This window comes from Nipponia nippon, unplaced genomic scaffold (assembly GCF_047370975.1).
Source record: "Nipponia nippon isolate SJK-2023a ecotype South Korea unplaced genomic scaffold, ASM4737097v1 scaffold_7, whole genome shotgun sequence".
Taxonomy (NCBI): domain Eukaryota; kingdom Metazoa; phylum Chordata; class Aves; order Pelecaniformes; family Threskiornithidae; genus Nipponia; species Nipponia nippon.
Window position 1 is genome coordinate 5,230,006 of NW_028262391.1, and position 257,681 is coordinate 5,487,686.

A 257,681-nucleotide genomic window follows, 5' to 3' on the forward strand; every position below is an offset into this window, starting at 1 on the left:
AAAACAAACAGTGAGCATGAAGCACTAACGTGGTGAGACCCTTTCTTGAAAGCCTGGAGAGACTCCTTGAAAACAACTCTTCAGAATCATTTACAAATGCTGGCCCATCTGTAAACACAAGAAACATCCTTAATGTAAACAGCGTCCCTCGCTCTGAAAGCGCGAGGAGAAATGAACAGGAAGCAAGGCAGCAGAAGGAGGAATAAATCAAGGACAGACTTTTATGAAACAAGACATCTTGGTCCTTACGCATATACTCACACACCGAAATCGCTTATTAACTCCACATGGATCAAGCGAACTCCTTGGAAAAAGAGAGCCTAAAGAGATGAGGAACATGAAAGGAGCATCTAGAAACAGATGGGACATAACGTTTTCAATAAACCCGAACATAGATGGGAATCTCACATAGCAGCAGCTAAACTACCTCGTGCTGTGAGCCCATCAAATTTCACAAGCTTAACAACATTGGACTGAATCTATACATGTGGATGAGAATTTGCAGAGGATAAATCTAGCATGTTATTTGAAGCTGATGAGCTGTGTGGTTCAGCAGTAGGGACGCTCCCTCCAGGTTAATACAAGGTACTCATGTAGCGTGTTGCTGGAAGCAACAGCTTCTCAATGTGTTTTGAAAGCAAGGGTATAATAATTCATCAATGTATCTTGCCTAGTCTATCGTTAATTAATTGATCTGACAGTTCCCTTTCCCCTTCTCTAAACTGTGACTGGGCCAGAAATTCTTGCTCTAAGCCTGGATCTGGACCTCACTTTTAAATAAATTTTTTAAAAAATCCCCAGTGTCTGGTAGTATTCCATAGTTATTATTTGTGTTATAGGAAGACCAACAGGTCCAAAAATAAGACCAGAGCCAATATGCTCTAGCTCCGTACAAATATAGTGTAGTTCTTCTTGCCTTGAAAAATTTACAGTCAAAATAGGCAGAAACGATCAGAAGTTCAAACACAGGTAATTAGCAATACAGAGAACAAACCCTAGTTCCTTGATACCCTGTGTACTGCCCTGTCCGTGCTGCCCATTCATCCTAGGCCTTCAAATGCCTGCTAATGACGACTGAAGGTTGGGTTTTGATCAAGAGCTACTGCGGTACAGATGAATACAAGTATTCCCCATGACAGAGAAGAAAAGCAGTCTTGACTGTGGAGAGAAAATGCCCCAAGGTACAATCAGATTTCCCATTAAAAAGCTTTGTATGTCTTCAGATCTGACAAGACACTAATAGCCACCAATTAAACCTGACACAACAGATAATAAAAATCTATAGTTATCTCTAATATGTAACAGTGCCTACAACTTAATTACCTTAATCACATTTACCCTTACTGTGAGGCCGGAGATTCATGACCCATCATTCCACCGACCTCCATCAAGCGTTTGATAAAAAGCACCTTTGAGGAAAACCTGCGCTTTACAAGAACAGTCTGTTAGGCTACAGATTAAGAAAGGAAATTAATACCTAGGGTCGAATCGCTTTGGTTCTATTTACATTGGAAAGGGACTCTCTGATTTATATCTCTATAAATATTATCTCCTCACCAGGTGCCAGCTGCCAATGCTGGGCCAGGCCAGACTGCGTAGGGTGTAAATCAGGACGGGACATGGTGTGTCCTCTGCATTTGAGGCTGATGAGTCCACTTGAAGGGCAGGTCCATATGGGACAGTGTGGTGTGCTGGGGTGACCTCCCCAGGAGCCGTCCCTGGTGATGCGGGTAGAGGTGTAGGCTATGACACAAGATCCTTCATTTTGGTCTCCAGGAAGTTTGAGGCAGGAACATGACCCCAGAAACGTGCATCATGGGCACAGAAGGTGGAACACGTAGGTATACACACGCGTATGTAGTGTCTCTCCCATTCAGCTCAACAGTGCACATGAATTAAGGGATAGCCCGGCAATCTGTAAGCACTCCTTTAAGCGGGAGCAGCAGCCACCTGCCTGACTTGGGGCAGGATTTATTTAGAGGGCACCTTGCCCTTTCCCCCAAGTCTATACAAATTGCACTGTGCTCAGGAAGATGGGTTTTCTCCAGACTTTATCAGACATCATCAGCCCTTACCATGAAATCCTGAAAAAGGGCTCACAGACTAGGTCAGACCTGCCTTTCCATATCTTTCTGTGCCACAAGGTTAGTCCAAAGGGGTGAGCGAGAGATAAGCGTGGTGCTGGGCATCCCCCTCCTGTTCCGAAAGCTCTTCAGGACCCTCCTCACCATCCTGCGTCTTTCTGGGGCACAAGGCAATGTCAGTGACTCCATCCCTGTTTTTTTGATGTGATTTCATGCAGTCCTGACACATCCAACAGGGAAAGGGCGATGCCAAAGCAAAGACCCCCCATGTTCAAAGCAGAGATGAGCTGCAGCCATGGAGGGTTCCCAGCAGAGATGGCGCTTGGGTCACCAAGCCATCTTCAAGGATTCTGTCTGTGAAGTGCCTTGATTAAGTAAGCAGAGGCTCTGCAGTGCACAGCCATTTGCAGGAGACGTTTGGGAGAAAGAACATAAATTGTTTGCTCTACGTTTCTGAAAAAGGCCTGTGCCGGTTAGACTCGAGGATATTTTTGACAAAAGATGGCACAGCAGAATATTTCAAAGAGGAAATCTGGATCATTACATACGGTGTTATTCTCCTAGTCCAAGTGTTAGCAGGATTTATGGTAAGGTTATGCCTTCAAGTATTGCTACCACAACTTCTAGTTACACTCAGTCATTAAATACTGCTTTTTGGAAGAGCTAAGAGCTTTTCATAGTAAATAAATATAAGTATCCTCATTTTACTATTGGAGAAGCTATTGGAGAGCAAAGAATTTAGATCTTCCTGAGATCCCAGTCTGTGAAATGTCCATACTGGAAAACCTCAATGATCAGAAAAAAAATGATACAGGATCTAAGAAAGCTTCAACTGTTTTATAGAAACATTTACGCACATCAAAACATTTCATCACAGGCCACTGCAGGTAGCTGCTAATTAAAATCTGGTGTGCTGTGGCTACCGTCTTTAAAACTCTGGCCAGCATATGTTTTATTTTGCTTCATTATTATTTTTTTTTAGCTTCTGAGCTTGTCTGACTATATTTTCAAAATTCAGTTTTATGTTTAAAGATTGAGTTTAATAAGCTTGTACGGTATATAAAGAGATTATAATTTATTATTAAAAAGTTTCCTGACAAGATGTCTACAAGAAACATGACCTAAACCACACCGCCTTGTAATAATACCTCTTAAAAATTCCTGACCTCCCACTAAACACTCCTGCAGACTTCCCTGCTTCAGTCCTCGCTGAGTATCTCATATATGTCCCCTATAACATTACACAGGAGGAAATGAAACGGGAAAGTCATCAGCTCAGACAGACAAATGACAGCAATTATCTAGCACCTTGTTATTTTCTCTTAGCATTGACAAAAATGCACTTTTTCTGACAGTGAAGGGGCTGGAGGCTCATGCAAACAGTTTTGGGTTCTCTGTGACATTTGGTGCATCTTCCCTCTTCTTAAAATGGGCCACTAAGAAGATGGTGCACTGGACAAGGAGAGACAACACCGGCTGCTCCTGTGCATACAGGGTGCAGTGAGTACGATGAGAAGAAGTACAGCCATGAGGAGTACAGGCATGAGGAGTACAGGCGTGAGAGGTCCAAGTGGGAGAAGTACAGGCATAAACGTGAGGAACAACGCGGTCCCTCTGTGGTCAGCCCCAGGTCACAGGGGTTTGGTGCTCACATACCCACACCCAGGCTCAACCCAGGGGTGATGCTGCCTCCACCTGCACCCCAGCAGGGCTTCTCAGGGGCTCCTCCACCCCCCAAACCCTGCTCCTGCACATTGCGTTCACTGCGACAGAGGTTTTCCCACCAGCGAGCGGTACTCCAGGCTGAGGGCTGTTCTCCTCTCCTGATGGTTTCCATGTGCCCGATGCCCCCCCACCTCCCCGTGTGAAATGGCCGTCTCCCTTCCCCGCACTACACCACCTCGAGGGACTTCATTTGCGGTATGAATCACCGTAACTGCTCAGCCTTGTCTTCAGGCCCAACTGCAAATCCCCGCCGGGTGAGCCATAGCTGTGGGTCCCCACCGCCTTTTTGGCATCACCGCTGCCCCCGTGTCCCTGCAGGTGACGACCAGGTTGGGCACAGGGTGGATATTGTATCGACACAGCAATTCGCCAATTTGTGTCACTATGGATGTCATATTTGCTAAAAAGGACTTGCTTTTCTAGCTGGAGAAGAGCTTTTTTTAATTTTTTATTTGTTTTTTATTCCTTGTGATAGGGGTTTTGTAACTTTAGGAGTCTTAGTGTAAGAGAGCTTTTGTGTGAGTGCAGTCCACAGCATGGCAACAACCATTCACGGTCACTAATAGGTAAAACTACTCCAGGATTTTAAAGCTTTTAACAAGACCTTGTCTAGACTGGTATTTAGTGGCAATACAATTAAATCATACTGCAAAGGAAAAAAATAAAAAAAGAGATGAAATTATTTTAATTACCTTTTGAAGCCACTTCTCCCTTGTAGAGGTCAGACCTTGATTTGATTTAAATCGGCGCACATCAGGTGTTACTCCATGGAAGTAGCAGCAGTGTAAAGGTTAAAGGGATCACGGTGTCGGTCTGTGAGACTAGCTAAAGCCTGGTCTATAATACAGCTATATTTGCAATAAATTAGTTCTTTTTTTTTTTTTTTATTTTTGCTTGCTACGACTTTTGCCAAAGGAATCCCACAGCACAGGGTGGTGACTCGGGACCTCATGTGAAACGCCCAGGATGCAGACACCGGGCGTAAACCTTCCTGCGATGCATGGATGTGTTTTCCCTGCCTTCCCACCCCCGGGCATCTCCTCGCCCTCGCGTGCCGCCCTGCCCCGCAGACCTGCAGCGTGGAGCGAAGGCCAACAACGGCTTTGCTGAAGGCAGACACCAGCGGGTGCCCACCAGGGACTGAGAGGAGGCATGTGTGGCTCTTCAATGTGGCACCGACCCAGGGATGGTTTCACTTCTGAAACGGGCTCATGATCCCCAGCCCCGAGTGGGACAGGGCTGGTCCGTATGTGTTTCTCCCATATCGCACCATTTATCGTGTCCTGGTTATGCTGGGGTGGATGGCTCAATGGCGTTGCTTTGCTCCTTGGGCTTTTGCAGCCCTCCACGTCAGATGCATCTCTGATGCCCGATATTCTTTCCCTAGATAATTAAACCTTCATTTGTTGCTTCCTTGCCACTCCAGATTTTAAAACTATACTTTTTTTTTTTTTTTCTGTTAGGTTAGGATCGCTTCCAACTTCCAATCCCCAATTTAGATTACATGCTCAGAAACTAACTCCAAACATTTACTGCGTTTGAAGGTCACAGTGCTATTGATTGATTTCCAGTTATAATGTATGTTGTCCTAACATGAGTTAAAAACATTCTGGGCTAAATCCAAAAATGCTGGGATCAAAGCATCTGGACTTGTTGCTTTCATGTTTGGCACATAAAGGGGCTGGCAGTCACCAATGTGGTCTTGGCTGGGCTATAGTTGTTTTCATTCTCTGATGTGAAACAGTTGGGAATCACAGACCCTCCAACGGTTATAGTGGACTAAATAAAAATTGGCTTAATAACCTGCCAAGCATTTGAAAGTGCCAGTCTCCACAGTTTTTCACAACTTATTGGCTATGGCATGTTTTTCTTTTCATTTCTCTTGTGTTTTTTTTTGTTTTTTCTTCCTCTCTTTTTTTTTTTTAAAGAAAGAATTTTCTATAAAATTGGACTTTTTCAGTTGAGTATTTGAAATAGGTAAACTCTTCATCTCATCAGACTCAATTTATCATCTTTGATCTGACTTCACTCATTCCTTTGGCTGCTCCATCTGATTTTTTAATTTTTGAAAAAAAAAAATTATAAAAACATTTTCCCTATCTAACTTATCACACAAGAAAATAAACAAGGGCCGACTTCTTGGCTAGCCCGCCTTAAAGATATCCCAGCACTGCATCTGCACATCAGCTTTTCACTTTCAAATTCACTTTAAACAGATTATTCCTAAAGTTTTTTTATTAGTCTCCTTAAAAGTCTTCTATTTATATTTGCTGTTTATAAAATAGCATCCAGAGGCCATTGTGCAATGCGCTGCACGTATAGTCAAAAGCCATCAAGCTCTCGAGACAAACAATGGAAATACTTTACAGAAGGGAGCTGTTCTACAGATGGCGTACGGGGGCAGGGGAGACGCGAAGGTTGGAGAGAGGAAGGAATATGGATGTTGGCCACGGTTGCGAAAGAAGCCAGCGGCAGAGCCAGGCATTTAACCCACGTTCCCATCCAGTCGCTTCCCTATTAATTAATTTTCCTCTCTCCACGTTATAATTTCTTACCCCCTTCTCTCGTGTTTCTAAAAAAATAAAACGCTGGTGATGGTTGAAAATTCTAATTCTTTGTGCACGTCAAATCTTTTCAGTCTCTTTGGCTAATTTCAAGGCACTTTGCATTGGCTTTGGGAGTGATGTTTTGGAGCAGACGCGGGGGCTGCCCATGGCGAGGGCAGCCTGGGGCAGTACCAGGAAGGTCAATGCCTCCCAATAAAAGAGCTGCTCCCGTTATTTCCAGCTGGGCAACAGCATCTCATTGCACATTAGGTTGAGGTTTACGCTCAGATGAGTTTTAGTGTAGCCTATCGGTCAGAGAGAGCAATGCTGCCCCTCTTGCTTCCCACTCTTGACAGCTAATCCACAGGAAAAGTGAATTTATTGTGGCCCCATCAGCGGTCCAGCCTTGCACTAGACCCCAGCATTCAAGATTGATGCGATAAATGTTCTTTGCTCCATCCCTGTGTGGCTTTCAGCAAACATCTCCCGAGGGACCGCGCACTGCAAAACCCTTTTCAGCTGCCCAAGCTGAGCTGAGATTCCTTGACTTCATGTAACTGGTATCACAGGGAAAAAGAGGAGGCGAGAAAGGACTGTATGGTCCTTAACCTCTGAATGAGGAGCAGGGTCTGCTCTGACTGATTTTGAAGCAGCGTGCTTTCAGCATCTCCGTGAAGCTTCCAATCAGTTCTGGGACAGTAAGACTTGGATTGAAGAGAGACTAAACCCAGCTAAAACTAATGTTTCAGAGACAGTCAGGACATGAGGGATGAAGTGTTTAAGTAAAGAGATTATTTCAGCTCTGGCATCTTTGGCAGGGCTAAATATCTCTTTAGGACTCGTAATGACAAAATGAATCTACCACTAAGAAAACCAATGCTCAGCATAAAAAAGTATTTACCGTTAATACATAGTCTAGAGACATCTAAAAGTAAGATTACTTTATAGTAAAATGGATATAAATTTGGCCTGCTAAATGTTTTTAAGGATTTTTTTGTGTTCAGGTGAAACATTATCAATTGGTGCCGTGTGTGGCTGTATTTGTACAGTTTTCTTTTCATATTACCATTAGAAAAAAACCGTGCACATTCTTTCCATGTAAAATAATTTTGTAAAATAACTTAGTCCAACAGTTACACCTAGTCTGAGTATCAAAGTTTTTTCTTTTTTTTTATTTTTAATGTTTTGATTATAAGTGAGTAAATGAGCATATGTGCAATTATATTTTGGGTGCAATAGCTTCAGCCGCCACATTTTGGCATTTTATTTTATTAGCTCAAAGCTCACATATGGTTTCCATGTTTCCAATCTGGCTTTAAGGATGCAATGGCTGAATTAAGCAATGTTTCTCCTCACTCCAATTCCCTTAGATATACTTAAAAAGTCCATTCAGATTATAAAAAAAGTAAATTAAGGTTTATAATATTCAGAAGGTGGCCCATGGTAGTGACTAATACAGTGCTATCTTGTAAGTGCCCTTGCACCCTGCAGAAACTGTTAAAAGCCATGTTTCATAGTTTAAAATATTAAATCACTTCTATGATCCTGTGGGGCAGAGTCACGCCTGAATGCCAAAATATTTCTTTTACGAACAATGATGCCGTTATATCAGCGCGGGGGCCGCCAGACAACGGGTCACCCTGCGTGGCCACCGGGACTTGCAGGTCCTCCAGCACCTCCTGACGTGGGTCCCGGGGGATTTGGGGAGGACTTTGAGAGCCCCCGTTCAACTCGGTCTGACAAAGCCTAGAAAAATGATCTGAGGGCAGGAGCTCAGGGCCATTGGATGCATAGCCATGAGGGCGATCAACAGGAGCCGAGCAGCGGATGGGACAGAGGTCTGGAAGTGGGGCACAGCTCCAGGGAGGGCATCACTGGGGAGAAACGAGTGTGCTGCAGCCTCAGAAAGAGTTGCACTTGGGACAGCAATGGGACTGAAGTATCATCATATATATATATATATATATATATATACACACACACACATGTATGTAAGCTTGAGGAGCATTGCAAAGGTGCTTGTTTTCACATGGGAGACGTGCTAGCCATCTCCCAATGCACAGTGTGGTTACGAAAAGGGCAATGAACAACTCTGTATCCTGCGGGGAAAGAAATTGCCTGTGTTTGCAGCAGAGGTGGTGTACTCGGGCGTTAGGCAAAGCTTCCCAACCACAAAGTTCGTGAAGCGCTTAATGAAAAGAATGAAGTTAGCGAGTCCCTTGAGAAGAGGTTTTCAATAACCGCGCAGGCAAACACATGTCAGGGATGGTCTTGGCATCAGCGCAGCAGCTTGACTATGTGACCTCCCAAGGTCCCAGCCAACCCCGCATTTCTGTGAGCTCATGAAAACGCATCTAGCATGTCTGGAAGCACAGGAGCATGGGACTTCTTTACTGCATTGACACAGATTCAGGATATCCCTCTTTTATACCCTTCTTCTCCAGGCTACCAACCTAACCAACAAGCAAACTCTCATGGTCCCTTTTTTGGGCTTCCTAATTTACTGTGGTCCACACATTTCTGCTGAAGTGGAACAGGATCAAGGTGCGGTGACATGTATGTCCTCCCACTACGGACCCGTGTTTGCTGCTGACAGTAGGTGTGAGATTAGGGGCTTTTTCAGAGTCACCTTCTGAGCATGGCTGCTCTGTTTGGGGTTGACGTGACGTGTTCAGAGACTGAAGTACTGTGATCCAATCTGTATCGCATCTTACAGACATAAGAAAAAATGGGTAGGCAGATACTGAGCCCAAACCTCTACTAGTTATCATTGCTGGGGGGAAACTGGTCTCCACTTCCAGTACTTACCCGAGTTTTTGTTGACCGGTAAGCAACCTGCCTGAATAAAGACCGAAGGATCAGAAATACAGACTTGCTTCTCCAGATCTTCAAGTTTCCATCTAAATCCATCCTAATCCAGTAAAACATCCAAGTTTGAACATAAACCATATCCATAGGTACACTTAAGTATGGGATTAAACAGTCTGCTGAATAGGGTCCTTACGTTACTAAGGCATTGGCTGCTAGTCTTGGCTCTTTTTTCAGCTAAACTGAGATGGGAAAAGGTTTCCACACTGGGATGAAGCCAAGTTTTTTTCTTCTCCCTTTCTCTCTCCTTCCCCCCTGCCCCCCCCCCCCCCCCCCAGAACAAGATAGATGCCTGACAACTGTTTCTATCTTGCTAATATCCTGGAATTTAGGTCTTTGGGTGTGGGAAATTCAAGACCAAATCTCTGCTCAGATGCATTCAGCTGAGGGCTGTAATCCCAGTTCTTGCACATGTGAGCTATCCGGACCGCTGGGCTATTTAAAGCAGCAGCATTCTTGTGATCTGGGTAAATCACGGACTGAGAAGTAGAGACAGCGGAAGGCATGGTCTAAGTTCATCTGATCCTCCACAGAGCTTTGGTGTTGACAAAAGAAGATTTTCTAAAATTTTACTTTAATTGAAGCTTCCTAATCAACTCTAAATATTCAACTGATATTTTAAAGGGCAGCCAGTATTTTTTTCAGTTTTTCAGAGATATCAAACTCCCATTACTTTGCCTGGAGTCATGGAGAAGAAGGTGACTTCAGCTTTTCTGAAAATCAGCTTTATGTATCGTGTTTGCGAACAGAATTACTGTCTGTGATCACTTCTAAAAATGTAGACCTTGGAAGTCTTCCCTTCTTAGTACCAGTGAAATGAAATAATCAAAACATTGAGAGTTTGGAGAACAAGTGAATATTGTGTTGAAAATTCCACATAGTGCCTGGACTGGTCCACATGGACATGCAATCTGCAAGATCAAGAGATGCTTCAGCCCTTCTGCTGACACTTGAAAAAACCATTACAAGGCTTAAGGAGGAAAACAAATTAATGGAAACATCCGCTTAAAAGGAACGTTTCCAATCACTGGTACTCCATTCATTACAGGCCTGAGTGGTTCCAGAGACAACAGAAAACTATGCATTGTTGCAATGCCAAGAACAAGAGAGGCAATGCGGATGTTGTGCTGCTTCTCACTCATGGCAATCTGAACATTTTCATGCTCTTCCCATCTTGCCCGGCTGTGTTCATCTGCCGGGAGGTTAGTGCCATTGTCTCCTTCGTGACCCAATGCGCGGTGCCGAGCAGGGGTGGTGGGGGCATTTGGGGGCCCTTCCAGCCAGACGCAGGTTGGGTTGGGGCGCTGGCACTGGAGCTGCATCTGCTTGTGTAGCCCCAAGAGCAACGTAAGGCATTTGCTCAAGAGCAGGCAGACACCGGGCAGGATTTCTGCCTAATGCATTGTCAAGCTAAAAAGCTTTTATGGGCAGTAGAGTTTTTTATGGGAGGTAAAAACACAGCAGTCATTTAATTAACAATACCTCAAAGTCTTTCCTTTAGAGAGCCACATGGCTGAAGTTTTCCCAGGCCCACTGTGATAACCTTGTTAAAATTTGGACGATATTGTTTAATCTTGCTCTGTAAGCCAGACTTCTGCTATTTCCCCAGTGTCACTGCAGCGTGGCAGTTGCCTACATTAGAGCATGGACTCGCCAGCACGGCGAATATTTGAAAATGTCACCATATGTTACAGGTATCTCAAGAGCACGTCCAAAAACTTCATCTCAAGGCCCAGGACACACACAATAATATAGCGCCATGGTCTTTTTCAGAAAGTGAAGCAGCAGCCTTCATCAGAGCTTGCTACCAAACCATGTCTAACGGAGGGGAGGGTGCATCATTTCTGATTAGTACCCAAGGGACTTCTGCTCAAAACGCTCACTGCTTCGCCAGGTAAGGCAGAAATAACCCTCCATTGTCCAATATTCCCTGCATTGAGCTCAACAGGCCAACGGACCATAACCAGGGGTAGGACATCAGCTGCCACAGCCCAGTGTAAAGTCCACCACGGTCTACTGGAGTCATCGACTTCTGTTGAGTTTTGCTCATGCCGGAATGGGTTAAGAAATGGGTATGTGTGGTGAAATTGTGCAACTTGTATTGTTTTGGCACTACATATATTCTAAACTAATGATCTTGGCTGAGATAGGCTTTTTTTTGATCTTTCCTTTTTGGCCTCTTGTAACGTAAGCTTACTCAAAAATTTATGGAAAGAATACATATCCGCTTTATGCCAATCAGTGAAGATTAGTATTTGCAAAGACTATTTTTTGTCGTGCTATTTTGCATCTTGGTGCAGTTTTCTAGATCTCTTAAATGTAAAAAAACCCAAACATCCATACATCTGGGAGCAGATTTCCAAGTGGAACTCAGCGCCAGCTTTTTTTCCATTTCTGAGTGCTCAGCACCCACGATGGGGCCAGATTTTAAAGCCAGTTCAGCTAAACCAGGGCCAGGTTTCCACAGAAACATAGAGATCCGGAGGCTCCCATTGTGACAAATATGCACAGATCCATCATTTAACTCATCCTCCCACCCAGGAATGATAAAATGACATAGTAATATAGTAGTAATAACATCAGCTATTGATAACAACAGCACTGACCCTATAATGGACGCGTAAACAGCTGGGAGGAATGTTGGCCGCGGAGGGCGATTGCTCAAGTCCCCGGTGAAGACCTGAGTGTTTGCTTATGTTCTTGTTTGGCAAGATACGGCACTATCAGGATACTATTTAGTGTTTGAGTAAGAGTATCATTTCTGACATGCCACTGATTCCTTGAAACATAAGAAAGCCATTGGGAAGAGAGATATGCTGCTGGTAACTGCTCTTCCTTGCCGATTTACTGGGCCTAACCCTGATTTATGAAGTGCAGCGCTGGACAGGATGTTGCCAGTTGAGGCTGTATGTAGCACGTCAGCTGCAGAATTTAGGGGTGACCTACGTCCTGCAGGGAAATGGCTCTGCACTGGACGGAAGATGATCCGAGCAGGTGTTTTCCATCTCCAGCTTCCACGGTGAATCGAGTCATTCAGCTTGATGACTGCCAAGTGCACATTTAATTGGATAGGAGAGATAGCTGGGTGAGCAAAGCAGGCAAGTCCTGCCCTCAGTCATACAAATAGCCTGACGAGTTTCTTTCTGCTACAATCCCTCCTGTTTTGCGTTTCCTTTCCACAAACATTTGAGTGAACCAAATTAATGGAAAAGCAATTCCATGGTCTCATGCAAAAGGGTTACTGGAAATCATTTTTTGCACATACAAATCCTTGTGCTGGTAACCAGGGACCAATAATGTCATGTGCCAGACAAGCCGCATGGTCAGATGTTGGGTATCTGACTGACATCTGAGTATCAAAATGCAGGAGTAGCGAACAGTCACACCAAAAAACGATTTGTTGAGAAATTAGTGAGAAAACCCGTGATGTTATGGAATAGCAATTACATAGATCATCTACCTTGTAAGAAATTATATAGCATGTTGGGAACAACAGTCATTGCGGGTGACTGCTTTGCGTGCCACGTCTTTTTCATCAGACTTTTTTTCCAGCATTATAAAAAACCCCCAAACACAAACCCACACTTATTTGCTCACTGTTTGTAACACTCTGCAACTTTAAAAATTCTTCCTCCCCAGTGCAAACATACTTCCTCAGAGAGGCAGCAGCAGAGCCCCGCTAAGATGCTTAAGAGGAGGTCAAGAGAAAAGCCATTTACCAGGGGAATCTCTCTCGCTCCTTACTACATTTTTATTACTACCTATGCACACAGTGTTCTCTCAGAGGCTAGATGAATAAATATGCCTCTTTTGAGCAAACATTTATAATGCTATTTGAACACGGGGGAAGAACAGTTTCAACTTAAAAATGATACTAGCACCATGTCTACATTTTTTTTCCCAAGCTGCAGTTAAAATGAAAATATCCAGACAGACATTCAGCATGAGGCTCGGGAAAGCATGTTTCTTTTGGCCACTTCCACTACAGAATTTCACCTAAAAATGAAATACAAAAGATTGGGATTGGGGGGGGGAGAAAATACAAAAGAAAGATTTGTTTGTAGACAAATTACTCTGTGCAAATCCATCCAAAAACATCAATGTAATTGTTCATTAATAATAGACTTGGAAGATACTTAGAAACGTTTTCTTCCTTTGAACTTTCTGAAGGCAAACAGGGTCCTCGAGCTGGCAATGCACTTGTGCATAGAGTTCCCTGGGAGCGAAGGGGTGCCCTTTGCCTCCTCCACCACCTGAAGCCCAGCAGACAAGGCTCTGGCCCATTTTGTGGCACTCTGGGCTCAGCCCTCGGTGGCAGATCTGCCCCTGGGCGAGGAGCTTGCTACCTCCTTTTCACCTCCTCACATCCAGATTTTAAATTCCCGAGGTGAGGGAGCAGCTCTCATTTTTTAAGATGATGGAGGCACGAGCTGGACCTCTGGACACTGTCTCGGCAGCATTACTAACACCAGTTTCAAGACGACTCCTCACATACTAAAAGTTAAGCAGCGCTTAAGGGCTTTCCTGGCCGGGGACCGGAGGAGGGTAATTAGCCCCTGTAAGGATCCCCGTCCACCGAGCTGCGAGAAACTTCAAATCCCACTGACTTCACTGGCACTTCAGGGCACTCAGCACCTTCAAAGATTAATTCCTCAAGCAGGGAGAGGTCTAGAAACATATATATTAGAGCACTTTACATCTTCAGTAGGGCTCTTTCTGGTGAGCTTGACAAAGGACAGATTATATATTACGCCGTGCCATAAACTTCAGCAATCTAAGAATTCAGAAAATACCCCATTCTATTACTCTCCTTGCTTTGACGTGAAATATTAAACACCGCTTACCAAAGTAACATTATTGAACACAGATGTCCGCTATCACATTCAAATTGTTCAAGTCAATCTAGGTTTATATATTTTCTTTACTTAAGCGTTTGTATAAACCCAAGTGTGCCCTGACAGTAATGATTTCACAATATACTATATTCAATTAAGGAGACAAATATGCATTTACATTTTTACTGAACTTGTTTCACACACACACAAGCTCCAGCTCCGACTTATTTTTGACATTTGGTGGAAAATAAAGGAATAGAAAGGGTGCCACCTACTGAGTCACCCAGACATTTTTGGAGGGTGAAAAATCGTGCAAATTACCAATATGCTCGTTCCAGTTAAAAATAAACAAACATTAAAGCTATATTTATAAGCCTGTGGGAAGACAGCCATGGATAGTGTTTTCCTTATCAACTCACTCAGTGACTAAAGCACTTACCAGGGTGTAGGAGATCCCAGCTCCAGCTCCCTCTTGTATCTCAGCAGGTTTAAATCCACCTATTTCTCTGGAAAACCCAAGCAAAATCAATCATCGGTCTCTGTCATTGCAGTCTATGAGCATCTTTTGCAAGCAACGGATGCGACACTCAACACATGAGAATCGAGAAGTACTGCACCATCAATGTGAACCGCTCCTCGGGACCCACGTCACTTAGCAGTCTGTCACTAACCGGAAACGTATGCTGTCAAATAGCTCGCACATAAACTGTATCAAGCAGACGAGATTTAAGCAGATATCTAAATTTACAAACCCACTGAAAAGGTATATCAAGGCTCAAGAATGAAGACAGGCTCTCAGTACAGCTTCAAAATCCAATGTCCCTTTTTGCCATCCATCAAGGTGCAGCCCTATCTTTAAGATCCGGCAGTGTGAGGCAGGTATGTTGAAAGTGTTGTGCTAGTGCTGCAGTCCCCTCACTTGGGGAGGGTAAACTATCAAAAGAAACTTCAGTGTTGCCTTGATATCAGGCAGAGAAGAAACCATTCATGGTTTTTCTTTAGTTGCAAAGGTATGCAGCCTGGTCAGCCTTGACTTTCGCAAGGGCAAGTCTACCATGCCTATCAATACACCCTGTAAATACACCTCGAAGCAGAAGGCTCACATCTCTGATATATCCTGAGTTTCTATCTGGTCTGAACTGAAGCCAGTGATGAAGCAACACCTTCGGAGGGATGAGGCAAATACAAGAAATCTCTCCTGACTGGCCACCAGTACAGCTCTTCTCCAGTCCCTTTTGCAGCCTCTGTACTGCAAAGTTAGGATGGGCCACGAATGCTTTGTTGCTTAACTTTCTTCCACAAAAGGTACCTATGCTGATTTTCTTTGAAAAAGTTGTAGTCGTGACTGATAGAGCCACAGCTTTTTATTCTTCCTGATTGCATTCAGAGCGGGGGCGATGCTACGTGGCGTCAGGTGTGCCCCACGCCAGCGGAATGGCATGAAAAGCAAAAGCAAGAGATTTTCTCATCTCTAAAGAAGAGGGTCAGCTTTGGGACCAAAAAAGGATAGATTAAATATGAAGAATCACAAGGCTGGGCAAACAAATAACGACCAGTAAGACTTTTAATACTATGGCAAAGAGGCACTGGAGTAGGTTATTTTTCACTCATGGACCACTTTCTCTTCCCTAACGCTGGTTCCCAAAGGATCCCAAATGTGCGCCTAACACACCCCATTAATCCCTCCCTGCTGAGTGCAGGCTTAGCTCCACTGAGCCCTCACCAGGCCTGCAGATGCAGCTTTATCTCGGTCTCTGCAGATGCAGACAGATCAGAGGTTTTCACAGGTATCGTCTATTTAATGTTTGCCAAAATTTCTTGTGTCCGGGACTGGTGTAGCAATAACATACTTGGGAAAATAATTGTGAAACATTAACAAGTCCTTATTGTTAACAGGTGTTTCTGGCAGAGATTCCTTCAGGGCAACTTGGACAACGCACCACAGTTGAGTTGGTAATGGTGTTTTTTCCCAGAAGGACCTTCAAAGTCTCTTGTGTGGCGCTTTGTATTCCTGGCAGCAGAGTCAGGAAGAAACCCAGTTTTCAACATCCTCCTTCATGCCTACTCGAAATAAAACATTAATTTATCAGCTGTAATGTTTTTCACATCTCCCGTGACTTGCCACACGCTTATCACGTGATAGCTTTAGCGCAGGGCACTGAAGCACCATTTATGTACTCAAGAAAACCCGCACTGGGGTTTCATCCCTTTTTCCGTTCCTGAAGTGTTCAGGGGCTGCTTTCTGCTTGCACAAGCACTCACTGAGATGTGCATTGAAGTGGACTTTTACCGCTGTGATGTTTAGGAGAAATCACTCAAGTCCCAAACCCTTACAGACCTTTTTTGACTTTTCCCAGGGGAGGTGGGCCTGGCTCTCTAGAGGGCCCTCTGTGGTAGTGGGGGGGGCTGCACCCCTGGGAGTAGCACTGCTTTGTTGTCGGTTCTCTTTTAAAAACCCAAAGTTAAGGCTTTTTTTTGGAGCTAGAAGTCAGAAGTAAGAGAAAATTCACTGCAAATTCATCATGACTCTACATTTAGTTTTTTAGGGTAAAAAACCCTGGATTTAAAGGGCTGGATGCACTGCCCCCGAGTCCCGCGTCTCCGTTACCCCTTGTAGACAGCACGTGATCAAACCAGAGACATTGTACTGCCAAATAAATCTGCAAAGCTTTCCAAGGGAAGGAAAGCTCCAGGTTTCACTCCACAGAGGAAGGGTTTGCAACAAGAAACCAAACCAACCCAACCCTCACCAACTCTCTTTTCAAAGACGTAAAGATTTCCCAGGTGTTTGACTTCCACTGTAACTTTTTAAGTAACATATCGTGGAGAGAAGACTCCTGTTGGAGCAGAGGGGAGACTTTGCTACAACAATAGCTGCGCTGGCAAACCATCTCCTTTCAACGCGTTTTTGAGTTTGTATTTTAAGTGGTTTTGCCACACCGGCAGCCAAAAATAACTATTTTCTGATCAAATCCACTAGTTCTTGTGACAATTTTAACATGCTAAATGTGACTGTGAAGACTTCTAACAGTCCTTCAGGCTGTCTGTTCAAACCTCTTGCTTTTGAGAGGCTGGAGAAAGGCTCTGCAAAGGGCTTGAGCAGAGCGCTGCCCTGGCCAGAGCCGCTCGCTGTGAGCCTGCTCCTGCAGCACTCCCATCCCTCATTACCCAGGAATACGGCCGTATTTAATGTGACACTATTATGCTTGCTATTCTGTACTTCATATATACCCTTAAGGTTAAAGTAATAATTAAGAGCAGCCTTCTCGTGTGCCTAGTAGTGCAAGGCCAAGATCCACAACAGCTACCACAACATAAATGTCAAATAGAAAAAGGAAAAAAAGCAAACCGACAGGCAGGAATTACCCCCACAGCCTCTGCTCGCACCAATCTTATTCCTTGCTGATGGCATACAGCAAGGAATCCTACTGCGTATCTTACAGGACATATAAATCATTTAAAACTGGATTTCTGGTTGAAAAAAAACCCCTGCAGCTGTGAAAACCAGAGAATTTTCGTTAAGTCACTTTGTAAGTAATTTATAGCATGCTAAGACTTACAAAATAACAAAGAAATGACAGGCCGCCTTCTTGTTAATGAGAATGGGAACAACAAAGCAGAATCAGTGGGAACACGGAGCATTTCCATCCCAAATACGGCTCCACTTTACCAGGCGACGCGTGCTCGGTTAACTCTGGTGCTCCTGTGCGGGAAAGCCTCCACGCCATCTTCAGAGCAGGGGACAGAGAGGAGACAACCCTTGAATTTCACAATAGGTTTCCTTCATGTTTCTGGATGAACTAAGACAGACTTGTAGGTAGAAAGAAAACACCGACATGAAGTACAGAAACCTCTGCAAACTGGAAATCTCCAAATTTTGTATGACTTTTGGCAAGAGGTCTGCGCACACACTAAGGCCACGTGAGCAGAGATGGAGCTCAGCTGGCTGTGGACAAAGGCCGTGGTCTCGGGGCAGGACCAGCACCCCGCTACGTTGGTGCTGCCCTTGCTCAGATGGGCCATGGGCTACAACTGATGCTACTAGGTCATACTTTACTAAATTAATTAGCCAAGATTTGACCTCTGAGGAGCAGCAAGCCTAACTGGTTGATCTCTTACACCAAGAAATCACAGACTTTAAATAATTAATTAATTTAATTATCATTAGGCCCTTTAATTACCATTAGGCCCTCCTCTCTCACTAGAGGGAGACACGAGCACATGCCTTAAGCCAAGATGTTACATCTGGCCTGGAAAAAACACCCAGTAGATGATGGCATGAAGCATTTTAAACATTAACTATAATATCTACACCACATGCAGCTTCTCAAGATGTTTTGCTGTCATCAGCTTACTAAAAGATAAAGATTTATTGGGCTATTACTGAAAAGGAAGCTAGATACTGCCAAATGGCATGGACAGTTAGATGACTAGTTGCTGACATCTTTATTCATATATAAAAGAACACAACTGAGTTGTATTTTTTTTTTTTAACTACCATGCTTGAAGAAATCAACAAAGCAGTGCCTTATCATGCAGAACTTTTAAGTCAGTTTTAAATCATTTATGGACTTTGGACAAGTTTTTTTACTGTGTGCCTGTATTAACACCCTGTGAACTTTTAGTGCTGACTAAAATAAGAGATAAGCAGTGCTGGCCGCAGGCTGGTTTACCAGTGTCTGAAGATGCTGAGGGGACCATACCACGGAGCAGTGCTTCCTGGATCACGGTCACAAGATCCTGTTATTCCCATGCCAGATATCTACTGCAGGCATACGTGAACTTGTCAAGTGCTGCAAATGGCTTTTCTAAAGGTTTAAGACATAGACCAATGCCAGCTCTGCACAGGTTGAGAATATTAGCCCACCATGTCTACTTTGCGATCAGCTCTGAATGGCAATCATCGGGACTGGAAGGTTAGCGCAATAACGCCAACAATTTGAATAGTTTAAATATTGCTTCTAATAAAGAAATTATTGAGTAAGTTGCAATGATTATAGAGCTATCTTTATAACACATGTTAAAAAGATGACAAACCAAGCGATCTGAATCATTCTACTCCTTGTTGAAAACTGTATGAAAAATGACGTAAATCACATATGACAAAGTCCTGCGGTACGACAGAGCTCAATTTAAAAATGTTTGCTCTAAAATTTAAAAATAACTCCAGGCCTGTAGAGCTGCTCTCCCAGAAGTCAGCTAGCCATATCTGTCCACTTTTTCTCTGACAGCTTGATATACTGTCCCCCCTTTGTTACACACTTTGAATTCAATTTAGCATGCTACTTCCAATTAACCAGCACACACCTATTGCATTATTTGGCATTAAACAGGCACATGTGTTCCTTTAGCTCCTGCCAATGTGAGAAGACAATACCCCTAAGGTGAACCGAGCTATTTGTTCGGTGCGTATTAGGCTCTGGGAAGTGTCCAAGAAGGCTGATGGAAGCCCGCAGGTGTGCGGTTTCAAATGCCTTCAAAGTGCTTCATGCCCCAGTCTTCCAGAAATGTTACACTTCATAACCATCCTCTTCCAGCAAGATTTATGCTGTGCTTTGAATATTTCTAATACTCTGGAGTCTGAGTGCCAGAAAGCTCTATTTATCAGGCTCGGTCACTGGGCAAGTTGCTCTGGTCAGGGATCGTATATAAACCCATGTACGTATAGGCCATTATTTATTCTATACCAACTACTAAAAGCAGGTGTGATTTCAGTGTGTTTGCTCTGAATATGAATGAGTTTAACAGAGTAAAGTTCCATCCACAACATAAACCTATTGCTTCAAGACTATCAATAAGGAGAAAAGAAAACAAGAACAAGTTTTAATGACATGTATATTAAAAAAATCAGCATTCTTTCACTATGATACAACAGAAAGTACAGTACGGTTCTGAGATACACCCCACGTATTCTTTGAAGAGGGGTTACAAATTCACAAAGACATAACATTGCTATGCAAGTGCTTATTAAAAGCAATAAAAAGAACAGAATAAACAATTTATGCTCTACAAGTCTGAGATTTGGTGTTTACCACTGGAAATTGCTTTACACAGTGTTACAATTTAAAGCTTTGACCCCGCAAAAGAATTACTGGGCACAGTTGCAGCTCACGCATGGAGCTGCTGCAGTCAGCCACAGGTCAGCGCGCAGGGAAAGTCCTTCAAGAACTGGGGACTGAGGAGGTTTCTGGCCTAACTATTAAAAAAATGACCAGGGGGATGGGAGGATGGAGGTTTCTTGGTCCACCAGTTCTCTCAAGGACCCTTCCTAAGCTTTTCTTTGCTCTGATAAGAAGCTAAACTCTTAACAGAAACATTATTTGTCACTGTTAGATCAACAGTATGAAGCCACGATGGCTCCAAAATGTGTCTTTGGCTCTTCTGGGAAGGACATAAAGGTACGATTTCCATGTTTGTCCCATTGGCAACTCCTGATACTATGATGGTTATTACTTACACAAACAGAAATCTGCAGCCAATCAAAATAATATGGTTGGCACGAAATCTGGGTAAACTTTAATAGCTACGGTTCTTCAACATAAAAAGGATAAAAGTAGAATAATAATTTTTGGCAGGGGAAGCGGGGAATTTTTAAAATTCTGATTGTTTTCCTATGAGGATAGTGTTATAAATACTGAAGTCTAACTTAAAACATGTTGTTCTGGTTTCATGAATTCACATTGAGTAAGACTCTGCTGGACCCACCGAGTTACACTCAACTCATTCCCACTCTTCTCAAACTGAAGTTATCTGGAATATACAACAAGGTAAGAGAGTGGGATTTGGCACAGAAACTGCATGGTCGAAATAATTCAAATGTCTTTCTGAAAGGAGTTATCTGTGCATGCAAGTGTGTTACAGTGGAATACACAGAGCGCTCTTTTCAAGAAAGCATAATTAACTTCAGCCTTCTGGGAAATGGAGAGCCAAGGCAAGCATTTACCAAGTGGAAGATGGACACGAATTTACATATAAAAACCATTTTCACTGAAGTTTTCACTTTCATTTTCAACAAGCTCCAGTGCTATGTTCAGGACAGTATCAGCCTGACAGTTTTTCACTGGAATCGGATGAAGCAAATAAGCAGTTATATATTTTAGTAGTAATTAAACTCACTTGCCACAAAATGAATCTATGGAAAAGCTAATTTAGTAGCTTTCCCATTAAGAAGTACATGCTGTCTAATAAAGACTATTTTCTAGGCACACAATTAGGTAAATTTGTGAATCTGCAGTAAGGAGCAGCATCAAAACGTATTAAAGACATCACAAGCAAGTAAACTTCTTTTAATTAATAGCTAGTGATGTAAAGTTTTGGCTCTTCTAGAAAACTACATCCTGTAAACACTTTCCCTGCCTTGTGAAAAAAGTAAAAACCTTCACAAATAAGAGAATCAAGAAGAGACATTTAAAACTACCCCATCAAAAGTAATCTTTTAATATTTTTGAAATATTTAGTTTTGATTTATTTACCTTTATATGATGGTACTTTGTTTTGGAACAAAGTCGTATCAAGCCCCAAATCAGAATGATCTGTTTAATGGCACTGAAGTGAACTTCTTTCCCCCAGGCAATAACATAAAGAAGCTAAGAAGTATTTTGAAGGAGGACTGAATTAAAAAAAAAGAAAAAAGACTATTCCATGTGAATGGTTTTGTATGAATTGGCATTTTCCGATTTAAAAAAAAAGTTTGCTGAAATATTTCCCAGGCAGATCTACTTGGGCCTCTAATTCATTGGCACAGGCTCAGTATCAGTCACTTAAAATATGTGTTTCATCACGTACCTAAAATTGTGACATTCTTTAAAAATACTTAATACAAAAATCTTTTAGTTCCTTTATACTACATATTTACAATTCTATTACCAAGGTACTGTGGAAAATGTAAACAAGTATACACAGGTGTAAATAATATGGCTTGAGAAAGGTTTCCCCTTTGATTAGCTGCTCTAATCATGTATCAGTATACACAGATAAGAAAAAAACAGTACGTTTGATAAACTGCTGTCAAACAGCAAAAGGTAACTTCTTGGGTTTTATGCATTAGCTGCTGAGTAACAATACCAGGCACTGGGCACCTTTCCCTAACCTGAAATGTCCGACTTACTGGAACGGAGCTGGCGGATGGGCACCGAGGTAATCGGGGCTGGTACAGTTGGGTCTGAGGGAGCAAGGCTTGCTCAGTCTTCAGAAGAGAAGACCAAGGGGAGGTATTACTGCTGTCTTCAACTACCCCATGGAGGCTGTAGACAAGATGAAGCCAAACACTTCTCAGAGATACACACTGAAAGGATGAGAAGCAGCAGACCAAAGCTAAAACTTAGGAAATTCTGATTAGAAACTGGGAAAAAAAAAATCGTGATCATGAAATTTTCACTGGGACAGGGGCTCAGAGAGGTTGTGGGATCTCCAGCCTTAGAGCTATTCAGAACTCAACTGGATGAATTTCCGAGCAACCCCATTTAACTTTGAAGCGAAGCCTGAACCTCCAGGGGTCTCTTGCACCTTCACTTATTCTATGATTCTACGAAAAATCTTGAATATAATGCGATGCTTGCATTACTATTGTAGTTCGGCTCTGCAGTAAATACATAGTTAAGATCAAAATATGTCAATTGCTTAACTTGGGTCGTTCTTTTCCAGCAGTTGCTAAGATTATATCTAACTGTTTCACATGAGATTTACCTTATCACTTCGAGTTCAGTTCAGTGACATTGCCCCAAATTCACGTAATTGTAGGATCAGACCCAGGCCAGCACAGCTCCAAAAGGACATTTAAAATGTCACAGCTGGCAGTAAAGCCCTGCTGAGACTGACACACTTCTGACTAGTTTTGGGACAACAACGATTTTGTCACATTTACATCGAGTAAACTTTTCAGTGACACTCACAGAGCTCTAAAGAAATGACAAGGGATCAGCATCAGCCCCTGTGATTTTCTGACTGAAAGCACAGTTGGTTAATTAATTCTGACACATTCACAAATATCTTTGCTTGTTTAGGATGACTTTCAATATGTATGAAGCGATGAATAACAGTAAGACTTCCATGAAGCTTGAAAAATACCTACCAAACCTGTATTGCTTCCAACACATCACAGTTTGAATTGAAGTCCCAAGTGAGCAAGCATCACTTGCTTTGTACTGGACAGTTAATGACTGCAGATGTGTTTAAGACCTGAGGTGAACCATGGGGTAAAACTGTTACTTCACCTACTCATTATCCAACCTCAGCAACAAACATCATCTTTAAAAATCACAAGTTAGCATCAATTATTGTCACTTTGTCTCTTCTAAGACAAAAGCCTGCTCATGCAGAGTTGCAATTTGTTACAGTATGTGAATGGCAGTGTGAACACAAGACCTGGAACTGCCTGTACTACTGTGTCTGGTGAGCCCCTGGTCCTCACACTCTTTAATAAGTGCACTTTTGATACAGTCAGACTCAAGAGGTTACTACATAGATTTTCTAACTCCTAACCTAAAGAGAGGTATAGAGAGGCACTCTGAAATCTTTTAGTCTGGTTAACTCAGAATATTAAAATAGAGAACATTATATCTTTATAATGACATAGTCCTATATTAAAGAACAACCTGTCTAAACAGACAAAATAGCACCAAAATGTCTGTTCTCTTAAGTGACCAAGAGCAGCTCTTGAATGGTATCAGGACTTTTTAACGCTAACTTAATCAAACTATTGTGCAGTAAAAGGACATTATAATCCTTTATATAAAGAACACAGACGGTATCTTTAAACATCTAGCCTTGCTTACTATCTGCTTTCTCCATCCAAGATAAAACTCATTTCTGCATTAGAAGGTACTGTTTGATGAGAACTGCTGCACAGTTTGACTTGACAAAGCACCAAGAAACTCAACTGACAAGATAAGAGAACGCAGAAAGCCAGAAGAGCCTGACAGACGACACCACGCTCTTTGGAAGATGGATTCAGGCGTAAGCAAGATATAGATGGAGGCCTTCCAATCAGTCAATCCACACTAGAAATGTGGTACATATTCTTAAATTAATTAACAAATTATCAAGGACTGTGGTGGATTCTTGTTCAGTTACAAGTTTAAAATTAGACTGAATGCTTTTCTAGAACACACAATGTTATTCACAGAGGAATTAATTTGGAGAATCCCACTAGTTTCTGTGCAATGTGATTTTGCAGTGAATCCGTATTGGCTTCATAATCCATGAAACGCTCATTAAACTTCACGCTGGTTGTCAAGCGGGTTTAGAAAGTCACTTACACGTGGTGTGGCTCACTGCACGTTGATATGTTACATACTGCTTATCCTGATACTCTTTGGAGCTGGTCTTATTAAAAACATGTCCAAGCTTTCAAACAATGAATTATATTATATATCAGAAAGAATGTCCAGAGCAGATTAATGAAGGGGTAAGAGGCTAGGAATAAATACATGAGACAGATTCAACTTTTTAAAAGGATCCAGCTACTAAATGGCCTCTGTAGTCTTCCATAAGAAGTGTGAATACTTCAGTACAATTCAAGCTGAATTGAATAGCTGTTTTCATATCCAAATTCAAATACCGTCTGTGCATATAAAACAGTTCATTTATTAGTCCAAATGTTACTGTTGTAGAGCTCTTGGAAAAATATTCCCTCTTTCTTGAGTTTGTTCTTCATAAAAAGGAAGCTTTGGAGGGCCACCTAGAGAATTAAGTAGAAACACGGTTTCAGGTCTATATAACAGAATACTGAAATACTATATAGATTATACAATTTACACTTAAATAATTCAATAAATGGTACTCTTCAAAAGAAGGTAGAGGACTGAGTCATACTGGCCTCCTCACAGAGGCAGAGAGCAGGCAAAACAATAAACCATCTCTCAAAGTGATTCCTAAACTAAACGCAGAATTGTATGGTATCACCATCAAGCCAGTTGTGATTAGACTACAAGTGGGAGGACACTTCCACTCAGTACTATATCTCATTAAGAAATTATCTAAATAAAAAAAACCAAACAAACCCTTTTGTGATAGTGCGATGAGTGCTTTAGGACGCTCACAAATCAATTGAAATCTATTTTCCAATATTTTATCAACTTAATTTGGCTTACCACATCTCACCATGCTCTTCAAAACCTGACACCTCTACAAAACGTAACCAAACGTGATGGCACGCACAGCAAGTAAACCTCCTTATTCATCTCACAGAGGCTGTGGATATCAACTGTTTCAGGGCAAGATTTCATACTGGCACGCATAGAAGGGTGCACTGCTCTCTGACACAGCTGTGCTGGAGGCAGCCTCAGGAATCCTGCTCTGACGGGAAACCACTGCACTGAGTCAGTTCAGCTTGGCCAAAACCTCACAACCACCTGGCACGACTCCTGGCATTTGCGACATCAGGCTCCTGGACCCTTAGGAGAGCAGCACACACCAACACAACCCTTCCAAGCAAAGCTGCTGCTATCATGGGTTGCGAGTTTTTCACCAGAGGTGGAAATGCAGAAAGGCTTCTGCCTCACACAACTTGACACAAACTGTGGTGGCTGCTGCTGAGCACCATGTTTGCATGGTGGGTTGACACTCCTGTCCAAATGGCCCACTGACCACCACCACAGTCAATGAGTGATTTCTTCTACTAAGGAAGTCCACACATCTCCAGCTTGTGTTACCTTCTTTGCAGGTTGGCCCCATCCACGTGGCCGGGCACACGCAGTTCCCGTTGTATGGATTGCACTGGGATTTGCTGGCACACTGGCATTGCAGGGAGCAGTCGGGGCCATACTGGTCTGACCTGCAATCTGGAAGGACAGAAGTGTTTGGAAGAGGCTGAATGTTCCCTAGTAGTCTCCCTGTTCTCTGGGATCAGGAAGCTGCTTAGACACCTACATCTGTTAACATTAAAACATGACATTTTGGAAAGCCTTGAGGTCCTCAAGTTTCGTCTACCACATGGTCCGCCCAAACTGTAGCCCAGCTGTCCTAAAGAAGTTCCCAGAATGGAAATCATTACTGGTGTAAAACCAGGCATTGACAGCCCAACAGAAAAGATCTTGGGATTTGCTCAGGAAAGTTACTGTCAGCATCCTGGATCCACACTATCTCCTGCAGCTCTCCCCTGCACGGCTTGGCTGTCAGCGTGCACCAAAGAGCCTTCACTCAAAGAATGTGAAATTGAAAATTAATCCTTTTTATATATGCTCTTATGTCTTACTCTGATTGCACAATTGCTGCCTCCTGGCAAATTAATCTCACAAAACATCTCACTCCCAAATACAAATACATTTCATACCTAGGCTGATAAATTCTCCTTGCAATTTTTTTATGCAGTCAGAGTAAAGGCATGAAGGAAAAGTTAGCAGCAAGTCACAAGGCAGGGTGCTAAATACACTGTAAACAATAGCCCTCTCTCCCTCACCTCGCTAGAAAATACTGTAAATAATCAAGGCGCTCGCTTTCTCACACAGGCAGCATTAGGTAAATAAAAGTGCTGCTGAGCCCTGCATCAGCTGCAGCCCCAACATGTGGGAGAACTCTCCCCGTGCGCTCAGAGCTTGGCCTTTTCAATTAGGAAATGTTATGAGAAAAGGTCTCCTCGAACACCTCTGGACCTGATTTTAATTTATGTAATACCACATTTTCATGTTAATAACAATGTGTACTTAAGACATCTGTTTGAAAGTCTGCAATGTTAATTTACTACAGAAAAAGAGCGCCCATAAAAGTCTGTTATATTCTCTCTCTTTTTTTTTTTTTAATTAACATTTTGCCTGTTTAATGGGTGCTTTACCAGAGTTCAAATTAAAATCAGGCCTTTTATCTTTATGGCCATTGCACAGTCACAGCTGCTCACAGTTATATCACAGATGAACTGAGCCTAATTGAAAATAAAAATGCAAATAAAACCTACCCCATAACAGCTTTTCACGGGTGGGGGCTACCTAGCTGATTTAAGAAAAATAAAAATGACTCCTAGAGTTTGCAAGAAGCAAAACCTCAGTTCACATTTTTGGTGCTGAGCTTCCCCCTTGCGTTCCACTTCTGCCTAAAACTTTGCTGGAAAGGCCTCTGGATGCCCAGTGCCGTGCTGGCTGCGGGGGCGGCTGCTGTCCCCCGGCGGACCAGTGCCTGCAGACTGGGTGGCTTCGATTTCTGACCACAGGACGGTGAGGAGAGGGAAGCAAATCATTCTCCATTTTCGTTCTGCAGGTTGCACTAGTACTTAAGCTCCCAGCAATTACTTTGCATTAATAACAGGCTGTTTAAAGCCGTTTCCTGCCCTATCCTAGAACAAAAAGAGAAATAATATTCCCCTACTGTGATTCTGGGGCTCAGCAGGATTATGGTTCCTGGTGTGAACCTCCAGTATCAGCACAGGGACGTTCACTCCTTTTATCTTGTTTGCCACAAGGCTGGGATCACAAATCTCTTCTTATACTTGTTTAAACCCATGCAGTTCCTTTTACTTCAGTGATTACCCTAAATTTATTCTGGCATAACTGCGATCAGAGTCTGGCCCAAGAACCTGGCCTGCCATTGCTGCCTCTCAACCTTGAAACCAGCTCATCAGGGTACAGTGGTGGGATTGATTTTCCCTAAAGGAGAATTTTCTCACCTATTTTTATGCCCTTGTTACAAAAATAATTCTGCTCTCGTGGGCCAATCATTTCCCATGCACACAGCCCAAGTGCCCGTGCTGCAAATGAGGGAATTTTATTTGGTTTAAATATTCCTGGACTACTGCTGAACCCCACAGGCAGGCATAGCTGCTGCAGCTCCACTACCCTTATCTGCAGGGATTCCGCCCTGCTTCCTGGGAAAGCTGGACATACTTTTGCATTCGTCTGAAAAGGGTCACAAATGTCCGTGTGCCAAAACACACGGCAATCGGATCCCTTCGTACCCATTTGCACCCTCTGGAGTCTTCCCAACCACATCTGTAAAACTGTGGGCTTCTTGGTATATTCTTCACCAGCGCACGTTCTCCAAAATGCAAGGCAAATGACATTTTACAGCTGACCCATAACAGTGTTCCTATCGGTGTATGAATTTAAATATTGATTAAATCAAGAGGCACAGCCTGTTGATAAAGCTGTTGATAACCCATAAGAGTAATTTGCTACAAACAATGTGTTCTTGAATACCAACAAACGTCCTTTCACAGTTACGCTTAGACCAACAGGTCATATTGGTTTAACTATACATAGTCCAGCCCTTAGAAAAATATTACCCTTACCAACATCACATTTGTCTCCAGTCTTCCCAGGTGGACAAAGGCACTTCCCAGTCTCTGGATCACAAGGAGCTCCTCCGCAGTCGCACCGGCGCTGGCACCTCTCTCCAAACCAGCCCCTGCCGCAGCCTGACAGCAAGAGCACTTTTTTAGACGCACATTTGAATGGCAAGATGTACATTAGGCCAGAGTTTTTCCAGGACGTCTCAGAGGAAAGCTCATAAACTCTCCACTGAAGCGGGCGTAAATGCCAAGTTTAATGAAGAATTGAACGTAGCGGAATAGGCATTGTGTTTATAAAGAACTCTCTTTATGTTGGGCTTGTCTAATCTAACCTATCAAAGGTATCTGTAAAATCTGTCCCAGAAATGTAACTGGCACTTATTTTCATTTTTAATTAGAACTCTCTAGAAGACCATTCCGTAACACTCAACAGGTCTGACATGCACCTATTTAATAATCTTATTTAGAGTTTTAGAAGCAAATTTAAAATCAGTAAAAAGAACTTATATTTAATAAACCACATGTGAAACTCATTGCTGCAAGACGTCACAGAGACCAGGACTTTCACCGTATTAATTGGAACCAGATTAGTTAATTTATAAGGAAATAAGAACACCCAGCTATATAACAGATAATCTCAAATCTAGTGTTTCAGCATATTCATAAAGCTCAAAATATGGAAGAAGTTGGTCTCAACAAACAAACATTTGAGTAATGACATGGGTTGTTTGAGTTTTATTTTGGTTTTTTGTTTGTTTTTTTTTTTTTTCCTTTTACATCAGAGGGGTACAAGTACCTTTCTCACAGTAGACACCTTGATAACCCAAAGGACAAATGCACTGTCCTGTCACTGCATCGCAGCTCGCTCCATTTTTACAGGCACATGCACGAAGACAGCTTAGCCCATAAAACCCAAGGGGACACCCTGAAAAATGAAAATATCAAATGACGCAGGTTTATGAAGAAAAATGTAGATCCTTTTAAAATCCTCTGTATTCTCAGCTACATTCCCTGGGAGCTAACAAAAATGATGTTTACCATTAACTCTAATAATGCTAGAGGATTTTAAACTTGTACCACTCCAGCACCAGAGGTATGCAAGTTACTCAGATCTGGAAGCAGCTGGGTGATCTGGGACACCCCAAAAATTTTAATGGAACTGTCAAGGTGTTTACATGACTACTCTTGAAGACCCACATCCCGTTACTGTTGGAAAACAGAGCACCCGGGCTGCGCGGGGTGCCTCCACTTACTGTGCTCACAGGAGTGGCCGTAGTAACCCTCAGGGCACCGGCAGCAGCCTGTGAACCTGTCGCAGGTGCCGTTGTGCTGGCATGAGCAGTCCAAGCCGCAGCCAGAGCCGTACTTCCCTGGGAGACATTCTGCTGGCAGGACACAGACAGAAAAACAGACAAAGGAAAAAAAATAATCACTGACCTCACCCAGAAAAGCTCTTATGTGATAGTTGGTATAGCTGAGATACGATGCCCATACAATAACTTGCAGACCCGAGGAGACCATTACGAAGACCCAGCATTTCTGCACCACTGCAGAATGCGATGCATTTACATATTTTGATGAGAAATCTTTTATATTATATAGATGTTTGAACAGCAATTTCCTTGTACTTTTTATAGTCTACCTTTTTTAATTTGTCTCTCTATGAAGTGAATGTTGAACCCGCACCATGTGTTGTAAAGGCACATAGTAAATGGTATAAATGGTATCTTCTGTTTTTTTTTTTTCCATACCTACAGCAATATTTTCTTTTAGGCACTTAGAAAGCGTGAAAGCAAACACATAGCTTTTCCTCCTCTGTGTCATCATTGGAGTTCACACTATTCCAATTCCTAATAAAACCGGGAGGATCTCTTTTTCACACATAGCGACAGACTTTCCATGTATAATGAGATATCTGCTTTTACAGAACTAAACACATCTCAAATTACTGAAAGTCAAGACATGCAAAAGTGACTGTGCCAACATCATTAACTTAGGCATCATTTCTGCCTAAGTTAACTTCCCAGAGCTGTGATAATTTGAATCTGGACAGACCAACTTAAATGAATGGGGCCGTCCAAATAATCAGATTCATAACTCTGCAAATGTCAGACAAGATCTTTCGAGAACATCATATCTAATCACTAGAAAAAGGATGCCTGATTAGCTGTCTTTGATTTCCAGTCAAAACATACGCAGAACTACAATGCTGTGGAAATCAAGACTCAAGGTTCCAATAACTTGGCCGTCTCTGTCAAAAGATAAACAGTGAAGCTCTTTCTAGTGCTATAATACAGTTCTTTATGCGCTGTGTGCATGTCTACCCCGTGCTTGATACCAGAGGTGTTTTATCTAAGCACATCTATAAGATACACCCACAATCCACCACTCCACGTGGTGACACCTGCGTGAGCCTACTGAGCCTTTGCAACACAAATGCAGCCTAGGGGTGGTCACGGAGATTTCAAGGAACAGACAAATAGAGATGAACACAGGTGGCCTACGCAACGGGAAGTTAGCCAGTTATTGGTAAACTGCACTCTTTGGGGGGAAGGGTATTTCAGCACCTGCCCATGGTGGTATTCGCATTGTGCGTGGCTCCATGCAGTTAGCATCTTTCCTTTTCTCCCTGCTCCTTCTCTGCACACACATGCATGCACGAAGCAGGTCTCTGAGTCTTCTCACGTGCAAAGTGAAACAATTGCATTGAAGAATTCTGCTAAAAAGTGTCATTTCTATGCCACAGTTTTATATAGGGATGCTTCCTTATAACGACTACTTCTTGGTAAAGATACATATTGAGTTTGGCATGAATATTCTACAGATGTCAGAGACAGAAAAGCTGTAAATGAGGGCCCAGGAGTGCGTTGGGAAGATTGCACCGTGGCAGTTACGATGTAATGATGACATTTGTCTTGAATGTGAACTCAGAACTATTTATTTGACATCATAGCAGTAAACTCATGGTTTCCTGAACACTGAAGTCCATAACTATACAGATATCTTTTATCTGGAGAGAGAAATGGGAACACAGAAATGCAGAATGACTTTTGGGAGATGGACAGAAAGATGTGGAAAAACTCTACTTTGGGCTGGCAGGAGGGTTTCTGGAGTGAAAACTGAGCTTGGTGCGCTTTGTCCTGTGTAAGGGAGAGCTGTCATGGAGAAGAGTAAGGAAGAAATAGCAAGACAATCTCAAGTGCTTTGGATAGATGTTGTCAGAACTGTACTAGCAGGGAAGTCAATACATGGGAAGTTCAACTGCAGTCCAATGTCAGAGAATAACGAGAGAGAACGTAACAAGAGAGGAAGGAGATGTGGGCTTCTGCTGACCTCAGAGGACAACGTGAAAGAAGATACAAAACCATGTTCTCACGAACAAAAGAACGCAGAAGTTGGACAGGAGAAGAACCAGGAGCCCATGCAAAGTTGTTTATGAGAATTATAGAGCAGGACTCACGAGGAAACTGTCTCTGAAAAAAGACCTAAAGCTCTGACTAGGGGCAGTTCAGCGTGAGAGAAGCTAGAGATGAATGCAGCTGGGAGAGTCTGCTTAAGCAAAACCTGTCCCCTTTTGTGGGTCTGTGGACACTGCAAACCCCAGCTTCAATATACATGTTCACTATCATCAAAGCAGAAAATTACCCTTCTCACACGATCTTCCTGTCCAGCCGAGCCCGCAAGTGCAGTTGCCATCCACGTGGTCACAGATACCACCGTTCTGACAGGTACATGTCAGGTGGCAGTTGGGGCCATATTGTCCCTGGGGACACACTACAGAGAATTAACAAAGTTTGGAAAAAAAATAAATTAGCATCCTAAAAAAGGATGAAGGTGACAGGGAATAAATACAAACACATGCTCCCCACAGAGTATCCTAAGTGCCTGGTGTCTCCCGAGGGCTGTGGGACACTACTCCATGCTTATGAAACACTAGAACAGCTTGCCCAGAGAGGTGGTAGATGCTCCATCCTTGGAAACATTCAAGGTCAGGTTGGACGGGGCTCTGAGCAACCTGATCAAGTCAAAGATGTCCTTGCTCATTGCAGGGAGGCTGGACTAGATGACCTTTAAAGGTCCCTTCCAACCCAAACCACTCCATGATTCTTATTAGCAGTTTCATCCAAACACTCTCTGTCTTGGCATATCTCCTCGCTTGGCTTCACTCCACATTTGCTCTTCTTGCTCTCCTCCTTTTGACCCATCTCTCAACTCCTTCTCTTCAGTAAATCCTCTCCCTTCACTTTTTCTGTTCAAGTGATTTACTTCTGGATTTAGTCCCATCCATCCACAGCGCCCTTACACTGCTCATGTGTGGTCCAAACTACCCTTTTCCCCATCTTTATGTTCTGGTTGGACTGCAGTCTCAGAAAAGAGTGACTTTAGCTTTATGGAGAAACCAGTGCAGTGGTACCAAGTGTGGTGGAGCAAAGCAGTGGGCAGGAGATGGGGGTAGGATAAAGGCAGGGTGCTGGAGCGGAGAGGGACAGGGGCTGAGTACAGCAAACAACTGCAGTGCTGTCAAGCAAAGGCATTGGGAAACACAGCCATAAACAATGTTTGTCGCTGAGTTTTATTTGCTGGGGTTTTTAAGTACGTGCCCCAGTGACGAGATGACCGTGGGTCCCGCTTTGTTACCTTGCTGGCAGCTGGGTCCCATTTGGCCGGGAGGACAGGAACACTTGCCAGTCTGTGGGTCACACTGACCTTTACCACATGCACAGAACAGGGTGCAGTCCTTCCCATATCGGTTTTCAGGGCAAGCTGAAGGAAATACAGGCTTTTGTTAAACACCCTGGGTATCCAATGCCAGCTTTCATTTTTAACATAGGCAGGATCCTATAGGTAGAGTTGGCTTCATTTTTATTCCAGCTGATGTGCTTCAAAGTGACAACTATGAAACCAAAACCCATCCAAAGACATGACTGCTTCTTCCTCTGAGACTTTACTTGAGGTTATAAATACAATCCATGGTTTCACATGGAACATTTAGTAGGTTTCCTACCAAAAAGGTGAGTGTACAACTGAAATATCAGCTGCTCATCCTTCCAGCTAATGACGTCTTCCCTTCCTTAATATTGATGCTGTCCCATGCTGAAGAGCAAAGCTATAGGCTGCTAAACATTAAAGCATTGCCTTTCTGTGAATAAGCTGAAGAGAACTCCATAGAGATCATAGCTTTGGAAATAGCACAGGAATTCAGCCACACAATTTAGCTCAGAAATAGAGAAGTAAGAGTAGGGTTGCCATGGAGCCTTTTACCCGTTTTGCCATGACAAAACTTGATCTTTTTCCCATTTATTGAAACTAATGGCACCACAGTGTGAAGTAAAATATTGAGATAATTTCTCAACCTAGAAATTTTGGACAGGAAGAAGGAACTTGAGCAATTCATGCTGAGCTGGCTCTAGAAATAAATTTGGGCAAGCAGGTTGTAATCCTGGGATGAGTGTCCTTGCTTCTATGCATGCAGAAGAGAGGGAAAATATTTTGCAAGAGATTTTTTACAAAGCTGGAATCCTGATTTACAATTCAAGGAGGAGGTAGCTGGGATCTGTCTGTTTTTCTGCTGACAAGCTCTTAATGCAGATTATTCTCTCTGCTGTTTTTTGAAAGAAGCAGAACATGAATGTTGGCTTACTTTTACTGCAGTCGGCTCCAATGAAACCAGGCGCACAATCACAAGTTCCCGACGCAGGGTCGCAATGGCCTCCATTCATGCATTTACAGGGTTTTTGGCAGTTTGAACCATAAGTACCTTTTGGACACCCTGTTTTAAAAGAACAAAACAGCAATTAGGCTATGTTACTAGTGGGCCTATTGCATTTAATGTCGTAAGGACTTTGTTGATTTCAACCAAAATCAGATTTTCATTTTCCAACTATTCACTTCTAGAGGGCCAGAAGTAGGCATTGAGAAGCAGATGGTTGCCTCGGGCAACGCACTCCTTGGGGCAGCAAGGCAGTGCTGACTTGCAGTGTCAAAGCCCTGGAGAGCCGGACCGACTGCTGCTGCCGAGCCTGCTCCTCCCGTTCCTCAAATGTGACAGTAGCAAGAAAAGCAAGCCCATTTCTTCAGAGGTTTTCCTCTTGGATTTCTATTCCAAGTCAACCTGTGCCCCCTTTCCCTCCCATGGCAGAGACAGAGAGATAAGGCCTTGGTCCCTCCTCCTCTGGGCAGCAACACCCTGGTTTGACTGTGATGGTGAGAAGCCAGGAGCTGTCTCTGCCCATTTTAGCAGTCGTTTTAACTGACTGGTTACAGACAGTGGGGCAGGTCTTATCTTTTAAAAATGTTTAAGTTGAAGAAAGTTTGTTTCCTCTATAATCTACTCTTTCACTTCAAACTGGAGTTTGCATTGCTCTGACAAATCTAGTGGGCTGTGGATGGAAGGCATGACGATAACAGGAAATTTCAGGAGACACCTTCTCAGAAGATAGGTACAGGAGAGAGACGCTTTAAATACAAAGCCAGAAAATTCTCTGAGGGAAAAAACCAAAACGCAGCTGTATTTTGTAATAACCAGAAGAAAGATTAGACCTGCATGGATTGCTAAGCCAGTACTAAATGGCAATGAGCTGTCAATGAAGAAGTTTCCCAGGTGGTAGTGAGTATTTCTGGTTTCTTTTTGGACAGCTAATATTGAAGGAGCACCGAATACAAGATCAGGAAGACATGAAAGAATCTGACGTGCTTAGCTCATGTCTTCAGGATACTCTTTAGAGCGATGGAGGCTGGAACTGAGGAGAAGAGCCAGGCAGAGCTGCCAGGCACGTGCCTCCGTCTGTCAGGGCTGCCTCCAACGTGCCACCGCTGAACTCTGGAGATGCCGGTTATTCTCCCAGTTTTCCAGTGTACTGGAAGAGGGAGAAGCTGGTGCTTTTAGATCATCATTCAACAGTTACACCAGTGCTACTGCCTCTACATGTCATTTCTTTGTTCCTTCCTTCCTTCTCTTCCCCTGACAAAAAGAGAGCCTATGGCTACTTTGGAAATCTGGTTGAAGATATATTTGCATACGTCTCCAAGCAACAGATCTCTTGCAATCTGTGTAAAAATAACTTTATATATTTTCTCTCTTTTCTGAAGGCATGAAAGCATGGTCTCAGTGGCTGGAGAAACCTTCTTTTTTTTTTTTTTTTAACTATTCAATAGAGAGGGAGAGCTTACAGTAAAGCTTTAAAGGGAGGCCTTTCAAAATAAAACTGAAAATTGGCTTCTGCTCAAATCAGGATAGCAGATCATCAGGACTAAACAGATAGATACACACTTTTATAACATGCAGATACTCTCCCCAGCCCTTCTCAATGAATACTTCGTCATCAGTGCTTCCATCTGTCAGTACGGAAAATGTGTTTCATGTGCAAACCCTGGCATCAAGGAGTGAGCCCTGCAACATCTATTTCATTTCCACCAAGACATGAAGCTAGGGACACACCCAGATTCAATGATTTAATCGGATTATAAGTGAGTTTTTCTTTTGCTCCTCCCTTTCCTTTTGGTCATCATTTGGCTTTTCTCTTTTTTCATTCTGTTTCCCACACTCCCAAACATGCTGCTTCTCCCTGGCAAAGCTTTCAGAGTTGTTCCTCCGCTCAAGACTAGCAAGAGCTGTTCCGTTATTGAAAGGGAGGCAGTAATTCCCCCCTTACCAGTTTATTTACCCTTGCGGCATTTTATTTACTTCGGTTCAACAGGGAGCAGCACAAGCAGGGCAAAGACATCAGCTGCAACATTCATGTGATTATTAACAAGGCCATCTCATCTGTTACTGCTTTGCAGGAGAACTTCAATGCAGATAGCTAGGGCAATTTACACAGGGTCCTGCCACTTAAGTAGGCTCTGCCTTTATAAATAGGGCTAGCCTCTAACCACCAGTTATCTCATAAAGACATTTTCTAATTTCACAGTTTCCTGTGCATCTGACTTACGTTTTCTTCTGAGAATGGCAGGAGAGGCAGCCAGATTTCTAACTCATTTCCTGATTTTTCCCTTCTGGTTTGGGGGGGGGGGGGTTTGCCATGACCAAGAGCTCCTAAATCTTTTCATACCAACTGCATACACTAGGGCTTTTCTTACCAATGTTACTAATTGGACATGGTATAGTGATGGACTTGGCAGTGATAGGTTAATGGTTGGACTTGATGATCTTAAGGGTCTTTTCCAACCTTAACGATTCTATGATTCTATAATTGCGTTGTCAAAAAAATCACTTCTGAAGCATCCTGTTACCTACAGCTTAAAGGTGAAGCTGGTGATGTCTTTCTGGCTCAGGGTTCACCCAGCGCAGAAATGTCACGGAGATGGAGCATGGGTTTTTTTATCCATTACAACACCACTTACTGCTTTTTATTCATAACTTCACTCAAGTAGATCTGCCCGTCCACTGAGTTATGGACAATTGATGGGAACCTTATTGCTAGTTAGTCTGCTTCCTCTGGATCCTGCCAAGAGACTGTTTCACTTCTTCACTCCAAAATCTGAGAACATGAAAGCCTCGTTGCTCTTGGCTCCTGGAAATTTGACTTCCCAGCCAACTACACCTTTTATAGATACTTTCTTGAACCTTTTTTCACAGTACTATAAATATAGCAATAGTTGCCAGAAACCGTTTCCAGCAGCATCCAACCACATGTTGACTGGACTGAAGCCCATTTCACATCTTTGGGAGCGGCTCTCTGTGCTGTTTTTAATATTATATCGAAAGCTTCTTCATCCTGGAGCAGCCCCAGTTCTCCCTGTAGTAAGGATGGTGGGAACATGGAGTATTCCCACCAAAGTCACACTAGCTACCCTTGGTTATCAGATAGTCACTTCAGAATCAGGTCCACAATCTCTCACTCCACTGACCTAAACCTAAAAATAACTCACACTTAAACTGTTTTCCTTCAATTTTTGTGTCTGTCTATGCAATGGTCAGAGTGGCAGAGGGGAGAATAGGGGAAAAAAACCCACAGATGCAAGACATTTTCTCTCTCTATGACCTCCACCATTCCATTCTCTCTCCAGTAAACGTTTAACAAAACTGTATTTATTAAGTGAGAATTTGCTCTGCAAGATACTGTGTATTTTTGGAATCTAAGAGAACACAGCACCATGAAAGATCACGTCTCATACGTTATAGGTTTAATCCTAGCTACACAGGAGCCCATGGCAAAATCCCCTCTGAATGCAACGAAACACAATTTCATTTTGTAAGTAATTTCTTTTATATCAGAACTTCAGCATCATAACTAATGTTTTAAATTTTAAAATTCTGAAGTAAAATCTTAAGGATCTAAGCAAGCTCAAGGACATCTACTATAATCTATAGAGATTTAGTACAATACAAGACAGGTAATGACTACTGGAAGATTGCTACATAAAAGTAATAGGCTAACCATGATTAAGTCCTTTAAAACGATACTGTTAAATACTTGCTTTCCACTACTGCTCTACTATAATATTTATTATAATCTAATGTATAATGGATCCAGATGGCTCTAGCCTAGATGTTGAAGGCTGGATTTCGATCTCACTTACAGTGAGAACTGATGTACAAAGGAGGACAGAATCAATCCTTACGTTTACATTTGTATTTTAAAGAATAACTTGTGATGACATGACGGTAATACAAATGCCCATCTCTCAAACAAGTCTCTTTCCTATTTCTACTCGAGGAATAAAGCACAGAGCTTACTAGAGCTGCGCATATCGCAGCTGGCTTTTGTATCCAAACTGTCACCCAAAAAAGCAAGCAAACCAAACAGAGCCATGCTGGGTTCCTAAGAAAGGAAAAGCAGTGTTTGCCAAAGAGAAAGCTTTTTTTTTTTAAGATGAGACTATTACAAGCCACGGAGTAAAAACAAAATTAAAGTTATAAATAAAAAGGTAATTAACTGTCTCCTTTTTTGGATACTTTGGTATATGTTTCTTATCAGTTGCCACATTCCACCAGAAACAACTTTACAGATGTTCTAAAACACCAGCATGAGGCATGTGGATCTGGGAATATTTTTTATGATGGACCATTTGGCCAATTAGCATTTTGTCCTCTACACTACTCACCGTTTTTCAATCCAAAGTAACAATTTGTTTAATTTGATTGGTCCTCAGAAGGCCCTACAACTTAAGTGACTTTATGAATCACTTAGATTTATTGCCAATTGCAGGTTGTTGTTTTCTAATAGCCATTTGTCATTAATTGAGCACGCAGAGATTTCGGGAAGTATTTTGGCCTATGTATTTGGAAATGAAAGAGCTACACAATACCTAGGTGTAGCTGAAGATAAGAGGAGTAAATGTAGAGAATGATATTATATTCTTCAGTGTGGCATGAAATTGGAAAGAATTTAGCTAGTAAATTAATCTTTTTTTTTTTTAATTAATTAAAAAAATAAATTAATCCCTTGCAGGGGATAAAAATACCTTAAAAATAACGTACAGGTATTTTTATTATGTAAATTAACCCAACCTATGCTTACTTTATCTCAGTCAATGCTGAAGGTACTGACACAGATGAACTCAAAGTGTCAGCGCGTGCTTCTGCATAACTCGGTCCTCGCTCAGAAAGTGGGCAGCCCACAAAGATACTCACGGAGGTTGCAGTGGGTCCCGTAGTAGCCCGGGCGGCATGCACAGTCGCCAGTCACCGGGTGACATTCCTCATTCTCGGCAGAGCACTGACATACTCGGTTACAGTTCTTACCATACGTGCCTGGTGGACAAGCTTAGGGAAGAGGAAATGTAAACCAATAAATTAAATTTGTCTTGGTAAATATAGCACTCAAACAAAGAGCAAGCTCAAATTTATTAAATAAAATCCCTGCCTACAGAATGACGCTCTCCTCTGGGACTTTGGATTTATTACATTTACTTGGGGGTTACTTCACTGCTTGATTTTGTTTCGTTCAGTCAATTTGTGCCCAACTGTCAAGGGCCAGATACAATTTTCTTGTCACTAGAGAAAATCATAGGGAAATGTCAGGTAAAATTGACTAAAATAACAGTATAATTCACAAGGGACCAGGAGTGTGGATAAAGACATTCTACCTCTTGCAGGGAGTTTAAACTTGCAAAGCTGCTGTAGCACCAACACCTTTACAGGTTTCATTTTGCCTGTTGACAGTCACATTGCCTACAGGTAGGTTTTGGACTTTCCACGTCTAATTCTTGCATCTTACTTCCATTAAGTTGACCTGGTTGTGGGTCAGGATTTAGAGTCCTTTAGTGAAGGATGTGGGACACCAATGCCAATTCTTTTAATTCCTTTTATTGGTGTTTTTCTTTTTGCTAAAGCAGCGTTCAGGCAAAACGTTGTAAGGAAGAACAAAGTCAAAACTATGCAGCCGGGGTCACAGAACGAGCCTGCTTTCAAAGACAGCTGCAGACGGACAAATTCAACATCAAAGAAAAAACAGATAATGACATTTCCACGAGCTCTGGCAGCAGGAATAGATGGTCTCTCACGGGGACAAAGCCAAGAGAAAGCAGAGCTGCTGCTTTACCCATGGCACAGCAATGGCTGCAGGCAGGAGCCGGGCTCCGCTGGCACCTCCTCAGTCTATTTTGATCCAGTTCAGTCCCCAGCTGCTCCCTGCCAGCCTGAGAGCTCCAAACCTAGAGAGGGCAAACCTCGCCAGCCCAAACCATGCCAGGCACGAGGTCAGAACCTTCCAAACTATCTGGGTGAGTGACACACAGCCCTTGTCCATCTTCATTGCCGTGAGGTTCCTGTCTCCTCCCTCTTCAGCCATTGATTATATAATTAGGTTTTTATTTAAGAAATTAATGTATTAATTAATTTACAAGGAAAGTATTTGCATTCTTATAACAAACTTACTTTTCTCACAGCCGTAGCTGGTGAATCCTGGAGGACAGCCGCACTCGCCCGTCAGGTGATGGCAGGGGGTACCCACAGGACACCGGCACCGCTGGGCACAGCCTGCGCCGTAGCGGCCAGGCAAGCAAGCTGCAACCATGCAACCGACTCTTGTTAGGGCATGGGGCAGGGGCCAGGCAGGACGGTGCAAAGCTACCCCCCTCTGATGGATCTGCTGCAACCATCCCCATGAACACTTCCAGACTGACCCCACAGAGCAACACAGGAGTGAAAGGACCCTGCCATCGGCTCTGGATCCAGGAGTAACGTACACACCAACCTGAACTTTCCTCCGTAAATGCCCAGCAGACACTCACGTTTGTCACAGTGCCTCCCTCGCCATCCCTTTTCGCAGTGACACGCTCCAGTTTGATGGTGGCAGGACAAGCCGTGTACGCAGTCACATTGCTCCTCGCACTGCTTGCCAAAAAATCCTGGGGCGCAGACTGCGAGGAGAAGCAGAGAGAGCAATAGTTCTTCCTGCTGCATGGAAAGCATCCGTCATTGGCAAATGAGCCAATATTGTTCTTCTTGCACATGGCAATGTATATTTAGAAGACTGCATGCCCAGAAAATATCATTGAAAGAGATTATATTAAAAATATTAAAAGCATTTAGCATTGGCTATTAACGAGTCTGCACATGAAAGCTTGCAAAGACTTAGTAATAGTCTAGAGTACAAATCCAGACGGTGTCTATAGAGATGGTGATGCCATTCGCTTTGACACAATTCTGCATAGACAGAGGGGCAGCTGTTTGAACAGTGAAAATACACTGCATCCATGTACTGCTTTCCACCTCACAGGTCTCTGCAAAGTAATCAAAGAGAAAGTCAGGCCTGAAGAAAAGGACGGTGGGCACTGTGAAGGCTTTACACATCACACTGGTGGCTGAGGCTTTGAGAGTCCTCAGCGCCTCAGGAGACATCAGAAAATTACTTGTGGCTTGCAAAAGTCACGGCATGTCAGTGGCTGAGCTGAAGGCACATTTCAAGTCATCTGATACCTACTGCTTATGAGATTTCTATTTCAGGCATTTACATGGATCTAAACATGCCAGACGTGTTTTTGACAACTATGTCAAATCTGGGCAATCTGGACTGCATGCAAGGCAGGTACAATCTGAACCATTACAGTCCAATTTGCTGAGCTCCCCTCAGTGCCCCACAGAGATGCAGCAGCATATGGCTGATCTGGCAAACTTTCCTTACAACTCACTCCCTTTCATATGTTATTCCTCGTACCCATAAGGCAGAGAAATACCTTCATTTTCTTAGCAGGCAGGGAACAAAAGTAGGAGGAGATAACATGATTTGGACAAGGGCATGTATTTGCAGCTCACAGAGACCTGCCCCCGGGGCTCCCGAGACACACGGTGAGTGCTCACACTAACATTACTTCTTATTGGCCTATGGAATACTAGAAAATTAGGATACAAAATAGAGACAGACTTCTTATTGTGGAAGAAGAAATGGCTGATTGCAGAAGAAAGCATTAAAATAAGGCATCCACAGAAGGAACTGCCCTTACCAACATCACAGCGGTCCCCAGTCCAGCCGGCATGGCAGACGCATTTCCCTGAGTGCTGGTCACAAACCCCATGGTGGCAGCTACAGTTCTGCTCACAGCCCTCTCCGTACCTCCTGTCCCCACACTCTGCAACGAGATGTGGGAGACTGAGGGGGGGCCAGTCTGGACGGGCTCCAGGGAGAACGCACTTACACCTCTGAAATATGGTAAGACACCTAAGCAGGTCCTAAAAACCTTCAGAGAGAGAGATTTTTGAAGCCTCCCTTGGCAAAATTCTCTAGAAATACATTGTTTTCCTCTTGGAGGATTTCTTCTACTATTTTTTTCTCCTCAAATTGAGTTCATTACCGATCTCCTCTGTCCCCAAGGGACAAAAAATAGCCTATGCCTCTCCTTTGTCCAGCAAGTTTCTAGCACCATGGTACGTTCAAGTGCCAATACCATACCTCTCCTCAGTCTTCCCACCTCTGACTAAACAACCCCAACTTTTTCAGCCTCTCCACACACGGTGCTCTCCAGCCCTCTGCTCCTCCTCTCTCTTTTTTCTGGGCTGTCCCAAACCAGACCTCACCAGAACTGAATTTCTTCACGTAGTGACTGAAACGAGGTGCTGGCACGATGGAGGACATGATGAGACTCACCCAGCTCACACGCTATCCCCGTCCAACCCTCGGGACACTGGCACTCGCCCGTCACACGGTCACACATCGCCTGGCCACGGCAGACACAGCGCTGTAGACAGTTTACACCATACCATCCAGGAGGACAGGCTGCAAAGAGAAGGTAGGACAAAACCCTTCCATTAAGAAGAGCAGGAGGAGGACACAGGTTAAATACAACCTTTCCCAGCTTACACCGCCTCTTCTCACCCTGGTGATCGTGGAGATGCTGTGGAAGGTATAACTGAGTAAAATCGGGGCCATGACTGATACGGAATTGCACAGCCCAGTGTAAAACTCATCTGGGAACAAAACAGGTGATGAAGTGAATTAGCTACGACCCACCAAATGACCTTGTGATTTTCTGTTTGCACCTACAAAAATACCTCTTGGTTCCTACCAGCTTTCTCAGTGCCAAGGAGTGGAGTTATTGATTTCCCTGTTTTCAGAATTTCTTTGTACAGTCCTCTTAAAATCCCAACTCCTTTTCTAATTGAGCTTGCTACCCACAGTTGGCTGATGACATTTCACAGCTTACCTTATTTTAATTAAGCAAGTTTATTAATTCCCATCACAACCAGATCCTATGGATAGAACTGAGGTTTTTTTGGCACAAAAAATACACACCTCTCATGTCAGAGCGGCACCTTTTTAAGACGCTAACAGGAGCAAGTTCTCTCTCTGCAAAAGCACAGTCACCAGAGGATGGCTCACCCATCCTCACACACTTATTCTGCCTCCTTACCTCCAAAGACAAAAGAAACCCCCAAACATGCCATTAAAGAAAAAGGGTACGTTTGACAATGTCTTCATATTTGACAACTGCTTTTTTAACTTTTGCTTTGGTTTTGTATTTGAGGCCTTCATGCAAAACAGAAAATTTTAGGTTGTGTTGTACATGTCATCAAGAATGGTTTTGTGCCTTCCCAACTTTTTATTCCTTCATGGAGAGAGCTCTTCAAATTAGGTTTTAAAGGGGGATCCATTTAATTTATATATTCCTCTACTCCTGCCAGCTTTCATTCCCTTTCCCTACCCATCCTCTCAGTATGCTGAAGGGCAGGCGCTGCTTGCGTGGAGGTGCTGACTCCAAATTCCAGCTCACCCAGGAGCATCCGCAGCAGCATCCCCAGCTCCGTGGCACTACTTACAGGTCAGAAAAAGCAGCCTTCTGCAACAGGGATGGACAGACTTCTTCTAGCTGCTTGGGTGCAGGGGATTAGGAGGTGAAACAGAAGCCTCAGTGCAGCCTTTCTTTGCCAGCCTCTTTTCTTAAGGCTCCTTGGAGTTGGGTTTGTGTTTGAGTCACATGTATTGGTCTAATTGCCAAGGCTGGAAGTCCCAATGCCTTTCACATGTTCTGGATTTAGCCTATGTCTGGAACAGCGTACAGTAATGATGAGGATCAGTCGGGCGCATGGGACAGTAAAGCAGGCCATAGAAAAGAAATAGCTTTGTTTCAGTGTCATAAATGGGAGTTTTATGGACCTTTTCTCCCTTAATCAGACAGCCTTCAAAAATAGCTCTCTTTCCAGTTTATGACTCTGTTTCAGCCCCGTCTGCACCGAGCTCTTACACCCAGCCCCTCTACATGGCATCACAGATTTATTTAATGGACCGAGCCACATTATTGTGCCAATACAAACCCAGTGACAACACAAGGCAATGAGCTGATAATTAAAATACCAATGAACCCCCTGAGCAGAAGTTTTACTCTTCCCTCCTATGATCCTCCGGCAGGGGTTTGAATTTCTGACTGTACCTTCTTGGCAGGTGGCTCCTTTCCACCCCGGGCTACAAAGGCACCTCCCGGTTACGTGGTGACAGAGCGCTCCGTTGTGACAGTGACAAGCGTGGCTGCAGCCTGGCCCGTAGCTGTCCCCCTGGCAGGCTGCAACGAGAAAAGTCCACAAAACCCCGTCAGGAAGCACCAAAGGAGGGACTGCACAGAGCAAACCTGAGGCAAAACCTAATGCTGAAGAAATCAGTTTGAAAGTGGCTTCCACTGACACACTTTTCACATCGTAAGGGTGCCTGAGTCCATATATTAGCCATGCCTGACACTAAATAATGTGGCTTAAAAATATGTATCATAGCACGTTCTGAAGAGGTTTGTTATCGAAGGGCAGGATCACCCGGGTGACGGATCAGCTGTCATCCCCTGCCCTGCAGAATGTCTTTGTGCTAAACTAATGGTCCAGCAGAACCGCCAGCTTGACAGCCCGGGTATTTATTTGCATCCTGGTAAGAGAACTGACAACTTCATTGTTTTCAGCGTTCATTTTTCACAGCTGGATGCCTTTGCTCACCCAGAGTCTCATTCTTTGGTCAGAGAGGGGTGACATTTTCAACGCATTTGGTTAAGCAGCTGGCTCCCAGGTGAAAACTTAATGCAGCCATCTCGCAAATGTACACTTGCTGCAGCTCTGTTTTCAGTGCTGCTGCCTGCGAGAAATGGCAGTGATAAAATTCCTGTAGTCTCCATTGCACTGGAGATTTGGATAGCTTTAAATGGTGGAAAACAGACAGTACTGCTACCCTGTTTTCTTCAGATATCACCCAAAAAATACCAAATGAGCTGATGCAGTTGGATAGCCTCCTTGCACAGTTTCTGTGCCTGCCTTGCAGAGGCTCTCCTTCACTTGTACAAAGCTGCCAGAGCCTCTCATCCCTGCAGCGCTGCTGGCACGAATCGGAGAGGCAAAAAAGGCTCTGATCCCTGATCCAGAAGAGTGTCCTGCACTCACTGAACGTGACGTCTCCCAGGATCGGACCCAAAAAATGACTTTTCACCAAACCTCTATGGCTTTGAGGGTGCCAATGTGCAGAACAAGAAGCAGTGTTGCGGGAGGACATGTCCCTGGGGACTGGAGGGAGGAGTGAAACCGTCTCAGCCGCAGGGGTGAACTTGGTTGACAGTATCTGACCCATTCCCAGCCCTTTTCTTCCCATCTGAGGACTTCCAGCTTCCCGATATGGTTCTCACAGACACCATTTCTCCCAGGACTTTTCAACAGTGTTCATTTTTGTCATCGCTTGGACCTCTTCCACATTGAAAACACAAGAAAGTGCAGGAGCTCAGTCCCATCACAGCTAAAAGTTTGTTCTGCAAATGAGGCTTGGTTGCCAAGTTAAAGGTTCAGTCCGTCCTACAGAGTTCTGGCTCAGTTTTGGGAGCAGAACTAAATATTTCCACAATACAGACCAGAACTATATCATAACCAAGCCAAAGGAAAAACCAGCTCATAACCAGGTCCCCTGACTGGTTACTAGTGGTTTGTGTGAGGTTTTCGGAGTATGTGTGCAAAGCTCTTGTTAAGCTTACCGAGAAGACAAAAGAGTTTTCCAGTGAAAATTCTGGTAGGGAAGCAGAAATTTCTGGAGAAGAAAATTTTTATTATTCTATTAGGTGGATAAAACCTTTTTTTAGCTTCTCTGTAGGACAATCCTGATTATCAAAGTACTTTTCTGAAGAATAAGATAAGTGATATATTGAAGTTAGTTTATGAAGCTCCACAACTGAATGTACAAATAGCTGTGGGACTTTTCTCCTTTCTTCATGATAAGTGCAAAGGAAAGAAGCAATAGAAATGTTTAAATTATTAGACTTCTTCCTGCTTCAAAATTTTCCTCTCGGTGCCTTTCCTCTGTAAGAGGAGGGATTATTCATTTACAGTCTTTAAAAGTACCTTTTTGCATGCAGAGTAAGGAACACATGAAACTGGACAGCAAAACATTCAGACTGGAAGTCAACAGCCATCAAAAGTGTCAGGGAGCACAGGGAAACGATGGGCACTAAGACTCAATAGGGTGCCCAGAAGCTTTGATTTCATGCAGCTCCCGCGGACTGTTCTCCCCAAAATGACGTTTCAGCTTTAAAAGAACAGGGAATTTGCAAAGTCAAGTGCTCACACACTATGAAACGTCAAACCCCTGGTTATCAGCACCCCTGAGCAAAGACTCTGGCACAGCCGATCATTCCAAACTTATTTATTTTGCAAACCAGTGTGGTCTCTTTTTACCACAAGGAACTGCTTCTCTGGAGATCCTGCTGAGCCCCGACAGCTCCAGAAAGAGGCGTTTTTAGTACTAATACAATCAGGGCAAAATGCAGATGCTGAATCGTGTTCAGCTTCTACAGTCCATAACACAAAATGAGATTTTTTTGGTCTTTTTTGTTTGTTTGTTTGTTTTTGGAAACTACAAAATTTGGATGAGTTTGTATACAGAAAGGAAGGTTACATTTCTGGCACAAAGAGATGTCACATGTCAAGTCCTCATTTCTATATTGCCAAGGCATCATGACACTAAACAAAACAGTTTAATTTATTTTAAACATAGGCAATACACATTTCCCAAGCCTCTTTCTTGGAAACCTAAAATATCTTAGGCAGACACTCAAAAAAACCACCCCAAAAAAAAAAAAAAAATCACCAAACACAACCTTAAGCTGAGGCAGAGCTTGCTTGGCAGATTTCATCCCAGATTAATGTAATTCATTTACAAGCAATTGAAAAACAGAGTCTTGTAATGGAAAGCGTTAGGCAGCTTCAACAAAAGGTATTACTGTCCGTATTGCCCATAATTAGATAGCACTGTATAAAATGCACTGCATGGGCAGCTTAAGATCAATTCAAATCCCATGATGTCAAAATTATTCCTCAATATCCTCCAGCACATTGCCTGCAATCTGATTACTTGAACACGAGTGCTGTCCTTCCAGCTGCTAGAGCTGGCGAGTCCCAGGAACCAGCAAGGGGAATATTAAATGCCCAACAAGGATGGGGAGTGGTGAGCCGGTGTCTCCAACCCATGGTTGCCTTATTCCGAGCACCTTTGGAGCGGTGTGGCTGAGGTCCAGTCTTAAAATCAAAATGAAGATTCATCGTTTAGCCAGGAAAAAAGGAGGTTACCCTTTGCACTGTTAACTGACCTTGCTCTTTTACTTACAGACAAAGGAGACCTCGGAGGCTTTGGCATCTTCGCCAGCATGAGGAATAAATCAACCCGGCATAAAACTCTAATGGCTGCAGCTCAAGAGAATAAATAGGTTTTTTTTTCTCATGCGACTAGATGGGGGCACAGAAGGCCATTGACAAAGAGCTGCATTTCTTAATTGAGTTTAATGAAATATGTAGGAATAAAGCTTCCCATCCCTAATGCAGTCTAAGGAGTAGGGAAGGGCCAAGGTGACACATTGCTAACACCATGGCTCGGCTGAAGGGCAGTTAAAGTGAGCTGTGACCAAGAAGCAAACATCGTACCTGTTCAGCAAGACCTTTTCTGCTCTGCGGTATGGCTATATGGCTCTGGCTCTGCATTTATTTCATGGTCAGCTCATTAACCTACACCCACAGGGGAGTATTACCACCACCACCATCTCCAAGCAGTGGGAGACAGAAAGCCAAGCGTTCCTATAGGGACCCACGAGGAGGCAAAAAGGACTGCAATGGTAGGATGTTTGCAGAAATATCTAAAAAGTGGAAAGATTCTCCTGTAAATCAAAAGAGCAGGGGATTTTGCAGAAGCCCTTTCAGAAGACAGGCTGTATTGCATGGTGTGGGGCAAATAAGGGCAAAATATTATGAAGAGCAAGTGCAGCCCTCAAACAGGGCTGATTATAACATGGTGTATGGCTGGAGAACAGAATTGTTTCAATACAAGTACCATTTCTCTCTGTTTTCTAAATGAAACCAATTTTCTATTGCACAAATCTGCAACCTATGGATTAAAGAAATCTTACAGAAGTGTTCACTAACAATGAAAGCTGGCTCCTTGTGGAGCTGCTTTGGGCTCCAGCTCTACAACACAGTCCTACAGATGGCAGTCATATTTTCAAAAGGAAGTATAGACCATGACATCATCCTAAAGTGAACCTAGGAAACTGAGAGGCTAAAACCTGAAAATCTTAACACACCCCCGCCCCCCCCCTCATTTGCTAAAGTTTGCAAATGGGCTCAGTTATCTCCATATGTAATGCCATGTAGCTAAAGCCAATAATTTAATTTCCCATGAAATTTAGTGAACAATTTCTCAGAAGAGCAGATTTTATATATGCATAAACATAAACATACAGAAAAACCTTACTAGCTTAAAGATTGTGGGATAATCCATACTTGTAAAAATCTAGGAAGTTGACTTTAAAAAAAAAAACAACCAAAAAAAACCCAAAAAAACAAAACCAAATAACTTTTCTAAGAATTAGTTAAAAAAATATTTTGTCATGCTCAAATAAAAAAATAGTCCCAGCTCTGATTTTTCCCACTTTGTGCATTTGTAATCTGTCACTTTCTAATTGATAATTAGATGAGATACACCAGAAAGAGATATACTTCATCTCTTAATGTTGCACAAAAACAAAAAGCAGAGATTCGTCATATGGTAGGAGACAGCTCTGCTATTTAAAAACTGATGGCTTATAATGTTTGACAAGTGCCAACAGCAGTTAAAAAAAAAAAGTTGATTATTTACAGACCTACCAAAAATTGCTCCCTTTTTTGGCATCTTTGGAAAGGAATGTGACCTATCTAAAATTGTACCCTGGTAGGTCATCCTACATTCCCAGAAGAAACCCATGTTAACGCTGAAAGAGTCTGCGAAGAGGGATGGGGAGCGTAGCCTGTACGTACGCTGCTCGCAGGTCTCTCCCAGCCAGCCGGGGAGGCAGCGGCACGTTCCCAGGACGTGGTCGCAGCCGTCAGCATTCTTGCACTTGCACACCTGGTGGCAGTCAAGCCCAAAGAATCCATCCGGACAAGCTGAAAATGCAAAACATCCTTTTTTAGCCAAGTTCTCGTTTCTTTTTTGTATAAAGTCTAGCTCAGAGATCTGAAAACGTGGGGCGCTGCTCATCTTTTCATGGATGCTTTGTCACACATCACTCTGTGACTGCGCTTAAGAGCCAAAGTTGCTTCAAGGGTTAAGCCTGCACAATTCTGCTACGCCCATCTCAGACAAACATGACCCATTTTACACAAGCAACAGATTTCCGCATAGAAAACCACAGCTGAGAATATACTGAAAAGCCATACAACAGGCGAGAGAATGGATCTGGATTCACGCAAGCCAGTACTTGTGCTCCTGTAATGGCCAGAGGCAAAAAAGGAAATAATTCAACATGATGCAAGACTATGGGGCCATCCCGGATTATCTCCCTGTCTTTTGAAATGCAAAACTTATGCTCCCATTTACTTTCCCGACACCTCTCTAAAGATTTTTTTTAACGGTGAACATAAGCCATAGTGGTGTAGTTCAGTGCTGAAATGAAAACCCGGCAAAGAGAATGAATATAGAAAACCAAGACAAATTAAATGTAGCAAGACAAGTCCAGGGAGCTTAAGGAGCTCAGCACCTACATCTAGGACCTGTAAGGAAAAGCAGGCCCATGGATTCAATTTACATCTGTACCAGTGCTGACAGCAGTGAAAATAAGCCATCGGTGCCTGTCAGTGGGCCACATCATACCCAAAATACTGCATTATGAGAGCGTTAAGGCTGCTATGCAGAGTTAAAAGCAAGAAAATTAGGAATTATGTTGTCTGTGTAGCCTTAATTTAACCTCTCTGTCTGTATATATATGTGTGTGTTTAGATTATGCAAGTACCTGTATAATTATGTTATACTAAATGATAATAAATCTGTAGTTACACAATTGTATGTCATTCTTTCCACAGAACCCCAGAATTGGTCAGTCCCAGGAGTGATGGTGCTTATTAAATGAGCAGTTATTCAATAAAACTTATCTCTTTGTCCTCCTTGTTCAATATAAACTTATATTTAAAACCCTATCCTCACGCTTCTACCATGAAATTAGAATGACTGGCTTCCCAACAGAGTCTTATGACGATTATCATCATACACACTACCCAACGACCCTCCACACTGATTTCACAGCTCTCTACCAGGTCAGAATAACACCATTATCCATACACATCTTCCACTACTGGACTCTTCTGTCCCTTTTCTTGCCCTGGCTCTTCCTTACACCCAGGCTCTTTGTTCCAGTCTACTCGTACCACCTCTTCCATAAATGTAAATTCAGTCCTCCAACAAAAAGAATGGCTGTCTGTTTTGGCTACAAGGAGGGGGAAATTCAGTATCTGTAGATACAGGCAAACCTGCACCTTCAGACAGTGACAGCGGTAGTGCAACACACTGCCACATCTGCTTTGGGTTCTCTACTCTCAGAGCTCCTGCTCAGCTTGTGACTACCTATGATTGTTTCATCTGCTCAAAATCAAAAGGCTTGCTCTTCCCTTCATCCTATCCAGACTGCAGCTTCTTCTTTGGGATATGAAAGATTTCAGGCTTACACCACTTTCCAAGTATGTGCTGTCTCAGAAAAACAGAAAAGTGCCTCGTACCGATATAAAACGGCAATGCATCCATCAGCCTCTGTTCAGTTCGTACTGGGGAGAGAGAGCTGTTATCAAGTTGTAAGGAAGCGACATCAGCATGTGGTTTCAATCTTTATGTCCTTATTTATTATGCTTCAGTAGAGTGTATGGCACAGCACACAAGAAAGGACTTCTCCTTAACCCTAGGTGACTTCAAAGGCTGACAAAGTTTTTCTTTGCTTAATGCAAGGACTACACAGCGTTGTCAGTCCTTCCCAGACATGCACAGTATTTATTTTTCCCTTTTATCCTATTAAAACAGAACTCTTGCTGGGCTACCCTATGATAACGATTAACTGCCAAAATCCCAAGATAGAAGCCCATTTGGTCTGTCCTGTGGTAGTGCTGATTTAGCCAGCAGTTCAAATGCAAACTTTGAGTGCTGCACTTCACAAGGGCTATATGTTGCTGTTATTAACGCACCCATTAATAAACACACTGTAGTTGTCCAAGACTCCTGCTGCCTCCAATTTGTGGGCTAACTGTGGGGCATTTGGGGATATTCGGTCAGATTAAGCAGCGAACTGGATAATTCTTCTGTTGGCCTGATCCCGTAACTGGACACGTGCCTTGGGTCATACAACACACACCAGAGCAGCGAACGAAATTAAACAAAATTATGTTGCAGTGAAGACAATCGCAACCTTCAAAGCAGGAGCAGCAGATGCTCAGCACTTCACAGCATTAAATCAGTTCTAACAATTGCCTTCCCAAACGGGAGCAGAGCAACCCCAGCGCAGGGCAGGGTGACCCGGCTCGCTTGGCACGTCATGCTTGTAACAGAGCTGTGAGCACGGATGGCGAACGCAGCCACACCTTGATGCCTTTTGGGTTTGCTGGCTGGGCAGCTGACATGCTTCCTGCATGTCAGATGTTAACATTTATTTGAAGAAAGCATTGATATATTTAGCTATTTATTACAATAAAGGTTGGTTTGGGGTTTTGGGGTCAGGGGTGGTTTTTTGGTTTTCTTTACTTGCCTGTTTAGCTCTAAGTGCATTAAAACCAAAGCCCTGCAGCAGTGGGTGATCACAGTAGGCATCTTTTCTGGAGAAAATACTACTTATGTTATCTGTGCTTTAACAGGATAGAGAAAGGACTTACAAAGCCACCTTTTGCTATGATTACTGCCTTTGCACAGTCCAGGAATGCAGAGGCATTAATTGCTGCTTCAGTTCAGGAACAGCCAGAACCTCACCTGTGCCTCAGGTACCTTCTCCCCAGGCATGCAACATTCTCCTCTCAGATAGGAAAGCTATCTAGAGGCATTGCTATAGTAGCATCTCTCAAGGAACCACCGAAAATTATTCATTTTCCTTTGGTAATCCTAGACCTTGTGAAGAACCGTACAGTGTTTCTTCAAGCATTCTAGTTGTATCACCTGTTGCTTTCAAGAAAATGCAAAGGGAGCCTTTCCTAGGTTGCTCAGATGGCCTGCAAACATTTCTTAGTAGATTATTTTGTTTTCAGGCTTATTTGCAAATGTTAGCTACTTTGCAACTGAAACAGTTCTGCTCCTTTTGCAGCTCTTTTAGAAGAGTTACAAGATTCACAAGGTGAATTTTTCCAATGGACTGAGCAGAGCTGAAAGATGGAGCAGGCATGCACCACTTTCAGAAATGCCTAATTTTCTTTCAGAAAGTGGTTTGATAGCTTTATTCTTACCCGTTATTATTACACATGATCATACCACTACCGGAGAGGCAGCAGGATGACTGAATGGTACCAGGCGGAGACGAAGAACAGCAACTGAAGCTGACTCAGAGCAGAGCAGAACTGAGATGCTGATGGACAGACAAAAGTACTTTGACGAGCGCGAGGTCTCTTGGCAGCATCCTGTGGCTGAGAGCACAGAAGTTCAGTCAACTCCTGACTAATTCACAGCAAGGTCTCACAAAATGGCAACCTGGAGCAACAGTATCTCCTGCTACTGGTTAGCCTGGAAACTGTCCTGTGCTGGTGGCTGATGATGTGGCTTCGGTTATCTGTATTACTGACAGGCGATATAAGTAGCAATTTGCGCTGAATGTTGCAAATATCTTCTGAGCCAACATGCTGCCCTCACTCTTTATACTCTTTTCAGAGAATACTGGATCACATACAAGGTCTTGGGTCATACCTCCAACACACTCGATTCCAGCAAATTGAAAGGTTTGCCTTGATTCAGTTAACACTGAAATATGACTGAAGCATTGCCCCTGCCTCAAACACCATGGCACGCTCAAGCACGATGGTGCTTTTCTCTTAGGTTGGCTGCCTTGCCAAGGGATGAACATTGGTTACTGGTCGAGACACTGCAGCATGTTAGCTGGTAACACAAATGCCCGAAATGACAAATACACGGTCGCTTGACCATAGTGCCATAAATCCTCCAGGAGCTTTCTACAGTTGCTAGTGTGCATCCACAAAGGCGGAGTAAGCTGGATAAGCCTGGTTAACTTCACCATAAAGAGACAGAATCATAGAATCGTTTAGGTTGGAAAAGACCTTTAAGATCATCGAGTCCAACTCTTAACCCAGCACTGCCAAGTCCACCACTAAACCATGTCCCTAAGCACCACATCCACACGTCTTTTGAATACCTCCAGTGATGGGGACTCAACCACTTCCCTGGGCAGCCTGTTGCAATGCTTGACAACCCTTTCTGTGAAAAAATTTTTCCTAATATCCAACCTAAACCTCTACTGGAGCAACTTGAGGCCATCTCCTCTTGTCCTATCGCTTGTTACTTGGGAGAAGAGACCGACCCCCACCTCGCTACAACCTCCTTTCAGGTAGTTGTAGAGAGCAATAAGGTCTCCCCTCAGCCTCCTCTTCTCCAGGCTAAACAACCCCAGCTCCCTCAGCCGCTCCAGACCCTTCACCAGCTTCGTTGCCCTTCTTTGGACATGGTCCAGCACCTCAAGATATACTATAAAAGCCCAATGCTGAGAATTAGCCAGGGCTACAATTACATTTACAACGCTAATAAATAATAAGAAGAGGTTATGGAAATTTGTGGCCAATAAAGAACTTGGAAATGGCCACTGAAGTGACATTCTGCAACAGGGACTGGCATGTAAACCTTTGAAGCCTGACTTCAGGCTGAAGGCAGCAAATTAATGAAAAGGAACAGCAGTACTTTCTGCCCACCTGAAAAAGAAAACCAATCCCAAAAAAGCCCAAAGGCAAATTTTGGGACTTCTGCAATTTCAGCTTGAATTTGGATCCCATGCTGCCATAATGGAAAATACCAGAAGCAGCGACTGCACGCTCAAATGCGCTCATCGTGCAGGAGTTATATTAATTATTAATATCAATCAATATTAGATTTTGTAAGGTACTGTCTTCTCCTAGGACTCTGAACTTAGAAGGCTTCAAAAGTTTCAGTCTCAATGTTTCTGTGATGATGGAAAAGTCCTTCCCAGCCCTGGGATGAAGCATCAGCAGTATGTGAGAAGTCCAAGGCAACTCAGCTGCGCTGGGTCTCAATCTCTACGTTCTTGTCTGCAAGGCGCAGAGCTTGGCTGACGTGGGTGGATTGCCAAGAGGACGGCAAAAAGCACATCCTCGCCAGAAGGAAACCCTGCCAGTCTCCGAGTCACTAAAAACAGAAGTGCTACAGCTCCTCAGAGAAAAGGTGCCAAGAAGGTTCTACCAAGGGCAAACCACCCACACATTTTCCTTCGTCTTCATCTTTTGGAACCTGCCAAACTGTTCTGGTTGAAACTTTCTATGGGAAAATGTAACACAGGTCAGCTCAGAGCAAACGCCCTGCCTGCTTGAGAGAAAACATGTAGAAAACAAGGTCTTAAGAATGGTATTCTACTCTCCCCTCCACAGCCTTCTTTCAGGAATCTAAAAAGATAAAAATGTCCAACATGACTCATTTGAAAGCTGAGACTTGTATTTTTTTTTTTTTCTTCCAATAGACATCACCCAGGCTTCTCCATATTCCTCATACCTACTTTGGCAAAGGGTGTTTAGCCTCTCTGTCCCCATTTTGATTCCTGCTGTGAACAGATTTACACCACAACACAGATAACTGTATTGCCTTTCCAATAATAATAATAATAATATAAAAAGAAAGACTTACAAAAACAGAGTTCAACTAAATCATGTGAAAAAGGGACACAGTGGAGGTGCCATAAATTACAAGGCACGCTTTGCAGCAGAACCTTGAAAAGAGTATTTATTTTGTATAATAATTCCTGGTAAGAATGAGAGGGGAACAACAAGCAATGTCTGAACTCCGGTCAGCGGGGTGCTTTGCTCCATTACTGGTAAGGCTGTGGGGCACCTCCCTTCCCATCAGAGGGCAGCAGCTGCCTGCGAGTGCTGCTGCTCCCCTCTGTCGTAGCTGTAACGCTACCTGCAGAAACGTGCTAATAAAGCTGCTTTCTAAGAAAAATAATTGTTACTTTGGTTTAATGATCATCATTTGTAGAATCTTCAATCATTTACACTTAAATAACTTCCATAATGTCATACTAACTACGTGCTGTTTCTGTTGTATTCAAGACTCTATTTTTTACGATCTGCACAATGATACAGCATGACAGCAACCCTCCTTAGACGATCCCCCAGACCGACTCACAATAATCTATCTAAGGAATCCGGTCCAATCGTTCCAACACTTTACCAAATGATCAGGTAATAGAAAATGATCTGTTGGATTTAGTAAAAGTTAAAAGTATATCTGTTCTTAAAGAGTTCCTTTGGGAAGATGCACAGAGCTATGTTTCTCCTCTAAAACATTTCAGAGATGCACTAGGAATGAGCAAGCGTAAGGCACGACAAACATCCTTCTGCTCAGTGTTACAATAGTAACTGGACTCTGCTTACAAAGAGTCGTCATAAAGATGTGATGTAGCAGGGGTCTTCAGCACGCATCTTATTTTAACCACATTAAAACACGTGCCCGATGCCAGGCCCATGGCGAAATGCTTTGTTGAGTTAGGATGGAAATGCACATTTCAGTATTGTCTTCCAATTAAGTTCAATGGCTTATTTAGATCAGGTGCTATAAGTTGTAAAACCAACTCCCTGGTGCTCTAGAAGAAAAAAAAAACAAACAAACCCTATCTGCATAAACCCAAAAGGGACCAGAGGGAGCAGCAGTACCTTTTCCACAAAACGTTCCTGTCCAGCCCGCTGTGCAAGTACAGGCTCCGCTCACGTGGTCGCAGGCAGCTCCGTTCTGGCACTGACAGCTGGACTCGCAGCTCGGGCCAAAGCTTCCCTCGGGGCACCCTGCAGTGGAGGAATCAAAGACAGATGATGGGTTAATTCTGGAGCAGATCGGGGACCAACAGGGAATTTTTAGATACATGGGAATTCTTACTATTTGCAGAAGAAGACTCAAGGTGTAACAGTAATGCCCTAAAACTGATGTGATTAAGCATTCTCCTTGGGGTCCAGGTAAGTTGGGCTGTTTTTATTAAGGTCTATTTTAGAAAAACGCCAGGGTGTTGAAAGACTAATTTCTGCACAGAAAACTAGTATCATCTGATAGTTGCAAAGCCTGTGACTTCACAGGTTCTGTTTCATGACACTTTGCACACTGGTCTGGAATTGCTGACATGCACATCTCCTCTGGGACTTCATCAGCCAGGAGGGGGAAAGCTCCCGGCTTCTGCACCTCCTTTTGAGGCCCAGTCCTCTGTTTTCCTGCAAATCCTCCTTCCCCAGAAAGCTGGAGAAAATATGAAATGTAGTGGCTTACTTCGGAAAGCTCCAAACTGAAAGCTGCATACTTAACTTTCAGGCTCTGCTTTGAAAAATTCAAGTGAAAACATTACATCTGGGGGACAGAATAACAATTACATTTCCACAGCAGTTAATGTAAGGAGTTTTAAAAGATTTGCACGGTACTCACTATCGGAAGAAAGAAAACAACACTTGAGAATGAAAATAATTTCTTCCAGGATTATAGGAAAATCAATTAAGAAGAGGGCCAGCTGCCTAATTCACATTAGATATTTTGGACAGGCTGAAATAGAGATACACTTGGCTAAACAGAATATTACAGGGCCTCCACTCATGTTTGAAGGTCTTGTGAACTCCCCTCTAAAATAAGTGAGGTAGATTATTGCCAGATCTCTTTAAAAAGAGTAGGATTTTAGCATTTACATCAACAAAGTGATTTTCAGGCAATCTGGAAGGAACCACAAAGAACAGAAAACAAGGAGGATCCTCAAAGACAACTCTGCGTCTGGACTAAAGCGGTGGGTTTGGTGCTGCCTGTTCAGTGCCGTAGGTGGGCAGTGAGAGGAGCTGGCGTGAATTCGGTCGTTCCTGCAGCTTAGTGACTCTCTACTAACTGGAGCCAACCCCTGGGTCTCTTATAGAGGCTATAGGTTGGGATGGGAGACAGAAGGATAGCAAGGTACATGAAGTATTTCTTTGCTTTCAATCATCTGGGTCAGAAAATGAGCTGTTGTTTAAAGTGGAGTTGTTTAAATGGATGTATTGCGCTTACAGGTGAAATTCAGTCCCAGGGTTTAATCAGTGCAAAATCCCATTTGCATCACCTCCTGTTCCCAAAGCTGCAGATCATCGTGCATCATGCTTCCTACACTAGTTTTACAAGTAAATACATAGAAGTGTACTTATGCCTTAAAAACTTGATCTTGCTCAGTGTTTACTTTTCTCTTTCAGTCAGAGCCCAGAGAGTCTATGCAAGGAAAATACTATGCAGTAATAGGTGCAGTAATAGGTGCGGGGCTCTCAGCTGAGCTTTCTTCAAACCTATGGCGTTTAGCCTGGAGCTGAGACTTTCAAGGTGATAGCAACGGGTCAGTACACTTTACAAATGATTTCGCAGTCCACATCACAAAGAATCCGCCCTCTGCTCGAGCAGGCGCAGGCTGCTGCAACGCATGCCGAGATACATCCACCCCACCAGAGAACCTGAGCTGCCTGCAAAGCCGCAAAGCGAAAGAGCTGGACCTGCAGTAAGAGGCTAGAGATGCCTCAGGAGCAGAGGAGGTCTCCAGGGATGGTAAAGATCTCACCCCCAAGGCGGCATAAAATGTTTAGGGAAGAATTATGGCTTTCATAATCTTGCACACACACACACACACATATATATGCATTTTTTTATACATATATTTATATATATATATATATATACACATACACAATTAAAGTGGGGTAAAAAGCAGACTGAAGAAAACAGAAAACCCATAGACAGAACATTAGGGGTTGCCAGATGTTTTGTAGGTGGCAATGACTTCACTGATAACCTTGCCAGAGAAGATGACAACCAGCTATTTGGCTACTTTCTGTCTGCAGAGATGTGGTTTTGAGAGAGGTCAATAGCAAAAGAGAAGTGGAGCTGGCAGCTCTTTCTCTGGGAGCTTGTCTTCCCACTAACTGTCCTTCCCTTCCCTCTGTGCCAACAGCAACAACAGCCCTAAGATCAACTTTCCAGGGTTTTTGTCTTAGGTCACTGCTGCAGATTAATTGTTTTGACATTTGTGTGTGACACCAGCAGTTAATTCTGCCTACACTGAGACTCTAGTAGCTACATCTGTGCTACTGTAAGATTGTTAAACTAATAGATAAAATATTTATTTAACAACATCGATATAATCAATAATAATAATAATAATAATAATAATAATAGCAGCTTAACTAGCCAACTTATTGCCACAGATGAAGCGGATACCAAATGTTTGCATGGAATCAAAAAAGGAAATAGGCACATTAATTGGAAAAAAACCCGAGTTGCATTAAATATAGAGATATTGCTTCTGTCTCAAGAATCTCCTGAGTGACGAATTGATGAAACCTGGGGAAACTTATCAGGAATTATCTATATGCCTGTTTTTATCCTCTTAAGGCATCTGCTATTGACCTCTGTTAGAAATAGGTTAGTGGATATCAGGGGCCTCTGGCAAGACCATTGCGCATTTTTGTTGTTAATAAATAGAGGACCCTAAATCTTCCTGATTTTGCTTCCATTATGTACATGTGAAGCATTTCTATATGCCTGGCCTTAAAAAAAGATTTATGAAGAAAAATTGCGGACCTAAAACTGGATAAATAAAATCAATATGGAAACTTCTATGCCACAAGCCAAATACATATCAATCCTATCACTCACATGAGGTCTTAACATTAAAAATAGCTGTTGAGTCCAAAACAAATCTGAAAATAACTTTTCTGGAATCCAAATTAGGGAAACTATCTAACCCCGATGAAACCCGAGAGCCCTGCGATGCACTGGGCAGACCAGAGGCGGTCCAGCCTGGAGGTCTTCCTGAAGGGAATTATCAGGAAAAATAATTTCTGGTTTTGCAAATTCCCTGTGTTGACAGAGTGGCAACTTACTCCATTCGCAGTGTTTTCCAGTGAATCCTGGCTCACAGAAGCAAGAGCCGGTGACTGGATCACAGCTACCGTCGCTGTTATTGCAGACACATGTGTTTTCACAGCGCTGTCCCCAATAGCCACTATTGCAGGCTGCAACGCAAAATGGTATTTTCATTGAGAATCAACTTCGAGCTCGCCTAATGGATTATTTTACATCTAAATGAGAGAACAGAAAAGATGCAAAATGGCCCCTTAAGGTACAGGAGCTCTGGACTAGACTCTCAGCTGCAGCATGGGGCACAAATCAATGGAAATTAATACAATTTTTGCTGATTTATTTCAACTGAAAGTAGGCAGATATTATGCCATCCAGATAATACTAATCATTCATAGTCAATCCATATCAATCAATCCACAGTCAAAAGCATAATTTCATGGAAATAAAATATCAGCTATTGACTCACTTAGCAAAAATCTGCATAACCAGAATAGATAATGGGTAAAACAAGACAGATTTGTGACCATCCGTCAGATTTTCCTCAAAATACTAGGAAATGCAACATGGACAAAGACAGACAAATCTCACAGTTTTTGTTAAAGCAACTTACTGCTTTCATTCTAAAAATCACATAATGCTGGCATGATTACAACAAGGTACCACAGCATCTCCTTCCCTTCTTGTAAGGATAAAGACAAAAGTGCCAATTAGGGCAAGAGAAACCTGCTTTTGGAGTTTCATGCCTGGTCTGCAATAGCTGAAGAACTGTCTTACTGAGACATCTCTGCAAAACAACTTTTCTCATATCTTTTCCTGAGTAGAAAGAAAAGCTTTTCATTGCCACGGTCTCTTTTTTTAGACAGCCTAGGGAGTTACTGAAAGCTATCTAAAGGGCTCTACACGTTACCAACTGGTTTGATTTTTAAAATATGCATATTGGTGGAAACTTCAGATTTTCCCAGAGTTTTCTTCAGTACCAAGCCTGAGAAGCCAGGTCCAAAACCTACTGCTGTCAACACTGTCAATTAATTTATACGATTTTACGTGTCTAAGACCAAGTTTAGAAAAAGGTTTGTATTCTGTTAGCTTTTTGCAAGAGGGATCATAACGCATCAAGCAGAAAAGACATGAAACAGGAAAATCAAGCAGGATGGCTTAACATTTATATGGTGCTATCCAAAAAGGGCAAATTTGTACTCTTACATGGCCATCAATATGGAGAGTGATGCTAAAGTCAACAGAAGGATGGTCTGCTCTTCCAGAGAACAGAATTTTTCCCAGCATTTATATTCACAAGTTAAGGAGTGACTTTAAGACACACGACTGTACATGCCACTCACTTGTTGAATAAATCTCCCCTAAACAAAATGAAAAATTGAGAATTAATCTTAAAACTAATCTGCACTGAAAATGAAAAACAAAACAGTCTGTCAATCAAAATGCTGACAGGACAGATGGTATTGGGCAAAGGGATCCATAGTGTTGAAATAAGAGCTTATATCAATACTTTGCACTTCATCAGCCATCTATTTCAATACTTTGAACCTAGATAATTAAGGATTATAACCACCCAGGCTGTGCAAACCCATAAACACACAATTTCAGAAGCAATAAGATTAGCAAAAGTATATTAAAAAACTGTAATAGACTAAGAACAAACAGAGCTGGTTCTTACACTTGCAGTTAAGTCCCTGGGAGATACCGTGTGCCCTGTGGAGCGAATACGCATTTGACTTACGGTGTTTGCAGTCGTGGCCAGTCCAGCCAGGGGGACACGTGCACTCTCCGGTGATGTGGTGACACTGGGCACTGCTGCTACAGCTGCATAACAGCAGGCAATTTTGTCCATAGTAACCTTTGGGGCAGGCTGAAAACAGATGAACAGACTGCAATTTCACCTAGATAATAACTCAGGTACAGACTGATCTTTTCAAACAAGACAGCAACAACTTGCCCCCTGAAACATGCATTAGCTGAATGCAGAAATGAAAACTGTAAAATGAAAGAAACATCTGTAATTTGTATACTAGGTGTCTGGGTCTGAGTCCTGTAAAAGTGGGAACAGTTTGAGTGACTTTCAGGTACTTCTCCTGCACGTCAGGATCAATCAGTGGAGAAAAAAAAAAGCGCTGAGCAAACCTTCATCAAAAGCGACTTTGTGACTAACAAGGAGAAAAAATATGCCACCAGTGAGGTCTTACACGATGCAGTGCTGTCCCTGAGAGCCTGTCTATGCCAGCACAACAGCCATACCCAAGCAGCCTTCATTACCCATAGGCTGGGTAAGGAGTCATGCCCCAGTAGCACAGACCAGTTGCTTGAGCATATTCTCATGGTCTCTGGTGGATCTGCAGAGACAGCGCTGATACTACTCTTTCATCCTCACTACTATTTAATCCTGAGTTAGCTACATCAAGGAGTACTGCTGCAAACATAACTCAAGAGTGATGCCATAGGGGCCAACTGGCTGGCACCTCTTCCCAAGCCACCAGAATTACAATGCAAGTATTGCAGCTATTACACATTGTACTTCTAAGTAAGTATTGCCATGAATTAGGTCTAATATTAACATTGATTTGGGATGCAGTTTAGCTTGTCATCTGCATTTATCTGTAATCTCCCTTCGGTAAATAATGTCAAATCCAACCTGAGGAATTCCTGAAGCTGAAAGGTACTTTATCTTGGATCAGTGTGTCTAACCTAACAAGCAAGAAGGCAGAAATCAAACCATAACTTGAGTTTTCAAACTGACTTTCTTTTCATGGGGAAGGCCGATGTGAGGACTTACATGCAGAGCAGGATGCCCCAGTGTAGCCAGGGGCACAGTCGCAGGTTCCAGTTTCTCTGTTGCACTGTCCCCCGTTGGCACAGGGCTCACAGGAGGACTGGCAGTCTGGTCCCCACCGGCCAGCCGGGCAATCTAGGGAACAAAGCACATGAGGTGTCCCCAGGGCCATTTTCTGTTTCAAGGCAGTTATAGATTTCTGCCTTTACCCTTAAGAATTTAAAAATAATAGTAAAACTAAGCTGGATAAAGGATTGCTATATTATCTCTACAGACGTACAGCGCTGTCAGAGTAAACCTTCTGGAGGAGTCAACACACCTCTACTGCAGCATGCAAGAGCACATCTAAAGAGACTCAAAGGGTCTCTTCCAACTTCCGTCGGGGTGCGTCTGTTTTTTGGTTTGGTTTCTGACACAGTAATGCCAGGAGTATTTGGATATATCTGAAAAATTAATTATTGCACTCAGCAAAGGAAATCTCCAGAGGACGGTGATCTGCAGACAGAGGCAGGAGCAGAGGGGAGGGCTGCTGTTGTATTTTTGCTGGGCTGAGTGGTGGTCAGGTTGGTCATACAGTCCAGAAGGACTGGATGCGAGGTGGAGCCCAGGTCTCCATTCAGCTCCACCTTTGTCACCAGGTTGCTGCTCTGTGAAGTGCTGAGCCACAACCCAGGTCCACGCAGGGCAGAAGCTCCTCAGGTGTGCAACAGCCAGAGCTCTACAGGTGGTAGAGGGGCATCCCATGGCCCCTTGGTAGTTCAGTGTCCCTGAGACTTTCTTCATCCCTTTACTTAATTACCCACAATTACCCTTTCTAATTCCTTCCTCTGTTCCAGGGCCTTCACTGGCTGGTTCCACAATAGCTGTGTTTGGCCAAGGCCCTTCAACAGCTCCTGAGGCACGTTGTGTGCATATGGCAGCATGGTCCCAAGCTCTGCTCTGGGACTCAGAGCTGCTGCAATGCCCCAATATCTCTGCCCAACTTGTATAAACCCAGCCCAGCACACAAATGACTATTATTAATTGGAGCAGAGAGACAGGTCAGGGTAACTGAATCATGCTCCCTCCTTTACAAGCGATCCCATGTGGTGGATGTCATATGTTCTGCACCAAGACTTATCCTTTCGCCATCCTGCAAATGAAGCCTATTGCATTGCAGCAGTTTTGGTGGGAAACAGAATAATTCCACTTCTTGTCATGTCTGTCAAAGCAAGACACTCGCTACCCTAGCCCAACACCAAACACACCTTGCTCACACATAGCCCCAGTCTTCCCAGCTGGGCAAATACACTGCCCTGTCTTCGTATCGCATGGTGCTTCTCCACAGCTGCACCTCTGCCGGCAGTTCACCCCAAAGCTCCCAGGCTGACAAGCTGGTCAAAAGAAACCCAAAGACACGGTTAGTACAAGAAAGAATTTTGAAGACATTAGGAGGCATCACCACCACCAGCGGTTTTAAACTGAGCTGTGCTGGTACCAAGTGATCCACGTTAGCATCAGTGTCTCAGCAACCAGCGGTCTGTAATTAACTGCAACAGAGCTCTAGAACATCTGTGCCTGAAGCTTTAAAAGGAACTAGTTACCTGGACAAACGTTAGTTTTGGTAACTGGCCTCAGCCTTGTGCCTTGACCTTTGCAAGCAGAGTGACACAGCAGTTGCCAGGCTCCAAATATCAGTTTGGCTTCAGTGAGGAACTGCCAACTCGTATCAACAACAAATATACCTTTTATTTGCAACTTCTATATCTGAACTTAAGTCTCCTGAGTAAGCTTTCCCATCCAAAGTGTACCTCCCAGGGAAACATGCAGTGAGTACCTACATAAATGGCATTTTTCTCCATGAAACCCAGGTGGACATGGATGCTTGCAGACTCCCGTCTCATGATCACACAAAACATCAGTAGGACAGTTGCACCTCAGTTTGCAACCAGCCCCATAAAAGCCAGGCGTGCACTCTGGAAAATGCAAGTAGACACAGAACACGTGTAAGAAAAAGGAAGAGTTAAAGAAAACTGAACAAAAGTCAGAAAATTATTTGGCAGAAATTTGCAGAAAATCTATTATAATGTACATTTTAGAGGTGCTGATCACGAAGCGTAAATAATTATTAAACACTTGCATGGACGTTTCAAAGAGGTTACTGCTTAAATACAACCCAGAAACAGAGTGGCAGAATACTTAAGGATATATTCAATCACAGCCGTTACAGAATTACTCTTCTTATCTGTCTGTACCTTCTGCTGCTCTCTGCCTTGGTGCAAAGCCAGTGCTGGGCGAGGGATGCTCTCCCCCAGAACTGAGCACGTCACCAAGAACGCTAAAGATATTAAATACCGCCACTATTATTCTCCACCAAACCCCGCAGAACTAGTGTCATAAATCCGACATGTTCCTGCCTGCCCAGAGAAGAATTTTAAGGGAGAATCTTTATTGCTTTACTCCATTACTGTCTGGAGAGGGCTACTGAGACATGCAAACATGAATGTGGAATACAATTCTCTTTGAACTACCCCCAAAACCTACAAAGAATAAGTTGAATTCAAAGACCTGCGAATCTGAAGGAAAAATAGCATTACTGAAACCGTTTACAAATAACTCTGCTGCCATCAAACACAGTTTTTGGCACTTATTTACTGCCTGTGAGGAAAAAGGAAAGAACAAAAGTGAAAACTCCCACAATCTTCATTATTTAGGGTTGTATTAGAAATTGGTTTCTAGATTTCTGTTGTCATTTGATCAGGCTAAAACTCCTGCATTCTTAAGCTGTATTCCCCTTGATGTCCCTGTAAGCCCTGTGATAGCAGGCACTCATGGTGTTTGCTGTATGAAAAACCACAGACAAAATAATCAGTAGAATATGAATACATTATTATCAGCAGCAGCCGAACAAAGCAGATGGGAGGAAGAATGAGAAATAATGCTCGGACAAAGGAATAAGCAGACACAGGGAATCTGGCTTTCTGTTATACCTTTCTGACACTTTTTGCCGTGATAACCAGGCTTGCAGGTGCAAGTCCCATTCCTCGCGTTGCATTCCAGCGTGTGCTCTTTCACGCACTGACACTCCTCCGAGCAGCCAGCTCCGAAGGCCCACCTGGGACAGGCTGCAGCCAGATGAAAAGGAATCATTAGCTCTGTAATTATGCATGAGTTATTTGAAATTGCACACTGCTGCAGAATGCAACTGCTGCAAAAAGCAAAACGTTCATTTTACTTTCAGCAAATACATCCACATTCCTATGACAGTGCCTATTAATGTGTGGGCGTGTAAACTATAGTTTACATGATTCCTTTGTTAAGTAATTCATTGCATTTCAAGCAATATGTGGTGAATGCAAGAACCAGAAATGTTTCAAAGCAAAGTTAGTTAAGTTTCTGAATGAAAAAATATTTGGATACACTCCAAGACAAAAGCTTTCATAAAAAAAAGATAAATCACAGCTTTTTTTTCAACCTTGTATAGATTTTTCAAAACTTGACCATCTCTTTCATAACATTTTTGTTTTGATTCTTTTTATTCCCATTTAACATTTTGTCCTCATCCTGCCCCAGCCAGCCCTGCCCCTCAGCTCCCACTCCCACCGTATCAACAGCCGCTAACTAGCTCCAACCCGACTTTAACCTCACCAACAACCCTAACATTAACCTGCCTATCCCAATCCAACCCTACCTACAGTCCTCACCTTTGTGCATCAGTAAATCTCAGTCCTTATGGCAAAGATTAATTGCTAGAGGAAAGGATTAATGAAGTTTCTGGGGCTTCCCAGCTTGTGTCAAAAGTCACGTCCTCCTGCTACTCCCAGCTCATGGCAGAACTCAAAGCCTTCTTCATTTTATGTGTGATGTGGAATCTTTTAAGACCATTATGTTGTGCATGTGTTAAATAACCAGATCCGAAAAATTATGGGGACTTACTAAGATGGCAGAAGCGCCCGTAGAGCCCGGGGTCACACAGGCAGGCTCCATAGTGTCTGTGGCAATAGCCGTTGTTGGCACAGTTGCACTGTTTGTTACAATTCTTCCCGAAGAGGCCTTTTGGGCAACCTTTTGAGTGCACAAACACAGCAAGGCATCAGCTGTTAAGTGTTAAAACACAAACACCAAATCAGCTCTCTTTTAGTTGGCACTACAGAAAAGACCACGCTGACTTGTCGCTGACCTGGGGCTCTGCACAGCCCATCCTTACAAGACACTTGCTTTTTCTTACCCTCTGTCTTGCTTATTATTTAAGCAAAAGTCACTGCAAGGCAAGCTGCAGGGTTATAGTACGTCTCGCACAGTGGAGACTGTTCTCATTCGGGCCCCTTAGGATTTACCACGCACAATTACATCTAGATAGAAACAAGGGGAAAGAAGTGGCGGGGTTTCAGGCACACACTACAGCTGGCAAGACAAGGGGAGCCGTACCATCGTCACAGAGCTTGCCATGCACGCCGGGCGGGCAGCGGCACTGCCCCGTGACAGGGTCGCAGGAGCCTCCGTTCTGGCACTTGCAAACGCTGGCACAGTCTCTGCCGTACGTCCCAGGGGAGCAAGCTGCGGAGAAAGCAGGGAAGATGAATGGGCCAAGCAACTCTTTCCCTCTGCTAGAAACAAAGCAAAATAAGCCTCCAGTCATCAAAACCGAGCAAGGAGAGAGTCCTTTTAGTCAAGCGGGCTCTAAACAAAGTCATATTCTTTCTATATAAGTTAATGCACATCCATCTAATATTTACTTGATAATTATAAAAGGACACTTGAATTAACCGAGCTTACTTATGGGAAGTACTATGGGATGTATCCAAATTCTCCCCCGCATATGCTCCCCTCCACACAATGCGTGAAGCTCAAAAATCACTGCCCGTTAAGTACAAAGCTTAAAAATCAGAGCACAATTTTGAATATTCGGAGATAAATATTTTAAAGATCTTTTTTCTCCCAAATACTATTACAAAAATAACGCTGTGTTTTTCTAACATAGTCTCTGTAATTCCCCAGATGATCATGGCAGAAATGGATCCACATCAGCACGGGATTCCTTCCTGAAGCCCTCATCGCTCCAGCACAAAGCCAATGGCGAAATAAAGCCTTGCCCCACTATTTGCAGCCTGAGCTAGCTGAGTAAATACAGTTGCTGGAGTCATCTGACCTACCGACATTTTATCAATGTACATTAAGAAACTTGACATTTCACATCAATTTCCATTCGGTTTCTTTCGTGCACTATTACAGAAATTTAGTTCCAGTTTTCTCAACTGTTTAGTTTACCCTAAACCCACAAACTATGCTGTATATTAAGAAAGCAAGAGAAGAGTGAAAGCAATCACATACGGCTAATTCATACAGGTTATACATTGTATTTATCATTGTCAATGCCTACTTCATCGGACTGCAGGTTTGGCTCAATAACACAGTCCCACTAAAGTTCTTTAAATTCCAGATGCGAATTCCACCAGATTACATGCATGGATATCTACTGTAAATACAGAGCAAAATTGTTATTATTATTTAGGAAGTGAACTAAAGAATTTGTATCCTGTCTTGAAATTTTTATAATTTATCCTGAACTACCAGAGCACCATGACTGGAAGTAAAAAATGTTCTAACTTGATAGCTTGAACTGTCTTAGGTAGACTAGAAATTATCATTTTAATCCTCTTCATTCCTGTTCTCTCAGCTGTCCCCGGTGTTTACAAACCAAACCCACGATCAGTATCCCAAAATAACTATGAGCAGAATGTTGGTTTCAATCATTTGCTGTTTTTTTCTATATTTTTGTCCATGTGATGATGCCTCCTAAACAATCTCGATGGTGATTAACCTGAAGACTGCTGTCTACTGATGCTAAGTAATAATTCTTTGTCGTCTATTTGTCTCGTCAGTGATAACACAGACTTTCCGAGTATAATGGGCCATCATGCCATACACCATGAAATGGAGGGACCCATCTCAAACACGCAGAGAGGCTGTTGTGTAAAGTCTCAAACAAGCAACACAAAGTTTTGCCGAACCGCAGATGAAGAATGGCGGATGGTACATAAAGAAATTGCCGCTCTATCTTTCCAGTTGGTTTTCACACATACTTATGAACCAGAAAGATATTCTGCCAGGAGGCAGGAGTAAGAAAAGTAGAAAGCTATTACAAAGGGCACTGACTGACTTGGCAAGAGAATTCTGAAAAATACAATTTCCAATACTAAAAAAATCAACCATCCCAAGAAAATTGTTAATAATAAAAAGAACGATTAGAAAAAAAACCCCAGGCCAAAGTTTACCAACACAGGGAGAGAAAAAAAAAAATAAAAGGCAATGTCTTGGGATGCTATAAAGGAAAAAATCACGTTTAGCATCTATGTCCACCCAGACTGTCACACCACCTGCCAGGACAGACTTCTGAAAGTCAGCGAGGCAAGTTGTGCAGCAAAGCATGGCAGGCAAACTTTGGCACTTGTCAGCAGCAGAGTGAATAGGAATGAACACCAACACAAGTACTCAGGAAGGGGTACTGTACCGTACTGCACTGGAGGGCAGAGACCTCGCTGTTTGAGGATTCGTACTGTATACTGTAGCATTCCTTACAATTTCTATTTAATGTGCCACATTACAATAAAATTTTGATCTCCCTATGAAGCAGCTGTGCTCCTTAGAGAGCTTTACAGATTAAAAGTACACCAGGTTGTTCCTATTTCCTACCTCTCTGCAGTGCCACAGCACCAGGACAAAGTCCCCACCTTTCAAACACACTGTACTCACTTTCATTACAGACAATGCCGGTCCACCCAGGTGAGCAAACACAGCCACTGCGTTCGCTGTTACATCTGCCTCCATTCAGACAATCCTCACAGCTCAAGCTACAGTCATTGCCAAAAGTGTTATCAAGGCAAACTGAAATGAAAAAAAAAAAAATACAGAAGGCTTAGTGAGCATCCAGACAAAATACTACCACAAGCCCTTACCTATCGTTCCAGATGCACAAGTGCAAAAAGGAACCTGTACAACACAGTCTGAAAAAAAGTATTTACGTTGTTAGCATTCATGTTGGTAGCACTGCAAGTATCACTGAGTCATCCCAAAAGATGGTCCCAAATGGAGATTCCCAAATTTCTCTCCAAATCGTAGAGTCTAAATAAAAGGAAAGCTGGGACTTTAGCTGCAATTTACTCCCTTAAATGCTATAATTCCCCAAAGAGCACTTAAAACTACTTTTTAAGAGCAAATAGAAAAAGTGAATTTGCACCTAATGCTTGGTAATATTGTATGTAATTAGAAGTATTTCTTGACAGAGAATCTCCTTTTCTCCTTGCTAGGCTCTCCTTGTTCTTCTATTGCAGTAGGTGGACACGTTGCTATTTAAGCATAATGAAGTGATATTTTTAACACCATGGTTCAAGCGTTACTCTAGGAAAACAAAGCATAATACATATTTATCACTTCCTTTCTTCCTCATGGATATGAAAAAAAGGGTTTGTCTATACAGAAGAATGAAGAACTATGAAAACGCATTCCTCCCTCACCTTCCCCACCCTCCTTTTGTCCCTTGCACCCAAATGCAAGCAGACACACACGCACCCTCATGTTCTCTCTTTGTGGGGTCTGTCGAGAAAGGTATAGAACGTAAATGTTACTTTCTGCTAAAATATCTCGGTGACATTAAGATCTTATCTACACAGTCAGTTTATTGCCTTTGAGGCTTTATGGCTGCGGCTGGAGGCTTTTTGGAAGGGGATTTTGAACACCACCTGAAAGTGAGCTGGCAGATTATTTCAGCTAACGGTAAGTCAGCAGGCTGGTTGCTTTTCACCAGCAATTTTCTATGTAAGGCCAGATTTCCTCTAGGTCTCAGCACCCAACTGTTCCTTTTTCTGAAGCTGAACAAATGCCCAAGCTTTCAGAGACATTCAGAATCCCAGTGGTCCCACTTGGAACAGGTTACAAATTCATACTTCAGGAGAAGAATACAAATTACCATTAAAAATATCATGCTTCTACATTAAGAAGTCAGTCAATCTATAGAAAATAGTTAATTACTTACAGCAGCTTATTGTTTAAAGCTGTATTTTTATAATATAGATAGCAGCACAAAAAAATGTCTGGAAGTATAAGGAATAAATCAACATTTGGGAGGTAAAAGAACTTACTAAACCATTAAAAGTTTCATTCCTCCATCACCTTTTCCTACAAACCCTCACGTGCTGAAAGCCTCAGCTTTAGAGAAAGTGCAGATGCTCAGCTATGACTGATAATACCCAAATTTATGTGGCTAAACATAAATAAAACATGCAAAAACTGGTCAATAAATATTTGATTGTGGTTTCTAGGCCTGATAATTTTGCCTGTGGTTATCTCATTTATCAGTTTCCCAATTGGTTATCAGTGTCGTTGAGTCCGGCTGGATGTTGTGTGATTTGGGAGGTCTTAACAGTTTTGTTCATAAAAATAAGTTAATTTTTTATTAAAGCCAAGACCAGTTCCTGATTTTTGCCTGTAGGGCACAGTCCTCGGATGAGTAATTAGAGCTCATATAAAAATCACAGGACATACATAACAAAAATAAGAAATATCTTTCCCCCCTGGTGATCCACCAGCACATACTGCACTCATCAGAAAGCAAGCACAGGGTTTCAACTCATAATGCTCTTTAAGTGGTGAAGTTTCTGCCTTCAGGTGGAAAGACTGAAGTCGTGTAAAGTCCAGGTGGCATGCAAAGCTGCTTTGCGCCCAACTCCTGTGACTGTGTGTGCTCATGTGCTCTGTTTGCCACCAGCTGGGTCTGTGGATGGATCTGTGCTTTTCCCAGAGAACATGCCCAAAGCATCAGAAGGGACCTGAATCTCCAAGGGGTTGTTTTTTCCACAAACAAGAATGCAAATATCTTAAGCAAAACCCCCTCCAATTATTAGAAACGGGTTGTAAACAGGTACACATGCCCCCACATCCCCCTTTCCTAGCTCGAGGAGAAAGGGAGCATTTCCCAAGGGCTTGCTCTCAGTAGACCAGCTTTAGTGGATTTTGTGCATTGCAGTAACCCACGCAATCCTCTCGCCTCCGGGATGAACAGGATCTTTCTGTCTGTTGCCTCTGGGACTTTGTGCAGACACCCTGTTTTTCCAAAAAGCCTCCCATGCCTTGCTGTGCTGCTCACTCTTCCCATGCCTCCCTCCGCATCCCTCCCCACCGCACCCAGGCAGCGGCAGCCACAACCAGGGAGCCTTCCTATCGCCTAAACATGTCCCATTTGGGATGGGACATGTGGCAGTGCCTCCTCCCCACTGGCATGGAGGACAAGCAGAAAGCAGGATTAATGCTCAGCCCTCCTCTGCTCCTCCTCATGGCTTAAGCCTGGCCAGCCCACCATCACTCTTACCCCAAATCCTCTTTCCAAGACTATTCCCCCCATTTGCAGCGATAGCTAAAAGCGACGCTCGTTCACTCACCGACCCTGTGCACCAGGGTGAGCTCTCCTCGCAGGTCTTCATCCTCGTGGAGGGAACCAAGCGTGTAGCGAAGGAGCCGGGGGGGACCTCTGAATTGCAGCCCCGGAGCCCCAGCGAGCCCCGCTGCCTCCTCCGCATCCGCCTCCTCCCCACCTAGGGCTGACACACACACGTGCCATCAGGACCTGGCCCCGCGTCTTCCTCTGCAACACTTTCCTCTCATTTACATCTTTTTTTTCTTTATTATGCTGGTAGATTTTCCAGCTACACCCCTGTGCAGTCTGCACAGCAGTCACAGCCGATTCATTCTCTCATCTGTATTTATAAACAGAGTTTCTGCTATCCAAAATTGAGAAAAGGAGCGGGGGGGAAATCTTTTCATTTCCTTTCTTCTGGAAATAAACTCTAGTCCTGGAGAGTCCAAAAAAAAATTAAAACGGGGAGTTTAATTTTCCTCTCTTGAAGTTTGAGGTTATTTTTAGTTAATGAAGGTCATTACTCTAGCTCATTTTGGAGATGACAAATATAGAGTGAGGCTCGCTGTCCAATTTATTTTCAGAAAAAAATAAAATTTGAGCCTTAAAATGATGGGAAATCAGTTGGCTTTCTTTTTGGAGTTGGTTAAAATAGCAAACTCTTCCCAAGGTTTAGCAGGTGCTAAACTTGGTTGTAAAATTAAGTTGCTAGGCTAAACTCTGTACTGGTTACACTGGCAGAAATCCAGAATCACACCACTGACTTTAGCGGAAAACTTGCCTTGGTTCAAAGCAGAATCTAGCTACCTTTTTTCCACAGGATGTTAAACTTCACCAAATAGTGCAAGAAAACTATCAAAATACTGTTTATTTCTAAAACATGAGGTTTAGGTTTTCAAACATGTCCAGGGGATTTAAGCGTTCATCTCCCATTCATCTTTGGCAAAACCCATTACTTGAGGATGAACTTGCGATTCATGTGTTGCACGTAGCTCTACCCTGGCCACATTCAGAGATGGCTCAAGCTGGGCTCCCAAAACCCCAGGATCTAGGAAAATCTCAGTTGAATTCACATTTTAAATCAGGGGGAAATACTTCAATGGCCTTCAAGATGTAGAAATAACTTACCAATGCAGGACCATCTGTTAACACCAAGCCTGTAACCCTCCTTACACGCACATTCGTACGACCCCAGAGAATTAAGACAGAAATGGTCGCAGTTGCCATTTTCAAGATGACATTCATCCACATCTAGAAAAAACAAATAAAAATGCTGATTAGGTGCAAGTACCTCTGCTTGGAGAGTGCACTCTGTCCCTGGCTGCATCCAAAAAGTTATTCTACACATAAGAAAACTCGATTTTCTTAGTATTTTGGGGCTCTCTCTTTCTCACTAGTATTGGAGATATTAAAGCATTTCAGGGCAACATGGAAGAGATTATTTCACCTATGTTTTTGTCTCGAGTGAAAACAGCTGCTTTAAGCTCTTAAGCTCATTTGATCCTTTGGTTATTTTGAGGGCTCTCCTTTTGTAGAAGTAGTCTTTTAACACACATCAATATACAGTGTCCATGGAGAGAGGAGGAAAAGTTCCTCTCTGCTGGCTCGTCTCCCACAGCCCCACTTCTCCATGCTGGGTTATTACCGGATTCCAGTCTCAAAAAGTGGAAATTACACATTTGTCAAAGCTTATCAGCAAAGCTGGCATATGGTCACTGATTCTCTTATCAGGGAAATGCCCACAAAGTCCTGGGATGAGCCTTAACAGCATTTCTTCTACCCACTGTTGTGCTTAGTTAGACCGAGCACCGGTATCAAAGGACTCACCGTCACAGGCGCAGCCGTCAGCGTTCAGCTGAAACCCGGCTTTGCAGGCACACTCGTAGCCGCCGGCATAGTTGATGCAGAATTGGGAGCAGCAGGACTCTCCAGTCTCGCACTCGTCCAGCTCTGCAAGGAAGGGGCAGCTCGTTCAGCCCTTGGACACGGTCTGAGCTGCTGCCACAGTTTTGCTCAGCAGCTACTGTGCTTTTCAGCCTTTCGACACCTTCCTCTCCCTTCACCCACATAAAACACCGTCTGAATCCTGACAGCAGCTGTCTTCTACCTTCTCCCACAGCAGCCAATACCCTCCATGTCCAGGGAGAGGCATCTTTTCTGCAAGTCTTAGGTGCCACAAAGTGATTTACAAAATAGACAACAACTAGGTCTCACCGGTCCACAAATACCATCTATTTAACAGCAATCTACATTTAACCATTTGCACTTTTGTACGTTCAACCTTTTTCAATGCAAACTAACAGTGAAACAAAGCTCTGATCCAACAACGCATTTGCTGGACATCAGCAGCCTGCTGGGTGCAATTGTAGTTTTTGATAACTAATTGCCCATTGCCTTATCCTGCCCTGTGTCCATCCGGAAATTGGTATCGTCGACACCACTGTTCTGGTGATTAGATACGAGAATCGAGCTGTTATCTTTTCACTGCAGGCTCTCAGCTGATCTCAGCCCTTGCAGCCTGCTGAGCGGGTCGGTGGCCATTCAAGGGCCACCTTGTCAATGCTGAGTCTGCAAAACGCTTCTGAACGTTACCCAGACGAGCAGCCGCAGATGGGAAAGGTCAGTGTCTCAATTAACCTTGGAAGGAGTACCAACATTATTAGGAAGCACCGACAGGAGAAAGAGGAGAAAGAAAATGTAATTAATCAATCAAGGTGAGGAGGTCAGCATGAAAATGATTAATGCAGGTTATTTGAACACAGAGTGTTTTCCAGAAATGTCACAAGCCGAGCTCCTCTGCAGTATGTCAGATGATGCCTTGCTCTGGGGTCTAGCAACAGTCCCTTGCCTGTGTAAGAATGTGAAATGTGCATCCAACAAAAAGGAGATTTTTGCTGTTAAGAGCAGCTTTTCACATCCTCAGCCTTGCCAAACCCTTCCCCTGCGCTCTCACTTCCCTTGCTGTGGCCAGAGTAACTGCTTCCCCCCGACATCTCCATCAGCAGGTCACTGAGCTGGGGCGTGGGCAGGAGGCTGCTCTGCCTCCTCTCATCTGTACACAAACGGGACTGCATAACCCACCCCACCCCTGAGAGGCTCTGGGTCCAAATCTGCTCCCCTCACCTTCTTTTCTTCTGCTTTTTAAGCTCCAGCATCAACCGCCCTTGCAGACCTCAGTGCTTCCCTCCTCCCCCACTCCTTCCTCTCTCCTGCACTTGGCTTTCTTTGTTGCAAGACTCTTCTTGTCTGTAATGCCTCTCACATTCACCAGAGCTCCCGCTCTCTGCCTCTCCTCATGTCTTACTATACTGCTCTGTGATGCCTGCTCTTTTTTTTTTTTTTTTCTTCCCCTCTTCTTGGCTATTCTTTAAGATTTTAATGGCATAGTGACAGCAAGTCTAAACCAGAATGAGATACAGTTTGCATAGCAAAAGCCATAAACAAAAAAATCACATTGTAAAATCGTTTAAAACAGGACGGAATTTTTAAGCTCTTCTCTCGAAATAAAAACAAATCTAACTCTATTGCTTTCACTTCCTAAGTGAGAATTCTCACAGCCAGAAGTGCAATCTCATCACTGAGCAAATCTGATAGAAATTGAGCAACTTCCATACCACAAAGCGGAGTTTGCGCTTGAATCACTTCAGAACAGCAGTGCTACTGCTCCCAGCCAGAGCCGACCCTCTTCCCAGCCGCCGGCTCAGGAAGGGAAGGAAGATAATTCAAGCCAAGCAATGCTTGGGCTGGACACAATGAGATACGGCCACAGCAACTGGTGATGCACCAAAGTATCGTCTTCCATTTGGGAGGCAGAACTCTGTGCCCCTCGTTAATTAATAATCCCAGCAAACACGCAGAGCAAGGCAAGCTGGAGCAGTGGCTGAGGAAGCACCAGAGGATGGTATTAATTAAAACTTGTAGGAGAAGGGCAGGGGGTGGGAAGGTATTTTCTTGAGTGACAGCTCTCCTGCAGGCTCCCCTTGCAGAGAGGCCCACCACACCTCCTCCCTCCTCCCACGGAGATGCAGCGTTCGCTGTGAATTACCTGCGCACGTTTTGCCATCAAAATCGAGGCGATAGCCGTCGTCGCAGGAGCAGCGTGGCCCCGCAGTCGTGTGCTCACAGTGATGAGAGCAGCCACCGTTGTTGTCCTGGCAGCTATCGACAATTTCCATTTCGATGCCTTGCGGAGAAATAAATCAAAAGGATGTTAAAAAGCAAGCACAGGGCGAGAGTCACCAGAGAATAAGCCTTCCGTAAAAAAGCATCCATAAGCTGACGGCTGTAGCAGGAAATATAAACTCAGCTCCCACACACACCCGAGAAGAGCACGTTTTAGAGTCACTGAACTCCAGGTATTTGTCTCCTTGTGTCATAACAGTGGATGCTCTCGACTTCGGTAACGTGAAGCCGGCTCACTGTTTCAGCAGTCTGCCTGCTATGGGAGTGTTCACGGGTTTCCTGAGATTTATGCTTTGTTTGAACCTACCAGTTCTGCCCTTGCCCCAGAGGAGGAAAGGAACCATCTGAGGAACCCAGGTGGTTCATGCCAACCCAGACTGCTTATGCTTTCCACAAAGCAGCTTTTAGTTTTGTATGCAAATGTGAGAGTTGGGTTCTGAAACATCCACCGAACACAAATGCCTTAAAATTTTCATAGCAGAGTCCTGTTGCCAAGCCTGACACGTAACCACAAAGCAAAACAATCTGCAGGTTTTGACCCTTGGATGTCCCTTCAATGGGGCACACGGCAGCTCCTCTGCTGAGACTCTGTCCCCCTACAATTAAGACAGGGTGGTGGTACGATGCCACCGCCAGCCCCCTTCGCCCTGAGAGACGACCACTGACCCCCCCGCATTCGGCTGCACTGGACAGTCCTCACAACATTTTGGCCAGGTCCAGTGGAAACCCTTGTAGAGGAAAGGGAACGTCTGTCCATCTCATCCCCACCAAGGTACTTCATTAAACGATTTCTTTAGGATGAAAAGAAAATATAAGGTCAGTTATAAAGCTTCTCTTGAAAAATTAGCCAGATTTTCTTGTTACAGAGCTATTTAGAGAGGAATTAATTTCCCCAACTGAGAAACACCATCCCTAAAGGAGCTATCATTCTTCCAGAAACACCCCAGCTCAGAGCAGTGGCCATCAGGTCTGGTACAGAAGGACGGCATTTCCCCACTGCCGCGGCTCAGGGACACATCTGTGTTGGTGGCTTTGATCCCTTTTTATGCCCCCAGGGAGCAACCTGCCTGCCAAAAAGAAATGCAAGTCTAGCTGGAAGAGGGTATAAATTAGGGGAACATACATGGAGGGCTACATCTCATGTATGGTATGATTATTTGCGCCAGGGAGAAGAAATCTAGTCTCCTGCCCAGAGTGTTAAGCTAGGATTTAGGAAACCCAGTGATCGAATGCAGAATCTGACTTTATACGTTGTCTTCATCATTTACTTTGTCTCAGTTCTTCATCAGTAAAACTGGAATAACAGCTCTTCCCCATGCCACTGGGGAAATGAAAGAATAAACAAAGATTGTAAATTGCTCAAACACTGGGATAATCCCGATCATAAATATATGCAGAACGTTTTTATTTTTATTGTTTGCTGTGTAATACTGTACATAAGGCACAGAGAATCACCATCCCCTGAGATTTGCTGAACATTGAGAAAAAATATTATCAGAAAATCACAATGAAATCTAAGTGGTCGATACCACTTTTTTATCTCCATAACAGATCATTTCGTATCTATATATTAATTACATTTCCTTCGCCATTGTGCTACTCACAGTTTCTCATCAGCTATGAAATAATTCTCCGGGATGTCTCTCACATGACTGGTTTTTGTTTTTAATGTATGTTAATGCTTTGAAACCGAATTTCATCCTTAGTAAGTATTTCTTACACACACATTCTTAAAGAAAGCATTCATTTTCTGGCATGCAGCGTATTTTCCTAAGGAAATTCTGCTGAAAGTTCTTGCACAGTATTATTAGATTGAACAATCTTTGCCCACCTCTCTGCTAAAACAGGTCATGCTTTTGTCTGCATTCCAGTGAGCTTATGTTAGGTCCATAATAACACCAACTCTTCCACATCACCTCCTTTATTAATCTAAATTTGCCCTCAAGGACAGCCCAGGGATCACCCATCAACTAACAGTGCTGGGAGTCAGTCCCCTTCTCACGAAAGGTAGCGTTGATTAAGAAACCCCGCTGGCAAGAACTAAGTATGTGAGGGAAGACAATAGGGCTCAGCATTGTTTTAGTTTGGGAAATTTTAAGTTGTTCAAATATTTTTTTCATCCCCAATCTTGCTCCCCCCCCCCCCGCTTTTTTTTTTTTTTTTAAAGCATCTACTTAATAGTGTCAATAACCTCGACAGATAAAGAGAAGAGCAGAACACCATCTTGGCTTTCTTTTGCATCAGATTCAGCACATATAAAAATTGAGAGGAGGAGGGCAGGAATGAATACATTTCATAGAACAGCAATATTTTGGTAGCTCTGCAATAGAATTCACCAGACTCTGAAGATAAACCAACAGGGCTACTTGCTCTTTGAAATGCAGTAATTAAGGTCTGAGAACACAGGCTTAGGAATGTATCAACCTGCAAAACCAGCAGTAGCAGAAGATGAAGAAAATAGTATTAAGCTTGAGCTTTTGCATACATTTATTTTGCTGGGAGTACTAATCCAACTGAATTAAAAATTAAGCATAGCAGTTTGCAGATAAGATAGCCTGAAACGCATAGCTGTAAAAGTGTCACTTACGGTAGCACTGCTTTCCATCAGCCCCCAGCTCGAAGCCGGGATTACAGACACAGGTGAAGGATCCCAGAGTGTTCACACAACGATGAGCACACCTGGCTCTCCCTTCTGCACACTCATTGATGTCTACAAAGCGGAAAGAAAGGCAAAGACATTCATTTGGGTATTAAAATAAAAAATAATATTGCCCTACATGTACATGGCTGTATTTCCAAACATTCACTGAAAAGAGCATCCTGATATTAGTCTACAAATGACAGCATCTGATGAATCCAGGAACACTGAACTCACCACATTATTCTCCAAAATAATCTTTTTTTTGAAACACCATTGACCTCTGTGTGAATATTTACAATATCAAACATTATATTTACAGTATTAGCCAAAGCAACTTGTTTATTATTCCTGTAAAAAGAGCAATGGCAAAAGAAGTCACATGAAAAACTCAGAAGAAAGTCCTATCTCCCAGTACCCTAAAATTATCACTACTTCCTCAATGCCATTATATTTAAATTAACAGAGCAGAAAAAAGAGCTGATTATTTTCTGAACGTCAAATGATTTGGATTAAGTGGTGGCTGGGTTTCAGCAGGTGCGATACAGACAGATCTCTGTCACATCCCTGACTCCTGCAGCTGCTTCTACAGAAGTCCAGCAGGGAGGCACCTACTCTAACCAGAGGAGTTTCACCCCACCTGTAAGAAAAGAAAAAAGGTGAAGAGCTGTAGGTGGGGAGCCTGTTCTTCACCCAGTCCTCTGTCAAGCAGTCTGTCCCTCAGCTTTATACTCATTAGTCTGTATTTTGGAGTTAAACATCACCAAGGGCATCCATCTTCCTAAAAGCTTCGTGGAAGAGCATGAAAATGTTTTTAAGGAATAGTAATTGGGAAAAAAACCCAAAAAGCTTACACTAAATACTGCTGCGGTGGAGCACAGCTGCAGAAAACACCAGCCTCCTTGCAAAGACTGGCATTATCTCACACGTGGCAAACCCCTAACCGACCTTCTGCTCCTCTTGTTCTGACATCTCGCTTGCAAAATACAGATTATTCATCGCAACGATCCTGGGTCAGTCTCTCGCACACAGGAGAGAACAGTCCGGTGTGCAGCTCCTCACCTTTTACCACAGCAAACCACTTTCTAACAGGGTTTTTTTCCTCCCTATGTGCTGTAACCAGTGCCGTACTCATGGCCCCTTGTACTTGGAACACAAGCAGCTTTACGAATGCAATCAGCCTACTTGCCAAAGGAGGCCCCAGGCAGTGCAAACACCACACACCGACTCATGAAAACTCCAGGATAAATGACAGCTTCTCTGAAGCAGCAATGTAAGTAGCTGCAGTTTAGAATAAAATGCGTTATTTCTCCTTTTTCTGTAATTAATTGTCACTTTGCAAGTACAGTATGTTGGCAAATGCTGTAAATGTTCTTTTCTCTTTTTCTGCTTTTTCAAATAGAAAAAGTTGGAAAACTGAACCACAGCCACCATCCTGCTCATGTTTCTCCATATCTTGTAAACACAGCTAATAGCTAAAGTATGACACTTCAGTTGTCCTCTGTCTCCTTCTAGCTCGGTTTCCAAGCAGTCAAATACCAGCTTGAATTTTGCAAAAGACATTAAATAATTTCTAGGAGAAAAAAAACAATAATTGTATATCCATAGTAAGACAGGATGCTTAATGATTCAAAAGACTGTTGCCATGAGGTCAGGAAGAAAATTTGTTCCAATATATAACATTGCAAGTTACCCAGTGCTTTAGCATATACATAAATTAACAGAATTGTCAATGTGTATCCAAGATAAAATGAGTAACATGCTGACCCTAGTATTAAACCCACTGCTGTTTCCATGTGTTAATAATCAGTGAAGTGTCTACGCTACTTGAAAATACTTTGCTTTTTCAGTAACCTTACTCATGAGTAATCCCGGTAAGAGAGGGGAATCACTGAGGTGTGCAATGCTACTTGCAGAAGGGGCTTACAGGCAACTGTGTAGAATACTCAGGGTAGGAAGTAAGTATTTTGCAAAGCAGCCAGTACTCTGTATAGATAAGACAACAATTTAAGTATGGGCAAAGTTTTGGCCAAGTTTTCAAAAGGAGGAGTTTAAAATTAGTGTCTGAATACACACCCTGATCCTGACAAGGCTGGTAAAATCTGTGCCCCATGAAGTCCACAGGTGCTTTGCACTTCGTAAAACTGACAAACTATCTAGCTTCCAAGCATCATCTTGAAAGAGAAAAGCAGGTATTTTGGTCTCTAAATTCCCCCACATTTCAGGTCAGAAATGCTTTAGATCCTTTTGTAAATCCCAGACTAAATACAGGACTTTGGAATTCCACTTTTTAAGCTCCTCTCTTTGGAAATCTTAGACTTCATGATTGCTTCCTTCACAGTAGTTTCTCTATTAATATGGAAACAGTTCTCCAGCTAAAAAGCCCTTTGAATTCTAAATAGGTTTTCAGTGACCTGGTTCAGAGTGTTACTTGAACCAATTTTCCAGGAGCTGTATCTGGGTCATTATTTTAAAGGGATCCTACAAGAGTAACACTACAGCATCTATAAATCCAGTTGCTAGAAAGCATGATTTAAGAGATCATACAGTAATTTTGATTACTAAAATGGGTCAAGACTATCATCTGACATAAATATCAAAGAGAACTGCTGTTTCAAAATGCATACATACATTTGTATAACATCTTCCTTTCCATTCAAAGCTCAGTAAGCCAGAGCACTGATTAATACCTTTCTTCCCAATAAACAGTCTATAGTTTCTTACCTAAACAGGACTTCTTGTCTGCAGAAAGATAATGCCCTGGATGACACTCGCATTTTGCAATTCCTCTCTCATTTTGACAGATTTGTGAGCATCCTCCGTTCCCACTTGTGCAGGGGTCTATCACTGAAACCAATTAGAGCACACTGTCAACTTAAAGGTCACGTTTTTGTCTGAAAATGGTCTTACCTGCCATCGTTACAACTAACAATGAAGATTACTGTAGCTGTATGAGATTAGACTGGGGAAAAAAAACCTGACAGAATCTGGTGTACAGTAAAGCCATTGTTTTTCTGTATGCTATTTTCTCTCTTGCTGGACAGCATTTTTCATAAAGCACCAGCAATGCTTTAAACAGCGGGAAACTGGGCTCGTATTACACCTTGGAAGTGGGACAAGAAAAGTACATTTTATCCTTATTTCGCCGTAACTGAGCAGATTTCAAGAGCTGCTCTAAACAATACCAATTAGCACTCCAGTATGTGTGAACCCATAAACCCAGACAACAGTGGAGTTTGCCACAGAACAATGTGTATTTAAAAGGCTCTAGAGGAAATAAATGCTGAAGAGCCCCAAAAGACCTCCTTCAGTCTAAAAACATATGCCATTCATGTTGTACGTCAAAATTTTTTTCTTTGTTTGAACAATAACATACCATTTTTCAAGGATAAGCCGCTCTAAGTGGCAAGTACTTAGAAACACTATTTATAAAGTGTCTGCAGAAGTCTCCACCTCAAAGATTTCACTGTGGTTTATGGGTTTATTTCAGGAACACATACCTGCTGGAAGCATACTGATGTCTTTGCCCAAATAAAAACTTTGCACACAGAAAAACAGACCTACCAGGACTGTTTGGACAGGTCTCATTTGAGTTAAGAGCCAGAGTTTTCATACCAAAATCTGGTATTCTGCCCAAGGTTGAGGTTTCAGTTTGGAGTACTACTCACAGTAAGACGCTGGTGAATAACATTACATAGGCAAATTTGGAGGATGCCTTTGAAACTGCGTCCTCTAGAGTTCTTAGTTTCAAATAAACCTTTTTAAAATGTAAGCCTATTTCCTTACATATCACACTCTAATTCAGTTTTAGCATTTTACTAATTACTGTCTGATTCAAGACAGTTGGCCAGCATTCATCACTCGTCTCCAGCCTGACATCTCCTTCACTGGCCATCTCAAGCTCTGTACAAGCCAGCTTCTACAGGGGCACCAGGAAGAAAGTCAGCATCAGTTCAACAACAACGGCAGTGGAGTCAGGGTTTCAGTAACCCTGGTGAAGAGTTGAAGGTGTTTTCCTCTAGACCTTGCTGCTTTGCTCTTCCAGTGGCTAACCACATACAGGAGAAGGGAACAGGAGAGAAAGATCTCTGTTTTACAGAGATACGTCTAAATATGGGGTGGGGTTTTTTTCATTTCCTCTAATTTTCACTTTTCTGTGTAGCCAGTGGCATTTTCTGCCGCTGTTCGGCAAAGGAGGACGCTGCCCCAGAACACCTTCAAATTCCCTCGTTTCACCTCCTGGCATCTCAAGAACACAACCGTTCAGGGCTGCAGGCTGAGAGTTTGACCTGACAGTATCAAAAAAAAAAAAAAAAAAAAAAATCACTGTTAAGGACGTAGAGCTGAAATTTTCTGTTGGACTTTCAACATGATAGGTTGCAAATAGGTTTCCAAGGGACAGCAGCGCTTCATCCTACGTGACGCTTTCAAGGCTGACAACTTGGCTCTGCAGTTCGACAATTTCCACTCTACAAAGGATTTAGCTTCAAGCAAGAACTCGCTCCTTGCTGATAGGAAATACTGAGTTGTTTGCTGATTCTTTTTTTTATTTGGATAAATTAAACGAAATCACTATCAAACAGCATCTGTTAAACCTGCACCTTATAAAGGTTTTCAGAGAATCTAAAGCTTTAATTTGAGAATGATTACAGTGTAGAGTAAAACTTGCAATACTCTGTGACATGACAACAAGCAAACAACAAATTATAGGGTAAATGTTAGTAAAACATAGTAATTTGAATAAAGATAGCAGCCTTACAAGTCCTTAGACAAGAGAAAAGTTGTAAAGGAAAGATCTTCAGGACATAAGGCAACCACCGATTGACTTGTTTTCCACTGACCTATCTGTTCCTTCCTGGTACAGGCAGGTTTCAGGAGAAGGTAAAAATAATTCTCTAGTGTTCTTTTTCCTACAGATTTGGCTCCTATTGTTTGACTTAATAACTTCAGTGGATAACAGACTCCATCCTACAAAGCTCTATTCCAAGCTGTTAAACACTATGGCAAAAAATTTACTGGAACTGTTTCATTTCCTACATGTCCCAGGACATCCAGGAACCTCATCTGAAAAAGCCATTCTGATGCATTGATCTGGGATGGCATCCATGTTCTTGGTGAAGCATGGGCTCTGCATGTGCTGTGGACCTTCCAGACCTTCACTACAAGGTTGTAAAGAACAGGGTTTCCAGTCCTATCTGCCATGAGCTCTAGAGCACCTAAAGAGAGAACTGGGCCTTATGAAGTTAATTTTCTTGCTCACAGCAACCATGACTTTACACTGGAGAAAATATAAAGTGGTAAGGAGTAAAATTTCCTTCTCATGGCAGGGAAGGTTAGGGGTTGAAATAGCATGGACTTAGAGAAGGGAAACTCGAAGTGGCTTGAAAAAGATATTTGATCTTACCATCTGTGGATAACTCAACAAGGAATTCACTCTAGTAGACATCTTATACAGCCCATTCTCTCACACAAGTACCACAGCCACTGCTGACCTCATCCATACATGCCTCACTCCCAGAGCAGCTATCTCACCACTTCGTCTGATGCCATACCACTCCATCCCGTCGTTTTGCCTCCACGCTGAAGGCTGCACCACCCTGCTAGGCTTCGGTGTTTCTGCACAGCCCTTCAGGGCTATGGGGTACAGCATTAGCTTCCAAGGAGTGAGGATGACTCCACATCTGCAGTACAGCTACGCCTGCTGTAGTAAACACCCTCATGACGCTGTAGTTTCTCCGTCCAAACTAGTGCTACAGCAGCCATCCTTTCTGGCTGGAAATTAAAAGCAGCCAGGCTCACCTTCTCCCACCTTTTCTACTTAAAACATCTCTAATTGCCAACCCAAATGTATTCATGACCACTTTATGCTCATTTGTTCTTGTAAAAATCTTGTCCACCGGCTTAACTAGCACTTTTCTCTCCCAGGTGTTTATTCGCTAAGGTATTTATGGGAGAAAAGCATCCTACTCTGTCTTCATTTTGCCAGCTGAGCTCCCCTTGCAAGACAGATTCTCCTTTCCTCTGACCACAGCTGTCCTCCTGGGGGAGTTGTGCTGTTATATTTTGATTTACGCCACCCTGAACACAGGTAACCAGGCATACACATGAACTCTAGATTAAGGTCTCACCCGCAGCCAAAGCTGACCTTGCCCCTTCTCCACTGTTCAGTAATTACTGGCTAGTGATGAACTCCTGCCTCTGGTGGGTGGCTGACCCTCATCAGCCCCATGATGCAAGGGAGTGAATGGCCACAGCTCCTGGGCAGTGGCAAAACCTCACCAATTAGGGGACTGAACCTGCTCGTTTTGCTGCTGAGTTGAGCCAGAGCATGAAGTGGCACACAAAGGTTTGAACCGCTCCATGACCGCCCGAGGGACAGCTCCCACCCGACTGGGCATCACCACGCTCAGACCCTGCCAATTCAACCTCTGTCCCACCACAACACTATAAAAAACACCAGAAAGTTTTATACAGAGGTCCCAATACCCAGCTGGCTCGGCCAAGGACATCTTGAGTGCCAGAGGCAGCGGAGGAGCTGCAAGAGGTTTGGAAATGGGCTGGAGAACAGCAAAGGAAGGTCTCTGACGCCCTCTCCCCAATAACGCACCCCTTTTCCGACTTTTTCTGACAATCTCAGGGACAAAAGGTGGCCACCCCACGAGAGACGGAGAGGCAAGCTGGCTGCAGATGCTCACTGAAGCGCAGCGTGTGCAGTCTCTGCGGAGGGCAGGGCTCGGGGAGGCCAAAACCGAAGGCCAAGTGCTCGTTGCACACAGCATGAGTTGGAAGCAATCTGAACAGCAGGATTTACTTACACTTTATACACAGAATATAAAATCTCCAAGCAGAAGAGGAGCCATATGGAAACGGTTTTGTGACAGGAATTTTAGCGCAATAAATCCATAAATTTGGCCCTATCTTTCTCTGGCATATTCAAGGGTACCATGTGTGTGCGCTTGTGTTGGGGAAGAGGGGGGTGGATTTGCCTTAAAAACTGATGAATATGTTAAGATATATGAGAAGAAAAAAAAAACAAAAAAACAAAACCCAATAATCAAACCCAAAGGTAGTATTTCTGTTCTGCTTGTGAGTGTGTTTGCTTAGAAACCTGAAGGGAAGGATGAATGAATCAGACTGTGATTAGGAGCAACATAAGCCAAAAGCAGATAAAGAAAAGACTTTATGTAGAATAAAATACGTTCTACAGGCCAACTCTGTATATAACTTGGTGAGTAATAAAACGTTACAATTAAAACACAATTAAGTTCCTAGCCTATGTCATCATCGTCAGTGTGCAACAAACAGCCAGGAGTCTACAAGGCCAAAATCTTGTTCAAAGCTGTGAACCAACGTGAACGTCACACCTCAAACACGTGTCATTTTAATCCTGTTAATAAGCAATTCCTAAAGCTGCTTTTGGCAAACAGGGTGAAATGTGAATGAATGCAGTGACCCGAAGCACCACCCTGGGGTCTTTTAAATTGCCTTTAATGTGTGTCTCCAGGCAGGTAGTGCAGGACCTACCTTCACAGGATTTGGCATCCCTCTTCAGCTGGTAGCCGGGCTGGCACTGGCACTTGTATCGGTCTTCACCAAGCTGAATGCACTCCTGCTCGCAGCCCCCCTTGTTAACACTGCAGGAATTGACAGCTGGAGCCAAGGAAACATTGAAGGAACGCATGTCAACAACCCAAGAAACTTATTTCCTATTTTAAATACATAAATGACAGTAAAAATACACAAACCTCGCTGAACAGCTGTCATAAACGCACCTGTCCCCATCCCCTGCGTGATTACTCTCCCTTGCATTCATGGTACTTGCTTGACACAGCGTCCCATGTCAGCAAAAGCCCATGATTTCAGCGAGAGGTAGGTGAGATCTAAGAGCTGTAATGCTGACTGAAGTACAGCCACCCTTTGATCTGACAGCAGCAAAGCACTTGAGAATCCACTGAGGTACGGAGGGGAAAAAAAAAGGAGTGGCCCCACTGGCACTTTCCTATTGGTTTCTTTCTGTGCCTGCTATCATTGATGAAAAAAAAAAAAAAAAAAAAAAGAAATTGTCCTTCAGGCTGATTTCCTCAGCCTCACGCATACGAAGCTGCAAATGACAGGAGTTACAAGTTCCGCAGGACAGACTCACAAAGTAAACCACAAGGAACAAGAGGCTCTTTAGGTACCTCTCTAAAGATGCCTCTTCTTTTACTGAGACAAATTAATATTCTTTTTTGTTCAACATATATCCCCGGCCTCTGGAGAAACATTTCTCCTCCTGCCAAAATACATTAACACACACCCACACCTATTCGCACACTGCATATAAAAATAAGATAGATCATTTGAACCTGTTATTGTGCTGTATGTATGTAAGTGCGAGCATGTGCATGACTGCATCTATATATATTTCAAAAGCAGGGATGTATTATGTTCTTGACAAGTAGCTGGGAAGACTATTTGGTCCTTCATGGAAGGCATGAAACTCTGGACCCAATGAAGTTGGCAAAGAGCTTTGATATTTACTTTAGGAATATTAATATTAATTCATTCATCTGTAACAGGCATTAAGAAAACATTAGCCACAAAAGCTGCTGTAGGATGCATTTCATCCTATGCTAGCAATTAGCAAATACTTAGTTTGTGCAGTCAAATCTGCGTTAAAAAGACAAAAAGAAAAGCAAATTTTTACATTATCATGGACGCATACATAGCAGGAGCCAGGAGACACCTTGCTGCACACCGGACCTGACCCTGGCTTCTGATCTCCACCTGTGTCTGCAAACCTCCCTCCCGGTTAGCGATGTAACTTGAAAGCAGCTCGATTCCTACACGGGAGACAGCAGACGCAATACACTCAAAGCTTCCTGCACGTTTGTATGCAAAGACCTGTTTTTCAGCAAGAATATTCAAATAAGATGAAAATATTTCAGAAGATGAAAAACGCCTTAAATCGGCTCCAAGCGACAGAATACACATCTCGATTTTTAAAAGTGTCATCTTCTCCCTCCTTTTCTGGGCATAAGCCAATTTGGATGTAAGGGGAGATAAGAAGCAACCTGCCATACCGAGAATTTTGGAGGCTTCGAAGCCAGAAGGGGACGGGCGTGAACTCCTGTGCCAAGAGCTTGCACCGGCGGAGCCGTGCAGCCTGGCCCTGCACGGGCTCTGCTGGCGGCTGGGGAGCGAGGGATTACTCCAGGGCGGCTGCAGCCAGGTTTATCATACCTGCTGCCAAGGCATCGCACGGGCTGCAGGAGAAGGTGCCAGACTGAATGAGAAGAGCGCCGGGGAAGGAACAGGACGAATTGTGCTTGTGCTGCCAGATGCCAGCAACGCATCTTTGACCAGAAAAAGGGAGAGACTTGGCGTGTCATGAGTCTAATTCCACCTCTTGTAAAGGAGCTTGTGGCTGGAGGTCTGGGCATGTGCATGGGGTTCAGGCAGAAATATGACATGCCCTCCACTTTTAAAGATTTACTCTTGAATTTTGGTAGAAAATCAGCCCCGCTGCCGAGTCCTGACAGGCACGGTGGTACGGGCCCGGCCCTGGCTCTTTGCTGGGGTGGCCTGGCAATGCCGAGCGAGGGAGGCAGCATCCCAGGGAGGGAGACAGCGGTGGGTGGCATCACACAGGAAAGACAAAGATCTGCTGATGGTTGAGAAACAGATATTTCTCAACCCATTATTTTTTATAATAATGCTCACATTTTTACAAAAAAACTGAGTATGAAGCCATAGTTGGATATATACATCGCAACCACGGGTTAGAACATCCAGTCTCTTCAAGCCTATGTTTTCCATCACCTTAAATCCAACCTTATTAATGACAAGGAATGTAACTTCAGACACACTGTGCTTTTACTTATGTGGAAAAACAGAGATTATAGATTTTCTGAAGTATTTTCTTTGTTGCTTCCTCTATTAAGAGCCTTAGTGTGCAAAAGTCTCCATAAAAACCCGCATCTCAACAGCTTTTCTACGTAAGGCAGACATCAAAGATAACAGCTGGCACCAGAGATGAATCGGGCTCTAAAGACTGCGCTTTGCTTTCACTTCCAGGAGTTCAAACAAGAATAAATTCCAGTGAAGACAATGAATTTACATCAGTCCAAAAACACAGCCTGATACTACAATAAACATGTTCTCCGAGCTTCTGCTTTCCAGACACCTGTTGGTTAAGCTTTAAAGAAGTCAAATTCATTAACATAATCAAGGCATTAAAAACAAAACAAAAAAAAGTTGGACAGTGTTACCTTTGGTTATTCTAATTACTTAACTTGTAGTGAACATCCAGTCTGGCACGCATAGCTAAAAATGAATTCAATATTGAACAAAATTTGTGGGACCAAAAAGCTAAGAAAGAAAAGGAGCATTGAAAAAGATGGGACTCTGGCATGGCACAAAGTATCAGAGACCACCAAATGATTCAAAAAGAAAGTATTTTACTTTCATTGAACAAGTCAACCCATTTTAGAGGTTGTTTGCTTTAGAGTACGAGCAGAAGTTTCTAACAAGAGTAGGAGGAATGACAAACAACAAATAGATTTCTTCAAACCATGTATTTTGAGGATCCTACTAGCGGTGGAGGGATGGACCACCAGCGGTCAGTCAGGATCCCAAACACACTGTGATGATGTGGTAGGAGGACCGGACTTGCAGGAAAAAGCTTGCGACAAAAGTTCAGTAATCTTCCATGCAATCACACGAGAAAACAGCTTATCCCAGGTTTTTGACTCTTCAGATGCAGGCTGAATATCTTATAAGAAGATAGATCCACTTATGTATGGGAGACTTCCAAGCCATCTAGGCTGCAAAATCTGCTTCCCCTCAAGTGATTTTGGCACTTTTGCTCCCAGAAACATAGGGTTGCCAAAAAGAAAAAGAAGACGCGGAAAGAATGAACATAACAGAAATCTGGGCTGGGTTCATTTGAAAAGCCTGTCTAAAGGGATGCTTGTTTCTCATTTCTGCAGCTGAGATAATCACCTTCCATAAACAGCTCATTTCCAGAACGTAGTCCCTTTTTATTCTTAGTATGTGGGAGAGATCGTTACATCCTCTAAAGTATCCACGGAAGAAATATTATTGCTAATGCAAGCTCTATTTGAAATGCTAGACGTTCTGCTTAGCTGCACTAGGTCAAGAGAGAGGTGCGTTATTGGGTTTACTTTTTGATCGGATGAGTGCTCAAAACTGAATGTATAAACTGGTGCAGCAGAAGAGGCAAACTCCTCATCCCCAACGGCCAGTGCAAGCAGTTAGTGCCCAAATCCCAATGCTAGACACTCCCGGATTACTGGTTTATATGAAATGTTTCTCTCTATCCTCATCAATTAGTAACTGTCTTGTGCTTCAATGCATGAGAGCTTATTATAGCCATTTATTTTGGTGTCTCGTCTAAACCGCTGAAACAGAACTCAATATCCTCCGCTCAGTATTGTGTATATCCATTATCATGATAGCAGTTCTCTATGAAACTTAATCCTGTCTCATCTTAGGATTTATTTCTGTTTCTCCTCAATAATTTCTGAGATACTACAAACAGAACTGAACATTGTATTAAGTATTTTTAATAACTTCTTGCGAACACTTAGATTTGTGAAACGAAAACTTGCTTTTTGATAATGTTCAGAGCTAGGACTACTCCAAACTGAGCTTCTTGATTATTTGTGCCATGAGAAAACTTTACTATTCTATGTCCACAGAACGTTTTACATATTACACAGGTAAATTCGCGTAACTGCCACAATACCTACTTTTTGCGTTTATTATTCAGTTCTCTCGCTCCTTTCCCCCCACAGCCACTTTAGTCCTTTTTTGTATAAAACTCCCTCTCCACCACAGCTGAAAAAGCGGCTATTCAGAGAGAGCAACGTAACTCAGTCATCACATCTTTCACTTCTGGGGCTTCCCTGGGCAGATCAGATCAGGGAGAGAAGAATTTCTCTCTTTTCTTTTAATTCACACAAAACCACTAGTGTTTCTAGTTAAATACGAACCACTCTGCTTTTACATTATTTTTTTTCTCTCATACTAGTGTTTCCTTACCCATTCCTTCTCCAACTAAGATAATCAAGAAAAGATTGGGACTTCACTGTATTTTTAATTGCAGTTAATTACCAAAACACTGAAAGTCTCTGTATGTGGTAAACCCAACAAACCTAAAAGGGTAAATTCTTTAAATAAAAAACATTATTCCTGCAGCTTGAGCACTGGTACATCTTGTGTTCTAGTTGCATCAGTAAATTTACTGCTGTGATAATACCAGAAATGACTGATGACATATTTGGCTGATGTTAAGCACAACCAAGGGACTTTGTGCAAGAACCGAGACAATGACCAAACTGTGAGTAAACTTATTCTGCAGATGTGGTCTGACCATACTTGACTGTTCTTTTCATATTTCCTAAAACCAGGCTTAAAAATGTCAACAAATGACATCCTTTTCTTCTTCCCAAACGACAGACCATTTTAATCCTTTTTGCAGAATTCAAGAACTCGACTTTTGTACTGATTTAAATACAACACAGGGACAGTATATTTTATTTTATTTTTAGCACACGCAGAATTAACTCTGCATGTCTTGTTTCAGGGCTCAGAGTCTAACCTAAGAAATACAGGGTTTATTTTTAATGGCAGAGCTGCTAATCCTCTCCAAAAGCACATAAATGGGCATTGTGTCACGGGCTGAACTGCCAAGCTCCACAGTGCTCTCACTCACGTGAACATGCATAGGGTAACGGCATACTGTAAAGCAGTGGCTTTTCACCCGAATCTGAAAACCAGGGTAGAGCCTTTGGGATCATATTCCCCCTCTTCCTACTGTATTCTAATGCCTGTTTCTTGGAATGGGATTCCTGTGACCAACAGGAGATGTCTGTCAGTACAAATGCGAGCATCGTTCAGATTAGCAGAGCAGTTGCCAAGATGAGACCTGCAGCCAGCCCATGCTCAATATTTAATGTTGGCAGAAAGGGGAACACATCTACAAGGAAGCATTCGTGAACTGAAGATCTTCAATATGGGAGCTTTAAAACTAATTTAAAAAAAGGCAATCGGTTTGATTTGCGGCTTCTTTTGTTACTGGCTTTCATGTGTTGCCTTTTGCTTGGGTGTGCCACGGAGCAGTACAGCACAGGTTTGGCTGGCTGAGCAAGGGAAATTCAGTATCGGTTGTAACGGAGATGTTACTAACAGGACTGCAGCGGATGAAGATGTATCCCTGATGTACAGGAGCACTACAACCTTTTAAAGACAGATGTAGATAAAGGAATGGATCAAAGGGTATAGGACTGCTGTGGGAACAAGGAGCTTTCGCAAACCTATAGCACCCTAATTATCAGCCCACAGCATGAGCAGAATCTCAGGAAAAGTGCTCAACACTCAGCTTCACATGCATGGGCACCTCCTGCATGAGCTAAAAGGATTAGCGCAAACTAAACATTCACATAATATGTCTTGGAATAGAGTTTTCAGCCCATCCCATCCATACTTCTCACTGTGCCTAATAACTAAAATGTAAAACAGACCCAAGCAGACAATTCTGCATTACTGTTTTCCCTAAAAAATGCAACACACAGCAAAGGCTGAAGAGATAAAGGGTAGGGCCGCCTTCTCTTCATGCACTCTCTGAAAACCAGAGAAGACCTGTGAGCACATACTTAAATATTTCATTAACCTTTTAGAGCTCCCTCTCTAGCTACCAGTCCATAGCACCATATTCTCAAACGTATTTTAGTAATTCACAAATTTGGCCTCTGCTCTGTTCTTGATCCTCCCAGGAGGCTTTTCTGCTCTGCTCACTGTAGCACAGTCGCAGAGATTCTACTTCATCACCTCACCCCTCGTGCCAGTTAATAATATCCTCCTGCCTCTGCTCATGCCGCCTCCTGGGGAAGCCTATGGGGTCCCAGTCCGGGCAGTCTGATGGAGATGGTCACCTACTGTAAGGTTAAATCCAACGTCAGGGTGGCAACCACAAGCTTTTATTTTGTCTTCATCACTGAAGACACAAGCTGTACTTTGGGACTGCTTGCCTGGAAAAGCAGTGTTTCTGCCAGACACTCGTGGGCAGGGGATTTCGCTATCCACTGCTTGTACCTCTTCAGAAAAAACAGGCAACGAGACTAAGTAAGAGGAAGAGTAACGGAGGCAGAAAACCCCAGGGCATGGGTGGAACATGGAGCGGGATGTGACACAGAAAAAGTGCTCAGAACTGGAAAAACATTTTCACTGGAAATGAAGACCCTCTATTTCTTTAATGCCTGCTGCAAAACAAAAGACATTTTCACAAGATTGCATCACAGAAACACAGTGACACCATCACTGCTTTGTTCTCAAAAAAAGAACAAATTTGGAAACACCTGAATTCTTGCAAACTACTTAAAGAAGGGATACTGACATCCTTTCTGAATTAGGCAAAACTCAGACTGGGGAAGTCTACAAACCTTTGCACTTATGCAAAGAAAGGTTTAGCAGAGAAAAACATGTCTGGAAGCACGTGAAGAGCTTGTTAATGTTTCCTTACCTATGCAAGTGCGCCCATCAGCATGGAGCCTGTATCCCGCTCGGCACTGGCAGTGGAAGGAGCCGTGCGTGTTGACGCAGCCTTGCTGGCAGCCACCGTTCACCACCGCACACTCGTCCACGTCTAGAGAAGGAAGGCAGGTGATGAGAATTACAAGACAGCCTCAGCAAAGACATACCCTGGTTCTCCTGGACAGCACGTAGCTCATACATAATGCAACCATTACACTCAGACTGGGATTTTGTTTACTTCGTTTCTGCGCTGTAAACAGAGCAAAGAAAATTGAAATTTTATGGTGTTTTTCAAAGTTCCCGCAGGCACTGCCTCTGTAGTCTCTACTTCTGAAGCCCCTGTTAATTAGAGTGATCTGTGACACAGCTGTTTCCTCGGGGCCAAGAGAAAAATACAGGGAGAGAATTAGGGTAAGGTAACACATCTAAGCTTGTAGGTACCACTGGTCAAACATGTGGCATTTGTAAAAATTCGCTGTATGAAGATTCCTTTTTGCACCAGGCCTTTAATCCTATTAGCAGGTGCTCTTGAGGATACAAACATGTACAACCGACATAAATGGAAAAAAGCCATGCAAGAGCAGAGCCCATGCTCTCAATCAACATTACATTTTCAACCACTGAATACACAGAGAGCTTAGACATTACATTTAAAAAGAAAGATGATTTTGCGCCACATTTTTTGTGACTCTTGTCCCTCGGGCTTCCTTGTGTTCACCTGAACTTTCCATAGCATCTTCTCAGATGACCTCCCAGAAAAATGATGAGATTTCCTGATGATACCTTTTCCGAACCTAAGCAGGTTATCTTTCCATATTTCACATTTTAAGGGATTACCTTCAGTAAAACGAAGAGGGAAACTAGCATTAAACCAGCTTGAGAATGCTGCTGTAACATTTCATCTGAAACTGATGGACAATAATGGATAAAAAAGATCAAGAACAGTTTAAGTAAACAGGTGAAGCTTTAAAACAGACTCCCAAAACTGAATTTCCAAAAGCACCACATAAGCAGTTTCTGCATCTTTTCAGCAACACTGGGCTACTGTAAATAGCATTTGATTGGCATGTTGATACCATTACCTTAAAAACTGACACAGAAGTCATTGGAAATAAGGGTCAATTAGCCCATTCCCTGACAAAATTTTCATCTGGTAGATGTTTGCCTGGAATTTGTCCTTTCCTTAACAGCGCCAAGGGATGGCAACTCCACGTCCCTCCATCTCACCCAGGGGCGATGCTGGTATCAAATTATCCTGACTGCTGAAGACATTCTCCTTTTGCCGACGCCAAACCTCCCTCCTGCAATAGGCATCTATAAAGAACCCTCCTTTCAACACTAAAGATTCCCATTGACTTAATTGCTCTTTAGATCATGTTCTCAAACATCTAAGGCATTTACCCACCCAAGCGGGTGTGGATGATGAGACTGGGACTTAAAGAAATGAAAGAGTGGCTGCAAGGAAAGGCAAGTCTGCAATTGCTGCTGCGGGGAAGCGAGCCGGGAGCGGGGCAGAACACAGCAACACAGAGAGGATTCCCCCCCCACCTCCCCATATTGCACTTGAGGAACAAAGGGTCTGGCTTTCATATTTTTGCTGTCGATGTATCTGCTTTGCATTTAGCTTTCATGGTCTACATTTTTTTTATGCTTTTATGTCTATTCCATTTTAGAAAATCTAATCAAAATTAAATGAAAAAGGAAGTTTTAAAGATGACTTGGAAACGCACAACGTCCGGGTCCTAAGGAAGTGTATTTATAAAGTTAAAAATTTTAATACTTCACATGTGAATTTCACTCACCTAAAATGAAGTCCTGGAGTTGACCAGTGTTTAAATTCAGACCATTTGCTAACGTGCGCCACTTTTTAATCCTTCTGCTATATTTGCTGTTTTATTAGACTGTATACTATGTACATTTCCTGTTGCCTGGAGACATCTGGAATACTCTTTTTTAAACAGAAGTTTTGCTTTTTTTAATGTAAACAGTAAACAGAAAACGTTATTCATCTTGTGGAATTCTACACTGTTAAGAAATAGCCTGCTGAAAAATGCCAGGACGAAATCAAAACCAGGAAACTATTTGTCTTCAGTATCACAGAAGTAAAATAAGCAAAAAGGCTCAGAAAAATATAACAAGGAAGCAGCTGAACTATATAGTACACCACATTCTAGTATTTGTACCTCAATACATTCAAATACTGGGAGCTTCAATATATTAATTTTATAGGCTATGATCACCTGCATAATTTCTCTAATATACCAAACACAGTCTTAAGTTACAATATCGGCACTTACAAAGGAGAAAAAATAGTCCAGCTAATAAAAATGAGCACTTGGAGTTAGCTCTATTTGTTAGTCTCTATTTGAATGTTTAAAGAAGTGACTTGGTTTACAGGGAAGCTCTGCACCCAGCAACTCCCGCACCAGCTGCAGCTCTTCTTTCAACAGCATTTCCCTCGTGCTGGCACAGCCCGAAAGGCCATAAGGCAATTATAGTGCTGAAAGGCAATATAATTAAATGAAAAATAAAAAAAACCCTCTAATATACTTCTATCTACATGCTATACCTAACCCCACCCCGAGACTCCCTGCAGCAAACGGGGAAAAACCAGGGGCGAGATCAACGAGCCTGCAATGCAACTCCATGACCATCTTCCCAGGACGCCACGTGAGCGGCAAGTTTGATGACAGATGATCTCTTCTAGTCTCAGGCTTTCTCTGCAAGATCAATATTTGAAGGATTGTATGTTGAAAGATTCCTTCACGTACTACAGATAAAATCAAGAAAAATGCAACGCACAGTCGCCTTTCAATGTCTCCTGTATCTCAAGGCCAGGAAACCACTTTGCCCCCAGTTACAGAAGAAAAATGCTTTAATTATTTTATCGGGAGAGCAGTCTGCAAAGTAGACGCTAATCTAAATGCATGAACTGTACTTGAAAGTTTTAAAAGTCTAACCTATTTGGACTTTTGTATTTAAATTGCTATACTAGTAAAGGACATATATTGCCAGGAAAACAACAGCTTATGCTGTTATAGGTACAGAAGTAGCCATTTCTTTTTCTACATGGAAATAACTACAGAAATATAAAATTATTCTAGAATTCTGAAGTTATAAAAATATAAAAAATATTCTGGAAAAGTCATTACATTGTAATTCTAGAATACTATGGGATTATGGAAGATTGTCTCTGTTTAACAATACACTATAATTAAATTTGGATTAGTTTCCACTGCAGATCAAACTGAAACACCTACGTGCTCAACTTTCTATAGTTACAATTTAGGACACTTATCTGAATAACCCGAATTTCCAGCCATTTACGGCTTGCTTATCACAAGTCATTGCGATAACTGCATTCCCACAAACAGAACGAGAGCAATCCACTGCGATGAGAAGCAAAATGAGAGCGATGTGCTGTCCCAAGGCTGTCTCGCAGAGGGGATTACGGCGCTGGATGAATAGAGCTGAGTCAGTATGTGAATACCGCCCTTCTCACCTGTGAAAGATTTCACCAGAGATGCATTTTAGTGGGATTCCCCACTGAAGACGGTCTCTGCTTTCCATGCTGTCCATACGCAGCACGAGCCTCATCACGTACCCAAGGATGTACAGGGATTGTGTCCCCATTTACCCACTTCTCACTGGGAACAGGCTGTCAGGAATGGCCTTATGGCCAGTCATAGAATAGAATCATAGCATCATTTAGGTTGGAAAAGACCTTTAACATAATTGAGTCCAACCATAAGGAAGGTAGAGGATAAACTAGAACTCATGATAATTCAGGCCCCCAGCCCCCCCAGATCCTGTAAAAATTTGTAAGCTAATCCTTTCCCCAGAAGATTGGGACAGAGATATCTGAGAGAACCCCGATCAAGAACTTAGCGATGAGGGTAAATTACATGAATCAGAATTTAACGTAGCCCCAATTATTAAAACTGAGGTTTGTGCCAGACCTCAGGGGGGCAACCGGAGAATTACCATAAAGACCACTCCATAGGAACCCCTTCAACTGGACAATCTGCATGAAAAATATGGGCAGAAGCCTGGTGAGAGTGAGACTGAATACCTGTGGCATCTCTCCTTAACTGGAAGAGATCATATTTTGTTAGACCAAGGCGAAGTGGATGGCTTTTGGGGACCAGGAGTGTTCTTGAATGAGGGGCCAGCCCGTAACGCTGAGCCACACTATTACGCCCCAGCAGCATATTGGGCAGCGGGGCACAGACCCTCGGGACAGGAGGGACCCGACTGCTATACAGTAAGATCATCAAGTGAACTTTTTACTGCCTTACAAAAGCATAGTCATACAAGCCAGAATTCAATCCTACGTGTTTCCAGGACGTGAACTATCTTAGCCAACATGACGTGAAGATTTTTTTAGCTCTTCATGCTTCTGAGGTCTGCGCATTTGGACCGAGCTCTGTGCGTCACAACTGCACACTGACCTTTCATCCATCCCCAGAGGATGCGCATCTCAAGTCCCGACCATGGGACTTGGGAAGATGCAGCATACAAATGCACAAGCTGCTGCCAGCACCATGCCCTTTCCAAGGGCAGTTCCTACTGATGAAGTGACAGATTTTGAATTTTTGAAGTTACAGCCCTGCATGGGGGCTCTGCTAATCTTCAAGGAAGTTTGTCCCCAATTGATTTGATGGGCCACATTGGCAACAGCACGATTTCCCTGCCCAAAACCTGTTTACATACAGAGCTGTGTGATTGCTTGTTTGGAATTCAGGGTCATCACATCAGTGGCTTTTCTTATACTGTTACTAAAACATTTAGGAAAAGCTGTGATCAATCAGTTCCTTAAAAATAAATTGACAGCAGTGTTAAACACAGATAATTAGTGAACTTGCAATCACATTTTTATAAAGGAAAAAAAAAATGTTGCCAGATCAATTCCTTACTAACAAACAGCTTAGCTTTTTAAACCATTAAGAAAGGTAAACAACATGCAAAACTAAACCCCAAAAGAAGAAAAAAACAGTTCTGATGGAAACAGGACTGACCATTTGCAGTATGCTCTCCATTTTTATGATCTTTCCCCTCTTTTCTGGCTATATTGTGCAAGACAGAGCTGTGAGCGGGTGGGTTATTTTTCAGCTCCCCGTTTTTAAGTTCTCCACTTGCAACACCCCAGCATCACCTGCAGGTCAAGAGCAGGCTGCAGCCACAGCTCCCACGTCTCCGAACGGAGGGGAGCTGGTGCTGCCAAGGGCCCAGGTGCTTACACTGCAAACCAGGTACATCCTTAAACCTGCACGTAACAAACACCTGACGGGTCATGAGCCTCCGAAGGACTCAAATGTTTGTCCCTGTTTTAACCGCTGGACAGGCACTTCAGGCAATCCCAAGTCCTCTTCACTTTTAAATCCTTTTTTTCCCCAAAGAACCTGCCCAGCAATTTCTGCAGTCACTACTCCCACAATTAATGCATTGCCCACTCTCCCATGGGTCTGCAGTGACCCTCTCTAGGCATACGCATATGTTTGGGCTCTGGTGCAGGACAACTGCCACTTCAGATCTCAAAGTGCCTGCAGAAATACTGAAAGGCAGGCCTGCTTTTCTTTCTAATTCAATTTATTTTTTAAAGCACTGCATTCCTTACAAGGTCATTATTTGCAACTTTTATTGCTTTTTCACATGCCTTCCTTCTGTGCATGTGTGTGCAGCTGCTCTGAGAGCAGAAGATAAAACGGTCCTCTACATTTATTGCACACTTTTCCTTCTTGCACGTTTTTAGTAAAATGAAAGGTATAAAGTTATTTAAAATACACCCTCTACTGCAGACCTGAGTTCCCTTCTTTGGGCTGGCCAAGCAAACGATGGTACAAACATTTTGAGAATCCCGAATGGAAGGAGAGATGATGTGCCAAGGGTATCCCAGGGATGGCATTCACATCGAGGACACTTTGTCAAGAGCACAATGTGAGGTCTAAGCAGGCACGGGGGGCAGAGCAAGGTTTACCTCTCACCTAGCTTCACAGAGCGAGTGGCATTTCTCCTGGGTGACAAACCAGCAGCCTTTCCCTCCCTTGACTGTAAAAACATGCACAGACTGATAACTGTTCGAAGCCAGCACTTTCTGATAGTTAAGCAGAGAACAAATGTCCTCTACACAGTGCCCAGGCACTGCTGGAGAAAGAAACCAGAACTGGACTTCATGGACCTCAGCATTTAAGGATTTTTTTTTTTTTTTTTTGGTTTTGGCAAAAAATCTTTACTTCAGCAAATAAACAGCAACATGAAGGGAGGCAGAGACCCAATAACTGTGAGCATCACCCACCCCACAAACACTAGGGACTTGATACGGATGAAAAGATTTCTGTCCAGCTGGGAGCTGATGCAAGAAACACATTCTGGGCACGCGCTGGAACCATCGCCTGCACGCGGGGACCCAAACCACCACAAGACCATCTGCGGATCTGGCCCAAAGGACTTGCACAGAAGTGTAACTACACCCTTTTTACCAGACGCCTGAAAAACACCACATAAAATTGGAATGAATGACACGCACTTTTCCATTTTCCAGTCACCACAATCCCCCCAGCTCACTGCAGAAAGGATGCAACCAGCAGAAGCGGGGAAACACAAAACCCTACTTGCATTTACTTAGAGAATGCTTTCTGCTGATGGTTTTAAAGTCGAATTATAATTAAAAACAATTATAGTAATTATTTATAAAAAAAAAAAATCACGATCAGAAAGAGGAAGCGCGGTCTACCCATTGCAGCTCTTAATTCAGGGCTTTGTCTCTTCTTTACCCAGAGAGCTCTGTGGGTCGTTGGTCCCCACACAATATTGAGAGGATTAAGCAGTCAGTAACGGTGGTGATAGAGAAACAGAGAAGGGAAGATTGGATCTTACATAAAGAACCACAAGGAGAAACCTTAAGTGGCTATATTTAAAATTATCGCAAGTGGATAAACTGCTGAACTCATTTATTCGGAAATAAAATAACAAAAATCTGACTTACCACTCCCTTGCCCTGACTAGCTCGCTTAGTCTCTTCAGCTGCCGATCATTTAGTACATCTGACATGAAAACTCTCTTATTGTTTGCAATTTAACACGATATTTAAAAATCAACAAAGATGTATGGCAGTGCTTTCCCTTCTGTTATTTGTAACGGCGCTGTGATTAGTCTCTTCTATATATTCCAAAGGATGTTTAAACCTCACACAAGTCATGAAGTGAAAATATCATATGGTCTTTCCCCACTAATTTACATGGCGGATTTTACACATTAATTCAGCGTGTTTCTAAATGAAATAATTTATACGCTTAAAGGAAGGAAGGAAAACAGGCTTGGTTCCCAGTCATTCATAAGCCGATCACAAAAGTCAGAAATTATTTCTATAAAAGTGGAACATAAAATAAGAACAGCTATTGCTGTAAGTAGATAAATTTATGACAGATTCAACTCACAGCTTCCTTTAAATCACAGTCTCCCCAAGTCTCCAGTTTGAAAATGTCTGTAATTTGACAACCAGTATGAATCCACTCACAAACGTACTCACTATTAAGCATGACAATTTGCTCTGGAAGCAGAAGTTTTTAAAATGATCTCTCCTGTTTTACTCACACTAAAGCAGTTTTCAAGGTTTGAAAGTTTGATTGGAAGAGTTTTGAAACTGCTGTTGCTAGAAATATATTTGTTCAATTTTTCCACAATAAAGAAAGTTTGACATTAGTATTGACTCTAGGAAGAAAAATACAAGTTTAAAGTCTGGTCAAAACCAAAGCCTAAAATTCAACAAGAAAAAGCAGAATTTCTGTTCATTTTAGTAGGAAACGCATTTCTGTTTCATTGAACCAAACTGAGCAGCAAAGAGGGAAAAGAGCAGTTTTTGATAGCTGTGAGATTTTAAATTGCAAAACCCCTGGTCTAGGGTTTTTTTAATGCTTCACAAAAAAACATAAATATGCTACAAGCTCTTTTGAGTGGTCTACTAGAACCTGATGTTAAAACACCTCCGTGAGATAGCTTTCAGCATAGATAAATGTGCTCCTGCGGAGCCAGCTGGGTCATTTTGAACCGTTAGTGCTCCTAGGCTTTTATTTTTGCTCCTCAGCTATTTGTTTCTGCCTTTTCCTGGCCCCTCCGATGGATTATGTGAGCATCCATTGTCTGCTCCGGTTCAAAGTCAGCCGGGTTAGCTCCAATCGCTGCTGAAGCTTACTTAAATTTCAGTAAGTCACAGGTGTGAGGCAAGCCTGCTACAACAAAATTAATTAGCGGAATAGCTTCAGCAAACCATACTGAAAGGAGCATGTCACATCTGATAAGAGATTGGTTAAAAGGCATGGTTAAGAGATTCCTTATCCAATTTAGTCCCTGCAAACTGACTCCACAATGAAAGGAGGACCCTCGTTAGAGCAGTGAGTTTTCCACGACATTTCTTCTTTGCCTGGGATTAAGGACAAAACAGCTTTAACCGACACCTATTTTGGCAAGGCTATCCAATTAGCCATGCACAGAACAGCGTTTCCAAGTTATCTGATTATTTACCTTCCCCTGAAAATCGATAGCATTAAAAAAACCACAGCTTTTTGTACTGGATTCACTGTCTTTCAGGCTGTCACCTTCCTTTAGACCTCCCTGGTGATTTGGTCACACTGTGGAAAGGAATTTTCTACCCTGTAATTGGTACCTTGCCCTAGATTTCAGATGTTTCCCAGGTAGCTACAATGACTTCTAGCTGTGTCTAGGTCAGCTTTCCTTTCTCTCACCCCTGTTTTTTCTGTCTTTATATCGAGAACACCAAAGGACAGGGACCATGGCACTGTGAAATGCTGAACAGCAGTCATCTATGGGACAATGTCTGTGTTAGGTAATAAATATTTACGTCCAGGTCTGAAGGGAGATGCATTTCCTTATGACTACTTTCAGGGAGGGAAGAGGACAAAGGAATCTCTGAGGTATGGCTTTTTGGGGGAGAAGTGTGGAGGAAAGGCGGAGAGCTGCTCCCAGCCTATGTGCCCGGTGCAAGCAGCCCTACAGCTCCAGGGGACGGGCTCGGCAGCAGCAATCGCTTTTGGGGAGAAGACATCTAGAAGCACTGAAAGGGACAATCCACCTGATCAGGTGTTAAAGACCTGGATTTAATTTCCTGATCTGTCACTGGCCTTACTGGAGAATAAATACATGAATAAATTGCTGTGAGATGTCACGCAACCCTGTTAGTGCGGGCCACAGATGATTTGAAAGAACGACATCGATTCGGCAAAGATCCTGGTAATTTGAATTCATTGCTGGGACGGGGGAGGAATATTTCAGGGAAAAAGAGATGCTCTAACACTTTTTTTTTACTTTTTTTTTTTTAAATATTGCTTTCATGTGAAGACTGGCACAATGCAACCATGGAAAGTGGCGACTTGTTCCTCACCAACGACTGGGCCCTGCAAACACAGTTCATTTCTCAGATGTCCCTCAAGAGCAGATCTCCTGGACAGAGTGATGTGAAAAGACAGAAACGGCCAGTATCTGCACTGCCAATTTCTGCTTACTTGCCTGACGTGCCAATCTCTCCCGAGATATTTAACAGTGGTTTAGCTCAATAAACAGCCAAGAGCCCCTCATCCACAACTCTATATGCAAACCATATGTTGCAGTTGAAAACTCTGAAGATTATAATTAGAACTGTCCATTCAATTTAAACAAGGTCAAGAATGAAAACTATTTCAAATTCAATAAACAGGCCATTTGAAAGCGTAGACACTGTGGAGGACAACCTTAACAACTTAATTGACAGGTAAAGCCTCATTTCTAATCCTCATTTTGATATCGTCTGTAGCCTCAGGAGTCAAAACACATCACTGCTCAGTCCTCAAAATATGCAGAGAAAATGAAAATGTCAGTTGAATGAAAAAAAGGAGAAGCATCTGTTTGATAGCTGTGTAAGCCTGTGATATGTAAACTGCTTTGGAGTCAAGCAGCCCTAATTAGAGTTTCAAGGCATTCTTCATTAAATATACACACAGAGCCATACATATATATGCATGCGTGCGCATGTATATATATATATATATATGTGTGTGTGTATATATATATATATGTATATATATGTTTTAAGCAATTATTGAGGCCAGATAATTTTCAAGAAAATCAGGGTATAGAATTAAAGAACATGACAATTTCATGGACCAACCTCAGACAACACCGTGACATTTTCACGCAGCCATGAAGAAATACTTTTCTCCATCTTTTCACACAGCAGATCTGTACATTTTTCTCCACTCTTAGTCTTTAAAAGAAAAAAGAATGATCCATTTCTGGATCTCGGAGTAGCACACAGCATCTCAGCAAAGCAAAGCCAGAAAGGAAGACTGATAGGGTTACCAGCCTCCACAGTGGGGTTATACTAATAGATATTTTGGCAACCGTACACCCTTGACGATTCCAATTCGCATCAATATGAAACCCACACAGATGGACATAAAAACTCTTGTGGAAAACTGGTGCCAGGATAAGTGAATGACCACATGAAATAACAAGGGAGCACAATCTGAAGAACGACAATCCAGACAAACGCGTAACTTACGATCTTTAAAAATGTTCATGTACTGAAGAAAAAAGCCTCATTAATTTTACTGTTTCCTGTAGAAAAGACACGAATGTACCGGCTGTACACAGTGAAGTTGGAAGAGGACATTTTGCCTGTGCACCGCAGCAGTGTGGGCTGAAACACAATAATTAAAGTTTTATGTAATTTCTGCTTAGGAGAAAGACTTTGAGATCACTAGCATCAGCAGCTTCACCGCAAGGCCCCTGCAAGTTTTTCTGATGTGGGGCAGAATAGCAGAAGGAAAATTTGTTATGGGACCATCAATTTTTAAATACAGTTCCTCAGCACAATTCAGTTAGGCCATGCTGGGAGGCGGGAGGGTGGCAAAGGAGGAAAGGATCTCTACGAGGAGATGCACTTAATAAGTGACAGCATGATACAGCCCAAACTCCTTGTGCAGATTCAAGTCGGAGACGTACTAAGGAGGTTTATACGTTGGGCCATCAGCATCTTCTCTCAGCAGGATGTGACAGTTTGAAAAAACCAGCTCTAGAGTAAAAAAAGAGAGAAATGACTGATCTGATGAGAGCATCTGGGTTTTGTTAGCAGCAATATTAATGCCCACTTGCTGAGCTCAGTAAGCGTCTTTACTACAGTAGGATGCATAGAGAAATGTCTGCCACACGCAGTAGGTAAAATATGCAAAAGAAAATGATAATCATGCAAATACCTTCATAATCTGATGTTTCTAGTTTACAGTACATACACTCTGCTGGTTGGAAACATGAATGCTATTTGTGACAAATGTCCTACTTAGGTTGGTAAAAAGCTTTAAGACATCACATGGATAGACTTGTCACACAAACTAGCTGGAACATAAGCCCACCTTGGTAATAATTGGTTTGGGAGGAGCAATCGCCAGTCAGAACGGTACTGTTCAAGACGTGAAATGCGTGCAACGCTGGCACCGCGCCTGCAGTGACAAGACTGTGCAGGACTAGGAAAACAGGGAGGGAAAACACCCCATTCAGCCACCAAGCTTTGTATCTCCGCCAGTCTCGCCTAGACGAGACCACAGCACACAATCCACTCCACTCCTGTAAAACCTGGCTCACTGACATTGCTCTACAGCCATTAGTTCACACGGTGCCTCCTCAAGAAGCCACCACAAGCGTTGATCCCCCACTGGAGCTATCACAACTCCAGGCTGATCTGCAACATAAATTGCTGGCGAGCAAAAGACAGCATGTTACACAGATTTTCTTGCTCTGCTTCTTTATGACACATATTAGTCGTGACTCTGCAGAGATTCATCCACAAGAAGAGAGAAGTGGCATTAACACATTCCAAACCTGCCCATACCAACTTCCAGAGCTGGATCCTAATGAACAATGTCACCAAGCACAGAAGATTCCTTCCCCCAAATCCCTCCCCCCCCCCCCCTTACTGAGATTAAAAATGACACCAAATTAATCACTCGATTGCTCCATTTTCGTTAGCTGTTTCTGAACTCCTTGGCTGACATCAAATCTCTTTTGGGCTAGTAACTGTTAACAAGGTACTCAGGTGGGTCTTTCAAAGATCTGGTATGCAAGAACAGCAGGTTTATTTCAAGTTGGTCTTCTAATAAATCCCAGTTAAAGCCCTCAGGTACTCATGTAATTGAAGTTTGAGTAATCCAATATGATGTTGATCAAACTACTGATCTTTTAATAACGAACTGTAGCCCTCCCAGCAGTTGCTATCTTGCTGACAGTCTTGTCTGGATCGCTTCCTTTGGGCCAATGCTTTGAACAGAGAAGCTGACAGATTTCTGTTTGGTTTAGATTTTATCACAAATTGTTTTAAAGCTTTTTAAGGATGTATCAGATGGCTCGTAAAATCCACAGGCATTACAATAAAAAATGGGATTTCTATTAGTTGTCTCAGTAAAGACTAGTATTAAATGCTTCTAAAGAGGAATATAAACACCACTCAGGAGTTGTACTTCTTCCTATCTCTGTATCTGCCGTTAGTCCTTGTTTACGTAGCCTGTAGGCAAAGCTATAGAAAAAGCAGTAGTTACCCTGCACAATACTCTCCACCGAAAGGCAAATGTGCACATTTTTCCCTCTCATAATTTCCATTTAAAGTATGAATTGAGGGTTTCTAAGCCTTGCCTCTCTACACAAGAGTAATTCAGTTGCAATTTACATTTTCGATGTGCTCAAAATGAACACCAAGATGACTCATGTGCTGTTTATAAGATGCTTATATTTGCTGGTAAATACCTTGCTACAAACAAGCTATAATTTAAGTATTCAAAAGTCTTGCTTCTGCATAAAATTACTACTAATGGTAATTTTGGAGACCATGACCAGAGCTTCAATTTCAGGCTTGCAAAGCTCTTCCTACACAATGATTCTTAAAAGTACGAGTGTATTTTCTTCTCTGACAACGGCAATCATTGTATCTCTGTAATTGCAGAAAAGATTACCTAGCTTTTAATTCACATTAGCCAGCTGCAACAATACCATGCTTCTTTCCTTTCCTTTAAAATAAACGAATTACCGTCAATCAGCCCAGCGTAATGTTAACATTCTCCATAACCTGCCTTTCAGAGGTAGTCATAAATGCTAGAAGCTAGTTAATATAAACTAATCAGAGCCCTAGAAATATCTCAAAACATATTTGTACTGCAGTCTATCATTTTTGTCATATTATTTCTAAATATTATATTTTGTCTGGACAATAATAGTCCTTTCGTATAGTTGTATAGCGCTTTTCATCTAACTATTCAGAGCTCTTGCATTAATTAAACCACATTAAATCCCTGACTGGTGTAGCAAATACTATAATATTTCCAAACCTTAAATGCTTTCATTCTCAAAAGCTGATCAATAAAGCTTTATGCATCGAGTAGTTTGGACAACGAAAACTTTTCAGTCCAGTATGTTTGCTCATGCCCAACTTTCTGCACAAATTCACAATTACAAGAGCTGGAGACACACGCAGAGAAACCACAAAGGGGATGGCTGTCGTTCTCCCTTCCTTTTATGCAACCGCCCCTTTCCAAAGATAATAGCAAGTTATGGTTCCCACTTAGTATTTCCTTCCAGCTGGTAGAGCCCATGTGAGGCTTTTAAGATCCCGGAGGAAGACACGGGAGCTGGAAGCCTTGGGGAAGCAGCCCATGTGCCGAGTCTATAATCAGCCGTGACGCACGGTGAGCTTTCAAGCGCCATATGGACTAGACCGGCAGATGCCGTAGAGATGGGACTCTTCGTTTGTTGTTACCTGGGAGGCCTGTGACATCTAGAAACAATTTTTCCCTTTCAGTCCGTGTCAGATCAGTGATCAATAATTCATCTGATAGCTGAAATGCAGAATGGGGTGCCAGTTTTCCGTGGTTTATGAATAAACAGCGTGCTTTTTAAGAAACACGCTGCTTTGGAACAGAGCAGAAGATGTGCTGCAGGAAACGTATGACATGCCGATACGCCGTGCTACACCCAACGCTGTGTAATCCCTGCGTAACCTGAAAATTAAACTGCCAGTTGCATGGTTTGTTTATGCAAAAGGCTTCCATTAAAACGCTGCAGTTGAATATATATTCAAAGAGAAAAATCTATACACCGAAAAAAAAGCCTCCATGAGAAAAAAGAGATTTTTCCTCCATGGAAAAAAAAAGATTTACTAAGATTGTCTTGAAATAATCATTGAATTCTTGAAATATAAGTGGTCCTGGTCTGTCCAGAGAGCCAAGGCTGCAAATGTAGGTAGGACTCCTCCAGCTGTTGCTTTGGAGCCTCGGATTAGGATATTGCTCTTGACACCAGCCATTTCTACCCAACTGGTCTGCATAAAACCTCTGCTTAAGAAGTGACTGAAAAGTGACTGTGCTTCTCCTCAGCTCCAGTCAATAAAAACATGCATCCAGGATAGACGAGCTCACTCTTCAATGGCAATATTCAATTTGGAGGAAGCTGTCACAACTGTTAGTTCATCTACCCTGAGGGATCTCAGATGTGAGAAATTATGTGGTTTTGCTCACAGCCATCTTTGTTCAGCGTGTAAGAGAGGAGGGGGGAGACTTTAGCAATAGTCAAGCATGAATCAGGAAAAATATAAACAAGTGCAATTAAAATTAAAAATTAGATCGATTATCTGAGCATCAGATGCTTTTCTCAGCTAAGATTGCCACATAAGCGCTCAAAAAATACATTGGAAGTGTCTGTTCTGGTCCGAGTAACGTGTCTGCCCCTCCCTGACTGAAGAGAAACAGGTCAGACCCAAAATGACTCTGATTTTGCCGAGTTTAGTATAGGATACATTTTAATAAGATTGAAAGGGTTCACGTGTCGCCAGCGTGTAATGGAGTGGATTAGGCTTGGGAGGGCACACGAAGTGAGAGGGGACTGACCAAACCAACCCAGGGCATTCGCTACGTACTGACAGCCGCTGCGAGCCCGAAATGAGCCCGCCGAAATTCAGCTCAGGTTCCTGCCTGCCTTGGGCTTGCCATGAATCAGGATTCAGGTAATTCATTTAAAAAGTCCAATAACCTACAGTTAATGTTACCTTTACTATGAATCTGTTGTAATTTTTACTACTTATTTCGAGCACGTTTTTTGCTGTAGTACTACCACGAAGAGACAAATGCAGAAAGATGACACTATTTGCCGAGGAGAGTGCAACAGCTACCAGCAGCTATTGATCCCAGCTGGCTCCGAATGCAGCACGGGAGTGCATAAGAAAGGTCAGACAAACGACCTCCAGCCTTCGTTTCTTCTCAAGAGCCAGAGACAAATGCTTAAAAATGAGAATCGGGACTTTCCAAAAGAATTACTCAGGACTAGAAATAAAATTAAATTCCCAATAAGGTTTGCAAATACAGCTACGAATGTCTTACGGTAGTTTCTGCCCAGATCTTCTCTGCAGCCATGCACAAACACCAGGCAGTTCTCCTGCCTAGATTCAATAGTCTCCAGAAAACCACGGAAGTCTGACTGCATAATGCTAAATAGCGTTTAAAATACACAATTAATCCTTAATCTTAGTTAATATATTTCTTTTTATCAGAGGAGTAAGGGAACCCTTGATTTTTATCAACTGGGATTCCGAAATCAAAAGCAGTAATTATGCTTTTTATTTGTGACTAAAGATACTGATTTGACAGTTAGGAGCAACCATAAATAAACAATATTTAAATGTAAAAACAGCTATTGTTTCTTGTTAAATTCACTTCAAATGATCAGACATCTACCAGTACTCTGGATCTACAAACTCATGGAGAAGAAAACGCTTATTCTTCAGCCTCTGACAGAGTGCTTCACAGCTTTTTTGTATTTTGAAACTTAAATACTTGGAGTTTTCTGACTTAGCTATAAGAACGCATGCTGGAGTCCCAGGGTACCTGAGAGCACAACGACAGGGTGGGAAATACCAGAAATCAGGTTTTGTCCTCTTTTCTCTCAAAATTCTTTTTCTTTTACCTATTCTTTTTCTCTTCCTTTTTGAATTACTGTATAAAACCAAGACATTAAAATATCTTCGTTATTGAGATTGTTCATTCAGCATCTGCTAAGGTCACAAGATGGAGTTGTCCGTTTCCCTAATTCTCTGAGGTAGACATTAAGTGGGCACAGTAATTCAGTTACAAATAATTAGAGAATTGTGATACAATTCCTGCAACAGGTTTTATTTCTGTATCTCAAGACAGCGTCTTGTAATAGAGAAAGATGAATAAGGCTGGGTGGCTTCACCTCATCTAGGAGTGCCTTCACTCGATTGCTCTAAGATTTGAGTTCATGTGGAGTGGTACTTGTTGCACGTGTAATCAGAACTGCGATAAATTATATTTTATAAAAAGAAAAATATATTTTCCTTATTCGCCTTCTAGTCAAGTGTTCCTGAAAATAACTAACTCTGTGTCATGGCATGCCATAGTGTTATGAGTCAAATGCAACTTGCTAAGACAACGCAAAAGCATCCCAAATTCCTCCAATGGACTAATTTCTCTTCTTCTATTAAAAAAAAAATACTTAAAAAACCAAAAAACAACCCCCAAACTTCCTTGGCATTTCCCTAGAGGCGCATGGTATTAAGGCCTTCAGTGTTTTCACAGGACATAGCAGAAGCCTGGTGCATTGATTTGTTGGGCAAGGAAAACAGTCCAAATGCAGAATTAGCATGCCTCTGGCAAAAACCACAGAATTTGACAAGAGTAAGTTAGGACTGACACCTCAAACCTTGCAGCCTAAATAAATGCTGAGGACATTTTAATAACCACTTTCTTTCTCTTAGATAAACCCTTCAGTATTCCTTTTAGTCCAGCTATTAACCCTTCTGTGGCAACAGCGTTTGGAGAGTTCCCACCCGAGCTGGGACCAGGCTAAATCAGTGCCCCCGGTGACTGTTACATTACCAGGGTAAACAGCGGTGGCCTTGCAAAGTCACACGCTGGCTCTGGAGGCAGCTGCTCCCAAAGTCCCTCTGGCAAAGGTCAGGAGACCTGCCAGGGCTCCGAGGTTTGACTGAAACCCCCGGGGACGGGGTTGCGGCGATTGCAGTATTACTCTCATCAGTAAAACAGAAGCTTCTTTTCATCTACAGCTAATCATAGGGCTTCATTTGTCTCTAACTTCCTTCAGTTGCCTTGACAGATGAGAGCACAATAATATAAATAAGAAATGACAGTTTACCAAAGAAGGTTAACATAGGGTCACGACCTTTTTTTATTTGACTTCTGAAGCTTATTCATGTGTGAAAACGCACTTTTGTAGCTGTAAGCCTCAGCATCCTTACAGATCTGGGCTTGTGCCAATAACTGAGTTTTAAAATGGTATTTATGTTTGGAAAATATCATTTTTGCTTTCTGTGATGTTTGAGCAGAATTGTTTTGCAGTAGTATAAAATATAAAATGAGAATATCTGTACGTCTCGCAGAGTATCACATGAGAAGCCAGCGGTACCTCTGCTTAACAAGTGAGGAGGTATGGCACAAAGGTAAAGCTGATTTGCACGTACACGCAGACACACATGCGTTTCCTCTCCCTTACTCAGACCAAGATACAGCCTCCTGAGCAAATCCACCCACAGACACTAACCAGGAACACTGAATGCTCGTACAGATGCATAGGGCACAGAATCAGGCCGACAGTCATATCCTAATAAATATCAAATATTAATTTGTTGTACTATTTGTGCAGTGATTTAAATCCAAATCCCTGCTCATCGTTCATTTCCATCAGACGCATGAAGAGCGAGAGGTAAGCAGGAGCTTTATGTGAAACCTGTAATCGCCTATGCGACTATCTGCCAGAAAATATTTCTGTCAGATAAGAAAACTGAAGTTCTGTCCATGAACACTGGAGAGTGAAATCTGCAGTACAACGTGTAGATAATTCGTTCTGAAAGGCTGATCAGTTCACCGCTCTGGCTGGCATTTCTATATAGGTGCACATGCCTTCACCTTACTACAACTTGCCTCTTGCTGTAAGTGTCCCTTAATGAAGTAAAGTAAGACTTCACATACCACATAGCTCTGAATGATATATCCTGCCATAAGAGCCCCAATTAGTTAGGAAAGATCCTTACAGGCCTTGGAAGGAGCACAGAGCCCACGGCATGGGGTGTCCCAGGCTGGGCCGCTCCGTCCCCTTCCCCACATGGCTCTAACCAGCTGCAGAACCACCCAAGAAAGTGAAGGTTTAGTCAATGCTGATAGCATTAGCTTATTTTATCTCACCTATTTTATGCTGTTGTCTTGTTCATATTCATGGAGCCTTGTGTCTTGCAGACATCTTTGATGCCCTTGAAGACAGAGATGCTTAGCATCCTCAGCTCATTCTAGCTGTGAAAGTAGGCCTTTGGGTCTCCTAAAATTGCTCACAAAACCCCCAGGTATTATTGATCAAATCAGCAGTACACTTCATTATGTTGTTGGATTAGTGAATTTTTATCCACTTTCCCTTCCTCAGCATTAAACAGCTACAAATGCCTAAAACTTTTTTTTTTTCAATATATAGTTATTTTAGTTATTTCCTGACATCTTTCCTTTTTGTCAGAAGGATGCTCTATTTCGTTTCTGAAAAACAAGATCAATCTTTGCACGAATAATGACTTACTGAATAAAATCTGTATTACTTCCATGGTGCTTTTCTAACAATACACCTTATTTGTACCTTGGCTTATAAAAAAAGCTGTACACCAATTGATCATTTCAGTTGCCAGTGAAATAAAACCAACCACGAGACAGATAATGGGAGGAGAACAATAGTACATGTCTATTTAACACTCAAGTTTAGACTAAGGGGTAACATAAAGCACAATGATGCTATAAAGAAAGAAAGAATGTAACTACCCAGAACAACTGTAAGCCTTATTTCTCCAAAAACGCTGGCTAACCTGAATGAGAAGTTGTTTTACTCTCATCTGCAAAACGACCCCTTTGAGCAACGCAGAGGCATCAATAAAACGCTGATTCAGTGCCACGTCCTGAAAGACCAGCACCTTCCAGCAGCGCACACGGTTTTGTTTGGAAGCTCTCTTTTCCCACGTGTAGTGATCAACCAGTAAGGTACTTATATTGTAACATCTGATCGCTAGAATGTGGCTGAAGAAGCCACCTTGCAAGTCATTATAGCTGTATGCTCATCGTCGTCATCATCTCCACAAAAGTTCCGGTGTAATTAGCGTCACCACTACGTTCACTTTGTTCTAAGACTTGAGTGTTTCCAGTTTATTGTACGTTTCCATTTTTGTCTGAAGATTTCAAAAGAGTGGCTTCAAAACTGCTAATAATATATTCACCTATAATTCCTGGTTAGATAATATATAGTACAAGAATCAAATATCTTAAGCTCTATTTGAGTTTTTAAAGACTGTCAAAATACTAGTATTTAAAGTATATTTTAAGAATAGCAGAATTGTGCAGAAGGAACACAAATTTAACTAAGTTATTAACACAAAACTATTTTAATGGAAACAGGACTCTTGCATGCTAAGCAATTTAGGACTACAATCCGTAGGACCCCTGCTTTCAAAAACTTAAGTTTTTGAAAAACTTTTACGCAGATCTGAAGGCAGTAAGTAGTCATCAACATACCGACCTATACATGGTTCACAGGCATATACCAACTAGTCCCCAAAAGAAGAAAGAGAAGACTGAGGTGAAGTAGCAGGAATCTGTGAATCATGCATAGTGTTTCTGCCTTGAGCTCTCAAAAGGCCGAAATGAAAGCATGGAGGACCATAATGAAAAACTTCAATCAAAACAAAATAACCATCTACAGCTTATTTACACTGTCAAGTTGGATATCAAATGATAGCTTGCTGTGGAAAATAATTCTACAATCTTCTAGTGAAAAAAGGAGTGCAGCCAAATAAATTATAAAGTTAGGATAAAGAATATGACCACAGCTAAGAAATACATTGCTTTGTACAAACCTTAAGAAAGGAGTTGAAGGACAATGGTAAAATGAAATCCTGGAAGAAAGTAATTTGTGAGATACTATGCAACAGGAAAAGCCAGAGAAGATCGTTTCTTGTGAAAACATGATAATACAGTTCATGAAAACCTACCTAGCACCTTTCATCTCGAGATAATCAAAAAACGTCAACGATATACTTACCGCAGCAATGAAATGCAATCGAGGGTGCAATCCAGGCACACAGCCAGTGCGCACAAGATCATATGGCAGCAAACATTCATTATTTGTGCTAGAGGAGAGTTCAAGAAGAAGGAACTGCTCTGGCCTGCAACACCGCACACCTTGGCTACTTTACACCTGATCTCCTCTACCTTTTGCATCTGAGGATGCAAAAAAACCGTAGCGACTGCAGGTCAACAGATCAGATAGGCTTGTTTACACCCACTCTGGGTTTACCAGTGCATCTTTAAGAAGTCTAACCATAATTCATTACGTGTTCTAACATAAGCTTATGTGATGTTTTGCTTCTACACAAAGTCAAGCTTTTGCATAAGAACAAATTTTACCCCATAATGCATTAACTAGACACATATTTTCCTTAGGAAGGAGACAAATAGGTTTACGTAGCATGTGGTTTTAAATCCTTTTTTGTTCAGTTAATCTCTAGCTGTGGAATTGTGATTGAAATGCAAAAATGTACGTGTCTTTTCTGATAAGAACCATTTTGTTTTAGAGACAGACGAAATGTTATCAAACATACACACTTCCTTCAGGTTTTTAAATTGATGACGGAAATTCCATAATCAGAACATGGCACAGCCAATCCAGGTTAAGTGATAACATTTTTTCAGAAAAAGAAAACAAAAACCCAACCCTTTGAAGTGTTCTTACAGTTACATCTTCATAATCCAGACATGAGAGGATCTCCACTCTTGACATTTCTGAGTATATGCTCTTCAGCTGGCTCCAGATAAAAGCTAACATTTCCTTTTCCTTTCCAGTGTCTTCTCTGATTTCTTAATAGCAGAGAGACACAGTACAGAACATTACCTCCACATGATTTTCCATCTTCCTCCAGTTTCTGCCCAGCTGGACATTTGCAGTGGTAGCTGCCGATGGTATTACAGCACTGGTCATGACAGCCACCGTTCTCAGTGGTGCACTCGTTTACATCTGTTGGAAGAAAGTATACGGCAGTCAGTAAAGAGTGGGCATTGACCACATTACCCAGTTATTTCAGGACAATTGTTTATGATTCTGATGGGACAAAGTGAGAAAGTTACTGAGATGTACAGCTAAGGGCCCTGAAGGCAACCACAGGAGCAGTGATTCCCAGCTACGTTGCTGGGCCCTCCAACTCCACCAAGAGTTGCAACGCTGGGATTTTTTCTCCCCGGCTTCTGTGCAAGGTAAGCTGCAGAGTCCGTCCAACTCGCCAGCTTCCCACATCTGTCCAACAAGATCAGGAACAATCTTTATATCGACATTTCCACCAGCTCATTTGTGCATTAGGTTGCTTCTAGAAGCCATGGCAGAGATGAAAAACCCCTGGAAGATGTAAATCAATTAAGGTCCTTCTTTCCTTTGGATATGCGTGCACTATATCTACACACCTTACATATTCACCTGACCAAGTCTGTGCTTGCCCGCGTGATTTTGAATAGGAAAAATTAGATCTTTACACATAAATGAAGAACATTAAAGAACCACATAAATAAGTAAGTAAATAGACTAGCCAACAGCAGAGAAAAATCAATAGTGAAGACATTTTCTTTTTAACCCGTGTACTTATATACCCTGCATAAGAATTTCTGAAGAAATGTGACAGAAATCATCAGGCCAGTAATGCTGCTCTGCTGAACAGGACCAGAGACAACAGATGGTATGGAAGTATTTCCAAGCTAGAAAATTTGTCAAATAGGATAGTAAATATAACAAAACCAGCAGGTATTTGCTACACTGATTTCATGCGTTCTGGAACGCATACTTGTACAATGCTTTCTTGCTTGCTTTGCTCTCTCCGAAGTGTTAATGTCACACAGACAGGTAATTCATCAGTGCAGGGGCAAGCAGGGACAGCAACGAACCTGCGTAATAACAACAGGCTGTGCGTGTCTTTTTCCTCATTTTTTTGACAAATGTCTTGAACCAGCTTGGTGGCAGAGCAGACCTCCTCGGCACGTTGGTGAGGGGAAAGCCAGGCCTAAGGGGACACACCATGTTCTCAAAGCCCGGCATGAGGATGCAGGTGACAGATCTCACATCCGCAAGGCCTTTGGCACGGGTAGAGATCACGCATTACATCCAGGCTAGAGAGCAAGAAAAGCAGGAGGAGAAAGATTAAGCAACAGAAGATAAGCATCATCATGAGTAAAAATTGCAGGCAGTTACTTCACATTAGCGGCACTCTGCAGCTCCAACGGGGAAAGGAGGCTTTTTAAAAGCTTCTAATTAGGACTCTGGTCAAAAGAAATACAAAATGCTGTAAAGACAAATCAAAAAAAGAAAGAATTTCACATTCATGCAAGAGATGAGAGCCTGTCAACTGCAACCCTTAGCTGTTAAAGTCTAACATTCACCAAGGTTTGTTAGTTCTTCGATGAGCTTGAGCTCAACTTTACTGGCTCATTTCTGATCCTGGCTAAAAACCAGAGGTTAAAAGAAATTTTGGGGGAGATTTCAGACTATGAAAAAGCTAAAAGAAAAGTGTATCACGAAACACCAACATTTACTGAAGTGCAGCTGAAGAGGCACAAACTTACTAAAACCATCCCATTTCTCTATGGCTCTAAATTCAGTGCAATGGCCGACGCAACAAAACTTTCTTTGTCCTCAGTGATACTGAAAAACACTGGCAAGCTATATAAAAAAAAAAATTCAGTTATCTAAGAACTACACAACAAACCAAATCCTAACTCGCGTGAAGTCAAGGCTCTTTTCCTGATTTCATGGGAACACAATTTAGACAGAAACTGTTCCGAAGAAAAACACTCCCCCCTGCTCCAAAATGCAAAAACAAATCATACCAAAATAAGACATTCGTCTGTTCGCTTCTCTTCAGCAAGAGACGGAGAGAACATATGACAAGCGACAGATTTTAGACGTATTCCTCAAAGCGCTGGAAGAAGGCACGCTAGCGCTGAGCATCGTGCAGAAGATCGACAAAACAGGCATGTTCCAAATGATTTACTGCCTCTAACTAGCAGACCTCTTGATGTGCCTTGTGGTAATAAACAGTAATGAGCCACATAATAACCCTGCTCCACAGCTTCGACTTCTATTTATACTAACAGTATTGAAAACTAATAAAATCTCTCGCTCTTTTTATTTTTTTAAACAAAATAATGGGAAGAACTACTTTATTCTTCTACATCGTGTTTGGTACCTACAATGCTACATGACCTGCTAGCATAAAATATTGACTGAGTGATGTGGTCTACGATATACAGCCCAATTTATTAACAGCAGTATCTGTATTTTGAACCAAAACATTGGAAGAAAACCTTTTTAGCTGAGGAACTAATCATTACCCTCTTGATTTCACTAGGGTATAATACATTCGGAAGTGTATAGTGCTATTGCATATTAATGTATAGAATGTTTTTCCTTTTGATTGCAGTGTGTTTCTATTAGCAATCAGAAACCCTCCTTTCCTCTTCAGCATAAAACGCTGTGGTCCACCTATGAATTTTGCCCCCCCAAAAGTATTGGTGCTGTATGACTGATAACCTCATCTTCTTCCCACTCTCTGTCATCTTAATGCTCTGTCCAGGATTTCCTTGTCCCTGCCCTAATACTTGTTTCAATCCTTTGATGAAATGCTTTTATCCATGTCTTTGCTGCTTCTTACACCAGAAATCCACTGCTTTTTCTGTTACATGCAGAAAACCGACTTTTTCCTCCACATGTCTCTTTAAAACAAATACCTCACTTAAAGCTAATCAGCATAACTCAGCATGAAATTATAGTTTATTTTAAGACACCAAAACAAGGTTTTTGATACAGCTTTATCCCTATTATGCAGCACTCGCATTTGGAGGCATACCCTCACTAGGTATAAAATGTACTAGTTTTAACCTTAGTATTATGAAAATTTGCTCTCTAAGCATCTGCATCCTTTGCTGTACTGTCTCCTGCGCCAGACCTTCGCCTGCGCCCTGCCAAGTTGTTTCATACAACCCAGTACGAAAGGTCAGAAGTTGCCTCCGTCCAAGAAGCACAAAAATAAATGGTCTGAATGTGAAGTAATAAAGAATGTGGCTTACATTTGTAAAAAGACGGTTCATGTAGCTCTTGTAAGCTGCAATCAGCTGTTCTATATTCCTAAAACACAGAGTAGTCAGAATCTTAAAATCCGATTACAGATTTGGCACTGTAAAAAAGAGGGGGAAAAAAACAGAACAAAAACAATTCTGTCAAATGATAAATTCCTGTCTGCTTTCCATATCCAATGTCATTCAAGGTTGCAAATATATTTGCCTTTTGACTAGCAAGAAAAATGACAGAAAATTTCTGACATGTAACAAAGTCTGCCAGGTTAGGTCTGACAAAAGTTCAATGTTATCAAGACTATCAATCCATCTGTAATGACACGCTGTAGGCGCTTCAAAAAAACAAATGTGATGTTTGCTACTGCAATGCTTCACATTTATTTATAGAGCCAATGTCGCAACAAAAACATTATCCATGGGACATAGCCTATGAGAGCTTTCAATCCTGCCATCTGAAGTCTTAAGGAAAAAAAAAAGAATTGAAGAAACCCTCATCTAGATTAACTTGATATTAGCTTTATATATGATCTGTCTACCATACGTGTGGAAAAAAAAAAATCCACAGCGTATTTTAAATCCACTATTATTCAAAAATGTGGATTGTAGACATGTGCCTATGTCCCGCACCCCCTGCACGTGTTATTATAGAACTGCACTACTACAGAAAAAGGTGTTCTTTTATCTAAAAATCTTGTCAAATATTTGATATGCAGGGAAGCATGCCTTTTTTTTTTTTCGTTAAATGGACCACGTTTGCCCAATTAAATATGCCTAGGAGCTATATGCTAAATGTAGAAGGACTGATTCCAATGCCTTTACTTCTGTATTCTTGTTTACCGCTACTCACTCCCTGTCTGAAAATATCACACCGCAGAGCAAGTCAGACACATCCCCGGCTCCAGGGAAAACAGCCCTTCGCCAAGTTTTTATGCAAGTCTAGGTGATTTCAGATTTCCTACAAATAAATCAAAACTTTATATAAAAGCAGACACTGGACAAAGTGCTTTTCATTGGTAATTCCGATTTTAAATCTAACAGAAGTGACCTGCACTATTACTAGCTCTCAAATGTAGTAAGCAGATGAAGAAAAAAAAAAAAAAAAAATATCAGTCTTCTGCTGAACAGCAGAAATACATGAGGGCAGAAGTGTCCTCTACACACCTCTACACTGAGCTATTGGCGAGGTCCTCCGCACAGAGCTGAATTCAGCATCTTTCAAAACCAGCAAGGGATGAAGGCTGGCCTGACTGCACGACTAGACAGACTGGCTGAAGGAGCAAGCACCTGCACCGAGCAGGAACGGCCCTGCAAGGAGAGGCCGTTGTTCTGCAGCAGGAAAACAACAGACTGAATCACCATGTAATTTCGGCAACAATTTCTTTGTTTAGATCCACGGGACACACCAGCTAACCCATTGCCTACAGGGTAAAGTATTTTTAAGTATATTTTACCTGTGTAACAAGTTTATGCAATAGGTATTAATATAAAAATTCATTTTTAAAATACCAAAGAGAATGTTATAACTGCAGCCCACTATTTAAAACCTATTTTCCAAGGTTTCTATATTTATCAGCTGAATATGAGCAACAACTTTCTTTATTTAATGCAGCCACAGGCAAACTTGCCATTTCAGTGACCAGCCTTTGGGGCTAACCTGTGCTCTGACCCGTGAGCCGCTGACTTCAGTGCATGTCACAGCTCTCGCTGGGCTTGTAATAAATCACTGAAATGGAATAAAATCTGTAAAATCATTCACATTGTTATTGCAATACCACATGAACAAAGCCCACCATCATGGAGAGAAGAGGTTATTTTGATTAGTTTAAAAGCGTTAGGCTAACACACTGTGCTTCAAGTAGGCATCAAAGTAACAAGAACGTATTTATTTAGGAGAAAGACAGCATTTAATTAATAACGCTTCTTCCCAGTTGGGATTTTCTCCTGAAGACTATGATGGAGATGGTCCGATTTCAGGAATCTAAATGTTAAATATCTTTATCTAAGAAAGAGGTTTGATTACTCTAACAGGCGCTAGCAGCTCATATTGACTTTAATAGCAATTTAGAGATGTACATTCCTAACTCAGAAAACATAACTCTAATACTTTCAGGTACAAAACCCTCATAATAGTTAGAATCAAAGCCTAAATATAGCTTATAATGTGCAACTTAAATGCACCTATATGTGTACCCTAATATATCCGAGTGCCTGGTACACGAACGGAAGAGTGTATATGCAACTGTATCACAATTTGCTTTTATAAGGTGTTACAGGTAAGTGCCTGCAAATCACAATGCACACTTGACAACTTCTTGTTTATAGATCTAAATAATTTGACTCAATTTCTAGAAAGCGCAGAAGATCCAGTAAATAGGTAGCTCCTTAACTTACTTGCGGGTTTAGACACTGTTTTTTAAAATTATGGCCCAGATGGTCTGCAACTAAAACCATATGTCTGAAAAAATCCTGAAACCTGAGAAAGTCAATTTGAACTTTAAAGGCCTCTCGCTGCTGTGATGCAACGTAGTTCATACAAATGCATATGCACATACATCACAGCAATGTTATACGTAAATATAATGTAATGAGCAAATATACTGGACAGGCTGGCGAGCATGATGCTCACACCCCCGAGACTGCAGTTGTCTTTTTCTTCGTTTTCTGCAAGAGCTTTGTAACAGCCGTCTTTGAACAGTAATTATCTCTAAAACATAAATTACATCCATCACTTCCAGCGCTAACCATAAATTATCTGCCTGAATAGAAAACAAAGCTGCTCATTCTGATAGTCAAGCGCAGTCCTACACGTGTATTGATTAAGCACTCTTAATGCTTTATTAGGTTTTCTTCCTCCACAAAGTCAATAACAGGATGAATATTTCTTCTTGTGCTGTTATGAAGTATCGTAAATCTGAGCTGTTATTAACAAGCGTCTGATTAGTGGAGCAAACTTATCTGAGAGTTTGGCACAGAGTCTCTGTGCGTGAGCTCCCAGAAACACCCATCACTGCCGCTGTCTCCCCTGGCAGCCGTAGTACTTGTGCTTTCACGAGTTATCACCTCCTCTTTCTAATTTTTTTTTTTTTTTTTTTTTAAGGAATTACTGCTGCCCTCATTCCTCTTTGTCCCCACGTCACGTTCATATACGTAGAGAACATCAATCAGATAACGAACGCGTGCACGGCCCGCGTTCCCCAGGCACGTGGGTCTCTGCCATGGTTTGCTTTCTTTTGTTACTGGGGCACTAAAAAATTCCATTTCATGAAACTTAAATGCAAAAGCAAAATCAAAGCCCCTTGTTAAACATACTTCGCTAGTATTAATTTTTCCTTATTAAAATAATCATCTAAAGAAAAAAGCAAACAGATTCATCAATCATTTGCATGTGCTCACATTAAGAGTAACTCCTTTGAAGTCAGAATAAAACTCTGTAGAGGAAAAAAACAGGCTCAAAGTTTAAATAAGTGAAACAACAAGCTCTTAAAACCCAAATGCTGGCAAGCACCGCTGTGTTAGACTGGACCTGTAGTTCATCTCGTGGAGGAGCAGAGTGTTCAGTGCCCCGCTGCAGGTACAGAGATGGCCTGTTCCACCCCAAGCTCTCCGCTAACTAAAGACTAGACTCAGTTCTGAAAGCTGGCATTTAAAAGTCCTTTTAAAATCTCCATCACTGGTTATGACAGTCCTGCGTAACCACATACACGGCTGCTTGCCTTTCCCCCCTGCTTCTTTTCATTCCTTACATCCTGAGCATCAATGCCATTTTGCAACAATAACTTCCAAACCCAAACTGTTACGTGAAAAAATACCAGCTTTGATTTTTTTTTTTTATCCCTCTAAAATTCTCTATCAAGCAGGAACAACTATTTCCTAAGAGTGAAATGCAGGACCTAAATCATGCACAAAGTTTTCCTTTCTACACCAACTAAAGTAACTAGAACGAGGCGGGGAGGGATCTATCACAGTACAATGAAATCCTGTAATAGTACTCATTTTTAAAATACATTTTCCCAGGCAAGGTATGAATAATGCAACTGAACATCCCAGAACATCTGAATTAAGCAACAACAGACTAACGGATGCTAATTGGCAATGATTGGAGATGATTGTAGAGTACGGCTGGAACTATGATTACAAACAGAGCTTATGCATCCAGCCCAAACCTCAAGTACCGTTGCTGCAATTAAAGATATTTTATCAAATTAGACAAGTGTTTGCCTTTGCCTGCTACGATGGTTACGAGCAAAACATAAAAGCAAGCATCGTTTGCTGTACTGCAACTTTCCTTACATCAGAGCTCTGCCGAGATGGATTTCTTTCTGCTTCAACTTTTTATGCCACGAAATGGAGCCTTTTTAGAAAGAATTCAGGACCCTGCAGTGACATCCTTAAAAGCCCTTGCTTTTGTCTAAAAGTGCTTTTGCCCTGAAAATGCATTCTCTTTGGCGTATATCCAACTTCTAGTACCAACAAGTGCTGGTTATGCACACACAAACAGAAGAAAAGACTTTGAACTTTGGAAGTTTGATCTCACAATGTAAGCCCTTACATATTTTGCAGGCAGGTAAAACATTCTTTTAACATCATTTCCAAAGCAGTGATTATTCGCAAGTTCAGGACTCTTAGCAACTGCATTTCTTTTATGCTTTGAGTGCTAGACCCCAAGCAAGAATTGCAAGCACAAGCCAGGCGGTTGACTCCAGCTGAGCCAAGTCCTGGTGCCGAAAGAGGAGTTCACAAAGTGCACCTTGAACCCAAGACAGGCTTGCAGCTTGCTGCCTTCTGCTTTCCTGGGTAAGAAAACCAGTAGGAGATATCAGCCATTTGGTCACAAACTAAGGCTGGCTCTTTCCCAGTATTTTCTATTATTCCCAACCAGATGTCCAACTTTCCTCTCCTGCTCCTGTATCTCAAGAAGATTTACATGCAGAACTTCTGCCCTTCCTCCAGCTTCCCATGATCTCCTATAAATCAGGTCATCAGAATTGAACTGAAAAAGGTTACAGAAAAAGCAGGTATGCTAGGTCATTTCTAAAAGCTTAGCATTTACAGTCATTAAGTTTTATAAATCTCTGTAAGAACTAGTTGCTTCCATACTTTAAAAAAATAATCAAGGGTATGCAAAATTATGGAGGTTCTCAGGCCAAGATAGCTGGGGAGTGACAGCCCGTAAACACCTGTAAATAACCTGAAGGCACCCATGGGTTAGCTAGTGCCAACATCTTCAGGACCAAACACAAGCTGAGAGACATACAGCACTAGCATCAAAAGAGCACAGCAAGGAAACGAAGGCGGCAGCTCGCGCATTCTGCTCAACCTGTATTTTTAAGAGATTTAAGATGTCGCCTCCTACGAAGAGCACTGTAATGGTCCAACACATAAATAACAAAAGCAGAGATAAAGATAGAGCTGTACGTTGTCGGTGCCTTTCAGACTCACCAGGATAAAAGGTGAATGAACAATTTCAAACAGAAATAAATATACTTGCTCCAGGTAAAACCTGTAATCATGGGTCAGATTCTACCAATTCAGTGGTGGCATAACGTTGGTACCCACGTGCAACGTGGGATGTTTAAAAGCTCTGCTATACTATTACTTGCAAATCTACGTATAGCAGCAATTTGAGTTTGTGACAGCAGGAGCCTGAGCAGGGCGAGCTCCAGCCAGCAGGATGCAGAACAGGGAACTGGGCGCTGCAAGAACGGCTTATTTGGAAATTGGCTTCCAAACATTCATGTAAAAGAAACCCAAATCACAATTTTAGCTTCTAGTTACAGAAGAGATGGCAACAAAGAGTACTATTAGAAGTGTAGAATAAAGTAAGTTTTTATTCTAGCTTTGTCTCTTTCTCTGTCTTTACTCTGTACTCAGAAAAAGAACTGATCAATCTAACCAAGCGTAGCGCTCCTTTTCTCCAAGCCTTTAAAATAAATGTCTCAAACCCAGAAGCGTCCTCGCTTCCATTGCAACGCTATGGAAAAGGGACACTTGAAGCACTCCACAGCAAATTTCGGTACTTCAGTTCCCGTTGGGGCAGGTTCGTACCTGGTACAAAACACAATTTGATGTCGTGCCAGCAGCGTGGCCAGAAGCACAGGAGCAAAGCGATGGGTGCTGCTGCAGGAGGAACCCCCCAGCAGAGAGCACGCCAAACCACACCGCCCGCCTACGGCCCCCGCTACAGGACCGACGCCGCGAGCCCAGAAGTTGCTGCTTAACATACGAACAGGCTGATCATTACAACAGTATGGTGGAGCAAGCTAACAAATTAGAGAGCTTAAATTTCAGGGCGCTCCTATTGTAATAAGCCAGTTCCTTACGAACTATTCTTTTTCATAATATAATTAACCCCAGGACTAAGCATGTGAGCAAATTAGTTCATTTTTCACATGAATAATGGAAACTTTTTTCCTTTTTTTTTCCCTAAAACCATTACAAACTGAAATGAATGTGAAAGATTTCTCAGCAGAGAAAGGACGACGTGTGTCCAGCTTCTGGTTTAGAAGTGGAATTCATTATTGAGATTTCAGTTGAAGCTCCTATTTTCTTTTCTTACTTTTCTTAATAGCTGTCCTTGCCAATGTCAATCACCAGCGGAACAGACTCTACTCATCATCAGATATAGCCTGGGATTAGATCGAACAGCAATGAAGGGCACACCTCCGCTACTGACTTAAATGGGTTAAATACTTCTTTTTTTCCTGTGTACTCCTGAATATTCTCTCCCATCTTTTGTTTTTCATTTCTAAAAGATCTTCCTAACAGTTATGTGGGCAGAATTAGTCACTGCCCTGACAAAAATCCTGTGCTAACTATAGTTGTAAAGTCATCTCACATTCTGCTACAGAGAAGAACTTTCCTGTGATCGTTCCCCGCATGGCTGAAACACAACCATACAACCAGGTCACTCGTTTACAAGAGACATAAATGAGAACTCGTTATTTGGTTTACACAGACATATGCCATTACCACTTAGCTGCACTCAGTCACTGTGTCTTCTAGTAACTGATCTTGTGTGTCAAGGGCAAAGAAACCCATGGAAAAAAAAAAAATGATTAAATCTTCATCAGTTTAATTTGTAAAGAAACCCAGGGGAAGTCATTATTCCCAGAGACTTCATTGCCTAATTTGTCTTCTGCATTCTTCTAACTTATCTGACACCAATGGGTGCTTGTTAACTATTGCTTATTGTGACTGCAGGGCAGGTTTGCTAAGGATGGCAGCACGCGATAGCCTACGCGCACAAAGAGCAGCATTGTTCGGCGCCGAGCATCGCGAGGAAAGGGAGCCGCTGGGTGCTTCGGAAAGGCGGCTATTTCATTTAGTGCTACACAGGAGCTAAATATTTCAGAGAGGTCTGGATCCTTCTCACCAGAAATGGCAGCGAGGTGATCATCCTTTAACTGGAAGGGAATTCCCGCTAAGGAATTCAAGCAGGACACTTACATTTAGATAGGGAGTTATATCAAGCTTGATAAAGAGAGATGTACAAACCATTAACTTCAATACCGTTTTTACCAGTGACAAGCTCGAAGCAAAGGACGGAATAAATAAGATTTTCCTTTTCCAGTTAAATTAACAATGAGTAGCAGAGAACAGCTGTGATTTCTCAGGGCCTTTCCTAGCAGAACAGCACAGAGGTCTCTCTTAAAACAAATAAATCAGGCTCAGCATGATGGTGTAAGTCAGACACTCTGCAGAAAGAACAATTTGGCAGAAAGTTACCTCAGCCTGACACCGGCATTTGAACCTGGGACCTTCACCGCTTCTGCAAGCACATGTGTTCACCACGTGTAGCGGCTGTCGTTAGCAGAGGTAGCAGACCTAGTTTTACAGCCTGGGAGTTCTGGTTGTAAAAATATGTGATCTCAAGGTTTTTAAACCATCAAATGTCAAAGGTGATCACAGGGAGAAATTAGAGGGCTGAAACTGTTAATCCCGCATTGCTAAAACTGATTCATACCAGAGCCAGTTTTATGTAACCCAAACTTTACATTCTGGTTCCCAATACAAACTAAATTTGCCTTTTAAATCTATCTGGATGTCAGGCATCTGGTTTTGATGGAGAGCCATACCCAATTTTTTCAGGGGCTATAACCAAAAAGAAATTTGCATTTGTGTTTTCAGCAAGGCATCAGTGAGATGGCGTAAATAATTGAAAACTTCGAAGTTACTACATCAGTTGGTCTTTTCAAACATGATCATTTTACACTTTAAAACATGCATTCCTCTACCTCCTCTCTCCCTGCAAACAGCAGACATATTTTTTATGTTCCTCACTATTAACAAAGGGTATACCATTGTAAAATCTTAAATAACAACACACTCCTATAAAATTGTTGGGCTTAGGATAATGAACTAGATTTTTCTGAGCAGCAGTAAGGTCAAAGTATTAAATTTAATACTCTTAAACAGAACATGTATTAGAAATAAATTTAAAGTTCTTAAGATCTATTGTAGATGTTCAATAAATTAAAAACAGACATCAAAGGACAAACACTATGAGGAACAGAAAAATCCAAACATGGCCATACAGGCTGTGAGGAAATAAAGACGTAACCAGCCGGTGCTTGCGTGCAGCGCATGTAACTTCAGGCAAAGACAAGTATATTCCACAGACACATCTATTGTTTGGAGTCCGAGTCCTGTTTTCAGAAGAGTGAGGAAATAAATCAATAAATATGTTTACCTTGATCTTTAGCTCACTCTTACAGACCACTCAGAACATCTAATTTAACCAAACCTCTTCAAACCAAATGCTGCCGGCTCTTCAGCATGTGGAAAAACAGTTAGTTGTACAACGTACATCAGAAGAATCCAAGGCTGAACAGCCTGGCCTGATCATACCCCAGACTGGATTGAGCACTATTTAAAACCAAGACCTTTCTTGCTATATGCATACATCCCTCCTAAGCGTGAGCATCTACGCGGGAGATGGCGGTGCCGGGCCGTAGGCCGACACCAGTTCACAGCTCAGGTTTCCACATTTGGAATTTCACCCTTCGGTTCCAATCAAAAAATAAATTCCTCACATTCAACCCAGTCTAATTACTTTTTTGCATGGAAGAGACAGCCAAATTCATTCTGACGCACAAAAGGAAAGTGTGATATATGAGCAAAGTACGTGTAGTATAATGTTATGGATGGTTCTGAAAATCTAGCCAGAAACATACGTCGCTCCTAACATCGTAGCTGTTGCCAACAGTTACCACCTAATGTTGTCTGAGAGACTGCACTGATTCCATGTTCAAAGGAAAAGGCAAAGACTCCGGTATCTCAGATACCACACTGCTGTTACTGATGGCAACGGTGAATTTTTAACAACTGGAGAATGTTCCTAGAAAAGGCAGCGATCATCTTCCTCACATGGAGTGCATTCACCGCACAGGTGTCCCTGTGGTAAAAAACACCACACCGCCCCAAAATCCTGAAAGTTGGCCGGGAAGCTTTCTGGTGAAGGCACTGATACAGCGAGGCCATCAAGCTGATCTTCAATTACAGGATAATTAAGTTGTGAATTTTACTTTTTCTATGTAAACTGCACCAATTCCTTGGCCCACCTAGAAGCTTAAAAGGCTTAATTCTACTGAATACTTATTATACCTGTTCTCCAGGGTATCCTACGTTATGAGCATTAACAAACAGTGAAAAGAACTGATAACGTGCATACTTTTACACGTTTGGTTTTTTTTTTTTTTCAATGTGGGAAAGGTGTGAACAGCAACCAACACACGTGACGCTAAAACCTGGTTACTACACCAGTAGAGCAAAAGACCATAGGTTCAAAGATCAGAGAGCAGGAAATTAATAGTTTAACTTAATAGGCAATCTTCTCTATAAAATAAAGCTAAGAAGGATTGTTTGGGAGTTTTAGACAACCCAAAATTATTAATGGAAGTTGTTTTAGCAACTGGCCTTTTTACCTAGTAGCCAACCATGGTACCAGTATAGCCCACAGTTCGCCTTCCCACTGGATATTACCGGGGTTTTAGTGAAATATTCTCTGATGACAGCTCCCAAAGGCTGGTGAGGTGCAGCCCGGCCCCAGCGCACGCCTCTACTGGACCCATGCTGGCTCTGCGCAGGATTGGGTCATACACCCCCGGTGCGTTGCAGTCACCAGGTCCAGGTGACACTCTCGGTCTTTGCGCCAGCGTGGAAGCAGAAACAGGAGGATAAGAGGACAGCCGCAGGCCAGAGAGGAGAGATGGCAGGAAAGACAGCCAAGCAGGGGTGAGCTCAAAGGGAATTTGGCTCATTTTCTGTCACTTCTGTCCTCCGTGCTAAATACTGCTGTGTAGCCTCCCTCCAGCTGGATCAGTGCTATTCCAGAAACCTCAATAAGTCTATGTACTACTGAAGAAGAGCTTTGCAACACTTCTGGATGAAAAGCCGTACTTAAAAGATACCTGCGCCTGATCTAATATGAAAACATTACCGCTCAGAGACAGCCCTGCCTCTTCTGACATGCATGGTCCAAAAAGACCCAGTAGGAAAACTCGCAAAAATAAATGTTAATAAACGTGCTTATCAGAAGACACCTTTAATGAAAGCTTTGGTACTGTTGAAAATAATGTCACGCTCCAAATGACAAAAAAAGTGAAAAGAAAAAGAAAAGCTCAAATCTGTATACAAGAACTGCGCTGAGAACAGGAGCTTAAAACAGCAAACCAGGGGTAGATGTGGCATGGAGGAGACAACGCGGTGGGACATGGCTCCTTCCTCTACTTTTTTTTTTTTTTTTTCCCCCTCCTTTTTTTCCTTTAAGGGATCATTTTCTGAAATCCCTCTTGTGCATCATTGTCAGAGCGGGACGAAGAGACAGCATTTCTAGGAAGAAATCAGTTGGTTTGGGAGAAGATCAACAATTCTTGTGAGGTCAAGATTTAGGCTGTGTTTTTAACTGGTCTCCTAAGCCTGCGACCCGGAGAGGTAACATTCCTCACACTTTACATACAATAATCTTCTGCAGACTCAGGTAAAAGTTCTTCGCAAAGTACAAAATACTTTCATGTCATTTTGTCCTTATTCCTTTCTTTTCCCCCATCTCGGCATCCGTACACTTCAGATGAAATTACAAGCTGGCCGACTATAGTTTTGTGGGGTTTCCCCCTCAAATGCTGAAGTATAATTATAAGATGGGGGGAATAAAATTACAAATTCAACCAAGGTCATTAATGTATAAAATGCAAATTGTCTCCCATTTGTCAAAGACCCTGGGGAAGTCTAGAGATAATTGAAATGATAGATGAACAGAGGAGACTAACTGCTAATGGTCTGTATATCAATGAATCAATGTCATATTTATGAAGGGCTTTGGGAAATTCTTTTAAATACTTCATCTATAGTGAAGTTTAGCCTACTTTTTCTTTTTAATGCTGAAAAATTAATGATAAAGTTCAGTTTATAGTTGCACTAATGTAAACCTGTGGTAATTTAAGCTCAACAGCAGGATATTGAAAAACTACTTATGTTTGTGCCAGAAATGACCAGATTTCTCAATTACCAGGGATTATGGTGTAACTAAGAGCAATATATATTTCAGAGATAATTAAATACAGGACCAGCCCTCACCCTCAAAGCATTTAAACTCATCTGTTTTCCTGTGCAGCTCATTTCCTCCAAAATTTGAATAAACTGGAAAAACAGGGAGTATACATACCACTGAGTCTCACGCTTACCTATTTTCCTCGTATTTTCAATTACGAACTGCACTGCTTAAAGCAGGGGCTAATTTCAGATGGCACCGACCAAACAGGAACAGGGAGAGGAGAAAGGAAAACCAGAAATATTTCCTTTTTAAGCAAAAAAGTGAGGTGGATCTTGAAGGTAACTTTGGTACAGCTGCACAGAAAATCGTATTTCTACTTCAAAAGAGGAAATACAACAAACCAGTAAGTCACTCTGCAGAGTCTTCTCCCTCTGTAGGGGCTATGGTACATTGGTAAGTGACAGTGACGACAAGGCATGAATAAAAAGGAAGTTTCAAATATTAAGATGCCTTTTTGGTTGAATCCATGAATAGTTGGGGGGGGGGGGGGGGGCAGTTTAGAGGGTTGCTTTTTTTTTTATTATTCCCCCCGCCAGTATTTTTCTGCTTTTCTTCCTGCACAACAGGAAGGGTATGGATGAAGGGAAACCAGTAGGACACCCGCAGGCTGCTTTATCCAAAAAAAAAAAAAAAAGCTTTTTCTAGCAAAAAGAAATAAACCATCACATCCCATTTAAGTAGCAGATAGCAGCACGCTGAAAGAGGTAGCATCACCACAAAACCACCTGAATTAAACTCCTTTCCATTCTCGCTCTCACTGAACGAAATCACATGGTGGGGAGACAGGGAGAAGAGGCGAATTTTTAGGGACAGTCTTGTAGGATTGAGACAGATTTGCTTCATGTCTGAAAATAGTACCACAATCGCTCGGCTTGTGGAAACATGAACTAATCTGGAAATTACATCTGGATTTCCCCAGAATTTGAATAAGCTGGTTATATCTAAAACATACAACTGATTCCCCTATTAAAGGATTTGACACATGAAGCAAGCAAGTGAATAAGGGTCTCGGAAAAACATTGCTGTCTGAGAGGAAACTTTGCTGCTGTCTGCGAAAACATAACACGTATGCATTGCAGGTAAAAAGTTCACACTAAATTTTCTAGTCATTACAACTTACAACCACAAAAATTTAGAAAAAGAGTCAAGAAGTCTCATCAAGCTGCTGAGAAAACAAGGAAGGATTCCCACGAGGTGGAACCAGTCTTCTCGGTTACAAAACATCACTGGGGATGGTGGAGATCTGGACCAGCTTCCCTTAGGGTAACAACAAACCTTGAAGAATGCAAGATTCATGCAAAAAAGGACCCTGCAAATGCATCTGCTGAGAACCAGCACTGGCCATACCGGCTGTATTTTCGAATAAAGACTTGTGAATAAATACTCCAAAAGTCCTCCCTAGAAAGGGTTTAGTATTACTGGGTAAAACAAAATTCACAGTGCCTATTTTCTGGAAGAAAGACAGAAAGAAAAACTAGCAGCACAAATGAAATAAGGTGTCTTACAAACTACAAGACATTTTTGGGGAGAAAGTCTGAGTTGGATCTTTCAGTTGGATGGGAAGGCCTGAAAACACAAAAATATTGTCTGCTTGACACTGGTTTAGTTATATACCTGCCCTTTCTCCCCCCACTACCCTTTTAAAATCTTTATTTCTGTCAGTCTACCTTATCATGAGCTCAAATTAATCATTCTAAAAACAATAATGTAACATCTTGGCTTAAATGAATACATATTTTTTTCTCTTTTTATGATTACACCTTTACCGATCAGTCAATAGGAAGGGGAGCAGGAGCGCTCCCTCTCCAAGGCCCGAGCTGCCCTTCCCTCCTGCAGCCTCCCTCGTCCTCCCTAAATCCTTCCCCAAGTAAGAGGCACAGAGAAGAAAGAGAAAAAGGTCTCCACCAAAGACTAAAAGCTCCGACAAAGAAATAAAATTGAGCTTTAGAGAAATCTTTAACTTTCCCATGAAGGTGGGTATCAACTTGTTACTCTGAGCAACTCAGTTCTGCTGCTCTCCCTCTGTGCTGAATTTCCACCTGAGGCTTCAAGTAGACACTAAAGGAACAAAAAACCTGGCCTTTACACATTTTCAGGGCAACATTAACTCTCCATCACTGTGGACTCTAGTGCTGTGTAATCGGAAAAGAGACGCGAGTCAGTCATTTCACCGCACAGGTGTACCATAAGGCTCAATTAATGACTCTTTGTGAAGTGCTGCCTCTCTCCGCTGTTGTTGTTACAGCTTACTAAGTAGCCAATTAATAAAACATTCAATTCCTCCTTTTGCTGAAACACATTTGTTCTGCTAGATTTTAATTTTTTGAATGAGTGAAATACGAGTAAGATAATTTACATGAGTTAATGATACAGTACAAGTTAACTGATCAGTTATTCTGCATGAAGAGATATCTATTTGCAGAGAACAATTTACATGCAGCCTTTCAGGGACATAATTACTTGCAATAGCAGTGTTTCAGCACACTCTTCCCTTTTCGTTTTTTGCTATTATACAGATGTGTCTCTCTCAAACTCCTAAGTGAAAGTAGATTACCTGCCACCGATTACCCGACACATCCACAGAGGGAAGGCAGGGGAAGCATCTCGCCAGTGACGAGATGAAATTCCCCCTCGTAATTGAGCCATGCTGCTTCTGCTAACAAAGTCTTGCTGAAACCCTGGCATAAATTTGCTTCTTTGTAGAGTAAGTTTTTCCTCACGTCATATCCTCCACTGTCTTTCTTCTTATTTCATTAAGATTTTGAGTTATATAGACAAACTGTTCATTTCAAATACTCATTACGGAAATACTGCAAACCCAGAAGATGTCACAGTCATTTCTTTTACAGCTTTTCTTTTTGGAGGAGACATTCATGTTGCAGAATAATTTAGACGGTAATTTAATCACAGGGTTTAGAGGTCCAGCAAATGTTACATTTACATTATGTCAGTCTTTCAGGAGATAATTTGGTCCTTTGCATGTGTTAAAAGACGACATGGTTTGTTAAGATCACGTTAGTACGTTTAACCCAACAGATGAATGGCTGGTTTGTTAATCTGCCATATATTTCTAATTTTCCTAAGGATGATTAGAAAATTCTATTTAGAATAAATTCATGAGCACTTTCATTCCATCAGAGTGACAAATCAAAAAGATTATTAAATCTCAGGGTCTAGATATCTCCACAAAATGGTCATAAGTCCTTGCTACACAGTAAATACCAACACTTCCCTTATATATTACATTAGTTAATATTTTGCTTATGCCTGCTTTGAGTGCATGTGACTGAAGATATTAAAATGTGCCTCATAACTTAAGTTTTATAATATTCTCATAAGGAAATATGAGTATTCCGTAGTTTGGAAACATAATATTCTTCTTTCTCCTGTCAAATGCTGCTAAAGAGAATGAAATAGGATATAAGAAATATGATTTAGTTTCAGCGTGGTAATGCTCCTACCCTGGACCCTCAGAAGATAAAGCAAAAGGTGATAAATCATTATTACTCAAAGAGAAATAGCATGTCCGTACAAAGTGATTTTCAAAAAGTACTACTATGTATTTAAATTTAGAAGAATAACCTAGTCAAACAGCATCCCAGGAGCCCTACCACTGAATACCTATAGCTAATACTGTATTTCTGCCTTTTTATTTTGAAGTTGTACATTGCATCCTTGCTGCTTACATTGAATGAAACCTCCCTTTTAATTTCAACTTATACAAGACCAGGATTTACAGCAGAAAACACAGATGCATCACCTGGTCAGTCCATGCCACTGTAGGATATTCCCCTATTTTCCATTGCCTCACTTGTCTGGTTTTAAATGTACTGTAGCTAACCACAGACAAAATCAATAAGCCAAAAATTACACCTGGAGCTGATAGCACATTTTGATCACTTACTTGTATCTTGGAGCAATTTCACCACCCTTTAAAGCAGAAATGTGTTTACCTAGCCGACAAATTCAGAGTCTTCTATCAATGAAATATATAATAGACATCCAGAGCGAGGGTCTGAAAGAAGCTGGAGAGCAGGGCAGCAGAACAATACGGGAAGAGCGACACTCATTATTCTCCTTAATCCACTCAATTGACGATTGTTACCAGTCCTACTTTTACAGCACAGAGAAACACTGACTTTCTCTCCTGGCATAAGATTTTGAAAGGATCATATTTCATTTCTGAAACAATTTTATTTCTTCTCCTCATCCACTTAATAAGAAATAGAAGTACTGCCACTTCCCCCATATTTGTGTGGTATCCTCTCTCCGCAGCATATCGGAGATACGGCCGTAGTCCTTGCTGCAGGCTGATAAGAGACCTAATTTGAGTTGTGATGCAAGGGACAGTATAAGGGAGAGGAAGGTACAGCTGTTTTGTAATATAAATTTTGAGAACGTCTCAAAAATTTCGAGTCAGTAGTTCGCAATCTGTATCCCTTATGAATTATTTTGACTTATTAAAGCAACCGAATGGGTTTTTCCATTCATTATTTGTTTTTAAAATTAAATTAAATTTTAAAATTTGTTTTTAAAATTAAATTTAAAATAAAATTAAAATTAAATTTAGGACAAGAGGAAATGGCCTTAAGCTGAGCCAGGGGGAGTTTAGGTTGGATAGCAGAAAAAGATTCTTCACCGAAAGGGCGGTCAGGCCCTGGCACAGGCTGCCCAGGGAAGTGGTTGAGTCCTCATCCCTGGAGGTATTTAAAAAGAAGGGTAGACGTGGTGCTTAGGGACATGGTTTAGTGGTGGACTTGGCAGCATTAGGTTAACAGTTGGACTCAATGATCTTAAGGGTCTTTTCCAACCTTAACGATTCTATGAAATCCAAACAGCATTTCTGTTACGGCAAGTTTGGGCTGAGGATTCCAGGAAGATAAGGAAACCCTGCCCCTTCAAGATGTAGGACAACTGTGTGTCATCTTAGCAATTAAAAAACGGAATTAGTTAATTTGCATTAATACTTAGATGATAAAATTTTAAAACCATCAGAATTAAATCACAGAGATTTAATTACCACTAAAGGTTAAAAAAGGATTACTTGGTATTGACACTTAAACATGACGAGTTCCAAATTTAGAGCTAAGACATAGCATCTACAGGCAACTCAGAATGCACTGATGAGTTTGTCTTCCAAGTAATAAAATTCTAAGATCAAAACACTTTCTGTGTATATTCTTTAACGCAGTTTGTATTATGGCACTAAGGCCAGATGACCCATTACCAAATGTATTTCCTTACTCAGCTGCTAAGTCCTCAGACAGTTTAAGGAAATAGCCTGGCAAGGAGAGGTTAGCTTTCCTTGAGTCAGAAGGTCCCACCACTTGACCCCTTTGTCAAACAGACTGCCACGGATATTATGGCTTGTGGGTCTGCACTAGGAATACATCGGAGAAAACATGCCTGATGTCAAACTAGTCCAAAAATCAATGTGTATATTGATGTAAAATGAGATCTTTCATGGCAAAATCCTTAAAGTTCTTTACATCAACCCAATAATTAAATTAAAAAGAACTAAATGTTTTCCTAATTAAACAGCATGAAGTGCCAAATACTGATCTATTTTCATCTCCAACATGTTTCTGTCATTCTTCTCCTTGCAGCCCCTGATGTTTACCTCCAGAAAAAAAATCTCATCCACTTGGAGTTATAAAAACAAAAAAGCTGGCTTACAAATCCAAACAAAACCTCCAACTCTTATACAAGAAAGCAGTGAAAAGTTACAGAAGTTAGTCCAAAATGATCTCATTAGCACTTCTTTAGGTATGAATGAGAATCAAAAATCCCGTTCTGTGAGGAATGAACGTCACAGCTATTTGTTCAGGCTATTATAATGGTATCAGTGGCTTCTTGAATTTCATAGCCATAGCTATATATCCTTCACTGACAACTATCAGTGATCTTAACTCAAAATAAAAGCCCAAACCAGGATGAAAGCATACACACAATATGCTTACAAACTGAAGAAGAAAATAAAATCTCAAAAGGTCAGATTTACTTTATAGTGAATATATACTCAATAAGGACACACATAACGCTCCGATTCGTATCTTAACCCTAGTGAAGCCATAAAAGGGTAAGATGTGAAGCTCAAATATTATATATGTGTTCCTATTGTATATCGACACTGCACAATACAGGACGATAGAGAATATTTCACCACTCTTACTTTGCAAACGAACCTCATTCAGTGGCAGGCACGAGGAACTACCTTGGTTTCTGGTACCAAACTGGTACACAACATTATGGGGAGCCAACTCCAGCCTCTGCCAGTGTCAAACCTGGGATGGGCAACAACAACCCACCAGTACCAGGCACAGGGTGTGCAACCTGCCTGCTTTCCCTGGGAACCCACAATTACAAATAGCTAGCAGCTGGCACCAAAGTAAACCTTGCATAATCCTCGCTAACACAGCTAATCTTCCTCTTACTGTAAGAATGAGTCACGCAGTGCAAAGTGAAGCAATGCCTTTATGATATATAGGTTTTTCATACACACAGATTACACATTTAATTTCCTACTTACTGAAGGCTCCAAACTTGGCAGCAGAGGGAGACTGCATGATCGCCAAAATAATTGGAGAGAATTAAGACTGGACAGTATAGTAATGACAAAAGCCTCAGGAGAGATCACACAGATGTTTCCTGATGCTAAGCATAAACTATCTGCAACCCCAACTACTAAACAATAAACTAATTGATGCAAGTCCCCACCCAGTGCAAAAGGGGAATACTTAAGCAACTTGATGTGTAAAGCATCTCACCTGCTTGCACTGTCCTGCACAAGGCACGTAAGCCTCTGGGCTGGTGTCATGGCAAAGTCTGGAAGATGTCAGTCTCAAATGGGCAAGAAGACAAACAAGATCTGTGATTTAATTAGGCCACAACTTTATTAACCTATTTCTTCAGGGAACTACTGGTGATAGCTCACACAACGTAGACCATGATTCATTTTTTAATCATTTCTGTCTGGTAAAAAGCTGTGTCAATGTTTCGCCCCCTCCTCCTCTACACAGCCGAATTCCTCTCGGTAATACCAAATGGATCCTGGGGGGCGCAAGGGGGTGCCTTTGCTATTATCAACCCCATGCTGTACCCCACTTCTTTTTAAGGACAACCGCGATCCCCCAGGGAAGAAGTACTTGCACAAGCAACACGCAGGTATCGCATGTTTGTGCTGCTCTTTCTCAATCTCAACTGAGTATGGAGATAATTAACAGTTCCCTCTACAGAATTTCCCACTGGGAAGGTAGGCATCAATACCTTAAAAATCACATAAGACACAATATATTCAGAGGGCAATTATGCATTCACATCATTCCTGCTGCCTTCTGGCCTTGTCACCACCTGAAGGGTGGGTCTGATAAATCCTGATAAGTCCTCCATAGACAGTCCCCTTGTCAAATCCCAAATAAATCTTGCTTACGTGCAGAACAAACACGTCACAGGGCTCTTCCTGGGGGAAGTCAGCCCATCTGGTCTTGTGCAGGTCCATCAAGAATTGTTTTACCTTTGAGGTACAGCTGCAAATTGCCAGGGGAATTGCCTGTCCATTTGAAGACCCAGCACACAGTAGATCCAAACATTAGCTCTCATCATCATAATTTTTTATAGAAAGGTTACAGCCCAAGACACGTTCGGATGAAGACACGACAATCAACTTTTATGGCACTTGCAACTTTTGGGCCAAGTACTCTGCAGGCAGAGCTCCAAAGGCTTCAGAGTTACACCAAGAGAGAATATGTTAATTGTCTGGCCAAGAGCATTAAAAAAAATGTTCTTGTTATTGTTGTTGGAAACCAAATGACAAGCAATTCATTATTGCACTGTAATTCAGTGCAATTTATTGGTTGATTTGCTGTGAGGTATTTTAGCTACATACTAATACACATACTATAAAAAGAATGCAAATGCAGTAATGCAAGTCTAAATGAATGAGAAGTAACATTTTCTCACAGTTTGCAAGAAATTAACCTTTAACGTCTTTCCTATGCTATGGGAACAGCACTTGGCCAAAAGCTCTTACAGTAATAAAGCAGTGACCCATAGCAAAGAATAAATGTCAGAGTGAAATGATAACAGCAAGCCTATTTGCCAGAAAGTGGTAATTTATAAGATTTTAATTTGAGATCATCATGGGGGGTCAGCCTTATCAAATAATTCAAAATGTAGGTCACAATTATAGGCCTTGAAGCGTGGTTCTGCTCTGAAATGTGACTGTAAAAATGGCATGTTTATTATTTCTAAATGATTTCTTTATCAGATATATTGAGTTTACAAGTAAAATGGTAATGGGACAGATTTGCTTTTTGCTTTCTCCAATTTATACATTTGTGTAGCTCACTGATTTCAGCAGTTATTTCTGATTTACATTACCCTAAAAGGAAAATCAGACCCCCCTGTTTCTCACCTTCCTGCTTAATCTTCTGCAGAGCAAGATTATGTCCTTGTTGTTCCCTGTGTCACCAAAAGCTTTCAACAAATTTACACATTTCTAAGCTAACTGGAACGTAAAAAAACCAATTCTCTCAATAATAAGGAAAACAAAATACAATCCACCTCTCACTTCAGGCAAATTCCTTGGGTGGTGTCAGTCAGTACAGCTCCATCAGAATCAATGGAGTTCGCTAACGTACACCTTCTTCTACAGCGCTGTCTCTTGGCTTTGTTGGCTCTTCAAGTCTAACAGCAGAAGGAGAAAAGGCATATAACAGGTTTTTAAATCACCCTGCCCAAGTCAGTAACTGTGAAAGGCTAATACCTGTCTGGAGCAGATCACTAGGAATGGCTGGAATCCAGCATTTGTTTCCAAGTGAACTGGACAAAGAAGATGGTCCGGGAAGAAGGAAAGAACCATCAAACACATTTCTTACAACGTTCTCCACACCTGTGAACTCCGAATTCCTGGTGGTTTCTTGATATACACAATGTAATTGCTCATTACTCCCAGCTCCTCAGCCTATTTTCAGAGATGCATTTGGGCCAGTTCTCAGCCGGTTTCCAGAGAAACAAAATTAGTTCTAATGGAGGAAGAGAAAGAAAGGAGAGAACAGTGAGCAAGGCCCACCAGCTCAAGACAACTGTGTTTGCTCCACCATCACCTGTGCAGAGGCACGGAGACAGGGATGTTGGTTACGTGCAGGTGGGACTTAGCCCGTCAGTAGTACACGTAGTGAGTCAATTCCATATTGCTGTGGCTAAGAAGCAAGTCCTGTCCATCCCATTGTGTCATAAGAACTTGTATCTTTGCTTCTTTTTCCTTTAACCTACAGTAAAAGTTACAGAGGCTGAAAAAGCCTTTATTCTTCTCTTTGGCAAAACAAGCTGTAAACAGAGAACAAATCCATCAAGAACAATAAGCTGATTCTGCTTTCCATTACACAGCTCAGAATCAATCAGAGGTTGAATAAATCAGACTTAAACACAATGCAAGTGAGAAGATGACATGAAACATCTCCATAGTCTCCATTCAAAACGGGGTCATATTCTAATTTTGTCACATCTCCAATTTTATTTAATAATTTTATTCAATAATTACATTTCCTCAGTAATTCTGTCTTTTGACATTCTTCTTCTGTCACAACTTTCTGTAAGCCAGCATATGTATTCATAAAACTCAATATTGACATGCAAATAGATGATCTGAAGTCTGTATTTGTCTGTCCTAGAAACTGTTGTGAACCAAAAAAAAAAAAAAAAAACCAAAAAAACCAACCCCACAACCATTTAGAACACAGATTGCACGGGACTGCTGAACTCCACAATTTCAACAAGTAGAACTCTGCTGTTACTCCAAAATACTTTTAAATTGATCTCATCTTCTCTGAGGTATATTCCTAAGACACGGAATAACTGGGCACTTACATAGGCTGAAGAGCTGCTGGCATTGTCTGGTGGTGACAACTGAACCCAAGAGAGCATAACATTAAATATACCTTTCATTATAAAACAAGGTGGGAGAAATGCAGCAAATTATTCCATACAGACAATTTGTTGCTTAATGGCCTGAAGCAATACCAAGGGCTGTTAGAGCTGATAAGACAGTCCTTAACCATAGTTACAATCTACACACTGGGATTAATGCTATCATAAAGTTCAAGCAATGGTTTATAACTCCAAATATTGGCAGAAGCAACCAATTTTCTGTCTTCTTGGAAGGCAGAATATCTTACATTAAGTAAATCATAATTCAAAAGCAAGGAGGGGGGGAAAAGAAAAACTCCTGCCCTCCAAATGAATAGGTTTCACTTATTATAGCATGTGTGTTTGAAAATACATAATTATATGTCAGGAAGCAGAACACGAAGTAAAGCACTCAAAACACCTTTCTGCTCTTTTCTCCCAGGTTGAGTCAGCGTTCAGACAGCATTTTCAGGCTGATGCACATGGCTTAGCAGACGCAGAAGAATAAGCCTGCTTTTAGGAGGCAAATGCTTGGTCACAAATGCACATGAAATGACTGGAGATCTTCCAGAGGAAGCTGATATTTTGTTTAATAACCTACCAACAAAAATAGTCTGAAAAACACATCCTCTTTAATGGTACCTATCTCTTCAAAGCTTCAATGGACAGCAGTCCCAGTCTCTTGAAAGACAAAGTATGAAAAGGTGAAGGTTGACAGCGAGAGGCAAAATAAGCCCAAACTCAGCCCTAATAAACACTGCGTACTGCTCAAAGCTTTTACGAAGCTCCAGTGGGGTGCCAAATCCCACAATAGCAAGTTATCTCATTAAATTTTTAACATTCAACTTCTGATCCAGACTGGAAAAAACTCAGTAATCATTTATCTCTTCAAGTCATCTACCACATTTGAGTTTCCAGATGGGTCTAGAGCAGATGCAAGTTCAGGAGCAGCAAGGGCTGGATTCCTATTAGAACAGCCTGCTTTTTCTTAGGAAAGATCAAAAACAGGTTAATTAATATTAGAACAATCTTTTAAGTTCTCCCATGCAGTAAGAACTTTGAAATGAAAGCACAATATGTTTCAATTAGCACATCTGAATATTTTGTATCTTTGCTTGCATTGGAAAACAACGGCGAGGGAGTTGGCAGCTGTTGTACCATTTGATTTTATGCCTGCTGCCTCCTTGGACAGTGCCTGCACTGGTGTCTGTCCATGACTGGGGCTTCTATGTACTGCCGAGAGACAAAAAAAAACCCACTATGGATTGTGGTGTGGTTTTTTTTTTTCCTTTTGCTACTATCATTAAAAAAAAAAAACAAAACAAAACCAAAAAACCCAAAACAACAACCACAAAACAAACCACATTTTAAGTAGGAAGTTTTCAGAAAGTAGACTGGCCTTTTGGCATTTCAACACTTCGTGTATCATCTTGCTATTTTCTTCTTATTAAGTGGCTACATTACTCTTGCAAACTAGCAATGGGTGTGGAAGTATTTATTATCGTATATATTTTCCGTACAGATCATCAAAGGGTGGTGAAAATTGTCTGCATGCAGAGCGGGTGAAAGAGAAATGTAATTACTCCTGCTTGATCTGTTTATTTCAGAAGTTGGACACAAGTCATTGCCATGACATTTTCATTTTCCTGGATACACGACCGGATTCTAATCTCATTTGCGCTGGTGTAACTGCAGGAGGATCAGTGAGCTTTCCCCCCCATCTACATTTTGCTAAGTAACAGCAGGAATCAGGCCTGTAACCCTTGATTGTTAATTCTGCTTCACCTCTTGCATGTAACAGTAGCTGTCAAAAAGATTTTGGAAAACTGTCAATCTCTGGTAAGAGATAAAATCTTGATTAATAAAAATAATTTAAAGCTGAGTTTGTTCTATTGGAAAGAGAGGTCATCGGCCCTATGGTGTCAAGAAGCCAATATTTTTCAAACACATGGTATTCTTAGGGGAAATCAAAGCAAAGTCTGTACAGAGACTCCTGCCAAGAGAGCTAACAACTCCATTTAACAAAACAAAATCATCCTGATGCTTAGAAGAACTCTTTCCTTAACAAATACATATCAAAGCAAAATGCAGACCAAAGTAAAATTACTTCCATGATCAAATCAGGAGCTAAGGACCAAACTGTGTGTGTTGAGGGAGGGGAGCATAGGGGGGAGTTTTACTTTTAATAAGCAAAAAGACTAATGGAAATGATCAACAGTGAAAATTCAGTTATCTGAGCTTCTGTTCAGCTGTTGCGTGATTTATCGAGAAGTTGCTTAACAGATTTGAGTCTCCAGATCTGCTCAGACTGAGAAAGTCAAGAGAAAGACTCCGTAGGAGTTGAGATGATCTTACTCAGCCTGATTGTCCCTTTATTTGCATCCATTTTATACACGTGCGCTTTCTCCAATACCAGCTGTTTGGGTAACACTATTACAGCTACCTCATCTGAGAGCAGCCCAACATTCAGTGCAAGGGTTGCAATAATCAGGTTGCTCCACCTGCACGTGCAGGGCTGCAAAACATTGCTGGTCTTTCATTTATGAAACCTTTCAAAACCAGAACCAGCCCATGGAAGGCATTCCCGTACAGGATTAAGCATGCTTTTGTGGATCATAAATATCATTTCCAACTCTGATTAGTCATGCTTTTATACGAGTACCATGCACAGATGACAAGGTGGTGAAGTATCCCACCCAGTGAGCAGATACGTGTATGTACAACACTCCTTGTTAGTTTTTAACTTGTGATAAATTTCACGGAGATACAGAGACTTTTACTCCAAATTTTAATTTGGAGGAACTACACCAAGGCTCCAACAGATGCAACGCAGTGTCGGTGAGGGTCACCTCCAGCTAAGCTCAGAGAGCGGCTCTGGTACGCTCAATTCTCAGATCAAAACCTAAAATGCCTTTGCATCAAGTTTTCCTTATTCAAGTTACTAGAGACTATGCCTAAGAAGAAAAAAAAAAAAAAAAAAGGCAAGTCAAGATTCATTCTGTGATTCTATGAAGATGTGCTTCTATGCATATGAGTATGTGTATATGTTGCAGATAACTAACTAGCTACATGACAATATGCATTGGAGATGAAACCAAAGCAAATGTCAGCATGATATATTGTGTCAGTAACATCAAAGGAGAAAGGGAGGGGAAGTGAGTGTGAAAATCAAACAGAGTGCTTGGGAAAGAAAGCTAATTTTGAGTTTGATGTGCACGAGTGACACTCATTAAAAATTGACGAGTGCATGTGAGAGGATGCCACCTGGGATTATGCAACTGCTAATTAACATTTAACACCATTTTCTAACCTTATAAAATATTCTTAGCCTGCTGAAGGCTTCTTCGTAACAAGCACAATGAAAAAAAAACCCACCCAGCACCTAGCAACAGCAAATCGAGTGGGAAAACTTTATGAACTTTTTAAAGCAACATAAGAGACACGAAGGGCTTGCTTAAAGGGACACTGCCAAGGCAAGCACAGGCTATCAACAGGTGAAAATTCGTGTCTGTGGCCCTGCTCTTTCTCAGTTGTGGGCACGCGGCTAAGCCCGGCAGCAGGACACGGCGCGGGTTACAGGTACGGTTGGGTGAATGTGCCTCCTTAGCGCAAAAAGACCCGGGTCCTGCCAGGCTCCCACCTTCCTGGTACTTTCACAGCAACATTGATGCTCCTGCCTGCCACATTCACTGGATTTTCCAGTACAGCACCCAATTTCACCCTGAATGACACCCTCCTACAACTGAGTGCACTGACGTGAGGTCTCTCACTCTTAAGCCTGGCGATAGTGCCAATTTTCCCTCAAAACCCTATCTCCTGGCTACATGCCACTACCCAACAGCCAAATCCTGGTTTCTAGTCCTTTTTGTAACAGTGGTCAGATGAAATATGGACACCAAGCCACCTAGCAGCTGTCCTTGCTGTAAGTTCACATGACTCAGGGGTCCCAAAAATAGTAATTTTGAGAAGTTGGGCTGGAAGTCCTGGGGAAAAGAAGAGAATAACTGAAAAGAGCAGGAGGAAGTAAGGGAGAAAGTAAGAGAGAAAGTGGACAGAAAGCAGCTAAGATGACAACAAGACCTGAGCCTGGTGGGATGGATCATCGTAATGAGATGAAACGGACATATTTGCTGATTCAGCACAAAGTTTAAGGAGCCTGGGAACTTGCACTTCAGAGCATTTAAAAAACCTAACCCCAAAGCAACAAAGTTTATAGATTACATTTGGTTTTGGCTATTTATGCTGCGTGTTTACATTGTGCATTTCATAGTTTCAACAGAGAAAGGGGACCAGATGGACAACTCAAACAGAGCTTGCTTTTACAGGGCCCAACGCACAGGCATCTCAGCAGATCTCGCTGTGGTAAGGACAATATGGTTCTTTACAGTTACGAGACATTTCTATAAACCCAGGAGCCTTCCAGACTTTTGTGTGTCCCAGAAAGAAAGTGTTTTTTGTAAAAGATAAACACCTAATGCTGTATGTGTACACTCTAAGTTTATAAAAAAAGAAGGCCCCATGATATCTTAGATATGGCCCTAACTGCAGAATACCGACATATTTAGGTAGATTTTAATTAATACACTGGTATTCATACAGCATGCCCAGGAGGATTCTTGTGTCTTTCTTCACATGCTTTCAGATGAACTTGCTAATTGAATGGTTAAATGCCTTCCACTGAGGCAAGATAGAGATTCTCCCTCTTTTCACTGGGAAAAGAGAATGGGATTAACTCTTACAAATAATTCCTCACCACAATCAAAATCTTTTGGAACAGAATAATACCTCTAGCACCTTTAGATTTGTTGCAGTTTACCCATGTTGCTTAAGTTTCATAGATACCAACAGCTACTGATGTACTGTAATTTATCCATACCCAAAAGACAAGACGTGTTGCCTTGCAGGTCTCTGTTACAATCAACAGCTACTACAGTACTTCTATCCCGGGTAATGGGTAACAAGAACAACATGCATTCAGGGAAGACTGAGCATACAGAAAACAATAAAGGATGTTTCTCTAAAGGAGAAGCATAAAAGAGGGAAAGAAAGGGGGTCAGTAAACAAGCAGCAGCGATGTTCCAGCTACAACAGAAGACAACAGGAACGACCAAGACCAAGAGAAGAGCAAGGGCAAGCAACATTAGATATTGGCTCGGCAGACGCGGTACTGAAGCAAAGCAGGGAACTGGAAGAAAATTAATTTTTAAATAAGAGGAGAGCTGTTTTTTCTTGCAGAATTCGAAGCAGTGCACCTCCAGATGTTCTGCTTGGGACTGTCCAAACCTCCATCCGCAGGTCCTGCCCTTTGGCTTTTAGGGGGCAGTGCCAGGAGCAGGGACAGCTCTGGAGTTACTAGAGCCGTACACAGAGTAGGGCATTACTGCACATCCAAAATGAAAGGCTATAACCTGTATAAACTGTACAGCAGATATATTCACGAAATAGAAGATGAAAGGCTTGTCAATGTATGAAAGAACAAAGGATGCCTAGGACATGTATTCTCTCAGTAAATACGAACATTTTCCTTTTTATGGGCCCAATTCAAAAAGTCACCCACTGTAGTACAGTAAGTAGTTCCCTGGACTGAATGAGAGCACTCAGTCAGAGCCAGGGCAGGCCTGTGCTTCATGACCGGCATCCATATGCATCGCTGAGCGTGCCTGCACTCAAAGTTTGGATTTACAAATCCCAGGTATTATGCTGGATTCCTCCTTATGAATTGCAAAACCTAGCTTGAGAAAATGTAGAGAATGAAGTTCAGATTTTTTTTTTTTTTTAGGATTATTTCTTACTATTACACGTCATTGTTTTAAAAATTTAAAAAGGATGGCCTTTCCTGAAATGGTTCCTGTTTAAAATGTAAAAATACATTTTCACATAAAGAGGTACTTATTTTTCAGAAAACCCAGAGACATAAAGCTTACTGATTCCCGTGAACTGTCATCTTCATAGGAAAAAGAAAAAAAAAAAAAAAAAAGATCAAACACAGACTTTAAAATCTGCCCAAAGCTTCTAACCCTTAAGCTAATAAAAGAAAAACAGTAAATCAGCTTTAAAAATATGCTATCCAAAACTCTATATTCCTAGAAGAGCATGTATCTGAAAATTATTACACTGCAAATATGAAGTAAGAAAAAAACCAAGGACCCTATCTTATATGCCAGAAGGAAACAGAGCAATTAAAAAAAAAATAAACAGGCTTGAAAAGCCTATTCAAAGAATGGGGGAGTAGGTTATTTTGATTGCCAGTATGCAAATGAAGAAGGCTATAGATAAATGGCATGCAGGGATGTGATTTTATTTATTTTTGAACACTCTTGCCAGAGCCTTCCAATACATGAACTTGCTGTTTATATCATACAGTATCATTCTAAGGCTTGTCTTATTTCTTTCTTTATTTCCTAAGCATTTGAGTTTAGAAAGCCACTGACAGTGAATTTTGGAGTATGCTTAGAGCAGGTGGCTTGTTTTGTTTAAGATTATTGTCAACAATTGCTCATATAACAGGTGTTTCTATTTGTCCATACTTCCTTTATTTATATGTTTCTGTCTGTACCCAGAGGCAAACCAAAACCCAAAGACATGGAGTAGATTTTCTGTAGCAAAGTGCTGATTACTTGTTCCACCACGTTTGCCAGCTGCTTCAAGGGGCACCAAATCCAAGATATGTTGGAATAATTAATTCAGAGAGCTACACCTGCACAGGCAAATACAATCAGATCCACAACCAGGAGAAATGGTAACATGGATTTAAGTCTGTTCCACAGGAAACCAGAAAAATCATATTCACTGGGAAAAAAAAAACCCTTTTCAGTAACACAGACTCGTATTGCTTCCTGCCAGTTTTACCTCTGGTTTGTTTGCAGTTGATAACACCACAACAGTTTGTTGGAGATTTCCATTCTGATTTGGTAAATGGGAATTTGACTAAGTCTCAAGCTGTGCTGAATAAAAACTCGTACAAACTTCAACAATGAAGTTTTGGTACTGGAAGGTAAAAAAAAGGTACAGTCGTTACTGCAGGACATTTCTTGATGGAAGTCTTGTATAAAACCAGCATTCTCAAAAGGAAAACCGATTTGAATTTTCTACTCTTCAAGAAGAATATTTAGCGAAAAGTAGGCACAGCATAAAAAAATGTGACTCCCTTCCACCTCCTAAAATTACAGTAATACTAACATCAAAACATGACGAATTTATAAGTAGTAGATTACGTAAAATCGCAAAGGAAACAAAGTTTTTCATATTTTTACAAAGAAGCTACAGCCATTGAAGGCAAGGTGCTTTCTACAACAAGATATATACCATCTCCAAAGCAGCAGGGATAAATTTCATTTTGTTTCCAATCACTGTGCCTTAAGATCTCCCTCAGATTTATGACTAGTACGATAAAAAGGAGGGCAAGAGTTTAAAACCTCCCGGCTTTCCCTCTTCACCAACAAAAAGTAAGCTTGATATTTGCTAATGCAAAAGGGCTCTTACTGCGATTCATTCAACTTCTCACTGTCGTAAACTCTGTGTAAGCAGGGGAAAAGCAAAATTGTTCTCTGCTTGCCACGCATATAGTATTTTGTGTAAGAAAACAAAGCACGTACGCACACACGCGCCATCGGTACCCAGCGGCGACGATAGCCACACAGCCCCTGAAACCAAGTATGGGTCGCCTTAAAGTTTGCTTACGAGGTCTTACCCACCCTTGATTTCTGGAGCCATGGGGGCGGCTCTGGGCAAGCTGCTGCATCTCTGCGGAACCCCGCGCGGGGCGAAGATGAGGAGTGTGACATCTGTCTGCACACAGTCCTTATGGATTGATTATAAAACAAAGAGGTTTTGGCCAAGAAACACATATGCCTGATCTAATGACTTATATTTCCTGCACAACATTCCTCTTACATCATTTGTACTGTCTCCACTGCACTTTACTGGGACTAATAAACATTCCACACTTACTCTGCAATGTATTTTCTCCCTGCAAGACAGCCTACTTGCTATTAGCATGTAAACTGCACACTTGCCAGTCAGGCTAACCTCATCAATCTTGTCTGAGGCAGAGGAGCTTGTACCCTCTTGCAATATTTCTGGGATTGCACTTTTAAGTTATTCATCTATTTATTTGGAAAAAAAAAAAAAATCTTAAAGATTTCATCTCTATACTTCAAAACCAGGACATATTAATGGAAAGAAAAAGGATCACTTCAGTTATTTTTAAACTCACACTTGAATTTTTTAACCCAGAGGAATCCATTTTTGTGTTTCCCAGAAGAATATATTACAATTTCATCCCTGCTTTGAATTAAGAAAGCAGAATGAAGGAATTATGATTTTTAAAATAACTATCAAAACCATGCCTTGGATTTCTGTGTTTGTGCTCTCTCTCAATAATGACTAGCAACTCACCCCCTGAGGAGCAGAATAAATTAAGCTTATTCCACATTAACACAGCTTCTTATTCTGGGCCTGACTTCAATATTCCTGCATGCCCCTGCACCGCATGGAGAAGATGATCTCCTCGATGCCTTGAAGAACAGGGCTGTAACCACATGCTGCCAGCATGCCCTGCGAGAAAGGCGGTCTCTGCCGGGAAGAGCTTACAGCTGAAACACGACGAGGAAAGAGGGTACCCCAAGCGTCCCTGACCGTCAGGGCCTGAGCTGGTTCAGCATCCTGGCTGGCCAGTGTCTGGGAAATCGGCACATCGGGAGAGAAAGGAAGAAGTCCTCTCCTCTCTACGTATTCTGTTGGGATTTCCCGAGACAAAAATTGCATCTGGGCCACAGGATACAACCGTTGCTGATGGGCACAGAGTCTGTCTAGTCCTTCTGAATTCCTTTGTACTTCTTTTAGCCTCCGCATACTGTAGAACTGAGTTCTTGTGTTGCTTGGAAAAAGTAGTTTTTCATTTTCTCTAAAAAGGAAGCATGGGCAGCTTTGTTTTGCAGTAAGAAGAGAGAGGCAGAGAAAGATTACAAGCCTCGCTCAAGACTGTATGAGAAAACCACCAAAATGATAAAAAGACCTTTTTAAATTTCACCTCTGATATTTTAAAACCAATTCCTGAATCCCTCTGGAGGATTTGTGAATGAAGAATTTCAATATATTGCCTATGCCTGAATTAACATGAGACTTCATTAAACAGAAGTAAACCCGAAACCTGAAAGATTAGACCTCAAAGTGCAAAAACATTTGCCATTTCAGAAGCTCTGTTCTTTAGCATTCCTGCTTCCTAGCAGAGCTTTTCCAGACGATACTTCACAAACTGAACATTGCTCATAATGCGAACAAAAGCTTTCACTAGTGGGGGGGGGGGGGGGGAACATCCACATTATTTCATTCTGAAGAGTGGCTGTTGTACAGCAATTACTTTGCATAAAATCTTTCATAATGAATTAAGAACACCGAGTTAGTGCAGCAGCCAGTCTGACATAGCAGGCAATCCATCACAGAAATGATTCATAAATTAAATCATCCCCAACTAAGGCCTTCACATATCACCGTATAATAGCTGCTAAGGAGTCATTATGGGTATTCTGTCAATAATGCATAAACTTCACGACCCTTTTAACTCCTACCGCCCCTCAGATCCAAACTGTAATAGCCCATCACTCCTTCCCCCATCCACGATTGCTGCGTGCTGTTTTCTCACCCCCACGGAAGTCAACGAGAGTGCTGTTATTGATCTCCAGCGACAGAAACTATCCTTCCCCTCGCCTTAATTTTTACAAAGACATTCAAACTCAGCGGTGCTGCCGGGGCTGAAGCTGCATGCAGAGGACATGGAGAAACAAAGGAAATTAAGGATTAAATATCGACTTCGCATACATTGCCAAAGCTCTGCCCAAACCATTGGGTCATACACAACGTGCATACAGCGACGGGCTTGTTCAGTCAGTTTAAGTGCTACCAATTTTGTTATTCCTTCTCAATTTTCAGCTTTCACACTGTGGTTTTATGTGGAATTTCACTGATAAGAATTGATAAAGCCAGAAGAGAAAGTCCTGATCGACACGGCCTATGTGACTCGGTGGTTTTCTGAAATTCCACCATGGTGCCGCATTACCAGAGGGAAACGACGAACTATCTGCTAAATGCCAGCGCTGCCAAGGTGGAACCAGCTGGAAGGCACCTCCTGTCGCGGAAGGGACCTAGGAAGCAGTTCAGCAGTTACCGCCAAGGAAAGGTGCTTTTCAAGTGAAGCATTTTATGTCAAGAAGTAAGCAAAACTGTAACTTCAAATCTGAAATATATTGGCTAGGGAACAGAATAATTGAATGTGAAATTCTCAGTCTGATATTTTACAGCCCTTGTTTAAAGCAAGCTATTTTGCAGAGGTTTCTTCTAGTAGAAGAAATATTACGGCCAAATTCAGAAAGGCGTGTATTACTACTAAACAATAGCAGAACAGGTTATACCTTTATTGGTTTAAGGACTACTTCACAGAAGGAAACTGTGTTCTTTCTTTTAAGAACCTGAATAAGTTAAGAAATCTGTTTTGTTACGTACAAGAAACCATCCTGCAACTTGGTAAGAAACAACACAAAAGCAGTGGTCCAAATACCACAGGGTTTCTGCTGAGAAGGAAGCTTTATGAAAAGAAAAAAAAAAAAAAAAAAATCCCTTTTTAGCACAACGTACGCACAAGAGAATTTGTACTTCCAATAAAATCTCTGCCCAAAAACACTAAAATGTTTGGAGGTCTATTTGAAATAAACGAAAACTAAAATTCCGAGTTTACATTAGGATGCCCTTTACTACGTAGCATAGCATAAGTCAGGGTAAGCTGCAGCTGCATACATCTAGTAAAACAGACTAAAATACAGCCTGCCTCATTACTGTAGCTTTTGCAATTTCATTGCTATTCATCTTACGCCTTGCAGAGTTCACTCGCGGATCAGTCACATCAATTACTGCTTTACGCTATGAGGCTCTGATATTACCTTAAGGAAAGCTCTGTACATCCAAATTCAAAGGCTGCCAAGGTGTAGTCGTGACTTAAACATTATCATTTAGTTTTCACACACAACAAGGAAACCTATCATTGTGAAAATGGGTAATCAGCCAAATAATCTTGCATTCACTTCAATTACAGGTCTGCAGTTTACAGTTCTAACAACTGAGTGAAAGTGTTGGTGGTTTTTTTTTTTCCCCCCAGCAATAAATATTATTTGTAGTTTACTGGAATTTTCAAGGAAAAAAACTGAACAAGAAGGAAATGAAGACTGCAAACTGCAAGGAACCACACATACTGGGTTTCTTTCCAGTATTACTCTTTGGGATGGTTCAGATATTTCTCTTTCAGGGATTTTATGCATGGTAAGCAGTAACAGTAACCAGAAATATTTTCATTGCACCAGCCTTCTGGATCCACTGGGATAAATCACCTCTTATAATAGTAGCACCAAATACTTCATGTCATTTTAAACCTCTGGATGCCTAAACCTATCCTTTACTTCACTAGTAATTACTTTTTTTAGAAAAAAGAAATATTACCTGCTTGACAATTTAAGCCAGCACTGACACATTAATCTTTCCCTTCAGGTAGTGTCTCAGACTGAGCGTCCCTCCTAAGAGCAAAGCCCTGGCGTGGAGAGACACAGACCGGTGAGGCATCCCACACTGTTGTTAGTCTGACACTTGGGAAGGTCAAAGAAACGACCACTCACATTGTTTCAGTCTCACAGTTGTTAGATTTGGTACAACTATTTTTTTTTTTTTCCTACCACTTTGCACAACAGAAGGATTCAAACAGAAGTTTATTTTTGTTTTTTTTCCTGTGCTGTTTCCATACCTGAACGCCATGAGCCTTGAACCCACCCACAGCTACTAACTGCACACGCGCTGAGGCTGTCCCTGATGCTCTCTCTTTTGCATATACAAACATGCACAAACACATTTTTCATAGGATATGTAATACCCTGAAAACCATCATTTCCACTAGCGAGAATTCTGAAAATTGTGAATTTTTCAACTCTCTTCATGCCCTTTAAAAACAAAGCCAGATTTCTGTTGTTGTGACCGGTGTTGAGCAGAAGCTGCCGTTGAAGCACAGGCTACGTGAATGGGACAGTCCTACTGGCACAGTGTCAGCAGCGGGTACAACAGGGACACGTCCTCGAGTGGTCTGAACAATAAGCGAACCTCAACAAATGCAGGCAGAAGGACTGACGCAAGCTGAAGATTTTCCCAACGTTATGCAGCAACGTGACGAACACGGGCACGGCGCTGGCTTCAGCTCTCCCACAGGACACTTACACCAGCACCGCAGTTCAAGTGAATTTGTGTGCTCCCTAGGACTCTAATTTTACATCTGACACAGCTGCACAGGCACTGAAGTCTCTTAATTGCTGCTCTTAGACTACTAAGCTGGTGTCAGAGTACGTGATCAATAACTTTTTTAGGATGGTAAGTAGGGGGAGAACCAGCCAGGAAGATGGCCGTGCTTCAGGGGGAGCAGGTTTGGGGGGGAGGTTTTTGTTGTTGTTCTCTGTGCTTTTTAATATACAGATATGTGGACATGGAATCTGACTCATATTTTATAGCCTCACAGCTCTACAATCCCGGCTGCTCTTCGGCTAACCTTCCTTCAATCACCTCTCTGTCACCTGCCACTCAGCAGAAACTGGATTAAATTGTAAACACTGGAGCTGGCATCACATGCCCCGACGCAGCAAGACTGAACATGAAGCTGTGGCCCCAGCTTTTCTTCTGGTAAAACTTTCCCCCCGCCCTTTCTATACCTCATTCTGTGTACCCATGGACTGATTTGTCTGAGGAAAATAACCTTCATACAGTCAATATAATTTCAAGCATATTTGGTGAAAAATTACATCCACAATTCAGCCATGTGTTGAACTGAGTTTCCCGCAAACTTAGATCAAAGAGGTATTTATATATGTGAAACTCAAGATAAGCAATTGCATTGGAACGTAACCACTTGACAGACATGTGCTGCTTGGGCTACTCAGAAGAAATAAGAACTCACCAGAATAAGAATTTTCCTTTCACTGAATTTACTGTGTACCCAGATGCATGGCAAACCTTACTTGATCTCTGTTGCATGTGTGCTGTTACTTATTCAGATTAGAACACAAATGCAATCCACTGGCTTCACGTCTTTACTTTTTATGTATTGACTTTTTTATACCCTTACCTGGCCTAGTTCCATTTATTAGGAGCATATAAAAAGTGATTGCCTTCTATAACTCTTCTTCTAACAATGCCTCCAGCCTGAAGGCTTCATGAAGTTATAAGCAAAGATTTATATGTAATAAATTATTGAAAATGAAAAAGGTCTTAAATAGGTTCTTTCTTCAACAGAAGAAGCAGTATATTTCAGATAACAATGACTTTTCTAGTGAAGGGGAAGATAAAAATGTATTTAACAGGTATTCTGATACCATAAACTAGAATACAATATTTGCATGCTCAAATATATTACAGAAGATGCTAATTCAAATCCTATATTAAGAAATTACTTACTATTGTAAACTGGAATTCCAAATAAAACAATAAACTGCACGACAGACTTATAGCTACACAGTCCAGTTGGCAAAGAGAATCCACTTAAAGATTTAATTAAAAAACAAAATCCCACAAGCATATTATTGTTAAAAGAACAAGAGAAAATGCTAGAATGAGGTTTCCTGCCTTTGTAGCATATACCTTCTCTCAAATATCCACTTCGTAATTTTCCCATAGGAGTCCTACATCCACACCCCATCACTCAGTTCCTAAAGTGGACACAGCTTTCATACAGAGAAGCGAAGTGGATTAAAGCTTATTTTTCATGCGTGGCTTCCTGCCTTACTGTGCTTTGGCCAAGACTCTTCCTTCACCAAACCTGGCCTAATTCATACATTATTTTAAGATTTTATGCATACAAATGCATAAATAGATCACGAAGCTATACTACTTCAATTTGTTATGCTAGAAAATAATTCTTGAGGTTCAAACTCCAAATATGATTCTAAAAACTGCTGTCATGTGCCTTTTAGGTTTTTATTTCAAATGACAATAAATCCATTTTCACTGTACTGGCAGTTGACTTTGACTAGACAGTTTAGGATCAAATTAAGCTGGTTTTAGATAGTTCAAACTACTTCTGTATCTTATGCTGCAGTACCTACAATCTCCATAAAACTGTCCAAACAGAATTTATACCCACATTACACAAATAACACATCAAGCATAGAAGCCAAAATGAGAACAGCGCTTTCCCAGCAACAGGAATGAAATAATATTGAAATAATACACAAACCTCATGGGCAGTTTCTTCTAAATTACAAAGTCTTTAAAAGTTGTGCTATGGTTTTATTATAAAAAGCTTTGGTCTATTATACTGACAGAAAAACTTGCTAGAAATTTGTTTTCACTTTCAGTACATGGAAGGAAGATGATGGTGTAAGACAAAGGTTAGAAGATGGCTACAGTAGGATAATTCCAGTATTTAATTCTCTTGAAAACAGTACGTTAATCTTATTACTGCTAAAGAGCAAGTTATGACTTCTGTACCTGTGACAAGTAACATAAGGTGAGAATTAACCATAAGGCTTGAATCAAAACCAGCGCGGGGATGTGAAACTTGCTGTGAAAGTGATCCTTTGCATACACCTCTCTGCAAAGTCCTCAGAGAGCCACAAAGAAACATTTTAAAAATTCAATGTAAATAACCAGTCACCAGTTTATAAACACCAATAGGCACCTACCAGCACCTTCGGTTAAATACAAACCAGAGGCCAAGGGAAGCACGCTGCTCAGGAGGTTAACAACAGCCATGAGTGATGTCCATGCACCTGGAACAGATTTCAGCTGCCTGGGCTACATTACTTTATTAATTTAAACAGGGAGATGGAAGTTTTGCATTGCCTAGGACATCAGCTTCATGTGCCTGCTTCGATCAGTTGTACTGGAAATGAGAAACACTCTTGTACTTGGGAGGCTTCTCAGTAAGCTCCTGAAGACTAGAGAAGAGAACTGCGTGGTGGCCAGGCAGAAGGACTGACAGTGTGGCCTGTATCTCGGGTCACTGGTTTACAAAACACGAAAGAGAAGAGAAGGAAACTGAAAACGCAACAGTAGTCTGAAAACAAAAATACGTAAAGATTTATAGGACGCGGCTGGCTTACGGCAGCAGAAAATTAGACCTGATTACCCAGACTGATCCAGCTGCCCTAAATTCCCACAAAACAGGCACTTCTGGTTGGGCACCATGGCCCCAAAAGGTCCCATTCTGCCCTACCTCAGCACACTTGCATGGTTCCCAGGAATACATCGAAAGAACCAGTTTTTAGTTCAAGGCTTATTTTTCCTTTCTAGCTCTACATACTGCTGACTAGGCTCCACACAAAATTCCCTGCAAATCAGATTTGCATTTTGCATTTGCGAAAGAAAAAAATTAACACAAAAAAAAACCATTTTTCCCTACAATCATACATTGTTGCAGCAAAGAAGTATACTTCCCTGCTAGCAGTGATTTTTTGAACATTGAAATGATGTTTCTCTTTATAAATACTGTACTCTCGGAGATGCCCAGGAGATTGCCCCATTCCCAGGAGACCTTTAGATTTATCTTGATCAGTTTATTGGCTTCCTCCCATTGATTTCCATCAGCCTAGCAATTTCATTTTGAATCTAAAAACCCTGATGATTTTTTTTTTCCTTGCTGAACGTATTACTGGCCATGAAGATCCTGCTATCAGAGCTTTCTTAATGACTATGGGTGGATTTGCTTAGCCCTGAGAAAAGCCCAACTCCCATTTCTAGGAGCGTGCTGACTACAGAGCTCCAGCAAACAGAATCTATTTTAATTTCTTCCATCAGCAGGTTGGACTGTAAACACATGGAAGAAGTAGATCTGCAAGTAAGAAGGCGTCATCATTACATACTTATTTTCAGGATAGCGCCAGGCTTTAGTATCTTCATAATAACAATTTACCATTTAAAAAGCTGCCCCAAGCTATTGCCAATTTATAGCAGACACCCATGCTGAGCAATAATGGCTTGTACTGTGATAAAATAGATTTATTCTCAATATAAATATACTTACTGAAACAGCTTTTCTTAAATCTTTATTTATGAGACACATCAGATAGCCCAATAAATGAAAGGAAATTTTTCTATGTATCAGACATCTCACTTCATTTCCTAGAAAGATTACACAACGTCATTGACACAAGGATCACACCAAAGGCTAGATATTCTAAACAATAATTTCAGAGAAAATAAAACACTATGAAGAAAGGCATTGCTACAGAAATCCACACAAGTATCAGCCTATATGCCCACGTTCAGCTCTGAAACGCACAGATGTAGCTCAGACTTCAAAAGGAACGGAGTCTAGTTGATGGACCTTCTGGAGATATTTATCTGACACAAGAGTTTCAAATTAGCCCCCTCCCCCTTAAGATATTATCTTTATAATGTACTAAAAATCCTGGCCTTTGATATTCACCTAGCAGTGCACTGGGATGTGTTGAAATTAATAAATAATAGAGCCACTAGCAACACACTATTGATTTTCTGCCAGATTCGTCTATCTCCTCAGAATTTTAAGAACTGTTTAAACAGATATATCCATTATGTGTTGGAAAGAATTTTAAAACTCCCCAGTAGGGCTGTAGTTGATGACATATTGACAGTATCTCAGACCGAAATAATTTTGGACACTCCGCTTATGCAGTCTGCGGATACACAGCCAAAAACACCCAGTTGAAGGGCAAAGTGAAGGTCAAATGCCTAAAGCACTCACAAAAAGCAGCTATGCTACACCACTATTGCTCCAACCCTTGGTCATCAGTTAGTCAAGACAGAAGCAATTCCTGTTATCAACTGTACAAATAAAATTATTAAAGCATCAGACTGTTTTTCCTATCGAAAAGAGTGCCCTAAGGACTGAGATTTTAACTCTGCTGCTGAAGAACTGAGCAGTTCTTATCTTCATTTGGTAATATAAACAGAATACCTTCACTAATTCCCCAAAGCAGCTCCCAGCTCCTTTGCAAACTGTTCCTGAAGTTCTTTCCCCGTGCTCTGCTTCTGTTGTGGCACAATTTAAGAGAACATTTAATGCATTACATCTTGAAGGCTTCAGATTTTCCATTTGAAATGTAGGGCACCAGAACGTTGTCACCTTGCTAATAAAATGGAATGATGTGGTTTTACATCCATTTACCAATCCCTTGGAAACCAAGGTAATTTTTTTACATTTTAATGCACTAGTTTAATAGAAAAGTGTCTAAGAGTTTTGGTTCAACTTTGACAGAAGCCTAAAACAAGAACATGTTATTCAGCTGCGTAAATGCTCCGCCTTGTACTGTTCCTATTTTCTGCTCCTTTGCTTGAGTAGAAATGTTTCCCTCATTATGGTCTTGATTAAGAAGTTTGATGTGCTGACCTTGAATATCAAATTAAGCTCCATGCTGCAAGCAAAGCATCCTATCTTCTCTAGTGGCTTATAAACTCATTAGACACTTCAGACATAGTTTTAAAATTTGCTGACACTACATTCATTTAATACGGAACAGAACTGTTAAGATTTAGAAGGCAAATTTGCAGTTAAGCGAAATACGCAATCTCCAGGTGATTTCCACCAGGAATCCCTTCCATCTAGGTTTCGCCTTGTTTTTAAAACAATTCCCTCTTAAATATCAGACTGTTAATTATCTTTTCATTTTCCAGTCAAATGATCAATACAGAGACAGCAGTCTGACAGCTGTTGGTATGAATGCGAGCCAGAAAGGCTACAGCACTGAAAGACGGTGTTTTCTTGGTGCCGTATGGCTCAGGACGGTTGTGTTGCACACCATACAGAAGTTCAAAAGGAATAATTTCAGTGTAAAAGTTCACTTGCTGCTATATAGTGAAAATAATTTATTTCGGATGCCGTGTTTTTGAAGCTACTGGATCAGAATTTTAAATCTTTTTGCCATATATATTCCCTGAGGGCATGTGAAGTGAATCAAGGCTCTTTTTTTGCTTTCATGAATTCTAGACTTTGACAAGAGTTCACAGAGAAAAAAATAACTTCTGAACACCAGTCAAGCCCTGCGTGCCTGGTCTTTGCTTAACACGCTTTGTTTTCATTGTGGCAGGGTATGTTTTGTTTGCATTTAAAATGAGGCATTTGATATCAAATACAAGTCATTAGCTAAAAATCAGCTCCACCAACACCACCAATCTCATCTAACGCGCAGAATAAGAGTCACAAAAGAAAATTCATTCAGTCGTTTGTAAAGACACTTAAAGGGGATGTCAGGATGTAAAGCCTGCTCACAACAGGAAGGAGGGATGAGGAGAGGGAGACATAGGCTAAAATTTATTATTGGAGTAATATTCTCACCAGACTAATCTATCTGATATAAGGAAAAGTATGTGTCGCATACCCTCATGCTGACAAGATTTAACTAAGCCGATACGCTGCAGAGAAAGGGTCAATATGAGGACACAGAGGCACCTAAAATACCCAGCAGCCTTCCCTAAATACTCAGCTGAAATTATTCTCTCTCATCTTCCACATGGTGTGCGACACAACAGTCTCAAGCCGTATGGCACCAAGGATGCTGATGTGCACTTCTGCTGCCATCCTGGCCAAGAACCCAGAACAGCAGCAGCTGCCACAGGGATGTCTCTTCTTTCACATTGATCATTTTGCTAAATACTGAGGATCAGTGCAGCTGTACACATCACAGCTCCAGGGTGGAGGCTGCGTGGCTCGTACCAAGACTTTCTTGGAAGTCTGGTATCAGTCTGTGGGTTACTTGTGAGAAGAGGATCCAAAATCAGAGTGGTAGACAGGATGCTTAACCAACAGATGCAACCTACAGCATAAAAATCCTTTTTTTTTTTTTGTGGAGTTGCACTTAGAGCCCATTCTGCCTCAAATAAATATTTCAAAACGGAATACAAATATACGTAAAAATTTGATACACTGATAGAAACCACGTACAAGTGCTTGGACGGAAATGTTTACCTAAAGAGTGATTCAAATTGGCCTGAAGAAAGAGAGTGGCATCAACAGAACTTGCTATTACTGTTCAGTTGACTTCTCCGTTCTTACAGCTGTTCAAGGGGAAGCAGATATATCTAATGTCGGCATTAACTGCTAGAGCTGCAATTCAAACCAGGATGGCAAGGTGGAAACAGGGGTCATGCATTGACCTTGTAAGTAAAGAAAAGAGAGATTGTATTTGCATGTTGGTCTTTTGTGGACTGAAATTACAGAAGGACAACAAAAGGACTTTATCCCACATTCAAGTTGACATTTCTAAGATTTATTACAGAAATGAAGGTTTAAAAAAAAAAAGTGTCACACAGCTAATGACATCAGAGAGGAACGTGACCTTCACTAACCCAAGCAAAAGCAAACCTAAATAAAATAGCCAATTAAAAGATGAGGTGAGAAATGGGAAAAGACTACCAGCCATTTCTGCTTCGTCTTGAACCAGAAATTAAAAAGGAGGGGAAAGAACTGCACTCGACCCCGAATGGAGGAAAAAAATGTTAGCTAACTTCTTCTGTTGTAGCTAATCTTCCCCTGGGCAAATACAGTTGGCTTCAACATGTAACAACAAAGAAGTCTTGTCTTTTGCATTTTGGCCACTGCACATTTGATAAAGTACGAAGGAGTGATTCATTAATGCCACAAATCTGCTTTCTGAAAAACAGAAATAACGTATTGTGGTTTAGTTACTTGGGGGGGGGAGTGAGCAAAATAGCAAAACACAGCATGAAAAGTTGTACCTTGTGTCCACGAATGTTGTACAAAGCAATCAAGACTTTTGCCTGTATTTTTTTTTAATATTTTGCACTTAATCTACAGCAGCATGTCTAAAATTCTTAAATGAGATGTCAGAGTAACCAAAAATACCACCTTCAAACACAATTTTACATTTGTCCTCTATCCTTTTTTCTTCTCTCCTGTTTAATGTTATAGTACTTACATTTGATATTCCTGTTAACAATCATCTGCTTTTGTTCTAAAACAACATCACAGGATTCACTGCTCCCATTGCTCCCCTTCACAGATTTACTACAACCGTATTCCCCAGTCACCCCCTAGTGCCACAGACAAACCGATCCGTCACCTGTAGGTGCTCTGCCATGACTTGCATCAGCATGAAGTGGCATTTAAAATTTTTAATTGAAATGGAGATACAAAATTTGTTTGTGGAGTGCGGTATGTTTAAGAGAGATGCTCATCTTTTTGTCCTGTTCTACAAGGGAACAGCAATTGCACAACGCTTGCCGCTCTGGTATCAGAGGGCTCCTTTGCCCTCTTTGCAAGAACGTGTTCCTTCATGGCCAACTCTACACAGAGAAAAATGTTCCTATTGGCATGAAGGGAGACAAACTGGGCAGGGAAAGGAACAGGATTTCTTCCTCTCTTTCTTTTCATATTTTTTTCTGCTGAGTTCCTGAAGAAAGCACAGGCTTTACACAAAAAGTCCAAGATCTATAATATTTTGTACTCTGAAATGTTTAACTGAACACAATGAAAAAGCAAAATTTCCATCACAACAGCAAAGGTTCAGTCTATGTTTTAAATGAGAGCTGCCTGCACAGGGGTCATAAAATGAGAATTAATAGTGTTTTAGCCCCTCAACTTTTCATTTCTTTGGACTTATGTCTGGTACTAAACCAGGAAACCAAAACCCAACAGGAAGAGATGAGGAAAACCTTGGAAAAACTAGATATCTGTGTCCACTGCCAGATGGTTTAACAGCAACAGCACTGAAAAAATATTTAATGACAGTAAAATCTGAAACAAAGATACAAATACTAGAACATAAGGTTTTTAAAGCAATTGCTTAACAAGTTTATAGAAGGATTAATAAGACACATCTGCTCATGCTAGCTGGAAATCCTGTCAGGGGCTCAAGAGCTTTCTTCCAGTCCTAGGTCTGTGCTATGTGATGGGAATCTCTTAGCCTTCAGTGCTTCAGTGCTCTCCTGCGAGACAGGCAAACACTGATCTTTCCATTTTACGAAGGAAAGGGGGAGATTGAGGGCCCTGTCTGGGCTCACGGAAGAAGGAGAGATCTGCTGCCCCAGTGAGTACACAGACCACACCACAATCTCCCATGGCTTAATTTCGGTGTTTCACATATTGCTGAATGTTTCCTTGTTGAAACACTTCACTTTATTCTTTTACCTACAGTGAAGTCCCAAATTCCACACCTTCACTCACTGCTGCCAGATATCTGCATACCGCGTGCGTTCAGAATTATCCATCGTCTTCCTAAGTGTTAGAAACCCTTTTATTAGAATCGTGCTTTCAAGTTCTCCCAGGCCTTACGACCTCATTTCTATTACTCTTTCACATTCATTTGCTTTAGCAAATACCAGCTGCTTGTTTTTCCCTTCCCTGAGTTAGCACATTTTCAACCCTCTTCCAACCTCCAAGAGGGATGCTGTGTTCTTCTGTAACAACGTGATCCCACAAACACTGATCTCATCCCACCACCTATTTTCCCTACGTGGTTTAATCTTCTCTGCAATGAAATAATTAGCCATTCTCCTACCTTTTCCAAGATCAATGAATCTCAGTCAGCCCTCATTAGTGTAACTCTCTTATCATAGCACACAATATGACTCTATCAAAATTATTTCCTGAATCCTTCATAGTCTTATTAACAAGTCAGCAGAAGCTTCTGGATAGAAGGGTTTTAGATACTGCTATGTAATGTACAGCTTAGTTTTGCCAAATCAAATTTTTTCTCTACCTATCCAAGAATATAGATGTATATAAAATATACGGTATAAATTGTTTTTAAGTCTGTGAAGGGTGGGCTGCTCTGATTCTGGTGTGTGCGGGGTACTGATCAACAAGCAGGTATTGTCAAAAAAACCAAACAACAATTTTTTTTTATTTCATTTCATGTTGTTCCAATACTGCTGCCCTCTCTCAGGTTTCTCTCTGTTCTCATCTCTTTGCCTTCTCCAAAGGTATACTCATAGGGGGGGCAATAAGTGGAATGAGAATAATGCTAAATGCAGCAGGTATTCAATTTCCAAGCTCAAACCTCAAATCTTCAGTGCTGTGCAAATCCCCAAAGCCTAGGCCAATCCATAGGAACTTATGTACGCCAGGTTTTGTGCTCAAAACCACTTGCTTCTGTCCCACCCCAAAGGAAGCCAATTTCATTATAGGAAATAGCGGAGTGGCTTAAACGAAACTTTAATTCTAAGCTCTTTATAAGGTAATCAATCAGGCATTAAAAACAGCAGAAAAATTAGCTGCAAAATTATCTAGTCCTCCAGCTGCTAAGGATTCATAACTGCCTTCCTCTGTTTTGCAGCCTGATTCAAGCTGTGAGCTTCAAATCAGAGAAATTAATTCATCTTCCACCGCTAAGGAATGTTAAAGCAAACCAGCCGCGACTCCTCGCACCCGAGGGCAGCCCGCACACCCCGGGAAAGGCCTCCTGCAGCACTCACCTTCAACTCCCCCGGAGCAATGCTCTTATGACAGCGCATAAAGAGATGGAGATTTTTAAAAGCTGGCCAATTTTCACTGCTGGGTAGACCTGAATTTGCTAGAAAGGTTAAATCCCCCATTTAGGTTAGAAGAAGTGCACAGGCTTCTTAAAAAAGCCCTCCAAGGAAGCGCTGTATTTCCATCATCTCCTTACTGCCCATGTCCAAGATCCATTCCAGGTTAACGAGAACCGTGAATTTGACACTCCTGACAGCCACAGCTTGCTTTGTCCGGCGCAGCCAGAGCAGACCCCCAAAAAGCTACCGAAATTTCAGCTAGCGAGTTCTGTTTTGATCAGAAATAAACCTGTGTTTATCCCTAATTCATTTTAATCCACAGACTAGATTTCAAGATGCCTAGGCACGCTTTAAATGCAACAAATATGATGTTAGCTTTCTTTCTCCTGAAAGAAAAGAGGAGTCTGATAGGGAGGAAGAAAAAAAAAAATACCAGTTTTTATCATGAGGCAACTTTAAGTTAATGTAACAATATTTCAGGATGACTGCACATGGATTCTCAGAGCGTCAACTATACCAGTTATGTTCCCTTTACAGTCTTACGCTGTACCTTGGGATCTGCTCATTGGTTTAGTCTCCTGAAATTGGTTTGGAAGCCTTGCTTGCACATGATTATTTTTTCTCTGTTTGTCCTAATTTTACTTATCACATAAATGCTTCTAAGTATGATCAGTACTTCTGATAAAATCAGAAGGTGCTTTGTTGTATGGTGGTTATTGTTTTATTTTTCTTTTAAGACTTAAACTGCCCTCTCCTAGTAATTAATTAATTCAGCAACAGGATTTTTTAGTTCTCCTGGAGGAAGGAGGATTCCCGGTAGCTCTCTGTCCTGCAGAAGACAGAGATGCTTATGTGCACGCTTTATGCTGCTTCACTGCATCTACAGCTACTCTTATCTACAGCTCAGGAGAGTGTTTTATTTAGAACCATGAGTAATGTGAACCTCAATCACCATATCTGCCTTTCTATTTTTTAGAATCATGTAAGATGCCTTTAGGAGCTGACGTACAACAAAGAAAATGAACTTGAAAGAAGATGGTCCCATCTATGCAATAAAAGAGTTTATGTTCGAGGATATTCATTTCCTCTTACATTCATGGCAAAGGGATAGAAAGAAAAATCTGCCAGCAATCAGCAACAGAGAGCTGGGGGGAAGAGTCTGATCCGAATCCTCAAGGGAAATTTAGCTAGACAAATTAAACATCCCAATTTAGATTTTAGCTGGTTAATACAGTATAGAAGGGCAAGAAGAATAAAGTTTTGGGTTTAAAGGTGCCCTAAGCCCATCACCTACTACTATCCTATGCCTTTTACTTATTGGCTTTTGTTCAATACAGAACCAGACCTAAACTCTGCTCACCACAATACCTTTAAAAGCAATTTCTGCCTCATCCTGTGCTTTCCCATCTAACTGCTAACCAGATCTGACTTAATTAAGCTTTAAAAACTAAGGCCACTGTTGGGTAATTTGTCTGCACCAAGTCTTCCAAGCTTATATGGTAAACTTCCTTCTGTGGGGTTTTGGGGGTTTGTTTGGTTGTTGGTTTGTTTTTTTTTTTTTTTTTTTTTCTTTTTCTAGACTTGGAATGTTTTGTAACACGGTAAGTTTAAAAAAAAATATAGATTTGAGCTGTAGGACAAAAGGAAGAAAGATTTAAGTTACATATTGTGCATTGCTTTTGAGAGAAGAGATTTATTACTGGTTTTCTGTTAGGGGAACACCAGAGAGTCAGTGCCTTTCAAATACACTTAACGGGATGACGGACATACCTCAGAGAGCACAGTGGCCAGTGAAGAAATAACGAGAAGCAGCAGCCCACAGGCAAGACCCTGCTGAAGGCAGGGCAAGCGTGTGCTGGACTGGAGATCAGGATGTGCTGCGAACCTGGTGACAGCGCAATGGATTTCAGCAGAGGAAAAAAATTATTTAGAGAGCGATCTACAGGAAGGTCCGGCAACAATCCCGGAACGGGACAAGGGGAAAGCCACTAATGTGCGCTAGAAGCACCAAAAGAAATTCTGGTTAGCAGGGATTTTTTCCTGCTTTTTTCCTCTTTAACTACCTCCTCTGCAGTCCCGAGAACTTCCAAGCACTGGCGGAGTCTCACGGAGGAGAAATCGCAAAAGGACAACTGGAATTGTACCCTATCAGGATAACACTTTCAGACCTGTCAACAGCTCCCTCGCATGCTACTTAAAGATTAAGTTTTCTTTGGAATTCGCTCACAGATTGGTGGAAGAGGTGGCATTTGCTTGGGAGGTTTGTGGCCCTCCCCCAGGAAATGTTACTGAAATGATTTGAGAAAATGCAAACGGGTGTGATACCAAGGAGAAAAAGTGCACACAAAAGTGACAGTATTCTGTTTTTCAACAAAAAATTACGCTAAGTTTTAAAGTTTTACTCCTGAAAGAATGAAGATTTTTAAAATCTTTTCTGTCTTGATGAGAGAAAAGGTTTCCACCTAAGCAACTCTGTGGCAAGGTGCGAGTTGGTTTAGATATCGATGCAGTGTTAAGCTTATTTAACATCAAATCCTCCATTTCCAGGGGGCAGTTGTAAGTGCCAGTGCTCCCACAACTTTTATGGTTTTTTATGTCCTGTAGCACTGGCTCAGTTGACTGGTAAAACATTGTCAAGTGCATGAGAAAATTGTCAGGAGTTATTGCACAGCTGTACCTTGAAACCAGAAGCTGGGCATAATGGTTAGCCACAGACAATTGAGCTAATTGAGGATGTTTCATTTATCCTGTTACTTAAGAGCCAGAGATTCCGAGTGTGCTGGTGAATAAAAGAACATCGGCCTGATAACATCCATTTCATGTACAAGTTACAAGTTTTAGAGAGTAATTACACAGCATTTTTGTTTCAAATCCAAATCAGATGTTTAAACCATTCTGTGATTGCACAATTATCTTGTTTTACGAGGCAACCCAAACATCATTTAACAAGATTTGAGCACCACTGTGTATTTTCAATTTATTAACAAAAATACAGCAGCCAAGCCCCCAAACGTGACAGGGAGAAGCAACCAAAAAGGCATTTAACAAGGTAGTGGTGAGAACAACCTTGTTGGGCCAATACCACTCCCCACCTTAAATGGGAGCAGAGATGCTCCCAGCTCTCCTGCTTCATTACTGCAGGTTTATCAAACATGCAGTAGCTGCTGATGAAGCAGAGGCACAAAGGGAAGCCAAGGCGGCTCATTCCTACCAGCTTCCCCACAACTCTCATCTGGTGAGGCAAAAACGATGGGCAGAAGAGTCCATTCCCCCCACCGTGGCACAAATCCAAGCACCAGCAGAAGCTGCTGCAGTGAAAGCTCTCCTTGATCCTTTGTCCATACTGAGCCTGTCATCTGCAAATCTGGTCAAGCTATGCAGTGAATTCTCACAAAGTCCAAAAATTGGAGACAAAAGCATCAACCCTCTATTTGGTTACTTAGAGACTTCCCAGGACCCGTAACAGCAATGAGCCGAGAGCTAGAAAGGGATCTAAGCAGGACTGGGTCCCTGAGTTACTTGGTGAACTGCAGTACAGCCCAGAGTTTTCTTATTCGGACTTTATCCAAATGCAAAATTGGGAAGGAGAATAAGCCAGATGCTGCCTTGGAGAGGATAGAGGCTCAGTAGACATAAACATAATTCTGTTACTCAGGAATTAATTCTCACTAAAACATATTTCTGCCACACCGAAATGGTAATACTCAGCTTCCAAATCCGCAAAACTCATTCCAAGAGTATTCAGTACAAAATTACACCCTTAAAAAAAGCTTTGATTTATCACGTCTCATTTATATAACCTCTTTCTACAGTCTAAAGCTAATTTAGTGTTTTCTAACAGAAGATTTCCAATGTTACTGTACTGAATTAAGCAATAAACCTGAAATGTCAAGGCCAACTCTCAACTCCTAGAGCAGCGTTGTCGAGCAGGGCACAACAAACGAGTCTAAATGCTCACTTGTGCCTCCCAGTTTTCACTCGAGGAGCACAAACAATCCCCTGCAGGAGGGACCAGTCATGGCCTTCACTTGCAGAATGGTGGGGGCTCCAGACGCTCACCTTAAAAGGTGAACCTCATCATGTCCTTCTAGTCTTTTGCAAGATATTTTAAGACTAGGCTTTTTCTCTAGCCGTCATGAAATACATCATCTCTGGTATATAACTTGCACTCTCAGCAACCACCTACTCAGTGCAGGTTTTAGCCTCCATCCCCACCAGGACCTATCTTTTGTTCTCATGACTCCCAAGGGCTGGCAAACCACAACTCGGAAAAACTCCGCCAAACCAGTGGCACTTGCAGTGAAAGAGCAGGAGAAGCCAGGAGCAGCGGCTAGCAGGCCAGATTGAACAGTGCACTGCAAAAAGCTTGGCAAAGTAGAAGGATCACCACTAAATCTGGCAACAGTCTGCCTAATTACTTGACAGCACATGGTGGGAGACAAGCAGGGCCGCTGCCTGAAAAACGTGGCAGAAATTGAGGACTGCAGACATAAGGCGTTTGGAGAACAATGACAACCCCAATCCTCAAAGATAATTATAACTGAAAATAGTTGCTTACTAATTTGTCTGCCACCAATACTCTTAGTGAAGAGCCATTACTGTGTTCAGTTTTATGGAGAAAAAAAAAAATCTTTAATGGAAGCAAAACAACTTAATCATTTCTCCACATTTAGAAGATGTGAGGTCCAAGGAACACAGAAGACTGAATAACTGTGAAATACATACTGCATTTCTTTTTGTTTCACCACCGAGTACATTTGCATGGGCAGAGTACTCAGACCTAACCTCCTTTCTGCAAGGAGTTAAAAGAGGTATACCATAGCAAATAATCCTGCATTAGTACAGGGACAGACCAGATGACTGAAAGGTCATCCAGAGCTCTAACTTTTAACACTCTGATTTTCTGGACTTTCAGTAGAGGCTATGTGAGTATACATAAATTGCAAACTCATTTCCTCCTGAGTCACCTTTTATTTACCTTTTTTTCTCCTCGCTGACTTACAGAACTAGCTTTGTGACTAAACAATTTTGGTAAGCCTTGCAATCAACAGGATTAAACAGTGTGTGTTGGGTGAACTACAGACAGAATTCATTTGTCAGATCCCCAGTGCCCTGACTTTAATCAGGGGTAATAAAGCCAGCAGCATTGCTAATCCAATCAGCAAGTCCAATGAAAAAATAAATTTGTAAATGCAGTTCAAAAACTGCCCTTTCACTGTGTAAAGCAAAAGCGCAATGAAAATCTCTCCCTTTTTCTCTCTCACTCCAAAGGTCCCTAATGAACAAAAAAGGGAGGAGGCAGAAGAGTTGCATATCAAAGCCCAGTTGTCCCTTGAAATCCAACTTTAATAATTAATATATGTGATGTGCTGAGCAAAGACAACACGCTTTAGGTCTTGCAAGCTGACATTGCAAAATGGTATGTTGCAAAGCTACATCACTTAAAACAAGCAGATTGCCTTTTCAAGAAACTTCTAATAAATTGTTTATCTGAATATGCTATTTTTCTACTCTTCTCTGAAAAATTATTTCAAAACTGAAGACATTTCTTTTCCCAGGAAATTGTTCTTAGTGAACAGCTGCTTCTGTATTCCACTTGCAGAGGGGCAAGGTACAGTTTACAGTACTGGAAACCACAGAAGAGTTGCAAGGATTGAACAGGCCATGATGATTAATGGACGCTTGCTGACTCTGCTGGCATGGACTGCTGCCAAGAGCCTCTCCAACTCACCTTGGCAGCACTTCTTTGAAGCAAAGCAGCAAAAACTAAGGAGCGTGCACATTGCAACACTAGCTCCCCTACGCTATTCCAGGACTTATTGTTATTTTAGTAAGAGCTATGATAAATATTTCAGTTACTAATGATATGTTTGCTCCATCTTTCATTACATGCAAATCAGCTGGTTGAGGAGTAAAGCAATTATGCCCTGGTGGGGACAGACTCCCAAATTTTAGTAGATTCTGGGTTTTCCACATGCAGCACACACTGAGAACTTCCTTGTCTTCTCAATGGCAAGACTTTTGCTTAACCAGCATATCTTAACGAGGACAAAGACTAAAATAAAAACCATTTGATATTTCAGAACTTTATTGCCAGAATTCTGCAGAAAGAAGCAGAAGAGCAGTGAATGAGCGCTATGGACCTCACCTACCTTAGCCTACATGCTCCTCAGCCTGAGTTGCCCACCTCTGACTATTATCTTTTCAAATCTAAACTGTAAAATAACATTCATGTGGCTTTTTCATGGCCAGAAAGAAAACCCAGTTAGTGCTAATCTCCTTTGAAAAGGAGGTACTTCACTTGAAGCTGCTCCTTTTGTATGGCCACAGCATCCCTAAATTTCTTTCTCTGGCTGATACTATCTCAGTGTAAAACAACCCCTCATTAAGTAAGATGTAAAGAAGTCTGGCCAAATTTGAGACACTTGGATATACTTGTAGGGACATTTGTCACTGTATTATTGGGCTTGGGTTTCCTCCCCATCAGCCACCATATCTCTTCAAGGTTTTCAAAAAATGAAATGGATGCCTTTCAGCCTCACCTTCCACTTGTTGTTTGTGAGGGTTTCACTCAGCATGGTTCCAGAGATATGTGAATTTCCTTTTTTTCCTCCATCAATTTTTAAAATTATAAACTCCAAGAGTGTGGCCAAGAATGGACAATTCTTTAAAAATTCGTTATTTAGGCCTGAATAAAATCTCCCCAAAAAGCACAGATATCAGCAGGAATTTTAAAAATACATGTCAGAAGTAACATGGGTTAGGAGCAAACCCATGTTCACTACAACATTAGATGCTCTGAGATCATCACAAGTACCATCTTTTAGATCAGATTTTGAAGAGGTGCAGTAATCGTTCAAAATCTCTAATGAGTGCAATGAAATGGTAAGAGGAGTTTGTGTTAATGACAAAATGGTGACTAATGCCTTCTTGAGGGTTTTTTATTATTAGAAGCTACATTCTCACCTATATCATTGTTACTAGGTTTGTTCTAGACAACTAAGCAGCTGCTGTAAAATAACCACTGCTAATACTTTAATTATAGCAATATCATCATCAACTTGTGCTCCCTCAATTTGTTGCCTCCACCTGTTATCGTTAAGTTTATATTTATCTTATTATAATATCTGGGAAATAAACTATCATCCTGTTATGCAGTTGTACGTTGCTCAGCAAAACAGGGGCCCAAGCATGACCAGGACCTTTATACACTACCAAAAGAAGAGAATAAATTTTTTAAAGTTCTCTCTGAGTTTTCTCTATTGCTACTGGCATGTGATGTAATGACTGAGGAGCTCCAGCCTGGAGCTTAATGCATTTTCATAACGAGAGAAGCAAAGAAGTTCACAAACACTTCATAAAGCTCACAGACACTGACGAAAAGCAGAATATACATCAAATATAAAAGGTTATTCAGGATGCTAACCACTTAGCAGGTAGGCACTGCCTATTTGAACAGATTTTTTTGTACTGATGTTGGTTTAATGAAGCAACCTGTGCTTGTTGTTAAAAGAAAAATCACCGTCTCTTCATTCTCTCTTATCATCATAGCCTGTTGATCACTGAAGTGGATGCTCTTTTGGTCCTCTGAGTCACAGCAGGAACCCAACACACAAGCCATGGGTTGACCAAAAGTCTGAGACATGGGCTTTGGATCAGTTCCTGAACAAAGGTATATAGTTTTAGGAATGGTGACAGACTGTCCAAAGCAGAAAAAGTTACGTGACAGATGACAACCCCAACACAAGTCCATGACACCTTACCTGGGAGCCTACTCATAAAACCAGGGAACATTGAGAAAAGTTTCTGAAATTCTCTCTAGACAACAAAATTACTTCAAATTCTCCCCAGACAACAAAATGACTTCAATTAATCTTTACACTGATAGACTGTTTCAGGGCATATTTGTAAATGGCCTAGGGAACAATAATTAAGCACTCAACTTGATGAGCAGCAGCACTTTTTGGAAACCAGTCATTAAAAGTAAGGACAGAGTTACCTGCCTCATTGTTTAACAAGATCTATTAGAATAAAAACATGAAATAGTAACCCTGGAGGAGAAATCATTCTTCATAAAATATTAGATGGTTATACTTGGTTTCCCCACAGAGTTTCTTTCCTGGCTCCGAATCTCTTCGAGAAGAAGGCGGCATCTCATTACTACACTTGCTCTTTTACAAGAACAATGCTTGTGATTTAGCTGAAGAGAAGACATTTCAAGGAAGTGGCTGACCTCTATATCCTTCATGGATATAGAGATTCAGAAAAGAAATATACAGGTCTCAGTTTCTCAGGATTCCCAATTAAAACAATATTACCTAAAGTATTAAGATGTCACGCAGACACAACAGAGGTGTTATTCATAAAACATTTTTTAAGTGTGTTTTTCTAATGCCAATTTATAATTACTCAAAGTTTTATTCATTTATAAAAGGTATACATTCATTAATGCACAAATTCTCCAAGACCTTTCAAGTTTTAAGACCTTTCACACTGTCAAGCTTCAATGAAAAAAAAAACCTAGGATGCATCAGTTTTGAAAAAAAGTTGGCTGGAATAGACAAAAATATTTCAGTCTCTTTACAGCCAGTTGCTTTATCAATCTTCTATAGAACAGATTAAAGAAAAGTATCTGAAGATATAGCTCATCCTTATTAAGCTTCAAGAAAAAGTCTGGTTTTTGCATGGCCTTGGTTAGGTTAAGGTGAAGGCTGTACCGACTTCCACTGCTGACTGTACCAGGATGTTCCCATAGGGCACATGAAAAGGAAGTGCAAGAGAAGTGTTATTATTATTATTATTCTTTTTATTATTATTATTATTATTTAGAAATCTCAGTTCCCTTTGCATAACAGACTCACTTAAGTGGCATCCAATGTCTCTTTTCAAACACAAAAAGAAATTAATTCAGCAAAAGAAAAATAATCCGTCAAGAGGTCAACTTTCTCACTAAAGGGACGATTAGAGGCTGGTCTATTCCCAAAGCAGACAATGGAAAGACTTAAGAGTATTTGGATCAAGCTAAGACAGGAGGAGTAAAGGCAGCCTGACCTGGATACACATTTCAGATTTGTTTCAATTTATGGTGTCATTAATTTGGAGGGGAAGGGCTGATGAGGGAGGAACTGTATTTTAGCTTCAGACAGGTTTGGTCTTCAAGATCTCATTTGTGCCACACTGCATTTCACTCAATCCAAAGCACTTCAACTAAACACTTGCATGTTTACCAGTGCTGTAGCACCAGTAAAAGTAAAACTATTTTTCTGGAACTGACTGAACTTTGGAAGAATGTGGGCAACATTTTACAACCCAGAGGTCTTATTTTCAAAGTTCTCAAGCTCACACACTCCAAATGACTTCCCAGGTGATTTGGGGAGCCAGCATTTCTGAAAAAATCAAGCTAGAGTAGCTATCTGCTCTTCAGGAAGGTGAGCAAATGACCATCAAAATAGATACCCTTTGATGGCAAGGGTTAAACCCTGCATAAACTGGCACATAGGAGTTACAAAAATAGCTTAAGATTGGGAAATTTAGCTTAATTATTGCCATTTTCACTAAGTCATTGTACATCCACAAACACTGAACAACGACATGCCTCAGTTTCTCTCATTTACCACAAAGTTTGATTATATAAACTGCCACGTACTTAGAGATTAGGTGGTAGGGGGGTGCCATTTAAAAAAAAAAAAACAAAAAAACCCCCAAAACATTACTGTATTGATGCCTACAACTCACCCCCGAGAAAGAAGAGGCAGACGAAAGCGGTTTGGCAGCTGGCCCTGCAATTTCAGTGGCTCTGCAGCAGTTTTAACTGAGGAGCTGCAACAGATGAAACTACATTCTGTACTTTCCTCATACCGGCGCTTTTAGTGGGAAAAGGAAAACATCCTCAAAGCTCTAACCTTGTGTAAGCATGAAAGGTTAACAGGCAAAAATCAGGCCACACAATGAGAGACTGAAGGAAGGGAAAAGAAACCTTCCTGGCCAAAGTAGTTATCTGCTCCAGAAGCAGCAAACAGTCAAAGATAATACAATTTGCCCCCAGAAGGTAGAGTTTCTGGTGTCTGTTCAATGCAAAGGCTTGTGCTTGTTCAGCATAGTACTTTTTCCTGTATTTGCTTCCATTAGACCTTGGTGATCTTTCCTGTATTCAATTGCTTGGCTCTATTTCTCATCATTTTGTGTGTTACAAAAGCAACTATTCAGGACTTGAAGGTGCTGAAACGCCTTATCTTGAATTTTCAGGACAGATTACACTAACCTCAATCACAGTGAACAGTATTTTATACAAAGCGTATGCACCACCAAAATCCTTGAGAACACCAATGCTACAGAGTATGGCACAACAGGAGCAGAGATATCACAAATGATCAAAATGTTTCTTGGCACTTCATGCTGGCTGATAAATATACTAACACAATACAAAATTTTATTGATACTGGAAGTCTCAGCCATTTATTACCTAAGAAAATCCATACCTGCATCAGAACAATAGGGCAAGCTGCATTTGTAGAAATCTGTTTGTATTAACTATTCTTACAATATTTTTCTCTGCCTGGATTGAAAGCTCTTGTAATATTTTGACCAAACCCAAAGGGGAGGCTAGATCTTTCTTGCTTGGGAATAGATTCAGATGCCAAACCACAGGGGTTGCTTTGACTCTAGAGAACCAAGTCTTCTAAATTTCTCTTTACTGGCAAGAATTTCAAAAAGTAATTCAACCTTTATAGAAGACAAAGGAAATACAACGTCATTTCCAAGAAAACAAAATTGCAGGATCTCATCTGTCATAGACAACTGCAAATGAGCAGAGTAAGCACCCATGAGCACACAGAGACACACAAGTCTCTCTGTCTCACAGATGGGGCTGACTTGGAGATTGCCAGCCTCAACAAGGTCAGGCTGGCAGCAGTCCCTGCCATGACTGGACTACAGTCCAGCCAAGTCTACTCCGAACAAGCTGCCAAACAAAACTCACACTCTGACCTACAGATTGTGCCCATCAGTTGTTTGCAGGTGAAAAACTTCATCGTGAAATTTCAGTGAGCCTGTTAACTTGTTCATATTTTATTCAAGTCTGTCTACAAATTGTTTCTTCACTCTTCGTTGAATAAAAGGCTACAGTAGCTTATTACACTTACTACTCATTTCTGAAGACTCTGCAGCTGCAGTGCACCGTACCTGTCCCTTAAACCCCACCAAGTCCCTCACAGATGCTCCTCTGAATGCCAACAGCAACTAAGGCACTTACCAACGTCATACCGCAAGCAAAGCACAGGCTTCAGCTAGCCAGAGCGAGCTAAAACTGACCCAGGATTCCTAGCAATCCACAACAACGGCACAGAAGCTCTGTAGGGTACCTTTTAAGTAAATAAAACCATCTACCAAGGTATAAACTTTGTCATAATATTTCACACACACACACTGTTTCTTGGTTTCAGACTTCAAAAGTTATCTTAAGTAAAATTAATGCATGTAAGTGACCCAAGAGGTCTTTTTCCCACATTACTGAATCTCATGGGAGACAGCATCACATGTGCTTATCAGCTCCAGAGACAAACTTTTTATTAAATCCTTAATCAAGGAGATTAACATCAGTCTTCCTTAAATTCATTTGAAAAAGAGACAGTTATTTTATTCAAATACACACCATCAGATTAAAAGTTCACCATAATGTTCTAACTGTTCACAGCATTGCCCAAATTTTGTAGTGATACATTTCTAAAGAAAAGGTATTATACCTCAAAACAGCGCATACAACCCTCCCGTTGCCTGTTGAGAGACCCTTAGCTCCAAGGTGATTACAGGTCTGCACTCCATCATCTAGTACACACATGGACCACATGAGACTTCACAAAAATGGCTGCTCTTCAGCCCTCTACTCCAGCTTCCACTTATTTCTAGGATTCTTAAAAACAAAGAAAAGCCTCACAAATTGTAAACAGTCTTTCATTAGTACAAAATGATTTATGAGCAAGTCAAGCTATCATACCTGGTGTCAAGTTCTCTTAGCTGTACTAGAGGAGATGAGGATAAATCCAGAGAACTTGAAGTCTTGCTTTTTGCAGGCAGAGTGGTGAAGGAAGAGCCCTGGTCATCTGCTATGTTGTAACTCTGCTTTGGAATTAATTTGCAGTACTTTGAATGTCAGTCTATTTTTTTAAATAAAAAGAAATATATATATGTGTGCGTGTGTATATGACCATAGTCCTTCACAAAAAAAAAAGTATTCACCTACTTTTAAAAAATCTTATACAGTCCTACTCTGTTGCCTATCTCTCAGTAAAATATAACCCCCAAAAATGTGTTCTCTGGGGCAAAGGAGGAAAGGGAAGGCTTTCTGCCTGCTTTTCATGGTCATATTGAAAAGACTATTCACATACCCTAATGCAAAATCTAAACCTAACTGATATTTTCAAGAACTGTACTGTTTAGGTCACATTAAGTGAGTAACTCTGGCTGATGAGCTGAAAGGCGCTTGCCTTGATAGCACATGGAGATACAAAATACTACTGTGGAACCACAGGAAAAAAAAAAAAACAAAAAACAAACCAAACACAAACCAAAAAAACACTGAAAGAAGAAAAAATACTATTTAGACCCAGGTATGGAAGAAATCTCTGTTCTCTTCCAATCCACATTCAGTTCTAACCCAATTTCAATTCAATTGCCATCTGAATGGCTACATGGGAAATCAGAAACATTGCCTGCAATATAGGGGGTTAGCCTTATCATTTACACATTTCTGTATACTCTAAGTAGGAGTGTATGTAACTTCAAAAATCACAAATTTTCCATTTGTCCAGAAGTATAATTTGTTTAATAACATATCTCATGGCTTTACAGAAGTGATTACGTGCCATTAATTTCAACCACGTTTTATGTCTTTGCCTGAAATAAGTGATGCTGAGAAGTAAGTAACATTAGAGACAAAGGGAAGTACAAAAAGGCACAACCTGACTCTCTCTTAATCAGCCTGTCTAAAAACAGCACAAATATTATGGTATCATCTAGAGGTCTCAGCTGTAACAACCTGTACAAAGGCAAGCAAGGTGCCTACACAGCACAGCAAATTGCCATTTCCAGCACCTCTTATGAGCTCCGAATAAGTTAGCTCAGCTACCAGATGGCAGCGTGGCTAAATTAGCTAGAAAAATAGCAACAGGTAGTCTGGGGGGAAATCCAAGCTGACACAGCTGAGAGCACATAGCAGGGTGAAACTGTCCCCATTCTGAATTAGTTCAAACGAACTAGAAAGAAACGGTAGGAGGTGGGAAGCAACAATATAGCAAAGCAAAAAACCCCGCCAACACAGACCACACAAAACAATCCTACAGCAACGCCAACGCAGAGCCAGGTCTCCTGCCTCCCCCTGCTTGCCCTGTACATCGCTCCCATAACATATGGTGAAATTCTGCAAGAATACTAATGAGTTATAAACATTATGATTCTTGAAATTAATGCATTTCTGCACTTTGCAAAAGGGGCTTTATGCAAGTACATTCTCTTGGACAGCAAAAAAGATCGTAACACTCTTCACAGCCACAGATTACTATTAAAGTCATTCCACAGATGTTGCTTTCAGATGAAAAAGTGCTTTCTAAAATGCCCTCTCTTTCCCTTTCCAAAAGGCAGGAAGCTTTGGCTTGCAGGATTAGCAATCCTTCTCGCAACGGCTTGGATCCATCAGGCAGTAAAGCCCTCCCGGACCTGCCCCTACCTACCTCCTCCTCGGCAGCGCTTGGGAGCTTTCCAGCAGACACAACCCTTTCCGCAGGGTCTGCCCACAAGACAGAAGGCTATTCTGTTTCCACTGCAAATATTATTCATTACTTGTCACCAGAGGCCAACAATATTTGGTACTGTGTAAACGTAAAGATACTTTCCTGAACAGAGGATGTACACTCACTGGCTCTTTACAGACAGAAAAGATAAATAGATTTCCTTTAGATGCTACCCTAAAGTAACCAAGCATTAATATAGTGAAATAAGTACAAAACAATACCAAGCATTGCCCTATACAGTTTTTACCTATCATAAATAAGAAGTGAAGGCCTTTGATATGTAAGATATACAAGAAACACTCTTGAAGATGTGAATTCATTTAAATGGATTTTGTTTAGAGTCACTTTCAACTCCTACTGCTTTCTTACAAGCCTCAGGTCTTCATTTTTATACAATGAACCCTTTGTATTCTGTCATACGTTCACAGTAGTAAAAGCCAGATGTGAACTGCAGAGTCTCATTAAAAGCATCGTTGCAAAGAGGTGATGGAAGCTTAGAGGACTTATGACCAAGCAGGGAGGTCTGAGATTTCAGTAATTCTTTTGGTGCAAGAATATATTTTCAGAGAATAAAGCTGTCTAATGTGAAACAGCCTATAAGTACAGTGCCGAGAGCACCGCTGTTTGTAACATAGCGGTAAGAATGACTTAAAGATAACCAGCATTTGTTAGGTTTACTCTATTCTACACACACTGAAAATAAATACGGTTTCTAGTCAAGTAAGTCCTGTACTCCCAATACTAGCTCCACACATAAATGGCTTCAACCCAGATTACAGCTAGTAGCCCACCACACTGAAAACAACCTCGATTTACACAAATTGCCTTATTAAAAGCCTGAAGTGGGACCAAAGACAAACAATTCTCTGCTTGGAAGGGTTTCCACCAGGGACACCATGATTGAGGCACATTGGTGGTCCAGTAACTTGGAAAGCGGCTTCCCTACTCCCGTTCTGGGACAAACAGAAGGATCCAGAGCTGATGTTTCACATGGTTTCATTTGTCTTTTCACAAGAATCATGCTTACAAGGAATATAAAATAGCATGTGGACTGAGGGAAGTCAGGGCTTTAAATACATTTACGATTTGTATTGTGACCATTCTGCATATTCCTTATAGATCACTTTCATTGGCAATTAAACGGATGCACTCTTAACGATGGTAGTAAGATACTTGCGAGTACTTTCCTGGCTCAAATGCTTAACACTCAAATGAGAACAAAAATGTACACAGTCAAAATTAACGTTGTACATTCAGCATCAGACTAAATAAGTCTCCAAACTTTGCACCTTGTAACAGTCAAGTTATTTCAGTAAAATAGTATGCTCCTCTCCTAGGGGACATATGAAACCTGGCTGCATCTCTGTTTTGCTAAGTATTCATTTTATTTTAAATAAATCCACATCTTCCACTTCCCCCTCTATCTGAGGCATGAAGATGACACTGCACTGCACAGAAGTTGGGCAGATTTAGCGATTCAAACTTATCTCCTCTTTTAAGGAATGATATAAGTGAATTTAATCCAGAAAAACTGTATCATTAGTATGTGCTTACAGGCATTCCTTTAAGCTTTTGAGTATGGAGAACAGTATGAGTAATCATATCAAAACTGTAAGCGCCAGACAGGGAAAATGGGAGTTGCAAGGTCTATGATTAAACATTACGATGAGGTGAGAAAAAAGTTTCATTTTCACATTTGTAAGTTCATTTTTCTTTCAAAAATAAGTGTTAAATTTACCAGCCTTCTCAGCACCACTGTTTGACTCTCCTTGTATTAGTTCTACTAAGCATGATTAAAAGATGAAGTCCAATTCTGTTTTGTGACAAAAAAAATAAATATAGCAATGAATAAAATATTTCCATCTAGTAAAACTGCCACAAAAATATCAGCACCACTGTCAGTGCTAGTGGCAGCAGCAAGGCAGAGATTTCTAGTCAACCTTTAGCTTAGCTATAGCTATCTGAGGTACTTCACATTTTGTTTCGCTCTGTAGTAGGCTGCTTGAAAGAGAAAATAATTCAGTTTTTGTTCTCTTTCTAGGTAGAGAACACTATCTTATAATAGCAAATAAACTTTTTTCATTAAAATGACTGCCTCCTAAGTTTCATATACAAAATCTGTCCTGAAAATACCACTATCAGGAGTGACAGAGACAAGAAATTACAGGGATTTGACTAACGATTCAAACTCAAGGAAGACAGGACATATATAAATTTTAAAATGAAAACCCTTGCTTTTTTAGTGAGCTGTCATCTAGCTCATCTTTCTTAAAAACAAAACAAAACAAAAAACCACCAAAACCAAAAAAACCCAAACAGTTTACTGGCAGATGTGGATCAGACACTGCATCATTATTGTTGTGTGTTATTTACAGCTTGCACAGGCAAAGTATATTAATAAACACCCGCTTTGTTTACAGCCTGTTACACCTTCCAGTTTGCAAGTGTTTGCACAATACTGCCATAGCTGGCTTGAAAATACTGCACAGGGAAGAGATCCCTGACCCAAATGACTGGACAAATTCGTCCTCTGAGACTCCCCACACAAGACAGAATAATTCTGAAGCACCTGATAAAACAGAGACAGGCAGGTATGCAGAATACGGGAACACTGCTGACAAAGACGAATTTCCTACAGATAGCACGTGAAAAGGAAAGCTGCTTCTGCGGGGCTGATGATCATAGGGCAGAATAACAAAACATTGAGCTACTAATTTCACCCAAGCCAGAATAATACTCAGCTGAGAAAAGGTACATTTGTTTCTGAATAAAGCGTTAGACACACAACCACAGCTTGCAATTAGCTACCAATTATAATATCTAGTAACTAGTCACGGCACAGTCATTGGACTGAACAACTGAGATTATCATCATTTCAAACAAAAGTCACTGCAGAAAAAACAGCTCTGAAAAAACAGAGCATTGGCACTTTCCATTGCCAAGTAATGACAATTAAAAGCAATTATAAACAGAGAATTTGCTTTCCTATATAGTCATATTCATTCAAATCTGTATGCTTGCCATGAGAGGAGGGTCAGGCAAGAGACAAACACGTCGAGAGCTGCACAGGTCAATTCAATTTATTTGAAAGTCTCAGTGGACTTCCAAAATCGAGAAACCTTATGGAGGGGGAATGTGTCAGCTGCATAGGTCTGAAGCTAAATATATTTTAGCTTTAGAAAAGGAGGAGATACAAAAAGTTAAATGATGAAGCACAAAAGATTAATAGTTCTGATCATTGTCAGGCATTTGATTAATTTTCTCAAACTGACAAGGTGGGAAAAATGAAGATCAAAAAATTTGTTAGCAACTTAAAAACCAAAAGATTAAAAGGAGAAATAAAATGCGAGGACAGACCCTGCTGCAGATAACAAAAGGGAACAAACATCTGACAGTGAAGAAAACAGTAGATTAAGACCCATCCAATTCCCTGGGGTAGCTTTTCCAGTTAAATGAATCGCTTGAGATTTGGTTTATCAGTAGCTTCATCTGTATTTTTCTAATTCTCAAATGGTTTTGCTCAAAATGGGAGCTAGCTTACTGCTTGCTCTTACTTAGATTTAAAATTCTAAATCTGCTTTTCCACAGACACTGCAATTCCAGTTATTCCAGTCCAATCATTTCATTGGACTCCTAGGTATGTACTTTGGAATGGAAAAGCTAATTAATAAATTGTTTTGATGTTTTAATGCGGTAGTCTCCAGCTCCTTTAGGGATCAATTGCAGTGGGGAGAACAAGGTTGCTATGTCTTCTGTTTGGGTGTTATCTGGAGTGAAAAAAGTTACTGCTACATCCTCTCTCGTCTGTCGGGTACCACATCACCATCCTGTCAGGCAACCCGCTAATCTGCGCCTCATCTGGGTCTGCCTGCAGATCCCGACTGCCGGATCTGGTCTGCCTACCAGCTTCAATAACAGAGTATCCATCTGGATAGCTTAACTTCTTTTTGAGGCTCTCATCATTTTTACATGTTGACTACTGTAAAAAGATTTTATCACACTTTTTTTTTTTGAGCCAAAGTGTTGCAATTTCCCTTGCTCATATCCGTACAGACTTGTGAAAGCACCAGTCCAGATAAGTGGTATTTACAGACAAATCTCAGTGCTGTTTCTTCTACTGGCTCCTCCTTCTCTGCGACATCAAGCATGTATTTTCTTGCCTTACCTTACTTCCAAGGTCCCCAATAGGTCTGTCCCATCAATCAAGATGTCAGAATTCATTACCCATATGATAAAAATAAAAGCAAACATCTCTCCTTGCGTATTCTCTTACGTTGTCCCTCACCTTGCGGGACCAGACAGGGACACAACTCTCCCCGAACAAAACTAAATCATCGCCTACCTCCAAAAATCCCTCTAACAACTTACTTTGTTACTATGAAGCTCAACAATTAGGCCATGGATATGACAAAACTACAACCTAAACCAATAAAGTTTAAGTTCTCATTAGTTTTCTACCTCCCTGTCTGTTAGTGTCTATTGTCTTTTAGATTTAGTGCAATTCTTGGGCAGGGATAAGCAACCCTGAGGACCTCATCCATAACTAAACTCCACAGTAATGTTAAAAATGAAATACTGTCGAAACAAGTAAAATACTTCTTATCCCTACAAGTTAAACAAGGAACAGATCTACCACACTGCATCTATAATTTCAATATAGGTAGATGACTACTTCATTTTTCTCACTCTTTTTTTCCTCAAATCACCAAGAACATGCTCTTCCTCCTCCTCCTCCTGTCCTCCACCCAGCCTTTCTGTTTTGGCACTACTGCATGTTGATATATCGGGTACTGTATTTTCCAGCGAACCATCTCAACCCTCTCCAATGTCATGCTCTGAGGGACAGTGTCCTTCCTTATGCTAACGTGGTTTTATTACACTTACCAATATTTTCTAGTCTTCTAATGTTACTAACTATGGAGTATACAGAGTGTGCTGGACAGGTAGTGTGTGTCAATCTCATGCCAGAAAGAGTAAGAATTTCTCCTTGAAAGCATCTGGTAAAAGCACTCTAGAGGCCTGGAAATCATGACTGATGCTCTTAATATTTGAAAAAATACACACTAATTTGTTTTCCCAGAACCTGTTTGCCCAATAGGAACCATCTGCTTCTATTCATTGACTCCTATACACCCTGATCCAAAGTTCACGAATCCAGCAGCAATCATCCATCCTTTGTCTGCAATGGTCTTTGCGCTAATCCAAAGCAGAAGACGAAAGAATGTTAAAATGAGCTTTAACAATCCATAAAATTCTCTCATTATGCAGTTTATGGCAAACTATTATCACTACACTTTGGATTCCCACAATGAGTTACTTTCTTAATAGCCTCCTGAGGGCATCATAGAACAGAGTCAATGGTTGAAAATTATACAGCAAACAAGAGACAGCTCCAAGTCGGCATTTTATATTCAACAGCAACAGAGATGCAAGTGGATTGACTTGGGCTCTGCATCCCAAGATGGTTTCAGTAATGAGCCTGAGCAAAAGAGTACGAGAAGAATTAACAGAGTTTCTCTCAACTTCACTCAGCAACGCCTGCATATTTTTGTACTCTGAAAGTATATATTTGAGCCATTTAAATAACAACAGATATAGCTGGTGCTGAGCAACAGATTTTCACAAAGAGGAGTAGAAATCCTGTGTTCTGGACAGCACACCGTTACTCATCACAGAGAGCGGTAATGGAAATAAGGACTACGTGAATCATCTAAGCCGCTCTCTAGGAACACACTGGACCATTCTACATAGGCCATAATAATAACATTTGTTATACTACAGAGGACGCTTAGATTAACTGCCGTATCTGGTTTTGCGATGCTGTGCTTAGTGCATTTCAACACAGCAGACCTGCAGAAGGTAAATCATTTCACTAGCTCTCTAACAAGAAGGGTAGAGTATATCTTTAAGTAAGTACATATTGATCAAACCTCTGTCATAATTACAGACTCTTCAGAACATTACATTTTCACCAAGGAAATTTTGCCATTATTGGGAAAGACTATCTGCAATAAAATCTGCTATCTCTGAAGATTAAATTGGAAGAGTAAGTTCAACTGAAATTCACGTTAGTATGAGTACTGGCCCATATTTATTGCAGTTCTATATCATGTTCTGTTGTAAATGATAACCAGTGAACAGATGTAGCGCTATCAAGTCAAACCACAAAGAGGAAGATGCTGCAACGTGCATAGTCTTTGAGCATTCAGCTTGATATTTCTTTGTCCTGAAATTCTGGGGAACTTGCAGATGCAATGCAACAAATGCTAACATGCAAAAAACTATTTATTAAGTATTTTTTCTTTAAAGGATGCCAACCATAAAAGTACAACCTTTGAAAAACCATAAGAACATAAGTATATTAAGCATAAGGTTACTAGCTTCTAAAAATCTTCCCATGACTACCCTTTCTCATTCTATGTAACAGTTGTCAAACATCTCATTACAAGATAAGCTCAGTTTTATTTCAGAAACCGAGGAACAGCCAAATTAACCCACAGGCCCAAGAACAAGTTGGTAGTAAGAAATGGGATCAGAAGCTGCTTTTTATAATCCCATGAAAAACATGTCAAAAAGCATCATTAATGAATTTTCTCAGAAGCAGCCTTTGAAACTTCGTTCTAAGAGGTGAGCAATATAAAAACTAAAAATAAAAATAAGTGGGTATAAAACCTGGAATATCTTCAACTATTTTCAAATCTCCAGATACGAGAGAAGAGAAAAATAACATAGGAAGAGAAAACATTAGAAGAACAGTTCAACAGACAAATGCTTTCATGTTTTAAAGGAGTCAATAATTTACAGAATCTTAGAAGTAATTACTTGTTTAAGCAAGCCACCCACTGTACAACTTTTAGAGCCAAGGGTGGCTTTTTTAATACAATGTATCTGCTCAATTCTGCTTGAAAGAGTAATTTATTTTACTCAGGAAATAAATTGTAAACATGATGCTCTCTTTGAAATCCGGTACGAGCCCCCGTTCTGCTTCAAGAAATGCTTAGGGGGAGAAGCTCTGTTTCAAATTTATTAATGATTCGTCAAGTTGTTATAGAAACGCAATCGCAGCAAGGCAACGTCTAGAGACACGAGTCTCTTTCATGTACCCTTTCATAGGAACTGGTTGCTGAGGTTACCTAACAAAGGAGTAAGTCGCACATCCAATTCCCTCTTTACAAAGGCATTACAAAACCAGGGCTTTACAACAGAACAATGCTCACTAAAGCAACTACCGTGCTTTATTTACCATGTATGCATTTAGAAAACATCGCTGTCTGGTTTCTTCAAATACCTGTTGGCCATTGTAAGTCGAATCAGTTCTTCAAAGAAGACATAAAAAAGCTTTAGCTAGGGAAGCAGAACACTATAGTTATAAAACAGGCTTCAACTCTAGCAACTACTTAAGAACTTATAGCATATGCTAAATTCATTTTTAACTTCAGTAGGACAATTGAGCGCTCAGTGAGACATCTAGGGCGAGATCTTAAAGACTTACGTACACTCTAATACCTTTAGGCAGGAATATAGCTCCTTTGGCTTTCAGTAACTGCTCCAGAGATGAACAGATAACCTAAGTATATTTTTTTCAGACTTGTCTAGCATGTTCTACTTGCTGTCAGCATCAAAAACTATTGAGCTATTTCTTCTCTTCAAAAGGCACAAGAATTAGTGAGGAAAGTTGATCATCCAAAAGACACAGTTTGTTGTTGTTGTTACAACATGCAAGTAAGAGTTTGAACACGATGCAAGTGAGCAGGGATGAACAGTCAAGCAAGGAGAGAGGAGAAGGCAAAGGAAAAAAAAAGGAAAAGGTTTGTTTTCATAATTAAAAACAGATTTCAGAAGGAAAACTCAGTTTCACTACAGTCAATGAGTGTTTTTCCATCAATTTTAAGGGAGCCATGACTTCACCCCCAGACAGTTATGGAATGCAACCAGCTACTACTTTTTTTTTTTAAACAAGCAGAGGAATAGCAAAATGAAATATCTTTGAATCTGGCAAATCCCAGAACAGCAGTTGAATATAAATGAGGAGATAAATGATGAAAAGTGTGTTAAAGCAATTTTTCAATAGGTTGGAACAAAACAAAAGTTCATAATCTCACTCCACATCCCCAATATTATTTTTGTGAAACTGGAATTAGAAAGTCATGGGTAGGTGTCTCACTGGATGACTAAACAGTCTCAATGGATTTCATAAGCAACTCCTACAGTATGTCTGTGAAGCATACACATGTGTGTTACACATAACGACATTTGCTAGAAAGAGACAATATTTAGATAAACTGTCAAAACAAACAAACAAAGCACTTCGTTCAGAATTTATTATTTAAGTTTTTTTGCAATAAGGTCTCTACTAGTATTCTTTTAGAAAATGAGCTGCAACTATACCCCATGTTTTTTTACTTTGGCCTCTTAACAATTTAAGTTATGATTACATGTGTTAGGCTTGTGATAGTTTCACAGATGGGATTTCTGCCAGCCTTTAACGAGACCACTGCAAGTGTTTCTGCACCTTCTTGACCTTTACACTAGGCAAGTATGGACAGTAGGGCTACGCTGCCATACTCATTTTACCTCCAGGACCCTTTCAGACACATTCAGAAACACTTCCTCACTGGCATAGCTGGCACTGGGTCCCAGCCCTATATACATATAGCAGTACTGGTCCCAGTATAAAAGTACTGGAAGAACACTGTGTACCTATGCAAATAAAGGCATTGGTCTTATTTACAACTCATTTATCCAAAGTGTTCAATTCTGTACAGAAAGAAGTGACTAAATTTTTAAATGGAAAAACAAATATACTCAAGAGAAGATGTTCTTAGTATGTTTGGTTTCAGAAAGAAAATGAGTCTTGTCTTTTCGTAAGCCTTCTCTATATGGACTACTTTTTTGCTCAGCATTTGTCCAGTTCTTAACACGAACCTCCTGGTACATGTCACAGTGCTTAAGAACTCCAGTTCAACACTAAGGAATGCAATTCTCTAGTCAGAGCTCTAAAAGATTATTAAAAAAAAAAAAAGCTATTTTTCACAGAAGTGGTATAAAGAAGACTCAGTAATTCCAAATATATGAGTTGTGTATCGTTTCTGTGTATGTATCATTTATATGATTAAATCAGAAGTGGCACATATGTCTAGAACTGGCATGCTTCACTTACTGAAGGAAGATATTAAAAAAATTAAATGCCTTGGTTTCATTATGCTATTCAGAGGGTGTTCTTACCTCTTCTCCTTGCCAAACACAGTCTGAAATCTAGATTAATCTCATAAATCATTTCCTTTTGTAAACACCTGAACCATGGACTAGAAAGGAAATTCATCACAAGCTCTTCCCACCTATTGTGGCATTCTCCAATTCTCTAATGAAAAGATCTCAGGCTCTGAGAACAGCCTTTTATTTTCTTTAATGGTTATAGTTTAATAAAGCAGATATAATCCAGAAAGGCTTTAAAAAGATATCCACTGGATAAGATCCATGTATATTTCAGTTTTGTCCCATAAGAAAAAAAATGTTTTCACTCTTACATGACAAAATTTATGATGAACCAGTCTTGCAAACTATTCCTCACTAGAGTCTTACAGAGTCTTGACAGCATGCCCATAACAAATATTACACTCTCATCCACACAGATGACTGATGATCATAAAAGGCTGCGAGCCCGGTGTGTCTTACTGAACTTTACTTAAACTCATCGCAGCTATATAATTGCTCTGGAGATCTCATGGAATTTCTCTCATTTTACTTCCAGACACTTATCAATAGGTTTGAACCAGTAACAAGGCTTTCAACGCCTTTTGCCGCTTTATGCTGAAACGGTCAGGGACTTGGGAATGCAGGTCTGCCAGAGCACTAGGCAAAATGGTACTGGACCTGTTCAACCAGCAAACTGAATTAGTGGGAGGTATCACATCTACAGGAGATACTGAGGTATAAATCAACTGGGTTCCTTTCCTTGTTCCACAACATGCAGGCTAGGTACTTGACATAGTATCTCCACAGCCTTCACAAAGAAAAAGCTCCTTCTCTTAAAACAGTTTCTGCCACAGAACCTTTTGCATACCAGTTTTCAAACTCTCCAGTTCTCCCTTCAAATACATAAAGCGACTTCAGACTGGGGCCAGTAAAGCTGCTCCTGATTTACAGTGGAAATACAGGAAAATTTAGCAGGAGAGTTCACAGAAAGTTAATTGGCTGAACTTACAGGCAGATAGCCCTTCTCCATTAGCCTGTTACAAAAAAAGATGGAATTAAGAACAAAATGATCCTCTGAACTTTTGAGCACAGCTTAGTCTACAAGACAACAGAAGGGGAGACAACAGCAAGCGTTCAACTCCAGCGTTGACTGAGTCAATTCCCACAATGATCATCCCCAAAACTAAATGCAAAACTGACTGCCAGAGGACAGAGATTAACATACATTTTGTATAGATGCTCCCCTGCCCTTGCTGCATTCTCGCTCCATCCTTCCAACATTTTCTCTTCCTTTGCAGTCATCGTTGCCAGGTCCTTAAGGTTTCCATGACTGCTAGTGAGCCTGAGGAACAGAAGAGGGCCTGCAGGGCAAAGGGGTGGATGACTCAAATGTGTAACTACGTTATGGAGGAAAGAAAGCCACCAACCTGACAGGCAGGAGCTCCAGATGTCACAACAAACTCCTGTTCTTTGTATTACAGTGCAGTACGCACAATAAAGTTGGCAGCAGTGGGGCAGAAGGACAATTGAGACAGAAGAGTCTTAAGCATTAACCTGTCTTCTGTCTCCTCCTGTAATCCAGAACAGCCCCAAAACCCACACCCCCTCTGCTGCCACTTCCAGCACTAGTCCCTGGAAAGCTGGATAAAGTCATATTCTAACAACTTCACACGCCACATTGAGGATAAGTGTTTGAAATTCCCACTAAAGTGAAACAGATGTTGGAATGCAGCCATGGAACCGAGAGTTGCATCACAGCACAGAAATTATTCTGAGGAATTATTAAAAAGTGTTTGGAAGACACAATATTTCTAGAATTATGCCAACTTATAAGATGAACATTTAAACATTAATATAGAACAGAGCTGAAGGCTCAACTCTCATTCCTATTGACTGTAACGCACGTTTCTCCATAAAATGGGTGATGAGAGAAGATGCGTTTTCCTTCAGTGCCAGACATGGACATGGATCTGACACCGAAGAAAGTGTTTCACAGTATTCCCCAGTGGCTGCAGGCATAATCCAGAAACCAATCCTTTAAGAGCATTTAGTCATAACACTGGTACTTTACAAATAAATCAAAAGCAAATCAAAAGTGGCCACAGCATTAGATAAGACATTGAATAATTTTTTCTTAGGACCATATTTACTAGTGCTGGGAAGAGCCTGCTCCACTCTTACTACGATTTCTTTGACTTCTAATAGGACTGGAGTTTAGAGGGAAGGGTGGCTTCCCCCCCCCCCCCCTCCCTTTTTTTCTCTTTTTTAGAAGTGGTGCTGCAATTCAAATCCTGGTAACCTTGGAAACAGCCTCTCTCCTCTGATATGTCCATGTCAATTAAAGTAATTGGGACACTCCAGCTAATGGTGCCTAGATTTCAATATCCAGGCTAGTGCAGAAGCATTAGTCCTAAAGGACTCTCAGTTGAGGAACGGGTCCTCTATAAAAAAAAGATTGTCTTATAAAAGTTCTCTTTTTGTAAGCATTTGTCAGAAGGTTAGCTGGGAAGAGGCTAGCTTTAAAGAATTTCTTTGCATGTATACAGGATGCACAGGGACTATTTAGTAATAGTGAACTCGGACTTGCAGTTTATTTGTGCACATACGTAAACAAAGCTCCCTAAGCAAAGCAGAGAAACACTGTTACTTAGCTTTAAGATCTTTCACTAAAAAACTCCACAGATTTACAAAACCAATCTTCTTTCCTATTCATTGTATGTGTATGTGTACAAATACATGCACACACATCACCCCCCCATCAAAATTACCTATTCACTAAGAGACAATTTCTGTACATCTCAGAACCATTAACAAACAATATTGACTTTACTAAGTATCTTAGGTGATCCTCAAAATCAGAATAAAACGTACAGAATTACCATCTTGTAACACAGGTGGCTGGGGGGGTGGAATCAAGCAGCTGTTAGGAATTCCTCACAGCATCTAAAAGGAGATAGTTCCTTCCTCCTTTACTGAAACCAGGAAGACTTATTTAAAAAAAATAAAAAGGAATATTCTTTAGCGTATTTTGAAAGCCACCTAGCCACCGATCAATCACTCAGTTCAATGACATGCATCACCACCTTTCTACAGAGATAGATATATATATATACACTCTCAGAAAAGGTTTTTGCTAAAGTATATCTTGTTGAGACCCACTCCAACCCGCCCCAAAAGCGGGCATTAAAAAAAAAATTATCTTTCTTCCACACAGGATGTTCATTGCAAGAATATTGGCATGGAGCATTACTAATTAAAAAGGTACAGATATTTTAATGATACTTGCTCTTTTTTTTTTTCATATTAAATTATTGTATGACAAAGTGATTTTTAGTAGATGCTTTTGGTTATTATGCAGCTGGTAAAGGGACTAGACCATATCTAACATCTGTCCTTGCCATCCCTATCAATAGCACAAAAACAGAAGGAACTCAGTAGTATTTGGAAAAAGCTATCTAGATAATGATTTGAAAGTATTATTATTATTGTTAGGTATTTCGGTTGTCACACAATACTGGCAAAGGGAATAAAATAATGTCCAAGCTTCAAGGAATCCCTTCTTACATTAAAGACCTACTTTTAAGTCTTTTCTAAAGCCTAGATGATCCAGGCCTCCCAGGCTGAAAGACCAAAAACGACCAGCAAATAGGGTATTCAGACCTAAGTTGAGGAGACTAAGTTATCCTTTGACATTGTTAGTAATTGAAAACAAACAAAAAAAGCAGCCAAATGAGTGCAGTAGCTGAGTCAGGACAGAGACACACATTTACTGCCAGCAAAGGCATAAAAAGATCGGGGGGGGGGCGGGGGGGGGGGGGAATCACAGTCCAGAATTGGCCGCCACAACTGTTGTTTCAGCCCCTTTGAGATTTAAAAGTTATTTATGTAAGAAATCTGTAATGGAATATGGAATAACTCAATCAACAAGATTTAAAATGAGAAGTGTACAAACCTACAGTGGAACAGCTGCCAAACTGGACTTGGGACAGCTCAACTCTAGAAGGCCATTTTTCAGTTTAAAGACTACAGTAAGTAACTGCCTATAAAACAGTTTGGAAATATGCTGTAATACTCAGTAAAACCAGCAAAGGTAATACAAGTTTCAACTTGTTACTCATTACAGTTTGAATACGGAAAACGCATTCTAGTCACTGAAAACCTAGACAGGAAGGTTTTCTGCAACAATTTATTCTTATAAAGTAAAAACTTGTGTATTTATGTATCACTCAAGATGTAAGCTAAGGGTCCAATACTCCTTCCACTGAAGGAAGCTAAGTTTGACATTCACATCAACAGCAGCAGAATTAGGCTATAAAGCTACAATTGCGTATAAACAGCTGTCTGATAATCGCATTGCAGAATAAACAGAAACCCAAAACTAATTCAGAGTAATTATTTATATAGGCTTAAGTGAGATCAGCACTGTGGATTTTGTTATTTGGTGAAGATAAAAGTTATCTTTGTTTTACTACCTTCTTTTATGTGAACAGATGCCGAATACTGTATCTTGCTTAAAAACATTTCATATTTTAGCCTAAATACATATACTTTATTTCATTCAGAGGTAAAGTGGTTTACTTTGTGTTTTATTTTACTAGTTTTACATTAAAAAAGAGTAGTTATATTCTCAGCAGAAGAGATTTTAATGCTGTACTAAGTCCATCCTGTTGGCGATCTATAAGAGACCCACTATAGCAGATCATGACACTCAGATCTTCCAGAAACTTCAGCAGAATTAAAAATACAATAAAGGCTATTGAGAATTTTCCAAGAAAAGCAAGCTTGCTTGTTTTCAGATCATTCACTGAAATAAGTATCTTCCAGAAAACACGAGTTGAAATCAAATTCTGATGAAACATGGAGGAGGCATATGCTAGTGAAGAGCATAGCTGCTCAGCAGCTCATGCGGATGGCTGCTAGAGATCCCTGGTCTGCGACAGCCCATAATAGCCCATCTGGAGGGGTTATGGACCCAGAAACCACAGGGTTTTCCTCCAGTCACAGAACAGGGACATTCTTGGGAGACAGATGTCCCCCATGTCTAGAAGCCATGCTGGCCAGGGCCCTGAAACAGCCAAGCTGCAAGGCTTGTGCAGAGGCAAGGACACATCGTGCTGTGCGACTGAACAGCTCTTTCTTTTATTGATGAGTATCGTGGAAGTGACAAAGATCATTTCAGGTTTATTCAGCACCTGCCAGAGCAGGTGTCTTCTAAAGTTAGATGTGTACTCTACCCAAAGCAGAATAACAGAGATCTTCAGGTCCATACACTTGAATTTTGGTGCTCTGTTGTGAATTAGAGCACGATCAAAACAAAACAACACTCTGATCTTAAAAATAATCACAGAACACAAATATTGTTGCCTGGCCAGCCCTACGGATCTTCTCTCATGCTATTTGCAAAGGCATCTGCAATCTTAGTCCTCACTGTCTCTAATATTCAGTATTTCGTTCACTTCGAACTAAGTACAGGATGATGAAAACTCATGAAACATGATGGTGCCAAAAGAAAATCTGCACCACCATTAATTGCTACGTGATTCAGATCTGTCATGAGCAGTGGCATGCCAGGCATAACAAGCATCTCTGAAGTCAAACTCCCAGTTTCACTCAGCCACAGAATAAAGGATGCTGATGACAGACAGAGTTAAGCAAGCCATTCGGCCAAAATCCTAGATAGATGACTGTAGATGCATTTAACTGCCAAGACCAGAACCTTAGTTTGTATGAGAAACCACTAACTTTCTGGCTTCAGCTAGGGGGAGATCTATAAAAAAATAATGTTATGAATAATAAGAATAAAAATGAAACAGTCATCCATTGTCCTGGCTCCTATTCCTAGTTTTCTCCTTTGGCTCCAAGACTATTCCCTCTGCCTACATAGTCCCAGATCCACGTAATTGCAGAGCTGCCATTCCACATCACTTTACACTGCTATCCACCTAAGACAAAACTCCTCTTTCCCCTTCTATCCAACTATTTTTTATCCGCTCCACCTGACCTAGCATGTACTTTTATTCCACCATGCTGACTGGGCACCAGCTTGGAGTCAATGGACAGAAAGGTTCAGTCATGCCTTCTCCCCAGAAGCAAAACAAATGAGAACAGAAGTTGTCTGCGAAGTCTAGCATCACTTCTACTAGAAGGTGATAATTTCTCATTTACTCCATGGTGACAGCACACCACTTGCCAAAATTATAATGAAGCTTCAAAACAGGCTTAGGGTGCAAGCAGTCAGGAGGGACCCTGCCAGACAGATCCATCGTACACGAGAGAGTATTTTACCACTTTACTCCTGCTCTCCCAAATTCTGCTGGGAGAGTTTGTTTCAGGTTCACACATCCTAACCTGAAGTTGCATTGTTTCTCATGAAGAGTTCCCGGTGACTTCAGTAGGACCTGCAAGCATCTAAGAATCAAGAAGATCCTCTATTTTATTGAGGTTAACCGTGCATAAAGTCCTCTGCTGCCTCACATCCCTCCCTAGAAGTCAGCAGGGCTGAAAAGAGTGTAAAGTCATGGTAATTTCAGCCAAAGATTCTTCAAGTATTTGCAACATTCACTTTTTTCCTACTTACTGATTATAACAGCAAGTTACAAAGTATTGCCATTTATATAAACTTGCATTTTAAGCTTAAATCTCTTCTCAATAAGATGAAGACAATGTTTTACTTAAGTATGAGAAAGAATGAGATCATTACAAGTAGGCTACAAACAAAATGGCAAGAAAGCTTTCAAACTTTTTTTGTTATTGCCAACTTGCGTAGATTTACTTTGCTACTCATTACCATCTGGTCAAAATGAAAACAATCAATAATACATTTCTACTAAAAGAGAAACCTAAACATAGCACAATATCATATTGTTGTGTGCGTTAGATCAATAGACCTCCTCCGTTTTAATGTAGTTGTTGCAATACTTTAAAGAGAATTTTGAAAGCAGTGGTTTTTTAAACCACAGAATCTTACTTCCTTCATTGTGAACATAATAGGCTTTTAATGAGTGTTTCTCCATACAAGTAAAATTCTTTATAAAAAGAAAATATGCAAGACTCAGAAAGGCTTTGCAATTATTTTAAAAAACAAAAAAACAAAACCCACATGGTTATAACATTTAATTCATAGATGGGTAAGATGAGGAAAAACCTGGGGGCTGCTTGCCCATGAACATAAAACAAGCCAAACAAGCCAAGGACACAGCTGTGAAAAAAACTCAGATGTTTTAGGGAATCATTTCAGCCCCTCTGTGGCCAGCAGTACAGTTTGCAGGATCAGTCATCTACTTTTCAGTAATATTTGTTCCTCCCTGTAAGCCCAGATGCAGCGACCTTTATGTTACCTCTTCATGAAATGCCGCGAGCACCCTACAGAACGGCTACCACCACCTTCAGCAGAGAGCCCAGGAGGACAACGAGGCTAGGCAGGATGCGGAGAGGGTGCCCGGATCGGACAGCTGGGCGTCTCTGGCTAGAACAGCCAGTATCCCCAAACAGCGTTTCGAGAGCTCAGCTGGAGCTCAATACAATTGCTCGCTCTGTTCCTTTTCAACCTCCAAGAAAACCCCTATTACTCCATAATTGTAAAAGGAATATAAGTTTTCCCTGCTGCTATTTCTAGCAGTGGTAAGAGGTAGGAGAGGTGTCTGAGCCCCTCTGGAGCATCTGCTGGTCTAGGCATTGCTGTTATGCCCAGGAGGTGGCCAGAAGTGCAACTACGCCATTTGAGAAAAGAAAGTAATCTGAAAAATATGGCATGTTTTGCACGTCAAAATCTTCATATTTATCCAAAACAAGAATAGACTGTTCAGCACAAACTGTCTTAAGAAACTTTGAGGAAGACCAGGTTATATTTCGACTTTTAAAAGCAGCATTATAAAAAGTGAAGAAGAGAGGAATACTCTGATTCAGGATAGTGAAGGAAGAGGGCGAAAGACACGCACCACTAGAACTAACGGTTTATTGCGCTCATCTAGCAACACCAGACAGTAACGAGACAGGAAAAGGAAGAAATACTCATCTACCTTCTCCATATTTATGGGTTCAGAATATTTTTTGGTTGATTTTCATCAGTGGGTTCATTGTGGGGGATGTTTGATTTTCATCACTAGTTTCAATTTTGCTTTTTATTTTAAAAAGCCAACATTGCCCTAGATTACTTCTAATGAAGGAATGCAAATACCACACACTAGTCCCAGCCATTAAAACCTTGAAATCAGAAAGAAACGGAGCCAGGAAAAAACAGTAAAGAGCCCTTGTGCCTCAGGCTCACCCCTAGTAACTAACCCAAGAGAGGCTGACTGTTACCGGTTCAGTTACTTACACACAACCACGAGCCTTTCTATAACCACACATGCAGAGGTAGGAGAAATGGGAGGAAGAAGTAACTTTTTAGGAAAATCTTTGTCCTATTAGGCACTACTGGCTCTGCATCTATGCAGACACATGACGACGCTTTTTTCTGCAGATGTAGACTTTCCATAAATTGCTTATGGGGTCTCTAGATGAATATCAAAGCATGCACTCTACACTTAAGTATCCCGTTTTCAGAGGAGCTAGAAGAATAAATCATGATACTATTAGGATGATCCACCATCATCCTGTGGAAAACACCACAGGAGCTAAACCAAAAACACACCGCCATCCTAGCGATCCTTCTTACCCTTTAGTTGTGGATTCTCAGCATAAAGTGTGTTCTCTCGCAGAACAGTGCTGTCAATTCATCCTTCTCACATTGCATTTGGACTGCCTCTCCACTGCCTCCATTTGACATAGGCCTGATGTGCAACTGAGTCAGATTTTTCCTTCATGTCAATATGCGCATATGGTACTTTTGAACACTGAGACCTATTTTTGCAACCTAAAAGCTGGCTGCAGATTGCAACAATCAGAAAAACATACTGGTTTTGCTCTGATTTTCTTACATATAATTTGTTGAAAGGTTAAGTGCTCGTTTTCTCTAGAAAAATAAAATAAACTTGATGTAGAGATTAAACATGGCTAAATACCTGCCACACAAAGCCTTCAAATAGAGGGTATGAGAGGCCAAATGCAATGAAAATATCTTCTGCTCGGCTGTGCAAAAGCAGAGATGGGGCAAGCGCTCATAAAGAAAAAAAATGTTCCTGCAGTTCTGTGGGTGGGTACACTCAAAAGCCATCGCTACCTTAACAAGGACTGTGGATTCTTTAAGGCCTGGAGACCTATAGTAAGGCCTATATAGTTCTCAGCTCTTCTGAGGAAGCACTTATGTATTAATCCCAAAGAGCTAAGTGACAGGAATACAAGAATAGGACAATCTTCTGTAGTGGAAGGAAAGACTCGGGAGGAACAGGCCAGAGGACACTATGCCATTTAGCATTTGCCTTTGCAGATTTGAGTTGCTGGTGCAGCAACAAGTCCTTCCTGGCTTGGCAAGGAGATGAGGTGTTTCACACATGCTCTCCAGAATTTCTGTACCCACTTTAATCATACTCCAGTGCAATAAAACGCAGTGCAGAAGACATATGTTCCACAGGAGATTGCAACACACCCTGGCCCATGTCCTAGGGACTATCAAATAAAGCCACCTACCACTGAGCCTCATAGATTATGCTAACATCTGGCAAGACTAAACACAGAAGGAAAGCGAGGGAAGACATTGCAAGTGGATGAAAGACGATCCTGCATTGCATTGGCAGCAAAAGGACTTCAGAAAGGTGCTGGATTCTTTCTAGACAGTGCTGGAGAAAGGAAGGCCACTCTGTCCCTCAGCTGGGATGCCAACACAACAGCACTGGAGCAACCTCCAGTCGCTCTGCTCTCATACTATGAGGCTATATGTATTTTCTTTCCCCCAGGAAGGCGTACAACGGAAGACACGTGAGCCACATTGATGTGGTTTCTGGCCAAGTATAACAACCCATCCTTTGTCCTCATGCCTTAGTGCATCAAACCTGTGTAAGTCATCAACTAATTTAGCCTACAGACATTAGAGTGTCATTAGGAAGAGACTGGCACATTTGTCAAGATAGCATGCTATGTAGGCAAGAGCTCCTCACCATTACTAGTTAAAAATTTAACAGGTTTCCTGTTAGCACTGAATAAAGTTAATAACGACCGCATAGAAAACCTTTGAAATGGTGACAGAAATACGGGCCTCCCAACAGAGCCAAAGAAATATGACCTGTTTAAAACTACTAAGTCAAGAAAATTTTATATTGGAAGGGAACAAGCCCAATAAAATAAATCAGGTGATAGTTACTAAGTACCTGTGTCAGGATAAAGGGCAAACGAAAGTCATGGTATTATATCCAGTGAACTGTACAGACAGAAGGGACTGCATTGCAGGTCAGCCAGAAATGTTTGTGCAAGGTAACTGGACTATAACCTGCACTATGATGAACCACACACCAAGCATATTCAACCTCTGAATCCCAGAGCACAATGCTACCCTGATAGTATATTCTCATCTGGTTATAAATTTGAATGTGCTGTTCCTATACAGACTTTCCACTTGATACTTTGATATGTCTATTAAAAAAAAGAAAAAGATACTGGCATTGAATTTGCATTTTTGAAAGCTTATGTAAATGAACATTCATAAAGAGGGCATGAGAGCAATACATCAATTAATAACAAAAACTTGCACTGGCAGAGGAGCCCTGTTTCAAGAACTTCTGGTTAACCAAGGCCATGTCAGAGCACATTTAACCTCGCACAGTTCCTCTCCTGTGAGTTCTCCCTCACTACAACCTGGGCATCTCACTTTAAATGTTTAGGTACATCTGAAACTTCACAAACATGGGGGACTGGATATTTTGGGGTAGTTCAAGTTGTTTTCAAGTTGTAGCCTTATTTACTTTAAGGCTAAAGCACGTGGAAAGAATCATTCCTGGGATGCAGTAACTGAACTCTGCGAAGTGCTGGTGTTCACTAACTGCCCAGCTAGGCTTTTACAACAAAAGCATGCATGTAGCATACTGTAAGTCAGACATAACTTTTTTTTTTAATAAAGACAGCATGCTTATGTTACAAATGCTTATTTAAGAATACACAGGTATTTTGAGAAAGTGGGAGAAGAAGAGTCAGGTACTGACCAAACCTCGGTTTGAACTGTTCTCAAAGGATAACTAAAAATTTTCTCTGAAATTTTAGTGAGTTACATTACCCTTCACACACTTTTCTAAATTGCTGGTTAGCTTTATCCATCACCTCCAAAAAGCTGTCCATAGTCTATGATAGGATTGATGGCATTTCAGTTGTTGGTGAATTGTTTTATTTGCCATCCCATTTTCTTACAGAATTAGATGAAACAAAAAAAAAAAGTGTTTTCAGGGAAATCGAATTAGTTGCACAACCCAAAAATCCTAAAGTATTTATTCACATATACAGTAGTTCATCAACTCTAAAACTCTCAGCTTTATTATGCACTTGTCAGAATAAATGATAATGCCAAGTGGCTGACAGAATAATGAACAACTGCCATGATAAATGGATCGTCACACAAAGCTATCTGAAATACAAAGATGATGACGAGAGCAACACTTAGAGCTACACCTACAGTGTCTCTTTTTCCATTTTTCCCCATGCGTTGTGCAATTTTCTTCCATCTCAAATTTACTTGGCTGGAACAGAGGTGGAACATGAAACAAATTGTGGCTAAATTCTCTAGAGAAGTGAAGCACAACTCCACTTCAATCAATGGATAATTGTACAGTCATGCCACAGATGAATTTGCCCTCCATGCAAAGAATTTAGCAAGCATTGTTAATATATTCACTTATTTCACAGTTATTAAATTTGCCCTCTGATGAACATCTATCCATTATCTATTGTGATAGCACATTCTGTTTCCTGTTGCCTCACACACCATATAAAACTAAAGGAAGATTATTACAAGTGGGTATTGTTGCTTTACTATGCTAAGGTCAAAAATAATTCCAAATTCAGTCCCCAAATACATGCATATAGTATCACCTTCAAGCTGATGAAAGCAGATTTTAAATCAGAGCTCCAACAGCACATCTCCAGTTCACATTTAACCACAAAGGAGAGAAATCAGGGAAAAGAGTATTTAGTTGAACTCTCAACTTCTGGTCTCTGCACAGTCAAAGAAGTGATACACTGCAGACCCCAGGTTGCAAACCACCACTTACATAAACAGTCCCTATTTATACCAGTACCACAACGAGCAAACAAGGCTATTCACTTAAGCAAGCATTACACATACTTTCAAGACTATGTTCCATAGGGTACAAAGATCCAAAATGAGAAAAACATTCAGGAGGCTTAACATCATACTGAGTTTGACTTTTTTTTCCCTCATCCCAAATAAGTTACATTTACAGTTTCTACATTATTTACAGCATAAATGCAATACTGGGATCTAGAGGCCATAGTTGGGGGCAGGGGAAAAAAAGAAAAAGTCACACTTGTACCTACAGGTACGTTTCAGGTTGGGGCAGGGGTGTAGGAAGAAGATACGGATGGACAAGTGAAAGATGAGCCCAAAAAATCTCCACTGAAATGGGCTATTTCCCACCCCGCTCAGTTAGCCTTTATGTTATATACTAACAGGGTTTCAAGCGTTCACATGTGAAGTAAACGATGTAAGACACATCTACCACCTAACAGATCAGTATTGCCTCCCCTAACTCCTGTCAGCTTTTCTGAGCTCCAAAACAGTATGAGAGAATGGTGAGAGAAAACAGATTCAGGTCAGCAACGCTGAACACAAAAGCTATACTTGCAGTATGGGTAATAGCGAGAAAAGCAATTGCCCATGAATTCTTGGTGAACCAAAAGCAATTAGATTTTACAAAAAAGGAAACTGTTAGAAATAAGTTTTCTTTAAAAGGATAGCACAGACACCATTTCCCTCACTTCAGCACCTTACAAGTGATGCACACCATCTGAATCTCTAAAACATCTTAAAAAGAAGAGTAGCTACTTTTATTCCAGGTGGCCACGAAATAAATTTGGCCTTTTCAACTTTGGTTGTACTTAGAAGACATTATGAGAAAGTACCTGAAGAAGCAGAAAACAATTTTGAAATAACTGGATCTAAAGTTTAAGTCACAACCTCAGGCTTGGAAAGTAGCAAGGACAGGAAGAAAATGAATAAGGAAAAGAAGAAGGAAGAATGATCAGGACACACAACAGAAATGAAAGGATTTCAAAGAATCACAGGGCTAGCACCTCCAGAGACCATCTCATCTGTAGCCACCTCCTCCTCCAAGGGAGAGGTGACAAAGCAGAAATGGCAGATATCTGCCTAGACTAATAAAAGCTGCACTTTAAGCAGTGTAATTCAGTGCTTCATTATTATTGGGGGGGAAATAAAAAAAAGGCGTCACCTAAGAAACAGGCCTAAGAAATGCCATGCGAGGCGAGGCTTTGAAACACTCACGTCCGGAATATGACAGACTTTTATAGGTTTTTATGTGCCCAACAAAACATACCTTAAACAGGGCCTATTTTCAGAGAACAGCAAGTCTCACGGTAGAGAAAAGAGAAAAGGATTTCCAGTATTCCAAATCATTACTCACCTCAAAATTTGGGAAGTCATGAGAATTTGGGAGTCATTTTAGGAAGTGACCAATGATGCTGGAAAATGACAGCAGGGAGTGGCTGAACTGAGTAGAGTTGAAAACCTGCTCCACAGTTCAAGATTGTAATTGTTGGGCTTTGTACCATACAGTTACAATCATTTTAGAGATGCTAGAAAGCCTTTCTGAGGAGAAGAAATTTAAGCAAGAGTAGTTAAACTTGCTTTGCCCAATTAATGTGTTGACTTTTGTCTAAAATAAAGTCCCTGACATTTTTTCTTCTACAGTTAAATTCTGGAGTGATAATTACCCACAAGTAATACTAACTTCTTATACCACAACTTTCAGAGATTCACAAAGAACATTATAGGTTAAATGCCCATACTACCATTGAAATACTACCAAAACTCCCGGGAGTAAGGTAGCAACTTACCAGGGATACAACAGCATTAGAAAGGAAATTTTTCAAACAGCTGCTAGGGCAAATCCTTGTGTTACAGATGACACCACGGGGTCTGTACACGTACATAAAATAGTGCAGATTTACTTTATAGTGTCTTCTCCTGAAGATACACTGGCATGCAAGTAATCTAATGACACAGAAGAGGCAGATTTGCCTTCCTGGAGAAAGAAATCATAGCAGCAAACAGTTTTTCAGGTGTAAAAGGCATGTCATACTGAATGGCACCAAAATAGCCAAGTTTGAAACTAGGCATATAAAATTTGTATCAAACTTAGAATTTCTGCACCATTTATACCTAGCTCTTGTTCCAAGCCGACTCGGAAAATATTTAGAATTGCCCGTGGAGGTTGTAGGTTCCAGTTTTAGTTTTTCAAGACTCAAATTCACTTTAGAATTTGAGATTTTCTATTCCACAAAAACTGAAAAATATCAACCAAAAAAGTGAAAATATAATTTCAATAGCCACATATTATTCCATATCATGTCAGTCATGGTAGTCTATTACTGACATATCGTTGAATAAAATAACAAATAAAGTGAAACTTTAAGGTGCCTCTAACAAATGTTCAGCCTTCTCTCATCCCTCTCCCTCCTCATGTTTCAGGCAGGGATAATGCTTACTTCCTAAGACTGCTACAAAAATACAACAAAATCCAATAAGTATTATTTCCTTTCTAACTTGCTTAGCCACATGTTAGTCACACAAGCGATGCTTAGCCTCCACTGCTCAGCATTACAGAAGTCACTCATAATACAAAACACACACGCGCACACATTGCTGTTCAAAGTGTTCAGCGATTAGTTACTCTAGGACTTTTATTTGGGAATAGTCTCATATTTTTGGGTGGAAACATAGAATAAAATACTGCATGCCTGACGTATCTGAGCAAGAGCCAGAGAGACGAAAAACAAACCTCATACTGCAACCTCCCTGGGGAAATCTTTGTTCATTTTAATACTTGTTCAGTCAGCTGTCTCCGTGAATGACAAGGTTTTATCTCTAATGTGAATGGCTTCGAAGGCTACTTGCATTATCCATTCTTCAGCAGCTGCTGCTGAAACCACAGGGTTGCAAACTTGTAATTAAATCCAGCTGCCACTACTGTGAGTTCAGTTATATCGAAGTGAGCAATAATGCCTTGTGGTTGCTGGCAAGCTTCTGTCTCCATTTCTAGACAATGTAATTAACTCTTTTGCCCCTTTTAGATGAAATAAACATCAGCACTGAAGAATGCTGTTAAATGACTGTAAAATAGTATTTATATAGAAGAATTCTGTTGCAGCCATTACACCTGAGAAAACAAATTTCTAGGTGGATGATGGCAAACAACAAATAGCTGTTTCCTTAAAAGCGCTGAGAGGACACCCAAGGCGACACACGGCACACGATGGAAGGGGTTCCCTGTAGAAAGGAGGTATGACAGGATACACGTTAACAGATCTACTCTTAAGCCTTAAAATACAGCCTCCAGAATAAAGCAAATATCAAGATCCAGCTTGAGAGAATTGTAGGCAAGGGCTGGAAAAGGAACCAGGAAAGGAACCACAGGCCTTCCGTTGACGCTAAGATCATTTCTTAAAGGCTGTTGCCCACGTCTTAAATCACACTTAGAGATACAGTCCTGACTGAACAGCTGCACATGCGCACTTCTAGAGGTACACTTTTTTCTTTTACAGTCAAAAATTGTTCATATCCATGTGACAAAAAAGTGTTTAGGTCAGCAAAAATGATTAGCTACCTAAATTTGACCTTCTCAGTCATAATCCTTGAAGCGCTGCTCAAGAAGGTTCCATTCCCTCACTTTTATAAGAAACGCTGCAACATCAACACCTCAAAAACATTTCATGAGAGTAAAAGCAATCAGCAACGACATGTTAGACTAATGCCGCTGAAGCACAAACCAACAGTCAACTGAGCTTTGTTTGTGAAGAGTTCTCTTAGTATTTGTACCTCTTTGGAAACACGGGACACTCCAATCTCTTCTGAGGATGGGTGAGAAAGCACAACAGAAAACAGAAGTGCCTGACCTCTGACTCCAAGAGCAAGAAGGTTAAAGAGAGGGGAGAGCTATCGGTTGAGAGAAGAATAAGATGCATAGCAACCACCTCAAGTTCACTCTGCAAACCTCCCAAAATACAACAAAGATTAAAAAGATCTGCTGGATATTCTGCCAAATCGCAGTTAAAACCCTAGGTTACCCAGATGCTTTTTTAATGTAGGGGTTGCAGACAGGGCTACATAAAAACTGCACGAACTGGGTGTTGGCAAAAGTCTAGCCATAGTACCATGGGCTATTTAAACTCATCTGTATTACCTGACCTAATTGATTAGCTCAGACACCTCTGCACTGCACTGAAGCAGGCAGGCTGGATACCCAAATAAATTTGCCCACAGTCACACAGAGACCGGCAGGAGTCATGACAAAAGCATCCAGGTGTTTCTAGAAACTCGAGGTCTGCTCAAGTCCCCTTTTGATGGGGGGGAGGAATAAACGTACCTGCAAGCATCTCTGCACAATGGTCATCTTTGCTATGGTTTGCTACCACATTTCCTGAAGCAACATCAAATAAATGCTAGCAGCCAGAAAGCAAGTTTTCTTCCATTATTTTCTACTTTTTGCAGCAAGTACAAAGTAAACAGCCTTTTTGTACCAAAGACAATAAGAGTGAATTTGCTCTCAAGTGGTTATTCTTAGGTTCATCTACGTTTGACATATTTGTTTGCTCTTTCACTACTGCCGTCTGTCTACCTGTCGCTTTGTACTAATGGCTGTGAAGCCCAGGCACTCAAGAGCATATCAGCAAGATGGGCTGATTATTATATCCTGTCATATCTAGGTGAGAGCCAGTCATGATTTTTCAATCAGTGTTTTACCATTCCCATCTTAAAATGACAAAGCTTTTATTCCTCCTAGCCTTTCAGTGGCTACTTTAAAGGGCTTTTTCTCCATAGAGGTTCATATCTTACCGATGCTGAAAGGTGTTCCTATAGACGACACCGGCAAAGGCTAGGTGTGTGTGGAGAGAGAAGTGAATGCAGAGGGAAGGGCAAAGAAGAAAGGACGGAAATGTTGGAGGAAGCCCTGCTTTCGAGTCTTCCCAATCCTTCATAGGATCTTGCTTGCAACTGAAATTAATCTCTAACTGTTATCCATCATTAGGACAGATAATGTCATTTTATCTTAACCGTAACTTTTTTTCTTGAGAGATTATAGATAGCTTGGACCTTCTGCAGTGTTTTGTGCACTACATTTGTCTTTTGCAAGTCTCTGCACAGAAGAACATTCAACTCATCTTTCTCATGGGTTTCTAATCAGCTCCAGCTCTGTGACATTTTATATTTAGCTCCAATGTTACATCTGTATTAATTTGTGAATCAACCAGTACATATTTGTTTCTCAGATTATCAAGGCAATTAGATCACTGAAGTGCTGAAGGTCTCCAGCTATCCAGTGACACCAGAATCTGCTAAAAGGTTACATCAGAAGACTTAACCATGGCTAAAATGTCACTGAAGTTGATAAACTAATTATAGACTGAAAGAGCAAGACACCAGTGTTCTCCCCTTTTTCCTATAAGTAAGACAGGATGAAATCAATTGGTTTTAAGTAGTGTAGGACATCACAGAAAAAAAAACCCAATCAATTCAGTTCACTAACTATAAATAACTGCTCTGATTAATATACTAATTTTAAACACCAAAAGTCTGTTGGCATATTTTCCCTTGCAAATACTTTTGATTAACCACATAAAATTGCCTAAAGCATTTGGTTTATATAACATTCTTTATAAACTCAATTTTTATCCAAATTTGCTCCTGACGAAGCATGAATTAAAATCATGCAGTAAAAAAAAGCTAAACAAAAATCATCCACCATTTCCAAGCATAAGAAATAGGAAGGCATACTGAAGTACTTGCTTAAATAAACTGTACATATCTAGGGCTACTTCCCGGTTACTAAAAATGACCAAGTGAAGTGTCAGGCTCTTATGACAGCCCAAGGGAAGAGCTGGCTTTCTGCCTATACTTCTCTCTTGCTCCTGTAAGCTCTCAAGCTACTTTGGCAGAATTGAATACCCCCATCCCACTATTTCAGTTGATTCCTGTACTAATATTCTTCCAAACCACCCAAGTATTGTCTGTCTTTTGAAGAATTACGCAAGCCATGTTTTTGAATGGATACGAGATGTGAAATGGTTTTCGAAGTGCAAGGACAGCATCGTTCATACTTTCCTCTCTACTTTTTGACCTGAGCAGCATTATCTTAGTTGCCTCTGTGCTGACAGACTCCCTGGACTTCTGTGCCATCAAGGAAGCTTTAAGTGCTGTCAAGCTTTTGTACTTCTTCCGGAAGGGCCAAAACTGGATTTGTAGAGCTTGTGATGCTTCACAGGCCCCACCCAAGGCAGAAACAGGCAGTGCTGTGACAGCAGCTTCCAAGGTCACCAAGAAGCAGATTGCACAAGAAGCATCAGAACAAACGCAGCAGTGACAGCGGGACACCAAGTTAGGCCTGACAACTCCAAGCTGACAGAGGCTGATGATACACTGAGGATTACACTGAGAAATACAAAGGCTGCATTTGGTACGAACTCACCTGATGCCAGCGTGCTACAGGCAACATCAAAGAAGGTGAAGAGATGCAGACTAACAGGACTAACGCAGTAATAGCAGCAGTATCTTCATATGAAATAAGATACTGATTTTTAGTTAATGAGAGGGGAAATTTGAAAAGGTCATCCTTATTTTAGACTGAGCAGATTTCTAGATCTCCTTTTGGGTTGGCTTTCTTGCCTACAGGACCACTCTACACAAGTTAAGCATACAACTTGCTATGCCCTTCAAAGATGCATCTAGCACTTTTAGCAAGGGCAGAGCTGTCCAGCCAACTGAAGTAGGACTTTAAATCCCAAACCATCTAAAATAAGTTAAATAAAGGGGATTTTTCAAATGCACGTTGGGCAGTAGAACACTCTTAACGCTGAACAAAAATCACCTGAAGCAGCCTTTGAAACAGTTTTAAAGGAACTGTGAAATCTTCAGTGTTGGAAAGAATTACAGCAAAGAGAAATACTTACTGGATTCTCAGATCACTTCATCTAAATCAAGGGCTTCTGCATGTGTAATATGATCAATTTACATTAAGCTTGCTTAAAACCTAGACTGCCTGCTGTTTCATTGAATTAAAACAATTTGCTTTAGAACCGGCTGAGATGTCCTGGGTCACTTGGCTTGTTCAGCCTAGAGAAGAGAAGGCTGAGGGCTGACCTCATTGCTGAGGGGTGACCTCATTGCAGTCTACAGCTTCCTCAAGGTGGGCAGCGGAGGGGGAGGTGACCAGCGATAGGACACGAGGAAACGCAACGAAGCTGCGTCAGAGGAAGTTCAGATTCGACATTAGGAAAAGGTTCTTCACTGAGAGGGTGGTCAGTCACTGGAACAGGCTCCCCAGGGAAGCGGTCATGGCACCAAGCCTGTCAGAGTTCAAGGAGCATCTGGACAACACACTTAGTGATATGGTTTAGTTTTAGGTAGTCCTACAAGGAGCAGGGAGTTGGACTTGATGATCCTTATGGGTCCCTTAGAATCACAGAATATCTCAAGTTCAATGTCAGCAGCGACTGCTTCCTTAACACAACATCAAGCATTAGTTGCTGGTCACGAACAACCTGCCATATAAGGAGTAAAGACAGTAAAGCCCCTCATGCTGCTCGTCTCTCCTGTATGGTTCAAGACATGACAAACAGGAAGGAAGCGCCACAGTCTGCTCAACTTCTGACGAGATGAACCATGTCAACACACCTTGATAGCTGTGTTTGTTGTTTAAAACACACTCGCGTTTTCAAATTTCACTACTTGGAAGAGTTTTGGACACTGTAGTACAACAGCACTGTTATTACTTTGACAAGTACTAGAAAAGACGCTCATTACCACAGCCCCAAATGCAGGCACACAAGCGGTTGCACAACTTTGAAGTGCTTCAGCACATCCCAAGCCAACAGGATTGTCTCAAGCTGTCCAGAGCTCACACAACACCAGTGCTCCTTTGCTGCCATATAAAGGACTAAAAGCATCTACACCTTCATATTTGCTGTCAGCCAGTGCTTCTTAACCACAAGAAGAGAAGGGTATGGTAGCCAAAAGAAAAGGTATAGGACTGATGGATCATTTTTCCTGGGAGTTGAAAAGGAGCAGAGGAAGAACAGGAGGCCAGGTCCCACTAGGAACAGAGGATGATCACAAGGTTTCCTTCTGCCAGAGGAGAGGTACCTTTCTATCCTGAGCAGCCTACTCAGCCATCTCTGCTTGCCTTGCCAGGACTGGCTCACCAGCACGTCACTAGTGAGACAGAGTCATTTGGAGCAGGAGAGTGACTGTGCTAGGACAGGAAAAAAACTGATAAAGAGATCATGTGCACTAAACCAGAGCAATCTGAACATAAATTAGCTTTGTGCCATCCTCTTCCACTCTCCCTATGGGCTAATGCAGAATTATCACGTATTTCCTTCTAGTTCACACATTTTCATGTTAAAAATTCTGTCTTTGGTAAAACTGCATGGGAGGGACATAGGCAAAATATGAAAACAAAACACCAGAACCCCTGACAACAGTGAGGGCCTTGCTATCAGCAGCACTGCATAAGCACGTTAAGAATTAAATCTATCCTCACAAACACTCAAACGTTATCTAGTTCCACTAGGGAACAAAGATCCATGAAAACTAAAGACATCTCTACGGGTAACAGATTCACGGGAGTTTTAAGCTTGCCATTCACTATTTTAAGGGACCTATAAAGAAAGAAAATTTGTAGCACCGTTTCATAGATATATACTGCCCTGTAAGGCTTGTCCAGGTCTTCAGCCTCAAAGAAGAAAATATGCATCTCTCCAAGAGACCATAATGGCAGACAGGACATTAATCTGGAGTTTTATCAAATAACTCTTTGCAGGAAGACATATTTCCTAGAGGAAAATGGAAGGAAATTCTTTTTCACAGTGAATGAGAGAGTATTTTTTACTGCAAGAAGATCCACCAGACTTCATGCCATTGTAATCAATGGTTTAAAAAACAAACAAAAAAACAAAAAACATACCCACCTTTAAGTAGTTCTGTAGTGTAAACTGTGATCTACCTGGACTAGGAAGTGCTGACATTTTCATTTACTAGAATCTTTATATAGTTCAATATTTTAATAGTGTGTGACCACAGTTAAGGAAGAGATTGACAGCTAGTCAACGAACTGATGAATATCTAATAAGCATTTCATTTTAGCTACCCATGTTGTGTGCATTTTGCCTTTATATACACACATTCCAATGCTATTATCTTACACTTAATTACTTAGGTCTCAAAGCACTTTACAAAGGAATGAGCTATCATTATCAACATTTCATATACCAAGAAATTGAGGCATAGTGGTCTAATTTGGTAAAAGTTATTGAACTCATATCCAAGGTCAGTGGCAGGTGAAAAACAAAGCTCTTATCTCAAGTATCAGGCAAGTACTATATTCAGCAGACCACACTGCCTCTCAAGACGTGGCAAATGCTTCCCAGGCACGCAATCTTTAGTAATCTACATCAGCCCGTGTAAAAGAATTTAAAATTCCACCTGCATTACAGCAAGCATTACAGTGTAAAATTTAAATATATTGACACTTAACCTGTGAAACACTGGAATATTGTGTTCAGCTTTCTTCAAATGATTGATTAAGCTAAGATGACAAACACCATGTCATCATAAGATGACTTTCCTGACAAGTCTGCCCTGGTCATTCCTTGCCTGCTTTTAAACCTCTTCTGAGAATACTCATCTTCTCAGAGATGCTCAATTGTAGTTACTCTTTCCTAATTATGGTAGCCTCTTGCAAGACCTTTGCAATGCTGGGATTTTGTTTCAGTCATGAAATTATAAACCCTGTTCAGTTCTCGTTCTTGCTTTCATTTTAAGTATTAAAAACAGCAGGAGGCACTTGGTAAAACCAGCAATAACTTGGTGCTTGATGACAAAATGTTTAAGAGTCAAAACTAACTCCTCATTTCGCATTGAGCAATTTTACGTACACGAGGAGTAAATAAAGTTACCCTTGCTTGTAGAATTTGTAATGCTTTCACTAGCTGCATGTCCAAGTACAAGTCTCAGGGCTGAATTAAACAAACTAAATGAAATTAATTTACTTCCATGCCCAGCTCAGGTGGCTATCAGGCCTTGAACAAGATTACCAGGACAACTAGTGAATAACAATGAAACCAGCACTGCAGCAGAGCTTGTTCTTGGCGCTGGGTTTTACCATTTCTCTTTTTTGTTAGAAGTCTTCCCTCCCTTCCATTGGGCTCAAGAGAAACGGGAATCAACTTCCAAACAAGTTAAAAAAAAAAATAGAAAGAAATACAGCTTGGAAGTTTACATTGTAATTGATAGAAGTCTATTATTACAAGACAAATTGCAGCAGACAATGAAAGAGACAGCTCAATCTGTTACTGAATCCTTGTAATGGCTATATGAAGAGCTCGACCATTTCACTCATAAATCTTTCTTCTAAGTTTGTATTGCTGCTTGTGTGGGTAAAATAATAAAAATATGGAGTGAAGTATACAAGAGATGCAGTAATGCATTTCTAGTCACAATTACGTAAAGTTTGTTACAGGAATCATAACCCTTTCAGCATCTAATCAGAAATAATGTCGTGTTACAGGCTGCTAAAACTCCACATGATATCTTTAAAAAGTCATTAGATGTGATCATGCCAATTGTGAATAATCATCTCTGCTATAGATCGCTATGATGCACCGGGCTGTCATAAGTCATTCTCGACGATCTGTCACAAGCTTCTGCAGGACAGACCAGTGCAAAGCATGTAGCAACTTGGTTTCCAGGAGGCTGACCTACTTGCTAACTTAATGGCAGATATAAACGCAACAAACAGGAAAAGCCAGATTGGAAGATTCTCAAGATACATGTTCCCATTTATTTTTTAGAGTAACTGATTTTAATAATATTTTTATAATAATTTCTTGTCTATTGTCTGTGCATGGTAGCACCCAGCAGGGAGATCATGAGAGCCACTGCACAAGTGAAACTTAAGAATTAGCTGTCAATACTGAATGACAAAAATAGAAAGAAGATAAGCAAAGAGGTCAGAGAGGGGAGGATATAAAATGAGATATACATGCAACGGTTTCTCAAACGAGTGCAAGTCCAGTTATGAAACACCCATGGTTCCTCCTCTGTCCAGAGACAGACAGGAGGCCACAACACCAAAAGTGACAGAAACCAAGATGGCAGCTGAGGATGCCCAACGGGCACCTTTCTGCCAGTAGTTTGTGGTCTCACATCCAGTTAGAGCCTGCCTTCCCCCGCAAAGCCCCCAAGAGGGCTACCTGAACACTCCTGCCAAAGAGACAATTGAGGGATGCAGTCTAGAGGTACAAGGAACTGCGCCTCTGGACCAAAGACCGTCCCCTTTGACAGCTTCACATATAGTATAATCTTTTCCACTAACATTTTCTAGCACATGTTCCGAAAACAAACCATGGTTTTCCTGGCACTCATCTGTTCCACCAAGTCCTCAAAGCAAAAGATGCTGGTAGGAGAGGTTCCTTTTCCTGTGGGTTAAGTGTTGGAAGGAAACCAGTTTATTTTACAGTAAGGTTGCACCAGCAAGTAGGGAGGAGGGGACAGACTAGACTTAATGATCATTTAAGACCACAGTATATTACCATTAAGTAATGCAGTCACATTAAATTCAAGCTACTTTAAAAGAGCAATATTCCAACATCAGCCAGAAAAACAGAGGCTACAGCTGCTAGTTCCACAGTACATTTTCTTTAGTTTTGCTTGCAACAAATATGATACAAAACTCACAAGCATCTGACTGGAGACGCCTGCAATGGTTAAGAGGCCTTACACTCTAAATTACCTTGCTTTTGTTAGGCAGGTGAATTGTCCATAACATTCTTTCTGAAAGGAGGTTTTTCCCTTCAGAATTTAATTTATAAACTCACTCCTGCCAGGCTGCGATAGCAGCTACTGTATAAACCTGAAAATGATGACTACTGAAATTCCATTCAAACCTTAGGAATCAATAGAAAGCAGACAAACCACCAAGATAAAGTTCCACCCAACTGCAAAGAGCAAGAACTGCAGGATACCTCACATTGTTTTTACAGTGTCTGCACCAACCTGTGAAATAGAGGCCGCACAATCTCATTTCAGTTTGAAAATCTGACCTGTGCTATCCACATGCTGCACCCACATAATCTGCCTGTTGGAAATGCCTTCGTGCCGTAGGTATTTCCAGGCAATAGAAGGAGACTCAGAAGACTAGCAAAGACAGTTTCGAATTTGCTGAGACTTACACTGCATTTGGTGAAAGCTTATTTTATGGGCTCCTTCAAGATCCTGATCCTGTTTACCTTGAAGCAGCAGATCTACTGTAAGTCCGTAACAAAGCAAACTGCATTGGCGTCACTCTGGTTCATACCAAGTTACATACATAAACTTGTTGTTTCTATGGGCAGTGAAGAAATACACAATTACAGCATCACCCTTGGAGTCTGCTTAACTGAACTAATATTGTCTGAAAGCAGATGTTGGCACACTGTGGTCTGATGTCAGCAGAAGTTTCATTGTAAAGAGCTTTGCATTTTATTTAAATGCTTGCTTATAAATGAAAAATACTATCAATGTCCAGGCTTCAATGAAAACAACCCTGTTGCAACATTTGCTGACTTTCCGCATTTCCCACTTACCATGCCCGCTGCAACTCCAGCTGTGTTCTCATCTTCACTGAGGGAGGCTGCTACCCCTACGGACACAGTTGCTGTGGCGCAGCGAGCCCACACAAGACCCAGTCCGTCGCATAAGCCTTGGTGGAGCCCAGAGATCGGAATATGACAGAGGTCATGAAGCAAGCGTGAGACAAGCTATGTGTTGAGTAGAGAGCTTAGCTTTTCAGCTCTTAAAGGGATTGCTGTAAACAGTTGTGTACATTCCTTCTCACTTACACTTCATGTTAGACAAGGCAGGTGAGGATGTGAACATATTAGAATTTAAAAGCGAAAAACCTAACTATTCAAAAATCTGCCTTTCTTTGAACAAAACACAATGTGCTTCAGTTGAAAAAGAAATTATCATTTGTCTAATACAAAAGAAATCCTTCATCCCAATCACAGCCTACTCTGAAGGAATGACTTTCTCCCCCCCGTTAAGAAGCCAAATGGATGCAGTTCCATAATTTTGGAGAGCTTTACACAGTATGTGATGGTCTTATTTCACATAAATTACAAGACAACCCATTGTAGCTTTATCAGATTGTGAAACGGCGTATGAGAGAAAGATTCCCATTGAGAGTGGGTGATAGTCTAAGCCACATATAATTTAGTCTATAATATGCTGGAACACAGTTATTGAAATGAAAGATTGATGCATAAATCATTTCAAGAATACTAGGAAATATTTGGTAGCGATCTGCAAAACCAGCTTTCCTACTTTCAGATGCACCAAAAGAAATCCCATGAATAAATATATTTGGTTCATTTGCTACATTCTTTACCTACTGTCCAACCTGGTTTGATCAGAATTTACTCTCACGAGGGTAAAAGCAATGCTGAGAAATTTAGCAAGAGTGCTACAAGAACGTGCAAGTTCAGAAGCAATAGAAAGATATTCCACTGGACACCTCTGCTGATATTCAAAGGTATTATCCATTACAGAAACTCATCTGATATCAACCAAATTAATTTTTCATCTTGATTTGTTAAAATTTAATAGCAAAAAAGGCAAATTCTGGAAAATAAGAGAATAACCAAGTAACCAGTTGGAGCGCAGCAGAGACAACTTTAATTTTAAGTCAACGTTAATAAAATATTCATGTTTTAACAAATAGCGTTAAACATGCATTTTACCCAAACACCAGATACGTTTGAGACAATTTACATTTGACTCACCATACTGGCAGCGAGGACCCTGAAATCCTGCAGGACACTGGCACATCTGGGATCCTGCTTCAGAACATTTCCCTCCATTGAAGCAAGTGCCAACAGTGCACAGCACTAGTACACACAAACAGAATGGAACAGGGCGTTTTTTTGCTGGTTTTGTGCCAAGGATCCTCCAGAATGGTCTCTTCCTGTCATATTCCTGCTCTAACAGCAACTTCCAAACAAGAAATCCAGTTTTCATTTAAGTGGAAAGGTTAGACTGCAATAGAACTTGTTATCATGGGTATAACTACCATGTTGATATGAAGAAATGTAACTTGAATAAGACTAAGATAATGCAGCTTAACCTGAAGATGCTTCAGAGGCAGAAGACAGTTTCTCAGGACTCAAAGCACTACCTGAATCCAGAATGAAAGAAGAGATGAACTGCTAGAGAATAGTTCAGCAATGGTTAAGAAACACTGGTATACTAAATGATGTTATATACGTCCAAGGGAATTACAATACTTCCCTTCCTCCGAGGCAGAACATTATTTATTTACAATAAGTTAAATTCCACATACTTGAGCCAAACTTGCAAAGAGTATCAAATATAAAAGAATAACTCAACTACTTCCGTGCCTTAAAGAATTCAAAGCAAGTCTGTACTGCTCTTTCAGAAAGAAAATAATTTTATAATGCATTTAAGCACCAGTGGCAATAAATCCCTTTACACCAGAGATTAAAATACAGACTGTAAATATATCTTTGACTTCTTACAACAAAACAGGTGCATGCTAAATATGTAGATTCAAGCTGAAACTAACAGGAATACCTCTCAGGCTTGTTTTTGTTTTTTGAATACAAAGAGACAATCATAAAGGCAAGCTCTCTGAATGCAGCCCTCAACATGGTATGAAGATAAAAAAAAATGCATAGGAACAGATGCTAACTTTCATAGAGAAAATACAATTACTGACAAAACAGTTACAAACCTAAGCAGTAAATTGCTATCTTCTACTCATGTCTTGTTAACAGTGGCTGAAGTGCTTCCTTACTATTTAAATTAAATTCCATCTTTTAGGAAAACATCCAATCACGATAAGAAATTACTGATAGGAATAGGTTCTCAACAGGTGGAGAACCGTAGGGTAGAAACACAATTGCTTCAATGGCAACAGCAGCAGTGAAAAAGCCAAAACCAGTCAGACTCCGCAATGAGTGCTACGTCCAAGAAACAAATGCCTTGCAGCAGATTTCTTTGCATAATTTGGGTAACAGCAATAAGTTTGGTTGGCCTGTCAAAGCCAGGCTGGCACAAAAATGCTGCCACGACGACAATCAGAAATTCAGTTTCCACTGTTTAGATTAAAAATTAGCGATACTTGGTACTTTTATGACAGCTTTTGTATTTTTAAAAGAGGTTTCTTTCCCCATCAATAGATTACCTCTTTATAACTGGAAATCCCAGTTATAAATAGCAAGAAACAAAATCTATCTTTCTGGAAGTAAGCATCAGTAGGAAAGTAAGGCCTAAGGATATCATCTCTCTTGGTTTGTCACAGTTTGGCTACCAACTTACAGTGCAAACAGCCAGGTTCACTGTCATGTTGGACCCATCCAGGGCAGCACTTGTAGACGGTCTGACGCTCCATTCTGTACACCTGCTTGTAAACTGTGTAGTACCCAGACCTTTGAAGAGAATAAGTTTAAGAGAACAATCACAACTTTTATTCCACTTATTCACCTCTCATCAGTAACAAACTACTCATACATCATATTTGCTATACATTTTTTTCAGCCCCTATCGGTAGTTCCTGTTAAAAATGAAGCAAATATATCAAAATGCATCCTGGTAACATCCAATAGCTCTAATATACTATGTTCACATATTTTCTGATGAATTTGTATTCAGGCTAGTCAAAGGTGAGCAATATTGTTTTGCAATCAATTTGGGTTTTAGCTGTTGGGGGAGTTGGATCTCCTCCCATCAGTTCTAAGCACATGACAGAAATAGAAAGAAGTTCAATTTTTCAAAGTAGATGACTTGACAGCTGGACTTCACCTGAAACAGGATGAGATAGGAACATTTTCTGATAATACAAAATTGTGATCTAAAGCCAGCCAAGACGTTCATGACACACCCAAAACACAGAAAAAAAAGACAGACACATTTCCCGCTCAGTAATAACAGACTTGAAGTCTCAGCAGGACGCAATATATACATAACTAAGTCACACATATTTCAGATGAAGTAGTTTACAACTTCTCTCTCAAAAAAGTTATAAAGAATTTGCACTAAGTTCAATAACAGAATTCATTTATAACGATAGATAATATATTACCTTCTCTCGTAGCCCATGCACCACCTCCTCCCTGTGCAACCTTGTTTCCACATCTTGACCATACGACTGAAGGCTTGAACACATGGCTGCTGGTGTCCTACCAGTGCCAACTCAAACACTGGACAGACATTTGGCCTTGAGGGAAAGAAAAAGATATACTTTATTATTTCGAGCACAAAATTTAGAAGTCTGGAGAAATATACATACGATTATGCTATGTGTAACAGTTAATAAGTTTGAAACAGATTTCATATTACTATTTAAAAATACTGCAGTTCTGTGACTTTTTTTCACCTTGAACTGATCAAACGGCTAAAAATACAGTATCCATAAACACCTGACAAATCACGATCCCACAATTTCAGAGCGGCAAACGGTCCACAGGCATTAATGGAGCCAAGATTTCATTAATGTATTGGTTGCACAAGTCACGAGCATGAACACATTCCTGATGGCAATTTTTACATGAATGGCCCAGCCAGCAAAACGCAATTGTACTTTGTTCCCAGAAAATGAGAGCTAAAGTGCTGGAACAGGATTTGCCCGACGACTTGGCAGACGCTCTTTGCCGTCTCTCGATAGCACCAGCCTACAGTAACCCTTTCAGGCGAGGCACTGCCTGACAAAGGATGGCGACTCAAGTTGAGGAGCAGATGACCAAGGTGAGGGAGCCTGAGAGGCTGTTCCTACACCAAGACCGCTAGAAGCCTCCCCGCTAGGTCTTGTACATGCTACAGCCCCGATTCCAGCTGACGTGCCAGGGTGGGAATCAAAGACTTAGCAGCTCTAGGTACTGATCTCCACAGCTCAAAGCTACTGAATAGCCAGGCTCCATACATACAGAATGAAAACACAGCACCTGCCTTAGAAAACAGTACGTGAACTGAACGAAATACACAGTGAAATTCAGGCTCCACGCAAGTCAATGGAAGCTGTATTGTTGACTCAAGGGCAGACAAGATTTATCTAAACTATCGCTGTGGAAAACGTATATTCTGTAAGAGCCCCCCTTTGCTATCAGTCCCCTCAGGGAAGCACACGAAATTCGTAAGAGGAAGTAGCTTTGTTCTCTGCTGATTATTCCTAAAATAACAAGACCAAAATAAAAGTGTTGCTTTGTAGGATGATATGTAATCTTCATCCTGCTACCTAGCCCTAGTTACAAAAATAGCAGGATTTCAGAAGGTATGGAGGGTCAAAAAAAAAATTACATGTTGATGGTTTTGCAGAGATTCTGTCAGCCTTATTCTGATTTCTTTGACCCGGTGTAAATTCAGAAATGCTGCATGCCAGGAAACAACTGCATAAAACATGCAAGGTCTACCTAAAGCCACAGAACATGGAGGGTTTTGTTGTCTTTTAAGGCAGAAGCCTACTGTAACAAAAATGAAATTTTTGAGTAGTTTACAGATTGTTACCATAATAATTAAATCATCAGTTCCCCAAGACAGCCTGCTGTAGCTGATGAGGCTTTTCAAACTTGAGCCTCAATGACTAAAACCCAGGAGGCAAACCGGGACCCTGTACACCCGCCCTAGTAAATGGTAAACAACATTCGGCAGTTGTGTCATACTGGCTAAGCAGACAAGTCCGGCCCCAGGTTTCAGTTTGAGACCCCTCTTCAGGCTAGAGTAACAAAGAGGGAGACGTACTCACACGCTCGTTTCCTCTGTCAATCGACAGAGGTATGAATGTGAGCCTGTGCTAGAAGACGGGGGTGTTCACATTAATAAGATAGATAACTGTTCTAGCCCAACAGCTGCCTGCCAGTTACCATTAGTTACACTGGATATTGTTAGTATCTCATTCAAGATTTACAGTGCTTTTTATCTCAGAGGCCCAAAGTACTTTACAGCTCCCCATTATGGCTGAGCACCATGCAAGGTAGCCTTTCTAATAAAAAGTACATCTTTTATCTGCAGGTCTTCAGGTAGTTTACAAACATCATTAAATTAAGCCTGTGCAGAACAAAAAAAATACTATAAGCGTGATCATTTTTACTGCTGAGTTGAATACTTGGAAGAAACCCTGCCTGCCTAGATCAAATCCACTCCACAAGATTCCCAGTACTGTGCACAAGACCCTCAGTACTCCACAGAGGCCAATGGTCATGCAAAGCACACCCAGAACGGGAAATCCAGCCAGGCCTTCCAAAGGTACTGCAGCTCGCCAGCTGAGGGGAATACTGGGGACATCCTCTCACATTTGCACTAGAAAACCTTATCTTGACAGAAATTAGCTTCCTGACCTAGTATGCCTATTTCTCCCAGGCTTCGGAGGAACTGCTCATCTCCATGGTCCTAAACCACACTTGGCAGTGGACATCCCTCCCACGCTGCTACATGTTCTTTCTCCTCCACTGCCGAGTCCATTTTCTATATTGCCCCTTATTTCCCATTGCTTGAGTTCGCCCCAGCTACAGCTACCAACACCATGAAGCAAGCCAGAAGACAGCAGCAGCGTCGTTTCAGATTGCCTTAAACTCCTCCAGAAGCCACCCTTCCTCCACGTCCCCATGTCGTCCCCATTACTTCGCAATCCTTCCCACATGTCCCAGCTACCCCTTCCTCTCAAATTACCTCACCATTTAACATATTTAGCTTAAATTCACAGCAATTGTTCCCAAACCATTCTTAGCGCAAAGTCTGCCGTTTGTTTCACATCCAAAGGAGGTCTTTGTATGCCCAAAATCTTGCCTGCTTTTTTTCCATTACGTCAGTTGGTCTAATAAAACCCTCGCCTTACTTAGCAACCATGCCTCACTTAGCAGGCTTTTTAAAATGACTCTCCCTCTAGTGAATAGAACATCGTGTACTGATAATTCCCGCATATCTCCTTTTATTAGAATTGCCTAAAACTTTCCAGATAAAGGTACATTCATATGCATCGCTCTTCCATAAATAAAAGAGAGAAGCTGACAATCGTTGTAATGACATACCGAGCCCATCCTATAAATTCTTACTCATGTGATATTGCCGTGTTACCAGGAATAGCTGTATTGACTTCTGTGATATAGTTAATAGGAACAAATGGCTCTCACAGAACAAAACAAGCCAGCAGCATAAAGTCATAGGTTTATTAAGATTTATTCAAAGTAAGCCATTCCTCCTAGATGCCCTTGGGATAATTTAAAGGCAGATATCAAAACTTCTCCTACACTATAATTAAATTGCAGCAATTGCATAACATGTAATCCTCTGCTGGCAAAGCTGAGAAAAAAACCATGCCCTCTCCAACAATTAGCCATCTTCACAACTCCCCCCCACACAGTCAACACACCAGTCTTTAAGCCATCTGACTCACTGCTCTTTGATAGGTTACTTACAAATTTAAGAACAGTTTCTTGAACAAGACTACAACTACTGAAAGTACAGCCTTGTATTATGGCATTCTCTTAATTAGAGGCCGTCTAAGACTAACCTGAAACCTCAAGTGGATGTAATGGTATATTTAGAGGAGGAGAGCTCCATTTTCACTCCCATGCCCTTTGCATTCAGAAAATATTTCTTAATGGGAGTTTAAGTGTTAAAACAAGCAAAACGCACAAATGTATATTATGTTCTACGATTTGATTGATACACCAGTCCTTTAAAACCTTTTTATACCGATGCTCTCTGTTAGCCAAGACTAACACGAAGGCTATTATTAGCTTGTCAATCTGACTCGGGCGAGACGGAAAGCGCTCTTTTAATATTTGCATTAGGAGACTGCCCTTTAAACAAAGACATCCTACACACTTCCAGCTCCAGACTTAAGATTCTAATGAACAGATAATTAGACTAACGTGAAGCGAGAGCAGCCTTGGCTAATCATATGGCTGTGATGCCTGTGAAGCACTGCACAAGAGGAAAAGTTTAAAGAAAATTAAAAGCATCTCCGGGCAGGATATAATTCATTCCCGTGTTTAGAATTTAAAAAGGAGTATTTATCTTCATACAAAAATACAGTCAAAAAAAGTACCCACGGAGGTCTATTAAATACCAAGACAGCAAACCTGGCTCAGGAAGTCCCTGAGCCTTGAGTTATTGAGGCCGAGGCAGTTATTCAGGCCAAGTCTCACTGCACGCTCACCCTTTTCTTACTCTCCTCACGAGCCATTTGCTGCCCACTCCTGGAAGCAGCTCACGAGCTCGATGAACTCTGGTCTCACTCACCCAGCGTTTCACAGCATTTGGACATACAGACAGCATCCTTGAAGTCTTCGGTGAGTCACAGGCAATTGTGGTCATTCATCCTGAGCTGCAATTCTACGTCTTTCACCTCAAGCTGTCGTCACCACCAGTATCACCTCAACTGATCTGCCCTGAGAAGGGACTGCAGCCTTCCCACAACTCATGGCAGAGAACAGACGATAGAAACAGCACATCTACAGTCTCCCAAGTGAGCGTCTCTGCAGTTTTATCCTTGCCCATGATTCTGCAAGTCTGAGAAGGATATCAGTGCAGCTACCTCTTTTACACACACTCACCCAAGCATAAATGATTTTATATAGCAATAGATGGACTCTTATGATGCACATGGCTTTCACATAGCAAAGGAAAAGAGTTACAGGTACAGGCCATCTGCTTGTGGGCACAGAGAGGCAGCTTTCTGCACACACTCCTGGCACACATGGTCCAAAAGGGGCAGACAGAGGCGAGGAGAAGGCACAACAACTGAACACACAAGAGCTAGAAAGGGAACAGCTCCACCATTTCAAAAGGTACATCATATCTCTGTGACAGGGGTATTTTCTTATTCTGCCTAGCACAATCCTAACACCTGGCTCTTTGAATGACAATTAAAATTAAATCACTCATTCTATCAATCCATTTTTTTCCAGCTCAAATCAAGAAGCTAAAGGTAGGTAGATTTAATGGTAGCGAGAGAGCAAACACACATCAAGATATCCCTAAAGGTTTCTTTCAGCAGTGCAAACTTTAAATCAAAACATTAATGACTATGAAGCAAAGAATGATTTGGCTGTCTGATTTTAGGTCTTTCCACAGAGACTAAGTGAATGACACCACCTTCTACAGTAAGCCAGAAGGCTGTTAACATCTTCCTAAAAATGAGATGTTGTAGCCTGCGTTGCCTCAGCTGAAGAATTTGCAGCCTGAACACTATTGATCTTCCCATGAAACAGTCAATAGATGAAGCCTGCCATAAGAAGTGACTTGGTGGTATTCTGTATTTTCAAACCAATAATTGGTCTGTGCTCCTTCCTTTTATGCCATTATTAAAGGTTTAGAAAAGCATAGTATAAATGCTTTTCCAGATTTCCTTTGAAAAGATCAAATGAGAACTTTCCTTAAGGAAACCAAGATTATGGTCAGGGCTAAATTCTCCACAGCTGTGATGACAACCAGTGGTTTTGCTCTAGAGAGACACGAATGTTGATCAGAACATAGTTGTACATTGCTACAGTGGCTTTGGCTAGAAACTTCTCAGGCTAGACGACTGTCTGAATCTTCTCACACCTCCAATCACCCAAGCAAAATATCCCCAACTTCTTAGAAAAGAGACCTCTAGAAAGGCAGGTTGGCACCATGCAGAAACATGCTGCCTTGTAGAGGAGAAAAGGTCAGCAACATGATGTTGTATGCAAACGGGATGTTGATTAAAGGTTTGCCATAAATATCATCTCAAGTGGAAAGGAGAGAAAAGCAAATTTCATCTGAACAGAAAAAAAAAAGACATATTAGGAAATAGTCCACAGAAACAAAAGGTCCAACAAACAAGCTATATATATTCATTTATGTAGAAACAAAGATAAATTTTGTCTCTAGATATATATTGCTTAACAGCAACAATAATTCACAAAAGGCTGGAATGACAGAAGAGGCTTTTCTTCCTTCTTAAAGTGCCAAGCTCTCCTTTCTACCCTGAATTATTATTTTAAGGCTCATTTCCCCACATTTCCCAGATAAAATTAATCAGCACTCCCAGAGACAATTAGGACATCCTGCTCCCTTGACCGCTAATCAATCCCAGCTCTCTGCTGATCCTGTATCAATATTTGTGATGTTTATATGCCCTTTGGGATACGGATTGTAAGCACCAAGCTCATTTAGATTAGGTCTCATTATCACTACTATTCTCTGGATCTGTGGACGAAGGTCCACCACAGAAGACTCTCCTAACCCCACAGGTTACTAATGCACTGCTGTGTCTTATTCACATCCGCTCTCTGATTAGATGGAGCAGCTAAATAACATGAGAGTTCTTTCAGCCTTTGTGCACTGCATCTAAATTAAGAGCAAATCAATATGAGATGATTAATTACACACTCAGCTATTATAACAACAATAAGATTTTTAGTTCCTACTGCTATCAAAGTTCAGCATCTGTCGTTTAGCTTCTATTTAACTATCTTCCTCCCTCCCCCAAGACAGAATAATCTATTTTGGTTAGCAAGAAAAGCAGAAGATAAACATGCACATCCAGATCATTTAACTATGATTTGCCAAGTCACCTTTTTTTTTCCATTTTAAATCAAGGAGTGATTTTTTTAATTTTTTTTTTTAAATAGTGTCACATAGCCTCAGTTGCCAGCAGCATCCAGTTTTATAGTTTCTTCTACTGGCTGACCTCTGCAGGCACTAAGTGGCTTCTGCAGGATCAGGTAAGGCATCAAGCAAAGTACAGACCCCCAGGATGGCAAATACAGTATCACCACTTTGGCATACAACTCCGATAACCTCCAAATACCTGTCTTCATTCATGTTCAGGGAAGCATGTGCATTACTTTTATTTACTGTATCCAAAATAGTTGATTATCCCAGAATATGGCTCTTTGGCATGAATCTTATTGTAAACAATGAAAATTCAGTACCAAAATAATAGTATAACAACTGCAGAGACTACCTGATAGTAGCATCTTCTTAAGTCCATTATCTCTGTTATTGTTAGGTGCCTTCTGCGCACCTCCACAGATTTCTACGCTGGGGTTATTTTTAAACAAATGACTTCAAGAACAGCATCCTGGAGAGTGTCAGCATCACTGCCAGCAAGCAGGCCTGCCGAGACTCACACAGCACCAACAAACCCTTCTAGCATGCAGACTGCTCTACAGACAATTTAAGGACCTTTGTCCCAAGGATCCAACTCTGATGTAATTAGAAAACCATATGGGAGGTCGCATATAAGGAGGCTAAGAGATAGTTTGCACATACTCATTGTTAAGACAAAGCAAATAGTTTTGTCTGAATTCTGGACGATTGAGTGTTAAAAAGATGTGAAATTATAAGAAGAAAGCCTCAAGTAGCAGCAGTCATCTCTAGATGACATTTTGCATTAACTACACCCATCTCAATTATCACTCCACTGCCGAAGAGTGACTAATAAAAGCCACACCAGTAAATCTGCCAGGTACACACACCTGAGCTTCTGCTGGCAAGAAGGCACAAGAGGACCTGATGCTAAAATATTAAAATAAAAATCACTGAAAAATATCATACCACTTGTGTCATAAGGAGAAAAAGCTCATTTTGGTTTACAGCAAGTGCCACATTGCTGGACAGTGAAACTAGTTAGAAGGTAGTGAAATCCTCAGCTTCAGTTTGGCAACCAGCATCTAGGAATTGTTCACTGCTTTTGTGGTAGATGTCAAATTTTAACAGTTTAGAGCCAAAACCTCTTTTCTTGAAAGCTTACTTTTGAAGTAACATGTAACATATGCAAGAAAAGTCCCTACATGCCAATGTTCTAAGTGTTAAAATATTCCAAGTCTTTTACTCCCCTATAAATCCTTAGCTGGATACCACTGATGCAAATGCCCATTTGATTTTTTTTTTTAAACATTAAGCAATTTTGGCAGAGCTAAATATTTTATGAATTCTAGCCACAAAAACAACATGGCAACTAACAAGCATGCATTAGTGGATTAGTGTTCAACAGTGGTAAACAGGGAAAAAGCCTCACCAAACATTTGTATCTTTCAAATTAGAAACTTATGCTGAGGTTCTAAACAACCCACAGATTCCTGGTGTTATTTTACAAACAAAAAAATAAAGCTGGACAGGCCTTGCCTCATGAACAACACAATTATAAGAGAGAAGTTCATGCAACCGTGTTTTTGACCACTGATGATGCATCTGTCAGGCAGGGAGAGCGATAGCAATTACAAATAGAAGGATAACTGCTGAAGAGTATTGTAAGGGTTGAGGTGTATGGAAACTCATTTCCTATATGGGAATATTCTCGCCTGAAAAGACTAGGCCCAAACTACATAAGTGTTTTGTAATTTGAGGTTGTTTTTTTTTTTTTGTTATAAACCAATACAATGCACCTTATAAAGCCTCCTCCGCAGGCATAGCCCAAGATATTATGATATATTTTCAATGTTGAATTTATTTGTGTACATAAAAACACAGTCTGGGCATGGTGTTCTCTCCTAAGCAACAATCTGAGCCAAGTTCTGCTCTGACTTACAAAAGAAAGGCAGGATGGCGTTTCTACAAAAGAATACAAAAAAAAGAGCGTCAGCACTCCGACTTCAATAACACTTATCTTTTCACACACGAGATCAAATATTCATCCATAGGTCAAAGGCACTGAGAGAAATGCAACTAAATGTACAGCTCAGCTTGTGTATGCATTACACCTGAAAGCATACACCTGCTTGCGCAAAAGGCAAAAATCTCAAGTTTACCTCCGGAACAATTAATGACTAGTTTTAAACCAAGACCAGCATGTAATCCGAAGTGTAAAACCAAGACTACATATGTTCAGTCTGCAATTTTAAAATGCTTTGATTTAGCAGTAATGAAAGGAAATTTCTTTCTCCTCAGAAATAAACTAAAAGCAATAGATTTCAGAGAGAACGTAAGCAATAACAGGCTTGAATTTCAGAAGGAGGAAATCTATTAAACTGTGTTCAAAGAGAGAAGGTATTTAATTGGTGAATAACATGAGCCTGCAATATGGTCTGTTAACCCTCTGAGAGCCAAAGCGTCGCTTCCATCAAAGGAGGTTCTGCTGACAAGTCATCCAAAGACTAGGTTTTACATTACCAGATAATTTTACCCTTCCGCACCAGGAGGTTTCTTCAAATTTATTAAAAATATTCCATGTTCTTTGTCCTATCTAGATCATGGCATGCCTAGAACTATGATAAATAAGTAGTGCTAGATATAAACAATGCAGAAGAAAGAAGACAAAGCAAAAAGCAAGCTGTTTTCCTAGAAATCAGAAATACTGCAAACACTTGGTACATGCACATAATACATGTATGCATAAATAACTAAACTATATCAACATTTTGTAACGCAGCACAATGAAGCCTAAAGAAACGCTGACAAGTTCTCCCCTCTTAGGGTGCATTTTTGAAGAGTAACTTAAGAAGCCAAATCCATTAAAAGTGAACGGGAGCAGGGGCTTACCTACCTTAACCTTGCAGATTTAAGACTCATACAGTATTTATAAGCTATTGTGATTATGGGTGGCAAATTTCTAAACCTCTTGCAGGTACACTATGTGATGTCTCTGATACGAAAACAGATACTTAAAACTGGAAAATATTTTACAGTCAATCACAAGATCAAGCTCATCTTTCATAAATACGGCAACTTCAGGCTATCACATTTTATGACCATGTATTTTCAGCCTTATGGCTATTTCAGAGTTTAGGAGGAAGTCTTGATCTCATTTCTCTCCTGAAGAGCAGGAAAACATCATAAGTCAAGAAAAGAAATACAGCATGATGACACTCATTCATTATCTTTAAGTCTCCTGCCAATGAATATACTGGGGGAGAAAAGAGCCCTTTACCATCTGTTTAAAGACTAAATTCAAATTTAATTTTCCTCTAGAAACTCTGAAACAGGCTTTAACTGCAAACTCTTGAAAAACATGACTCTGTGTTATCACGCTGACCGGCATGAGCTCTATCTGGTGGCAAGATACTGTAATGCACAGGCTAGAACGACTTTTTTGTTCAGCATGATGTTCACATTCACAAAGATGAGAAACACCTCAGTTTTCAACATTTATTTTTCTTTCCTAGCAACGCCTACTGGATATTAAAAGGACTGCGGGGGGCGCAGAACAGGACAAGACTGACATCACTTTTATGCCAAAGCGTTTAAACCATGCTTACTAAAAATCACACTATCCAAGCCTCAAAGGCTGGAGGTAGCTACCATTCAAGAATACTGAGGGTTTACTGCAACCAGATTCTAGGCAGACAGGACTGGGAAGTACTTGAGGTTTCAGCTGAAAAAAAATTTTTAGGTAAAATTCAGTAGTCTAAATCAGAATTTGGCAGTGACTCTGGGTTGCCGGCATCACTTCAACCAAGGTTTAAAACAAGTCGATAACAAAGACTTAACTTAATCATAATGTAAAATACAAATTTAAATACACCACAGTGGCAAATCAGGTCCTTATTTTCATTAGGAAACCTGCAATATTTTGTTAACTACCAAATCTGTGAAGATACGATATCCCATTCGGAGAAATGGAAGGCGATTCTACTACACTACTCATTTCTGCTCCAAAAACTAAACACACCGCAAGCCCTTGTTTAACACTAAGAATACAAACTTTGCTCACACCTGCAAATTGGCATCACTGGAGGTGAAAATACAGTGTATTGGCTAAACAGCCAATATACTGAGACAATTTCTCACCAAGAAATGATTATACAACCTACTTTTCACATCATTTGGACAGTATTATGACAAAACTCCAGGCTCCAAGTTTAAGCTGTATTGCCATATACTTTATAGAAGCTTTTTTTTTTTTTTTGCATTAATTTGTTTTCTGCACTGCATTCCAACATATTCAAAATGACATGCAATTTGTTCCACTGTAGCAATCAAAATTCAGATGCCTCTCTTTGTATGGAAATGCTTTGTACACCAGTAGTTTATTTAGAAATACATTCCATCCTCAAAAAAGTGGACTTCACCTTTTTAATGACACCTACTTGCCTAAAAAGAAGTTATTTATATTACTTTGAAATATTGTCCACAACCACACCTGTTTGCAGTGAGACACAGTGCAACACTGGTCCTCTATCTCTGTAGCCCAATCACTGGTTCAGTCAAAGGACCACATTTGGTTGAGTGTTGCAAATGCAGATACCATCTGAATGCTAGATTTTGCTATTGGGAATACAATTTATCTGGAGGAGCACAAATAAGCCTACAGTGCCCCACAGAATCGAAGAAGCTGGAAAACAGTTACTCAGCCAGGAATCCAGCTCTAAATCCAGGTGTTCCTTGGAACGTGACCAAATTTACTTGCTTATGGATAGAGTAAAAATATGCAGCTGCAACATTTGAGCAGTCAAAAAAACCTAAAGAAAATAGTTTTATTGCAAGATTGTGACTGCATCCTCTAAAACCCAGTCAGACCCTTTACATGTCATCCTGGACCTGGAAAACCACAGAGCAACTCAATGGGCTTAATGTTGGCAGGGACAAAGTTTATCTCGTGACTTTTTCAGAGAAGTCCTCACTCATGCGTCACTTGGGAAGAGAAGAATCCATTCTCAAGCCACGTCTCAGTCCCAACTATGAAAAGTAATATTTATGGCACAAATGGGGTTCCTAGCACATACCTCATAACCGCTCCTGCCTTTTGCTCTGTCCCATATAGCTAACTATGAGCAAACATCTGTACTTCTAAAACTTGCAGTGGAATGTTTCTCTAGGAGAGGATTTACCACTTCTGACAGCAACTCAAGCCCTCTACTCTTAGGTCTTATTTCTGCACTGTCCCACAACTACCTCCAGCCTTCCGTGAAGCACGATCCTGAAAATAAACTCAACACGAGATAACCACACTTAGAATGTCATTATATGCCCTAATTTTGAACTACAGAGCTCACTGCAAAGTGATCTGCTAAAAATGTGCTTTCTGTGACGAGAGATGGTTAATTCCTCATTTCAAGGCCTAAATAGCATGCTTTTCAATGAAAAGTGCCTATTTGTTCTCTTGGTCCTTCCAGTGTTCTCTAAAGTTCTAATACAAGATCATCAAGGGCTAATTGTCTGGAAACGTAGTTGATGGAAATAGCTAGTCATCCTATAATCTGTTCTACATTAAATCTCCTCAGGGGGCTTGGAAGCAGAATACCAACATCCACACAGATCCCTTGCATTTTTAGCTAGCAGCAAATACTCAAGTTAGCAGCAGAACGAAAACAATTAGGAAGAATATCAGCCACATAAGATCTCAATCAAAACAACAACAGCAAACGCTAAAGGAAGCACCCGGCACGCTATGTTCCACGGGATACATCTGTTGTTCTTATCCCACTGACTGGAGATGACCAATGTCAAAAGAACAAAACAGAATTACTAAAAAAAGGTGATTGATGAAAAGTGTCCTTTTGGACATTTCACTGTTCCTTGGTGAAGGCTGGCAGGCTTACTCCTAAGGAGTAATGACTCCTGGTATTTCTGTTTACATCAAAGGTAAAGTCCCCAAATAGCGTAAAGTAAGTTGGGAGTAATACTGATACTTGCCCTAGCTCAAGAAGAGCAATAAGAATTACAGTAATTGCAGGAATATGCCTCTTGGGAAAAGCACCCAAGGCTCTGCCACAGGTAAGAGGCTTTGGGTGGGTTTTTTCTGATTGCCGCTGGCTAACAGTGCATTGCTGTACCCACTGACTCGAGCCCAAGAGTAATATTCTCATATAGTTCCATTTCCAGACGGGAATGTTTCCTATATTCTTTCAGAGACACTACCTTTAAAAAGGTAAAGGCAATCTTTAAAACGGTAAAAGCAAAGAAAAATTGTTTGGAGGCAATTCGCAGTTAATACCACCTCCAGCTTCAAAAGTGCAGAATCATAGTTATTACGGGTATGCCAAATGCAAATAGATTAATGCAGGCTAACAGCCTTCTTCCTCATAGTAGAGCAACTGCTTATAAAGAGAGCAAGAAACATGCCTGAAAGAAACACAGAGCACTTTTAAAAACAAGAAATGCTTTACCAGAAAATGAACTTGACTTCTCTCAACATTGTGATGTATACTTAGTGCTCTAGCAAAATCGAGTCATATAAACCACCTTAAAACCACTACTAGTAAATACATATATTTACATGATATTGCACAGATAAGCCAATGAGCAATAGGCTTAGAAATTTCAATGTTGTGACAGAAGAAATAACTAAATTGAAACCAAATACAAGACAAATTAATTATAAAAGGATGGGATGAAGTTGATTAAGTCAAAAAAAATAGGAAGAGCAAAGAGGTTAGAAATCAGGGTATACACGGACATCTGAAAAGGCTGTTGCCAGGTTGCTTTGGGGGGTGGGGAGGGGGGAACGGGCATGCCTTAAAAACACAAGAGGAGCTTTGCAGAGAAAAAGGTGCCCATCACAAAGAAGGGAGCAGTTTCCAGCAATTTTATTTTCTATTTCAATGAGCAAATACTTTAACCGTAAGATTTTGTGCGTGCTGTCAGCTATTCTACTTCAGAATTTGACCAGAAAACTACCTCTTGACGAAAACGTTACACTGCATTTACGACAAAGGACATTTGTTGCTCATGCCAGGCAGAACACCTCACAGAAACTTCCTCCCGCATGAGCAGCGGAACGGCTGCATGCGGCCCTAACTCCTTTGTGTCTGCCAAGGAGCTGTGCTTACAGCTGCGGAGGGATGCTTCCCATCGCTCCCACCGCTGCCTGCTCGTGGTCCCTACTCCTCCTGACTAGATTTGCATTTTATTACTCTGATTTTTCTATTACTGTTCTCCACCAGGTGAAGCTCACCGTAACCCCTCAGAAAGCACGGGCTGGTGCAGCCGTACAAGGCTCAGCTCTGCCGCCCGTTCGCTTTTTTCCAAGTGAGAAGGAAGAAAGAGACTCAGCGATACCGATGCACTCTCTGAAGCTCCCTTCAGATCTCGAATCAAAGCCGAGCAAGCCCGCCCGCCTTCCCTCCGGGGTGCAAGTCTCACGAGTAACCATTCAAAACCAACTCCAGGGATCAGAAACCTGCGCGGGGCGGGGGGGGGGGAACCTGGCGAAGTTAAAGGCGCACCCAGCTAAACTTTCTCTGTCGCAGAGTTGAACCGCGCTCACCAGCGAGCGGGGGAACTCCGCCACAGCACCCCGGGACCCTGTCCCCGCCGGAGACAAAGGCGGCGCGCCCGGGCGGTGCTGCAGCCCCCGGCCCCGCCGCCCCACTCACATGCCCCGCTGCAGCCGCGGCTCCGTCGCTCCGCTCGCCCGGGCGGCCAGCGCCCAGCACAGGCAGAGGTAAAGGTAGAGGCACGCCGGCCCCGCTCCCGCCGCCATCGCCCCGCCGAGGGAAGGGATGCGGCGAGCGGCAACAGCGGCGGCAGCAGCCCCGGCCGCCAGCAGCCCTCCAAATCATTTAAAGCGGCGGCGAGGCGCGCCACTGGCTGGGCGGCCCCGCCCCGCCCCCGCCCCGCCCCCGCCGCCTCCCGCCCGGCACCCGCAGCGCTGCCGCCCGCCTCCCGCCCGGCCCCGGCGGCGTGCTGACCGCCCCGCCTCGCCTCCGCGCTGTCCCCTCGGGTCCCCTCCTTTAAAGGGACTTTCCTGCGGGTCCAAATTCCCGTTGGGCACAACGCAGAGAGGTGGGGCTAAGGAGGGATTTGTTGGCGCTGAGTAATACATGAAGCTACATGCAACCTCATGTTCCTGACGGTTACCGTTCTGGAGCAGGGCTGGCCGCCCCCTGCGCGCCCTCCCTTCCTCGCCAGGATGCCAAGCTGTTTCTGCTCTACTGAGAGAGATGTATCTTGGCTTCTCTTTTTTTCCTCTGGTCCTTCTTTGTTCTGTGCGTGATGTCGGCTGCCATCGCATCTGAGCACTTCAAAGAGGTAACTGTGAAAATAAAGGCATTTAACATCATGAGGGAGGCATAACACCACTACTGCTGAGAGGTAGTGATAGCAAGAATGTAAAGCTGGGAAGCGAGGAGTGGTTTCTTAAATCCCAGAGTTGCACACTATCCTCTAGACCATCCATCCTCTCCTCTTCAGGATCTCTCCAGACCTTTACTGCTGTCAGAAGGCAGCTCTTTCCCCTTTACTGGCAAGAGAAGGGAGCCCAACTGACCTGGAAAGGGAACTGCGCATAGTAGCAAATAAAAAAATGGGAAAAACACACCTTAAGCATTTTATGGTCTAATGTAGGACTCGGGGTGCATTGCACCATGATTCTCCTACCTCCAGAGACCCGTGACTAACCAGCCCCTGGGCTGTGCACGAGCAGCTGGGCCCGAGCCAACCGGCGCTGAAGACAGCTGCCATCTCCTGCCGCGTCAGCGCTTGGTCCCGAGCTGCTCCAAATTAGCTCTATACGCATTTGTGACAGAGAACTGCGCGGGTACGCTAACATCCTCGCGGGTTAGGGGTCAGCCTCAGTTTTACCGTGCAGTAATTTGTCTGCCTTTCAGTCCTGGAACAAGATACACCGGCTTCTCCTTTACACACACTTTACGAGCACAGTTTCCTGGATGATTTCTACTTTCCAAGGCCTTTGCTAAAGCAGGTAAACATTTACCAATCATAACAAGAAAACTGTTTTTATGTTGTTCATTCCTTTGAAGCTTACATTGACAGGATCCCCTTGAGATTTTATCAACTGATTTCTTTTTCATGGTAAAGAAAACATATAGCCCTTATCTGACCTTAGAGCAGATTAATTGTACCCTGAAATTTCCATTGAATGACTAAGCCTTTCTTGCATCTGGAGTAGTTTTAACTCTGCAGGACCTTGTGTGGAGCTAATCTCATTACCTCCTGCAGAGCCCATAGTTTTCTAATGATTTTATTTCTTAAACCCCAGAAAATCTTTCTTCATAAAATAATAGACCTTCATTATGTCAAGGCTGAGTGTTAATAATGTCCTGAGATGTCATCCCAACCTGGATTATTTTCAGGATCACATCATGACAAAATAGCGAAGGATCTTATTGCTCAGCTGTTTTTTCCAGGAGAGGTAAATTAGTCTTTCAAAAACATTTTAATTTTTCCATCTTAAGGAACTCAACAATAAACTGTTCAACAATATTTTTCAAACCTGTATGCGATCATTACAAATTATACACAACATTTATTACACCCAGTTATTAAGAATAATGGAACAGCAACAGGCAAATTGGGAGGTACTGAAGTGCAGAATATCTTACTTGGTGAATGTCACTTAATAGATGAGACCTTTGCCTGGGGGCCACACAGCAAAATACAGCTGCAGCTGAATTCGGAAGATGGAGCAGTGTAAAATCTCCTTGCAATCTGTGCAGAGAGCCTTGCAGGCCTTGCTTTAGCAACTATGACACTGACATTCTCCTGAACTGAAATGTAAACCCAGCCTGTGCGATGTGCCCTTCCTACAAATATTATCTAATGTTTTATCCTCAGCTGTGTTTTAATTGAGAATATCCTGCAAAGCTGTTGACTTTAATGGGACGATTCACATGAGTAAGAGTTGCAGGGAACCAGCATTGGTGAAAGCAGTTCCAAAAGCCTACTGTGATAATTGATCCGACTGTGCCCAGTTAAATCTTCAGACCTGACACAGATAATACAGACGTTAAAAGCAGACTTATTTATTCTAGTTCTTACAGTGGTAACAGTGGGCTATGTCGGGAAAAAAGGGCAGTGGATACAGCATTAGGAACTTCTTTATATTCCACATCCCGGCCATGACCAACCAGACACATACCTACTGTCATGAAACTTATTTGCTATACAGTTGTGCGTCTTTGATCTTGATACCAACAATCCACATCATGGCCACCGCCAAACCAAGCACTGAACATGTTGACAAAAGAGTTCCCTACCTGACTGGTGAAAGAAGTAAATCAAATTGCATCTTGCTCTGCTAAACCAGCTTTTGAACTGAGCAACTAAAGTACCAGTTCCCCTTGGTGGCTTTGTGCAGGTGAGCTGTAATCTAATCCAATTGTATAGAACACAAATGGTCAGAAAAAACCAGCTCATGCCCTCCATGTAGTACTGAAGGACTTTCTATGGGATGGAAAGTACATAATTTTCATTATTCTCCTCTCTTGTTGATTAGAAAATTGTTCTGACAGATTCCAGTGCCATCCAAATTCAGCACGTTGTTTACAACCCTGTCCAGATCATGAATTCTGCAAAGAATTTATCTCACATGAAGTCCCATCCTGTCCTCTCCATTTTAAAGCATATTTCCCTCCCCATTAACATTTTAATTTTCATTTATTATTTTGTCCTCCTACAAAGATGTCATGAAGGTTGTTGTGTATCCCCAAGCACGAATGAGTGTGCCCACAACTTTCAGTCAGTAACACACCACCCTTTTCTAGTTTCATTTTTCTGTCTAATCCTCAATATCTCTATTTCCAGTCTTTTTAAATCGTAGCTAGTTACAGGATTTAACATTCCCTTCTGATAGAAAGAAATTTTCGTGCAGAGATTGTAATTAGCAAGGCTGTGCTGTGTTCTGTTATTAGCAGGAATTGTGATTTTTGGAGTGGTGGGTTAATTGCTAATAACCATATGCAATGCTTCTCTCAAGATGTTTCCCATTACAGTAATTAACTTAGCAGCTGGGGTAACAGACATTTACCATTTGTCTTCACAGTATCCTTGATTTAGGATTGTTCCAAAAACCTATTTGGACTTTGTTTGTTCAATTCCCAGGTGTAAGATGAAAAAGAGGGGACGCTGAAAAAAAAAAAGTTGCAGGAACGGTACCTGTTTCAGATGTGAACTGTCTATCAGTGCATCCTCAGGAGTCTTAGTCTCTGACCATCATTTTCATGAGCACCAACTGGATGGAGAGCATGGCAGACCAGCCTGAATGAGAGAATGTTTTTAAAAATGTATTGATTACTCTTGCTCAAATTCATCTGATTAATCTTTAGCCTTCTTCAGGATTTATTAATTGAAAAGTGCAGAATTTATTATTGCCTATTCATGGCCTTAACCTCAAAATCCCTATGGTTTGTGATTTTTTTAAATTCATGTTTCATAGTCAACTATGCAGATATAAACATTTTTAGGTAATTACTTCCTTTCTATGTTGTCTCACTGGAGTTCCTTCCTCCACAATATGCAGTAAGAGCTACACCAGAATTACAGTAATATTTTTAAGTACATGGCTAACGTGAAATTTAAGAAGAGAATAAAGTTGATCTACAAAGCCAGACCACATGGCAGAGCAACAGCAGTTTTGTTGATTTAATTCATCAACAGAATATATTGAAAGGATTAATTTTGCTTACAAGATAATTTTGAAGACTTTTAGGAACACAGTGCTAGATTTATCCCTTTTTAAAGTTTGTTCTGGCCGAACAGAGTAAATTCTGCATGATACTGTATTAAAGAAGATTTGTTAATACCCTTGAAGATGCAAAGCAGCACACCAAGGCCATTGGAAGCTTCCTCTGTTGCAGTGAATTGGCCTTGCTCCATTGCAATGAATGGGGGAATGCTAATTTACAGTAACTGAGGATCTAGCCCACGTTGTTAATCGTAATTATGGACTTACTTCAGGAGGTACATTTTCTAAAGCAGTTGGGTAAGACAAGAAAATTAAGTTCAAATTATTCTCTTCCACAGGAAGTAAAAGTAGTACATAAATAAATACTTGGTGTTGCACTCGATCTTTAAAACATATAATAGCTTTCTGGCACTGCATCGCTCCCCGATATTTTTTCCTACAGCACATAATAGTAAGTTTCTGATAATAGTGCTCACAGACAGCTTTGATTATAACCACTTGTCAGGGAACGGATAACTAGGAAAATAACACCATATTCAACTGTAAAAAATGCTGCCTGAAATACATTAATACAGTGATAATTTCTGCTAATAGAAGCCTTCGAACCCCATCCATTAGCTCTGAATTGAAATTCCTGCTTCATTTCTATCTTTCTGAGCATTTCTGCCCTCTGACCCCTCTTCCATTACTTGGTATCAGCACAGCCATCCACAGACATTAGCTACCACAAAGGGCCAAACCCCTGCACGAAGCGTGGTGACAAACTCACTGTGTCTTTGAGCAAACCTGGCTGGGGCTGGAAACTGGGACCCTCGCGGTGGCTCTGCCTGCAGCGGGCATTGCTTTGCAGGTGCCGGTACAGGCAATGACGAGGCAGGGCATGTGTGGTTCAACGGGTTTGCCTTGTGTGGGAATTTACTGTCAACATCCTCCTCATTCCTCAGTTGCTTCCACCCTACCAATCCAACAGTCACCAACTACGCTCTCCCATTTGCCCAGTGTAACAGAAACTTAGGTGTTCATTGATGCTGGGGGTTCATTCAGAGGGAGAGGGCAGGAAGGGCTGGAAAGGAGGGAAAATAAAAAAAGTCTGAACAATTTGACCCCGTAGCAGTCTCTCTAAACAGGAAAAAATGTTCAAATAAAGTATTTCTTTTCGACAGAATAAGTGGAAATCCATTGGTATTCAAGTCAGGAGTATATTTCTGTAGGGAGCTATTACGTCTGATTGAGAAAATAAAATGTTACCCACATTCACAATTACTTATATAAAGGCTGCTGATCTCATTTCTTAGCTTTTCTCTTTAGCATTAGTTAACCAAAACCCTAGCAAGAACACGCTATTGACAATATAATCCTAAAGTAAGTTTTATGTTGGCAGGCAATAACATCTGGGAGTACTTCTATCTATTTCTGGATTTGGGATAACAACACTCCAATGAGTGCCTAATCTAGTGTACTTATGTACATTCATATTAAAATCACACATTTGGGGGGGACTTACGTCTTCTCTGACCTACGCAGGTGAGAGCCAGATGTAACTCAGATAAACTTAATGCAGCTATTCCAGCCTCATCTCAATACAAAGGAAAGAATTAGGACTTAGAAACTTCAGAGCAATCCACTATTTTGTCGAGCAGTGCAAATATTACAAAATATTTTCTAGGAGGAAATAGTTTTTAATTTTTTAACAATTTTTTTCTCAATGATTTTCTTTTGGCCATGCTATTACCCTCCTGCAAATCTGCAAACAGCTGAACAAGCAACTCATTCAAAAACTCGGCAGAGTACCTGCATGCTTAGCTGTTCACAGAAATCAAATTTGGGGTATTCGTGCTAGGAGTGTTTAAAGGCTCATCAAGTCAGGAAATACAGAGAGCCCTTTGAGACTTAGCCAACCAACCACAGGTAGACAACACAATCTGATTTTCAAATATTCTTGATCTGTCCAGAGGGTAGGAAATTTCAAGGAGTTACTCTCTAAGAAAATTGAAACAAATAAATGCAAAAAATATTAAAATACATGATAAAAAAGGTCTGCGTCCCCTAATGAATTTTTCAGTTCATAGCATAGTTCAGTGAGTGTCAGGGCTATACTAAAGGGATGAACTCAACCACACAAAACAGGCAATAATAACACTCGAGCAACCGCTGCATGTAAAACTACAGTCGTAACTAGCTCTAATACTTCAAGCGTTCTAATTTATCCTCTGGGGTAGGCAGCCCCCTCAAAACTTGGTTTTTAGATGTGAAAACTAGTGACTCTCATCTACATCACTGAAAATGCAGTTGCAAAATATATCAAAGAAAAAAGTGCTCAGAAGTAGAATTCTCCTCAGGGTTTCCCGGTCCCTTTGGAATTGCTCGTGCATGTCAGATGTGAGCTGCTTGGAAAGCCTGTATTTTTTCTTTTGTCTAATACAGTGCTAAGCACATCACGGGTACTTAAAATACTAAAATTCAAAGGAATAAATGCTTTGTTTGTTTGCTTCCAATTAGGAGCTAATGAAATCCCAGGAATACACTTTCAGGTAATTTGTCACAGAAGAACCGAAACTCAATAGCATGTTTCTGTGTATAACTTTCCTCTCTGTCTGTTCTGCTGACACAACTAGACCACACTTCATTCGCAGAAAGACATTAGAGCATTACTTCACTGGTTTTTCCTCTAAATTACCTGCCTGGCTACTGTCACCATTGATCTCTTAAGTCCTTAACCGAGTAATCAGTCAGACAGCTAATTAATGGAGTGGCTTGGAGGGAAAGAGGGAGAGAAGGATAAAATGAAAGAGGAGAGTTCTTTCCTTATTCTTCATGTTTTTATTGCCTTTGAAAGGTGCTATATCCATAGCATAAAGGAGCATTTGTCTGTGATTTTTTTCTTCTGAGCGACCTCCTATAAACGTATTTACCAGCTATTAACAGAAACAAGGAGAATTTGAGGGGAATGATGAAACTGAAATCTAAGCAAAAAAAGTCTAAGATTTCATAGTTATTTTTCCCCTATTAACGCTTACGGACTGCAGTACGTATTTTGAATAAGTAGAAACTGCAAGACCTGACCCATATTCTCAGATGTGTTTAGAACGAAAATAGACGTTTTAAAATTCAGATAACTTTGGTGCATTTTGATAGAAGTTTTTTTCCCTCCTTCCCTCCTTCTGGGTCCCCTCCCCATAGGCAAGAATGACCCATGTGATCCACAAACCCAAAAATTTATCCGGATTTGTTTTTAACCAAAACGGGTCAAACTCAGGTGCCTGAACATATTGTTTAAACACCACCACTCAGTTTGACTTTAGTCTAAGACCAAAGACATGAGGAAAGGGAATGCCTCATGCTGAAATGTGTATTCTAAAAGTACTTGTCAGGGTGCATGATTTAAAAAAAAATCATGTAGGCTTATTTTTCCCTTATGGTGCCTAAACGTTTTGCTCCAGATCCTTCCCTAACTCCTAAACTTTTAGTAGGCTTTCTTTTCAAATGTCAGGTCTAGAGGATGGTGCCTGCACACTGCAGGTGAGGATATTTGCAAGCTTTCCCCCATACTTCCCTATCAAATGTTAGTAACCAAGTTCTTTTAAAAGAATGAATGAACTATTAAGAAAGTTAGCAATAGATTTAGAAATAGAAATAGATCCTATTTTCCTAATCATGGATATTTGAGAAGCATAGAGGATTCTCTTCTTTGTAATAACTATGATACTCGAAAAGGTATTTAATTTCCTTTATTCTCAAGGAATCATACATATCCTGAACAGCTCTTTTAATACATAGAGTTAACCTCATACTGCCATGCACATATATATAGGTAGTTACATATTACAAGGCAGGATTTAAACACTCTTGTCTACAGGGAGCTGATGAACTGAAAATGGTTTAATAAGCTTTCTTTTTAAATTCTTAAGGGAGACAGATATTAGCATCAGCAGTATTTGTTGCTAAATGCAAATAAAATCATTCTGAGTATGGGAATTGCGCTGACCATGCTTCATGAAACAGCAAGCACAGGACTGCAGCAAGAAAGTGGCAATTAAATATTTCACACATGCCTGCATGTCTGTTTATCTACAGCTTAACAGGTTGTACCGTGATCATATCCAACAACAAAATGGTGTTGGAATGGAATCCCCAACTAATAATTTTGTGCCTATTATTAACTTGTGGAGAAACCTACATTGCTACAAAGACTTACAGTGTTTGAGAAGAATATATAAGTCAAAAAAAAAGGCAGTTTTTACTCCAACAAATCAGCATTGAGTGGACTAAGTACTGCAAATCAAGCATGTTTTATTAATTCGAGTATCAAGACAATAATAAATTAAGCACCTAGATATATGGAGAAAAAAGGCAATGTAAGCAGTTACAGGCTTTTTAGACTGATCTCAAAATTTAAAAATAAAAAATATTTCTCAAGGTTACTATAATTAAAGATTAATGGAAATGGTATAAAATTCTAAAAAGTTTATGAAGCTAAATCATGCCAAACTAACTCAATATTCTTTTTTTATAATAGACTTTTTAGATGCAAACTCTAATCTATACCGACTTCAGTGAAGCATTTCTTACATGTGGAAAATCAGTAGTTTAACTTCAAGCAGCTTACTGTACAATAAAAGGTAGGGAGGATATAATGGTGAATTGTGTTCAAAAGGGAATTGTTTAGTTAGGGGAAGCTCACTAATTAATCTCTCAAGGATGAGTCTCCGGGGGAAAAAAATAGTACTATCTCTACACATGGCACAAATGATAGGCATAACCTCATGAAGTTTGCTCGTGAAAAGCTGAGAGGTCTTCAAGAGAATGAGAATATCATGCTGGAAAAATAAGATGACTTTGAGGCTGAAGTAAGACATGGATGAAATCTAAAACCACAAGAAGCTAAATGATACACTTGGGGACTAATAATAACAACAATCTTTGCTGTATTTGCCATGACACACAAAGAGAAGAAATGGTGTCACACGATTCTGTAAGTCAGTAATGTGATAAGGCAGTAAAAAAAAAAAAAGATTAGTGTGTTCCTAGAATATAGTGCTACATCAGCAATAAAGATATATTGCTCCTACTAGGAGGCCTTCTGAGATACGACATACTATTTTGATTATTCAGGAGTATGAAGAAAAGAATTCAGCATGATGCAGGTATGGATAAGGCCTATTAGGATGAACAGGAGAGCAGGCAGCCAGGAAACTAGAAAGAATTTGATCTGTTTAGACGAGCGAAAATAAGGCTTGTTTAAACTAGCAGAATGAAGGTGGGGGCAGAACGAGGGATTGTTACGTGACTGCTCTCTTAAAGCACACTATGAAAAGGGGAGTGGGATGGGATAAATATCAGGGACACGCAAGAATGTTGGCAAAGCTAAAAGACAATGCTGGCATAAGAACAAGCCAGTCCAAACTAGCCATACACACATATATATAGCAGGAAATTATGAGGGAGCTTTTAAGTGTTTAACAAGTGAGCGTCTGGGCTAGCTTCCTAATGCAAGCAATAGGAACAAAATAAAAAACTAGCTACATGGTGGAACTTGGTAAGTTCATTAAAAGAATTCTAAAATATGGTTTTGTGTGATAACAGGGAACTGGATTTGGTCACCAGGCGGTGCCTTTCAATCCTACATTCCTAGCCGGTTTTCAGCCTTTGAGTTACGAATCCTATCACTATAACCATAGTGTGTTGCCGCCGCAGGTACAAGAAAAACACACTGATCTTTCTCTAGTAACTCCTGTGCTAAAAATGGGGGTCTACCTCAAGTAACTATATGAAATATAGCTTTGGAGGTTGCCAATTTAACTAACTTTCAGTGACTTACCACAACTAAGCCTTTTGCTCCTTGAAGTGGGAATAATCTTTTTGGTTTGTGTTTGGGTGCAATAAAATCCTTGGGGATCTTTAGCCTTCTGCTAATATAAATAACCAAAAAATGGCAAACTAACCCTGACATTACAGCATGCTATGATGTCTTCTCTTAGGAGATAACTATATTTGTCTTTCAGATCACAGAAAAACATCTAGAGGCTGAATAAAAGCAAAGGCCAGCTACAATTTCAAAATGCAAATTTGCATGCACCCATCTACCGTGATAGCATGGGCAGTTATACCAGTAGTGTCAAGGTAGTCCAAACCCGCTAGCTGAGTTTATTCGCAATGTTACTGACCATGGGAAATGATCAGGTTTTATGGTTTAGTTAGAACTAGAAAAAGAATATGTGTCAACTTTCTTCTCAGTATAGCAGCACCTTCTTTTGTAACCATATCTTTACTGATAAGCCAGATCTACCAAGGTTAGCACTGCAGGCCTAACAGAAGAACAAGATAGGTTCTGTTATATCTTTGTACACCATCAGCAAGTTGCCTCCTAAATTTTCTTTACAAGACCTTTATCCCCAGCAATGATGCATGCAGGAGAAAGACTGGAGATCGATCAGCAATTGCAAAGTTGATTTTGCGGAGAACAAAATCTCACTCCTACTATGTCATTCCTTGTAACAGCATTTTTCCCACTTTTGTACTGAACTCATGGTAGGAAAATATGACAGAAACATTTAATTTCATTAAAGTGATACGGTAGACAACATTCACTTAACATCAATTAGCTTGTATTATAGCTGATAATTTGGACCAGGGCAATATGCAATTGACACTCAGAGCTTGGTCCGGACATGATAGGGATGAAGGGGGATGCCTCTGCAGCTGTGTCGCTCCTCCCCTGTCACTTAACTATGTGTCTGTCGAACTAGGTATCAGCCCCCAGGACATCTGCTCCTGTTATTAGGAATTACAGCAATGTACTAACATCTAGTTTGAAAAGCAGTTTCTCTTTCTATACATTTTCTTATAATTCTCAGTGAAAATGGAATTTCCTTCCTGAACTGCTACGATGTATTTTGGCTGTTGCAGCATTACTGAGCTGGAATCTTCAAATTTATGGTGTTTTTTACGTTTGTTCTCTTTAAGCGTTGAGTACAGCAGCGATATCATTCAGATATACATTATTAACTGATAAACTATTCTGTCCATCTTAAGGCTTGTTTTCACTTACTTAAAAGTCAGTAAATGCAGCACAGGAACCAGAATTTGATAGCTTAGGCATTCAAATTATATGGGACATTGGGATTATTTTCTTGCTCTCAAAGCTCATAGGTGACCTGAAAGAAGTCATGAGAAGAGCTGTAAAGTTGTAATCACATTAACTTTAAGCTGTTTAGCTCCTAGAGTTGCAGCACCTAATCTTGCAGCAGAGAAGAAATGGATCCTGAGCATCACCAAGAAGGAAGCTATATAAATTATCCTATAGAAATATATGAAAGACAAAGACGTGTCCTAAATCTCACCTTCCTCTGGGCTTAAACACTGATCTATGAAAAAATAACTATGTCTGTTTGAAATTTGCAGTCTGGGATTATCCTGATCTTTACATCAAATGATCACAAGATAAATCAGCAATCTTTAGAAGAAGGATCGAGACCAAGTCATCGCTTTTTCAGCTCAATGCCTCCTGCTCCTGCACCACACTCCACTGCACTGAGGAGCCAGAGCCTGCTCAAAGCTGCTCCATCCATCTACATTCCTGTCTTGGCTTGCTCTTTCTCCCAGCATTTCTCCAGAAATCCCCAATTTCTCATCCCTGTTTCTCCTTTGTCAGGTGCTTCCATGGAGGAAGACTGGCAGCACTACAGGAAACACAGTAAAAATCTCTTCTTTTGAACTATGGTATCTAATGAAGATAGATACTGGCTCCATCTCTTCTGGAGAGGTTATCTCAGGTAGCAGGCTGCACAGAGGGATGTCAGCATGGGACAGGCAAAGCTGCTGAGCCCTGCTAAGACAGAGAGAGTTCTGGACGCAAGCCGAAACAGAATGTTAAGCATTAGGGAAACATCACTGTCAAAAACATGGCCATTATGAACTTTAGGCTTGCAATTCTCACTGTACTGCCAGGATTTAAGTACTTGTATTTCACCTCAATGTCCTAAGGCACTGGGGGGTTGTGTTTTAATTTCAAATTTCCCTTTAAATTCTCCCTGCCTTGCCAAGGTGGCCTAAGGACAAATCCATTAATGCATGCGATATGCAGGTATATTTACATTACGGGAGTTATATAAGCAACTAGATCTCATCAATAATTAAAGGCTTTGTGGGTGAAGTAAGATATGACCATTTTCTTCTTCTAGCTTCTCAGGGTTTCTGTGCAAGTCACACAGTCCATTTGCTTTTACCTGTGAATAATTTTAAGGGACAGTGTTTTAAGGGATGACGGTTCCAATCCTTCCGTCTGCAGAAGGCTGTGTGAGCCTCTCTCACTTACTTCTCGTAGAAACAAGCTAGAGGCATTACCAATGTAAAATAGGAATTGGTAAGGGAAGGATCAAGCTCTCCAGTTCTATTTTGATGACAGTCTGTACAAGGTGTAATAAAATCAATAGCTTCTCTTGCTGAAAGGTTTCTTTCTGTCTACAGCAATGACAGGAGGAGAGTGGGCAAAGAGCTCTATTAGCTGTTCTTTAAGAATCAATCACTTAAAAGCAATAGTCAGTATGATAGCAACTGCACAATGGACGAATAATTTTTTTCACACAAATATCCTGAATTTCAGAGAAGAGAGATACTTTTAAGGAGATAGGAAATAAAATACCTGTTTCTCTAAAAGTCAAGAAAATACTAAGCATTTATTACTAAAGACACTGAAACAAAAATGCTCAGATCCTTAAGGGGTAAAAACCAACATACAAATTCAGTCCACCTGAACAAGAACATTAGATAATGATCATGATTCATTTGAAGTGAAATTTTAAAAGTCGTATCGGGAAGTTCAAAATTTGTGAAGCTGCATTCCTAGAAGGAAGCCACCATGGCTGTGTCACTTCTGCTGCCAGACTGGGACTTTCCCTCACCCACAGCCTAACAAGCCTCTGATCCTCAGTCTCTGGTGAAAGATGTGAGCTGATCCAGCCCAGAGCCATCGTCTTACACCAGATGAGAACCACCTGCGTTATGCCTCCGTATGGTATCTAGAGGCATCATAAATATGTAATTGGCAATTACAAAGTCACATTAAATGGTATGTAGTGAGCTATTTAAATACATCAGAAGCACATGTAACAGGAGAAAAAAATAAAATTATATCAGGTAAAAGGCATATTTATGCATAGATAATAAGGGGAAAATATGACAAATCAGCTTGTTCTATTGAAATCTCCATACGGTCTCAGTATTGTGGCAGAGCAAATGAAAGCCAGCACGAAGAAAGGAACTGCGCTTGGAGAATTATTCCTTGTTGACACTGGGTGAGCTTATTGTGGCTCAACAGCAAGCATGAAAGCATGATCAAGACCAAAAGAAACTCTAGTTAACATGCCCCTACGTCTGCCTGAGGTGCAGGGTTTTTTGAGATGCTATAGTTAAGGAACACTGTCACTTACTTTAAGAAAAAAACAGACAATAGATGTATGTTGGAGTTACAGAGAGAATGACTTTGTAAATGTGGACAGCAGACTGCACTCTGTCTTTTCATGCTGTCATGTTTCTTTGTTGATGTCTCTGTTTTAAGATCAGTTTGCTCCATGCATCACCAATTGTCTTTTGTTTCCTCACAGCAGGGAAGGCTCAGTTAAGCCATATGTCACGACAAAAAATTCAGGCTTCTCTTTGATAGGAACCAAGTGTGACAGCAATCTATTGAAAAGGTGTTTTGGACTATCATTTCTTCCAAGCTAATTTATTGACTGCATGGCTTTCAAAAATAATAGGTCTGTTTCCCAAGATAATGAGCTGAGATGTGACTCATGAAGTCCATGTGAGCACACAGACTAATTACGAGAAATAAACTAATAATATACTATCTCTAGAAATCAGGATCTGTTGTGATATACCAGTCTAAACTTCAGAGAACATGAATGTTTCTACCTGTGCCTTACTGCAGTGATTTTGTTTTCTTAGCCTTAGATATGTAAAACAAATTTCTTACTATTAAGCCTTAGACAGATCGGGATGCTAAGAAAGTATCTGATCTGTGAAGGTGGGGGATGACAGTTTTGCTGAGCAAACTCCAGTTCTAGTATGTGGTTATATGGGGCAAATGCCATCCCAGTAATATTTAGTTAGGGTTCCAGAATCCACAGATTTATAAATCAGAGCTGGCAAAGTGAAGCATCCATGAAATAAAAGACCTTTAACCGATTGACCAATTTTTTTTCCCCAGTATATTTCACTTTAAGTATATATACCACAGGGCAACTACATAAACAATGCATCTTTCCTGTAGCATTTGTGGCATAATTTTAACAATTTTTAACAAATAGTTTCTGTCACTCATTTTTCCATTTCTAGGACAGATGAGGGACAGGACACAGCCACATTTCGACTGTAGAATGGCATACTAAAGAAATGTGGCATATTTAGGAAACTTGAATTATTCTCACACAATGAAACTACTTCTTCTAACAAACAAAATGCCCGTAATCTTATCTTCCAGAAAAAGGGACTACGTCCAACTTCTGCTGAAGCTGTAAGAAAGACTGTCACTACCTAGTCCAGCCAATTTTTAACTCCCGGACTGCAGAAGAAATTTTCATGCTGCAAAGAACTTTTCTGGCATGTTTATGACATACCAAAAAATGGGTATTCAAAAAAACCTTCACAATGTTCTCCTCCCTTTAGGTGTAAACCCAACAGGACTTTTTATGATTACCTTGCTCACTCTGGAGTAATCAGCTGTAAAAACAGTTGAACAGTAGAAAATTCTGGGCCATTGTGTGTTTATGACTCTTTTAAGGCTACCACTTTTAAGGCTGACCCTGAATCATCCTGACCTTTAGTTAGCTGTTGAAACGTCTATGCCTTATGTTACCAAGGAAAGAAATTGCTGCCTTAAAGTGTTCTTGACCTTGTTCAGCACATTCCTCATGCCATAACTGACTTGCTTTTCGTTGCCAATAAAGCACAGTCAATGAGTTTAGAGATGACAAATGGAAGTTGCAGAACTTGCATTCCAGGAGCATTTATAATTTCTTCTAAGAATTAAGAGCTCCCTTCTAGCGCTGTGAACTCCAGCCTGCTGTGGATGCTCTGTCTTTTGCTTATATTTCTATGAATTATTATGTGATTCCTACAAGCACACTTCAGCATATTGTACTTACATCAACACTTACTAATGCTTAGCAAAACTTTTGACAAATACGGTCTGTTCTGGGTTTGTACAAACAGCGAAAATAATATGGAGCTACAGAGTCATCATTATTTTCTCAGCCCTGTTTTCTCTTTAGCACAACAGATGTCCATTGAAATGAAAAATATGTTTCCAATGCTTTTAAAATTACTAGGATTTTTCCTCCACAAACATTTCCTATAAAAGCTGTTCCTAAGAAAAGTGAATGACCAAAAGTCCTGTTTGGAGTTGCGCTGGTGAGCCCCCGTGTACACAGATTTCCACTTTCCTCTCCTTTTAGGATCCTGAACGAGGCCTCCAGTTTGAGCAGTTCCCAGTAAATGAGGGACTGTGCAGTTGTAAAATGTCCATTCAGCAGAAATGAACAGATGCATTTTTATTTGTGAAATAAAACGTGGATTTTAAGGGGTGTAATTCTGAGACATAAATAATCCCATGGTGCCACAGCAACTCTGTTACAATAGGTCTTAAATCAATTTGCCATAAATATTTGTGTACAAGCCAAAAAAGCAGTCCAAGTACACTAAATTGATACCTAGTAGGTCATTTCTAACTAGTGCAGGTCAGACAGTTACCTGTTGGTTTCAATTAAGCTTTGCAAAAACACCCTTGTGTCATGGTGTACCGTGAAGAAAAATAATGAGGCAACATAAACCAGAGTGCTTCACTTACACTGCAGACTTTGGGCTGTGTGAAATCAAGTTTGCGCTGAAAATAAGCAACTCACCAGCACGCTGAGAACAGTAGGTCAATGAAAAGCAGGACGAAGAGCCGGGGTGGGGGGAAGAAGGGAATTAGAAAGTTTTGTAAGACCCCAGTTTCCATCAGCTGGGTACAAGCACTTTATGACTTGTTTCCACTGAAACTCTGTGGATTGTATCAAGGTAATAAACATAGGCTATTATCATCTCACTTGGCACTTCTTTAGCGTGTTCATCCTGCAGATCTCAAAACCCTTTACAAACCTCTGGCAAAGGCTGCCTTAAAGTTCTGGAAAAGTTTTCCTGAATGTTATCAGCAATTTGTAGACACAAAGAAAAAATAATCAATAAAAAATCCTAGCAGTCAAATATTTTTTCCATTATATTAACACCTAGGGATACTCACTGAGGCAAAATCAGTTGTGAAAAAACATACAGTGAGAGATTAAATCTTTATAGCCTAAATAAACAACACGTGGGAAGAAGCAAATGACCATCCCTAATTCACAGAGAAGGAAAAGGCGATACGTAATGTGTCCAAATCAAGCAGAAGCAGAGAGAGGACAGTTATCTTGAGGCCCATGCCAGTGCCCTAGGCACAAGTACAGTACAATATAATGCTCTCTCTTTTTTTTTAAACAGTAAAGGGCATGTAACTAATACAAGAAAGTGTATCAGCTGATGGAAAGTTTAGATGAACACTAACATACAGTTACAGTTTCTTATTTAGTGACTTAGTGAGCATCTTTGAACTCTATGATGAAATCTCCACCGATCGGGGAAAGATTTTTTTTTCTATTTCCTATTCACTCTTCTTTTTTGGCTCTGAAGTAACACTGAGACACATGTGAACAGGTAGCCCCAACTAGCTTTTATTTTTCTTGGACAGAGTCTACTCTCAAGTGAAGTGGAAGTGTGTCAATATAGCATTTACTGCTTTGTGGAGGATGAAATGCTGTTGCTCCAAGTAGCTAACCTCTTCAGTCAAACTGCCCGTGTAAAATGCCAGAACCTGCCTGATGCAGATAATGAAAAGATGGTAATCAACAAAAAAAATGGTAAGATGGTAAAAAATGGTAATAAACAAAAATCCTGTTTTATTTACATGTGTACATGGTCACATTCTGAAGACAGTATGCCTTGGTGACAGTACACTGATTAATTCATCTCCAAACCCACAAGCCAGCTCAAGCCAGTAGTAACCAGATGTACTTTTTAAACTAGATTATTTTACTGAGGTTATTAGAAACAGATCAGAGCAGTGCAGAATAGAAGCAATAAGATATTACAGCATCTTGCAGATTCTTTTCCAAGGGCTGAAAATGTTCCTCATACACCTGGAACTGCACAGTGCAGTAGGTGTGAGGAGAGAGGAACAGAAAATGGATGACACCAAGTAGCTGTCCTACAGGGCAGACACAACGTGCCTAGTGAGCAGAATCCATTCAGCTCTAGCTCTGTAAGAAACCTGTGGCACATGAGAGAACGAGGAAGCCAGGGATGGGTTGATGAGAGCAAATGGCTTTCCACAGAGGTGTCCTGGAATACAAGGGGTGGATAGGTTCAACAATCCTCTCACAAAGATCTAGGAGACTTTTTCAGGACCCAGCACCTGCATGTATCCCCATGAAAGAAGTATGCTGCCTTAGGGAACTCTCTAACCAGGACTTTCGTTCAGGAAGTTTGAATATTTGGGGTTTAGTTCACTCTCATAGTTAGCTTCTGGGGAACTTTTCAATTTATTAGGTCTGAAATCTAAACCAAAGTGGTTTTGCTTTCCCGGGACTTAGTTTTGTCAGACAAAAGGGAGACAAAGACGAAGCCGAAGCACACCTGGTTCAGTTCAGCCACTCTCTCTCCCAGTCAGACAGGGCTACCGCTAGCCTCTATCGCAAGGAAGAGCCGGGGAAGCCAGGGGACGTTTTCACCAGCATCAGTAAGTTGGTGCCATCTTGCGGACAGACGCTGGAAGCCCGCAGCATCCCCTGCACCGCGGGCACTGAACGCATCACAGACCAGCCCAGGGTGGAAGGGACCTCGGAAGATCGCCTGGTCCCACCTTTCCGTTTTCTCTCTGAACTGGATTTTGTGACAGAAGGACATCTGGGTAACTCCTGTGTCTGCTGTAGCCCACAGGAGCAATATACAAGGTCCCCGGGCCCGAGTGAAGGTTCGAAGTGTCGGTGACTGAGCAGCCACATAAAACAGTGTTTTCAGAACTACGCCGGCTTGACCCTTAGGGTGATATTCCTTACAGCAGTAATCTAAAGCAGAACACATGCTGTTGCTGTTGGGGAATCATAGAGGGTAAAAAGAACAGAAATGTAAAGAAGTCATAGTTAAAGATCATTGAACAAGGAGAGAAGAAAGGAGAGGAAGGACGAATCTCAAACTGGTTCCCAGCTCGGATGCCTGAATGGCAGCAAACAGAATTACTGGCAAAAACCTCGTGTCAGAGAGAAGCACCAGATGGATCAGAGTAGTTCCTTTGGTAGCGACTGGGGATGCTCTGCTTTTGCTGAGAAGTTCACATGTCACTGCCACCCATATACTGTAATGGATAAACACAATGTAAAAAATGAACATTGGAACCACGCCTGAGTAGTTTTAAGAGCAACCAACCCATCATGACAGCGCACATACCTACAGAAAGTAGAACTGTACTGTGCTAATTGAGAGCCAGAACATCTCAGCGTTTTACCATCAGGCTGTACTTGTAAGAAATATTTCTGTCACTATATATTCTCGTTACAAGGTGTTAAAATTGGCTGCTCCTTTTTAATGTATAACATGATTGTAGTGTAGTCAGTGTTTCTTGTCTCATTAAAAAGTAAACCAATTTCTCATCAGCACAAAATAATTGGTGCAGTTGGTTTGCATACAGAGGCTTCCATATCACTGCCACATCTTGAAACATGAAGTGATATTTCATTGAAAACCCCCCAAAAGGATTATGTACTCACTTCAACGCAGTTATTATTCAGCATCTGAGAGGTTACTAAGAACCCAGGAAGGATTTGTTGGATTCCTTTCTGCAAATACTGCCACAAATATACTTGAGTAATTTACTTTTGTGGTGCTTATTGTCTTGAAAAGATGAAGTTACAGGTCATGCACCTCTCAATCCAAATGGAGCTTCCTAAAAAAGCTTGGATAAGCTTGCTGATGAATATGCATCAGAAACATAAAATATGGCATAACATGGTCTTTGTCCAGAAGGCAGCTGCGTTCTAGAAGGAACATAGAAAATAAGACACACCAGGGAACTTGGAATAAGGATTCTTTTAGTGTGTTTCCTCCTTTTAAAAAGCTTACTAATGAGCTGGGTATCATCAATTAGCCTGTTCGCCTCTTCTTTTTGTTTCCCCCATCAACCTCTTTTCAGTTGTATCAGCATTGTTGGCCTTTACTAAATGGGCTCTAGTGCTGGAGATGATACACTAGTTAAAAGCTCTTTACTGCACATTTATCATGTCCAAAATGAAGTGGTCATACCCTGTATTTTGTAATCCCTTTTCCAATTTTGGTTCAACATCAGGGTCCTGATCTCAGCGGTCAATATGGCCTCAAAGTAAAGTCTGCATAAACTTCAAGGCAGAAGGTATTTATAAGATACTGGGCAGAGAAGCAGTATAACCAAAGTACAACAAAAATTTTTTCCAGACTCAGTCTTCAAGTGCAAGTAACTTAAATTGACTGGAGCACATTCCTAATTGGTTGTTTCAGTAAAAGCAGCTTATTATTTGATGGAGAAACTCTCCCCCAGCCTACAAAAACTGGAGATTTACAGTATAACCCCCATCTGGCTTGGGATGACATCAAGACTTTTCAAGATGGTATCCAAAACAGTGAGAAGCTCAGTGGTCAGGATATTAACGTAGTGTGCAGAAGCCACGGTTGAATTCTTTCTTTCCCTGATTCAAAGAAGACTGTAACCTCCATCTGCCATCTCTCAAGTAAGTTTTATCTGTACGCTGCCTTGCTGAGGACTCTGACAAGATTTATCCCTCCATCTCAGAAAAGAGCTTTGACAAATAGGGTGTTCTTTTTTCACGTAGGAGATCTTTATGTTAAAAGCAGCTCAGATAACAAAGGCCTATTTGTGACGGAGCGTAGAGGCTCATTTACTTTGCTGTTTTTAAAGGCAGGATCCCAGTCAATGTTTCTTGTAGTCAAGGAGAATTTGAGTTCAAAGGAATTTAAATTGTGTCCCGACAAAGCACTATGGCACGGAAACAGGACAGAAAGCTTGGATGCATGTTCTGGATCTGTTTCATAAATAGAGGATTTGGGGCCTATGCAGTACTAAAAAGATCTCCAGTGATTTCAAGACCTACGACCAGATCTCTTGGGTGACGTTTCCTATTATATAGAACTGCTATACATATGCTTAATTGCACAATTTCCTTTGTAAGTGAAAAAAATCCCCAACTGTTATCATTAGCCTGCGGCTTTGCAGTCTTGGCATAATACCTGGGTAAGCACCAACCAACTGGAACACACTGCAGTTTTTTACATGTTTGCATAGCGAAGTTGTGACTAGCGGTAACAGCTTTGGCACCTTGAATAGTGTTTATTATTGCCAGAAGAAATCCTGTACTAACTAAAAATACTGGGCATATGCCACTTGTAGGTTTATCATCAGAGGATACTCCGCATGTGCCTTTTAGAAGGCAAATGATATCTACGTGCTTGCTTCTTTACTGCCCCTCATTTAACTTGAGTTCCATTTCTTGCATGTCTTCCCATTTTCTTCATGTGCTAAACCAGAAGCACCAACACCTTTCAGCTGCTGACACCAAGGAAGTTGTTTACCTATGTTAATCAATTACCATGAGAAAGAGGGTGCTGGCACTTTGGGAAAAGAAGGGATGTTAGGGTTAGGCTAACAAAATGGAAGAGACAAGCTCCTTTGACCCTGTGGCAGCAGAAGGAGAGAGGGGTACTTTTGTGACACTGAGAACTTAATAGATGGTGCAGTGAACAAAGCCTGTAATAGCCATAAAAGCAACCTGCGTATTAGAACCAGGAAATGTTAATGTTCCAGGTTAGCTTTTGAAGCAACTTATTCTAGGCGTTCTCTCAGGATCTGAACTGAGAAGCCAGAGATGAAGGGGTGTTTAGGGCAGCCTACTCACTCTCTGCAACAAGGTGTGCCCGGTTGTGCTTTGGTCCCCCGGCAGCACCCAGCGTAACAACCTGGTGGATGCTGTGGCTTCCATACATGCACATGCAGGTCACCCAGAGCACTCTACTATCCCATTAAGTTTATAGGCCAATATTCACCAAGCAGGAATCTTGTGGGAGTACTAGCTTGCCTGAGAAGGGAGTTAATATGCCAAACATCAAGTTTAAACCAAATCCTGCTCTTCTGGGACAACTGTTTTCCCCAAGTGGCATTATGGAGTGTCATCCAGCCCCTGCAAAACTTGAAGTTTGCAAAAGTGTGTTGCATCACACACACAAATGAGCTAACACGATATACCTCCTTCTATGTCATCTCCTTCTATGACAAGGTGACCCACTTAGTGGATGAGGGAAAGGCTGTGGATGTTGTCCACCTGGACTTCAGTAAAGCCTTTGACACGGTTTCCCACAGCATTCTCCTGGAGAAACTGGCTGCTCACAGCTTGGGCTTTGCTGGGTAAAAAACTGGCTGGATGGCCGGGCCCAAAGAGTTGTGGTGAATGGAGATAAATTGAGTTGGCAGCCAGTCACAAGTGGTGTTCCCCAGGGCTCAGTATTGGGGCCAGTTCTGTTGAATATCTTTATCAATGATCTGGATGAGGGGATCAAGTGCACCCTCAGTAAGGTTGCAGATGACACCAAGTTGGGTGGAAGTGTTGATCTGCTGGAGGGTAGGAAGGCTCTGCAGAGGGTTCTGAAGAGGCTGGATTGATGGGCCGAGGCCAACTGTATGAGGTTCAACAAGGCCAAGTTCCAGGTCCTGCACTTGGGTCATAACAACCCCCATGCAACGCTACAGGCTTGGGGAAGAGTGGCTGGAGAGCTGCCTGGTGGAAAAGGACCTGGGGGTGCTGGTTGACAGCCGGCTGAATATGAGCCAGCAGTGTGCTCAGGTGGCCAAGAGGGCCAATAGCACCCTTTTATCAGAAATAGCATGACCAGCAGGACTAGGGAAGTGATCGTCCCCTTGTACTTGGCACTGGTGAGGCCACACCTTGAATCCTGTGTTCAGTTTTGGGCCCCTCACTACAAGGACATTGAGGTGCTGGAGCATGTCCAGAGAAGAGCAACAAAGCTGGTGAAGGGTCTGGAGCACAAATCTTAGGAGGAGCGGCTGAGGGAGCTGGGGTTGTTTAGCCTGGAGAAGAGGAGGCTGAGGGGAGACCTTATCGCTCTCTACAACTGCCTGAAAGGAGGTTGTAGCGAGGTGGGGGTCGGTCTCTTCTCACTAGTAACAAGTGATAGGATGAGAAGAAATGGCCTGAAGTTGCACCAGGGGAGGTTTAGGTTGGATATTAGGAAAAATTTCTTCACAGAAAGGGCTGTCAGGCCCTGGCACAGGCTGCCCAGGGAAGTGGTTGAGTCCCCATCCCTGAAGGTATTTAAAAGATGGGTAGATGTGGTGCTTAGGGACATGGTTTAGTGGTGGGCTTGGCAGCGTTAGGTTAATGATTGGACTTGATGATCTTAAAGGGCTTTTCCAACCTAAATGATTCTATGATTCTATGATCTGCATGGTTTTGAAGTGAGTTGTAGAAAGTACATTGCTAGCAGTGTGAAGCTAGTTAAAGTCAGGGTTTTAGCTGTTCCCTTCAAATAAGGAAACTGTTTTGAAGCAAAATATCCTAGATACCATAATTCCCTGGAATGGAAATTTATTTTCCATTTTAAAAAATTTACTTTGTTTCAGAACAGGCCGTGTGCCTTTGATATTTATAGAGAAATATTGGCATATTTGGATATAAGTGATGTGTCCAAAGAGGATGGGTAATCCTGACTGATCTTGAGGCTTCGTGTCTTCAGAAAATCATATAAAACCTACTTCTTGAACTAGTTTCAAAATTTGCACTGAAACACATGAACAGAGCCCTAAAAGACAGTTTGAGCTGAGGGGAAAAAAGACAGAAAGTTCAGTAAGCCCACTTTGAAACCTGATATGTCTCCAAATACCATTGTGATAAATGCAGTAAAAATTTCAGGTTTTTAGGATGAACAAATCAAAGTGGAGTATGAAACTTACAATGTGATCTAGTCTATGGTTACTATAATCTATGAACCAAACTTCATTTATGCGTCCCAAAACAGAGACAACCTTCTTTACTCAAAATACCCTGCAAAAGTAAAATAGTGAGAGTCTGACCTCAAAAGCTCTTTCAGCACTGTAACAGTAGATCAAGTGTATTTTAATTAGAAAAAGATTCAGACTGCAGAATACAGGTCTGGCTCTGGACCTAAACTGCTCCAAAATGCAGTCTGGCTGTCATATTTCAGCTGGGGCCTCTTACTTTTACTGTGGAAATAAAGATGAAAAAATTCTCCACTGTAACATTGGTGTGAGTCCAAATTGACAATAAAATTACTAGAGTGTCTTGGGATTTACTCTAACAGGAAGTTTCATCCTGCATATCAGCATTAGTCATGCATTAGGTTGTAAGTCAAGTCAAAACAAAGTAATCACATCTTAAATTGTGAAGTCAAAAGAAAGTAAAAGTGAAATCTTGAGTATACGATATTCAATAATCGGATGTTGACTTTAATAGAACCAGTATGTCACCCAGAAACCTGTCTGTAGGAATTCAAGTCTTTGTTTTATGTACATAATATGCATTACATAGTATGCTCCTCATTTGAGAAGTGAAGACCTTAGGTAAATATATATTAATACTTGATTTGATTAGGAATTGCATTTTTAATCCACCACTTTTAAAGCCAGGAGGTCAGGAATTATTTTACCTAACTGTAACCTTCAGATTTGGACATTTCTGCTATCTGAAACTGGAGAAAAACATCAGCTTCCTAGCAGCATGTTTATTCTACAGATACTATATGAACTCAAAAGCCATGTTGCTTTGTTGCAGCAGCCTTCTCCATTCTGTGAGGCACTTTATAGATAAAACAAGTTAATTTTAAGCAACCAGGAAGTTTACCTGAGTCCCTGTAGAAAGTTCACCATAATAAAATATTGTTTTACCAAAATTTGGCAAATTCATTCTGCTCATTACTGGTATTTGAATGCTAAAATATCCAATAATGTATTTTGACCTCCAATTGTTTTGGTTATTTTACCCCTTGGAATAACACAGCTCTACTCCAGATGTACTTTAATCTTCTTTACTACTTCTGCCAAATTTCTGTTTTCTGTTTTCCATTTGCTTAGTGCTCTCATCATGAGCAATATGTCTGTGTCACTTCCTCCCTATATGTTCAGGCTTTTTCTTGAATCATGCAATATATAAGAAGAAAAGCCAAAAGGAGAATGCAAGCTCTTTACGGCTGCTATTTTTAAATACAGAAACTTCCGTGAGACTGTTTGAAAAGGAGATTCCTTTTGAAGACCAGATAATAAACAACATGCTAGAAATAACATGAATGTACAACTAGTCTTACAAAATCTCATGTCCCAGCCCTCTAGCAGGTCAGCCTAAGTAAGACTCCAGAAAGCACAAAATATCCAAAGAGAAACAACAGAGAATCAGGTTCCCAAGTGTACCCGATGCTGTGGGGATGTGGGATATTTGCTGGAACACATGCACTGTCCCCAGTGATCTGGGCCACTGGGTTGCTGGTATCTCTTCTCTCTCCCCCTCTCCTCCTCAAGGATTGGCCTGACTTATGGTAGATACAACTGTGATTCCTACAGATGCAAGGCTAACTGCCCCATGAATCAAAACCTCCTCTTTTCAGATCCAGGGCTGAATAGGTGGGGAGGAAGGGAGAAGCCCTTGGAGCCTGGAGACGAGAGAGTCAAAGGAGTCCCAGGGGCAGCACAGAGACAGGGAGCTCAGTCCATTCCTATTTGTTCTTCCTAGGACTATGAGAATTGCCACCCTCTTTTAAATCCCAGGGCACCTTCTTGAGGGATCATCGGTTCCTCAGTCTGCTGGCAGTCACATGTTGTAGTTCTGAAGCCCTACCTGGGGACAAGGTTATCTTACGTTTAAAATAGAATGAGTGCAAAATAGCAAGAATATGTTCACAGTATACTAGGATATTCTACTATGAAACAGCAAGAGAAATCTATGTAAGACAAACACTGCCTTTGGGTTTCTGCCAGGATATAAATGTATTCCAGCTAAGAACTTTTGTAGCATTAAATGGTGCCATGGTACGAGGCAGCATGCTGGGATATGGTGATAACTGTGCTCTAGCAATGTGATTCCACTTCAGAGAGTGTAATCAGGAGTAAAACCACCGATGCTGCTTAATGCCCTAATCCTGTTCACATTCCTGCTTTACTACCAGTTTTCTGTTACTTTTGCATAAACAAATAGTTCCAACAGAAGCTTATCTTTGAAAATCTTGCGGTTTATAGTTTACTATGAAAAGTAATGGTAGCTCTTCCTGTGCTTCTAATATTTATAAAGTATGTTTCCATGTTACTAGATGCTAGTTGATACTACATTTCAGCCTTTCCCTCATGGCTCACTCTCCTCTACCCAGCCACCAATTTGCATGAAACTTTCAGGAATGTAATATCTGAGATTGCTGCCCTCTGATAAGTCTGCCTGAATCAGCGAATGAATTGCAAGGCTTTAAATAGAATGACACACAAACACAACACCCTTGGCTGACTACAGCATCATTTCCTAAGCAAACCAAAGAAAATAATAAAAAAAAAAATCAAACAAAAAGTCACGCACTGAGCTGGACTCTGTGCCTCTTAGACACTGTTCATCATCACGGCCAGAACACAAGAATGCCTGATAACATGGACGAGTGGGTTTTACTCTCAAGGCTCATTATTTATTATGCAGTATTCCATATAAGGGTTCTTAATAGCAGCCATAGCACTTCTTTATTCACAGTGTAAATGTGCTGTGTAAATGCTTGTAAAACTTTATAAGCTCCGTTGCCTCAAAGCACTTAGAATACAGGTATGATTAATAAATCATGCATGTGCACACTGTCTCCTGTCTCTCCCTAACCTTTCAGAGCAATACTCCAGTTAGTTTGTGTCACATCACAGGCAAGGAGCTCCTCTACACTGACTGAGCAGTGTTGTTAGGGGGTTTTTGTTAGCTAACTCTAAAAGACACGAGTCCCCTTGTAACAGAGCTGTATCAGAGATTTAATTAACTTTACTTTTTTTCAGCCACACATGGTCCACCAGCTGTTGCCTTCATCTCACACACTCCCTGCCTTGCTTATTGATGCTGCTGAGCACCCACACCCTCATCAATGGTTGCTTTATTTCATAGCCTGACCTCTACAAGACTTCTTCAGGGTGTAAAGCAGCAGCCTGGTTCTACTCAGTCTTCTGGAGAACTCCCACTAGGTGGCACCGACTATCTGACATTCTTCTCTCCACCCTGCATATGAATTTCCCTTGCCTTGTTCTAGGTCTTCTCTCCCTTTTTGCAGCATTTCCAAAAACTGAGCTCATCGGTTTTAATAACTGCAAAAACAAACAGCTCCTGGGATCTTTTTCCCTGTGCTTACCATGCTGCATAGATCCAAGCCAAAAGACAAGCTATGCTTTTTCACAGACAAAAAGATAAATTTCCAATGTTGTTCCTACAGCTAGTTCAAGAACCTTACCGGTATAACCATTAATTACTTCTTTCAGGATCATCTTCATACAACAAGTCCTTAGTGGTTCTTTACTTTGTCATCCTCACTTACACGTGCATGCATAATAAACCTAACCTCTGCAAGAATACCAGTTATCCCAGACAGACTGACGAGCGGACAAACAGGGAAAGGTGTGAGGAAAACTGATGTGGCAGTCACTGAGAGCTGCAAGCAGGCATTTATCTCCCGGTAAATGGGAGGAGGGGGAGAGAGTCCTACACAAAACCCTTTGAAGGGAACTCAGACAGAAACTGAATCAGGCAAAATGTGGCTCAATGAGGTTTTGGTAGCAAACAAAAAAATAGTAAATGTCTCAACAGGAAGCAGTCAAGAGTAATTCCTCACCAACAGGACTGAAGTAATTTTGGATATCTCAGACATAAAATATTCACAGTGCACAAAGATGAACGAATTAAAACACAGTGAAGAGCTGTACTTGTATCAGTGAAATGGAGAAAAGGTTTGCAAAACTGGGGACCGGGATCATCATCTGTAAGGTGTCCAGTCATGTGCATTGAGCCAGCTGAACGCTGGGACCATGCTACTCCTACAGCAGCTCACATGGTAAAGAAGAATTCCACTCAAATTCTTCAAGGCATTTGAGCTACCAGTAAGACAAATACTGGCACAAAGAGTAAACACAAACCAAAAAAACAACAAAAAGCCCCTCACACAAAATGAAGTCCTAGAGACTAGGGAAAAAAAACTGGGGAAATTGCAGAATTTTCTGAAACACAACAAATGAATAGGGTATTCACTCAAATTAAGGACTTCTTTTCCTAAGCAAGAGCTCAGTGAGTTCCTAGATAGCCTTTTACAAATTGAGGCCTAGACACTGCAAACAAGTACATATGTGTTTAAGTGCAACCTCTCCTACCTACAGTGACACTCGAAACACAAACTGTTACAGATCTTTCAGGAGAGGAGCTGAAGATTCTTCTGACAGGTCTTTCTCAAATTCAGCTATTTTCTCCACTCCTCTAGACTCTTTTATATTCCCAAACAAATCTGTAAAATTCCTTTGCTCTGGAACTAATTTTATTTTGTAATGTAACAGTAAAGCACTTCCAAGACTGACAATTAGGACAGATAGTCATGCTTTGTGAGAGATGCCTGCACACATTTTCCTGGTGTATAAGAGCAGCACAAAAGCTAAATGTAAATAACTAAAATTAAAATAAAACTACAATCCAGGGATAACCCTGTAACTGACTGGAAAAACGGTTTCTATTTCTGAGTCTGGCAGGCCATGATAATATCACTAACGGAGATGGCAGTTCCATGAAGATGAAAATGAATGTGAATATGGCTCTTAAAGTCATGAGTTCATTTTAATCTCATTTAAAGTTCTTTATCTACATTTCTTCAGATTTTATACATAAATTCCTGAGTGCTTGTTTTCTCTCCTCGAATTAACTCTACAACGTAAACAGTTCTTTCCAAACTCTGCTTAAAAGTCTCCATTTCAGATCCTTAAAAAATCCCAAAGATATCACAGATATAAACATCAATGAAATTTACATTAGTTCATCAGTCACTACCTTATCTTACAGTGCAATGATAATGGAAACAATTATGAAGATGAGATTTCTCTTTCCTGGAAGGCCAGACAGTTTTACAGCTGTAGGATATCAGACCCTGGCTTTTATTCAGGTGCTGGAAAACCAAAAGACTGTGAAAAAATAGACAAGTCCGACAAGACTGGAAAAAGCAGGGGATGGAACAATTCAAAATTCATTGACCTATTTACTCCTCCATCTGCCATGGCCTCCAGTCTGGACAGCCCGATGGGAAATGCACCAGGAAAATGTAATCACTAGGGATTATTCTATGTATCAGAAAAAACAATGTCTGTAGTCAGCGTTCCCAAGTTCAACATTTTTCTCTAACTCATAAAATATGGAATGCAACTGCCATCTTTTGAAACAGCAAAACGGGGAAACCCACTTCCCTCGAACAATTTTTCAGCTAGGACACAGGATTCCCCAACACTACCGCACGGAAAAAACACCAGGCTCCTGTGTCCAAACTGTTCTCCTTATATTCACATGGTGCTCCCCCAGGAGTTAGGTTTTTCTCCTGTTCCCACCTCACTGCAGGCACAGCCCCCTGTCTTTTATGTGTAGCTGCTCATACTACAAAAAACATCCAGCTGCATGGGGCAGACTGAGCGTTATTGTTGTTTGCATTTCACTTAGTGGTTCAGATTGATTTGTAGTATAAACAAAACACACAGAAGAAAAATACACACAGATCCCTGTCTCGGAGCGCTTCTGTTCTATGCAAATAACATGCTGTTAGATAACTGCCTAAAGGCTTAAACATCCAGCCCCTTAATCGTACGAGTATTCATATTATCATTAGCACTCAAACATTATTATTTTTCTTTTTTGTAAAATGCCATCCCTCAGGAACACAGGGGTTTCCAATTGCAAGTTTCTTATAAGGTGGATCATCTGGCCATTGTTTAAACTCAGTTCATGATTTAACATGCTATTTAAATGATTTGGGATCCTAATATTTGTTTTAAGTGGTTACTGTCAGTTTTTATGGTAGCTGTCATGTTAAGAACAATGAAGCATGTAATGGCATGAGGAGGTTTTTTCTGGGGATTGCAGCAAAAGGCTGATCAAATTCCAGTGTTTCTTAGGAATTGTTCTGCCTTGACAGGCAACTCATAGCCCCAACACAGGCTACACTGGAGTACTGCCCCTTGAAGTTCATCTGTGGTGACTGTATGGCAATGACGCAACGTATGGCAATTCCAAGTGTGTCCTATACGTGTCACATGTATAGTGAATTTGTAGATCTGTGGCATATGTAGCTCCATTACTTCCTAGTCCTATTAAAACAACTATACATTTTAATGCATCTGCTTACTTGCATTAATTATTTACAAAGCATAATGTTTTGGAGCCAGTAAAATGACAAGACTATTTAAGTCAGGAAGCACCAGAAACAAGATATTCAAAGTCAGAGTGTAGCCTCCTTACTCATCTCCACCAGTAACCACATTTTCTCACCTCAGTATGGAATGCTGTTCTGTGTACCGACGCAGAATTTTCTTACCAGTGTTTTATCCCCATTCCTACCATGAATGTTGAGTGATTTAGAAAAACGTGTCTTTATATGCATCTGTGAGGTAGAAGTCAGTCATCATCTACTGTTCTACAGCCAGAACTGAGGCACCGCAAAAAAAATGTCAAAGCTGTGTTGAGTGCCCACTTTGGGATACGTTATGTTTGATTTTTTTTCAGAATATTAAATAGCATAGCACTTTTGATATTAAAACACAGCCCTCCTTGTCCTCACCTCAAATTAGGACATCAGCAAACAGAATTCAACTGATTACTTAAGCTGGACACTCAGACACAGGCAGCTGATAGGTCATCTATAAAAAGCCTGACCTCCCCTAATGTCACAAACTATGACCTCAGGCAAGGGTAAATTCAATTTTCCCAGGAGTATTCACCTCTTCAAGTCCAACCTTTTTATTCCTTCAGTTCCTGACCACTAATAAATGACACCGAGTGTTAAAACAATCTTTGTACGCATTAGTAAGCTTCAGTCACTGGACAGAAAGGTCATTCTTGCCTAAACATCTGCAGTTGGAATGTACTTTGTAGCTGGAGAGGTAATAACATATTCCTTGCCAGTACATTCCTTAACTTCTGGCAACCACATGAATGGGCTGTGACTTGTATGGGACAACCTTCACTGTACATTTCCATCACTTTGGATCCCTGAGCCACTGATTGGTAGGATTTAAAAAAAAAATAATAGAAGACTTGCTGCCTGATCTATTTAACTGCTGTGTTCATTGGATAATTCTGGAAAAACTTAAAGCTGTTCAATGATCATTTTTGTTAGAAAATGGTATCCCTAGCTACAAAATAATCATGGAATCAAGCTTAGGAAAACTGACAGTGAAAAAATGAATGTAAATACAAGAGAATTACATTAAGAGGAGGAAAAGACAGGAAACAAAAACCCATGCAGTTCTTGTGATGTCCAAACTTACTGAGGACTGGCTTCCCACATCTTGTGGTTGATGGTGAGAACCCCTGTCCCAAAGAAATGGGATATTTCTAACAACTCTCCCCTGAACAGGTTCTCTGTTATCCAAGTGAGTCTGAGCACGTGTAGCCTTTCCTTCTGTTAGGGAACTTACGGGGTTATACTTTATATATTGTTCCTCTAATTTCTCAAAACTTAGAGGAACTTCATTTTGCTCAACATTTCTACAACCCGGTTAAATTTGCTGAAACTGGCCAATGCGCTGGCCAACTGCTTGTACTTACAAGGCACAGACTGACAGACGGCTTGATTGCACAAGCCTCATTTGCTTAGGAAATTAAGCAAAAGATGATAAATAGGTATGTATAAAAGCCTGCCCGTGAATTCCCTGTTGCAGCCTCCAAGCATGCTTCCCATGGCACAACATGGCTCAGAAAGCACTTATCCTACATCTTTTCTGATTATATCAGTAACTTAGTCAATGATTAGTCAAAGTAACTTTCCTCTCCTAGCAACTAATTTAATGCTTTTTAATATATTACAGTCTCTTCTAGGTCCAAACCTTTCTATTTTGGGACTTCCAATTCAAATTTGCCTAATAGCTTCACGTAATAGTCCCTTGCTCCCAATAAATTGCTCATTTTAACTCTAATTGGTTTGCTCATGAAGAATCACAGTTTACATGAGCTGAAGAGGAGATACATCACTAGCTATTACTGAATATAAGTAATATTTGATTAAGCAAAAGGAGATACTAATTTGCTTTTTTCTCAGCATTTGTTAATGATATTGCCAATTTCTTCAAGCAGATGAAGTATATTTACAACATAATCAATTAAATGTATTTGGAATAGGTATTAAATAACCATATCAGTTCAGAGTCCTCTTAAATTTATGATGTCTATTCATCATGATAACCCAAAGTGAC

General features: G+C 41.2%; 1 protein-coding gene across 5 annotated transcripts; it reads right to left on the reverse strand.

Moving 5' to 3' along the window:
• Positions 1 to 19,921: 19,921 nt before the first annotated feature.
• LOC104022063 (uncharacterized) lies at positions 19,922 to 226,192 on the reverse strand. Of its 5 annotated transcripts, none has more exons than XM_087740362.1 (38): positions 226,056 to 226,192; positions 211,919 to 212,053; positions 211,156 to 211,265; positions 209,601 to 209,705; positions 113,521 to 113,643; positions 92,531 to 92,653; positions 85,531 to 85,656; positions 80,731 to 80,853; positions 77,956 to 78,078; positions 75,232 to 75,369; positions 73,014 to 73,136; positions 72,315 to 72,437; positions 71,212 to 71,370; positions 68,531 to 68,662; positions 66,206 to 66,334; positions 65,714 to 65,842; positions 64,768 to 64,902; positions 63,619 to 63,753; positions 63,046 to 63,171; positions 61,802 to 61,933; positions 60,752 to 60,880; positions 59,034 to 59,165; positions 55,821 to 55,949; positions 48,951 to 49,079; positions 44,084 to 44,212; positions 42,304 to 42,432; positions 41,663 to 41,788; positions 40,451 to 40,579; positions 40,095 to 40,223; positions 38,850 to 38,981; positions 33,915 to 34,043; positions 32,912 to 33,037; positions 31,919 to 32,047; positions 29,527 to 29,655; positions 29,070 to 29,198; positions 28,274 to 28,399; positions 25,710 to 25,838; positions 19,922 to 24,736 (listed from the first exon to the last, which is right to left on the reverse strand). In XM_087740362.1, exons 1-38 carry the CDS (start codon positions 226,160 to 226,162, stop codon positions 24,657 to 24,659), a joined length of 4,806 nt encoding a protein of 1,601 aa, XP_087596488.1. In that variant the 5' UTR covers positions 226,163 to 226,192; the 3' UTR covers positions 19,922 to 24,656. The 5 variants fall into 5 exon arrangements, 4 of the variants coding, with proteins under 4 accessions (XP_087596488.1, XP_087596487.1, XP_087596489.1 ...); XM_087740361.1 differs by having other exon boundaries at positions 29,527 to 29,658; XM_087740363.1 differs by lacking the exon at positions 41,663 to 41,788 and having other exon boundaries at positions 29,527 to 29,658.
• Positions 226,193 to 257,681: the final 31,489 nt, after the last annotated feature.

Excerpts from the sequence above, each read along its gene's own strand:
- LOC104022063 (XM_087740361.1), bottom strand. The coding sequence starts at position 226,162 with ATGGCGGCGGGAGCGGGGCCGGCGTGCCTCTACCTTTACCTCTGCCTG. Across the intron at positions 113,644-209,600 it reads GGGTCCTCGCTGCCAGTATG|ATGTAAACGAGTGCACCACT; the intron begins GTGAGTCAAATG and ends TTCTTCCAACAG. Across the intron at positions 73,137-75,231 it reads TGATGGCAAAACGTGCGCAG|AGCTGGACGAGTGCGAGACT; the intron begins GTAATTCACAGC and ends CCTTCCTTGCAG.